Source organism: Pelmatolapia mariae, linkage group LG14 (assembly GCF_036321145.2).
Source record: "Pelmatolapia mariae isolate MD_Pm_ZW linkage group LG14, Pm_UMD_F_2, whole genome shotgun sequence".
Classification (NCBI taxonomy): domain Eukaryota; kingdom Metazoa; phylum Chordata; class Actinopteri; order Cichliformes; family Cichlidae; genus Pelmatolapia; species Pelmatolapia mariae.
The window spans coordinates 10,975,874-11,254,970 of record NC_086239.1 but is presented as its reverse complement, the minus strand read 5'-3'; the positions used below and the strand labels follow the sequence as shown (position 1 = coordinate 11,254,970).

The window sequence follows — 279,097 nt, the reverse complement described above, 5'->3', positions numbered from 1 at the left end:
AGCTTATTTCAGGCTGACATTTTACCTACTGTTTCATGTGGGTAATTAAATACTGAGATGTAGGCCACCGGAGCCCCTGCTGAGAGACCCACACACAGACACGAGGCACAGACTGACATTAAAGGACTGAATCTGCTTTTTAAAAAAAGAGATGCTGGCGATAACTAAGACATCAAAACTCACAGGCTCCATATATGAAGACCAAAAGACTCTTTGGTGGTTTAAGTGAATCAAGAGGAAAAGCTGAGATCCCCTGACGTTTTCACCAATTAAATCCACCTCAGCAGACACAGCAGAAGGATTTTCAAATAAAATACGAGTGTGTGTGTGTGTGTGTGTGTGTGTGTGTGTGTTTATCATGAGGAGAGGGAATAAAAATCAGTGGAGCAGAAGAGGAGAAAGGCTGAGATTGGCATCCTTCCTCTTTGCATACTGATGCTCTGAACGCGACTTATATCAGCAGCTCTTTGCAAATTCGTTTCACTCAGTACCTTCTACAGTCCTGGTATTTTTCATAATGCGCACTGCTGGTTCGTCCTCTTTCTCTGTCCTGAGTGCTGTTTCTTGGAGGTTTTACAGCCTCTAATCTGCTCCCCTTTTTTTCTCCCTTGTAAGCCTAAAATAACTTAAGCCAAACAAAAAAAAACAAAAAAACAACCCAGTTGGATCAGACTTCTTCAGCTCTGGGAATCCATGTCACAGGGACGATGATGAAGGTGGCAGCTGCTAAAAACAGATGAGCTCTCTCTGGTGCTGACAGACGCCGCAGCATTCCCCAATCTCGTGTGAAATAAATTGCTTTTGTCACCGTCCTCCACTGGAGAGGACCACGAAACGAACTTAACAGTGGAAGAACTGTAGCATGCGCGCGTGTGTGTGTGTGGTGTGGGGTGGTGGTGAAGGGATTTACAGAGCATTTGAAAGGCTTAAGAAAAAAAAAATCAAATAACACATTTGTACATTGCTCTCCAAAAAAAAAAGATTTTCCTTTATTTAAATCATGTCAATTCACTTCCCAGCATACGTCATGAAAACACCGTGCTTTTTTTAACGTTTTGCAACATTTTTTCAAAAAGTAAAAAACAAAAGGAGCATTTTTTTACTTCTTAACCCAACTGGGCAAGGTTAGAACCATGAACTACAGAAGGAAAAGAGAAGGTGGTATCCTCAGTTTGTGCTGATACTGGAGTGTGAAAGTTTTACATTTCTCACTTAATTTAAAAAAAAAAACAGAGCATAAGGTGTCCCTGCTCTCGTCATCCTCCACACAAAAACAAAACAAGTCCCTCAGCGCTCATCTACATTTGCACCCTGCCAATTTTTAAGAGAACATTTGAGGGGTGATTTTACACTGGGTTTTAGTTTTCAGCTTTTAAAAAAAATTTTGCTCAGTGAAACTTGCCGTAGGTCACAAAAGACCCCCACCCCTTCCATTGGGTACAGACCATGCTGAAACATTATAATGCACAGAAACACACTCACAAAAAAACAAAAACAAACAACCATCAGCTCATGTAAGGTGAGAAAAAGCAAATTTACAGAGAAAACTCTTCTCTAACCCACGATCCACATACAAACCTTTATTCCTGTTACTGTTTTTATTAATAAATGCTCTACTTCACATACAGTATAGTTAGTACACACCTAGTGTTCATCTGGGAGTCTCATCATTACTGTGCTCCTTTCAAAGCCCGGCGTCAGGGTTTAAAACTAGACCCCGGCCTGGGTTTCTTTTTTTGTTTTAAACTTTGTGCTCAAACTCAAACATCCATTAACAGTCATATATGTGCTTCACCCACAAGTACAGTACATCTGGATTTTGTGCAAATCAAAAAAAAAAAGAGAAGAAGAAGAAGAAACACATTAGTCCATCATTTTAAAAATTTTCATTAAAAACTGAGGAAGTCTGATTATTTGTCGGCCTTCAAATGAGGAAGGCGTTCTCCACGCCGCTGCGCTCTTCAATGCAGTCAGGACTGAAAACCACACGCGCTCAGTGATGGCGGGATCGTGGGGTGAGTGTGCATTAGGTGCTGGAGTGGCCTGACACACTACATTTAGGGGAACTGTTTAGTTGACCTTATTGACCTTCTGTGCGTTGAGCTGGTTTGTTTTAAACGCACACACACGCACAGACAAACACGCACACTTGCAAAACACCCCCCAAGAAATCATTAATTCGAGACGGAGTTCCTGTTAAACTGTACCGGATGTGTCGTTGGTTGTAAACTGGCACTTGTCGAGAAAGTGCCAATGTGGCAGAAGAGAGACCAGGCGTACGTCCGTCTCTGGCTTTGTGAAGCCGGGCAGACCTCATGGCTTCATGGGAAAAGGGTCTGGCTGAGGCGAGGGGAGGGACGGCCAGGTCAGATGTTACCTCTAAGATGGTTTTCTTTTTAAATTTCCAAGATTTTAAGTGGACACCTGCCCTTTTCCTCCCACCTCCCCTCAGTCCAGACCCCCCACCCTGGCAGGCCCGCCTGGTTCAGAGGGAGGGTGTGGGGTGAGGGGCTCATTTCTCCATGAGTGACAGCTGGATGATGCGCTGCAGCTCCTCTTCCTCCTGCTGCTGCCGAAGCTCCGCCTCCTGCTGCTCCCGGGCTGAGATCTCCATGGCGATACGCAGCTGCTCGTCATAGCTGCAGGTGGTCGGCTTCTTCTTGGAGGGGGTGGAGCAAAGGCTGGTGGGGGGGCGGGGCTTGTGCTGGGGGGTGCTGCGTACAGGGGCGAGGAAACACGGGTTTAAAAACCTCCTCAGTGGGCACACAGTAGGCATCATTCATAATAAGGATAAGTCAGCAATGCTTTCACTGTGAGTCACAATGCATTAATAATGAATGAGGTCTGGGTTGCCAGGTTATGAGAATCTCCTCTGATTGCTGTTTATCTTTTCATCATGACACTTTGCTTTGTCTTTTAATCTAACGCTTCACCGGAACTTAAACCTGGATCTGTCTCATCCTGATTCCATTTATTACCGTCTGTCATTCTGCAGATTTGATGAACGGTGGGAGAAAACTATTATCGACTCAAATTAGCTGCAGACTACATTGTGGAGTCTTAGTAAACGCTTTATTTAAAAACAAGTTGTGACAAAGGCTTCAGAAGAGACACAGCGGTCCCCATAACTGTGCTCAGTTCTATCACGAAATACTAAAAAAAAACCAAACTGTTTTTACCACAGACTGTATATAAAAGATGGACACAGAAAGCCTGGAGTCAAGCATTTTAGCTGTCACTGTCTTTTTTTTTTCCAGCTAAGTCATTCTGAGGACACTACACACAATAGTCAAGCATTTCTCTCTGCAACCCCAATGCCAAAAAAAAGCATCAAATAAAATACAATTTGGGACTCTGACGTGAAAATCTCATAGACACTAACTTTATTTATAGTGGAACACAGAAAACATGTCAAACGGTTAAACATTTTACTGCTTTAGAAAAGTATTAGCTCATGTGGAACTTGATGCCCCACAGCAACACATCTCAAAAACGTTAGGCAAAAAAGAAGTAAGTGATGCTAAAAAGAAACAGCTGGAGGGACATTTTGCAACTGATTAGTTTAACTGGGTAACAGGTTAGTATGATGGCTGGGTAGGAAAAGACAGGCAGCGTGTCTCATGAGTAAAGACGTTCACCAATTTGCCAAAATTCTGGATAAGGCAGAAAAGCAGTACTGGCCTGTGATTTTGGGCCCTCAGGCAGCACTGCATTAAAAACAGGCATGATTCTGTTGTGGAAAACACTGGATGGCCTCAGGAACACTTCCAGAAATCACTGTCTGTGAAAACGGCTCGCTGTGCCCTTTAGAAATCAAACTTATGCTTAAGTTCATCAAGGGCGATCCGCCTGCTTTCCTGGGTGTCTGACTGCTGGTCTGTTATTTACATCACTTCCTCTTTCCCACGCTGTCAAACTCAATGCCGACAGCTCTGCTCTAGTGACCAGTCCCGCTTCCACTGAGCCAATCTGCCTCCACTCTGCTGAGATGTTAGCTTATTTTTTCCATATCTGACATATTTTCTGTGTTCTACAGTAACATTTGGGTTTATGAGATTGCATTCTGTTCTTATTTTTACAGCTTTGCAACTTTCTCTTGGTGTCGGTCTATAGGTCCAACACTTTCCCCTCAGGTTATAACTTTGGCTCGAGTAAACACTGCTATGGCAAGACTTGGGGAGGAGGCAGTGACGAAGAGAATAGGACAGTCTGTGAATCCAACCAGTCATCTGCAAACAGGGAAGGCACCCAGAGAGAGAAACACTGTCTAAAGATAACAGAGGCTAAAGTCAACTACAGCACTGCCAGCACGCACGCACACACACACACACACACACACACACACACACACGCGCGCACACACACACACACACACACACACACACACACACACACACACACACACACACACACACTGGAGCTCAGATAGCAGATAGGAGAGGGGGAGAATAGCAGGATGGATAAGAGAATAGAGCAGGGAATGGGACAGGAATACAGGATGTGAGTCAAGTATGGGAGGAAAGAACCACAGGAAAAAAAATTCACAGAGGAGTGCGAGACACTGAAGATTAACAACACATAAGAGAGCTGAGAGGAAGTCAGAGACAATGCGGTGGAGGGATGGCAGGATATAATCGCCTTCATCCTGACACTCAAGGAGATTTATGCGGGGGCTTTTTTCCCCTCGCTGCTGACAATGAAAGTCCCGCTCTCTTTAATTCACTGACGCTTTTATCAGACTTTCTAAGAAAGTCCCCGATAACAAAGAGCTCTAACTCAAACACGTGGGTGTCATTAAAAATCCCCGAAAATAAAACAAAGGCTTTCATTCTGACCTCTCGACACGACTCGGGTCGCAGGACAGAGGGTGAGTCCCCGGCTTGCTGTTGGTCAGCGCCTCCCAGATGGTCACCTGGGCACACAAAAGAGAAGGCGGCACAGGAAGTCAGTGAAGGAGCACTGCAGGAAGCGGTGCATGGAAAACAAATGCATCCTCGTTCCCTGTAGGCAGCTTCCTGTTAACGTATGGTAGAGACGCTGCCTTGGTCGTAAACTAAATGATCGATCCTGGCTGAGGTCCTACTCAAGTCCACGCACAGTTTTAATGCTACCAGTGATTAATAAAGATGAGAATCACTTGTTAAATATTAGGCTTCACATAAAATACATGCACACATGCCATATATAAGCATATATTAATAGCCATCATAATCATCAGAGATTTGAAACTTGAGTTCTCAGCTGGTTTCTGCATTCTTACCTAATCATGAGGATCTCTCCTTAAAATCTAGTTTTAATACCTTTAACGCTGTATTTCCTGCTTCCTGTGACACTCCTCCCTCTCAGCCTAAGTTTAATAATTTTCCTGCTTTTGAGTGAAAAAAACAAAACATTGCTAATCATCAATTGTGGGGATAGGGTAAAACGAGAAAATCTCAGAGGCTTTAACTTTAAATAGACGTTCAAGTTTCAAATTCAGCTTCACACTGTCATAGAAATATATGGAAGCTGTGAACAAAAGCTGTTTTTTAGAAGATGACAGGATACAGTGTAAGCTAGATTTGTACAGCAGTTAATTCTGTAAAACACGGCGTGTCGGCGGTGAGATCCTTTAACACCTGTCCTGCTTCAGTATTAGAGCAGTAATTAAAAGTGTCACCTTTCTCGGCGGCGCAGCGGTGGAAGCGCTCGGTATGGCAGGCTGCTGGAGACGAGAGCACAAACTGCAGCACAAAGCCTAAGCTGCAACCGTGCCCTTGCCTCCTCTGCTCCTTCCCCTTGTGTATTTCAGCTAAGAAAACTCAGAGGATGTTCTCTGACCTGTCTCACAGAGCCTATTTATACCTCACTTTCTGTAACGTCTGGAAGAAGGCCAAGGGCTATCAGGACCGAGGATCTCTGGGATTTTAAACAGCGCCGATCCTCAGGCAGTGTGCGCCACACATCAGAGCCAATTTATTCTACTTACTGATTTTACTTCAGCACTGATTGTTTTTTTATTTTCAAAACAGCTCACTTTTTCCCTCCTTCGCTGCGTATATTTGTCTGGTCTTGCTTGACTTATGGTTAAATTTATTGCTGCCATTTGCGCTGTATATTTCAAAAGCAGGGAGAATACTTTCCACATTTGCTCCCTGTGCCTGCTCATAGAAATATACACACAGATATGTCATACTCTGCTGCCATTAATTACAGTAACGCGTCAGCACCATATTAGTATGGGAAAGCCGCATCTCCACTGTCTACTGTTTAAACAGACACAGAATTTGTGTGTGACATATCAGATTTAACATGTTTGGAACACATAACGAGACACACTGCAAAACATCAGTTTACGTTTTGGCGAACCTTTCATGAGAGCATGAGAGTTATTTTCTATTGTTTCATCTGGACAGAATCTCTCTGCAGCAGAGATGCACCTCAGAGGCTGCTAAAGATATACATGCACACAAGTGCTTCTTAATGCAAATGTCTCATCAGCCGATTACATGGCCGCGACTGAATTTGGCCAGAGACGGCCGAGATGATCCGCTGAAGTTTAAATTGAGCATTAGAATGAGGAAGAACGATGATTTAAGGAACTTTAAATGTGTCATTGTTGATGGTGCGAGACATGCTGGTCTGAGCGTTTCAGAAACTGCTCATCTGCTGGGATTTTCCCACACAAACATCTCTGCTGTTTAAAGAGAATGGTCTGAGATTTGGGTAAAAATGCCTTGTTTATGGCCTGACTGCTTTGAGCTAGCTGATTGAACGGCACCAAAGGACACAGAAGAGCATCTCTGAACACACAGTACTGGACAACAATGGTTCCAGCTACTCGTGGTGCAATGGGGTAGGGTACACTTTTTGAGCCCTTAGTACAATTTGGGCAACCCAATGACAGAGAAGAATAAGAATTTATGGTACATGAATTTGAGCGTCCCATATGAATCAAAAATTTAACTGTTTTGTATAAATTAATAAATTATGAACTTCATAACGTGCAACTGCACTGCCTAAGCATCATCCAAGTCATCCATTAGCTAGTCTGTGGGCTTGATTTAAACAGATATATGTTCATTCAGCTCATCCACAGTGTAGCATTTCCAGTATGCTGACACAGGTTCATTCACTATGTGTAGGCTACAATCAGCTGCTCTTTATAGGATGCAGGGAATACACCCAACCTCTACAGCACCATCAAAAATGATGAAGTGTAACATTCATTTTTTAGGAAGCTAACCTTAGCTTCCAACCTGATGATGACTGCCAATGTAACTGTCATAAAAGCCAGCTAGACTGAGAGTCTTCAGTTAGAAATAGGAACCCTGCTGTAGTCTAGTTTTGTCTCAGGGGCAATTTGCTTTTTAAACGACTATGCTATCTGGATCATTGCTAACTGTGCATGTGTAGCCTGAGCAAAACGTATGAAGCAGTTTGATTTCGCTAATAGCCAGTTAAGCACTGATTTAAGCTGCCTGCAGAAGAGAAAAGATAATCTCTCGGGAGTTTCACATTGAAGCCACCTGATCGTATTCGGAGCCAGCCTCCAGCAGGCTCTGCTGTATGGCAAACTGCAGCAGATCCTCCTCCTCCTCCCTCATGCTGTCTCTCTGTTTGCCTCCTAGCATGGTGTATCCAGGTGGGGCCTCAAACACACACGGGGGAATCTCGCTGGCTCGACAGGACACTGCAGCACACGGGGGGGGGGAAGGCAAAGGGCAAGAGATGGGAAGGAGTGTTATCTGGCAGTAAAGGAGGCTAAAGGAGAGGAGCGGAAAAACACAAGAGGTGTTTTTTCTGAGTAAAAGAAGGCACGAGGAGACTTAAACCCCTGAATTAACAGATATTGCACAAATTTATAAGTGTCAGCCTGTCACTCAGCAGAAGTTTGGGAGAAAGTAGACAAATCTGGCAGGAAACACTTCATATTTGCAGATTTACATGTGTCACCTATTGAGGCAAAACCTCAGTATATTGACCCAAAGCCTGTAATAAAGTGTACTTTTGCACCTGACTATTTTCAGAGACATTAGCCACTAAATACTCACCAATGAATCATTCAAACTCAAAAACTCAAAGTATGAATCCGTGTTGTGTCTACACATAACAGTCAATAAGAACTAATTTTATATTGTAACATTAGACACTTTGTTACTAGGAGACTGGTATCAGTGGTCGTAAGTTGGAAGAAAAGGCTGAGGTATGCTAAATTACACTTAGAATCAGTGGCAACAGGTCTTATGGAGTGATGAACCCAGATTTGAAATGTTTGCTTCAAATCATCATCAGTATGTCTGAAGAAGATCGGGAAAGAGGTACAGCCATCTGTAAAATATGATGTCATAATCTGGAGATTCATTTAAGTGGTGTTGGGATTCTTTCAAAAAGCATTTGACTGGCATAGCTTCATTTTTTTCCAGCATGAAGGTGATCCCAAACACACTTCCAATACAGTAAAATCATACCTGGATAGAAAAAACACACACAATGGAACACTGTTGATCATGCACTGGGCTCCCAAAGCCCAGACCTCAACATTACTGTGTGTGGGATCATCTTCACAGAAAAGAGCTTTAAAAGTCCAGCAAGAAACCTGGAGAAGTATTACTGAAGACTATGTAAAGAAACCTTCCTAAGATAGTTCAGGCTGTGTTGAAGAATAAAGGTGGTCACAGCAAATATTGACTTTGAAGCTCGTTGGAATTGTAAAAACTCTCTTGTCATTTTCCATGCAAATCGCTGCACCTACTTCCCATTTTCCTAGAAACATATGAAGACATGAGGATACCCTCAAGACCTTTGCACAGTAATGTGTATTAGCTGAAATTTCCAAAGTGTATAATTTAGGGATGGGTATCGAAAACCGGTTCTTGTTGAGAACCGGTTCCCACTGTTTCAATTCCTTGGAATTGTTTGCCGCTTTTGCAAACGATTCCCTTATCGATTCCAGTCGCCCCGAATGACGTCACCACGTTGCGGAGCGTCATTTACCTGGCAGGAAACATGGCGGCTCAAAAGTTTGGTTATACTTTACGAGAACGGATGACAACAGGGCAACTTGCAATACTTGCAAAGTAGATATTTCATTTAAGGGAGGAAACAGTACGAATATGCAAAAGCATTTGCTCACAAAACACGCGATGACCTTAAATGAATGTCGTGTTTTTAATTCCGCTCCGGACTCGTGAATCTCAACCCAGCAGCAGCAGTAACGTTTGCACGTCCTCTCCCGTTAATGCGGCAGGTAAATAATCAACTAACAGTGCATATTATGTTAGCGCGATCTGCCTTATTACAAAACCTGCCATAACTGTGCATTTAGGTGACCATGATGAGAGAGACAGACAGAGTCTGGCTGGCTCAGATGCTGGCAGTTCTCGCTGCAGTCTACCGGTAGCATCTCCTTTCAGGCCAGAATAGACAACTGTCACCGAGCAGTGACTAAGTTTGTGGTAAAAGGCTTGCACCATTTGCCACAGGAGATGCCCCCGATATTCGGTAAGTGAATGTGTTTAATTGTAGGCAGGGACATTACTGGATATTCTTGTGTAATTGCTACAGAATAATTTATGTTATACTTTGTTATTGCTAGAGAAGAATATTTATTTTATTATTTTACATTTACAATTTTTTTTCCTGGGGACCCTGTGACACCCCATTGAAGAGCCGTAGGCTGGATCTCTTAAGATCTCACTGTTGGGTTTGTAAGGCCATGTTACTCCTAAATTTCTATCTTGTTCAAAGAGAAGATATAAAACAAAGTTCTAAGCTAATCGACCTTAGTGTTCTCCTTTTTTAAAAAGAATCGATAAGAGAATCGATAAAGAATCGAATCGTTAAACAGAATCGAAAATGGAATCGGAATCGTGAAAATCTTATCAATACCCATCCCTAGTATAATTAGAGTATCTGTAATTAACACCCAGCAAACACTGGTTAGTCAGAGGTGTTGTATCCCATTGCCAGAAATAGCAAAGTACAGGCAGGCGGTTTCTATGTCAGATGCATTGGACTGGATGTTTTTTAGGTTCAAAGTCAGGAGTGTGGCTGTATTAGTCACCACTGCTGTTTGCCTTACGCAGCAGCAGTATAACTGATAGACGCAGCTTCTGGGTTGGAACAATGAAGCCAATGCATACACGCCTGAAAACCTGCACTCTATCTAAAGGCCACCAGATGGCGACAGCTGTGGTTGCAAAAAAAAAACGTCCACTACTATAGAAGTCTAGGCGAAAACAGCTTTGTGCCCTGACCACTGCAAACACTTTCCTGATGAGTTTATGGGCTCAGTCACTTGTTTTCGATCATATTGAATAAAAAACTAAAGGCTCATCTGGAAGACATCTAAAGGAGACTCGAGAGAATTACGTCATGGTAGTTACATCCATTTTATATACTGTCCAATAAAGCTACAGACATTAAAGTAAAATATGTCTCTATGCAGATAAACCAATGACTACAGTTTGTTATGATCTTTAAATCTGATAGCTTGCTGCAGGATTACATGTCCCACGGAGGGGGTGACATTCTACAGCTGAGGCGCTTACTGGTGGAACTAGAGCTGGAGACGCTGGACGAGTCGCTGCCCGGAGAAGGGGTGTCTGTCCTCGGGGTGTCCCTCTGTCTTTCGCCCTCCACCACCACTTCGTTGTCAGCACGGACACCGGCTCCCTCCTCACAGCCATTCAGGTTACTAAAGGTGATCCTGGCATTCAGGATGTGGTAGAGAGGGATCTCTGTAAGGAGAGGAGAGAAATTTCACCCCCATCCTCCAATAACACACATCTCCTTTATATCAATTATTCTGATTTTATGATTGATACATCTTATAAGTAATTTGGTCATTTTTTTTACACCCTTTCTCTACATGTCTTAACTTTCCATTAATCTTTGTGTCCATTTTCCAACCTTTCCATAACTGCGCCCTCCCCCTTTATTTAAACAGCACACATCTTAGCCCCCTCCCATCATCCGTCTCAATCTCACAGTGCTCACCAATCTTGACAGGGAAGCCAGGCGGCAAACGCAGAGTGATGAAGTCACGCAGCTTAGCGAACAGGGCGTTCGAGATCGCCATGAGATCGATGATAGGCACCACTTGTTCTGCCAGGGAAAGAGGGTGGGACTCACACAGCCACAACTTAGCTTTAAACCTGGGAACAAGCACACATATGGGAAAAGAAAGAAGGCAGGAAGAAAGAGTTAATTAATAAATATCAGCAAATACATTTCTGACTAAAGCATAATTGAAGCAATTTATGCTCTTGCTCAGACAGTTAAATGTTTGCCCGGAGCAAGCTGCACAAAGACATTGATCACATCAGCTAACAGTGGCTGTCCACAAGCTGCTGAGTCGTTCTCAAACCGAGGCCGATCGATTCTCATATTCTAATTTGTCCAATGAATGAACACAAGATTGAGAGGCAGCTCTACAACCTCAGACCCGTCGTCCTCCTGATGTCCAGCAACTTTTCATTACCCGCTTGAAGAACGATGGTACTGGAAATGTCCAAAAGACTCAAAACACAGAGCAACAACTTGGATTTGTGGGCAGCGGAATAACATCAGCTATGTTACAAAAAACACCTGAACACTCAGATCATTCTTTTATTTGCTTTTACTTTCCTCATTGAGTTCATATTTTCACTTCTTTTGATTTTTGCTCTTTCTCCCTGAGTGACACAGAAAGCGTTCTTTCATTTCTTTTTTGTTTTGTTCCATTTGTTAATACGCTGGAGCGAAGATGATGTGCCATGAGTCATCGAGCCAGAGCTGAGTGATCGACTGCAGAAACCCACTAATTGCTCGACTCTCCACCAGCTTTGTAAAAACCTGAGTGTTTGTCTGCCGCTGTCATCTGACTGCCTTTCACCTCAGAAGCTCGGCGGTCAGCTGCTGCGGACGGCCGATTTTCCTCTTGGCTCTTCTCTGTCCATCATTTTGTCAGCTCTGACAACGACTCTGCGACTCAGGGCGACTGTGCTCTACGCATGGCTGAATGTTTGGTTTGTTTTTTTGTTTCTTTTTTCGTGGGCATGTGTCACCTCTGTGTCTTGGTTGTGAGCTGGCACGGGTGGCCGATATCCCTCTGAGTGGTCGTCGAGCTGGGGTTGAAGTATTCCTCGGCGGTCAGCGCGGCGGGGTTCGTCACCACAGGGGACGACATCTGGGTCACCAGAGCCTGGGCAAAGTGAGGAGTGAATAACATGAATTTACAAAAAAAAGATCCAGCTATAACATGTCGCCGTATTAAAGATAGTGAAGCTTTTACAGCTGGAGAAAAACGACTCTGTTCTATTAATCAATACCAGAGGCTTTTCAAACTCACTTTCTCTGCTATTCTCTGCTCTGTAGAGATTTCAAGGCTTTCCTTTTACCTACTGGCATTTTTTAACAACTCTTTGAAGGAGTCGAGCTCAAGCCAGAAGTTGTGAAAAAATTCATAAAGCGGTTTCTTATTTCACTATTCATCATTACAGCGGCTGGCTCGCTGCATTAATAACTATATCGGTGTGACGCATGACTAAACCTGTCAAAAGTAGGAACCCCCATTCCTGCTACGGGCAAACAAAGAGTTGTGAAACAGAAGACAAAGTGCCTCTTTAAAGTTTACGGTTTGGCAAAATAGCCGATTTTGCTTTGCGGGTCTTTGCAGTGCTAAGCCACAAGCTCAGGATACATTCATTGTCTGTGCACCAATTTTATCTGTTGCCCAAAATAACTTAATGGCAAATTCAATTTTTTGGGGGTGTGTGTGTGTGTGGATGATGATGTGCAGAGGCGACAGCGAGAGGAAGCGAGTGAAGAGCCAGAATACAGAAATAGGAGAAGCAGGGAGGTATGAGTCATTGGTGCTCGGCAGCAGAAACAAATTAAAAAAACATAATCAATATCTGAGAGCGGTTTGGAGCCTCTGCTGTTGACACGGTCGACTCGACAGTCGGGATTCATACACTGCCTGACCATCCAAAGAGGAGGCGATCGAGTTGGGGGCGGGGTAACGCTAACACAAGAAGGTAGGAAATTTCCCTGAAAACAGCGATGACAGTCACAGTGCCGATTGCTGTTCATGTTTCACGTGACGATGTTCAAGTCGAGTGTGTGCTCACCCCGTTATTAGGCCCCATGTGCTGTTCTGCAATCCCGAGGAAGTTCTGCAGTGGAGTCTTCCCACCTGCTCAGACACACAGCAGCAGCAACAAGTAAAAGAAATGCACTTATATAATCACAGTACATCCATACAAAATACATGCTGCTCTGTTTGTTTTACACATTTACTTCAGATTACTGCACAGCCCTCTGTGTGGGCTCATTTATCGCCGCTGCAACTGTCCACAGTGTCATTTTGCTCTATAATGCTCTGCTCAGGATGCCTTATTGCATTACATGAAGCTTTTTGTAATGCACTCTTATCTACTAGGAGCCAGCATGAACCAAACCAAGGCAAGCCAGCTTAATTGAATAGAAGCAAAAAAGGCGGTCTAGTCTAAATATCAGCAGATCTCACAGCAGAACCTGATACGTAAGTAATTGCGGACTACAGCTGGACAACGAGAAGCCCTTAATCTCAACATTGTTCTTACTTTTCCTACTTCCACCTCTTGACTTGACCTTTTCCTGCTCTGAGGCTCTCTCACGCTGCTTTGCTATAGTTCATTAAATCATAGACATATTTCCCCTCCTCAGAAAAAAGTTCAATTCTTTATCTCATCCATGTAAGATGCCAGTTGAATAGCACTTCTTCAAGACGACGATTTTAGTGCTCCAATAAAAAAGAGAGCGAGGGCATCACTTTTGGAGATATGTCACCGTCATTATTCTGGGAAACAGGCACAGCAGTAATGGGAGAAAAAAAATCACATTTGTCACACAAATCAAAAGATAATACAAGAATCTTGAGAATATTTGAGGTCTTAACAGCTAATTCCTGCTACAGGACCACATGAGGCATTCGCTCATCACCCAAAATCCAGTCTAAGACATTCAACATGCTTGTCAAACTTTAAAGCGCATTTATTGTAGATGTCTGTGTTCCCTTTTCCCCACTCTATTGTCATCTCAGACCGGCCCCGTCAGCATGTGGGGTGAAGTGGAATCATCTTTTTTTGGCTTAGGAAGGTTCCTAACTGGGTGAAATGACCTGGTGTCCAAATGACACCCTCTTCTATATACTGGCACCTAATTTAGCCGTTTTCTGCAGAGACTCAACACTGGCATCTTACAATGGATTTAGAAAAGTTGTTGATTATCATCCCAAAATATAGACTGGGTCAAAATAATTTGTTTTCCTCTGAGAGTGTGTTTGCAGCCCACACACTGTCGGTGAGCTTGTTCACACTGCACTTTGGGTAGGAGTGGCACTTATTTCCACATCACCTGGACTTGCAAATGAGGTCACTTCATTTTCGGTGGTGGTGACTAAGAAAACCCTCCCCTGTCTTGAGCTGCATCGTTTCCATGACATCACTGTGTGCTCCTATACATCACACAGGTGGAAACTTGTCCCTCTCTTTACTAACTATTGAGGAAACAGTGCTTCAAAAATGATGAGTGACGCACCAAATAACCTTTTCAGTTATCCATACACAGGCAGCTTTTTATGATTACATGGGTTTAAAAAAATGTTCTATTATTTTACATTTTATTTACATAGTACTAAATCACAACATCAGTTACCTCAAGGGATTTCATATGTAAGGCAAAGAGCCCAGAATAATACAGAGGAAACCCCAACAATCAGATGACTCCCTATAAGCAAGTGCTTGATGACAGTGAGGAGGGAAAACTCACTTTTAACAGGACAAAACGGACGATCGTGGCTCAAAGAGTTGGCAGTTTGTCTTGTAACCGGAAGGTTGCCGGTTCGAGCCCCGGCTTGGACAGTCTTGGTCGTTGTGTCCTTGGGCAAGACACTTCACCTACTGGTGATGGCCAGAGGGGCCGATGGCACGATATGGCAGCCTCGCTTCTGTCAGTCTGCCCCAGGGCAGCTGTGGCTACAACTGTAGCTTGCCTCCACCAGTGAATGAATAGTGGAATTGTAAAGCGCTTTGAGGGCCCTGAAAAGCGCTATATAAATGCAATCCATTATTATTATTAAAACCTCTGAGGGCTCTACTTCCCATTCTACCCCAGAAACAACACAAGCCAGCAGTCTGAGAGTTAAGTGCTCTACTGGGGTGATATGGTACTTGGAGGTCTTTAAGATATGGTGGGTCCTTGTATGTAAATTGACTTCACATACAGACAAATGAGGATAAAGATTTGGCTTCAAATCAAACTTCTTTCTTGTACAATGAGAATAAACAACTAAATAAGGTGGAAAAATCTAAATTAATTCTGATTCTAATGGTTCAAGTCCCATCTACTTTAAAAAGCTGTATATTGCAAAATACCAAAAGTGAAATCTGCAATCATAAACTCCAGGATCCTTCTCCTCACAGTAATAAACTGAGTGCGAAAATTAGACATCTAGGGGTTTAAAAGATCCACAGTGGAGAAACTCAAAAGCTGCTTTTCATTTAGATCTGAGCACCAAAAAAAAAGTGAGCAGCTTGATAGTGTGTGGTTTGGACGTGGTGGTGCGGTTTGTCTTTATCAAACCAGAAACTGAATAAGTACTAAAAGCAGAGCAAAGGTCCATCACTATATTGTGGTTTTTAAAGCACTGATCTACATTTCAGCCTTTGGTCATCTAATCTGTCTACAGCTGCTGATGATACAGTGTGTGCCTCTCCTAGGATATATAGATAGCACTTAAAGGGTTTTTTTATTTTATTTTTAACAGCGTTAACAAAATGATGAAAAGTAGCTCAAGGAAATGGGCAAATGGACCGAGTCACTCATTCAGGAATCAGTGTAGCGTCTCTGAGAACACTTTCCTCATGCATATTAGCAGAGCGCAGATGGGGATTGTGACCTGGGAGAGAGGAGCTCTCTCAGAAGAGCGCGTGATGGTTGATCCTGAATGACAGCGACGGTCCAGGGAGAGAGGGAAACCTGCTAATCCTGTTTGATTTATGATGTGAACCAGAAAATGAGACGGAGCCACCGAGAGAACTTTACGGGCTGTTAGCCGCAGCCTCGGGGTGATCTCATCGAGCTCAGGTGAGAGGGATTAGTCATCGGTGACTCTTCTATCGGACATGTCTCGGCACTTGGACTGCGGGTTACAACGGCGCGGAGGACGTAATGGAGAGATTCAGCTGCAGGGGAACAAAAAAACCTCCCCACCTGAGTGGTCGGAGGCGTGACGACATCCTGATGAAGTGACTTACCTTTTATCTTGTTCTTGTTCTGGTCTGACAGATGGTCGGTTCTGGTCCTGGTAATCAGCTCAACATTGGATGCTGCATACACCTGAAAGAGGAAGACACATAACTCCTTTTTTCTGTCCACGCACACTTTACCGCCTCATAACTGTAGCAATAATTCCAAAAACAACTTGTCACCATACAAGCTATAAAGCAAAACCCTTAAAGCCGTGATTTTTGTGCACCCTAGTTGCTAGTCTGCAGTCCGACTAGTCCACAGCAAAATGCAGGAATTCCTCAACAGTGACCATAAAAATCAGGCACTGATTAAATATTGAGCAGGCTGCTGATACTGAGTTTACACTGACTACACACGACTGAAATAAAGAACTAAAAGCTTCCAGGGGTAGAGCAGTTCTGTATATGTTGTCTGTTTATGTTTGCGACTCTAAATCAATGAAGCAGAAAATAGATGCTTTCCAGACAGCAGTATTTTACTGTAGAGCCCATCTGAAGGGCTTTTAAACCCACCGGTGACAGATGGCCCGGTAGTCTGACACTTGCCTCCCATCGATCCCTCGAGGGGGACAAAGAAAACAAATGGGGTCAAGGTAACAAGGTAATGTAGTATTTTTTTTTTCAACTTGATTTGAGAGGCCATCTGGTCTTTTAGGTGCTGCTGAATCTTGATTGATGGTTTTTTTTTTTTAAAGCATGAAATAACTCTGGATTTTATTCATTCAGGAAATGAAATCCTTCAAGTTAAGTGAACTTTCAAGGAATATCAAAATGAATATCAAATATCAAACAGTGGCTGGGCTTTCTCTGGACAGTAAGATAAGCGAGCCGCTTACCTTTGCTTCATATCCATTCACCGTCTCGGTCTTCTCGCTCCTCCATCCCAGGATGCCCGTCTTGTTCCTGCAACACAGTTTCAGCACATCCCAGGTCATCTCTCCCACGTCTCAAAGCCATAATAAAGCAGCGTTCGGTTACATCTAAGCTTAAGGACACAGTACCCAGGAGAGGAAGCTCAAAAAACCAAGTTTCCTCACAAGAGGAATCCTGAAAACACTGGCCTTGTTTGTCACCAGTGAAGACGAGCAGTTCAGTGTGCAATTAGCAAACCTGCCAGAAGTCAGCGAGCCATATTGCATCTTCGTGACTTATTCGTGCCACTGAATTCCTCAAAGCACAAAAACTCACTTTTCAAGGATGGTTATTCCATTCATTTCAGCTCTTAAGTTTATTAGTGAAACAATATCAGATTTATTTATTTTTTTATTTTATCAATGACATTTGGGAGAATTCTCCTAAGGGTTGTTGCTCAAAAAGCTGTCACGCCTGTCTCCCATCCTACTTTGTTTAAATTTTCGTCAACAACAACTGTACGGGCTGTTTGGAAATTTGCTCCTCTGTGGATAAGCTGTTATAATTATCAAAAGATTTAGTTTAATGGAAAATACTGGCAATCTCACAAGCCTGAACTGTACTTTGCAAAATGTTAGCATGCTAAATAGTATAAACAAGGCTAGAACTACTAAAAAAACAAAAAAACAAACTAGCATTGTTTTGTTTAAGTGCAACATCACAGACTAACTTGCAGCCTGTTGCATTTTTGTAAATGATTGTTGGCCAAACAGACCCCAAGAGGACCAGCGCTAAACACGAATGCAAACGACTGCCAAGGCATATGATAATCTTCCATCCACTTCCCAAGGTAGTTTATCTTATATATACACCGAAGTAACGGAAAAATATGTCTTTCAAACTAATATACACGACAGTCCTTTTATGTCCCCTTGGAAAGTGGCACATGAATTTGTCTCAATCAGGGAAAGTCTGTAGCCTAAGCATACCGTTTCCTCTGCTAGCCAGCTGTCAAGGTCCTTGTCATGGGTTCCCAAAACTGTTCTACTTTGAATCCAACTTTTAAAACGGTAAAACTGCAACGCTGTATTTTTTGTGTGCAAAGTTGCGTAGAGACGTAATAACTCCAGAGCTTTGAGGTGTCCCTGTCTAGGATGCTTGACGAAGCGGTTTGCTGTAAAGCATCACAAATACATTACTGGACAGGAATGCTGACAGAGTAAAATGCACAGAGGTGACACCAAGGTGCAAGTCTGACAGTGAGATAATTACCCCACCCCACCCCACCCCACCCCCAACCTCTCCTCGCTCACTTCTTGGAGTCATTTGTCTCTCGGTCTTCTTTCTCACTTTTAATCTGTTAACATTCACTTCCTGCCGCCGCTGCCTTTCCATCACTCGCCTATCTATCACCGTCTTCCTCTTTTTCCCCTCCTGCCACAAAAAAAGATCAAATATCTCTTTCTTCTGGCTTCTGTATTGTGCTTTCCCACCCACAGCCTTCCTACCCATTCATCTTTCCCTCCATTTTTCTTATTGTGTGCCTTCCCCTCATACCTCCACGTCCCAGCGTTAGTTCTGTCCCTCGCGCTCATTCTTTTTTTGTTTCATCTCTTTACATTTTCTCTTCTCCATCCCTCTCTGTCCAAACAAAACTCCCTCTTCCGTTACCCCCGTCCTTTCCTCTCTGTCACATCAGTCTTATCTCTCCAACCAACCAGAATAGGATGAATTTTGTCCTCTATGACCCCCCCTGCCTCCCCCCAGCTCGGTCCACTCTTCTCTCCACCTTATGTCCGGCCTGTCTCTTGTCCAAGTCTTTTTGTCTTTTCCCACCACTGCATTTTACTTGTTTTATAGGCGCCCCCAGCTCGATTCAGGCAGCCAGAAGCTAATTTGTTCCTTCACATCAAGCGTAGTCCTGCAAATTTATTTGGGCGCTTTTTGCCTTTTGAGGTTACACAGAGACAGAAAGGATGAAGAAGCGAGTAGTTAAATTAAAATACAATGATTACTATTGACCCAGTGTGACTGCGACTGAATTACAAGACAGCTGCTGCTATTTGAACATTGTTTTTACTTCTTTCAAAAGCTCTGCAGTCTTACTTTAAACTACAGCGGGATTTTAGAATAACTATTTTAATGCACTTTTGCGATAGGAACATATTCCCAGATTTTTGGATACAATATTCCAAAAATATGTGCTCTTCAATGAAATTTAACAGTTTGTTCTATGAGACTTTTTCTTGTGTCCATTTCCTCCCACTGCTGCAGCTTTGGTTTGTATTTTCCTACACTTTGTGAAATGCATTTTGACAGCCACCAGAGAACGTGCCTGAACTTGTTCCACTCAGCTGTGGGTTGCAGTGTAGGAGGCAGCAACAGAGAAACTCTGACAGAAATTCAACTCTAACAACAAAAGAGTGATTTTTCTCCACTGGGGAAAAAACAAAACAAAGCAAAAAAAAAAAAAAGAACAGCAGATTAATGGAGCAAGTCCTGTGGCTGAGCTAAAGCTATTTATTAGCTTTGATTTTTCACATCCTGTATATCTTTGTTCAGTACATAGCAGTATTTCTTCTGACCTCTCGAACGCGATGTTGCGGGTGTCCAGCTGCGTGGTCACCACTGGGGCAGACAGCCGGGCCGCTACCTGCTCGTCAGTGGGCTGCATTACTCCCAGAAGGCCCAACCCAGCTGTGGTGCTGCTGCAGGCACCACCCTTCCCCCTGCCCGGCGAGAGCGCTGTGAGGGATGACACGCACAAGGTCTCACAGAACACCAGCTGCCTGTCGTGGTCGACCTCCATCACCTCTGCGCTGGAGTCTGAGAGAAAGACAGGGAGAGAAGGGAAGAGAAAAGTTGAGAGCTTTTCACTGAGGTGAGGAAGTCCACAAATCTGTGATGCTTAGACAGACAGACAGACAGACAGATACTTGCCTGATACCAAGTCAATACAGGGCCAGTATTGCCGATACGAATATCAGTACTGATACTTATAACTTATAAAGGGAGCTCATGAAGGGGAGACCAGTGTGTCATGATTTATGAGATAAATCATCATCAACAGTTCAGTGAGCTACGTACTGAACTTGGAGGATAGAAATAAGTATCAATCCTACTGTGCTACATACCATTACCAACGCTGGTAAACACACGATCGATTATTGGATCGATTCCCCATCTCTACTTCCCACTACGGGAGATTTAAAGGATACAAACAAAAACAAGTTAAGTACAAATGAGAGAAAATCTGACCTCATATTGGAGATAAATTTAGGGAACACAATTATCGTCTTGGTTTATGAGAATCATTTGAAATCAATACCAGCTTCATGCCTTTGTGATCAATGAAGCCACAGGAAGCAGCGAGTTAGTTTAGCTTAGCTTAGCACAAAAACAGGAGGGTTTGCTCTCTACTCATTTTGATATTAAACCGTGTTTGTTTCACTTATGCAAATAATTCTCAGCAAAAACGCAACGAAAGAAAAATTCAAATTGAATTGTGCTTTCGTTGTTCTCACGTCGCCCAGTTTCGTCTGTCTTTCACCTCTATTTTTAAATACCAACACTAGTCAGTGTCATTTTCTTTGAATGCATTTTGACACACTGCGTGCACCTCACACATAGCGAGCCAGTCGAGCTCAAACTCTCACCTTGTCCCTTGAAAATGAAGCTCCGGTTTCCTCTCTGCCAGGTCATCTGTTCAAATCCCATCAGGGTGGTGTCAACACGGAGACACTGACCACTCTTCCAAACTCTGTATGTGTCACTGGGGCAGATGCGAGACACCAGGGGCACTAAGGACGAATACAGACACTCTTTGACTCAAACCATGCCGAGCTAGGTCTCAGTTTTCTTTTTTGCATTTGAATTTTTTAAATTTAAGCCATTCTAACCTACACATACAATACAAATGCTTTTCTGACATGCAACTGAAAACAGGTGTCTTTAGCCTAAGAGGCAGATAAAATTATTAGATCTGACTGGTTGGTACTGGCTTTTACTGGATCACTGGACACAAGGACTGGACTCACCCCAGCTGGTAAACTCCCATTTCATCTCCACATAGAAGTCTTGGGCCTGCTTAGGGTGGAGGAGGAGGAGGAGAGCGGAGACAGAGAGAGAAAGGAATAAAAATGAGAAAACACTGAGCATCAATAAAGAGGAAGATATGGAGGGAGAGTTGTGGAGAGTGATGAAGTTAAAGATTAACAGACAGAGGGAGGAGAATACAGATGTGCAGGAGGAGAGACAAAAAAAGAAGTAAAGCAAATAAATGCAGCAGGGATGTCTGTGCCAAAGATGAAGGGACTGGAAACAGAGAAGTGTCTGCATATGTGTGTGTGTGTGTGTGTTAATAATAGAAGTGATGGATGGAGGGATGGAGAGGACAATGATGTGGGTGAGAGCAGCGGCAGATGAAGAAGGATGGGATGTGTGTAACGCTCGCGGGTTCGTGTGCGAGTGCGTTTGAGTGCCAGTGCTCTTTGCTGTTTTCACAGTGTGAGGGTGTTGTGTCTGCTATGAGAGTATGCCGAAGTGTGTGCATAACTGTGTGTATCAGGGAGCCAGCAGGAGCAGATACACAGGAAGTCAGACAGTTTGGAGGCAGATCCCTGCATCGCTGTCACTGTTTTGTGCAGCAGCTCCAACACAATCTGCTGCTGCAGGCTTCTAACCATTAACCTCCTGTACTGGCAGCCTCGGCATGTCCATCACTGCTTTTGTGCCTTCAAACAGGGCAATCCTGAGGTCCTTAGGGAACAGCTATGAGTCAGATTAGAGGGAGAGAGCGCTTTGCAACATGGAGACATATCCTTTGAGTGTATCGCCCTTGTTAAAGAAAGCTATTAATACCTTCAGAAAGAATCTTGTGGGAAAAGCAAATTTGCATGTAAAAATTTGCATGTAAATTTGAAAAAGACTTATTTACATTTCAAATGCATTTATAGCTTCCATATTTATCACCCACATAGCTTGCACACTTATTTCATGAACCTGTGCACTACAGCGCGTGTGTGTGCTTATGGGTGCTTGTGTGAAATCGCACTTGGCGCAGTCGCTCCAGCAGGACGGGGATGCCCGCCAGTCTCTTGGCAGTCCTCTGGTAGTCACGGTAACGAAGCACGAGACGCACCAGCTCCGGATCTCTGGTACTCACCGCCTCCTGAAGAACTGAGAGAGAGAGAGAGGGAGAGTAAAACAGAACCAGTCACTCAGGCTTCATCTAAAATTTATGTACATGAACAATTTAAAGGGGGCAGCGAGAACTGCCAAAACTGAAGTGGGCCAAAGGAGAAGCTGGAACCACCAATTACTGCGTCTCACCCGTCATTGATCAGCTGTCCTTACACTTGAACAGCACATCTTGTGAGTTGAACTAACACACACACACTATATTATCTGGTGTGTGTATTTGTGTGACATTTTAAAGATGCAACGATCACACAGGCATGATGCTTGTTTGGTTAGCGTGCTGATATAATGTCTTCCTTTGTTTCACACAGCCAGGCAAATAATGCAATGGAGAACTGCTCTTGGTAGCATTAGTTTCACATTCACAACTAGAAGAGCAGCTCTATTTTTCTGGCCTAATGGAAAAAACAGAAGCAGTTTTACTAGTGTGGTATGTGTGAAACTTACTCTTGACAGGGCTACCACTGTGATGGTAAGTGAGCAGGTAAAGGTAAACAAAATATATGGACTCAAGATTTTTCAACTATTGATTCATTGAAATAACTTAGATTCAGTGCACTGCACTTAAATCATCAACGTCAGGGGAAAAAAGCCACAAAAAAGAGAGGAGATGACAGCAAAAGCAAGAAACTTAAGGTGAGATCATATTTTGGGCACAAATGGAAAAAAAAAAGTTACAAAAAAAGAACTGATTTCAAACTCCATTATCTTCCCACTGCAAGAGCACAAAACCAAATTTTGACTGTGCCAGCAGAGATGAGATTTTGTTTTTCATTTTCCAAACAAAAAAGGAAAAAGAAAGAAGAAAAAGCCAGTGGAAAGTGATGTCGTAAAAAACAAAAGGACCCCCCCCCCCCCAAAAAATATATACGATAAAATGTATTATAAGGTCACTAAGTTTCCAAAATGTACCACCACCCTCCAGATACAGCTTATGCGTGCTGTGCACTGCTCACATTACCACAAATAAACTCTGTTTTCCTCCACACAGCATGTGCACACACTCACCTGTCCATCCGTTGCGGTTCTCCTTGCTAACGTCAGCGCCGTGCTGCAGCAGGACCCTGGCGCAGTCCAGGTGGCCCAGCGTGACAGCGAGGTGAAGAGGAGTACGACCGCGAGGGTCCAGAGACTCTAAATCGGTCTGGATGCAAAAATAGGAGGCGGAGGAAGATGTTAAAATCCTAAATGTTAAAATAAGCAGGATCTGTATGAGTGGGAATTGGGGTTAATTGTGTATCACTGTAATGCTCTTGTGGCTCAGATAGAGGAGTGGCAACAGGAAAACATATAATAGAGACACAACTGTGCCAGCAGCAGCAGAAAGATGCGGGGAGAGACAGGCGCTAATTGATCTGTCACCACTCCTACATGGCTGGGCACTACACTTCTGTACTCCACTTATTTTCTGGGCTGGATGTGTTGGGTTAAACAGGCCTCTGGACCCATAAACACACCCACAAACACACGTATCACACAGCATTTTATGTGTTATACTGTCTGCTGCTCCTGAACACTTGAAAAATAGCTAAAGTTTCAGAGAGTGTTCCAGTATGAGTCTTGGTGAAAAAAAACATGTGGGCAGGTAACAGAAATAAGCGTCTCTTTTCAACCTGCTGTGCAATTAAGCAAAAATATATAACCTACAGCCTCTTTGTCACCAAAAATACACTTTTTTTTTCTTAGTAAGCTTTTACAGCTTGAGGCTACACTTCAGCTCTCAGCTCTCTGCTCTGAATTTAGAAGCATGTCAACAAGGCCTCATTAGGCAGCCATACTACATTAGTGTTAATCTTTTCACATCAATCATACCAGCGCTTTGATACAGAAAATTAAAAGGCAGGAGGCTTTTAAAGCCCTCAAATGTGAAAAGTGTGGTAGAAAGCAACTGCCAGTTTTAGATGCTCATAAGGCTAGCTCGCTGCAGCCTCTGCTATTTGGTACAGCTTTCAAACAAACAAATAAAGTGTTCCTGGAGTAAGAAGTAAGAAGTGTTACCCGCTTTATCATGTCCTGCTTTATCAAGTCTCGAAACAAAGCTTGTGCCTAAATACACCCATCTGTGTTCCGGCTGATAGGTTATTTACATCACTTCTCCTTCCCCCTCTGGCTTAATCATTTTTCCCTGGCTTCTTTGACTCAATCTGCCTCTCTTCTATCATTTTGTCTTTCAGACTCTCATTTGTTCAGCCCACCTCCTCCCCATCTTCTCATGCTGGCCATCCTCGTACAAGTCTTGACCACCAGAATCTAGACTGGCTGCCGGTGGGGGTGGTCATATCTGACTTCCTGCCATGGTTAGATTGCTGGAAGATTCAAACACATTGTTCTTATAATATATATAACTCTATACTTTAATAAATCATGTTCAGTTCTTCCAAATGAGCTCTCCTTTTGAAATAATAATTAAAAAAATCCCCACACATTTATGGCTTTCTTGACAAGTGTTAGGAGTAGAAAAGGTTACCCCTCAGCCTCCTGGAAGATGGTATCCGTTTAAAAATCCTTAATCGCTTTGTTCTCAAGTTTTAGCATTCACAAGATTTTCAGAATACTTGACCTCTGACCTTGGGGTCAAGGTCAGAGGGCAACTAGATGTGAAAAAACATCTAAATGAACTAAAATAAAAATTAAAAAAAAAAAAAAACAGAGTTTTGAAACAAAAAAATGAAAAGAGTTTGTGAACTTGGAAAAGTAATATGCTTAGTTTTAATATTTGTTAGTTTGGTAAAACTAACTACTACTCTGTGAGTAGATTGGGGTTGCCATCACTTATCTTTTGATAATGTGTGTGTGTGTGCTGGAGGTACACTAACAGGCCTGTCTAGGGGTATAAATGACATTGAGTGTATCATAATCCTGGTTTGTTGCTTGCAGCTGTAAGTAGGAGTCTTTCCTCTGAGTTTACTAAAAGCTGCAGCCTCTCGGTGTTACCTACAGGGTTTAGTATTTCCCACTATTAAAGATTTGCACATAATTGCACACGTGGAACATCCCACAGTGGTAAATCCCAATGTTTTTATTTATACATTTATTTTTACACCCAGGAAGATAAGCTGTCACAAACACAGAGTTTTACATTTATATCTACTGCTCTGCAGGAAACTGTCCGTCCCTCTCATAGAACATCCCCCTTTTTTCTTACAGTGTTACTCCTTCAGCAATTTTTACCGCACTGATCTTAGATCTGCCACCCAATTAAACAGAGCTGCTGATGCCCCATTTATCCACGGCCTTGGCAGATCCAAGGTCAGTTCAGACAGTCTGCTGTGAGCTTGAATTTTAATTAAGGATTACTCTTGGACGTAAGAGCAGCATGTCTTGGAATCAGCACTTTCATAAAGACGTTAAAGAAGCTATGAAAAAAAAAATCTTTCCAGGAATAAAAAAAAAAATAGTGAGTGTTGTTGTTATGGTGTAGTTATATGTAATAGTAATACTGTGACGCTGTGCAGACCAAACCTAGGATAGTTCAAGACACTTACTAATCTAGAGTAGTGGAAAGAGTAAATGTGTTCAAGGAAATTTTTTGAGCAATGAATGAGGAAGTTGCCATTGATACTGCACTTGATGGATGATGTCCGAATAAAATATGACCCAAAGGAAGTCCAACACAGGCTAACTGCAGTTTCTGAGAAACGCACACTGTGAGCTTAGATGGGAAGTCAGCGGTTACATTAGCAATCAGTTACTGCGGCTCTCTGTTTGTCCTATTTGCAAGGGAAATGAAGAAAACCTGCAAACACAAATGTGGAGGGGCGGGGGGGATAGCAAGAGACACAAAGTCGCCAACAAGTAAAAAAAAAAAAGACAAGGGTAATCACATGCTTTTAAAATGTTTTTGTTATGTGCTGGATTGAGTTTAGTAAAGCATAACTCGATAATAAGAATATGATACCATGGCTTCAGCCTGTTAATGGGTGGTCTATCTGCGCGATCTCTACATCTTTGCTTAACAGCTCTATGCGCTCTCCACGGCTCTTCCAAAAGCAACTCAGTAGAGAAAGAGTGGGAGATAAAGAGAAGGACACAAATAACGTGGGCAGAGAAATTTCTGTAGCAAGAGAAAGCCTGTCGGCAAAACTTTAACTAAGACAGGAGAGGACAGGGAGCGAGCTGAAGAGAAAGAGAGAGTAATGACGGCTCTCGCGAGTTACGGTGACACCAAATGAAGATGCGGGAGGAGGTGAGGACTGGAGAACAGGAGGGGAACGAGCGTTAGGAGGGAGACAACAACATGAGGGAGTCCCTCAGGAGCTGTGTAGGCTGGAGAATAGAGGGAGCGTGCGAGGGGTGGATTATCACAGAAAAACATGGCGGAAAAAAGAGAGCAGTCAGCTTTGTTTTTGCGTGTGCTGAATAACGAACTGTGCATCATGCAAATGCAGCCATTTTCCGTGCCGTGCATGTGTGTGCATGTCAAGCACAAGCACAGTGTTATGGGACACTGTAGAGAGCTCATGCAGCATAAACGTGAAGAGCAGTCAAAGTCACAGAACGGTCTGAAGTCAGGCTTCTGTCATGTAAACACAAAGAAGAAAGAGAAACAAAATAAAAGATGATTTGTGTGAAAACCAACCTCCTAAAATCGAATTTTTTTTCTTTTTTTGAAAGAAACCACACATATTTTTGTGAGCACGTAAAATAGACAAAAAGTCAGAGACAAGAACCAGATGATGGTAGAGAAAATGAGATAAATGAAAGAAGGGAAGGGGGGGGGGGAGGGGGGTGGTGGAGGCTACTAACGTCTTCATTTTGTTTTCATAAGACCCTTTTACTGTCTCACACCTGCTCTCCCTTTAAGTGTCCCCGTGTAATTTTGGTGATTATCAGTTTAAGCTTATTTTATAGCTCTACTTGATTTAATTTACTCTGGATACAAGAGCTGAACAACAGCTGAAATGCAGCGCAGAGGCAGAAAGAGAGACCAAGGGAGAGAGGCGAGGGCGTGGTGTGGGGGAGAAAGAAGGGTGCTAATAAGGGAGAGGATAAACTGAAACATTTGGCAAGGTGGAAGGTGACAGAAACAGAGGTAAATAAAGTCAGGGAAGGATGCCAGTGGGGGTGATTACAGGCGAACAGGCGAATTTAGAAAGAGACAGGTCAGAGAGTACAGGATGCAGCCAAAAAGCAGTGCACAGAATACATAATAGGATTACAGAGAAACAGCAGGACAAAGCGCTGAACTTTCATGTAGATAATTCCTTTCTTTTAGGGAGAAGAAGAATATATGTCCCTTAAGACAATTTTGGCAGCCAAAGATAAGTTGGCCAAAGCCTCTGCTTTTGGCTGACACACACAGACGCACACTGGAGTGTCTCTGGCTCCTCCTCCAGGTGGCGGATACACATGAGGGTGGTCTACTCAAGGCTATTTGGGCTGAGCCATTCCAGGCCCCATGGGTAAAGGCTCAGGCACCAGGCTCATGCTGACCAACCACTCCTCCAAGTGTCTGTGCCGTGATGAGGCTCTTATGCCCTGTGCCTCGATTCTTTTCCCCTCATACAGGCCATCAGAATAGCAACTCACCTAGTTTTTCTTGGAGGTCCTGGGGTAGACCCAGGACAGGTTAAAGAGATTACACCACTTGGCTGGATTGGATGGATGGATGGGTATATGTCCCCCTGTATTTTGTCATTGGTCACCCATGCTGCTAAACTGATTTGTGGGACAAAGAATTGAACTGAACTGAATTGAATTAAATTGAACAGAATTGGATAGATGGATAGGTGGATATGAAACTACACTCGAGCGCCCTCCTTTCCATTTGTTTTCCTATAGCACTTCTCTGTGATGCATTATAGTAGGCACACAGTATTATGTGCAAAACCCATTATGTTGGTAATTGCAAGTCAGTCTGAGTGAGCGTGACAAATCCCTGCAATCAGTGCACATCAGCCTCTTAGTGTTTAATAGTTAGCCTTATTGTTATTTTTGTACCTTATAAGTTAAGACTGAGAGCATAATAAACTTGCTGCCACACACATATTCTCACCAAAGGGTTTCTCTGCATCTTAACTGCTTGTTTTTTATCGACTTTCTAAAAGCCAAACATATATTTAAAAGGGCCAAGCTCCCCCCATTACAGATCGACTGAAACAGCTTATCATCAGCTCTCCTTAATTTCTAACTAACGCGAGCAACGCGACACTTAACCCCTGTCAAATTTTCGACACAACACAACTCAATATGTGAGACATTTGTTGTGATGACACCTTCAAGCGGTACGGGAAAACAGCGTCAGTGTCATACTGTAGCAGCAGAGATTTGCTGCAGCTCATTTGGCCCAATTTGCATCAGAAGTAGCAGAGATAGGAACAAATTGTGACAGACAGTGCTCGGAGTTAGCAGAGCACACAGAGCTATAATTCAAACTGTGAGTTTAAAATAATGATCGTGACAGTAGAAAACATCAGTGATAGAAGACAGGAGCCATACGTAGACAAGTAGCAGTGACACAAAGATATCCACTGAGTGAGTCCATACACAGACACATACACAGACACACAAAACCAGGAGCAACACTTAAGTCCACTTAGAGCTAATGTCCTCCCACGACGACATGCTGACCTGCAGACTTACTGACATACTTACTCATTCACATGTGAACAATGTTCTGCTGAAAAACAAAAGACACACACACACACACACACACACACACACACACACACACACACACACACACACACACACACACACACACACACACACACACACACACACACACAGTCTGAGCTAAATCATGATGAATAACATTTCCTCTCCCCATTTACAAACTAGGAATTCTCAAGAGAAAATAGTTGTTTACTACTAATGGGCTTTTCTTTCTTGAGTGCAAACACACACACACACACACACACACACACACACACACACACACACACACACACACACAGGGCAGTCTAATTGCTCTTGTTTGACTTGTGTGGTTCCGTAGTTACAGTAGGGACATTATGTCATCCCTACTAATCTCTGAGCTTCCACTCATCATAACAAAATGACAACGGATGGTATATCGTGGTCATGTAAAGTTAGCGATGAAGGGTCCGCCATGAAGGTGCTTGGCGTTTCACAAGTTAATGCAAAAATTTCTCAGTTGACTACTACAGAGAGTAAGCTGTCACAGTATGTTGACATGAAACATGAGTAGCAGGAAGCCTTTACAGCGAGACAGCATGCATAATAAAGACACAGGAGCTAACTGACATGAAATGGAAATGCAGCCATATTTAAAGTGATTCGAACAACCTGTGGTTTCCCTGCCAAAAAGCTTTCTGTGAAAAGAGTCAGCAGCAGGACACTAAAGGCCAATCAGCTATCAATAATAAAGGCTTAAATGACTAAAAATAAAATGAAAACGTTTTCTCTTTTGAGGGCTAGCCAAACAAGCAAAGCAAATATCAGCTTATAGAAATTCGTTGAATCTGGAGGACAGAGGGGGTTTGTGAGGGGTGGAGAGTCTATAAATGGTGGAGGTAAGTGAGCAGTCAGCTTTATTTGTGTGTGCTGAAAAGTGAACGACGGAGTGTCCAAATGCAGCCATGTTCTGACGCAACTTTGCTTGGTTCATAAGTTCACTGGTTTTTCCTCTGTCGTGCTCTTCAAATATATCATTTCTGCACAACCAGGCCATGCTTTCTGTACTGTAGTAACACTAGTGATCCTACCATCCCCATCATCCCATCCTTCCTGCCTACTTGCTCACATTTTCCTTATTAGTTCTCTGGCATATATACCATTTTTACCTCACTTACATGTTACCATATTAATTGGCTATTGCTTGTTCATATTTGCCTTTGAGTCTTGTTTTTGCTTCAGCTGCTTTTGTAAGCTGTTACAAAAGATCTAGCTGGTTTATCTAGTCATGGTTTTCTGCATCTGTCATCATCAGTCGGAAATGTAATGCCAAAATAAATATATGACACTTCAAGGTAAAGGTAACATCTATTTTCTCAAATACTAAAACTTGACCTTAAACCTAAAACTTCCCCTATGACCTGTGACCTGTCGGTTATTACAAGGTTAAGATAAGTTGTCTACTGCCAGTTACATTCATGGTCACTTTTCCAGATACACCTAACCAACATGGTTGCTGGTGCCAGACAGATGAGTCTGAGAAAGTCATAAACTGTTGGTCTTTGGGGATTTTCCCACACAACCATCTCTAGGGTATACAGAGCTTCATGCCTCGTTGATGCCAGAGGTCAGAGGTCAATGACCAGACTGGTTTGAACTGATAGGAAGACAACAGTAATTCAAATAACAACTTGTTATAACCAAAGTATACAGAAGAGCATCTCTACAGCCGCAGAAGACCACACCGGGTGCCACTCTGTCAGCTAAAAACAGGAAATTGAGGCTACAGTTTGTACAGGCTCACCAAAATTGAACAAAAATGGGAAACACCTTGCCTGGTTTGATAACTTACGATTTCTGCTGCAACATTCGGATGGTAGGGTCTTAATTTGGTGTAAACATAATGTGGGGGATATTTTCTAATGAACACTTTGGGTCCATTAGTACCAAGTGAACATCATTTAAAAAAAAAAACAGCCTACCTGAGGATTGTTGCTGAACATGCCCATCCCTTTATGATGACAGTATGCACCAAGTCACAAAGCTCAAATAATTTCAAATTGGTTTATTGAACATTACACTGAGTTCACTGTACCCAAGTATCACAGTCACCAGATCCCAGTCCAATAAAGCACCATTAGGAGATTCATATCATGGATGTGCTGCTTGCCAATGTGCAGGAACTGTGTCATGCTAGACCAACGTTTCTGAGGAGGATTTCCATCACCTTGTTCAATCTATGTCACAAAGAATTAAGGTAGTTCTGAAGGGAAAAGGGGGCCACACCAGGTTTTTTAACGTACAGATGTGAAAGTTGTATCATAAAATAAAGTGCAACCAAATAAAGATTACTGATTATTTCAAGACAGTCCATATCAGGTGTATCTGGAAAAATCTACTACTGCTGCTACCGAAGAAACACGCGTGTGGTTATTTGCATAGAGAGATCCAGTCTCACTTCCTTTGGGAACTGCCGTGTAACCTGTCACTTTTGCAATATTCCTCATGTGCACTTTCTAAGATCCTGGTCTTTTAGAAAAGAAGGAAGTGTCATCATCAGCGCCATGTCAAACCGTTTGATTTCATTATGAGAAGACAATAATCTCATTACGATGGCACTGTTGACAAATGAAAACTTCATACATTTGTAATGAGATGTAGGGACTCTGGTTTTGGCAGCTCCGCATGTCTCTGCATACAATTTTGAGCCAGTGTAGATTTTTCTTCCGTGCCTTTATTTTCTTTACATCCGTGTATGCCTTCTTTTGTTACTCTTTGTTGCAGATCTGTTTTTCCATTTTTTCTATTCAATCTTTTGTATCATCCACTGATTATTTGCCTGTATTGATTTTTTTCCTTCTCTCTTTCTTTCTCCTTAACCCATATCTGGTCTTTATAACCAAACTATATTCTTTTATGCTTTCCCCTCTAACCCCTTCTGTTTCATTTGTTCCTGCCCTCCCATCAACAGAGAGCTCAGTGGAAGTTGCATTATTGATAGGCATCTCTGTCTGTGGCATCTGCTCCTTCTCTCACTACTCTCTTTTCTCCCCCTCTCTCCCTCATTCCATGTGTGCCTGGCCTGATGCAGCTTGGCAGGTACTTAGGCCAACATCAATCTTTCATGCAAACACCACACACACACACACACACACACACACACACACACACACACACACACACACACACACACACACATACAAAGTGTGCATATTCACAAACAGCAGCCCTCTCAAAATGTTTGTGCACAGGGCGCATAGGAACAGAGGGTGGCAAAGGGAAAGAGTAGTGTAAAAATAACTTTTCCTCCCCTTGCCCTCTTTCTCGCCTCTGCGATCCTCAATCCAGAGGAGGCTCAGAGAAACGCTACACTCCCACGAAACCCTGATTTAGTCTCATCATAGCAATGCTTCCAAAATAAATAAAAGAGACAGTACAAAACCTGCGTCACAGGTGACACGACGAGTAAAACGACCGGTGAAGAGGGCTCCCCGCAGAACAACAAAACCTCTACAGAAGTCTCACACTCTTCTAAAAAAACAGTTGCATTTCATTTCTACTTGTGCAGGTGCATGCCGTGAATTCTAACAGTGGAAGTAAGACCAAATCATCAAGTGAAGACGGTGACCTACTTTTCAGCATATCTAATGTTTCTCTGTTTCACTGAGCTTAGCCTGTTCATTGTCAGCTATAATCTCTCAACAGGTTAGATCTGCAGACAGACAGGAAGACATGGGGCAGAAATCAAGACAGCGCGAACAGCGTGGGATGCCAGTGGACCTGTCAGAGTGGCAACAGGAGCAAATAGAAAGCCTCTGTAATGGTTATCTAAAGGTGCTGACACCTGTTTGTTGCACTGAGCTAGCACACGTCACCAAAACACTAGGAAGTACACGTGTGTGGAGGGACAGCACTGCGTTTGCATAAGACACAGGCATAATCTTCTGTTTGAATGGCAGCGTCAGTGCATATGCTATAAATGAACATAATCACATAATGTCGCCTACTGGAGTGAAACAGCCACAGCTGTCACTTTCTTTCTTTGGTGCACGAGTGTGTGTGTGTCTGTGTCAGCTTTTGAATTATGCAGCAATGTCAGGTAAACCTGGTGGCGTGGCAAGAGACGGCTGCACTGAGCTTTTGCTCATGTTGAGAGCAAAGGGCTGTTTTTTTGTCATTGTTGTTTGTGTACATCATTCATTAGCATCTGTCAAATTCAAGTGCCTTGGATTTGCTAAAATGGATGGAAAACAGCATAATTAGCAATGCATCTTGAAACCAAGCTGCAAAGCAGCATAGCAAATCCATATATTTAGATTTGCCACTGTCATGGTTCTGATTTGGTTCAGTGTCCTGAATCATATTTGGAAATTACTGAGACGAGTCTGGACGTCTCACATCTGGATGACAACACATCCAGACCTTTGGAATGGAGTCCAAAGGTCTGGATGTGTTGTCATCTATCACTGCATTTATATTTATGGTTGTGCACTGAAATCTGAGACTCCTGTGTTCATGCCATTCTTGCCATTCTAACAGCACATGCACACACTAATACATTTATCCAAATATGTATCCAAGCAGAGAAGCCCAGACCTCCCTCTCCCCAGCCACCTCCTCCAGCTTATCCGGGGGAACACCAAGGAGTTCCCAGGCCAGCCGAGAGATATAATCTCTCCAGCGTGTGCTGGGTCTGCCCCGGGGCCTCCTCCCGGTGGGACATGCCCGGAAAACCTTGCCCAGGAGGCGCCCAGGGGGCATCCTTGTCAGACGCCCGAACCACCTCAACTGGCTCCTTTCGATGTGGAGGAGCAGCGGCTCTACTCTGAGCCCCTCCTGAATGGCCGAACTTCTCACCCTATCTCTAAGGGAGAGGCCAGCCACCCTTCGGAGGAAACCCATTTCCGCCGCTTGTATTCGCGATCTCGTTCTTTCGGTCACTACCCACAGCTCGTGACCATAGGTGAGGGTAGGGACGTAGATTGACCGGTAAATTGAGAGCTTCGCTTTTACGCTCAGTTCTCTCTTCACCACAACAGACCGGTACAGCGTCCGCATCACTGCAGTCGCTGCACCAATCCGTCTGTCGATCTCCCGCTCCCTTCTCCCATCACTCGTGAACAAGACCCCGAGATACTTAAACTCCTCCACTTGGGGCAGGGTCTCGTCCCTGACCCGGAGTGGGCACTCCACCCTTTTCCGGCTGAGGACCATGGCCTCAGATTTGGAGGTGCTGATTCTCATTCCCACTGCTTCACACTCGGCTGCGAACCGTTCCAAGGCGAGCTGGAGGCCATCACCTGATGAAGCCAACAGGACCACATCAGTGTACAAATATGTATGGACACTGGAATTCTTCAAATATGTAATGTGTGCTGTTAGCTTAATTTCGCCATTGCTAACAATATCTTGGAAGCCCAGTTATTTGAAAGGCAGCAGCTAAACTTAAAGAAGGGAGTTTAGCTGCTGCCCCAGTTTGTGATACTCTGTAGAAAACACCACATACTAACCATGATCAAACAATCCTTACTATACTATTATGAGAAACAGGTTACCGTGGTAACCTCTTCCATAATGAAAACAGCAAAGTTAAGGTGGTTGTTTGAAGAATTAAATTCTCGACCTAACCTAAAAATTATAATCAAAGAGTGCAAAACCCTAAATATGTCTAAACTCTAAAAATAAAGTTACATTTTTATCCAATTATCCTTTGAAGGTTGTGATTGCATCTTCAGGAATTCTCCTGGGGGCTTTTCTAGTAAGTATAGGTGCAGAGGGGAACATGGATTTGACTGACAAAGCAGCCTTAAGTCTTAATATTCTCTTTCCTACCGTGCTTCACTATATACTCGATGATCACTTAATTAGGTACACCTTGCTTTTACTGGGCTGGAGCCCCGTTGCCTTATTTTTTCATGGCATAGATACAACAACGTGCACACAGAGTTGCTGCAGATTTGTTCCACCACATCCTATTAGACTGATATCTGGTAACTGTACAATGAACTCGTTGTCATGTTCAAGAAACCAGTTTGAGATGATTTGAGTTTTGTGGCATGGTGCATTATCCTGCTGGAAGCAGCCATCAGAAGATGGGTAAAGTGTGGTCATAAAGGGATGGATATGGTCAGCAACAGTCCTCGGGTAGGCTGTGGTGTTGGTGCTCAGTTGGTGCTAACAGGCCCAAATTATGCCAGAAAAATGTCCTCCACACTATTACATCATTTTGGGTTGTTTACGCCAAATACTGACCATCTGAATGTTGCAACAGAAATCGAGAGTCATCAAACCAGGGAAGATTTTTCAAATTTTTGTCCAATTTTGTCAGGCCTGAGGAAACTGTACCCTCAGTTTCCTGTTCTTAGCTGACAGGAGTGGCACCCAGTGTGGCCTTCTGCTGCTGTAGCTCATCTGCTTCAAGGCTCCACATGTGCATCCAGAGATGCTCTTCTGCATATCTTGGATATAACGAGCCGTTATTTAAGTTACTCTTGCCGTCCTATGAGCTCAAAGCACTCTCACCATTCTCCTCTGACGTCTGGCAATAATAAAACATTTCCACCCAAAGAATTGGCACTCACTGGAGGATTCTCTGTAAACCATAGAGATGGTTGTGTGGGAAAAATCCCAGCAGATCAGCAGTTTCTAAAACACTCAGACCAACCTGTCTGGCATCAACAACCATACAACATTCAAACTGACTTAAATCACCTTTCTTTTCTGATCCTCACTTTGAACTTCATTGGGCTGTCTTGACTGTATCTCAATGCTTTGAGTTGTTGCCATGTGATTGGCTGCTACATTTGTCTTAAAGAGCAGCTTAATAGGTGTACTTAAAAAACTGGATGCCACTCAGTTGTAGCTGCTTAGACAGATGGATTACTGAACGGGGGAGGTTGCAGGCTGATGAGGCTCTCCAGCCAGTTTTATTTTCCTTAGAGGCTTGGCAGCATAATGATAATTCAATTCAAATCACCAATTTTCCAATTTGCTTTTGTCAAGAACATAAGTGGAACATAACCGCGCAAAAAGTATAGTATTTAAAATAATCTAAAGAAAACTAGCACCTTCCCGTGTGGGCTCATGAGCTACCTAAATGTTTTCCTAGCGAAAGCCAGAAAATGTCGACACTGAGTGATGATAAAATAAATAATCAAAAAAGCGGTTTAGCTATTCAGAAGAGGGAATGCTTTCCCATTTCTAGAGGTGATTCACAATAGTAATCAAGAGAAGCATCAAAACATCCTCCTGAGGTTCAAGTCTTTTTGAACTGTACTGCATTATTAAGTCCTGCTTTTACATGTCTGCCTAACAAAGACAACTAAAGTTTGTTTCATTGTATTTATTGTCTATCACTAATACACTCTCTTTGCACTCTCTATTTGTTAAAAGCTTTCAGCAGCCTAACTAAGTATGACCCAACCCAGCATACGTGGCCCCTGAAATCTGGAATTGGATTTTTATTACACAGAAGAAAGAAGGGTAGGGTGGGTTTGATGGATGGATACTTGGAGATAACGAGGGCTGGAAAGCGCTCGAGAAAGAGGATAAAGAAAACTTTAGGCAGTGGGGGAAATGCGACTTGGGAAGAAGGAAGAGAAGTAGGTGCTCGTAGACAGGTGCGATCAGATAGCTGCTGCTCGGCATAAAGATTCCGGCCTATAGTGAAGCCAATGAACCCGAGAGCCTTAATTTATGGCTCCATTCCCCTCAAGCTAGCACTCCGGCATAAGATTTTATAATACTGATGTAACATTACTACCTCGCCAAGGGCATCATAATCAAACCAGCTCTGATAGGAGGGGGGGAAGAAAAGAGGTGCAGAGAAGACAAGAAACAGCAACAGAGAAATCTTTCTGTCATTTCCTGGCTTTGTCCTAAGATAGACCATCACTCCTTAGATGGCCCTGTTCTTTTTCAATTACGCTGCGCTTCTACGTCTGTGCACAACCCAAACAGAGTCTGCTCATGGTCAAAGTCTGTCATTATTTCCTCCCCACCTCCTCTTCACTTCTCTGCTCTCTGTCTTCACTCCTGTCATTACCTTGTTTGTGCCTCCGCTCCTCGGTTCAGACTGTCAGTGTTTGCCTCCTTGATTTCCAATTCCGCCTCTCGTTACCCAGCTGGCTGTTAGTGCACTCCTTAACTCAAAGCTGTGGTAAAAAAGCGGCTAAGAATCTCACCCAGGATCTCTCATCCTCTTTTTTTTTTTCTTTTGTAACCCACCGCTGCTTGTTTTTCCATCTCCTTCTTTTTATTTGTGGTTTTATCCATGGTCAGCTGGCATTTATTGTACCATTCCCACTCTTACCTAACCTGTTATCTTCTCACAAACGATACCTGTACATGCATGCTACACTCTAATAGTGGAAGTCTTGCAAAAAAACCATTTAAGAAAAAAAAGAAAGAAAAAAAAGACAGCTTGAGTTTCATGTTACACCATCCAGTCACTGCATTACAGGAAGGAAATAAGACTGTGGACCGAATCGGTGCCGGATATTTGATGTATGCACATGGCGAAATGATAAGTCTGAGAGGTCAGTGATATTACACTGTTCTGCAAAATACTGTCTTTGTTATCTGGGCCGTATCATTTTAATTCCTCTCATATGACACTATGAGAACTGGGATTATGCATATGCCTCTAATATTCTTTATCATGCCTCTAAAGAATCATTGGGTTTATCATGCATGTTTGACCAAGGTATATTATTTTTTTGTTATCTGTCTGATGTCACACACACAAATCTTGAAATCAGCAATCATTCCAGCAATTTCTGGTGGCTTACTGCAGCTAGAGCCCGCTACTACAGTGTGAGAAAGTTACTGTATAAAATTGATTTTCAGCAGATCTGCTCTCCAAAGTGCAGTGCATACAAGATTTAACCTACTACCTATATCTTTACATCCACACTTTTTTTTTTTGGTCACCCACTTCTGTTTCCTCCTCTGTGTTTCCTCTCATTTGGTTGCCCTAACTGGAAACTATCACACTAGGCCAGTGAGCAAAAGTAGGTTAGTGGCCTTGATTTTCACTTTAGCAATATTCCATATCTGAGCATGGAAATCAAAGTTCACGCCAACGAATCTCAAACAGTGTCCTGCTTTTGAGCAGCAGGGCAGGCCAAGTAGGTCTCGGAAATACTAGGCAACCTTGGGCTCAAGTTTACTCAGGCAGGGATTTTAGAAGTTTTGGAAAAATGAATATAAAGTTAACTTGAAGTATTCAACCTCCATCGCTGTCTGCAGTTATTACAAAAAAGACAAAAATTTTAAAAGTCCTGCTTTGTCCCCTCCCGTGGAAGTGCCACAGCTATCTAGAATACTTCCCGACACCTGAGATCAACATCACTAATGTGCTCGCATGAGTGTTTCACAGGTTTGTGACTGCTAGAAGCTCAGAGTCCAAGCATGCTGCATGCAGGCTGTCCTAGTTTAAGCGGCAACACAAGTACTGCAACTGGGTTCTAGGAGTTGATTGTATAAAGCATACCAAATAATGCATCACAAATGAGTTCATGGATATAATACTAATTCTTAAAGCTGACATTGGTTTATAAAGCGAGGAAAACGTTTGCAGGATTGTATAACATAATCCACATGAGCATACAATCACATGAAGAGAAATTTTGCTGTAGTTTGCGACCTGTCACCACATACACGTTGAGCTTTAGACTCTGAGAAAACACACCTGGTGCTGGCAGGGAAAATGCAAGGAATATGTGGGAAAAAATCATTATGTTCTTGGAAATAGCTTTAAAGTCATATTCTAATATAAGCAAGGAGAGAAAACAGACTGTAATCTTACCACTGTTTTAAATTTCATATACACCTAGGGTGCATAATGACAGCTGGTAGACATGGCCCCATGTACTGTAACTGAAATAAAGTGCAATAAAAATAACTTGCAACTGGAAGATGATCAACTGTGCTTATTTACTAAAGTTCATTTGCACGTTTAGCACTTTGTTTGCTCTAATGCAGTAAAAACAAGTAGCAGACAGTCTGGTTGGCTTAGTTTAAAAAGAAAAAAAGAAAAAACAAAAGTGGGGGGTTCCAATGCACAGCAGAAGAGGAATAAAAATTTGCATTATAAAATATTTATGGATACAAGAGTTCCTGAAAAATGAATTACTATGGGGCTATGAGGGCAAATTTATTGAGCCTGTGTGAACCAAACATGGCCAGAAGTTTCTGTTTACTGAGCGTGATGTGAAATATTAGCTACAGTAAAGTAATGTGTTAATATTTAATACTTCATTAACAGACTTAGATGGTGGCAAAATAAATACAATAATAATAAATGGTATAAACTATACGAGCTGCCTACTATTGCCAAATTATAGGCACGAGGGGGGGACGCACAAAGTACAGAAGTAATGCAAAGACAGTTAATAATTACAAGCTAGAAGTATATCATTAACGAGCTACTTTTGTAAAAGGGTGCAAACAGGTCAGCATCTACCTGTGTTGCTTGACATTGACCATTAGAAATTCCATTATTAAACATTACAACAGTGAGATGTTTGAAAGGCAGATGTGTCTCTTTCAGGAAATGGATAAAATGCTTGTAGTCCTTCCCGCGACTGGGTTGTTGTAATGATTCTCACTGCATCACCTTAAATTTCCCAGCGTTTCCCAGTTAGCAGGAATACTTAATGCAATGGGATTCATCTTCAGGGGACCATGAACAACTGCTCTGCACTTAAGTGTAACGCAGTCTATCCAATACAATCCATCCAATATTTGTTAGGACATTTCTGAGTGTGAAACCGACCAATCAATGGCCCACTGACACTTTCATTGTTTAAGAGACCCCGCAAGTGTAGCTACTGGCCGAAGATCCACACCTTTGCTTTAAATGTATAAATCTTGACATTTGAAAATATGAGACACTCTCCCAGGTTAGCAACTAATCCAATTTTTGAGTGAACACCTACTCGACTGCACATGTTTGGCTAGGTATGTTTTCTCTGTAGAGTTTGAATAATCGTCATAATAAGAGGTGGAGCACTGACAGCCTGTTACATTTTTGGAGCAGATTCTTTAAAATTCCAAGATAGTGCATTGACTAAGAATGAAGAGCACTTTCTCGGAGTGAGTGCTCTTCCAGTTTTAATTAAGCCCTCAGCCAGCAGCCAGGGTTTGAAAAGTTTTTGTCTCCTCCGCCTCAAGAGCTCACATGATTCATTTTCATCTCCTCTATGCATGAAACGCGGTAACTATGTCACCTCTAGCCCTGACTTGACTATGAGAGGTCTGTTCTTAGAGCCTCTTAACTGTGAGGTGTGCCATGTGTTTTGCAATAGTTATTATTATGGTGAGGATTTAAATGTAACATGTCATTCCCACAATCTGTTACTGTAAATGCAGGGAACTTTGGTGAACTGACAGCTGAACATTTTTGGTCTAAAGAAATGGCTCCCCGGGTTATGATTTTATAACCACATGAAGGTGAGGGTGTGCATGCGTAGGCAAGTGTGCGTAAATGTGTGCACACACGTGTAGAAATGTGATGGCTTGAGCAAGATGCAAGCAGTTCTCCTCTGTATTTGTTTGAATTCACAAGCATCTGTTCACATGACACGCCGTGTTATTCTTATCGTGTTATCTGGTCCCTTCCTTTTTACCGCTGTGACAAATATCCATTACTGCATGTCTCATATTTGGAGACCATAGTGTATCTTAATGGTTCTATTACTGTATTTACTGTGGTCGCTGGCAACTGTTCGCCCACATGCTACAGTATCTGCATTGTCTCACCCACTCACAAAGGGTTTAGGTGCTGGTGGGAAGGTGGAGAGCCTACACTTTTGAGTAGATAACAATAAAGCTGCTTAAACACACACACACACACACACACACACACACACACACACACACACACACACACACACACACACACACACACACACACACACACAGTTCAACCCCATAAGGTTTCACTTTGATTTTCCTTTTTTCAGGAATAAACTCCTGACACAACTTCCTATACATATTTACATTACAGGGAGGCTGGGTATTTCCGGTACCTGTGCGCAGCACAGACCTGACATGTATAGCCTGTTGTGTCACACTGTGGTTTAGAAAATGAATGGCAATAAGAAAATAGCACAGACTCGAGGGCACGATACGGTCCACAAGTGTCACCCTCCACCCTATAGCAATTAACTGCGCTAATACCGGCAAGGTTCTTGAATGAGGTGGTCCGTGGATGGCAGCTTCTCCACCACTATCTACAGCTATGGATCCACATACCTAATAATCGCCTGTAAAATAGCTCTATATATGGAAAGAAAAAAATATGTTTGATCGCCTTTCCACCCCCCTCACCGTCTCACCTGCTCGTTCCTTGCAAGCTCCTTCTCCAGTTGTCGGTGTTTGTTGTGCCACACCAGATAGTGGATAGGATAACGACTCTTCTCCGGAGTTTTCTTAGCAGAAATCATCCTCGGATCATAGTTTGCCTCCTCCTCCTCTTTCTTCACTGTGGATCGCAAGAATACTTTGTCACAGATTTACGCTATACAATTAATCCTATCATCCTGCATCGGCGGTGATGCCCAAAGGCGTGTAGGGGCAACCTTACGCGTCAGAAACAGTGAATGGCTCCCTGCTCGCTCTGCTTAGAATAAACGCCAAAGCCCCATGAAATCATTTAGAAATAAAGATAAGGGGGAAAAAGCCCTCCCTTGATTGTGTCAGTAGATTGGGTTACACCTTTATTCCTTATCCACCCGTTCCTCCTCCTCTCGCTTTCTCTTCCTCGCTCTCTTTCTCCCCTGCCTACTCTAACGCGTCTATCCTCCTCCTCTCCTCCCATCCGGTGGTGACTGAGAAAGATGCATTGACAAGCTGCAATGAAATGGGCGCATACTCAGCCAATCCGCTGTCAGGACTCTGATAAAACACATGCCTTGTGAAAAAGAAAAAGAAATCGAAATGATGCGTTTTAAAGTGAACCAGGCCCACATAACATAGGAGTGGTATAAAGGAGGTGTGGGCGTACTGTGGAGAAGGCTGGGGAGCGCACGACATGACAGCAAAAGACAAAATTCATCAAAGTTGAAATGAAAGCCTACCTTCTTGATTTTTTTCAGTTCCTCTACTCTTATTCTGCGTTATTCACACCAGATTTTCCTGTCGACACGACAGAAAAATGAAACAGATAAATCCAATAAATCAATAGCACTTTAATGTTTCATTTGACTGCTAAAGCTGCTCAGCCATTGAAGGTTGGGTGATCGCGATATTTCTGCTTAAATGGAGCAATGTGTGTCTTATATCTGAATGCTGATTAACATCTAGTAACTTTTCTGTCAGCATGAATTTTAGATTGTGATTAAGTCCCATTATATCGAAACCACCTCACCTTTAAGAATATAAGGTTATCATCACGCCCTGTCCCTCCCTGTCCTAAGTTGTCGGGATGTTGTGTGTGCGTGTGTGTGTGTGTGTGTGTGTGTGTGTGTGTGTGTGTGTGTGTGTGTGTGAGAGAGAGAGAGAGAGAGAGAGAGAGAGAGAGAGAGTGTGTGAGTGCGTGTGAGTGAGCGCGAGCGCGGATACTGTCAGGTAAAGAGCTGCCGTCTCTCGGTGAGTTGCAGGCAATGCAGGGAACAGATTTACTGTAGCAATATTCCGAGATGAGATCCTTTATACAAACAGATTAACTATGTTCACATAACTTGGATCCAGCCTTGGAGTTCATCAGCGAACGTGGGCGAACAGACCACTGGAATTAACGGGAAGCTCAGTCGTCGTCAGCTGGCCGGGGGAAAAGCCGATCATACCACCCGGCTTCCGGGGATTCAGGGGCCGCATCGGTTGACGGCAGACGTCGGTCTGTAGCTCGGGGGGGAAGACGGGCGAATATTCACATCATCGCCGACATCCACCTCTCCGTTTCATCCACTTTCGATATGTCGAGAAAGCTACAAAGAACAGAAGTCTGCGCTGACTGCAGTGCGCCAGGTAAGGAACAGAAAAAAAGGAAAACAGACCATGGGACTGGAACAATGCGTCGATAGGGGCGACGTGGTGGGAGAACAAGGCCGAAGTTGCTGTCATTGTCAGAGGGTCTGCAGAGCAGGAAAACGGCCAGGGCTCCAAAGCGTCGTTTAGGCCCAAAATAAACACTGGAAAAAATAGGCGTGTTGCCACAACGGGAGAATATCTCTAGCTAACAGCTGCTCAACGTTATTGTAAGCCATTGAATAACTTGATAGGTATATTTATTTGACCACGGCCATTTGTAAGAACGAGTAGTTTATTTGGGACAGTTTAAGATCCCAGTGTCAGCTTTATGCTGCCTTCCCACTCGAAGAGACGTTTGTTTTGATTTTCGTGACCGGGACAGACTTCCGAACACGTTAGCTTAGCTTGGCTAGCGAGCTGGCGATTTTGAGTCACTATGCAGCTGTGTGATAGAAGAATTTATGGTAGAGTGAATGTCCTGAGATATAATAATACATTTATATCGATGGACAGCTATCATATTGTTAGCAATTGCCCGTGGCTTTTGGAGTTCGTGCTTTTTATACTGCTAGCTTAGCTATGACGTTAGCTACTTTAGCTAACTTTTGCTAAACGCCAAGTTATTGCCAAGCTGATTCAGCTAAAGCGTCAGCGACCAGTCAGTAGCTTTAACAACAATTTGGCTTAAAAAATACAGTAAAGTATCAAAAACGTAACTAGAGTTTCTGTTTGTTTAACTTGATAATTTTAGAACATCTCCAGTAAAGTTAAGAAGTAAAATAGTGAGAATTAATAGGAGTATATTCAGTTTACAGTCATCCTAAGTTGGAGCACAGTTCAACATAAACCTGAAATGAGCCATACCTGTAGTTGTACCTCAAAATCATTTAAAAGCCACCTCAGTTCCATTAATCTAGTACAACACAAAGTTTAAAAAAAAAAAAGGAAAAGGGCCATAATTTCTAGCTTCACCTGCCTTAGCTTTCATCCATACTGTTCAGGGCGTAGTGATTTCCACTACAGTGACCATCCATAATTCTAGGTTAGTTTCTAACCCACTTCTCCATTGGCCCCATCTGTGTTTGTTAAAATCTGAGTTAGAGGCAGTGTCAATAAGACCCTTCGTATGTAGTCCCAAATGCACGTGCTGTTTCAGTTCGATCCCCTTGATCATTGGTGATCTTGTGTGCCTTGCTTGCGTTCATTCATGTATACATGTGCAGCAGCTGCTCTTATGACAGCTGCTACCCCTGATAACTCTTAACTGTCTATATGCTGCAGTCCAGCCTTGCATTGTACACCTTGCTATTATTACTTACTAACATGCTTCAGCACCTATTTGCCTTTTCTGGTTCCCCTTGAGTTACGTTTTACATACTGATGAAACCCCAGTTGAACTCCTTTCGTTGATACTATATTAACTTGCAGAATAATTAAATGCACATTGTCTGTGACATATTAGTTATGTTTTAAAGCTTTAGTTTATTTACTAGAGAAAATAAGGCATTCACAATGGTAGATGGCTTGTTTGCGTACCTGTTACTAGCCGTGCATTTCTTCTACAACCATCATCTCTCTGCATGCAGCCCCTCCTTGCGACTTATACACACGCACGCAGTGCTTTCTGCAAAATGCTGACCTAGCCCCTGGTGACAGGCCACCTCCCTACTACCCAGCTTTGTGTCATACTGGGGGATAACTCAATGGCATGGCTACAAAGGACGACTGATACTCCTTTTCGTAGCCAAGCTTCAGGAGCCTTTAATGTCACACCATGGCAATCTGCACAGTTTATGGCAACAATGAATCACATCGTCACTATAGTAAACTCTTTATTGCGCACAGATGCATTTGTTTAGGAAACTGAAACTCTTGTGCAACTATTCACAGAAGAGAACAGCGGGGTTGAGTCGATATGTCGTGTCGGTGTCCATGTCAGGCTTTGCTGTTGTTGCTGTGTTTGGTTAAAATTAGAAGTAAGATGGAGTAAATCCGGCAAGCTGACACTTAGTACAATTAAACACTGTATTAAAATCCGTTGTGATATACACCAAACGAGCCTGAAGCTAACTTGTTAACGGCCAAAGTATGCAGATGTGTGCAACATGTTATCTCAGTGTTTAAGAGTGGAGTGTTACACAATTTTAAAAACTTGCACTCATTTGTTGCATGTTTTTGTGCAGGGTTAGCTGACACTTATAAAAACAAATGCTATACTGGATTGATGAATTAGGCCAACTTTAGGCAACATTATGCAGCAACATGCTGCAGATTTCACCAATACAGCACTGCTAATAGTCTATCCACTTCTAATAGCTTAATGGCATAGCCTCATATTGATTTAGCAGACCAGGCAGATAGCCTAGCCTGTGGGAGTTTTTTTTAATATTTATTACACAGATTAAGGAATTAAATTGCTGCGGCCTTTAAAGCCTACGGGGCTGCTGTTCTAAACTGAGCTACAGCTTTTTTCAAAGCCATTTTGCATTTCATATTTCTTTTTTTTTTCTCTTTTTTCTATGGGCAAAAAGACTTAAAGCATGCCGGTTCATCTGATGATGGACTATTTTAGCTCCATTAATACCCTAAGCCCAGACAGTTTTTATCCCAGGCTGAGTGTGACCAACACACATTGTAGATATGTGTGTGCGTTTGGGCGTGAACAGTGTGCATGTAAGTGTGCAGATGCTTGTTTTGATACTGCAGACTGTGTTAGTTGTGAGGCATTCATCGCATCAGGGTCCTGAGGGCAAAAACATAACCCAGACTCAGTCTTTCAGTGTCATTGGACTGGCGCTGGCCTTTGCTGCTGCCCTTCACTTCCTCACCTCATTTGCACCCATTTAGAGATATGTTTCTTCTCTTAGATATTAAAACAGGTTTCTTTGTCAAGCCACTGTCATAAACTAGTAATATTTAGTGGTGGCAGCAAAGCACAACTTGTCTCATTCCTAGCTGTTTATGACTGTAAGGTGCAAGCTAACTTATATATTTGTAAAAATGCTATATATAACTGTTTCTTATCAGACTTGCACAGTTCTTCACAGGAATAACTAAAATTGATTGCAATCAGAGCCTGACCAAGCAAACTGATATTATAAGCCAGTATTAACTATTTGCTCATCGGCTTTAGCATTTATTTTCATGATAAATGAAAATAAAAAAGTAAAAAATAAAAGGGAGAAACACCCTTCAACTATGTTTTGAGTGTTGCATAGTTTGTCAACCAGAGGGCAGTCTGCAACACCAGCTGGTCTGGGCAAAGTTGGGGAGAGCGTTAGTGACTAAATACATACATGCACATAATGAATGTTAGGGAAATCACTTTAATATGTAATATGCCTAAAAGAAAAAAAAAAGACTATCTGATATATGGAAATGTCGAATCATCTGTCCATCAAATTTAGGATCACGGAGGGGCTGGAGCCTATCCCACGGCCATAGGCCAAAAGGCGAGGTACAGCCAGCTTGGACAGGTCGCCAGCTGGTCGCAGGGCTAACACATAGAGACAGATAACCATTTGCACCTATAGGCAATGGGGAGAACATACAAACTAAACAGAAAGGCTCCGGCCAGATGGGCTAATTTGAGTCTCAGACCTTCTTGCTATGAGGCAACAGTGTTAACCATGTAGCTGTGTCCACATAGTTGTGCTTTCACATGATTCATTTCTGCATTATTTAAGTCAGTTTTCAGAGTTAATATTTAAAAATGTCTAGTTCTTGTCTTTTCAATAACCCAGTTTTTATTCAAAAATTCTCTCAGTTATAAAAGCCCTTTGATTCATTACTGACATATACATCCTGCTTTACTCTTAATGTGCGTAATACAAACCAGGTGCTCATTCAGCTGAGAAATGTATAATACTTAGAAACTTAATTGGAATATCTGTGACAGGATCACTGTCTGGTACTCATCTTTATTTTATCCATCATGTGGTTTTGCTCAGAAGCAGATAAAAAGACCTATAAAAAAAGACGCACATATGTTTGACTTGATATTGACTGAAGCCTAAAAGAGTAGCAGTGTAGGTAGACCGCATCTCTTCCTTGGGAAAAATGGCATTATAGTTGTGTAGTAAACTGTAATTTGGACCACCCACGTCATAAATCGTGGATATTCATGAGTATGTTCGTGTGGCCTGGATGGAAAGCACTTAATATTTTTAAAAATCTCCAAAGTCTAATTAGTCACAGTGTGCTTATGAAAATCCTAATGCTTTCTGTGTTTTTCTGTCTGTCAGACCCGGGCTGGACCAGTATCAACCGAGGGGTCCTGATTTGTGATGAATGCTGTTCGGTCCACCGCAGTTTAGGCCGCCATATCTCCATAGTCAAGCACCTGAGGCACAGCGGATGGCCTCCCTCCCTACTGCAGGTAAGTCTGAGAAATGAAGAGCGAAGGAATGAGAAACAGGGAAGGGCTTGTGAGGCAAACGCAGTACCCAGAATAGTGCCATAGAAAGAAGAGCTACTGCAGAAATCTTAGTCAGCTCAGAAGATGCAAATCCACAGTACTGCAGTTTGTGTTTATTTTTTATTTGATCATATAGTTTAACTTTGATCTGTGAGTCTGTCTGTACTCTTGTTGTATATCTGTGTTCGTCTCAGTATGGCCTAAATGCAGGTTGAGGTGCTTAGTGCTGCTTCATCTTCATCCTGTAATTAAGGAGGCATGAGGAGTGTGGGAGTTTTTGGCTATATTGGTTTTATAACCAGTTTTGATTCCAGTGTAGAGCACAAATGTGTATCAGGGTTGTTCTGCAGCTTTACTGAAGATAATTTAGATTTATTTCGTAACACATTATACGCGTTAGATAATAGTTACAGAAATCACTATGGCTGTGAGCTATATGATACTGAATTATGAAAATAAGCTGTTAAACTAATTTCTTCCAAGATTTTCTGGCCAGTCCAGAAATTATGTTTCAGTGATGCACTGGAGTCATAACACTGATGTAATTTTAAAACATATAGAACTGCATTAGCATCAGTAGACCCCAGGAAGTCTTCTACTTTCTGAATGTGACTTTTACATGTTGTAGAAAAGCATCATTTTCATGAAACATTTGCTAATGTTATTAAATGTGATGGTCTTGTGGTCACACATGAACACTGTAATCACACTCAGGTGCAGGCCAAAACGACTGCACCGAGAACCTTTGGAGGGGTTTATGGTGTGAATGTGATCCCACCTAGATCCAAACCAATTAGCAAGTTTGAGCTAAAAACATCCAGCAGCCACACAGGGTTAGGGTCTGATAGATCTGCAAATGCTAATGAAAGTAAATTCTGTTATAGTCCAGAACACAGCGCCTTCTTCCAGACACATCTGGCTAGTAAGCAGACTGAACATTGTCACGTGGTTTGTAGTGACACATTTTGGTTCACTTGGAGTTCACTTGGATTTTTCTCTGCGTGAAAACAAACCAAAGCACGGGGGAACGGCTACAAGTTTACTGACTCATTAACTGATTTGAACCAGAGTACGAATCAGATGTGAAAACGCCCTAACAGCAGGTTGTCTGTGGATCTCAGTTGTTTTAAAGCTTGTTAAAGATCAGAGAGTACAGTAGTCCTTGCAGAGTTGATGTTGTGATACTCATCGTTTGAAAAAAAGCTTTCTGTGTTCAAAATAAATCAGGCCATTCTTTCTATATCTAATCCTTCTTAGCAAATTTAAGTGAGGTGAGTGAGTTTTCCAGAGTAATAGTCACCAAATGACATACTTTGTGTAGGTCGGCACCTGTTTTGGCTCTGAATTGTGTTCAGGTGCTGGTGACTCAGAATACTGACACTCCACTGACAGGTGGCGTGGATAACACTGACTATCTCTTCATCATGTCACCTGTGAATGGATGGGTTAAATTGGGTAACAAGGGAACATTTTGTCCAGGAAAAATGGGTAAGCGGAAGGATTTGAAGGAGTTTGACAAGGGCCAAACTAGAGCAGTGCGATATGACCAAAAATATTTATCACGATATGCATTTGAAAATGTGCGATAACGATATAACTGACGATATAATTGACACTAGACAAAATACTTTACAACTCCACAACTTTATTAGTGCAAAAACCCCCAAAAACATCAATGTATTTTCACTTAAACAAGCAGCTGTTTTTTATGTGCATTAAAGTTATATAAAAATTTAACAGTGGAAATGCAAATTCCTTGCTGACAGTTTAACCAAAAGGCATTTCCAGTGGAAATCGGCCGACATATCCTCAGCATAACCATGTATAATATCCACAAAACTTAAAAAGAGGTTATACACACACAATACGGTAATATTATGTTGAAGCACAGTACGTATCACTCCGTGAGGCTCCTGCCTACGATAGCCGTAATGCTCCGACAATCCATCAAGCGGTGTGGGTTCGTAGCTTAGCAAAGTTGTACTGAAACATTTGACAGATTTTCGAGCGCCGTGTACCACATAAAATTGTTTCAAGGTCAGTAAACACAACCAGAATTCATACATAAGGCACTCGGGATTATAAGAGGCACTGTCGATTTTCAGAAAAATCAAAGGATTGATTTTAAGTGTGCCGTATTTTCCAAAGAACACGGTAATAACGACAGCCCACTAGCATGCTCTACCAAAAATAGTGCTTTGTTGTGTATCTGAGGGACGAAAGCCAAACCAGTTCCACACCACTGAAGTTGCAGCATTTTTACAAACCAATTCTGGTTCATCTGTTTCATTCAACGATCCGCTTTCGCCCTTCTTATTCTCCGTCGCCGCCATGCTTTTTCCGCCATGTGCGTATGAAAACAAAGACACTGCGCATGCGCGTTTTAACCATATTCTATTGCGATATTTCATTTTCTTATCGTTGCCCAACGTTATACCGGTATTACCGTGAACGGTATGATATGGCCCAGCCCTAGGCCAACTGCGATGGCTAGAGGACTGGGTCAGAACATCTCCAAAACTTGAGCTCTTGTGGGGGTGTTCCTAGTCTGCAGTGGTCGGTATCTATCAAAGGTGGCCAAAGGAAGGAACAGCGATGAACGGGTGACAGAGTCATGGGCAGCGGAGGCTCATTGGAGAGTGAAGGTTGGACTATGTGGTCTGATTCGACAAACATTCTACTATAGCTCACATTACTGAAAAGGTTACTGCTGTCAGAATACACAGACCATCGCAGTAGGGCCTCATAGCTGTAGACCAGACAGTGCGCCCATGCTGACCCCAATCAGCTGCTGAAAGCACTGACAGTAGGCACATGAGGATCAGAACTGGACCACAGAGCAATGAAAGAAGGTGGCCTGGTCTGATTTCTGCATTTCTGCACCACACAGCTTGCGGGACTTCAATATTTAAACTTAAAGGTTTCTTTACAATCTGTTGCTAACATCTTGGTACCAGATACCACAGCTTCAAGGGTCCAGTGGAGTCCGTGCCTCGATGGGTCAGAGCTGTTTTGGCAGCAAAAGGGGGGCCAACATAATATTAGGCAGGTGGTCATAATGATCTGATCGCCTGGTTGTTGTACATAGCTGTACTAATCCAGAAAAAGCTTCTAGATCGATAATCCATTTCTCAAATTGAAGAGGTACTTTATCTTCGAGAGAAACTGCCTTCCCAGGATTGGGCGCACAGTCGTAGCATCTTCAGTAGACAGGCTTCCAGCGTCTCCAAGCAGAGAATATTGCTTTTTTTTTTTTTGTTCAGGATATTGAAACCTAATTTTCTGTGATTAACAGTCAGTTTAGCCAGAGGATAACACATTTTTCTTCCGTGTGACAAACTCCGAACACACTGCTTTACGCTGGCTTTAATAAAACATGCTCATGACAGCAAACCAACACTGAGTCACTTCTGTGTGCGTGCGTGTGTCTGTACGCGTTTGTGTTTCAGATGGTTCAGACCTTGGCCAGTAACGGGGCCAACTCCATATGGGAACACAGCCTCCTGGACCCGGCTCAGGTGCAGAGTGGCCGCAGGAAACCGAACCCCCAGGACAAAGTCCAGTAAGTATGCTCTGCACAGGCTCAAAATCCACATTAGGACACAGAGAAATTATTGTCCCTTTGTAAGCATAATTTTTCTCTCTCTCTTTTTTTTTTTTGACTGGTGAAGAACAATTGCAACTAGTATTTATTTCTAAGTACATTAGTGCGTTGTGGGCTGAAATATGGCTTTGGGAGAGTCATGAGATCGGGACCCGCAGGAAAAATATTTGCTCATTTCTTTTTCACCGGAAAATGGAGGTTTAGTGTGAATTCCCTTTTAAAAACCTCTGCAGTGTTCATCAGATTTATTTCTTTATCCATTTATGTAATGCAAACTAGGAAACTAGGCATAACCCATCAGTTCGGTTCACTGTAGAGATTATTTATTACTGCTGGGGGGCCGTTTGTCTATTATTACAGCACTTTCTGTGTCTGTACCTCACACAGAAAGGCGCCTGATCTTTCTATTTGATGAGAGTGAGGGGGTGAGAGAGAAAAATGAAGTCAAAGCAAAATGACCTTACCTCTAGTGGGGCTTCAAATCCCTCGGTGGGGCGCCGTATGCACTTGCAGTCATGATGCTGAAACGCATTTTGCTGTATAATAGGGTTTATTGCATGAATTGCAGTTCCACATATTTTGTCCTCGCATGTTCTTGTTTACCTTTGAGGCCTGGGCTTTTGGTAACCATCTCAACTTCCCCTCCTGTGCAGTCCCACCAAGTCAGAGTTCATCAGAGCCAAATACCAGATGCTCGCATTCGTGCACAAGCTGCCCTGTCGTGATGACGATGGCGTCACCACTAAGGATCTCAGTAAGGTAAGAAAATGGTGTTGCGCAGCTGCTGACTTGAATGCGTGCGACACTTGTTTTTTCTTGATAAACAATTAGAGAATAATTTAACTCGACTTGTCATCTGTAGAACTATAAGCATGCTTTCTTTTATCCGCTAAGTGAAGGATTCTGCACTTGTGTGGATGATAACAGAAAACACAGTATTGTCTTTAATCTGGGCTCTAATGTTACTCTGTACTGAGCTGATGGGTAGGATGTTATGAGTTCAGGTTAATTAGCCTATACTGACACAGCCATACTGTGGAACAGCATGTCTAAGCACAAAGGTTGTTTCCTTTATGAATGTCAGTAGCGGACGTTGCACATAAACATGCACTCATGCACTCAGGCAAACACACACAGATGCTCTTTTACTTATAACCCCCCCAACCCAGCAGGGAGTGATCTGAATGACACAGCAGGATGCAACAATCATCTCTAGCGCTGTGGTGCCTCTCTGGGCTAATAAGGGAATTCAGTTTGTTTCTGTCTCTCCGTGATGTTTAATCTTTCCGCCCCCGACTCTCCCCGTTTCTCTCTCTCCTCTCTACCTGTCTGTTTCTCCCTCTCTATTAGCAACTTCATTCAAGCGTGCGGACGGGGAGTTTAGAGACGTGTCTTCGGCTCCTGTCCCTCGGCGCTCAGGCCAACTTCTTCCACCCGGTCAGGACAAAAAAATCTACCACTGACTCACATTTTCGTCTTGTGCTGTTAACTTACTCTTTATGCCAGGCGTCTCTTTTTGTGACTGTGTTTCTGTGTGTGTCCCACAGGAGAAAGGCACTACCCCACTTCATGTGGCAGCCAAGGCAGGCCAGATCTTGCAGGCTGAGCTGCTCGTGGTGTATGGTGCAGACCCTGGATCGCCTGACATTAACGGACGCACACCTATGGACTATGCTAGGTACAGGAATTTGAAAGCACAATTCAGTAAATACAAAACCTGCATTTAGACCCTGTTCAGCTCTGGAATTGAGTAATCTAATGGTAAACACAACACAAATAGAATCATTTTATGTGCGTGTGTGTTCCAGGCAGGCGGGCCATATAGAGCTAGCAGAGCGTCTGGTAGAGTGTCAGTATGAGCTGACGGACAGGTTAGCCTTCTACTTGTGCGGTCGGCGTCCAGGTAACCTAATGCACCAGTTTTCCCTGTTTTTGTACTCCTCCTCACATGCCTTTAAGCACAGCAGTTAACCTCAGTAACATACTGTGGTAGATTTTTGTTATTCGGTTGTTACATTTTTCTCTTCTCTCCCAGATCACAAGAATGGCCACTATATCATTCCTCAAATGGCAGACAGGTATGGACCAAATTATCATTTTATTGTCTTAAATTAATTATGAACAGCTGCAAGTCTGTTGTCGTTTAATTGCTTGAAAAAAAATATCTACATGATTAAACTTGCAGCTGCCAAACTTGCCTTACTTCTGTGACTGCTTAATTTCTCTGTCTGACATGTATGTATTGATATAATTTAGTGTTCTGACCACAGGGTGGCACCAAAGCCCCCACAAAGGAGTTAGGTAAAGGAAGTCTTTATTAAGCTGTCTGTTCACTGTGAATTTGGTGAGGTAGATACTTGAAGCGCGCTTGGTTAAGTAATGCTGAACTGCAGCGTGGATTTGAAAGACACACGAGTGCTCAGGCCGTGACACATCGAGTTCAGCATTTCTTAGCACGGCTTCTTTCACCTGTTTGATGGGCGCTGGGTTTTCTCAGCTACAGTTCAGAGATGTGTTGCACCTCCAGATCTGTTCGTTACTGAAATGGGTCTTACTTCTGTGCTGTCATCTTAACTCCACTTGCATCTGTTCTGTTTCTGGTGAATGGTTCCTCTTGATAACAACAATTAAAGCTGTTTTCATGTGGCTTTTCTTCCCCTTCTTTCTGTCTGTTTCTCTCGTTTTTCTCACTTCTGTTCTCCATTTCGCTGTGCTTGGTGGAGTCAGAGCTCGTCCTAAGTGCCCGACACAGAGGTATCTTTACTTTCCTTGTTCTTTTTCCCCCCAGAATCTCTTTCTCCCCATCGGTCCCCTCTCTGTATACTTCCATCTCTCTTGTATCCCACAGTGCATCCAGCTTTTCTTGCGTGGCATTGAACAGTTATTTATAGATTATAAAGCTGTAAAGTTTAAAACAGATGTAAATAATCCAGAAGTCTTGTGACTGAAAGACTGTTGTGTGTTTGAATCACACCAGGCTTTTTCGCATATTCAAATTTTACTTCAGCGTGTATCCTTAGTGACATCTTTGGCCACAGTGAGAGCATATTTAAAGAGTTTCAGATCAGTCTTTAAAACTTCGAATCTCTGTAATCTCACTGTGTCACAAACTTGACACACCTACAGCATAATATGTGAAAGCCAACTCACATTTATATTGCTGTTGTTACCTGACCAGCAGTCACCATTAGAACAAGTTGTCCCACCCCAAATGTACCCGCTTTCCCTCCTCATTCTAGAAAAAACTCCCTTTCCACCTCCTCCCCTCTCACTTTTTTCTTCCATCTCATATCTCCCTCCCCTGTCCCCTTCCTCTCTGCGTCTTTATTCCACTGTATATTTACGATGCCTCTTTGATTGTCATCTTCTGTGTTTTTGTTCTAGTCTGGACCTCTCAGAACTGGCCAAGGCTGCCAAGAAGAAGCTCCAAGCGGTGAGTTGAATTTACATAGCTTATGGTTATAATGTCAAAAGCAACAGACTGCTGTGTTTTGGCGGGCTTTGTTTGTTTTTTTAACAGGTTCTTGAAAGTAAAAAAATTAAAAAAATACAAGAAAAGAGTTTTTGTTGGGTGAAAAGAAAAGGTCAGAGTTGGTGTCACAGATTTTCTGCTCCTAGCTGTTTATTCTCTCCATGTCAATCTGATAGATTGTTATTAAGTTCATTTTATTTCATCTGCTCTCTCTGGTTTGTCACGCTGATGCTTATTGTTCAGCATGTGCTGTATCTATGTAGACATGTACAATAAGACCCGCTAATGTCAATTTGTGTGCGCATGTGTGGCAGCTCAACAATCGGCTGTTTGAGGAGCTAGCAATGGACGTCTATGACGAGGTGGATCGCAGAGAAAATGATGCAGGTGAGCCTTATCGCTTCCTTTATACCCTGTACGACTGTCTGCCTGGGTCCGTGCGTTTGGGCTTTTTCCCCTTTGTGGACCAAATTGATGTTGAAACAAACTAGAAAAACGTAAAAACTCTTGAGAAAAAGTTATGGGAGTGAAGCTGATATAAAGATAATGAGCGCCAAAGAAAAAGGAAGTGAATATGAAGGACAGGGCGAGGAGAGAAGGGAAAAACTGCTGAAGAGGAAGGCCAAAATGTTTTGAGTGAAAGAGGAGGAGGAGGAGAATTGGAGCGAGGAAGTGCCTCGCAAATTCTTGAGTCTCTCTCCTCCTCTTCGGCTCTTTCTCTTTTTTCCTTCTCTTCTCTCCCTTTCCTTCAGTATGGGCAAAAGTCAGAGCGCACTTTCTGACTGAAGCACACAGGTAAGTAGCAGGGATACACTCGTAGACACACCACCAACAGCACACAGAGCACAAAACTGCACTGTAAGAGATTCGCTGTACTTTGTTTATATCTCTGTGGATGTGTGGGTGGATGGGCTGCGTGTGGTTGGATGTGGGCGACCTTGTTGTTTGAACATGCACTCACAGATTTATTTTTTGCTTTACGTTTTTGTCTCCAGTGTGGCTTACGACCCAGAACCACAGCACTCTGGTAACAGAACGCAGCGCAGTCCCTTTCCTACCAGTCAATCCTGAATACTCTGCAACCCGCAACCAGGTAAACACGCATGTACTCATATACGTTTGTAATGACCGATTTAAAGGAACAGATAGGGAGACAAAAAAGACAAAATGGAGATTTCTTATTTCTTAGATAGGCAGTTTATGTGTTTGTTGGGGGGGGGGGGACACGACAAGCAGAGAAAGGAGTGTGAAATTAGCAGCGGATGTTCCTCAGCTGTGAGAGTGTAATCTTTCTGTCCTCTCTAGCTCTCTAGCTCTCCCTGTGAGGTAGAGAGCGAAATCTCAAGTCCACTTACAAAGTTTATAGTCATCTGCATGGCTCATTTTTGGTGTAAACACTCAAACCCAAGTGTACACACACACACACACACACACACACACACACACACACACACACACACACACACACACATATACAAACAACTCCCACATGGCCACGTTTGCTTTCACATGATTGGGCAGTTCACTGCGGTCAGAGGCTGCTATTTATGGTCGAAAACAGAAGAAATCACGTCTTTAGAGTTGAACTTGTGTGAATGGTTTTACACTTTGGTAGGAGCTGACCTTCTTGTGCTCTTATGAAGATGCCTGGACGCTAACCTAATTGTAGAGTTTATGTTCCTTTGCACATGTTGTGTTGCTGTGTGTGTTGAGAGTATGACTGTGTTTTTCCACAGCACATGGTAACTGACCACAGCAGTCACACAGGCACTGAACCACTGACTATGGGCCCCATTGTATTTGTCTCATACTCAGCTCATGATTTTAAAAAAGAAAAACGCGGAACTGAATTTCAGGCTTTGATGCCAGTGTTTGTGTGCGCATGTGTTTGTGTAACTCCCGGCTTATTCTTTTCTCAGGGCCGCCAGAAGCTCGCCCGTTTCAACGCCCGGGAGTTTGCTACCCTCATCATCGACATCTTGAGTGACGCCAAAAGGAGACAGCAGGGAAAAGGTCTTAGCCCTACTGGTGAGACTGGGAGGGAGGGCTAGACTTTAAACTTTGAAGGCAGTGCCATCTAACCTGATTAATATGCACGATGCATAGATATCCATTTATTGATTTATACCAGTTTGCAAAAGTCTGCAAAGCATAAAACCTTAAAACTTTTAGAATCACCTGTGTCGCAGCAGCAGCACAGTTATAAGAGAATCATTCCTGTGTGACAGTTTATTCTTACATGAAACGGTCAAGTACGACACACAGCTGGTTAAAATCAGTTAGCAGTGTTATTACTTTGAGCACTCCCAGGAGAAAGATCACATTTGAGAGAAGAGCGAGTGCTAATATTACGTGAAAGAAAACTGTAAATGGGCAGATTTTTCTTCCCCCTGTTATCAGACCCGCTGGACCTGGGCATTGATGATGACCAGCACGACTACGACAGTGTAGCTTCTGACGAGGATACAGACAGCGAGCTCACCACCCAGAACAACAACAACACACAACGTAGCAACCGTGCAAAGGTATACAACGTGACACACTTTTTTTTTCTTTTTTCTAGATAGCTACCCTTTACCCCACGTTTGTGTTGCTTTCATACTTGTTAATCACTATTTTGATGTGTTTCCTTTCCCTCTATCCCTGCATTTCATTCAGTCATATTAGTAAGCAAAGCTTTTCCACAGTTTAGTGGCTTGAATGACTGCTTCTCCCAACATGCTTTGCGGGAATTGGCCACACTCATGGCTGCCACATAACTCCTGAGTGACATCATCAGCTATTCTGGGTCCCTGTCAGAGCAGGCATTGTTCATGCACAGAGAGAGCGTGTGTAATGGGAGGGAAAAGAGAAGGAGACAGATTTAAGAAACAAAAGGAAGGAAAAATGATGTGGGAGGGGTAGAAGTGAAGCTACACCAGTAACAAGCTTCTTTTCATGCTCAGGGTAAGACCCCGCCAAGCTGGAGGATCTACTCGCCTTTATATCCAAGGAAATATATGCATTTGTTGTTTTACGGTGCTCACAGCATCGAAGAATTGTGTGTTCTAGTATGAAGCAGTGGGTAATAGAAATAGTGGTGAATAAATGACAAGCAGAAGGCTATAAAGTGTAGTTTATGAAAGGTGTATTTATTGGTTTAATTCCAGGGAGTGGTTGAGGGCTGAATCTGAGCAGGCTGTGGGGTGAAAGGAAGTGAGGGGGAATATTGAGAGCAAGAACTAAAGGTCTAATGTGTGCATATATATATATATATATATGTGTGTGTGTGTGTGATCCTACCTTCAAGTTAGGCCTCTTCTTGCCTCACAGCCACAGCTGTTTTTTTTTTTCACAGCTTAAAAAAATGTATAAATTACAAACACATTTAGAATCTTGTTAATGCATGAATTTCACTAAATACAGAATGTATTGAAGGAATTTAATCACAATCCCTCCCCAAATCTTTCGACCTGTTTGCCTGTTTGACCTCCTGCCTTATATGTTCCTATCAATCCAGAGTATGGACTCCTCAGACTTGTCAGATGGTCCCATCACCCTGCAGGAGTATCTGGAGGTGAAGAAGGCTTTGGCCTCCTCAGAAGCTAAGGTGCAGCAGCTGATGAAGGTTAACAACAACCTGAGCGAGGAGCTCCGGCGGCTCCAGAAGGAGGTAGGAGGAGTGCAGGTGGAACGAGAGGATTAGCGCAGGTGGAACGAGAGGATTAGCAGTGACCATTCAGACTAATAAAGGGTTTGCTGCGTGGCTTCTTAGAAAGAGAATAAAAAATGAATAGAAGTTGGAATAAAAGATGTGCTTGGTAATGATGACTAGAAGACACAAGACAGATTGGTAAAAGAGACGGGGCAGTTGATTCAGACAGAAAGAGGGTAGAATGATGGAGAGACAGTTGAATAAATTAATATCTTTGCAAGATGATTTTTCCCCCTGTCAGGGTGTTATTATTCCTTCACTGCTCTCTCGGGTTGATATATTTGGCGACCGCTTTCCAGTGCTGTATAGAAAGTAAAGCTTTTGTTGTTCTCATGTGAAATTTTTTACTTTTGGAGCTCATGTGTTGTTCATTGTTGCATCTTTTTTTTCCCGTGAGTCATTGTCATTTCCCTAATATGTTCATTAGCGACTGGCTTAAGTGATTCATTTATGTGTTCATCTTCTCACGTCACTGAGGATTTAATGAAGATTTGAAACAAACATAGAAAAAAAACACTGCAAATAACAAATGTGTCAGATTAGGCCCCTTGAACACAAACACTGTATTTTCAGATATGTACTGTAGCCCTCCACCCCTTCCCTAAGACCCAGTCCCAGCTTATTGGAGTGTAATGCCATGTGTTGCATCCCCCCCCCCCTCAATACTGACTTAATATGTGAAGCGTGATATGAGCCTCAATATGGATGCTTGTTTTTGACCGTTCAGTTCACCCCCCCCCCCCCCCCCCCCCCCCCAAATCCCTTCAACCTTCCCATGTTCCTCCCTCCATCCCTCCCTCCATTCTCTCATCCCTCCCTGCTGCCTTCCTCCTCTCCTTTAGATCACCCGGATGCAGACAGAGAACAGTGCGCTACGGAGGGGCCAGCAGGCTGGGGGAGCAGCTGGCCATGGGGTAGGGGGACCTGGTGGAGGTGGGGGAACAGGAGGCCACTGGGCAGTGGGTGGGATGCGAGGTGGAGTGGGTGGATTTGGGCCAGGAGGGGACCCACCGGTGCTTTCGGTGCCCTCCTCGGCCACACCCCACTCCCACCCTCACCGGAGGGAACGCCAGGCCTTCTCAATGTACGAGCCAGGGGCAGCCCCCGGCCCCACGGCCCATGGTCCCCCAGTCCTGGACTCCCTGGCGCCCCGCCTGCAGCCCCTCAACACAGCCAGCGTAAGTTAGAACGGCCCTGTCCCCTTTCCACTCACCACCTTCGCCTCGGTGGCTCTGATTGCCTGTCTTTGGCCTGATTAAATAGGTGATGGTCTGATCCTGATCTTTACATTTTTTCCCCCTCTTCTTTCCCCTTGCATCTCAGTTCTCAGTCCTTCTCTTTCAAGAGATCCAGTTGTGCACGAACCCATTTTTAAGGGAAGTTTTGTTATGGTTCAAAAAGATTTGTTATATTGAGCTTTATAACTGCATAAATGATGGAGTGCATACGTGTGACCTGAAGGAGAAAGATGGGAAAGAAAAACAACAAAAAATGACTGTTTCTTCTGTTCTGCTGCCTGGCAAAAGCCTCTGATACACCGCTGCATAGCCTGCTCTGCACACTTTGACCTTTTCAAACCCCTTTGACATCTTTGCTGCTGGACAGTTGCTTAATCTGGAAATGCTGGGATCACACACACAGATGCACAGAAGTTCATTTTTGTTTCACCGCCACTTTTAAGAAAAAATATAATAAAATTTAAAAAAAAAGTTTCTCATATTGCAGACAACCAGGTGAGCAGTTCAGCAGCATTTAGTTTACAGCACGTTAATAGAGCTACAGAATGCAGACACATCTCACCGCCGCACCAAGTTGGTGACTTTCTTCACACAAAGATTTACCTGTTTGTCTGTTTTCTGTCTGTCTGTTTCTTCACCTGTCCGTTCGTTGCTCACTGCAGTGCAGCCGTGCATCCTCTGGATGTAAGCATTCTGTCTGTCATTGCATTGTTTGCCATTTCGTCTTTGAGTTTGTAGTATTATCTCACAGTATGTAATTATGCATTCTGTTTTTCAGAGATCAACATTAGTATTAAGTATGGGTAGTCTCTTTTTAGATGCTGCGTGCCGTGTGTAAGTCAAGCAGAAGAAGCTAGATTAGTTGACAGTATGTTTGCTTACTGTTAGATAAGCAGCGAGGCATGTAGTGTAGATAAAGATGATGGGCGAGCTGTTGAGTTGTTCAGTGCTGCTCTCACTGACTCGTTTGCCTTGTTTTCCTGCTGTTTATTTAAAAAGAAAACTTCTTCTCTATGTCCCCACGCTTCTTTTTCCCCCTGCTCATTTCATCATCTGTCTCTTTCTGCTAATATTTCAATTTCTTTTTAATCTTCTTTCTGGCCTCACCCATGCTCCTCCATCTCTCTCTCATCCTCTCTCTATCCTTGTGTTCCCTTTGTCCTCCCAGGTAAGGAAGGGCGGCTCAGGGAGTCCGTATCTGTCTGGATCTGCAGAGATGGGTAGATACATGGTGAGCTGCTGCTGTTTTGGCTCTTCATTTCTTTTTATGATCCTCCACTTAATGCATTCAGAAAGTTGAGATTATTGGCTTACATTGTATTATCCAAACCAGTGTCTCATGGGTCTGTTGCTGTTGGCCCTAATCCTGAGATTCAATCACAGAATATCCCTCATCCCATTAGAATTACCCACATGCCAAATGTAGTGTAATATCTGTCCCATTTAATGGACATCAGCGGAAACCATCTCAATTAGATGGAAACAAATGAAAATTAGAATTTTGATTGAGGAGGTATACTTACAGGACATGATGTGTGATAATTAGAATGTGTGGTGATTATTAAGTTCCTGCTGTGTTTTTCATCCAGGTCTCTAAACCAGAGAAGCACGGCAGTGGCACCGACAGCGACTACGACAACACACAAATGTACGACGCCTCAGTAAGGTCAGTGTTTGAATGTAAATCTGCAGTTTAAAAAAAAAAAGATTTCCTAACTTTCTAACATCAACTTTTCTACTTTTCTAATTATCTTATTTTTTAAATGGATTCACGGAAACTATTTTTATTTACTTATAACAGAAATGTGGAGGTAGCAGTTTTTAGTAAGAAACGAGGGGCACAAGCTGTTGACATAAGGCCACATCAGGACTGTAAATGCTCATCCGTGACCGTCACCTACTGTCCTTGATCTGAGGTTTTAATTGTTGCACGGGTAATGCTTTTCCCTATCCAGTATGGGTCGCAGCAGTGAAGAGGAAGGCCGTGGGGAGCCTGAGGAGGGTGGGGGTGGGGAGGGGGGTGAGCCAGACCCCACCTTACCCTGCACAGAGGATGTCATACTGAAGACTGAGCAGGTGACTAAGAACATCCAGGAACTGCTCAGGGCCGCTCAGGAGTTCAAACACGACAGGTAGGTGAAAAAATGGTGGCACAGTCCTTTTCATCTTAAAATAAAATGCATAGAAATTACAAATCTTCCTTGGAAATTTTTTCTTGATTTCAATCAGAAAAACCCCCAATATCAAATCAGATCATAGCAATTCACAAACAGTTGATGTTGACATTATGAGAGGCTGAATCACAAAGATGTGAAAGCAAGACAGAGGACAGAAATAAGAGTATACTAGGGGTGGAAATATAAGACCAGGTATAAAAACTGTAAACGGTTAAAATAAATCTCCCCCTGGGTCAGAAATGGTGAAAATGCACCAAAACCACCAAAAAGCTACTTTAAGTAATCTTACTGTAAATTAGAAAAGAGCTGAACAGCTCATAGACACAGGAGATCATGTGACCGCATGAAGTTTATACTAGTGCTGTGTCCCCTAACCTAAGTTTACCCTTCATGACTTTTCCAGGAGAATGACTGGGGTGCACTCAAATGCTCAGGTGCCATCAGATTAATGCAAAGCAGCACATGTCTGATAGACATAGACAGTACCTTCATCTCCATTTTTAAATGGTAAACTCTGATGTGAATGATAGTCGACAGCTGCACAGTGAGAATGTAGTTGTTAACTCCAGTGGCAGTAGGCTGAACTGTTACGCTAGCAATATTTTCCAGCTTTTACTAGAGGAAGCCACATAAGAAATATAATCTCTTCAGAATGTTGTGGGTGCTTGTATTTGCAGTCTCATACTTACGGTCACCAAGGGCCAATGATGATAGGTGTAATAAGGAAATAATGCACTTATTGTAGTTAGAGGCTAATGCAGTGTTTCTCCTCAGTTTCAACTCTTTTGTTTTATTTAATTACAGCACACTAAACCTTCCTATTGATAAATACGGCTGGTGTTAAGAAATCTATTTAAATCTCTTTAAAAATTAAAGATTTGCTGTGTGACTTTTGTTTTTTTACCCACCTTTAACGTGAGTCACACAAACTCCCAGTTTGATAAACTTTGCTTCCTGGACACCAGCTCCCTCTTTAAAACAGGAGTCGTTGCAGGAACCTCGCCTGCTCACCTGCATTAGTGCTGTTGCACAGTCCTTGACTCATTTGACTCTTCAGTTAAAGAATCACTTCTCTTTTCAGTTTTGTGCCGTGTTCTGAGAAGATCCACTCTGCTGTCACAGAGATGGCTTCACTCTTCCCCAAAGTAAGTGCCCCGTCCTTATGTTTTATTTCTCACACTGTGTCTCTCATCTACATCTACGTCTTCATTTTTTTTGATTGCTTCCATCTGTCTGCAGCGCCCAGCACTGGATGCAGTCCACTGTTCTCTCCGCCTGTTGGCTTCCAGTGCCTCGCGACTGCAGGTGGAGTGCCGTAAGGCGGCGCCTTCGGAGCCTGGCGCTCCTGCAGTAGACTACCAGCTTCTCACTCAGCAGGTCATCCAGTGCGCCTATGACATCGCCAAGGCTGCCAAGCAACTGGTCACAATCACCACTCGTGAGAAGAAACAGTGACCCGACAAAAGAAAGAGAGAGGATCAGTGCATGTGTGGTTTAAAGTGGGATGGGAGGGGGTTTCCGGGAGAGGGAGAAAGAGGGAGGGGCAGGGGGTGGGAGGGGAGTACGATCACACTACAGGATGGAGGGTAAGGGATTGAAATGACGGGGGAGCAAGGCTGACATGAGGAAGAGAAAAGAGAAAGAAAGGGAATTGGATGGAAGCAAAGCAGAGGACGTTTGTATGATAGAAACACTACAGTGAATGGAAAAAAATTCCACAGGCGTGGAAGCGAAAGTAGGGAAGGACGAGAGGAAGGAGCCAACACGGGAACCACAGCCCGCAGGGACCTTAGCAGACTGTTGGAATGGGATGTGTACCATAAACTGCTCAAACTGTGACGAGCATACGTGTCATAGACTGCTTTATTTATTCTCACTTGTAACTCCTTCTCCCGCTTCGGGAGGGAGGCAGCGTATGCTCCGAGAGAGAAGTAGATAGACCAGCCTCCATGCCATCTCCATCCCTCCGTCCTTACGAGGAGTCGGGTTGTCCTTCCTCCTCTTCTTTCCTCTCTCTAAAGAAGAGGGACAGAGAGACCTCTCTGGTCTCTCTGTCCCCGCACCCCCACGCTGTCCCAGGCTGGATGAGCGTCCGGTGCAGAGAAGGACCTGCAGCCCACTCAGTCCGATTCCCACACTTCCTTCCACATGGGGGTAAGCATTTACAGGAGGGGCTCCAGCTTTTTTTTTTTTTTTTAAAAACCCATCACCTTCCCTTTCTTTTGGTGGTACACAGCATGATCTGGCATGTTTTCCTTTCTTTCCTCTCCTTTTTTTGCCTTTTGAATGTGCAGGTCTGTTTGGTCTGACAGAAATACTTTTTTTTTTTTTTTTACTGACTTACAGAAACAAAAACCCTTACACTGGAATAATTGTGATTTATTGTTATTGTTGTTGTTTTTTTCTTGCCTATTGTTTTTGTTTTGTATTGATAATTTTACTGACTGTCATTTTTTATTTTATGTATGTTTTTTTTCCTTGTCTCATTTAGTTGAATATGGAGACAGGTGGGAGTATGTGTTAACCTCTTACTGGGATTTAAGTCTACATGCACACAAACAAACAAACAAACACACGAATCAGCCTGTGAAAAAAAGGTCCTCAACATTTCTCAAGCGCTCCTTTTCAAAGACAGTTGAGTTTTTATTACATTTTCCTTCATCTTGTGATATATACATCTTATGGCCGTGGGGGGTTGAACAGTTGCCAAAGGCATGGTGCATTATGACAGGACCAGGATCAAAACTGCTCCTCCTTCATGTCCTCAGCTGTCTTTTTTTCCCCTCTCTTTCTTTGCGCTTGATTTCTCTTACTGTTCGCCTCATTACCAGAGCCAGTGGAATCATCTCAGAATCACCTTCGTAATCATTTTTTTGCAGTGCCAAGCAGAATAATAAGAACATCTGGTTTCCACATGGAGGATTAAGCCCCAGTCTTCCTCAAAAAGTGCTTATGTGGCACGGGTGCTTTACTTGGTAACTGTTGAGTGTCATTAAGTGGACACACTGGTGTGTTGGGAGTTGAGCTTTAAAAGTAGACCTGTGGAGAAAAAAACAAAAGCACCAGATCTGGCAACCAGGATCACAGATAGCCTTCTGAGGTGCACTTGATTTAGTTTGCTAAGTATTATTATGTTTTGTTTTTGGTTTTTTTTACCCTTGAGACTGTTTGACAAGCTTCTGTGGAAGCCTGCGAGCAGTTTTCTGTCACAGCCTGCTGATCTGGGCCACAGAAGTTGTCACTTTTTAGCCATCTGCCTTTCTGCAGACAGCGTTGGGAACAAAACTCAGTGCAGTTCAGCCGACTTATGTCAGTCGCGTACTGTGCCGAACAAAAATGGTCATATCTGTAAACGCGTTGGGAACTTCTGGGAGGACTGTCCTCTTTTTTTTTTTTTTTTCTCTCTCTCCCTTTTCTTTTTTTAAAGTTAAGATTCTACTCTAAAACCTTCACCAGTGCTCCCGCAGCTGGTTTCCTCAGTAACAGAGAGATTTCCTCACCTCGCTCTGTTGTGTAATCTCAACGTTCAGTTACTCACCTGAAACACTGAAGGATCAAACTACAGTCGCATCTCAGTTTGTGTCTTGTATTGCTGCCTCTTTTTTTTTTTTTTTCCACAAGATGACAAATCGGCTCCAAACACCTTGAGGTAATGCCTCATCATTTCTGTCCACTTTTTTCCCCCCCCAATATTTTATGGTTTATATATATATTTTTTAAATCTTTTACTCTGATCACTACGTGGGATTTCAGTCCATGTCCCCTCAGTCTTTGACATAGTTGCACACATGTCTCTGCATGGGAGGGAAACTTGGACTGTGCGTTGAAAAACTCTTGAAATGTATCATTGTTTAATATTGAATGCCTTTGCACATCGTCATCATCATCTCTTGTATGACTGGCTGAGTTGCGGTGATCTCGTACTGACTGCTGATACAACAGAAATACTACCACACTTATACACACACACACACACCAACACACACAGGGGGCCAGCAAGAAAAACGTGTCCCCTTTAATCATGATTGCCCATGTTTTAGTCTAGAGCCATATATATATATATATAAATATATATATGAACGTATATTTTTCATGCTATATTTTATATTAAGCTGTAGTTTTTGTTTGTGAGATATTTATATATTTGTTGGCCTAAATGGGCTTCAGGCCATGACCTCTGTTCACCAAGTCCTTGCTCACCTCTTAAGTCTTGGCACCTGATGTACTTGCAGTTGTTCAGATGTTGTGAGTTTACGGTGTGGTGTTACTATGTAGTCATATTGTACATATTAACGATCCTGCTCGTATCCATGGGAAGATGGGAATGACAACGTGTCTCCTTTGATCTTAGTTGCACTATTTTTCAAACGCCTGCTGGATGAAGTAGGATCTGCAGTATGTACTGCACTCTCCCAAAGGTCTTAGCTCAAGTACATTGGGTGCAGGATTGGATTTGGCATATGGAAATATGGGTGGGGGTATGGTCTGAAGCATACTTGGGCTTAACACTACAGTCATCTCAAAAGATCACGAGGAGGGGGGGGTCTTAAAAACGCACATGGCCCAGTCCTCCTCTGAGTTAGTGGACACTACATAGGGTGCCTCTAGTGTGAATGTTTAATGCTTGTGTCAGTTTTGTCACACTTTGCAGACTTTATATGCCTTCATTCTGTTCAGAATTTAGCACATAGACAACATCAGACACTCACCCTTATCGGTTGGACCAAGCCATGCACAGGTACAAACATTGACTCTTCAGCCAGACTTTAACACACACACACGCATGCACACACACATCAGATTCTCAGCCGTGACAGTGCACTGTAGCCTGTGCTGTCGCATTCCTGTGTTTCTTCACAGCTCAACAGTTTGGGAGATGGGAGAGTTATCTTTTAACAGAAGACAATTAAGAACTGTAAAGTAGGGAAAAAAACGACTTAAAAAGGTCAATCGTAATGGAAACTCATAAGCTGTACATTTGTAATAAAATAATAAAACAATTTAATTGTCCAGGGTTTGCCTGCATTTCTTTTTCTTACTAAATGGTTTTCCCCCTATATAGGAATTGTTGGTACATGTGCAAGGAGCGTTTCAGTTGCGATGATACTCGAGCCTTTCACTTTTGACAACAGATGATGCTGGTGGAAATGGAATAGAAAAAACGCTGCAGATGGTGCTAATCTGCACGTGTATGCAGGCAAAGTAAGCAGTAATTTAAAGCTAAATTTCTGCTTGGCTGGAAAGTAAAGCATGTCATTATTTCATGTTGTTGTCAGCTTTGTTTTTGCCCAAATTTAATATTTAATTTAATTGCCTTTACACATGTTTATACTTTTTTAAAAGGTAATTTTTAAAAGTATTGAGTAATAGTTCTACCTTCAAAAGTTGTTTACATATCAACATTCAGCCACAGCTGTAGCAAGTTTACATCAACAAGTGTTTGGGGGAACAAAAAAACAAAACCTGACCATCTTGCACTTAAAGTGGACCTGTTATGCTTTTTATTATTTTGAACTGGTAAATGTGCAATGCCAAATCAGCAAGCTAATGGACCATTTTAAGTACACAATCTGACTAAACCCCGTAATTTCTGAGGCATCTATGATGGGAACTGCAAAAGTACATTTGAGATCACAGCAAAAACTTTTCACTCTGCCTTCCATTGTGGTCTGGATCATCACAGTTCAACTCACGTTCTCTCCTCCTCCTTCAAAAAGACTGGATCATTTTGTTTTTTCCCCCACACATCTATTACTGATCTGGATGTTCTAACTTTACAGTTTTAATTTTAATCCAAGTACCTGTAGACTCACTCTTTACAAATCACACAATCACATCTCCAGAATGCAGCTATTCACATGTTTGTATGACAACACAAACATAGCGTTGCTTACAACAGCAACTTACATTTCGCATATCAAACCTTTACAGTTGAAAGAAACATTACTGTAAAACTAATTATGAAAACATTTTTAAGGCTTAAGAGGTTTTGGAACTATTTGGGGAATGGCTGGTTATAATTTAACTGTTCTTTTGGATAATAAAACATTTTTTTTTGTCCTTTCAATGAAAAAAAATATTGACATGTTAAAAATATGACATGTTAGGTCCTCTGTCAAATTACTTTGAGCCTGTTCATTGTGGTTGTAGGGCTGCTACAGTGTGTGTCATTTACAGCATTTAGGTTCTCTCAGATAAACTGCACACCGTAGGTGTAAGACAGCTACATGTAAGACGAGTCCAACATACATAACACACCCTTTTTCTTTTCCTTCAGGTCCCCTCTTCCCCCTCATCACTTGAGTTCACTCCAAACAGTATTGGGGGTGTTTCTTTCAGTTCTATGGACATTCATCTGAGCTGGAGGAGCTCGGCAGGAGAACGCATTCTTGCCTTCTGCCCCTTTTCCGCCTTCTCTTTGCAATTCGCAACCTTCTGCGGATCACATCTGGAAGAAAAAACATAACAGGAATAAGCTTGGCTTGTAACTCCACCTAAAAGAGAATGTGTATCTTTCACAAAAATTCTAATTTAATTAGGGCATAACAGCTCTATTCTTCATCCCTGATGACGTTACCTGCAACGCTGTCGTAGTCGTTGCTTGGGTTGTGCCAGTAAAGGCTCGGCGTGATCCTCCAGTGGCGGTACAGGCGAGTGTGAAGCACTGACAGAGTCAGGAGAACCAGCAGGAAGCCTAGCGCCGCTGCTGCCCACATCGCTTCGTCCGTCCTCGGGGTCCTTTGCAGCTCTTTACGTACAACAGCAGCAGCAGCTTGGGCCTCTGATCCCGAGGCCTTGGCACAGCCACAGTGTTCACCTGGTGTGCAGCTGTTGCAGTCACGGGTGATAGGCTGGCTGTGGCTGGCTGCCTGTGGATGCTGTTGTGCCTGAGCCTCTGACTGGGGTTTAGGCACGGAGTCGGAGCCGGTGCTTTCACTTTTTTGGTGAGATCCTGGGGCGCTGTGGATCTGTGTATGCTCCAGCTCTCTCTCCTTTACATCTATCACTTCATTATCCTCCATGTTGCCGTCAGATGAGTCGAGGATTTTCTCTTTAGAGTTGTCCACTTTGATATTGTGTTTAATAGAGTCTGTTTCCTTGAGAGCCAGGGCTTCAGGCCTGTCAGGAAAGGTGCGTTTACTGCTCACACCATGTGCAGAAACAGCAGAGTGGTTCAGTTTTCTGAGGCCTTTCTGAGCTTCTGTCTCAGACATATTTAAGGCCAAGGGAGCTGTGAGCCAGGGTTTAGAGGCTTGAGTTGGAACCTGAGGAGCTTCTCTGGAGCTAGAAAGATGAAAGCGTTTCCTCTGACCTGCTGATGATCCAAGCGTGCTGCTGTTATTCTGACCATCTCCTGACCGCTGAGGAACAGTTTCGGAGACATCTGCCATAGTGTTATTGCTCTCATTGCTGTCAACATTAAACTCTCTGTCTTTCAGGGCAGCTCTCATCTGCCTGGTTTTGCTTCCCACTTTTGTTTGTTTTGAGCGTTCGGTCTTCACGCTGTGCTCTAGTTCAGCCTCTGTGGCTCCGCTTAACAGAGAATAGATGGTCCGCTCACAACACTGCCTCAGGGAATCCTGCAATGTTAGTTATATCAGACAACTGAAATTACTCATTTATTTACTTGTCTGTACGTTAAAAAACATCACATAACTCAACAAAGCAAGCTCAATCTTGAGTCATGTTTCCTAACCTTCATTTTTGTTGTTTGTTCTAGCTGATGCAGCTCTGCTGACCAGGTCAGCAGCAGGGCATACTTCCTCATCTGTGTCACAGCATCAGACTCTTTTCTGGAAGTCTGACCTCTGTGATTGACCTCCAGCCAATCACAGACGTCTAAAGATGCGGCGGTGGACAGCTCCAAGGTGCGACCCCAGGACACAAAAGCTACAGGCTGAGCACAGAGCAGAGAAAACACATTCGGTAACTTCCCTTTTCCCAGAGGCTAAAAACTTATCTTGTACTTCATGATGCCATGAAGTACAAGACCATCACTACTGCCTGAGTGCTCTTAAAAAGGCCGTTTTTAACGAATAACTGACAATTCAATGACAGGACAACACCCTCAACAGTCTTCTTAAAGCAAACAATGCTTTTGCATCTTGTCTCTCCGAGATCCTGAGTTCCAATCTGAAATGGTATTAAATCTAACAAGCATCCGTGTTTAACATCCCAGAAGTCCAAAAAATTCTGATGAGAACAAAGGTTGATGAAAGTGTTTCTTACCATGTGTTTACTGAGCTGTGGGTGTGGGGTCATGATGTAGGACTGCAGACAGGAGCGAGCCAAGTCGGACAGGATCTGACGCTCGCGAGGCGGTGCACACGGATGGTAGAGCAAAACCGCCGCTCCATGCTACAAAACACAGAACACCGCACGTGTGACCAGAATCTCCCCATTATCCACCATTACTGCAGCATTCTATGTTTAATTTTCATTAACATCTGTGTACTCAAGTGCTTATAACAACATAAACATTGTATCAACATAACATTTTCTGATTAGTCCTTCTAATGTTGCTTTAAAAAAAAAAAAAAATCAATATTCTTATATTAATGTTCTCTCTGTGGAGAATGATAGCTGAGAACTAGCTGTGATCCACATTATATGCTGGCATATTACTGCAGGAGGTCAAATCTGTGATTTTCAAGGAAAATTCATGGTCAGTGTCAACCCTGCTACCAAGGGTCCAAACGCATAGAACATAACTGCTGGTACACTTGCCTGGTTTACTCTTAAGCTGCACTTAAAACTACACACCGTGTATCGACTGCAGTTTGATATGAACACGAGTTTCAGCTTGGATTTTTATAAAAGCTAATTTGTAACTCAAGAATTGGGTGTGTGTTCTACTGTCAACAACTGCCCGATTCCTCTGTGCTTTTCTCTACTGTATTCGGATTTTACAAGCGTTCCTTCCTAAAGCAGAAACCAAAAACAGGTAGGCGACTGACCTTCCCACTACACATTTTTACTTGTCACGATACAGAAGGCACAGGTGTATTAATGGTGGATGCCTTCCTTTTAGGAGAGGCCCTGGTTTGGTGCGGGCCGTACAAACTACACATTTTCCATACTGTTACAATTAAAAATGTTTGCTGTGATTAAAAAAGTTACATAAATAAATAAATGCTGAAACGTGCTTGTTTTGTTAATGAGTGATTTTAAATTGGCCATAGTTATGAATGTATAATACCCTAACCTATATTAAGAAATGGATGGATCGAGGAACGAAAAATAAAGAAATACTCCAGTCCTGCTATTGTTATTCATGGTATGGCTAGAAATGCTTCATGACAAAATGACAGTTTCTCTCTATTAAATGCAAAGAGTTTTGATCCTGAGCCAAAGATCACCATCCCCACAGTCAAGCACAGAGGTGGAAACTATGCTTTGGGACTGTTTTTCTGCTAAGGGTACAGGATGCCTTCACCACATTGACAGGTCAAAACACTTTATCTAAAAACTCTGCATTTTCTCTCATTTTACAGTTAGCTCCTCCCTTGTAGAAAATGCTGTTCTGCTACCAGTATGTCTATCCAGGTTTTTTTTTCTTTTTATTGCTGTCAGCAATCCCCCCTTTTTTAATGTTAATACACACAGGGCTAGAATTAAAAACACAAAACAAAAAGAAAGCTGGGTTGACTGATCTACGTGAAGGTGATAACTTCCTGTGACTGCTTAGCCTGAGCACTGATGTTAGAGTAAGTAACTCCAGATAACAAAAAGATATAGAGACCTTAGTTGCTAACGTTGTGTTTCACTGACTATGACATTAAATGAGCACACTGTATAACACTACGAGTGCACTGTCACCGTGATGATGATTAACCATAGGGAGGTGTGTTTAGGGTGGTTTTTATTTAGCAGTATAAAGTTACTCTGTTAGTTGTTAAACGCTAGTATTTGTGTAGCTGTGTGGAGTTATGGAGTGCTGTGTGCTTTAATGAACTTTAATGCACAAAACAGTGATACCCATAATTTTGCTGTACTTCAGTGAGGTGACAATAAAGGTTTCCTAACTGTTGGTTCTAAGTGATCCGCTGCTTGTTGTTAAAACAGTTTTGCAAACTAACTGAAGATGCTCCCCCGATATTAACAGGTTGTTACTATAAGCTTAAACGGCATACACTAGCGGAGGGGAAAAAAAGTAAGTCAATCAATAAAGTATGGCCTCAGGGTGGATGTGACCGAGTGCTGAAAAATACATGTCCTGAAAGTACTGCAAAAAGGCTCAGTTTACACAGAATACACAGGATGCACATATCTCTCCGATGAACAGACAAACTGATGTTTCAGAAGATACAAAGGCAGAGGCAGCAGCAAACCATCTGCAATACTGCAACTAACCTGCAAGTTATTGAGCCACCGCTGAGGAGGACAGTACAAGTACTCTCCGCTCTCTGCTCCTATTGGTCTGTATGCTCCACTGCAACACAAACACCAACACAGGTTAATGTCTTCAAGAGCCTTAACCCTTTCACGCATAGTGGTCACTACAGTGGACAGCTATTCAAAGGCTGTTTTCTTGCATTTGTGTCAGTGTTGATGGTATACTTGCACATAAACCACTACATTGGACACTGATGTGTCACTCCATACCCTGCCATCCACTGGTCGTTTAATGTTACTATAGATGCAAGACGTGTTTCATTGTAATTATTGTTATTTAACCCTGTCAGGCATGAATTATGAAAACCTCAATCAGGATTTTTTTCTTAAGTATTTTTATTCATCTTTTCATGCCTAAAGATGAAAAAAATACAGTGGTGGAACAAGAGAGCCAACACACCGATGTTCAGTTGAAAAATCTATAGCAACTGTGTGATGCTATCATGTCTATATGGACCAAATACTGAGGAATGTGTGCAGCACCTGGTTGAATCTACACCATTCTAGAGAATTAAGGTAGTTCTGAAGCCAAAAGGGGTCAAACTCGGTATTACCAATGTGTACCTCATAAAGTGGCCAGTGTGTTGCTTGCTTTAATGTAGTCAAACAATGCTTTTTGTGACAATACTAAGCTTGTGTATCTGTCAGCTCTTTGTACAAACAGAACTAATTGTGTGGCCGTCCAGTAAGGTGTTCTGCAGCTCTAGTGAACTTACTCACAAACCTTTACACTCACCTGTTGGGAATGCGGTGATAGTAGGAGATAGATTTATCCATGCATATTTGCCGAGCTGGCTGCAGTGAAAACATCAAGCACACAAGACAAACACTTAGTTAGCTTCTAGTAAATTTCACACAAATTACTTTTACTAAGCAAAAAAGCTGGTTTGGTTAACTCAATCTGAATCTTGTTGCAACTAACACACTTGCTTGGTAAAGCTTTTGAGCTATTACATGTACTGGTTTCAAATGTCAGCTGGGAGAGGCTCCAGCTCCCTCAGGACAGTACATGAGGAAAAAATGGTTAAGAAAATAAAAGAATGAATTGGTTTCAATTTTTGTGAACTATGAATGGGACGTGTTTGGAGTGTTATCCAGTTGCACTTTGATTTTAGGAGATAACCATGTCCTGCTTTATGTTTGGAGGGCCAAAGGTTGTGTAAAAAGTCCAGATATGAGATTCTTAAGTAAATTGCCTGGTGTTTACTCACCTCAGGATTGTACACAGTGTCAATACTCGGAAGTCTCTGAAACGAGGAATTAGAGGGAACACTTGTAATCTGGGAACAAAGCAACCCAAACAACTAACAGTGTGAAGCCGCAAGGTGATTTGAAGTGGGTCGAGCAGCTCTAACAGCTCATTTGCTGTGTGTGCAGGGTTTATCACAACAGTCTCATTCATATGATTGTTTGCATTTCCTGGCAACCGGTGTAAGTGCAGCACACCCCTCCCATATGAGCCACAGTGATTATGTTGGTGATGTGTTAGACTAAGGTGTATGATTTTTCCATGTTTACCTGAGTAAATTCTGGCCATGCAGACGCAGCACAGTCCCAATAAACAGCATCCGCAGGCAGGTCCCTGTCCAAAGAGAGCTATCTCACACACACACACACACACGTAAAATAAGTGCATTTTAATCACCAATACTAGGTTATAAACCACATGACTTAAAACATGGATGTCATTTACACCAGCAGACACACACAGGTAGTGAGATTTTTACCTTTCCATTATCACATCCTTGCCCCAGAGATCCGAAGACATCGCACCGACCCACACTGACCCACAGCGCTGCCAGCACAGTCACCGTCAGCGGAGGGGACGTCGCTTCTCTCGGCATGACGACGACCAGTCAGTCGAATTTAGCTAGAAGTCATAGCGCACCGTAGGTCCTCCACGTACAGAGTGGCCGAAGAAGTGACCCTTTAAAATGCCCCAAAACACAAAATGTGTTTGGTACAGAAACATGACCAAAGAGCGGTGAGACGTGCGGATGAGGGTCAACAAAGTAACCGTCCCTCTGTGCCGGCTGTCCGCTAGCAAGCGAGCGTTAGCTAGCTCCTCTACATTATGAAGTTAAACTAGACTGACAAACTCACGATTTAAAACACAAAAAACGTAAATAAAAGAAAGCGTATTTCCATCCTTCGCCAGAGTTTGGTATACAACCTAAGCTACAGCTACACGCTGTAACTTCTTCCGGATAAATTTCAAAATAAACCTGCTGTCTTCCGTTGACCTTACCTAAAGTTGCTTCTCTTTCCCCATATTAGTTGTATTTAAGAGGAAATTTAAAAATATATATATTTAAAATGTATTTTGATTATTATTTTTTAATCTTCAAGCGGTATTGTGAGACTTCATTTCGCCCTTATTTAAGCCCCCATTTCCGAAACTCAAGCCTGTAGCCTTTTTAGCTAACTTCACTGACCAGTTGTACTACGGAAGCGACGAAGGAACAGATTAAGAGGTATCAAACACGCGGCTCGGGGACCCGTGAAAAGGCCTGTGTTGTCCCGCTGACTAACTAACTGCAAAGTGTGAAAATTGCAGTAAAGTCCTTACAGTCCTCTGAGCCACGTCTCACTTTATTGGTTTATTGAAGATGTGCAAATATGCATGGAAAAAAGTATATAAGGCAAAAAGACTTTGTATGATAATAACATATATGAAAGTCAATATTTGAGATGACCACTTTTATTCTTTACAACAGCCTGAACTCTCTTAGCCAAGCTTTCTTGTCATTTCTTACATTGCCTATTCTTCTCCGGGCCTCTTGAAGGGCATTAAATGCTCTTATTTGAATGCTGGCTTCGTTTTTTTCTGTTCTTTGTCAAGCTGATCCCACACTGCTACAGTAATATTGACGCCCAGGCACTGGGGAGGCCAGTCTATGACTGAGGGTACCCCACTCTATGTTTTTGATATCAAGATATGTTTTCTTCTGCATTGGCAGTGCGTTTGGGATCATCGTCATGTTGAAAAAATGAAGCTGTAATGAATCAGATGCTTTCCAGTTTGAACTGTAATTTTCCATGTTCATAATTCCATTATTTTCATCAAGCTTCCCAACACCACTGGGTGAAATGCAGCCCCAAGCATGACACTCACTGTCATGCGTCGCTTGCTACTACCTGCTACTACTTCTTTTGTTCAGTTTACTCAGATTTGTTTTAACGATACACTGCACGCCATGCTTAGATATACCAACATCCTCACTAATAGCTCTTAGGGAATCAACAACAAATTGTTTTTGCAACAGGCTGCTACTAACAAAGTTTCTAAAGATACAATTTTAAAATATTGTCTGTTATGTGTAGACATAACATCGATTCATCCCTTGAGTCGGGTACATTTTTTATGCTTGAATAATTCCCAGCTCAGCGTTAAGTGGGTTTAAAAAGAAACTTCTAAAAAGGGTCTGTACAAGGACTGGACTGAAAATGGGTGGGAAAAAACCTTTGAAAGACTTTCGGAAAGCACTATTGCATTTTACTGCATTCTAGCATTTGGCAAAACTTTTAATGGGGCAAATTGCATTTGGACTCATGATTTTAGTTTTTTTTAAGCATTTAAACATCTTCAGAATGCACTTTGTTGCACTTTAATAACATTTTAACAACACAAGTACTTCCTTTTTAAATAATGTTTCTCAGTTTATTTTTATTTTTCTCACTCCAGATCAAAAAGATTGTATGTGGCCCAGGAACACCCCTGCTTAGCAGAATGTTGTGGTTTTAACCATGATCCTCCACTAGGAGGCGACATAGCAGCAACATGATTAAATCACCTCTCTCTCTCTCTTTCTATTTTTTCCTTTAATGCTCCACATTAAAGGCAAAGAGCTTTATTCCCCTAAACCTATTCCTACATTTTGGAATCATGGATAGTTAAAATTGGTTTTTGATAATTCCCTGCTTTGACCTGCTAGAACAATGGCAATCCTTCTCCTTCTGCAACACTATCCAATTTTTTTAATTCATGCAGATAATGCACACAGGCTACAGTCCAGTCATAAAACTAGCACCACCTGTTTGCACAGGTAAAACAGCCTTTCAAGCTGTGTAAGTCTCATAACACAAACAGATGGTGACAGTCAAATACAATGCATGTAAGCAGCTTTCTGAATAAGACTGAGGCAAATAAATACAATTTAGAGAATTAAATCAGATAATCAGCTATCCTCTTAAAAGACAACCGTGAACTTTTCGTGGTGAAAAATAAGTAGTGGGTACAATAAAAGATGACAGTCAGTGACCTTCTTTTAAAGTGACCTTTATTTTGAAACCGATGTGGGGAAGTTTCTGCTTTTGGCCCTCCCTGTTACTCCACCCCAGGGCTCCACACACCCACACCTTGTTATAAATGTGATCAGGTGGCTTTGTCAGATGAGACCTGGACTCCTGGACAGAGGAGAGAACTGGACCGAAATGGAGTCCACCCTCCTCAAAGGTTTGCTATTTGTTAACTGGCTTGTTTCTTTTTTCTTTTACAGTTTGAAAAGTGTGGATTAAATGTATTTATTTTTGGATAATGCCTTTTCTAATGTGCAGAATAACCACTGCAGAGAGATTGCAGCTGATGCACTCCTACTGCTTTATATTTGTAGACAGCAGGCTCTTTTTAAACCTTCCTTCTGCTGTCAGGGGTGTGGCACTTCCCCAAATTGTTAATTATTAGAGTATTCACTGATTTATAGCCAAAGGCTCTATAAAGTATATGCAGGCACAGTTTTAGTGTTGATGCCTGATTTTTAATTTCTGAGTTTTAACCTGGCTGTTCTTTTAAGGAAGTTGGATAACAAGGAAGTCCTGGCATATGATGCTGTCATATGTGTTTTTAATTTATTTTAATATTTTATTCAAAGTGCACGTTAAAAATTGGCTGATAAGACAGATGATCCTCAATAAAGTTTGTATATACAGATTACTCATTTAGTTGAGCGTTCAGAGAAATTGATGTCTTTCAGGCAGATATTTGTAACACTGCTCACCTGAATTGTTTAACTGCAGGTGGAGGAGACACTGCAGGTGTCCAGCCTGCAGCGGTGCCCTCTGGCGGTTCGCAGCCCCCGGCTGAGGTAGAAGAGCCTGCGGAGCTGGCCAAGACGCAGGGAGACAAGACTCAGACCGGGAAACCTGCAGGAACAGGAGATGAGGTGAGCAGGAGAAACAAAGCACACACGTTGTGACTTCTCCATTATCTAATGATAGTGAAGCAATTAAAGCAGCTCTGTTCACAGGCTCAATTTCGCCACTGAAGATAACACATCTACTTTCTCCTCTCTTGCGTTTACCAGGAGATGTATTCACTCGACAGCTCTCCAGACAGTGAAGATGAGGGTATCGGCAAGAAAGAAAAGAAGAAAAAGAAGGTGAAAAAGAAGAAGAAGAAAGTAAGTGTGGCAGAGTTCAGTAAAGTGAACTACCGATGAAAACGGTATTGATTGTATTTGGAATTTTTTTTCTGTAAATATTTTCTGGTATCTACTAAGATGACTCAGCAGTTTTTTAGGGCGTTGCACATGTGGTGTTGAAATCATGAGTTACAGCTTCTTACAGAGGAGTGGAGTACAGTGATGGCTGCACCCAGTCAAACAGGAGAGAATTGTTTGTTCCATGTGTGGCTCAACTGTCGCTTTTTGCACAAGTGGTTAATGACATAGCAGGGATAGGTGTGTGCATGTGTGCTTGTTTGTGGAGTTTTCCTTTATATGTGTTGCCAAGTGCCTGAAGGGGCTCTTTCATATGCAATCACATACACAACCTGCCCTCGTATGACAGAAACTCACTGGGGCGTGTTGGCCGTGACTCATTCCTTCTCATGTATCGTTTCATAAACAAAATGTTGCGTACATAAACTTCTGTACGTAAAATTAAGCACTAATATTCTCCTTCTTTCTCAACAGAGCTCCAGCTCCTCCTCATCATCATCATCTTCTTCATCTTCATCTTCCTCCAGTAGCTCCTCAGACAGTGATAGTGAGGTAAGTTGCAGATTGGCATGTGCTGATCAGGGTTTGAAGAGGAAAATTATTTGTTCAACAAAAATCTAAATAAATGAGATCTTCACATGTGGAGCCATGGAAGAAAAACTCTTCTCAAACAGCCACTTCAACTTTCAGACTGAATGCCTCGTGTTATTTCCAACCACTATTTGATATGCAGGTCACAGTTTGTCACACATCACTTGTAACACTGGGGCATTTTTAACTAGTCAGTGTGAGCAAAAGTGTGCACCAAAATGTTGCTGATGCATCCATGCAGAGCACTTTGTGTTTATTGGTAAATTGTAGTTTTGCTGATATAGTGACAAAACAGTTTTACCCGCACACCCACATGCATGACACACACATCTACACCTAACCACAGATCCTGTGATGGGTCTTTGAGAGCCTTTTTTTAAAAGCTCCTGCTAAGGTCAGGCATCCAAAACAGTTTTCTGAGGGCTGTCCAGAGCGCTTTTGTTCTCAGTATGTTGACACATGAGACACAAAGTCAAACACAACAGCAGACCCTTGACAGAAGTAGGTTGTGATGATTGATGGCTGATCTAGAGCCTTCAATTCTAATGTAATAAATCTGAAAAAGTGTGTAATTTCTGTGATCATGTGACTGATCTGTTTTCATTAGAATTTTCACCTTTATTAATAGATTCTGGTTTTAGGAGAAGCCAGGGTTTTCTTGCTCACATGTAGCTTCTATGGGCTCTATGTGCTTATTACCAAGTAGAAAAACATGACTCCCTTGCAGTTCCTTGCCTGCTCTAACCTGTCATTTACCAGGTGCTGCCATTACATGACTTAGTCATGACAACATTGCTTGCAGTCATTAATTCTAGCCATCTTGATGTTTGCTTAGGAATGTGAATACCCTTCCAAACACTTAGAGAGTTTTGCAGTTTTGTTTATGTAAATCCTTACGAAAAGCAGCTATACAAAGTCCTTGGCTAGAAGCACAATTTCAAATCGGCTCACATGGGATTGATGGTCCCGTTTAATTATGTATCTGCCTTAGGTAAGGATACTGTCTAAAAATGCCGTCTGTTCAGTGAATATTTAGGGTGGATTGAATCTAAAAACTGCATTTTTATCCTGTCTCTCAGCAAACTGATAGATAAGCACGCCAGTCTTCTCCCTGCTCTTGTCAATTTCAGCCCTTAAAATATCTCAAGGAGCACACAATGACTCACAATTCCAGTTTTGTCTAGTTTTCCAATTTTGCAACTTTTAGATGACTACAGTCATATGATGACATGATGTGGGTGTAAAGTCTGGAGACTCAGGAAAAGCCAGTTATTTTGCTATTGCATGATTTTAAGATAAAAAGACAAAGGTCAAAGACACAAAGGATAAACATTTCAAAGCAACAACCAGTTAACCACCTACTGGGTCACCTCTGATAGGACTTAACAACTGATGAGCTTTATTGTGACTTTATTTAACTTACTGAAGTAGAAGGTCTCAAAAATAAGTATACAGAGCAGCAGAAATGATTTCTCAACAGGCAATAGGCTTTAATGTCCTGATCTGAAATGACAAACTATGTGAGAGGAACACGCCCATTAACAATGATATCTTTTGGATCTCATCCAGCTACCGATAAGTTGTGTCTGAGAAAGTTATGTGTCTTATCATGAGAATACAATAACATATCAGTTGTATGCATGCTTCCATGCATCACTGCTCATGCATGGTTATGCATGGATGTGCATACTGTGAGTTGGTTTTGACGTCTGATTTTGAATCCTTCTCCTGAGTCTTTTTTATTAATACAAATGTAACACTGCATGAATACACGCGAAATAAAAATGCATTTACGAAACAACTGCTGTTCAATGTTTCCTGGCAGGATGAAAAGAAAAAGAAGAAGAAGAAAAAGGAAAAGGAAAAGAAGAAGAAAAAAGACAAGGAGAAAGAGTATATCCATGACAGTGTCGTCATATCTCAGGCTGGTAGGTGATCTACGCTATTTCACGATGACAGTTTGTTCTTGATTTCTGCTTTGCAGGATCTCCTCGATGATTCAATTAAATCAATCGGGTAGTTCGTTTAATTTGCCGTTCACAAACAGATACTGAACATTCATTGGGTTATCGTGGAGTAGTGCTGAGGTCAGCTCACAAAGCCAGAATGGTGGCTGTGTCTAGATCCCCTTTATAACAACATGTCCTAAACCATCCTGCAACCCTACATTCTGTGATCATAGTAGACCAGCTGTTTACATAACAATATGTGTTTTTGTTTCCAGAATGATTAAACTAATGCACTGCATTTTGTTGCATTCAATCTTACCAGGTTCCAATAGCCAAATAAAACATGCAGACGATCTTGGTCAGGTGAGAAACAACTCAAGTCTGTAATTTTATACATTGCATTGCTAAAGAGGTCGACGTTCCAGTAACACCTGTGGTATAAAGAACAGTTTTATTAATCGACCAACATGTTTTTTCATCAGGATTTCATCAGATTCATGAGAAATGTATTGCATACCATAATTTAAATGCCGTACATGTTTAGCAGAGAAAAAAATTCTTAATTTGAATCAATCATATAGGTCCTGTGTACCGATCCACCAATCCACTCAGTTGTGTGAAAAAACAGAGCACAATACATCAAAACATTCCAAACTTATCATTGTAATTTTTTTTTTATTTGTCTCAGGATTTTAGCTCATCAGATGACGAGGATGACAAGAAGAAGGAAAAGAAGAAGAAGAAGGAAAAGAAGAAGAACAAGGAAAAGAAGAAGAAAGTGGGTTTAATTTCCCCTCCAAAACTGGCAAATTTTACGACGACTAATTGTTTAATAAGACTATCAAATTTCAACATACCATAAATGACAAATGACAGAGACAAAGGATAAGTATATGGTAGACTATGTTAATGAATATGTATTATACGTCCTCTGTCCTAGGAATCTTCTTCCTCATCATCTGATAGTTCATTATCTGACAGTGAGGACGAAAAGAAGAAGAAGAAAAAGAAAAAGAAGAAGAAGGTGTGAAACTCACCATTGTCACCACATGTATGTAACTCTGAGGAAAAAGACAGAGAATGATTTATACTTAATACTTTTTATTCCTTTCTCACAGCAATCCAGCTCTTCTTCAGATAGCTCTTCTTCATCTTCTGACAGTGAAGATGACAAGAAGAAGAAGAAGAAGAAGGTATGAACATCACTATTGTCACCTGCCTGATGTGTCTGTGTTAATGTGCAGACAGAAATAGATTTTATGGTAAATGGTAAATGGCCTGTATTTATATAACGCTTTTACTAGTCCCTAAGGACCCCAAAGCGCTTTACATATCCAGTCATTCACCCATTCACACACCGGTGATGGCAAGCTACATCGTAGCCACAGCCACCCTGGGGCGCACTGACAGAGGCGAGGCTGCCGGACACTGGCGCCACCGGGCCCTCTGACCACCACCAGTAGGCAACGGGTGAAGTGTCTTGCCCAAGGACACAACGACCGAGACTGTCCAAGCTGGGGCTCGAACTGGCAACCTTCCGATTACAAGGCGAACTCCCAACTCTTGAGCCACGATCAGGCAGTTTATATGTGAATACTTTTTATTCCTTTCTCACAGGACTCCAGCTCCTCTTCTTCTGATAGTGAGGATGACAAGAAGAAAAAGAAGAAGAAAAAAGACAAGAAGCAGAAGAAGAAGAAGAAGAAGGTATTCCCCGTCTTTCTTAATTTTCAAGTGAATAAAGTATTTTACTTCTGTGTTAAAACTCATTAATTAAAGAGATTTTTGTGTGTTAACTATATTTTTTTCCTTTCACAGGACTCCAGCTCCTCGTCTTCTGATAGCTCTTCTTCTTCATCCTCTTCTGACAGTGAGGATGACAAGATGAAAAAGAAGAAGAAGAAAAAGGACAAGAAAAAGAAAAAGAAAAAGAAGAAGGTATTGTCCAAGGGTCTTAATTTTCAAGTGACTAATCTCTCTATTTCACTTGTGTTTAAAAGTTCATTAAGACTTTTTTGTTTTAAATACATTTGTTTTTCCACAGGACTGCAGCTCAGATAGCTCCTCTTCTTCATCCTCTTCTGACAGCGAGGATGACAAGAAGAAAAAGAAGAAGAAGAAAAAGGACAAGAAGAAAAAGAAGAAGGTAATGCCTGAGGTTCTTAATTTTCAACTGACTAATTTCTGTATCACAGTTCATTGATGATAATTTGTTTTAAATATATTCATTTTTCCACAGGACTGCAGCTCAAATAGCTCCTCCTCTTCTTCTTCTGACAGTGAGGATGAGAAGAAGAAAAAGAAGAAGAAGAAAAAGGACAAGAAAAAGAAAAAGAAAAAGAAGAAGGTATTGTCCAAGGGTCTTAATTTTCAAGTGACTAATCTTTATATTTCACTTGTGTTTAAAAGTTCATTAAGACTTTTTTGTTTTAAATACATTTTTTTTTCCACAGGACTGCAGCTCAAATAGCTCCTCTTCTTCATCTTCTTCTGACAGTGAGGATGAGAAGAAGAAAAAGAAGAAGAAGAAAAAGGACAAGAAGAAGAAGAAAAAGAAGGACAAGAAAAAGGTAAAACAGATGTGGATGTTTGTTGTCCTCTTACATTCATATGACGTTACAAAATATACAGTCAGTATCCAGGCATGAACAATTAAGAAGAAACCCTTACCATAGGGGTTTCATTTCTTTATTTAAACAACAAGATGAATTATATTTCTTTTCCTTAATACAGGATTCCAGCTCTTCATCTTCATCCTCATCTTCTGACAGTGACAAGGAGAAAAAGAAAAAGGACAAGAAGAAGGAGGACGATGAGAAAAAAGTAAAGTAACTTGTGTTTGTGTTTAATAAAAGCATCAGTCCTGTTGCTCTGTGACCCACCCACAGTGAGCACATTTACCCTTGCACTGGCTTTTCACCATCAGGAAATGATTCCTAACAATTCAGCTTTTATCATTTTGAAAGTTTATGAAGTTTATTTCTTTAGCTTAACTGTGTGCGTGTGCTTCTGTGTCTTCTTTCAGGATGAAGAGCAGAGTGATATTGTTCTGTCAGCAGCAGGTGAGTGTTTTCTACTTGCTCTTGTGCACAGTAATATAAATCACAGTAGCCAAACATTTATGTTGATCCTTTTGGTTGTCTTTTCTCCATTTTTGTAGGTGGTGTGATTCCAGGACCAGATGAAAAGGTTGCTGGCAAGGTGAAATATTTGCTCACGCATACGTTTTCACACTACACCTGCATGCACAAACTCAATACGTGTAAACAAAAGAGCGACAGCTCCTGGCTCTAAAAAAAATTAAGCCGATGCAAACTTATTCTCGATAATTTTTCTCGGTTGCCAGTTTCAGGTTTAAGTAAGCACTGCATGATGTTCCTTTTATATATTATGATTGCCCTGTTGGACTCAGAAAAGATGATAAAGCTGAATATGGTTCGGTGCAAATTTACTGTGTGGCTGTCAAGTTGCTAGCCTAGATAAGAAGTACCAGGATAGCTAAAGATGACTGTGCACAAGAGACAAAAGCTTGAGAGATTAATGGAGCCGACAGGTTTTTGGGATCAGCCTCAAGTGGCTAACAGAAGACCTACAGTTTTTTTTGTTTAATTTTTCTTGCTCTGGAGTTTGCTGCTTCATTGAAAAGATGATTCCAAAGGAGTTTTCAGTATCCTTGGTTTCTCCCCATGTTGAGAAAAATTAAATGTTTACAGCTGACTCAGTGCTTTAGGGAGCCTACAAACACGAGTGGTCACATCATGGTGACCACGTCCTTGTTTTTATATAGAAAGGCATGACAGGAAGAAAAAAATATAATAATTACATTCCTTTCCCATGACAGCTTCAAACTTCAGACGATTGCAAAGTCTCCTCTACATTGGCTGGTATGTATGCCTCTCTAGCTCTTACATAGATCAAATAGCATTGATGGCATTGGCAATGGTATTGATGGCAATGATGTTTCCTGTCTAGCGGGGGGAGTAGAGGCAGTACCTGAGGATGGCAACCTGAGTGATGATGAAGGAGAAGGAGGGGAGGAGAAGGACAAAAAGAAGAAAAAGAAAAAGGTAAAAGATTGCCAGCTACCCATACAGAACTCTAATAACAGTACTACTACTACTAATATATACTAATAATAACAAATTAAACTTGTAATTGTTCAACTCTTTTACAGGATTCCAGCTCCTCTTCTTCTTCTTCCTCTGATAGTGAAGATGAAAAGAAGAAAAAGAAGAAGAAAAAGAAAAAGAAGCAGACGAAGAAAAAGAAGAAGAAGAAGAAGAAGAAGAAGGTGGTTAGAAAAAGTCTAAATATATATTTTACAGAAAATCGTGTATTTCTGTTACTGACTGACTGATGCACTTTCTAGGATTCTAGCTCTTCTGATGATAGCTCCTCTTCTTCCTCTGATAGTGATGATGACAAGGTGAGAAGAACATCTACAAATATCGCCATTTTCGTCTTTACAAATACATTTGCCGCACTCAAAATTATGAAAGATAGAAGATTGCACAATTTAAATTGAGTCTTCTTTTTCATATTTAGAAAAAGAAGAAGAAGAAGAAGAAGGACAAGAAGAAGAAGAGGAAGAAAAAGAAGGTGAGGGGCCATCCACTTTAAGGTTTTAGATTGACTTAATGAGTTTTATTCAAAAAGTTTCCAAAGCTTATTGGACAAGTCACAACACTTGTGAAAGTCAAAAAAACCCTCAAAACAACAACAACAACAAAAAACAGATGTTGGCAAATGGAGGATAAGCTACTGTAATTCCTCTAAATGAAATATGTTCCTTGTTTTTTGTCCAGGATTCTTCTTCTTCATCAAGCTCCTCAAGCGATTCTTCTAGTGATGATGATAAGAAGAAGAAGAAGAAGAAGGATAAGAAGAAAAAGAAGAAGAAAGACAAGAAAAAGGTAAAGAAGAGTGGACTCACTGTCTCCTCCTCCTTTGTATATTTTCAAAACTCTGGTTCCTATCCGTCTTATGATTGTGTAACCTCACTATCATATTTACATCCCAGGATTCCAGTTCCTCTTCGGTTTCTTCTTCCAGCAGTGATGATGACAAGAAGAAGAAAAAGAAGAAGAAGAAAGACAAGAAGAAGAAAGACAAAAAGAAGGTAGTTCTTTCCTGTGTGATGAAAAAAAAATGTGTCTCTGCTCATTTTGGTAATCATGTTTGTGAGTTGATGAGTTTCTAACGCTTCCTTTCTGAGCAGGACTCAAGCTCCAGTTCAGGCTCCTCTGGTAGTGACAGTGACAAGGAAAATAAAAAGGAGGAGAGTGAGAAAAGGGAGGAACAGGTAAAATGACCTGTAACATAACATGCTAATATCATCAGATTATATGAAAGAAAAATGACAAATAATAATTTTAGTGTTATTCTTTTTTACCGAAGTTTTGGCTTCTCGGGAAGTGAAATCAATAGAAACAACAAAAAAAGCTTTTAATCTAAAAATGTTCAAAATGGATTGTTAATGTTCATTTCCAGGACCACCTTGATGGTGAGCAAAGCAGCCACCCTAAAACCAGCATTTCAGCCTCAGGTGGTGGTGGACCTTCTGCCAGCTCCAAGCCAAGTGATACTCCCAATGTGTCTCTTACATCTCCTGCCTTGAAGCTGGATCCTGTGAGTTCTTCAGCTGCCACCAAGCCATCCCTTGTAATCAAACGTCCCAGCTACATGGAGAGCCTGATGGGCACCCCGAAGAAGACTGGAGACAGCACGACACACTCCACTAGTCACCTCACCTCAAAGGATCTGCTGTCAGGGCCCAGACCTTACCAATATTAAGATGTCATAGATCTTAGTTATCAGCCAAAATCTGGCCTACATTACACTGGAAGCACTTAAATGTAATCATGAATGCTTTAATGATGTTACCTTGGGTCATGATTTCATTGGAGGATCAGTAAATTTTACAAAATAAATACACTGCTTGATTAGAGAGGATTCTGAGAAAAGATTTGTGTTTTTAAAATTGACAAGTTTACAATTGACAATTGTAAACTTGTCAATTGGTGGAGGAAATGTCAATTTATGATCACAACAGGTTAAAGGTTTGAGAAATAAAAGAGCATGAGTTCATGTTTGTGGTTTGTGTTTGCTGTTATTATTACCAGTTGGTGCATCAGCACTTTCTACTAGAGGCTGCTTTCATTATAAGCAGTAAATTCTATATCTACAGTTAATTACAATGTAAATATTTTATACATGTAACTACTCTAAACTACTGCCAGGAAATACAAATTATAAAAGATAAAAGGAGTTGCTTTATTCTTTAGCAACTCCATTCAATTTCTGAACCACAATTGATCACCTCTGTTACTCCTTGACATAGAAAGCGGTATGCACTGCACTGATTACTAGGTTGAGCATATGGTTTTAAATGTGTGTTGTACTGTGTCATTTTTGCACCCATGTGGACCATGTGCCCCAGTAATTATGGTTGCCCGAATTTATGTTACAGTGGGACACAGTTGTGACACGCGCAGGTGTTCCCCCAGACCCAATGGCTTTTGCTGCTGCACGAAGTTAAGAGCAGAGCAGCAAAAACCATATGTCTTTCAGAAAGCAGCAGTGCCATTGTCACACAGTATTTGAGATTCCAATATGTATGTGTATCTATACATGGAATTAACCTCAAATATATTAAATGAAAGCCTGCATATATTGAATTAAAACTCAAATATAGTGAATGAATAAATCGAATGAATCCTGAATATATAGAAAGAAAGTCTGAATATATTGCATAAAATTTATGTTACAGAGGCTCTGGTGCCATCTTCTGTTTTAGATGTGTAATATTATAGCATGTGACATAACTACAGGTCATGGAAATCACTGCACAGGCTCAGGACCACTTCCAGAAATCATTGTCTGTGAGCACAGTTCACTGTGCCATCCACAATTGCAGGTTAAAGCTCTATCATCCAAAGAAGAAGACATATATGAACATGATCTACCTCTTCTTTAAAAGATCATGGAAGAGTTGAAAACTATTCTGTAGTCAGAATAAGCAAAAGAAAAGTAAAAACAGGAAGTAACACAAAGTAAAACTCACAATAAAATAAAGAACAAGACAGAGAGCCATTCGAAGACAAAGACATAAAACAGAAGGAAGACATAGAGGGGGAACACAAAGATCTAAAAAGGAGGAATAAGAACCTCAAAAAAATACTGGAAACCACCTCTCAGCCTCCCAGTAGACACATTCACATTTCAATGAGAAAATCCTGTATCGCCTTGTTCTCAAGTTTTTGTATTAACAAGATTTTTTTTTATTCACAAGATACATAAACTTAGGTGTCCACACCAACCGCCCTCCTATCAAACTTTTACTGCTGCGAGGTAATAAAAACCAGAGCTAAATAAAGTCCAAGAATTCACAATTACTGCTTAAACGGTAAGTCACAAACAGGCATCCACAGCCCCATGAAAAGTAAACAAAAACTCTGAACACTAGGGTAAGGATAAATTTATGAGCCCCCCAAAACACACACACACACACACACACACACACACACACACACACACACACACACACACACACACACACACACACACACACACACACAAACAAACAAAGAAACAAACAAACTGTGAAGATGTCTGTGAACGTTCTCAGTCATCCAGGTCATCGTGGAGATGGAAAGAAAAGCGTCTAGACGAGTTTCCTTGAAGACGTTTCACCTCTCATCCCAGAAGCTTCTTCAGTTCTAAGAGCCCATAGGGCTTAAAATCTGGGACTGTCCTCCAATTGCTTTTAGAACTGAAGAAGCTTCTCGGATGAGAGGTGAAATATTTTCAAGGAAGCTTAAAGAAGTCCAGACACTTTTCTTTCCAAGCTCCTTAGAAAACTAAGGAGATCTAGTAAAGGCTGTAACAACCGGAAATTAAATCAAACCAGCAATCTTACACTTTCAACAGTAGAAAACATAATGTGTTCACAAGAACCCTAAACACTGGAACCATGTCAGAAAGCACCCATGTGGCTTGTTGTGCTTAAACACAGCTGGTGTTTTACCCCACATAAATTAAACGGAGCTTCTTCTAAGATCCTCTGTCGAAAAACAGAGAAACAAGGTATATTACATATCCATCTATCCAATTCATTTTCTTCCGCTTATCAAGTTCATGGTCAGGATGGTAGGAGGGCTGGAGCTTATCGGAGCTGATGTGGGAGAAGCAGGTGGACGGTGGACAGGCCAGCGAGCAGGGTTATGTATCAAATACGCATAAATAAGAAATATAACACTATCTCACAACGTCTCCCACTCACCTCACCGCAAGAACGAACTGCGTTTGCGGGGCGTGGTGTGGTGTTGATCACGTGACTTAGGTGCGGTCGGTCATTCCAGATTTCCTGAAAAGTAGTAGCAGCGAGAGCTTACTGACAGAGTCTGTTTCGGAATCGGAGAGAAGAGGCGCATAAGCAAAAGTCACAATGAGTTTCGATCTGTCAGAAGGTAAAAATCTATCGCGGCTTTATGTGATTTTTTTTTCTTTAGCTGCACTCTTCTGTTGGAGTGGTTTTGCGCTCCATATTGGGATATGTGGACACATGATTAAAACCCTGTCCCATCTTTGTCATTGGCAGCTGCGGGTAAGGACGAGGAGATGATAAAGAAGGAGGAAGCACAGAAAGATGAACTCAATTGGCCCTGGGGCAAGAACAAAGATAAGGGAAAGGTAAGACTTTTAATTCGCTTTCCAGAACAAAATGTGCGCTACGGATGGAAGTTGCATAAACATGGTGACGAGAATTGAAATCTCCTCTTGTAAACCTGTTTTTCTCGTCTTTCCTTACTTTTGATTAACTACAATAATCACGACTTAAAAGTTATTTATTAATTGTAAACTTTATATATTTTTAGGAAGGCAGCAAAGAGAAGTCTGGAAGTAAGGACAAGGACAAGTCTGGAAGTAAGGACAAGCACAAGTCTGAAAGTAAGGACAAGGACAAGCATAAGGATAAGGACAAGTCTCACAGCAAGGAACATGGTGAGAAGAAGAAGGAGAAAAAGAAAAAGGAGAAGAAGCATGGAGGCAAATCGGGCAATAGCTCATCTTCCAGCAGTGATGAGGTAGGTGTACCTGTACGGTTTAGTTTCAGGGATCACTTCCTCATCTCGTGATCAAGCAAAGTGGTTTTAGTTGATTTTTATTATTATTATTATTATTGTTGTTGTTGTTATTATTATTTGTATTTATTAGTAGTATTTTGTAGCCAAAGTTGTTATAGTTTTCGTATTTTTCTAATTAATTTTTATTTTGATTTATTTTTGTATTTAATTCGGTTTAGTTGAAGTTATTTTCCAGGGTGGATTCTCTTGTTTTAGTGTAGTTTGTTTTATTATTATTGTTATTGTTATTATTATTATTATTATTATTATTATTATTATTAATATTGTAATTATTATATTAAGGAGGGAATGTATTTAGGACAGTAGGTAAAACTTTTTTTTTGTTATTCACCTTTTCCAAGCTCACAAAATATTTTTTTCAAAGGTTTATTTTTAATTTTTATTTTAGTTCATAAAAGTCTTTTCTCCCCATCTAGTTTTTGTTTTTAGTTTTAGGTAACTAAAATGACCTGGGCTGGCACAGTAAACACACAGGCCACCTCCACATAGCTCTCAGTGCTCAGTGTGTGAACGTGTCTCTGTAGATTTCCACAAAAAAAGCAACCTGCAGCTGAACATGTAACATACCTGTCACACCTCTGTTCAAATGTTATCCGCCGAATCTTTGGTTCCTATGGAACAGCCATAACCAGCCTTACCAGTACTTGCAGTTTAACGAGATGAGACACACCCAGCTCTCTTTTGTGTGCTAAAGGCCAAAGGCTACGTTCACACTGCAGGTTTTAATGCTCAATTCCGATTTTTTTTGATCAAATCCGATTTTTCTCTGCTTGTTCACACTACAAATATGTGACAGCAAACGCGCTCTAGTGTGAACCCTCAAAGCGGCCCGCATGCGCAAAAGAAGACGTCACACACAACGCGCTCTGTTTAGACCCAGACCAAACAGTATTGTTTGACCTTAATATAAAGACTTTTCCCAGTTTTGCTTTGAGTTTTAAAGTTATTTTGTTATTTACATATGGCCTAATAATTGTTGATATTTTAGAGAGGAGCGGTGCTTCAAAGGATAGTTGCAGATTGCTGTCAGAATCTGCAGATTATACAGTACAAATAATATGTTCACGTTTCTCCAACGCTGTCTTCCCAACAGTTTCACTAACATGTACACTGGATGGCCAGGAAGCGTTCACGATGTCTTCTCCGGCGCTGATAATTGGCGTCTGTCTTGTGTCAGTGACGTAAAAGACGGATTTAATGCGACATGACCATTCAAACAGCAATCGCTTTCTAAAACATCAGATATGTATCAGATTCAGTACCACATACGAAAGTGACCCAGGTCGGATTTGAAAATATCGGATTTGTGCTGTTCACACTGTCATACCATGATCGGATATGGGTCGCAAAGGGTCAAAAAAGTCGGATTTGATGCGCTTTCGCCTGCAGTGTGAACGTAGTCTTAGAGCTCAGACTGTGATCAGATCTGACTGATTAACCCGCAGCAGGGGAACACCTACTCTTTCCTCTTTCAGAGGAATTCCTTTTCTCTGACTTGCACTTTTATTTTAAGAATCATGTTGCTCACATTTGTATGAAAAGACTTACACGCATATGACCCAGTGTGTGACAGAAGAGGAAACTGGTCAGATGATGTGAGAGCTGTGCCACACTTGGATCAGTCGTGACCTGATTACATTTCCCAATATTCCTGCCCTCCCCCCGGCTTTTAAAGTGTTCCTTTATAAATCATTGTTTCCTTTCAGCAGTAACGGGATTATTCCCTTTGTCATTTCAGGACTGATGCTTCTTGAGGGACCAAACTGCTCTGTTAGTCTCTTTATAATCTCATCTGTCGACTAAGTGAGTGTGCCAGTTTTTCTTTTTGTCCTTCTGTTGATGTCTCAAGTACACAAAACGGATGATTCCTGGAAATTAATGTTCTGACAACAAACAGTAGGTCTGCAGGATTTACCCCCATATTTTTTCCACTCCTGGCCTGTATGGTTTTTCACCACAAGATGGCAGTAATGTCCACATAAAGCAAAAAAAATGTGAAGATACTTTCTGTTATGAGAATGAATAAAAATACACAGATTGTTGTTGTCTGTCATTTATTTTTGTTTTGGCAAAATAAAAAAGACTTGGAGTAAAGTAAATAAACCACTCGAATATTTCTTCTTAAACCGGTGACTTTTATGAATAATAGTTGGGTTTTTATTTTTAAATTTGTTTTTTAAGTAAATGTTTTCTTATTTAGATGCATGTATGTATACTAAAAGAAGCAGTTTTCCTAGTGTGAAACTGTGAATTAAAGATCATTTAAACTGGAGACTGGAGTGGAAAAAGAGATATAAAATGTTAAGTCTTTTCTTTTCCAGTTTAACACATTGATGTCATTGACAAACCAATTACAGGTCATCAAATACAGCAATTACAACATTCTGTTCAGTGCTATTTATGTAGCATCAAATCACAACAACAGTCACCTCAAGGCACTTTATATAGTAAGGTAAAAACCCTATGATAATGTGGTCATACAAGAAACCCATTAACAAAGAAAAAAATCTACTTTTCTTAGCTGGTAAGACCGAACAAAAAAATCAGTAAATCAGCTTCAACCTGTTCTGTTTCTGCACTTGTGTTTGTATCTGTGTTTAATGTGTCATTAAGAAGTGAGCACATCTGAAAGATGCAGCTTGTTCCTGTGTGACTTAACTAATGAAGTTTAAACAGCTAGTAAAAGCAGGCTGTGTCCCTTTTTTGTGGTTGGGTGATGCGGACAAGCTGTGAAGCACACTTCACGTTGACAAATGATCAGAACCAGACAGGTTCATTTTTAAACTGTGCCCCACTGCTCATTTAATTTTCTTTCCCTTCACCTTGGAGATGTTTTATCATTATGACTACTTGTCGACATGCATCTGAAGACTTGACCAAGTTTACACTTAAACATCTTGTCCGGTGACTTTTCAAAATTTTCCAAAACCGCACTAACACTTTCACTTTTTATAATTTACCAGAGACAAAAAGATCAGAGGTAGAAGTGAAGTTTTTTTAAAAGTTAAAAAAATACTCCTCCATTCAGCTTGCAAAAGGACTCTGGGTCTCAGTGATTGATGGAGCCAGTGGCTGATTAGAGCTTCTAATTATAAAAGAGGGAGTCCTTTTTCAGCACGATTTTGTAATCAGTCACGACTGTGGATTCAGATTTACAATGGAGAAAGCAGCAGGAGTAGAAGAATAGTCACTGTTGAAAGATGAGAAATTTTCACAGGAAGTCAGACACACAGATTACTTATTTTAGACCAAGATTGGACTGAACCCCCCTTTCCTTCAGAATTGCCTAAATTATTTGTTTCACAGATTCAACAAGTTGCTGGAAATGTTTGGCAAGGGTTTTCGGTCCATGTCAGCATAACACGATTTGTCAGCTGCACATCAATAATGTGAATTTTCAGTTCCACCACATCCCAAAGAAGCTCTATTAGATTAATATCTGGTGACTGTGGAGGCGATTTAAGTACAGTGAACTCACTGTCATGTTAAACAAAAAACAGATGATTGAGATGATCTGAGCTTTGTGAGCAGGTTCCCTGCTGGAACCAGCCATCAAAATAGGGACATGATCAGCAACAACATTCAGGTTGGCTGTGGTATTTAAATAATACTCAGTTGGTCCTCCACACTATTATACCACCAGCCTGATCCCCACATAGCAAAATTGGTATGGCCCAGATCTGGCCCACACAATGTGCTCACACATAGCCCACATACCGCCAGTGTAGGGACTAACGCGTTATTAAGTAACATGTTATAATAACTACGTTATTATTGTGGTAACGAGCACGGTAACTGGTTATTATGCCAAAATCAGGAATGCGTTAATCGTTACTGGGATTTGGATAGGGTCAACGGTGTTACAAGTAACGGCGTTACTAACGGCGTTACTTTTTTCAGTAACGAGTAATCTAACTAATTACTATTCCTATCGTTACAACGCTGTTACAGTTACTAACAAGAAAACGCGGTCCGTTACTATTTTTCAACAAACAGACGGTTGAAGCTGTGTTCAGCTTACCGCACTTTATATCAGTTGCACGGAAGTAGCTGACTACGTAAGTAATCTGGACTCTACAGCTTTAAGGACAGCGCTAGCAAGCACTCTCTGCTTATGAGCAAAAAAACCAAAAAAAAACCAGGGAAAGTTTTAGGAGTGATGGCGGGAGAGAGAGAGAGAGTGAGAGAGAGAGAGAGAGAGAGAGAGAAAGACAGCAGAAAAAGAGAGAGAGAGCGAGTTTTGAGATGTGAGAGATTTGTGACGTTTAGCGTGTTTGGGGTGTGTAGTTAATGTGTTGTCTTGTGTAGTGTTGTGGATAGTTTTGTGTTGTGTGTCAGAACAATTTGGCGACTGCTGTCTCCAGGCACAGCTGGACTGGCCATCGGGCATACCGGGCATTTGCCCGGTGGGCCGCTCGTGATTTTTCGTTTTTATGGGCCGATGAGGTTTTATTTCTTTTCTGTTTTTTTAACGGTATAAATGAATGGTGGTGGATTGGCCAGTTGGTCATGATCGACTCTGGGCTGGACCAATTACAGCCGAGGAGGTCGAACTTTAAAGTTGAGGTGAAAAGGAACGCGATTTGTTCCGTACTACTTCAGCTAGAAAGTTGCTAATTCAATCATGAAACTGATCGGCTTTTCTCTCTGCGCCGGAAAGAGGAAACCAGCGGAGAACGCGCTAAACAACAGCAGCACGTTTAAGCTTGATAAGCTGTTGTTAGAATTTATTTAATATTACATGAAGATGAAACCAGAAGATGTCCTTACTCAATCATCAGAGCTGAACGGGTGATGAAGAAACAGGTTTACTTTTTAGGTGACATGAATGAATTGAAGGGAAGTTATGAACTGTTTCTGAGAGACAAATAACACCAGGATCCTTTTCTACAGCTGACAGCTGGTAACTGTGCAGGGGCGGGTCTAGCAAAGTTTTGCCAGGGGGCCAGGTAAGGCATTAACGGGGAAAGGGGGGCACAAAGAAATACTTTTCTTTCTTATTCTCATTTAAAATGTCTAGTTTTTAATAAAAATTATCTGAATCTTACAACCAAAGTTTTTATCTGATGTAAAACATATAGAAATCTATTGTTGTATTTAGTAAATATTAAGTCTAGTATATACCCTAGTAAGTTATAGTATGTTTTCCTTTGGGAAGGTACCATCTGTGCAGTCTGCAATTCTGTTGAAGAAAAATGTTGAATCTATTTAATTACTGGAGAAAAATAATAGATTTCTGTGCATTTGTTTTATACGTGCATTAAATAAAAATCGGTTATGTCAATTAAGCATCCTGAGGCAGAGGGTAGGGGAGTGCTTCCCTATTTTTTTTTTTTTTTTGCTGGGAGATGGCAACCCTACTAGTTAGGTATATGTAATTACAAATTAGGTTGTTTTCAGCCCGTTCTCACTCCCGAGGCGTAACATCCCGACGTTTTGTCACGTCCTGCGGCGTTCCTGAGGAACGCGAAAGGTGACCTTCCACGTTGTTATGGTACGCGGCGGTTTCCAGCCCTGTACTGCAGCCCTAAACTTAACCTTATCACTAAGCCTAACCATAACCTTATGCCTAACCTTAACCATAACCTTATGCCTAACCATAACCTTATTCCTAACCTTAACCATAACCGTATCCCTAAGCCTAAACCTAACCTTATCGCTAAACCTAACCATAACCTTATTCCTAACCTTAACCAGCACTTTAATGAGGTGAAATAGTGTTTTGTAAAGCGATTTTAAGGGAAAAAGCGAAGATGTGTAGATTGAGTCCAAACGGTTCTCATGTGTCCGCAGTTTTCCGATGTCGTGATGTAGGAACGCCTTGGGTGCCCGAAAACGTAATATGTTGACGATTTGTCACCTAGCGTAAAATGTTACGATTTGGGAGTGAGAACGGGTTGTTGTTTTATATTTTTGCTAAGTACTGTTTAGAATACCAGAATAGGGAGGATGGTGTAGGTTTAAGTATATTATAAAGGCTTTATGGCTTTTCCTATAATACCATGGTGGGCCGGTCACTAGTCAAAATGCCCGGGCTGATTTTTTGTCCCAGTCCAGCCCTGTCTCCAGGTAGAAACAGGAGTGATACACCTGCTGCTGTCAGACCTGCAGGTATCAGGCTGTGATGTTCTCCTTTATAGTGGACAGAAATTTTTTTTTTGGAGTGGCACAAATAATTTGTGTGACATCTTATTGAATGCAGAACAGCTGATTGTTCTGTAAATAGTTTGAAATGGTTATTTAAAAAATCAAGGTAAAAGGTAAATGGCTGCAAATAACTTTGTTGTTTGCAAAACTTGTGCATAGGATATTAAAATTGACAATTTATATTTGCATTTAAAGTTATGAAATATGATTCATTAAACATGTTTGTGGTTGTTACAGTAAAAAATATAACTTTTTCTACTCTGATTTTATGTTTTTAGTCTGATTTTAGATCAATTGTTTTAATACAGTATGTCAAAATGAAAACATAAATGTAAATTCAGACACGTGAGGTTGTGCTGAAAAGAATGATACCAAACAAGGCAAAGTAAACTGTTTTTAAAGGTAAAATGTGGAGGGAAAATCAAAAGTAGTTAAAAATGTCCAATTATACCCTGGACCCCAGAGGGTCAAACATTTTTTTTTAAAGTAACGCAATAGTTACTTTTCAAGTAATTAATTACTTTTAGAATCTTGTAACTCAGTTACTAACTCAGTTACTTTTTTGAAGAAGTAACTAGTAACTATAATTAAAAACCACTACTATAATATAATGCAGTAGTGGTTTTAGATATGGGCAACACGGGCGGTTGCCCGGGGCGGCATCGTGGTGGGGGGCGGCACCACGGCCATCGGCCAAAAAAAAAAAAAAAAAATGCTCATACTCATGCTCCCCCGACGTCAGCCAGCGCATATTTGGAATGGCATAGGCACCGATCGGTTTTCTATCGCCCATTTGCTGGGAGTAAGGGCGCCCTCCGTTTGCGAGGTGCACCTGCTGCTTGCGGCGCAGGGAGGAGAGTGCGGGGTGGCGGGGGATTCTCTGGCTGGCTGGAGCAGCATCTAATAACCAACTCGCAAAATAAAACAAAATAAAAACAAACCAACAAACACGAAAACACCAGACATCATGATACAGACTTATAATTTGCACCGATGTTTTTTTCGAAATTCTGTACACGAAAAGTGAGCGTGAGAGCCCTCGGTGCGCCTGCTCGCTGCTGAATTCAAAGTAAACTTTATTGTGATCTCCGCTACATACAGTCCAGTATATAGAGAGACGAGACGACGAGGCTCCAGTTACAGCAGTGCAAGTAAACAAACAATATATATAAGAAGAGTAAGAAAATAAATATACACTTTAGGACTCGGGGTAAAGGGATCAATAACAATTTAACATTTATAATTTACAGTTTGATGATTTAAAGTCTCACACACAACCCGTCGAAAGGGGAGGGGGGGCGGCTGCTTCCAAATAGAGCACATTTCATTCATAATGTTGTAAATCCAAGCCCATTATGTATTCATGATTTAAATCCTGGGTTGTGTGAAATCTCAGAAATACACCTTAGACAAAGTGAATCTGTGAACTAAGGTGTAGGTTTATTAGGTTATGTTGTGGTGATCCTCGGGTTGAGGGATGGGTGTTCATACTGGAGTGCAAAATTAAAACCAACGGAAGATGGACAAGAAAAGTTCAAAGTCATCAGGTGCTCAGTTTAGAGAAAAGAGAAAAGAAGAGGAGGAGAAACGAGCCAAAGATACAGGTAAGCAGATGTGTCATTGGATAATGGCAGGTCATCCTGAAACAATCAGAATCAGAATACTTTATTAATCCCTAAGGAAATTATGTGGGTTACAGTTACTCCAAGAAGAAATAGTAAAAATAGCAACAGTAACAGACTAAACTCCAAACAATACTTTATATTACAGATTTTAATATTAATTAGTCAGTGTCAATTGTTGATTTGTCCTGTTCTCATTGTTTGACGAATTATGATGGCTGTTTGGTAGCCGTTTGCATACCATGCATACTCTCTCTCTCTCCATATGTGTGTGTGTGTGTACAACAGTTTTTTCTTAATGTACAATCCTTAATATGTTTTGTGTGTGTGTGTGTGTGGGGGGGGGGCGCAGAGGGAGTGTTCGCCCAGGGCGCCAAACAGGCTAGGACCGCCACTGAGCAGGTGGATGAGGTAAAGGGGAGGCAGGAGGAGCAGAGACCCGAGGCGGCCGCCGGTGTCAGGTGAACTGAACTTCAGATAAGAAGTTATGACCTGCAGTCTATCTGGGTCAGATATAAACCAAGTTTAGGTGGAGTTTATTTTCGTTATGCTGACTTTTTAGTACTGGGTACTAGCTAGCATGACGGAGTTTCTATACAGCTGGGTGGGTGCTATGATGTTACTGATGTTGAACTTTATTTTGTTCATAAGGTTAATTATTAGAGTTACCAGCCATCCCCTAAAAAACGGAATCGTCTCGTATTCAGAGAAAATATTACGCGTTTCGTATTGAGGTGAAAAGGAGCACAATTTGTCCCGGACTTCAGCTACAATGAAAAAGGCACAAAGCTGGAGCTGCACAGCTGCCTCTTCTTCTGTCATTCTCTCCCCCTCCCTCTCCTGCTTCTACTTCAATCATGAACCTGATCAATGATCAGCTGATAGGCTTTTCTGTCGCAAGTCCCATCTATCTTGTTTGCTTATCGGTCACTTTGCGCCAGAAAGAAGAAACCAGCGGAGGTCGCGTTAAACCAGCACGATCAGCTGTTGTTAGAATTTATTTAATATTAATTTCTAGTATCAGCTGATGTTTGCTGGAGCCACAGCTGTAAAAGCTGCTGCTCATGATGTCGGTTTGGTTATCTGGTGAGAGGGAAACATGTAGATGAAACCAGGAGATGTCCTTACTGAATCATCAGAGCTGAACAGGTGATAGAGAAACAGGTTTATCTTTAGGTGACATGAATGAGTTAAAGTTATGAACTGTTTCTGAGAGACAAGTAACACCAGGGTCCTTTTTTTAAAATTTTTTTTTTACAGGTGACAGCTGGTAACTGTACAGGGGCGTGTCTAGCAAAGTTTTGCCAGGGGGCCCAGAACAGTTTCAGCTCTGGCCCCAGATGTCAGCCTAATGTGTACCTTAATCAAGCCATGTAATAAAAACATGTGCCGGAGCATAATAGTGCAAAAGTAACATGACGAAACTCTGTTCAGACAATGAATGAACTGATTCTTATATATATATCACTCACAAACCTGTCAAACCTGCATTTGAAACGTTGGCCATAGCAGTATAGTATCGCAACATGGCATTTGGGTCTTCTAGCTAAAATAGGAAAATAGGAACATAAATGGTGCCATCATTGACAGACCTGGCCAACATCTGGTTGACATACACCCTGCCATGACACCAGTCAGTCAAAAGTGCCAGCTTGATGCCGGATCCGGGCCAGACCTGTTTTCTATGAGCCTGGGCCACATAAACCAAACCACAATCGGCCCAGATGTGGCGTGCCATCACATAAACAGTGCCATCTACGCCAGGCCTGGCCCGTATCTGGATGACATACCACTTACCGTGCCAGAAGTCAGCCAGCAGTGCCGGCTTGACACCAGATCCGGGCCAGACCTGTCTGTTATGTGGGTCTGTTGAATGGATCCATTCTTTCTCGTTTTTCTGACCCTACCATCTGAACGTTGCAGCAGAAATCAAGACTCATCAGACCAGGCAACATTTTTCAATCTTCTGCTGTCCAACTTTGATGAGCTCTTTTGCTGATGTAGCCCTTTGATTACAATGAGTGGTTTTCGGGTTTACTTTTGCCCTCCTATCTGCTCAAAACAGTCAAACCATTGTCCTCTGGCATCAACAAGACATTTTCGTATAGAAAAAAGCTGCTCTCTGGATATTTTTCTCTTTTTCAGACTACTCTCTGTAAATCCTAGAGATGGTTGTGTGGGAAAATCCCAGAACATCAGCAGTTTCTGAAATATTTAGACGACCCTGTCTGGCGCCAACATCCACAGCATTTTCAGAGTCACTTTTTCATCATTCTTATGCTCAGTTTAAACGTTGTATTGACTATGTCTGCTTCCTAAATGACTGCTCTAAATTCAGTTTGAAATTCTTCCCTCCTGTTCAAAATGCTAAAATGTCAAGAACTCAGTGAAACGGAAGGAGTCTGCATTAAAACACAAAGAAATATGGTGTTCTCACAGCGTGGTCAAGTACGCTTTGGAGTTAATTGCTGAGACTGGTGCTTGCAGAAAACAAAAGTTGACTGAAGTAGATGTCAGACCCTCCACGATTTAAGTGTTAGAGACAAAAGAAAGACCACTGCTGAGATTCAGGTAGAGATAAAAGCTTCTAGATCAAAGTCTGAGAAAGTCTCGAAAATAATGACTGAATAAACAAGACCTAAATGGAATAATAGCCACTAAGAAGCCTGCAAACAACCAGAAAGACCTCAGAGTTTCCAGAGAGCAGAAACACTGAACTGTAGATGACTGGAAGAACGTACTCTGGAAGCACAAGTCCTCTTCGGTGAGCATCACTGTGTTTATGTCCACAGAAAAGCTGAGGAACGCTTTGATGCTAGCCACACTGCACCCACTGTGAAACACAATAGAGATTCCATGAGAGTATGGGGGTTCCAGTTCTGGAAACGCAGTGGGAAAATTAGTGAAAGTCAACAGCATCATGAATTAAAAGGTCTACCAGAACATCTTAGCGCATCATGGATTTCTCTCTGGACTGAAACTGATTGGTCATGGGTTCATATGCCAACAATGGCCCCGCACATACTATGAAACTATGAAACCTTGCAGTGACTATTTGACCAAGAAGGAGGACTCTGAAGAAGTGGAACTGATGGACTGATCAAGACAAAGTCCAGAACTGAATCCTGTTGAACAGATTTGGTGGATTCAAAGATAGATGCAACGAAAAGATTCATCCAGGGCAAGTCTCTGGAAACAGCTGGAAACTATTTGAAATTCAATAAGAAATCAGACTGTCAAAAAGTTTTCAGTTTTTTATTTGCCTAAAAATAATAGCATAGCACTTTTATTATTTGACTTATTTATTTTTTATACAAATTTCTAAAATATGTGTGCTTTATGACAGGGACTATATTGCATTTATTAAGCGCTCTATATTTTGATATTAGTGTTTTGTGTAGTATATAATCATGTGCTGTCTAATAACTGAGGCCTTGAACCTTAAACATATAAATACAAAGTTAGACTTGTAACCTTGATCATGTCTCCTATTTGATTTTTAGAGGTACTAACCCTTAGGCGACAGTAACAACACTGTTTTTACCTAACAATTCGTTTAAAAGGTCTGCCACTGCCATTTTAAAGTCTGTTGACCTCATCAAGGTATGCAACATGATGACTTCATCATGAACTGTCTGTAGTTCAGTAATATTAGTCTTATTTTTACTTTGAAATACTTTAACACACGCTGTTTTCCACCCTCTTCCTGTATGTTGGATTTCATTTTGCACCATGTTTGAATAGTTTGTTCTTTAAAAAAAAAGAAGAAGCATAATGTTTGGCAAAAATCTCAGAAAACTGTGTAGAAGCAAAAGTGACAGGAGATAGAAATACTCAGCTGATCATAAACCAGAACTACTCGGCCATAAAGAGGCCGGAAGAAAAAGGTGAACGCTCGCAGCCAACAAGGGCAAAACAACTCAAAGAAGACATGATGCAGCACTAAAGCAAAGGATCGCTCGTTTACTTGACATCAATATTAAAGTTATGGTGAACTGCAGCCAGGTCTGTCAGAGAGGAGTAGTACAGCGTTTAGCATCGAGGATCTCCTTCAGGTCTTTTGAATCTTTCATGGAGGTGCAGAAAAAAAAATAAAATGGAGCAGGTTTCAGAAGGAAATCAATAATACATCAAGCACACATCTGTTTGTGGCTGCTGGAGAAACTCGGTTTTACCCATCCATCATGTTTAGACCTTATTTTAACCTGTAAGAAGAGAATCAGGAGAATTAGAGGAATATTTCTTCTTCGGTCAGAAGAATGTATGAATCATTTGTGCTAAAAATGTCTTTCACTTTAGAAAAAACATGTTATTTCATTGTTTTGCTTTTTTTGTCCCCTTTTCGTTTCTGTTGAACTTCTCTTACCTAATTAGCGCATCACTTGCATCATTTGGATTTCTCTTCAGCTTCTGACAAATGACATAGATATGCAAACTGAAAGTCAGAGGAGAACGAGAGGTCAGAAACCATTAACATGCAGTAGGTCCATAATTTGTTAGACAAAGACACAACTTTAGTTTGCCTCAGTTTGTCTCCTGTACATACCACAGCGGATTTAAAGTCAAACAATCAGGATATGCCTTGACTTAAAATCATCTGTTCTGGCCTACAGAGGCAAAACTGCTGAAGCTCTGTCTTTCTCCAATAAATTGTGGATGTATGAAAAGGTGAAAAACTCAACTACAGCAGAAATGATTGACAGACGGCTAAAAAACAAGACCATTTAAATATGCAGCATATTGTCTGATCCTAGCTTTGCAAATTTGTCTTTGTCAGTTATGATGGTAAAGAGAAAGAGAGGAGAACGGATGGACGACAGTAAATGAATCAGGACCTGCAGAGGATTAGTAAAGAGGAAGGGAGGGCAGCTATGAAAAGGATGAAGAGTGGAAAGGCAGCAGGTCCAGATGACATACCTGTGGAGGTGTAGACCAGAGGGCGTTGGACTTTTTGATCAGACTGTTCACCATAATCTTGGAGAGTGAGCGCATGCCTGAGGGATGGACAAGAAGTGTGCTGATGTGGAGAGCTATGGGATAAAGAGGGAGGGATGAAGTGGACGAGTCAAACCATGAAGAAATGAGAAAGAAGCCAGTTTAAGGAGAAAGGCTTAGCTTCATGCCAAGAAAAAGCACTGCAGGTGTGATGTTTGCTTTTAGAGTGTTGATGGAGAAGTTTGGAGATGGTCAGAAGGAGTTGCACTGTCTAGATCTAGAGAAAGCAGGATGACAGATGAGGTCACGCGGGAATCTCCGTGGACTATAGCTCTTTATAGGGAGCAGGTGGAGGTATGGACAGAATAAGTGTGTGTGAATAGGAGGGAGGCAGGTGTAGCAGTAAAGACACACATAGCAGAGGTAGTGAAGATGGATAAGAGGTGAAGAAGAGAGCGCAGGCACGGTGGAGTGCATGGAGACGAGTATCGGTGAATAAACTGTACAAAGATGGTGAAGATGAAGCTACCAGGAAGGAGAAAAAGTGGATGACCTCAGAGAAGATTTGTGGATGTAGTGAAGGAGGACATGAGGAGGATTGATGTGAAAGACGAGGAAAGAGTAGGTGGATGATTTACTATGGTGCCCTCTGGGAGCAAGTGAAAGAAGAAGATTCTTTTGATTATATGTAAAAAAAAACAAAAAAACCCTAACCAATACACAGCAGGCTACTAAGTCAGTGTGTTGTATAATAAGAAACAATAGCAACATAAGCTAGATCTGCATCGTTCATATAGCCCTGCAATGATTCATGTCAAATAAGTTCTTTTTTAATTTTTAATTTTTCTTTCCAAGAGACCATTTAATTCATTCTGCCTTTGGGTGACACTGAGAGCTCTTTTTTAGGTATGATGCCAAACGCCGTATGCCTCTTCAAACTTTTAAGCCCTGGTCCGTTGCACTGGGTGTAACTTTGCCCCTCAAGCATCTTTCATGAATATCACAAAGGTTGCAAGCCCTTTTCAGAAAGGGAGCTGCGAGTGGATGAGAGGAAAGTTTAAAGTTCAAGCAGAGAGACAGAGCGAGAGGAAGCCCTCAGGCCTTTTTAAGATGCTCCAATGTTCAACTTATCTACTTGCTGTGGCAAATAGTGAATACCTGCCAACAGCTTTTTTATGTCCGGAAAAAATAAAAATAAAAGCATGGAGTGATGTATATGGTGCTGCCCCCCATCATGGCTTATGCTGCACTTTTTTTAAATTCTGAAAAATCTAATTAGTGAAGAAAATCTACAGATGCTTCACTCATAATGTTTCTCCTTTGATGTTCTGATGCTTTGAGACTGACAAGACTGAGAATCCTGTGAAGTAGAAAAGATATAAGCAGGCATTTAGTGCAGAGATGAGCTAAGTGAGATCAGTGGATCAGAGTAATTAGACGCCCGTACGTAGGTTGTTTGATGCAGTGTCCTTGGTAGCTTGCTGATGAGTTCCTTTAGCCTGTGAGTTCATGCTCATCCCCGTGCTACTCTTTAGTGAAAAAGAGATTTCCATTTTATTTACTTCTTTGCCACAGCCACAGTCTAGTCCAAGTTTTTTTTTTTTGTTTCTATTTGTTGCTTCTCCTTTAAAAAAAATAAAAATAAAAATTAAAAAATTGTTTATTTTATTTTATTTTCACTTGCTACACACGGGACAGACATGACTGGGGGAAAGAAAAGGGAGAAAGAAAGAGAGGCAGGGAAAGAAAAACAGCGGGGAAGAGGAACGGTGATAAAGGGCAAAAAACCAACAAAACAAACAGACAAAAAATACATATATCAATCACCTGGATCACCTGTTGAGAAAGAAAAAAGAGAAAACAAGCAAAAAAACAGATCAATATAATAAACAACATCATCGCGATGATCTATGTGAATATAACAGTAAATACTAAATATTGAATATTATTGTGCAGCACGTAGGATCGACAGCGCACAGTGTGCTTTGAGGTAGGAGCCAAAAAGGGTGTAGTTTGTGTCTGTGAGCACCCGTGTGTACACCTGAGAGCATGAGCGCGCTTGTGTTTAAAAGGTTCCTTCATGTAATGATCTGCTAGAGGGTGTGGGGAGCCATAGCCCCGTCCTCCAGGGCATGAAGCAGGTATGGAGGAGATCCAGGCTCCAGACATCCAGAGGCCCTCAGACCACAAGAGACCAAGGAAGACCAACAGAGGGGCAGCCGTGCCACTCTCCCGGAAAGACCTGAGGAGAGCCCCAGATGAGGGGTCACTCAGCAGCTGCAGAGCAGAAGCCAGGGGGGGTTGCAGTGACGTGCCTGTGAGCTCCGCCGACAGCCAGCTGTGCCAGAGTGACCGAGCCCCAGGCCGAGATGCCGAGGGCACCCCACCCAACGAAGGGGCCCGAGCGAGCCCCAGGCTCCAGGCCCCGACAAGCAGCCACCAGGAGTGAGCCGGTGCATACCCGGACGCCCATCCCCGGACACCAAGAACCACCAATGCACGGATAGTCCAAGTTTCTATCTTCTTTTGAATGCATGCAGACAGCTTTAAGAGACTTTCAGAGAATTAACTTTGCTTTCTTGTAAAGAGCTCTGCAGCCTTTGTCTCTCAGAGAAGAGCTCTCCTGACTGATTCTAATTATAGGCTCCTCTGGTGTGGCAGTGACAACGCTCTCTTGTTTACATTCCAAATTATGAAAATGAACACAGAGCTCAAATATAGCAGCAGCGATCAAACAAACTGATGAATGCTGTCACCGTGACAGGCAGAGAAAATGATTCACACAGAAGTGTGCAAAGCTTTCTGGTCTATTCTATTTTATTCTACTGGGCCTTTTGTGGACGCGCCGCAGGAGGGCGCGAACGTCTCTCTTTCGTCTGGCGTCAACGGTCTCCCAGCAACAGCCAGGCTCGAGCTCGTCTCAATCGACCGCCGCTGAGCGCAGTCAAGCCGCACGGACACAGCCAGGCCCTCGCGGACAGAGTGGGGTGTTGCCTACAAAATAAAAGCCAACTGAGGTTAGGCGTGTAGTCGCCCAGCCTGACGGTTCTGGATTCTGCTGTCCCTGTTTGCTAGTTTGGATAAATGGCAATGGAATAAAATGTGAATTTTCAAGGTGGGAGGCTATTTTTAATACTTAAGTAGCACCTCAAAAGCAAAAAGCAAAAAAGATAATTAGACAAGTAAAAATGAAATGTTAACCCACAAGTGTTCATATGTATCGACCTCATGACTGCAGTGAATTGTAAAGATGATCGGTGAGGCAATTCAGGCATGATCGAAGGTACTGACACGTCTGACCTTTATCCCCATCTGACAATCGTGACTAGATTTGATCTAGATTTGACTTTATAATTTTTTCTATCCAATACCTCCCACTTGATTTTTTTCTTTCGTTTACTTTGAAAAACAGCGACCGGAAGTGGGACATTTCCCCCACACTTTCCGACTTACGCTCGGGTCTGCTCAGCTGCAGCCGAACAGACGAAAAACCATGGAGCGCAACAAGACGCGTTGGAGAGACTCACCGAGCGGGCGCGGAAAGTGTCAGTTTCAGTCGTGTTTGTAAGTTACTTCCAGCGAGAGTGGACAGATTTTTGGAACATCAGCAGGTGGAGAGTGATTCTTCGTTTTCTTTTTTTTTCTCCAAGCGTGCGTAAACTGATTGGAGTGGTCGGGGAAAGAAAATAGCCTTGGAGTGTCCAGCGGCTACCAAAGAACGGGCGGGAGGCTAGTTAGTTTTAAAAAGAAGCTCTGAAGTGAAGAGGAGTGCCTGCTGGATAGAAAGGTGGATTGGTGGATAGTGTTTGGAGAATGCGCGCTGCGTAAAAGCCCCCACATCGCTTACATGTTGTTATAAGGAACAATTACTTCTCTTTGAGGGTACTGCGAGCGGAGACCTCCATAAAGAAATTAGGCAGTGGTCTTAAATTGAAAGTGAGTTACTACTGAACAGTTACCAGCCATGGTGAAGTTCCATAACTCAGATCTATGGATAGCCTGGATGGTCATTTTCTGCATGGAGGGTAAGTTATATGACACTTGGAAACTTAGTCTGTGCGCCAACTATAAGCTGAAAGCGCCTGGTAGGTTAATGATACTACTACTACTGCTACTAATAATAATACTACTAATAATAATGTGGCTTTTTTGTAACTTGGATAAGTCACTATGACCATATATGTCTATAACTGGTATAAAAACAGACTTGGAACCCTTGGAACCTGGAATTAAAATGTCTCTTGGGCTCTGCCTCTCCAAAAGCCATATGATCCCAGCCCTCCTTAATACTGTGTGTTTGGATCACGCTGACAAATCCCCGGCATTACAAAAAAAAAAAAAAAAAAAAAAAAAAAGACTTTTCCGCCTTTTGCTAGTCGCTATCCCCACCGAGCACTTTTGACTGTGCACGTCTTATCCATATGCGCTCTGCCTGGTTTTCCTTGTGGCCACCTTGCACAACCCGAGGTCTGATTTTCTTCTCCCCCCACACCCGCCCCTTCTTTTAACCACTGATACACTTTAAAACGTGGTACAGTAGTGTCTGTGTTTTAAAATAGAAACGGAGCAGACGGTGGAGGGTTGCGCTGGTAATCCGCCCGATTAACGAGGAGTATGATGATCAGGCTGCACAGGAGAGCGAGCAGCCCCAAAGGAAAATCACTGGATGTTCCTATAGCCCTCCGATGGGAATTTTATTGTGTGCGTGCACAAATAGCAGTTATGTATATGTGTGCGCTTTTGTTTACCTTCCCTTTCTTCTTAGCGCAGCGGTGCTGTTATCCCTGCAGTAATTTAACAGTGTTCTCGCTGAGAGTGCCTGCAAGTTTAGTGAGTTTGTCACACTTGCTGCTATAAAATAAACCAAAGTTTAAAATTTTGAAAACGACAAGTCCTTGTGCGTCCTATTAAAGCTTTAGGTGAGACGAAGGAATTCATGAAAAACAAGATTAAGTTAACATTAAAGAAAATATTAACAGCCTGCCGTTTATAGACTAAATATATTGCTGCAGATATGATGTTTCCCCACTGAATAAGGATGGATATGGTGCTCATATTAAAATTTCCTTTCACCTGAGGTCCACATCTTTATTGAAAAACACATCAGAGCAGAGCAGAGACATGCTTGAATATTGACTGATTCCCCTCAGAGCTTCATGCAACATTTGCACTGAACCTTGCAACGCACACACACACACGCACACACACACACACACACACACACACACACACACACACACACACACACACACACACACACACACACACACACACACACACCAGTCTGACATGTCAATTTGGACTGAACAATTGTGCAAGATTCAATTTAGCCCGATTCCCCAGGTGTTTCACTCCGCTGCTTGCTTATTTGGCTTGTGGGTACCTCTGCGGTGAGTGGATGCGTGGCCTCTCGTCAGCTTCACTCAGGGTTACACACATACGTACACGCCCATGATAGTACATCGTGGACTGTGGTCACTCCACGTGTCTGTCCGGCTCAAAAGATCTCAGCTTTGCATTGACTTTAGGTTAAGTAACTGTAAGACCGATGTGAGTTCAGCATCTCTGTAACAAGACAACTTGCTCAGAGAGAAGCAGGACAGCCTTTCTTCTCTCCTTTTGCTGTCTTGCTGGGGAGCTGCCAGTGTTGCTATAAATAAATTCTGATGCAGCAAAGTCTGTATTGTTCATGGTGGCTTCTGTGTTTGTTAACCTCAACTTTTTCATGCCAAACATAGTCTCTAGGATGATGAGATCAGTCTTAATAGACACCAGATTGTTTTTGAAGATATTACACATGAGACTTTATACATATATATTAGTTTGTTGTAGTTTTGCTTCACATGTGTGGCAAAAAAACCCTACTTTTTGTTCACAAGTGCCTTAGGATGTCCACAGAAAAGCATGAAAAATGGAAAAGCTTTAAAAAGCAGGAAAAAGCAACAGAAGGAAGTAAAATTCATGAGTTCCTCGGACAGGCATCAATCATGGCCTAGTTCGTGGCAGGGCCCTTCGTATTTCAGCATTAGTTAGAGGACATGTCGTGTCCTCTTCAGCCATCAGCGCTCCCCAGTTACACATAAATATTGTATCCCCTCTTCTCAGTTAGAAATGGATTCATCTCAACAGCAGCCTCGCAAGAAAAGTTGGGTTCGTCTGGATCTGCAGTGCTGGGATCATTTGAAGAAAGTTTCTAAAAGTTAGAAGAATGAACAGTGGAGGCTCTATGCTGATAAACAGATTAGTTCAGCTGTTGTCACAACGAACACCCGTGGTGATACCAACACAGGGCCACTCTGTTCACCGTGCCCTGATTTAAAGATACACCCAGAACAGCCCTCAAGGGCGTAGCAGGGACAGATCCCGAGGTTCAGTCAATTCAGCAAATTGAATTCGAGCGGAGCTGGTGGCTCTGAACTTTTCAACTGCTTTTGTTTGGTTTACTCGCCTGCGTAACGCTTCCTATAGAATCCTTCAAGTTTGAATACACAGAAGCGCTCAGATTAGCACGCTGTCTTCAGGTTTGGACCGAAGAGTTCAGTGAGAATAAGCGTTAAAAAGAGACAACATGGTCTGTTTCTCAGAGCTCATTGGCATTCAGGGCGTTTGTGCCTGCTTCAAAGCAGAACTTAGACCAATTCTCCTTCCCGCTTGCTCTGTGAGCTTGTTAACCTCTTGGGGCTCTGCTGAAAGTGGCGGCATCAAAGTTACACAGTGAGTCTGGTTTATCTGTCGTGTCGGTTGCTGCGTTTTGTCATGTTTGCAAGTCCACTTTCCAACTCAATCCGTCCCAGAAATTAGATTTCATCTACTTCCAGCAGGAGTACTCACCAGATCTGCAGACCATAAGACAACAACATATCTGGATGAAGAAAAGTGTGCTAAACAATGAGAACTTTTTTGATTTTGGGTTATTGTTATACTTATTGCTCAAGTCATTTCCAGTCTCATCTTGTAGGCCTTGTTCTTTTTCCTGCCAGTCTTCTGTATCACCTCTTTCTGGTCCACTCATTATTCCTCCAAGTATAAAAACCTCCTATGTAGTTCTCCCAAATCGCCAGATTGGAGTGTTGTGTTCCTTAAAAGTGATTTTTGTGTTTTTGCTTTGCCTGCACCCTTGTGTTTTCTTTTCATTGCTGACTGCCATCATGCCCATGCTCCGAAAGCCCAGTAGTAAAGTTTGGCATGTTCTTCTTGGTTCCTTCAGTTCTATATTTGGATCCTTTCCTCTTTTGGACTCAGTCGCAATATTATCATCTTTTATTTTCATCAGTAATTTCATCAGTAATTACAGTATATTTCAATGACCATCAGGTCCAGTGAGAAACAACTGCATATTTACCAGAATGTCTTTTTTTGCCGCTTCAAATTGTCACCGTTTTATTTTGTTAGGCTATTTGGCTGCTAGTTTAAGCCAATGAGAGAGAGGAGAGCGGCAAGTAGTCCCTGAGATGTTATAGGCCAGTAGCAGAGTAAAGAGCATGTAGGGGTGCCGAGAGTTTCCCGCTTAGTTGGTCAGATACTAACTTAGAGAACACCTCTCTTCCTGCTGATGCAGATTTTTTTTAAAAAAAAAGCAGTTTGTGTCAGTTTCATCCGTTAAGTAGAGATTTTTTTTCACCCCCCTCCCTCTTCTGCCTGCTGCTAAAAAGGAGCAGCTGGAACAAGAGTGTTGGACAGATGGAACTTTCCACCTCGATTATTTTTCCCGCTAAAAATAGCCTCTCAAAAAATTAAAAGACCTCCGGGACCGCTCGCAAAGTGCATGTGTGTGCGTGTACATGGCCGCTTGAGCGACAGAGGCGCGGGGAACTTCAGACGACATGGTCCTCAGATGATGGCAGCCGTGGCCATCCTGGGAGTGTGAATGAATAAATGATGGGCAGATATTTGGAGGAGAGAGAGAGCAGCATTTGCCCGGTCCCTTGGTCTCTTAAGCACACATTAAACTAGGCCCCAAAAGAGTCCACAGCTTGCTTGCACGGCAGTTGGCCAAGCATCTGGGGCAAACGTCTGATGTGGTCACTTCACAGAGATTTGGGGGTTTGGAGCTTTGAGGTTTTGGAGTTGGTTGTACCTCTAATCACAGTGGCAAATGAGGAAATCACGAGGATGTAGTAAAGCAGGGTGATGCTGTTAATGCAGCAGTGCGATCAGTGGGGCTTTTAGTTGCATTTGGGTTAGATGGCGAAACGGAGTGTCGGGGAAATTGCATGTCACTTAATAAACCAGAAGCTCAGCTTGTGGTCAGTGCCGTCGTCAAACTTGCTTTAGATTTGTGTTTGCCATTTATTACATGAAAAAAATAATAGGCTAATTTCATATGTAAGCAGAGAAAGTGTGTGACTAAAGCTTTTTGACTTTTACTTTATGACACGATGCAGCACTTCAAACAGTGGCCAGCTTCATCTCCAGCCACAAGATCGTTGCTCCGAGCAAAGAGATAATCGTGGATTAAGTGCGACAATCGCGCCATTGTGAGAGCTGATGTTAGTTTATGAGTCTTTAAAAAGGCAAGTCGGCTTCGTGACTCAAAGATGGAAATGAATCACTACAGTCTTGCAATGGGGCTTTTTTTGTTGGTTTACAGGTGCAGAGGAGGTGATATCATTTGAAAAAGCTGGAAAAAAAGACACAAAGTAATTCATGACTAAACAGCAGAACAAAATTGAATCTACATGCTTTATGTGTACGGCGCCTTCGTCTGTAACACACTGTGGCAGGTTGAGGCATTGAGATGAGAGTGTCTTTTAGCTTGATTTTCCTTTCGAGTGTGTGGGTGAACCCGAGGCTTATACATATTTAAGGCGGATGTCTTCCTCTTGTCGTGGCACCCTGACGATCCTCTCCTTCAGGGCGCTACGACATGAGCAGTTTTGCTTTGCTGGCTCTTGAGGTTTTGACAGGGCTCCTGACTCGCTCGTTAAATAAGTTGCTCGGGAGTTGTTTGGAACATGTAGATACTGCGCTGTAATGACCACTTTTACAACTTTTTTTTAAAGATATCAAGTAAACTCATGTTTACTCACGAGTCAGAACTGCTGTAAATTTACGTAACTGTTGTTTCAAAAGCTCTGCATGTACAACAAAAGTGGGGGAAAAAAATCGGTCTCTTAAATCCAGCAAATGTGAGCAAAGTCATGCATGCCAGTCAGCGAAACTGCAGGCACAAATTGGGGCTTTCCATAGACTTTGATCTAACAGAATAAGTATTGTGTCTTTGCAGGCTCTTGAAAAAAACCCTCCTTGACGCCACATCAGTATCACAAAACCCCCCAAAAAATAAAACGCTAACTCAATTCCAGATTCATCCTCTTTTCCATGGTAGGCTCTTTGTACCTCTTAAAAATTGTGCGGTCCAAGTTTTAAACTTTTCATGTCTCTAACAATTCATATTAATTGTCTTATAATTTACACAAGCTCTCCCACACCATTTACTTCCTTGTGTGTGTGTGTGTGTGTGTGTGTGTATGTGTATGTGTGTGTATGATATATTGCAGCTTTCAGTCAGTGGCTGCCTGATGGTCGTTTAGTTGATCTCTGGTATTACCAAGAATAGCTGCTGTGTTCATCATTGTAAGCCTTTATGAGCTCAGATCAATGGCGAAAGGAAATGCTCCCGTGCACACATTACTCCCACAGGTGTGCACTAACAGGCAGGCTGTTTGTGCTTGGGCCCTCTTATTCCCCTGACAAATAAATTACAGTTGATCCCAAAGGATCAAGGTTTCCCTTGGACGGTAATGACTCCATCAGTTTGTTCCACCAATCCCAAATCTCCCAGTCGCGGACCATCAGATTGTCTCTTAGATTCATTAGGTAGACTCTCACTCTGCTGTATAGGCTGAATTTGTGAATAGCCTTGTGACTTTCTAAGTTGCACATTCAGAAATACATTTAAAAAAGGTTTGTTAAAACTCTGTTAACCCCCACTTTTTATTGTGTAGAGTTCAATTTTTCAAAACACATAAAAGACCAATAACTAATATTTTTTTGCTTTTTTAAACCCACATTATCATATTTTCTTTAACAGTAAAACAATATAAACAGTGACCTTAGGAAAAAACAAAGAAATTAACAGAGCTGCAACATTATGGCTTATAGACAAATCCGACGTATGTTACTGTGCAAAGTCTTGAGCCACTTCCAATTTCTTTATATTTTGCTAAGAAAATAGAACATAGTGCAGCAATACATATAACACGTAAATGGAAACACAGTATATAAGGCAAAAACAGAGTTTGTACAGTTCTAACAAGCTTGAAAGTCAATTTGTGTTAGCACCACCTTTATTCTTCAACAGAGCCTGAACTCCCTTAGCCAAGCCTTCTTGTCATTCCTTTAAGTAGTCTTCAGGAATACTTCTCCAGGCTTCTTGAAGCACGCTCAAAGCTCCCTTTTGGATGTTGGGTGCCTTTTGTTCTGTTCCACCAAGAAAATCTTACACACTGCTTCAATAATGTTGAGGTGTAGGCTGTGGGGAGACCAATCCATGACTGATAGTTTACCTGAGTGTTTTTTTTAATCCAGGTATGCTCCACACAGCTCGTGTGTTTGGGATCATTGTCATGTGGAGAAATTCGAGTGCCGTCAATCACATTCTTTCCAGACGGTATTCCATAGTGGATCAAAATCTGTTGGTACTTTTCTATGTTCATTATTCCCCCAAGCTCCAAACCATGACAGTGCCTCCACCGTGTTTTACAGATGGCTTTAGACACTCATTGTCATACTCCTCTCCTGAGCTCTTCTGCACATGTTGATTTGATTTGATTTGATTCATAAGACCATAAGACCTGTTGCTACCGACTGTCAGTTCCATTTCTACCTGTTTCCCTACTTTAAAAATGGTTCATTTGCAGCCACTCTTACCCTGAGACAGTGCCAAGTTTTTGGCTAATATCTCTTTGAGAATATATTTTTGGTGTAAAAATTCAATTTATGTCTGTCAAACAGTGTTATTGTTATTTTTTATAGCTTCAAAGAAATGGGAACAAATAATGTGTTTTTCCGACAGGCTTTTAAGCGCGAAGTTGTCTATAATGTATAGAGACAACACTGGCTCATTCCTCAGTTTTGGTGCTTTTTTAAATTTTAAATGATTCACCTCATCCTTACGACCACTTTAAAAATGATAAAAAAAAGTCTCACTCAGAGAAAAGAAAAATCTAAAGAAATTAACGTGGCTAAAGACATTTGTACATCAACATGTTCCAGTCAAACTACAACTGTTTTAAAGTGAACTGGAATGATAGCGAGAGGATCCAAATATGAGCATTTCAGGGGAAAAATTGAATTGTTAAAGAATTATAAACATTGCTATTGTGAGGCCATGAAGCCCAATAAAATACAGGGTCTGCTTGAGTTTGCAAAGTTGTATCAGCTGTCATATTATGATTGGCTTTTTAATGCATAATCTGTTCAGCTACCAAGTGACCAATAACATCCAATCAATTCCATCCTGATGTTTTAGGTGGTCTTGTATTCTTTCAGTATTGTGGGCCTGTTTCACTCATATTGTATAAGGACAGGACATTTTTCCATTGCCCACTCAAGACTATGCAGTACAAGAAGGCAGCCATATTTTGGCTTTTGTTTTGTAAGACTGGAGGAAGTGTGGCCTATCGTGTTTCCACCTATTATATCACGAAATCTTTGGGGACGTTTATGTTCATGTCTTGTATATAGCCATCTTAGCTAAAAATAATTTCCTAAGAGTTTTAAATTCCTTGAAGTGGATTTCTGTCATGATTAAATTGAGGGTTGTGTACTGAAAGGGCACGTTATTATGATAATCAGCTCTCGGAAAGCAAGTTTTTCTTCCTTGAACCACCAGAATCCATTAAAACAAGCTTCCTTATCTGAGAGATTTCAGAGCATTAGTGATTAGCAGAGTGCAAGAACAAACGCCACACTGCTCCTTTATAGTAGTTGGAGTTGCATTTAAAGTGCAGGCTGACAGATTCAGCAGTGGGTAGTTTGAGGAAAGGCGAGGCAATATGGAGCAAAAATCATAGCTAGTTTCATTCATGGCAATACATGAGTTTGAGTAGATCTCAGTCATAGATAAATGTAAGTGAAAGCCACAAATGCAAGTGCCCAAGGACTTTAATTACAACAGACTGCAATCAAAATCAAAGTTTTCTCACCTTTTTGAAAATTGCTGCCTTCCTCCATGTTTCACAGGTGCTGCTAGGTGGGCTAAGCAGGCTATTCGCTAAACACTGGCTATCTTGTAAAAGCTTATTTCAGCCTGGTGTCAGCAGATGTTAGGCCTTAACATTTGTTTTCTATTGTCTTATTCTTTGTGCTTACATATGCTCTACTTTAATACTGCCAAAACCCCAATAAAGCTGTCAACCAGTCTCTTCAAAACCACCTACAAACTGCTGCTCTGCATCTGTCAGACTCACCACACACACAAGTTATAGGCTATGACTCTGCTCTGATTGCAGCTATAGTTACATGTATAATGATCATGCAATGAGAGCATATCTTTCTCACATGGCACAAAACCTGATCGCTTAAAAGCTGCTAGCAGTGACAAATGAGTGGGACCTGTGAGTGAGTGGGTCCTAGACTTTTTTACAAGAGTGTGTCCTGAAGCAAGGACTATACATCGGTATTTTCAACTGTACTCCCTGGAGTACAGTGGCCTTGCATCACTAATTTGAAATTGATTCTAAATTGATCTAAACAAACACTAAATGACCTTACAGCACTTGAATGAACCCAGAGGCTGAACCGGCTGGTGTCACACTGGGAGTTGATGCCGATCCTGTGACCTGCTTTGAGTGCACGGTGGTCCAGTCAGTTTGTCTACATCAGATAACTGTGCAGTCTCCAAAAATATATTATGCATAATTTCATACACTAGATTAATATAATTTTCTAAATTGTATAGTGTTGCACTCAGTGGGTTTTCTGCGCTCTTCCGTAATTGCTGCATTGATTGTTGGACACTTGGCTGACTGAACCTGCAGAAACGACTTCTTTCCTTTATGTTTTTAAGGTTCAGAGATCTCAGACATGACGTGGTTTAGAAAAGATGGAAAACTCACCACCATTTGAAGCTTTTTGCTGCTGTACATGCCACTCTTTCTTTTTGCAAGAATATTTCCTTAATAATGTTTTTATCCTCCTGAAAGCAGTGTGATAGTTGAGTGAAAACCCTTTGATCCCTTATCTTTCACAATGAATTCACATGCTTCTTTTTGGAGGAATGTGGTCAGGATGAGCTGATAAACTCATCTTGAAACCATGTGCTTGTTGTCCAGACAATCCTGGCTGTTACTCTCATAATGCGGGGAAAATGCAGATTTTTGGAAAGGGAAAGAAAACAGATTGGGGAAAAAAGTTTTTTTTTTTTTTTAAAAGAAAGAAAGAAAGATAAAAAAGGGACAGATTCTCCTGCATTAAATATGCCCAGGGCTTTTCACTGCCATAGGTAATTCATAAACTAGCTGTTGGGGTAAAACACTGCTGCAGTATTTCTGCTTTTTCTCTAGTTTAATGTCTGTACTCTCAGAATCATCAAAAAGTACCCTTCAAAAGGCAGCGGGATGGTAAAGACAGGTTTCGATTTAATGCATTCTGGGAATCAATTCTTGGAACATGCTGACATCGCTTGTTGTAGCCAGATCTAAAATATAGCTACATATCTCTGATCTCTGAAAATCTGATTAAAAGTGACCGCATGGACTGTGATTGATTAGGCAAGCTTTCAGTGGGGTGGTCTTACTGCAAAAGTAAAGAAAAAACCCCTCACAAAAACCATGGTGAGTAAAATATAACCATAAGTGAGCAGAAGGACTTAAACTAACAGCAGGTATCAAGTGGTAATAACCTCAACTATTCCTTTGATATTCAAATATCTTTAGAAGGTGTGCACAAGAACCATATGCATTATGTCCTCTTATATCATCAGCATCATGCTTACATGAACCACTGCATTCATTTAGCTGTTCAGTAAGGACAAAAAAAGAAGGAGACCTGCTGTAGTGCAAGGTTAGATTTAGGTGTGACACACTTTGGCTCTCAGTAAATGTATGTTAACTGGCTGCCTGTTCCCTGCAGGAAAGGCTGTAGGCAGCAGCCCTCTGTAGTTCCATTATTAGTCCCTCTTTTATACAGTGCCCTTAGAGCCTCATTTTCTCAGCAGTGTTATGCTTCCGCACGCTTTCTCTTGCTCATTTAAATTGTTCCAAAATGTCCAGCTTCTCTTCCTCTTTACATCGTGACCTATATCCTCTTTACGTTTCACTCTGCCCTCGCTGTGCTCACTGCGTTCGCGCCCGCTTTATTGCTCTGCATCACCTTTTCTTCCGCTGTCCCGATTTCTGTCTCTTTCCTATTTCCCAACTCTCTATTTTTCTCCGTGACTCTCGCTCACAGTCAAAATTTCTCTCTCCCTGCCTCGATTGCTCTGCCCTCCCACACACTCTGCCGAAACACAAATGACTTTTCAGGGATGAGGATGAGACTGAAAAGTGGTCCCCGGTTGTTCTGTCCTTGCAGACAACGAGTGAGCATGTCAAATCTGATACATGTGAACAGCCAGGAAGAATGGCGCATTAGGCACACTGTGCGAGAGGAAAAGAGTGGGACAGAGAGAGAGAGAGGGAGGGAGGGAGTGAGAGAGAGAGAGAGAGCGATCCCATCTGTGCATTGTTACAGCAGACTTCACCCTAACATTGTCTCTGTTGCATCCAGTTGAACAGGAGGGGGCACCAGGTGGGACTTTTACTAAGTGGGGGAATACACACTTGCTCACACACACATACACTTTATACTGCACATACACACATTCAGATACACTTGTAAACACAGACATACCTTTGCAGAACACGCACATGCCTACACGAACATATAGTGAAAAGCTGTTAGTTGACACGTTCAGGCACACACAGAGCCACCTGAGGCCTAAAAGGACTGTATATAGAATTAGAGCTACAGAGTGGTTATTTGGTTTGTTTGATCTGGGGATGATGTCTGCATTAATCAGGCTTTTGTAATTTCTGTTCTGTTTGCTGTTTCTGTTGGAGATTTTGTACTCAGCGGGTATTCGGGTAGGGACAGAAGGAGGTAGGACCTGCAACCTTTTTTGTTGCGGGACTTGTTTTAACTCTTGATAGAAAAAGCAATGCATCTGTGTTCATTTTGTTGCCCAACGAATGAAATCAGATTAAAAATATGAGCAGTTCAAAATCTAATCATATTGCTGAAATACAATTTGAAGCATCCCGCTGAAATTAAATAGCGTGTTTTATTGGCAGTGACAGCACACGTATGTACTGTGTTCTTCCTTGAGGAAGAACTCATACCAGTAGAAGAATGTTATATTCTCTGTTTTCATGATAGTAGATTGGTATTAATTCATCTGATTCCTTATAATTAGATGGGGCGTCTTATGTCACTGTTTGCATAAAACAATGCAGTCACTGAGCTGCAGACTTTGAAAAAGAACCCACATGATTTTTTTTCTTTATCTAATTTAAAACCATGAAGACACATCCTGTCCTGATCCTTAACATAGTAAACAAGTGACCAAGCTGAGAGTCGCTGGGGAAAAGTGCACAGCAGTTTGCAGGATAGTTAGCTAATTAGCTTTCTAGCTACAGCTCAATAAACAGCACATTTTATTCTTGCAGCAACAACAATTAGCAAAACATGTTAACATATTTTGACTAGAAAAGATGTTTTATATTGGTTTGAGAGACCCAGAGAATACCAAAGCTTTGGCTGCACGTTACTTTGCAAGATCTGACAGTGATTTATTCATTTTTAGAAATGTATTTCTGCTGAGGTTGTTAGTAGGAATTTTGGACAAATTAATAAATCGATGGAATATTTTTTATCCAAAAAGATGGCATGTACCAATAAATAGAAATAAGACTAAAGTTATAAAAACTGGCTCAAAATAATGGAAAATGAAAGTGATGGGATTATTTATTTTTAAAATGTTAAAATTGAAAGCAATGACTAAACTGAAACAAGGCTAAATTTAAACTTTACATTTTGATCGGGTCAAAATTAGGCTAGCTATGAATTGTTGTGCATGTGCATGAAAATCACTATTGGAGCTGAGTGAAAGTGGATTTTCAAGCTTAATAAAAACAGGCAGCATAGTCCTTTTGATCATTTTTAAATGACACCCATTCAAAGACAGGAACACATCTATGGAAGAGTTAAAAAGACCATTAAGGGCCTTTATAAAAAAAGAAAAGAATTTCATCTCACCTTCCTGAGATATACAGTATTGTGTAACAGTGTTGGCGCACTTTTGTTACATTCTCCACCAGAATGATCACACACTGCTTCAGTGATATGGAAGGGTGGGCTCTGGGGAGGCCAATCTGTGCTCCATTGTGTGTTTTTCTGTCCAGGTGTGTTTTCACTGCATTGACAGTGTGTTTGGGATCATTGTTATTACTGAAAAATTAAGCTGTTCATCAATCAGATGTTTTCCAGATGGTATTGCATAGTGGCTTCAAATCTGTTGATAATTTTCTTTGTTCATAATTCCATCAGTTTTGACATGATCTCCAACAACGCTGGCTGAATTGTAGCCTCAAACCACAACAGAGCCTCCACCATGTTTTACAGATTGCTGTAGATTAGGGGTGGGACATATAGCCTCAAAACTGAAATGATATTTCAAGAAAATTGCTAAATGTTAAATAACGGTATAACATAACTGCTCAGTACTTTAGTTAAACAATAATAAAAATAACCTTTTATTTTGTCAACAAAATAACACAGTCTGAGAAGTTTAGCTCAGCAAAACAAAGTTTTAGCTGCTAAACGTTATTCACAGTAATTTCACGGTAAACTTTAAAGGTTAAGTAAGAAATAGAAGCGGATTTCTTTTCATACATCCTTTGAGACCTGTTAGTTGTGTCAAACATGTAGGTAGTGTTTGTGTAACAGCAGTATAAGGGGCATGTTTATCGGGGGGCACCATATGCTGCTGTGCCACTCCAACCCTTAATCCTTGTCTTTACTGTCTTATCTGGTTGCCTTCTCTGATAGCCTTGGGACGGATGGTGGGGGCCAGGAAACACGTCCAGCGCTCTGATTACTGCTTTGTGTTTGCAAGTAGTAATTGACGAATGTGAGGAGCTAAATTCACTATTACTATCTCAAGGCCGCGCAGGAACAGATAGACATACCAACGCACTCACACACACACCCAAACACACACACACACACACACACACACACACACACACACACACACACACACACACACACACACACACACACACACACACACACACATAAAGATCCTTCCCCCCACCCTCCCTCGTGCATTAACATCACGAGGGTATTTCACAGACTTATCTGATAATGCCAGATAGTAGTATTGCCATATACCCCATTGACATAGTAATTTTATGTGTGTGTATGTGTGTGTGTGTGCCCTATTTGTCCACTATACTACAAAAAGCCTTTTAAGTAGATTTTAGCTATTGCAGGAGCTTTAAATAAGCATAACACAATAATGGAATGTTGGTCCACATTCACGCTTATCCCACATGACATCAACTGTGAGGGCGGTTAGCTCTTTAACTCTTGAAAGACTACTAGAAGTACCTACTGAAGCCTACTGATGTGAGGGCCCTAGGTTTTTAGGCCATGTATTTTGAGCTTTGGTGGTTTTCAATTTATTTCTGGACTTGTGAAACAATTTACGTTCTAGTTCTAACATTTAGTCTTCTGAGTTTTGTTATTTAAATTCCTAGTTGTTAATCCTGTAATGGTGCAAGTCGCCTCTCCTGTCACACGCTCCTTCTTTTGTCTCTGAGTAGTCAGCCTTTATCTCTGTATTTGTTTACCTTTGGTCTGTGTCCAGTTTCATGTTAAGGTCATAGTGTGCATCTGATTATCTTCTTAGTTTCTAATATTTAGTTATCCTCTCCTGTGGTCCCTGTCATCTTTTTCTTTCTCTCTCTCTGTTCTCTGTCTCGTTGGTTGTCTGGTGTCTCTGTAGTTGTCTCAGGTGAGTGTCGTCTCCTCCTCCAGTCATGTCTTTGTGTTGTGTTACTCTGTTCCTGTGTCTCAAGTCTGGGTCTCTTTGTCTGAGTTTGTTATCTTTCCTGTCTTATTTTGATAGTTCCTTGTTTCGTGTGCATTATGTTCAGTTCTGCTTCCTGTCTCGCGTCACTTACATTCCTTCAGCCATGTCCCCCAGGTGTGTCCTCTATACCCTGATTCCCTCCTGTCTACTTATTGTCTGAGTCTAGTCTTGGTGACGTTGTCATCATACCTTTCCCGTGTGTGTGTGCAGTTTTATAACTTCTAAGTGCTTAATTCCTGGTTAGTCTGACTTTTTGTATTGTTTTATTTTGCTCCCCAAGCTCGGGCAATAAAATGCTGGTCTGAATTCAGTCCTGTCTCCAAGTCTGCAATTGGATCCGCACTCTGCCAGCCAAACACTGACACGTGACAACTGAAGCTCTTTTCTGAACCAAGCAGTTTCTGTCTCACTTCAGGCCTGCTTATAGAACAGAATGACTGGGTTTGCATCTGAAGTCAGTGAGGGTGGTCTTTGCCTACCCTATAAACCAAGAATCTATTCTAATGGTCTTCAAAACATGTCTTTATTGTTATGTACTGAGGTATCAAAACTCATCATTAAGGCTACAGCGTTCGTCAATATAATCTTTTTGGGAGAAAGGGTTAAATGGTAGAAAGAAACTCAACAGACTTTGAGAAGGACACTGTTTTCATTACGACACCATTAAAAAAAGGATAATGGCGCTTTGATTAATGGCATCTCGTTCAAGACTGAATGAGCATACAAAACATACCGAGTGACAATGACTGATTGACTAGGCTGGTTTGCCTCCCAATACTACTGATGCAGTGATCCAGACTCACATGGGATCCCTGTGCAACACGGAGTTGTCCATCTTTTTCGGAAAAGAGGATTTTGTCACCTCGAGGCTAATGCTGTGTCTCATTAAAGGCTGTGCGTCTGAGAGGTAAAGCCTTCCCCATTTCTGTCTATACAGAGATTACAGCACTTGGCATTGCGAGCTTTCTAAAAACACCCTGCAAATAGCTCAAGAAGAAAAGAATAACAGTGGAGAGTGTTAATGGAAAATGAAGCCGGAGGCAGTGTTCTGGCTAAACAGAAAAGAAATGGATGTTTAATTGGAGGGTGGCGAAAGACAGTGTTAAAGGAGAGCAAAAACAACTAAAGGAAAATCTTTAACTTGTCTCCCTTGGGAAAACATTGCTAAATATTACTGTGGCAATATTAAAGGAATAAGGACTGTCTGTTTCAGTGAATGAAATGGTGTAACTGTAAAGTGACAGAAGTGCATATTGATTGCATGCATTCATACTTTCTCAGCTTATCTGAGGAAAGAACAGACAAACAGAACTACATTCATTTGTAAGGGTCCATAATTTGGGGCGTCACGTTTATTATTTCACAAATAAGCCTTTGATTTGTCGCCTTCTCGGGCAACTTCCTAAGATGTTTTCCTTCTTTGCACTTCGGCATCTTTTCTCCCAGTTTTAATTGCATTAGCACTGAATTAAACCCTCCATGCTGCTTTTACATGAGTGAGGATGATGCAACTTGCTTGCTTACTTGCCTCCTCTGATGAGCCGTGACTGATGATCTCTACCCGGTTTGGCTGCTAAGAGATGATTTGTGAATGTGGAACAATGTGTAAACTATGGAGCAAAGGCCCAAATCATCTGCTAAAACGGGCTTTGCTACAGATTATGTCTGTCATTTGGTCTACGACCCTGGCTTATAGATTATAGATAGCTTTGGCTTTTTTTGATCAGTTTGGTGGCACACAGGCAAGACCATGCATGTGTACACATGCTGTCGGGCAGTTACAAAATTAGAGCTATGGTTTATAGCAAATAATTTTCTATCTGACATTTTCTTTTTGCTCTGTTTTCTTTCTTTTTTTAACATATTTGTTACTTTTTTGGTCAGAAATATTTCTAAAAACTAAAAGTCTCATTTTCCCTAGGCTGGCATTTTTAATCACAAACCAGACAGGAAGTGTTTGTAATGATTACAAAAAAAAAGGAAAAAAAGAAGAAACTGTGGACTGGGCCCTGATATACACTCTTTATGTCTTTTTTCCCCCTGCTGTGACAAACTGTGGATGGGATTTGAAGATTTCCGAAGGTTTATCTTTCCACAGGGCCTCCAGATCTAGTGTGGTGATTTGTAGGAAATGCTCTGCTGCCTGCTAATTTCCTCCTGATTGTCGATGACAGCCTGCCAGCCAGGCCTGTGATTGGAAAATCGTGACAGGGTACATAATGGATGGTGAGCTCAGATAAATATGATTGTGTGAGTGAACTCTTGGCTATTTATATGCGAGCAGATGCTTTTTAAAATCAGATCTTGTGCAAATTGGAAACCATTGAAGGGGTCAGAATGTGTGCAGGGTGAACAAACCCTCTAATGCATCAGAGATTTCTGCAATCGCTGTACAATACTCTCAGTACAGAACTGCTGCCTGTTTTATGAACTCGTGACAGGTAACATTTGCTGGATTCCTAAACTAATTCTGGAGTTCTTAAGGAAGCTGAATTACGTGTGTGGGCTTGAGAAAATGACTTGAGTAGAAAAAATCAGCCAAAACAGTTTTGGTCTGGGTGATGTCTTATGGTGTCTGGTACATGAGTGTTGGCACCAGGAGCTTTGGGTCCTTGAGGTTATGGGGTAGTTAGTGCCTCTGTGGATCAGGCTTGGTGTGGCGTATCTTGTGAATGCTTGATTGGACCTGGATAAGGGGACTTTGGAGACAGTTTGGAGTCAGTATCTGGGGCTCTTTATGATGTCTGCTGAGCTGGTCTGAACAAATTATGCCAAAGCCAGTTTTCCTGAATTAGGGTACATCTTTCTATGAGGGGTTATTTAACATCAGTGTTCAGGTTCAGTACATGTTAAATAAACATCCACACGAATGCCAGGGCCTGAGCCTTCCTGGCAGAGCATAACACTAAGGAGATAATCAAGGTGGTTTTAATGTTAATTCACATATAGTGAAATCATATGCTGTCATGTATGAGCCTGAATGAATTGAGAGGATATTCACCAGTCAACGGTCTCCAGTTAAGTAAATGAGAACATGGATCCTTCCTTTGGTCGTTCAAGTTGTCAGGTTTAAAAGTAAGTTGTGTGAATTTTACACGTTATGAGAAGTCGGGCCTGCCTATTAAGGGATATCATTTTGCAACGTCAACCATGAACAAGTTTTCAGTCCATTATAGGGCTAACATAGAGAGACAGAAACCAAAAATTCTCACTTTCAAACCTACTGCCAATCATCTGTTAACCTACCAGGGCTAAGCCCTGCTGCCCACCTTCACCAACTCAGAACATGTAAATTAAATGCTACCAGATGCTACCAGAACCGATATTTATGTCACCTTTCAACAGCAAAATTCTGAAAAAATAACGGTGTGTCTTTTTTATGAGTTCACAGCACAGCGCTCCCTTCACTAGCAGCTGAATACATGAACAGAAGTTCAACAAACTTTCAAAGCATCTTGAAGACTAACACCTTGGTCTTTATGAACAATTTCATGAGGTGACTAAAGCACCTGTTTCAACAACATTGAAATTAAAAATTGCTATAAACATTGTCATTCCCCCAAACATGTTAACATTAGCTGTTTATTAGCAGTTATCCTCATTAGCTGTCTGTTAAATTATTATTGAGATAGCTAGCAGCTTGGGTGGAGCTAAGGTAGGAGCAACATAGCCTGTTATTGATATTGTTAATTTTACAGATTTAACATTTAATGAGTTGTTTGTGTCTAAAAAGTGTTAGCTTTCTCTTAAAATCCAAGATTGAAGTTGAGAAGAGTCTACAAGCCGCTAGAGAGAAACAGTGAAAGTCTACCTTAACTGATTAGCAACATAAATATGATACCAAGTCATCATAAGCACGGGAAATAAACAGGGATATATACTGAAAACATTCAATATATTATAAAAAAAAGCCTCTTGACTTTGTAATTTTTTTTGCAATGGTATCAAAAGTGGTATTTTTCTGGGTATTTCTGTCGATTATAATATTGTGACAGCTATTGTGATAGTTAATCTGTTTAACTATGTTTAAACCTTAGTGAGGTCAACAATATTAAGAAAAAAATATATAATTATATATTTTTAGGTATACTTTTAACACCATCAGATGATTTTAAAGGGTAAAGTAATTATCTGCTCTTGAAGAGTGATGTTTTTGTCCAAAAATTCATTGTGAAGATCAGAATAATTTGCAATAGGCAATGAATTTTTAAGAAATGACCAAAGTCATTAGAAACAATTTCAAATGGATTCCTAAAGTAAAATTTGTGAATCTGGATGCAATGCCATTAGTTGCAAAGGATAATTATGTGACTTTGTCTTAGTGTTTCCACAAATGGAGTCTTTTGTGGTTATTGTTATTTTTCTGTCAAGTGCTCACATACACACACACACACATACACTCACACATGCAAAGATGTAGACATTCACACAATGTCAAACAATCCAATTAGCTGCCATCTAGTCAATTGGGGTAATTACCCAGAGACTATTAAGTCATTTTCTCCCTGTGCACTATCACAACTGTAATTATGGCAAAGCAACAATGATGTGCAATTACAGTTCACTCTCATTGCTCTGCAGTGACGTGATGTCATAAAGATGGCCGAGGGAGTGAGATGATAGAGAGTTGCTGTATATAACACTAACGTGGAGAGAAACTCCATTGTGGAACAAAGACAATCTCAGTCAGCGATAGCAGGATAGAGGATCCTCAAAGGGACTTGTGAGTCCCGTTCTGTCTCTTCATAAACATCTCATAATCAATGGCAGAATATAAAGTAATCCATCTTCTCTGGCCTGTAAACGGTTGACATTTTCCCTTTATTAAAGCTATGAGATGAAACACAAGATTTTAACGATGACACGAGATGATCAATGACTCTATTGTACTCAGCTGGAGGGTACTTTATTAAGGCGGGGCATTGTCTCGTTCTTGAAAGATTTCTCTGTATTTAGGGAATGATTTCCCCGCTGGAATTCAACTCTGGTCATTTTCGATAGCTTGAGTTCGGCTCTTCCTCTTTTGTGCATTGCAAATAAGTGGAATAGAGCTGAGTAATGCTTCGGGACTGGCGCTGAGATGGAGCGAGGCAGATACAGAGAGAGAGAGAGAGATAGATGTAGCTTTTCTTTATTACTGTACCACTGGGTGATGAGAGAGACGTGAAATGTGTGTTGTGTATTAGAGCACAATGGGGAAAAAAATACTCTTTGTTAAAATGAGCCTAGTGTGGGATAGCAGGACCCATTGAAACTGTCATCAGTGTGCCTGCGCAACCACATGAGACTATTCACCATTGTTACAGTAAAACACTCTTTAGAAAAAGACTTGTGAATGCAGCTTGCAATGGTGGAGCCAGAGCAGATACAGTAACAGATTACGCCACTGCCATGCACCAAGGGGAGAAAAAAAGGCTCAGTTTTTAATTAATCCTTGTTTGAATTAAGATGAAAAATTAATACTGTAAGCTGGCCTTGCAGATGAGATGAGGCATATATGATACAGTGTTTCATAGCATGTTATCAAAGTATCCCAGGCTCCACGAGGGCAGGGGTGGTGGGCTAAGAGCTAAACCGTTAAGGAATTTTAAGTGAGAGTAACTGGGGACCAGTTGACTTGTGAAAGTAAACCTGAGAGAACAAATCATCAGCATTGGCAGATTTCACATTTGGTTTAACAGTCTGAGGCTGAAGCTGGCAGATAGATTGATGAAGCGAGTCGGGCGATGCTGGATGAGACACTTTTTTGCCATTTGTTTTGAGGGGTGTACTATGAAGCCAGATTAATAGGTTACTGAGCTATCTTCATCTTAAAGTCAGATTTTTCTGTGTTAAAAAGTGCCTTGATTTTTTTTACTTCGGTCAGGAGCAGGTTATGTTCCAAATTTTTCGGTTTAAATTTGGTTGAAGGCGCCTCGTTTTCACTGACTCTTTTATTTACAGCGTACTCACTGATACCACTAAATAAAGCGCAAACTGTACCGCTATCACCATTTTTATCATCATCATCTGACTGGAGTAGGCGGCACTAATGGAGTCATTTTTGTTAAAGAAGATGTACGTGACCCGGTAAACTCCCTTCTTTTGTTTGAGGGCACAACGGGCCATAACCACTGCTTTGACACCCATTATCACCAGCTGGGGTTTTAGGATTTGTCGAGCCAGCTAACTCAAAGAAAGCCCGACTGTGTTGAACTTTGTTTACGGTCAAGGCCTCTGTTGGAGGAAACCTAATTGCTTCCAATATTATTCATGATTTTTTTGTTTTCAGTGATCAAAGTGGTTTATTTCTTGTTGAACACAGGACTCATAAGCTGCCTGGATAGTGAGTGTCCAAAAAGCAAGCCCTTACGCCAATGCTGAGGTTTGTATCCCGAGTCTGACGTTTGATTTGAATGTGATGCCAAAAACGCATTATTATTATATTTTTAAACACTGCGGACATTTCAAGTGTTTAAACAGGACCAAAAATGTGTCACATTATATAAACACATATCATATTGTCAGAAGAGGAAAAAGTAATTTTTATGCTATTGGAAATAAGTTTTGCAATAATATTTATTATCAACATTTTTTAATGCAGATGGCTGCCCCTCCCTGAGCCTTGTTCTGCTGGAGGTTTCTTCCTGTTAAAAGGGAGTTTTTCCTTCCCACTGTCGCCAAAGTGCTTGCTCATAGGGGGTCACATGATTGTTGGGTTCTTCTCAGTATGTATTATTGTAGGGTCTACCTTACAATATAAAGCGCCTTGAGGCGACTGTTGTGATTTGGCACTGTATAAATAAAATTGATTTGAAGGTTTGCAACTCAGTTTCCTTGAAATGGACCTTATCATAATCTATAAAACACTGACAAATAATTTAGTGACTGCAAAATGATTTTCCAAGATTTTTTGCTAGAAAAATGTTATTGTTGAACTGATATGTTCAGGATCAGTGTATTTGCAATATTTGTCAAAAAATATTAACAAAGTTTTCTTATTATGTTACCTTAAAAAATTAATTAATCACAACTGTATTTCAATAAAACATACACTATATGGTTACTGGGCCACCTACAAATTATACCTATGGGAGTTGCTTGGCCACAGCACTCCTGGTGTACATCTATTGTGCTGATGTTAATGCCAACTGTTCGGCACGTCCAATTCTTTGACAAATGCAAAGATAAGTGCATGGCTAAGTGCTTTATTTTTCATAACTTTGGCAATGAGACTGAAAGATTAAGTGGTGAGGCCTGATATTTTTTTCCAGTTTAGTTGTGTAGAAATGTAATTTCTTTTTTTGGGGGGGGGGGCAGATCAGCTCGCTTTATTTTTTACTTTAAGACTGCAACAACAGCAATCAGTTGATTCAGTCAGTGCCTTGTAATAACTTGTGTTTCATCAAATTAACAGCCCATCACTGCCCCTCAAAAAGCTTCACAGCAGCAATTCTAAAGCACCAGCACTCATACAGGGAGAAGTTTGGAGAAAATCAATGGGCTAAACAAAACATCTGCAAACGCTAGAGTTTATACCACATTCATTGCCGACTATAAACTAACAGTTAATATCAATTTGAAAGCATGTTGTTTGTTCTAAAACCACAACATTGTACAGTCGGTCCCTGTGCATTTTAAATTTTATATGTAAGGTGTATTTAAGGGCATTGCAAGTTGAGACCAAACAGAAAGAAAGCTGACTGAGAATGATGTTGAAGAACAGTGTCACAATGGAAGTGAGGTTCCATTTACAATGGACAACAATCGTTGGATGAGAAAATCAAAACTTCAAAAAAGTAGAGGATCAAGTTTTGTCACCTCATGCCAGCCAAGTTGCAGTTCATGTCCTTGTCTGTCCAAACTTGAACTCTGGACGTCCTAGGAGTGATGAGTTACTATGTAATTAGGCCACAGTGAACTTTAACTTCTGACGACCAGAATCTAACCAGTTCATCCTAGAGTTCAAGCAGCAAATTTGAAGAAATTCCCTCAAGGCTATGCGAGAGATATGGTTTTGCTGGCGTGGAAGCATAAAAAATGATAATGGAGAAGGTCTGCGAGCTTAATTCAGTGGTGGAGCTGATACGATGACCTCGCACACCTTCTGTTATCTGTTTAATTCATGACAAAATTAATTTCTCCTCTCCTTTCCACTCCTCCCACTGTTCTCCTCAGCTTAAAAACATCTGGAGCTCACCACCACCACCCTCTGTTAAAGCCTTTAACCCTTATTTGCTGTGCAGCAGCCCTGCGACAGACTGGTGACCTGTCCAGGGTGTACCCTGCCTCTCGCCCTATGGCAGCTGGGATAGTCTCCAGCCCCCCCGCAATCCTGATAAGGATAAGCAGAAGAGGATGGATGGATGGATGGATGTGTACCACCATCACTTGATCTTCCACTTTCTGTTAATAGGGCAAAACACAACAACCCAAATGCTTGATTTCCCCTCTTCTCACTTCCTTTCTTTCATTCTCAGCCTGGGGACTTGTGAATGAAAATGAAAAAAAAAGCTATATTTTTATCGTTCATTTGCACTGCATTTCTCTCCCTAGCCTGGTGGAGACTCAGGTGGGCATGAGTATTAATAGCTTCCCTCGTTTGTGACGTCAGCTGAAATCACACATGCGGCTCTTAATGTTCAGATCCTTTATGTTAGACGCATGACTCTCAGCTGCTATTTAGTCACTGCTGTAAAGCACTTGTCAGTGTAAAGCTGACAAAAAAAATCTTTCTTTCTCACCTCCTGCCTGCCTTTAAGGATCTCGGTCTTCAACGACGTATTCACTTTCACGCCTTTTCTGCCTTTTGAGCCATGTTTGTCCCTGATCTAGCTGTTGCGAACCCGCTGCCCGCTTCACCTCTATCACTGTTTTATTTCCCCTCCAAATCATTCTCCTCTTTAATGTGATCATCAGACTGTTTTTCATTCTCTCTCCCCCCTGTTTTTATTTCTCTGTGTGTATCCATGTGACTAATCTCTCTCTCTCCCTCTCTCGTTTGAGAAAAGGGCCTGTATATTCTGCCTGAAAGCTTTGTGGGGTCCTAAATGCTAAATGCCAGTCAGTCTCTGCCAGGTGCCCGCTTAATACTGGTCTCCTTGGTGATGAGGCCAGCAATCAGGCCGTTCTGCACCAGACACTGAGGGGTTTGTGATGGAGCGCTCATGTTTGTGCGACTGCACCAGTGTGTGTTTGTGTTAGCGTACAGTAGAGTTGTGTGATTTATGTGTGTGTGTGTCTGTGTGTATATGTGTACTTGCTGACCCCCCCCCCCCACATTCCACCCCCCCCACCCCCCCGTGTAAAGACATGTACTGTATCTGAGGGAGAGAAAGCAGCGACATGTATTCGCTCTCTCATTATTATGTGAATGCTTTATGTTTCCCGTCAACATGCCTCTGCCAAACAAGGGGGCCCCTGTTCTCCCTGCCAGGGCTCGAGTGAACGCATGGGCCAGGCCCCAGAGCGGTGCCCTTCTTTGCTGGCACAATTCACCAAGAGTTTAGCTCCACAGACACTGCTCCTGGCCTCATCTCCATTCAGTCCATCTGTACTGGCATCTCAGCAGCCGGCGAGGAATCGGTCTGTTGGAATGAGGTGGGAAGACTCCATTCAGAAAGACTTAATGGCCGATGGAGGGCTTCATACTGATTGGCTTTAGATTATTCATGTATGATGAGGCTGATGATGTGCAGCATTCTGGTTTTTCTTTGTTTTAACTGTGACTGAAAAAGATGTCTAAATGTCCAGTTTTGTTTTTGCATCAGCTGTTTCTGCATCATTCAAAGTCATGTGTGACACTTTTATTAGTCAAATATAAAGTATGAGTTCACATGTGTAAATTGGGGATTCTTATTTCTGCCAAAAAACAAATACACTGAAGCAACTGCAGTTTTTTGCTCTTCCTTAGCAACAAAACAATTAAGGAAATGGTGATCAGTTCATGATTACAGTTTGTGTTGAAAAGAATGACCAGTGGATGACAGTGCAACTCCTTAGCATTACTGTCCCACACGTGGCTCTTGACTCTGCTTTGCTTCCTCTTTTAATGAGTTTAGTTCAGCTTTGGACCTGGTTGTGTCCTCAGCTGATTGACAGGTAGATACGTTCTTCATTTATTTATTTTTTTGTTAGGCAGACAGGCCAAGTATAACTTCCATCATGTCTGAGAGCCTGCTCAGCAGTCAGGTGTGAAGTCTTATCAGTGTACTCAGGTGACTTTGGAGGCAGTAGGAAGCCCAGCAGTAGTCATGTGTCATAAACAATGCCCAGACAAAAGGTGGCTGGAGCAGGACACTCATCAGTGTCTACAGGATTTCTAGGAATCTAGGCTATCACTTCTGAGCACAGCACAAGGCAGTCCATTACATGTCTTGTATTTCATTGAGTTTAGCTTGTGTATACCCCAAGCTTTTTTAGCTTTATTACAAGTAATTATGAGCAATAACTGTCAGAGCTTCAACTGTATCTTCACTAGTGTCATCTTTAGTGAGGTTTAAATAAAGTTATTTTAATAGAATCAGCAATTTAATTGTGTCCCAAAAGAGGCAATGAGGCAAGGCTCCTTAAAAAATAATAATATATAAAAAAAAATAAAAACAGTCGAGCCAATTCTGATTCCTTAATCAGCTCCCAGGATGATTTAACCGTCAAAGGCAGAAGATTTTCCCTAAAATCAAACGTGTGCTCGGAGGAGAACCACCAAGCAGATGGCCTTGTCCATTATCATCATCTGCCTGCTGATACATTACAACGAGGCTCCCTACATCGAAGCTGGGTGTCTGGCTGCTGTTGTGCCATTGATCGGACCGACCGATTCTGACTCTTTGCCACCATAGGTGGAGAGTTAGAGGTCAGCCCCGTGGTCTGAGCTCTCACATCTCACTGGGACCAATTTAACGGCCGAAATAGCCAAAGGTCCTAAGAGCACAACTGCCCGTGCTCACGCAAATCAAAGGTTTCAGTGTGTGCTGGGGCAGGGATATGTAAGTGTAAGTGTGTTTGTATGAGTGTGCGTGTGTAGGGAGGTTTTTTTTTTATGCATGATTCTTCATGCATGTGTGCATTCTGTTGGAAAGTGCTTGCATAAGCAACACTGAGACTTCGGTGAGCGATTGTGTGCAGCTCACGCATACTTATTATGTAGATATAAGTATGCGATGGTGAATAATACCTCGAGAAGGCTGTGAATGAGCATGTTGTAGACAGATGCAGAACCACGGAAAATGACTCTGCTGTGGTTAAAGTGTTATGTATTATAAAGACCATGAGTTAAAGTGGCCTGAGCAGGTATAGGTGACCTGAATATCTGAAGCTTTTTCAGGGTGTTATGGCCTGTCTAGGTCCAGACCACAACATAAGGGTGATCCATCCTCGTCAGACCCCAAGCAGCCACATTGCACAATTGATAAAGTTTGACAATGATTGATTTACAATATGTTAATTTGTTAGGCTCCGTTTTTAGTGTCAAATAACCTATCTCAAGGATTTACCAAACTAACCTAATCAAAAGAATTAAACCAAATGACAACAACTTGGCTCCCTAACTATGAAAACAGGAGAAAACTATAATCAAACAAAAAGGCAGTCCACCCCTACATAGGATGAGTGAATAACAGTCCATTGTGGTGTCATCATATAATTCATCTCCAACTAGTTAGCCAATCCGTATGATCTGTCCTCTGGATCAACCAATCACGGAGAGGCATCTCCACACTAAGATTTGCATATTAGACAACATTACGACAGCAGTCGTGACAAGGGTTTGAGCTGAAAACTGTAGGAATGGCTAACATAGATTACATGGTATAAAACACAGATTTATCATGAGCCTGCAGTTTTGCATAGAATTCATTATATCTCTTTGATCAGGACACAAACTTTAGCACATTTCAGAATGAATAGAGATGAATTAACATTTTCACTACTTCCTGATCAAGTTTTTTGAACCCTTAATCTAACCCTTAATTCGAGGACTCAAATACACCACTTGGACCATCATAAGCACACAAAAGTGACTGATTTTGGCTCTTTAAGGACACAGTCTATCGCCTGCTTTCTCATAATCAAGGCAATGTATAAATCAGTGCTATGTAATCAGTTGTTGGCATGGCCAAATAAATTGTTGTATTTGAGATATGTCAGCTATTAAAGTTTTACATTCGTGCTATCTATTACCTTTGGGTATATAATTTAGGTTTATTTGATAATTTAGTCTCTTCAGAGATTGAGTGTTTTTATCTACTGTTCAATTAAGCTAATAGTAAATCATGTAAAATTTTCGACGGAGGGCTGATTTTGATGGAGAATGTAAAAATAATAATCTGGCTACCTCCGCTTCCAGGCTGACTGTTAAAAGACCTTTTGATTAAAACATATGTGAATATATGAAGTTCGTTCCAGCACTCATGCTCTAAGGCTTCTCTGCCAGACTGAGCCAATCTAACTGCCTTTATTTCTTTCACACTTATTCCAATTAAAAGATGACGTGTGATTAAAGGACAGCAATCTGTTTGCTAATGTGTACAGTGTGTGTGAGAGAGTATGTTTAACAGAGACAGAGAGAATTAAACAGCATGTGTCAGTTTATCAAGTGCTTCTTTGTCATGTCATTATTATCTTGGCCTGTTCGTGTGTGTGTGTGTGTGTGTGTGTGTGTTGTCTTTGCTATATTGTCTTATTTGATGCCTGCACTGGAGGGTTCTCAGTTCACTCATCGGGTTAATTGACCTCTGGAGACGTTTTTCTCCTCAGTTATAATGACTGTCTGGATTAAATGATGATTCTGCATTGGCCTTAGATCTGGAATTTGTAAGAGCTTTGATTTCTGAGGTGGTTCATTTTTTTTTAAATGAGATATTTGAGCTTACCATTTCTCAGATTTTAAATGCCTTTGATGCATGTGTCTGAAGAAAAAATACTGCCAATGTGAAACGCTACGTGAAAACTAGACCAACTAGCTTTTGCAGTGTGGAGGTTGTGAGGTTTCCATTTTTAAACATGCATGATTTTGAGATCAGGGATCGATAGTTCCCCAAGACCCATGAAACATTCAAAGAGACATGATCACAGCAAATTAGCTGTACTATAACAAAATGTAGTTGACTTGAATAGACTTGGGCAAACAACGGTGGAAAAGTTAAGTATGTAAACATGATAAATAATGCAAATGATAAGTGAAGCAGAGCCGATAGGAGTGCGTTCACGCCATTGTGGTTCTTCATACATTGTTTGCTTCTTTGTTCGTTTTAATAAAAAAAAAAGTTAAAACCAGAGCTACCAAGCTCTTCTTATATCTGCTTTTTAATTATGGTGGTTCTTATAGGCACTTTTGCTATATTGGGATTCATACACTCATTGCAGCAGGCCTCAAAACTCTGTTGTCATGTGTGCATGTGAGATTTCAGGCAGTGCATGTTTTTTTTTGTTTTCAACCAGTGGTCATTTAAATTGAACTTCAGACATGTCTGTAACTTGTGAAGTGCTTGGCTATCTCAAAGTTGTCAAAATGAAACGGACACCGAGCGTCCCATCCATGAGACACAATTGGGCCCTGTCTCAAAAGTGACAAATATGGAGTACATTGCAGCAAAGACTAGAGATTGTTTGAAGATTGATGGCGCACAGCGAGCAGCGATGGTACAGTGGCTTCTTGTCAATGATAAAAAGAAATACATGAGAGAAATAGTCTCTGATAATCACAAATGCAAATGAGACAGCTGCTGTGTTTGGACTTGGTCTAAAAATATATTTTTGTGTTCATTGTATTTCTGAAAAGCACGTCACTGATACTCAGGTTTCCATAGAAGTCATTCATCAAGCTGATACATGCTGAAAGGCTGGCCAGTCATATTTATCAAACCACTGTCAAAAATAGTGTGTAGGTTTTGAGAAAGTATAGTGATATTATTGACGTTAAAAGGGAAATTAATAATCGCACTTAATAAAGTCTGAAAGAAGTGTGAGAAGTTGATGCTGCTGATACCAAAATGCTTGAGCAGTGGATTTTTGAGAACCTTGTTGAAGCTGGTGCTGCACCGGGGTTTGAAACATTAATGTGACTGAACAAAGTTTTAGTTTGACTGACTTGTTAGAGGGCAGTCTTAATCTTCACACCTAAAGACACTCTGAAAATATGATTTGCAGGCACAAACTGTGAAAATGAATTTGATATGCATATAAACTAACGAACTGTCAGCATTTCACGGCTTCACTACTGTGCAAAAGTGTCAAGCCACCTTTCATTTCATTTTTTTATTATTTAGCTTCCAAACTGCTAGACTGCTATAAATTTTTAAAGTGGACTTCAGCAGTAGTATCTATGAAAAATACCAAAAACACCACAGTTTGACAGGCATGAAATTGTATTTTTGAACCAACAAGTTGATTCCTAAAGAGCTATGAGAGAAAAACCTTTCATATAGATATGGCGTGCAGTGTGCCCTTAAAAAAATTTGAGGAAACTGGAACAGTGGAGGTCAAAAGAAGAAGTGGCAGACCTAAAAAGCTGATGAAAAGTGTCTGAATTCACACCCTTTAGAAATAGGGGGGAAAAATCCAGCAAAGGCCTGTCACTGAACCTGAGATTTGACCCTTGAACTGATCCATCTTCTGTTTCACCGATGCTTCATCAGAAATGTTCTCAATGGACGAGTGGCTGTCGAAAAAGCCATGTGTAAGAAAGGCAAACAGGGAGAAAAGGGTGAGGTATGCCAAACTACACAATGACTTCATATCAGTATCAACAGGTCTTATATAGTAAGTGTCCACAGCCATCTGTGAAACATGGCAGAGGCTCTTTCATGGAGCATTTCTAATTTTCCAAGCAGCACATAAAGAAATGAGGGGTGGCTCAAAACATTTGCACAGTGCTATAGATTACAGTTACATAACTGTAAATAACCTTAAAAGACATGATATGTGTCTGAGAGTAATGTAACTATATAAAGTAATTAACTTTCAAATTCATCAGCTAAGTAGGAAATGATATTATATTCTCAGAACAAACAGGCATGTCTTGCTTAGGTCCAGGCTTTGTGGAGACCACAGGCTTGGTAATCACCAGGTGATCATTTTCCACCAAAAAATGAATATGCAGTGTTTCAGAACACAAATCTTCATTTGTTTTGTTCACGTGTAGATAAATTTTATATGAGCGATATTAAAAGGTCTGCGCATCAATGATTAATAGTCGTTGTGCTGTAATGTAGGTTAGGGCCCGTGAGGCTTGCGAGCTGGAACGTAAAACAAACAAATCATTCTCCATAAAGGAAAACATCTCTTAACACCCTCTCCACTTTTGCCTGCCTTGCGCCGACCTGTATTCCCAGTAAGAAAATGATCTATGATGATGATGTCATGAGGGCTTTTCTTTTTTTTGTTTTACTTGTTTACATTTGTCAGAGGCACTCTCAAGGACAGTATGTGTGTTTCATGATGTTAAATCAGCGTGCGCTCGTCCGCGCGCACTCACTCAGAGGCATTCACAGCTACACAATCAAAGAAACAAACTAATGAAGTCTTTCTGAAACAAACAACCTGATTAAGACCCAGGAGGGGAGAGAATCAGGTGTGAACACCGTGGGTCATGAAATCATGTGTGAACCAATGCCAGAGATGTGTTTTTAAAGATGCGTCTTGTCTGCTTTTAAGAAGCGCGCCACATCCTGTGGGAGTTTGTTTGGGCATGTTGTCTCCAACATGGCTCCTCTCTACCTGGTTATCAACTCCTGGCTACGCACACTAGCAGGAGAGATGAGCGAAGCTTTGCCTTTGGGAGGCACATGTCTGTTTTGCTTGAAGCTGCATTTCTTCAGTGTCTACTGAGCAGTACTCTTCCTTTCCTTGTCTTCAGAAGAGAGAAGTAAACCATGCTTATAAGGGAAACAACACAAAAAGCAAAACAACACATATTTTTGACTATAAAAACATTCGTTTAGTAATAATTAGATGTGATGCTGTAGTTTACAAGAAGCTCATCTTTACTTTTATACCAGTTCTCTGGAATGTACTTTGATTCGCTTTAAAAATTTAAACAAATTGCATTTTAATTGTGCACATATGCTTAGCAGTAATATTCTCAGTCTTCTTAACTGTTATTTTCACTGCTCCAGTAGTCTGTCCCCAGGAATGCAATCAAAACTAAAGGCACTCCACAGTGATTTGTTTTACTCGTGTCAGTTTAGTCTTAGAGGAAAAATAACGAGCTGAGTCGATTTACTTTATTATGCTGTGAAGACGCACCAATCCTTCAGAAGACTGTAACAGTAAATTTGTAACTTACATGGTGATAATAATTCAGTCAAAGTTATAGAGCTTGTTTCAGCCCGCATGTGCATTTACAGTTGTTGGTCTTATTTCCCAAGTTGGAAAGTTGTTCTTCCATCTTCAGTGCTGCTCAGAGCATCTAAGCACATAATTTCAAGTAAAGCTTTGCTTTACCTGGTATTGTTTAACAAGGCCATTGCTTTTCTATTGGCTCGGTTACACCGAAGAAAAAATAGGATGGTACCTTTTTTGAAACAAGGGTAAAAAGGTTGTCTGGGGATTGCAGTGAATTTTTTTTTTGCATTCGACAGTAGATTGCAAATAGTTGGGTTAACCAACTTGTCACACGGAACTTGAATGGATACCACAGGTCGCTTGGTGGGAGGCAGCCTGTCCCCAAACTGTTGTAGTCTGACTGAGACTGACTGGAATCACTCTCAGACAGAGTGGCAAAGGTGTGTGAATAAATAAAATACTGGAATTAATCTGCATCATCATCTGGTTGCCAGCTGGTTGGATTCTGTTTAAATGATTTTATTAAAACAAAGTTACAGCACGCCTATATTTTAATGCAGTTAAATTGCCATTTCACAGCAACTACACCACTATTTATAGAGGAAAGTGTGTTTCAAATTTGAGGTTCTGACTGATTTCTGAATGTAAATAGCTAATGTGCATTTCTGCTTAATATAAAGAGTTTTACATGTTCTCCCCGTGTCCATGTGAGTCCTCTCTCTGTGGTCTGGCTTCCTTCCACAGTCCAGATACATGCAGTTACCGGGCTTAGGTTAGTTGGTGATTCTAAATTATCTGTGGGTGTGAATGTGAGTGTAAGTGGTTGTCTGTCTCTCTGTGCTGGCCCTTCAACAGTCCGGCTACCTGTCCAAAGAGTATTCTGGCTTTTGTACTATGATAACCTCCATCCCCACTGTGACCCTGAATTGGACAAATGGAAGAAAATGGATGGATAGATTTGCAACAGATCTGGGGACTGCAGATTTATCAGAGTTTGGTGTATTATCACAAACAGATTGCATGTAATGGCCAACTTGAGCCCATGTGATTGCAAACTGATAGGAGACTGGTTCCACCTTATTGCCATCGTGACTAACCCAAGATGTTTTGAGGACAGCAGTTGACAGACCTGTTCCCCGTCTCTCAAGCAACTGTTTCAAAGCAAGCAAACTTCATTTCACACGGTCACAATAAATGTGGTTGTGTCTCCAACCACTGTTTAAACTAGTGTGACTGTAGCACAATAGTGCTTTCATCTTCTTTCTTCAGGTAATAACATAAACAGTACTGTATTACAGGTTAAACACATTTTTGATGTGATCAAAGTTAAGAAACCACAATGAAATTTAACATGCACGGATGGGAACATATCATTTCCTGATTCTCAACTGACTTTAAAAAATGTGTACATCCTTCCATTTAGTGTCGCAAATCCCTCTCAGAGCCCGAGAGAAACTACTAAAGAAAGCTGCAAGTGAGCATCAGCTGACACACACAGTACAAAGAGTAAAAAGTCCATTAGAGATAGAGAGGCCAACACAGTACTCGGGAGAAACTTCCAGAAAGGTTTGTGATCCGTTGGCCGTTAAAGAATTTTTCACTCATGGGGTCTACAGCTGGTGGTGGCGTGGTTACCATGGAAACTGACATTCCCTTGAAGGTACTTGGCAGCCACTGGCAATCGTTGAGCTTGGGTAATGGTTTGAAATTCTCTGTAAAGTGGCTCAGAGGTTGAGATTAAATTCAAACTGTTGGCAGTGGACTCACGCAGTGACTTATCACATTGTTGTAGAGTGAATGATACCCTTTAGAGAGGGGGAGATATAGTATCTGTATCTGCAACCTGTTGCTCGCGTCACCACATTTTTTAATTTTGGCTCTTTAGTTTCTGGCTGCCTCGTTCAAAAAACACCCCAAAACACCACTCCTTGCATCATCAGTCGCTGAACTTTCATTCATCGATTAGTCAGATGCGATCACGCACTGCTGTTACATCCACTGTTGCACAAAATTTGCATTAGTTCTGTGCAGATACGCAAAATATTAACTGTTAAAATAGCAGCATGTGCAGCACATTTTTTCACTGCCAACCACCCTCCTCGTCCAATTTTGCCACCGGCCTTTGCTCCATCTGAATAAGTTCTCCTTAACAACTGCTGAAATGATTATGCCTCCAAGTGCAGAACACTCCAGCCGTATGTGGCAGGTAGTGTGAAGACATGCTGCTGACGGTCCTGTGAATGTCAGCAGCTGAAAAGGATCAGCCGTGCGAAGCATCAGCCTCACACCTCTGCTTGCATCACCTGCTCATGCAGAAAATATGAAATATTATTACTGTGTGCGCTCGTTTTTCTTGTTTTTGCTCGCTTGTTTGCTTGGGTTTTTTTTTTTTATCTCTTCACACATGAAGAGAGTGTAAAGTGTTTTTCTACTGACCAAGTACATGACTATATGTTCGCAAGATTATAAGAACTCAGCTCTTAGCAGAACGTTTGTATTGGTAAACTAAAACAGAAGTACCCAGGCATGATGTTTTTGCTATATGAGCCATAAAGCTTGTCAGCTTTGGGGTCCCTATAGGGGTAAAAGAACTTTAATCCTGTAACATGAAGGTCTTTTATATGTATTTTTACCAACGCATAAACCTGTACGGGAAAAGCATAGACATCTTATTGTGTTCATGTGTGCGTATCCGTAGAAAATTGTTAAGCTTATTTGTATGCTGCAGAAGCTCCTGTTGTTTCTAGGGCTCCTGTAGCCTGGGTGGTCAGTCTCTCTCTGTTCAGCTTGAAAGCATCAAAGGTTTTCAGCAGAGGACAGATTGAAACTGCCAGTGCTGCCTCTTTTCAAAATACTCTGAATGCAGCTACAGTGTGGGACAATGACGCAGTGTTTTGCATGAAAGGAAGAGATATCTTAGAAAGTGAATCTTTGAAACTGAAAAGTGTGAGAAGTCTCGTGAAAGTAGCAAAGGGACAAAAATGCCCAGTTAACCCCGCACACACGCAATCACTTTTCCCCCCCTTTCTCTCTCTGAGGATGTTGTGTCAGTTAAAAGCTTTTATCACTGATTATAGCGTTCAAAACGCTTTAAGCGAAGGTAAGGATCTCAGACACTCACTGCAGCTTAGCAGATCGTGTCAATCCAGCACCGGACCGTTTCACTGAGACGGCAGATGCAGCGGGCATCTGTTTGCACGTTGTACATACCGACTGGATGACAGGCTTCTTCCATCAGCTTCAGAACAGAAAGCAGTAATTGGGGGCACGGTGATTGCAGGGAATGTGTTGTTTCACTGGCGCAGTTGGTGGATACAAATTGGCATTTTGAGGTGTATAAAAACTGAATCCATAATAGGTTTAAGAATTAAGAAGTCTTTAACTTTAACAGTCCTTTAACGAAAATCAATGATCAACAAAATCAACAGCGGTTCAATGGGATGATGAACTTAGTAACAATGATATTAGCGGTCTGTCAAGTGCAATTGCGCTCACCTTCAATTTCCAGGTGGAATTGAAGAGCAGCTCATTATCTTCTGAGAAGATGATGCAAAAATAAACTTTTTGATTTGCGGTTTGATTGCCAGCATGTTCTCAGTTCTTTGGAAAGGAAGTTCTTTTAAATGTGTGTGTTGCAGCAGGGAACACGTGACATTGCGTTTATCACATGCAAATGTTTTTTTTTTTGTAGATATGCATCCATGCTCAATAATTACTTTATGCATACTGCCGGGGAAGGATTTAATTAACTGCCCCCCCATGTCAGGGTAGATAATTAGCCAATAACACACATGCACAAACACACACTTTCTCTCTTATGCACACAAAGATTAAGTCACAATATTTGAGACTTGAATGCATTGGCTTACTTGCTGCCACAGGAACCTAAAGTCTTGAGTAGCAGTTGCAGGGATATCAAGAAAAGATGCAAGAAGCAACTGAGCATGGCGCAGGTTCTGTCTGCCTGCAGAGAGATGCTAATGTTGATTTCTCTGTTTCATCAGTGTGGTGGTGCACTGTGTGATTAGCTCAGCTACACTAATGCTCACTCGCAAAACACAACAGTAATTATGCCTTCTTTATTGTCTTTTTTCTCTCTCCGCAGGTTCAAGGTTTGATCTACACACAGGAAAAGGTAAAAAAAAAAAGCTCAACTTATTTCCAGATCTCTGTCTTTGCTCTTTTATTCCCTTCCTGCACACAGGGGGAGACAGGATGATTAGCAAGCATTAGTCTGTATCTCTGTTTGTGTGTTTTCAGGTTTTGTATGTGTGTGGATGGATATAACCGAATTATTTGGGAGATTTGTGGACTAGTTTGCCTTTGTTTTCATTGCACACACACAGACACACACACACACACACACACACAGACACGCACATGCACGCACATAGCTCAGCAGGCTGTTGTCCTAATCACGGTGAACATAAAATGTGGATTAGTGGCGGTCTTATGGTATCAGTCATAATCACACACAAACAAATGCTCCAGCACATAGGCACCTGAAAGCAGCGCGTTTTAGGTCTTCACGTCATTGCCGATCACCCGTTTCAGTTTCTAAATATAATTCTGTTAAGTTTCTTGAAAGGCCCGATTCTGTGACACTCAACAGGACATTTCTCCCAAGTGATTTCTCTAAACGCGTGAGCATAACTGAACATCAGCATTTTATCTGTCCTCAGAGTCATTGTGTTGTTTATGAAGACAAATATAGCCATTTTTGGATTTTGCTATCCAGGCAGTATTTGATCATTATCGTGATGGTGCACCTACAGCTCTTTTTGGTCTATTTCTGGCAGATGGAGTCTGTAACGGTTTATGTCTGTGGCCTTCCCTCTGTAGATCACAGAGTATTTTAGTCCAGAATAATCCCCACCATCTGCTATCTCCTCTACTACATTTTAGTGCTCACTATCTCTCTGTCTATCCGTCACTCTTTCCTATTGCTTTTCTGCTTTCTGTTTTTTCTTTCAGTATTTCTCTGTGATCTCTCCCAGCTTTTTTTTTTAAAAAAATGTCATGACCCTCTTCCTCTCACATTCGGCCTTTCAATCTCAGCCATGTCCCAATCCGACTGCTCCTTCTTTCTCGTGGGTTTTTAATTTTCTAGCTTATTGGTTTTGAGTTTTCCAGTTAGTTATTTTTATATTATAGCTCTATATTTTGTATTTGTTGTCATTCAGGCTTTTGTTATTATGTGGTTAAGTCAGTGTTCATCATCACTAGCTGGTTCCTTCTCTCGTGTCTAGTTGCCTGTGTTAGTTATTGGTGTCTCTCTGTGAAGTCAGTCTTGTCTTCATGTTAATTTGTATGCCTGTCATGTCTCTGTGTTGTCTATCATGTCTGTTTATGAATGTCAAGTTTGCTGTCACTCTCTCGTGCACTCTCTTCCTCTGTCTCTCTCTCTCTCGTCCCTTGCTCTTTAGCTTTCTCTCCCTGTCTTTCAGCTCTGTCTGCCATGTGCGTGCTTTTGTCTTCCCACATCAAGTTGTGTGTCTTCATGAGTGTTTCTCTCCAGTCCCTGTGTCAAGCCCACATGTCTAAGTGTGCTACTTCCTGTTTTACTTTGATAGTCTTCTGCCTCGCCTGTATCATGTTCAGTTTTGCTTCCATAGTCTCGATTTAAAGTTAACCTCGATTTGTGTCAGTTTGTTCCTACCTGTGGCCTGTTCCCTTGGTCTCCTGTGCGTATATATTGTGTGAGTTTGTGTGCCAACCTTCTAGCTGTGTGCTCTGAGTGTCTGTGTTTCTTGAGCCGAGTAGTTCCCCGTTTCAGTTGAAGTTGAGTTTTTTGTATCTTGCGTTTTTGAGAGAGTTCAGCTCCAAAGCTGTTTTGTCCTTACCTTTGTGATTTTTGGAGTCCTGTGTTTGAGTCCTAACCTGGCTGCCACACAGCTGATTAAAACATTTTTTTTCTATGCATACTGTTTTTCCTCACTTGTTTCTTGTGCTTCCTGTTAGCATCGCTTTACATCTGTCTTGTTCTTTCTGGATGTGTCCACTCCTTTGCTTTCCCTTATTTATCCCTGTCTCTGGCCACACACACACGCCCAGTCCGTCCATGCTACACAGGCAGTTAAATCTTAATCTGGGCTTGCATGAAAAAATGCATCCTCTAGTTTGTAACTGAAAAGTCCTAAAAATCCACTCTATTAGAAATGTAAAGAACTACATTTATTTCCTCATTATGTTTGTTGGTCGCTGTAAGTCAAGAGGTTAAGTGGGTTGGGAAGGTTGGTGGTTCAATCCCTGGCTACTTTTGTCTACATGCCAAATATCCTTGGGCAAGATATTAACCCCAAGTTGCTCTCCGATGCATCTATCAGAGTGTGAATGTGTGTGAATGTTAGATAAAAAGCACTTAAACATAGAAAAAGCACTTCTATGACTGGGTGTGAATAGGTGAATGAAGTATGTTCTATTAAATTCTTTGAGTGCTCTGGGAGAGTAGATAAGTACCATAAAAGAATCAGTCTATTCCCCATTTATTCCAGCAAAACATCTCTGAAGGTTACAATCATCATTTGTATATCCATTGAAATTATTTACGAAGGCTTTTCCTAACTTCTTCATAACTACACGTCCATGCTCCCTTTAAGCCAACTTTTTCTTCTTCTGTTCTCTGTCCCTGGCCTGGTTCTGTAAAAAGAAAAGGAAAAAATAACAACATTTAAAATTACCACTGAATTAAAATTGAAATTCTCAAATCTGTTAGGGTGCCTGAATCTACTCCACAGTATGAGAGTGCAGGGCACTCAAAGCAAGCAAGCAACGTTCTGCAACAACAATGATTATAGCAGGGTATTTGTATTCAGTAAATATACCCTCATTTCCTGCTTTTTGTGGGACATACCAGTGAACTTAGTCATTCAATAATACAGTAGGCTATATAAAACAGTGTTATTTATATATGTCTTTGTTAAAAGGTGCATATGGGTGTTCAGGTAGCAAATTAAAATGTCATCCTCTTATTTCCTTTTTCTTATTTCCTACTGCAGAGTTGCTTGTGGCAAACTGGGACTTGAGTTTGTCTGTCTTCAAAGAGAAAGTAGTCCCTTTTGCAACTGAAGGGCAGAACGTTTTGGTAAATGTTCTCTGTTTACAGTTACAATCGCTTTCTTCAGTTTCACTCCTGCTTGGCGAGTAGTTTGTAGACAAGTTGGCATCTTGCATGAAAACCCCTGGAGACAGCAGTAACCTGCTAGTGATCAAAGCAATCGCACAGAGGTTTTCAGTCCAGCATCACACACAGCAGGGACTACTAACAACTGGCAGTAACCTCCAGCAACCACTTGCCAACCAGTGGCCTGAGGTTACCAGGGGGTCGCTGACCATTCTCTAGGCCTGTGTGAATTTCTTAATTACTGCCAACAACCTCCAGTAACCACTCCCCAATTGGTTGGAGAATACACATTTGGTTGTCAGATAATTCTTCAACAGTTTCTATACTTGTGTGACTGGGGCCTAAAATAGCATAAACAAACACGCTTGGATTGTACTGTTCACTTTTACTTTAACCTTAAGCAAAGAAAAGCAAGTTTAACCAAGCTGTTTTGGTCAACCTCCAAAAACTGCAGAGTACTGCAGAGCAAAGCGGTGGATACAATTTTGAATCAGATGGAGCAGGTTGGTGACACTGCTGTGTTTACAGCCAGAGCTGCGACTGTATTAAGGAAATCCCCTCATGTCGATGACAAACAGATGCAGTAACTGCTGGAAACTAAGCATTTAAAGCAGATTGACCAGATTATAACAATCAAGCAAAGACTGTGGCGATATCTTTGAACACTCCAACAATACAGACCCACTCTACCATACCTGAGAAACAGATCAGACAGTGTCAAGGTGATGAGATGAAATACTTCTTTTGTGATTTTAATATGTCTAAACATGTTCGTTGAATTAAACATGAGGGATATTAGATGTTTTAAGGTTAGAGAAAGAGACCTCACTGAAACCACAATGGTAAAAAAAAAGAATCTACTCACTTGAAAAATCTAATATGAAATGTGGAAGACTCTCGTCTTCCTCTACAAGCACCACTAACATGCCCAGGGAAAAGGCACTTGACTCTCAGCTACTCCACTTCCATTGTTCTGTGGCAAATGGTACATGACTACTGTAGAAATCCTCAAGTGTGTACAACCACATCCCTTTTCCCTCTCTGCTCCCTTCTCCCTGACTGAGGCTCTAAGTGAGACTGAGCTCTTTGTCAAATTATACAGCTGAGAACATGACAACAACATTTCACTTAGCGCACCGACACGAGCCTTTGTGACACTCAGGATCTCTACAGAGAGAAATTCAGTGTGCTGTAATGCAGAGAGCAGAGTACACGGTTTAGGCTCCTTGATATATTCGCATAATAGTGTGCTGCGTGTGTCTCGCAAACAGCAGCGATTACAACGGAGGCAACCGAAATACACACAGGTATGACATCAGCGTTGGTGGCTTGGTTGTCAGCCATGTACAGCACATCTCTGTACCAGCACACAGCTGGATTAACAATGCCTTGAATGGATTAGTGGGAGTTTGTGTGTGTGTGTTTGTGTGTGTGAAAGTGAGAGAGTCAGACTGAATGATAAAACATGATGGTGACTCCTGTGTCAAGTGGGTATTTGACAAAGCCGGATACCTTAAACAGATACTGATAATACCCCGAGATCATCGTATTTTGGCTCGACTGTTAATGACATCACAAAACCATGCCCTCCACTTGTACACGCAAGCTCACACACAAACACACACACGCACGAACACACACAGCGTGCAAAGCAAATCATATCTTCGTCATCTGACCTAAATCCATTAGTACTAGGAGTCACAACCTCTTCCTCCCATTCCTCTGCCTCAATTTCCTGCTTTTCTGCTTCATCCTCTCTCATTTTTTCCCCTTTTGTGGCCCTTTACCTGGCCGAACAGCCGAATTGGACATACAGGTGTTTTACCTGTATGTCCAATTTTACCTGTATGTCCAGTCTTCATGCTACTCAGACTGACACATTTATCAATTTTTACCATTCTGCAGTGATAAGATTCAGGCACAGAGCTTAATATGTGATGGTAAATATAACTCTCTTGAATATATTTGTCTTTTAAAGCATATGAAAAACCGTTTGTGTGTATGCGTGTGTGCTTGCATATGGGTGTACATAACAGGATTGCCAGCTGGGCCATTTATGCTAAACTGCAAGTGTCTCTGCTGCTGTAAATTGCTTTGGATTGCTGTTAATAGCTACTTTTGCCTTTTGCCTGTGAGACCAATATTAAAATCTGCCATGATGTCATTCTTCTGTTGCCCTTTCATCCTCACTGCTGCAATATGTTTCTTGGATTACTGGATTTGAACGTCGCATAGTGCTCTAAGAATGTCAGTAATGAATATAAGGCGTTCAAGCTGCTTGACTATTCAAAACGCTCCTAATTGAAATGCTGAAAAGACGGCTCTGGCTAATCAGCTTAGAGATGTAGTCCACAGCTGACAGATAATAAAGAGGATCTTGGTGCTGAAGAGTCTATTACCACCCCTGTAATGAGAGTTCATATAATATCAGTCGAGGACAATGGAGGAACGGGGAAGTTGGGAGCGAGTGGGAGGCTGGGAGAAGTATAGGATTGCGGGAAGAATGAAGAGGTGGCTCCCATTGTTCAAATTTAAAAGATGTAATTCAGGCAACAAGGAGATATGATCGGGGATCTCAAACTGAGTGCGGGCACATGTCAGCACTAATGACCAATGGACTGAAGGAAAAGAAAATAACTTGTGAACCTCTTTTTTTTTGCATGTGACAATGCGAAAAAAGGATAGTGTGGGTGAAGTTCTTAAATTTGACCCAGTGTCTGTCAAAAGACTAAAAGCCATGGCCTCCTGTTTACAGTTTGTTTAAAAAAAACAAAAAGGCAAAACACCAAATGGAACAACTTTTCTCCTTTTCTAGCCTTCAAACCTTTCTAACCTTCTTAACCTTCAAAATAAAACAGGAAGTAACTGAAAAAAGGACAAAGAACGAACAACTCAGATCAACCAAAAGACACAGAAGGAGCAGGCATGGAAAAGAAAATCTTTGAGCAGTGTCAGAGCAAAGCTGTAAGGATTACAACAGAAACCATAAATCCCACACAAAGACGATGCTAGTCGCTCAAGAAACAGGGCTTTATAAAAACATTTGGGCTCAACATTGTTAACAATTTGTTGGTGAGCATTCGGGAGCACTGAGCAGCTAAAAAAAGTCCCAGATGTTTCCCTCAGAAGTTTTGGACACTACTACAGCAGAGTTAAAAGCAGGTAATTATTGTTGTGTTTTAGCAGGTTGCCAAGAAAATGAATGCGACTGAAAAGAAATGTCAGCTTCCCAAGTGCTTCCAAAGAAGTGATGGGATTTTTTTTCCAATCACACAGTTTTATATCTGGGCATAGCTAAATATAGACACCTTGAAATGCATGCTCACAATGTGTTTTATTTCTGTTTGACTTACAGGACAAAATCACCTTACTGATACGAAAATTTTGACTAAATTCTGATCAAATGTAGAGTGGGGTCACATTAACAAGCCATTAAAATTTGTCTTGCATCCACCAAGGTCTTCAACGTCAACATATAAAAAGTACCACATAAAGATTTAAAATATTGTATCGCATTTGAACTCTGACCCCAACAGATCAATCTGAAGGTCAAAGTGATAATTATTCTATGTAAATCAATTTAAAGCTGTTTCTTACTGCCATTGTTTGTATTGACAAACTATCCTATATTATATAGGCATATACTATATAATATATGTGATGTATAACGGAATTCTAAATATAACATTACCGTGGGCCTCTGACTCTTATAGTTTGGATCCATAGCTTGTCACATTTGAGTTCCGACCTCAGTTTTATATTTTACTTCTGCCTTTCTTTCACGTTGGCTCCAAAACACGTTATTTGTATGTCTTGAACCTTCTTGAATTCCATTTAAAAAGCACAAAGAAAACAACACGAATGAATACAAAACAGGATACTACTCCGTTAAATATAAATACTACCCAGAGACTGTGCCGCCTTGGTGGAGGTTTGCTCTCTCGGTGTGCTTCATGTTTTCCATTTATTTTCTTTGTTGTTTTTTTTCTTAAGATGGTTGCTGTATGTATTCTCAACAAGATCACCGAGTGACCTCCTATTGACATTTCTAGTCCAGTGTGGCTAACATGAACTAATGTTATAGGTGGAACTCCATAGAAACTACTATAGGTTTCTTTAATCTCACAGCTATAACAACAAGAGGTTATCATGACAAAGAGTTTGATAGTACAAGCTCTAGTAAGTAACTGTTTATAACTGCTGACTCTTCTGCACTGCACCTTGTTTCTGATCTGCTCTCTTCTGGGGATTTAGGGATACAAGTTGTCAGTCATTCTCTCTCATACATACTCTTTCTGCCCCTCTGACCTCTTCTTTCCACACGTACATGTAATCAAATTTTGTAAAGCCAGTGTTTATGAGACCGACAGAGGTCAGGGCTGCGCAGTATGAGTGGAACGACATGGCTATCTGTCCAAGCAAATCACTACTGTACCGAAAAAGAGCTGCTACCACAATGTGACTTGAAACTATAACCGAGTCACAATCCCCCCCCTACTTCTTACCTTCCAGATGCCACTTCTGAAGAATGTGTTTTGTAATCCTGTTAAAGTTGAAAGTTGAAACACATACCAATTTGAATTAACACTTCATGCCTATTAATTACTGAGAGGCCTGCATGTGATCAGATGTCCACTTTAAACAAACCTGTCCTTGTACCGTCTCATAGTTGGCATCACACAGTAGCTTCAAGTAACATTGTTGCCACATACTTTTGCCATCTTTGCCCTCAGTGTTCTGCAGCACATTACCATTCAGAGGTACAATTTGCAGTTTTGAGACTGCATCTTGGGGAAAAAGGAAAAATAATGTTTTAAGTAGTGGATTTTATACTTTTGTAGGTGCAAAGGTGGACGCATTGCCCTCTCATCCTCAGAGGAAAGCACACGAGTCATCGTTGAACATCTTGTATAAAGAGGAACAAAATGTCAGACTCACCACAGAAATAAACTGTGGGTGGAGATATTTGGATGGATTAATGTATTAGTATTTCCAATAATCAACGTGAGCCGTCTTTGCTCTGCCCTCCAGGGGGCCAGCTGCATACTTTCCTCTCTCCTTGTGTGAAGCAGGCAGATGCCAGCCACAGGACTGGGAGAAAGAGGGCACTGCTCATTAACGCCAGCAGCACAGAGATTAATCATCACACCTTTAAGTATCCGCGAACGGCGGGATATAAACTGTGAGTTGGGTTCAGAGGGTAGCGGCAATTTGATAGGAACTTAACGTTAAATAGGCCATGACAAAGTCAGTAAAACCATGTCTGTAACTTTGACAAGGTTACTGAATGCTGTGAATATTTTACTGTGTGCTGAAACCTGAGTTGGTACTTGGATGGGAAACCTGGAATCTTAAAGCACACGCTCTTTCTATACATCTTTTTCTATGAGGGAATTTGCACTCTTTAGTGAGGTTTGTTCTGATCAGGTGTTGCACTCCTATGTTGGGGCATGTTGCGCATGCAAAGTGGGGGGGGACACCCGAGGTCAAGCCCTATGGTTCAGGCAGTGGCTAGTGTCAGGTGGCTAATTTAGAACGTGTTGTGTCAGAGTAATAGGAGCTGAGAGGAAACCCCTGATACATATCAAACACACACACACAGACTGCTCGCCTCTCTGACTCACTGGCTAACTGAATGTTTACTGGCATTGAAAACTTGACAATTTGCCTCAGTGGAGCAATTGTAAGCAAATCATCATGTAATTGTAAGTAAATGAAGAAACAATATTTGAGAAAATAGTGGAGAGCGAGGGGGCTCTGTTAGGACAGGCAGCAGATGGAGAGGAAATCTGGTGAGTTCGGAGATGTATGTGTGGGGGGAGCTGCAAGGGGGTATCGGGGGTTGGGGTGGGGTTAAAAGTTTTTTCTGGGATTGACAGAGGGAGATAGGCAAGGAGCATAAAAAGAGGGAGAGAGGAAAGAGGAAGAGCAGCTGTCCTTAGATATCAGTCTCAGAGGGCTCAATCACGGGACATCTTTTTAACTTTCTTAACCTTGGCATTTGGACGTCAAGAGCAGTGCAAAGATATGAAGACAGCTTCCTAAAATAAAATAGTGGTGGAGAATGTCCTCCATCATCTGCCTTATTCTAAGTGAATACCTCAGTGAAGTATATGGATATGAAATTCACACGCGAGATTAAGATTCTAAGTTTTAGAAATGCTGCTCGGTCTTGCGCTGCAGACACTTAGGGGGTTTCATATCCCAGGGGACCCATTAAAAACTGATTACTGTGTAATTTAAGAAATACAAAGCTGGCCAGAGGGAGATGAGCCCGTTTTTTATATCGATTGACCTTTTGGAAATGAGAAGGTTTTTGTGTGCCAGAAGCAGAGGCCTTGAGCCAGGAAAGCAATATGATCCATACTCCTACCACCTGGAGTGGTTGTCATAATCACGGGTGCCACGGTGAGGAATCGGCTGCAGTACGTATTGATTTCTGCTCTCGATTGTAGTTTTGGCACACAGGGTGAGGACTACATCACCACGCTGTAGCACTGTAGCCCCAGTGGGACACGTGGAAAAGACCTGTGGCCTATTCATCTTCTCCTGACTCAGTGTTAGTGCTTTGGTTTCTTGTCCTTGCCAACCTCCGTCTGGCTGTGTTTCAGCTTGTCCTAATATTGTGTTATATATGTGAGGAAGACTGATATCTAATGCGCACAAATAGCTCGCCGCCCCATCAATTACGAGGCTATTTGTTTTTGTGGTATGATTTAGGCCACGTTGTCGTGTTCATGCATTATGCAGAAAAATATTGCACTCTTCGCTGTGGGAGAAAAGCAATAAATGTCCTGCTATCATTCTGTTATTCTGGGAAAATTAAAGGACAGTTATGCAGTTGCTGGGCTCTTGCTGATGGAGAACATTGCTTTCTAGTTATTATTATTATTATTATTATTTTTTAAATCTGGAGAGATGGCATGTTACAGTGTCATTATCAAAGCCAGATATATAGATGAAATATTCTGTTTTAAACCAAGCAGCACAACCCCCTTTTTGAATATCAATGAGAATAACTGAATATTGAGGTAAAGTCTTTTTTATGTACTCATCTGCTTGGCTGTCATAGCTGAACTCATCTCCTACAGAAGAACTCATTACTCAGCATGGCAGCTTTCTTGTTTCAGTTTTTTTTAAGGTGAAGGCCACTGGAATAATATTTTATTTACACCTCTGTGAATTATTTAGTGGAAGTGTTTCTAGATGGAGCTAGCTAGCTAACTGTCTACTGTCTATGAATGCTTCAGTTAGTCTAATGATCCCGCTCTTTCCCTCATGTGCTGGTGTGTGCCTGCAGGCCACACCGTAGCTAGCTACTCATCAGTGTGAGGATTCTTTCTCAGCAAAAAGTTGCTGCTTTAGCTGGCACAGAGCAATGAGATTCGGCCTCCCAATCCTCTCGCCGATGTTCCAGATTCGTCTCCCCCAGGTGTGCGAATGCAGTGTATGTGCAACCGCACGCGTGTGCATGCACATGCACATCGGGCGCTTGTGTTTGCGCCTTTACCCTCGTGTGTCCTGCTGTCTTTCCATGAAATCTGCTTCCTTCTTTCTTTTTTTGCAGAGTAATCCCTCCCTGCATTTTCTTTAATCTTACCAACCCTTCCCCTGGTTCATTCTACCGCTGTTTGCTGCTGCCTTTTTATCCCACCTCATGTCTTTTTCTCACTCCCACCATCCCTTTGCTTCTATTTTATCCACTCCTACATGTGTGCTTTGAAGTGACCACATGGTGAACCTTATCAAAAGGAGCTCCATAAGGGCCCCTCAGCTTTTTCCCAGGGGTGTTTTCTTGAGTGTTTTTTTGCGTGTGCATGTGTATGTGTGTACGTGGTTGTGAACAATATTCAACTCTTCTTGTCTCTGTATGTCTCTGTCAGGGAGTCTAACCTGTCAGGACTGACAGGACGTTCAAACAATATCCGCTTCAGATATGTGACTCTAGGCTACAGCAGTGTTGCAGATTGAGAGGAAATGAAGTTTTTTTGCAGTGTAGGATGGGAATCAGCGGAACTCTTTTGAAGCTAAACTGTTAGATGTATAGTTTCCCTTTTTACTTTCTCTCTTGTAGTTGGGAGAGTTGAACTATCCGAATTGGACTTGGGCCAGCTACAACTGGGTCTCCAAAAACAGCAGTCATCAGTCGCTCGGTGCAAGCGCCTTCTTTCCTCCAACATGCACACTAACGCACACGCATACACACAGGCCCTCCTAATTCTCTTCTCTCCAAGCCTTCAAGATTCCCTTCTTACTTCCTCTGATCTTCTGAACATCAATCCCTCATTCCTCAAAGCAAAAACGAGGGGAAGGGAGACGACAAAAATGAGATGACAGATTACCTACTATATATAGAGCCAGTCCTATGCAGCTTCCCTTATTCATCTTCTCCCTGCACCCTCAAGACATCGGATACACCTTTTGGGTTGTGACTGCCAATGCAAATAGACTCTCTCTCCCCATTTACAGAGCTCAAATTCAATGGCCTGAGCAGCGTGATTTTTGTAAATGGTGCCGGACCTCATGGTGAGAGTGCGCTAGCAGGAGAATGAACACGCTGACAGATTCACATTCACTCTGACAGCTGGGATTGTTTCTGTAATGGCAAATCCCAGTTTTGAAATATATAAATGGAAAAAAAAACATGGATTAGTGTTTAGTCAAATTTCCCTGCTGGGACAATAGTTGTGCTTGAGGATGTTTGCTAATCTTAGTGTTCATAGACTCTGTATCACGATTATATATGAATATAGAAAGAGTGGCCCACAGTGCATTAGCTGCTGTTCAGTACTGTCCAATCATTCCTATAAACTGTCATGTGGCAGATTTACGATTATCTGTGGGCAATATTGTAAAGCATGGATTATAACTACAGTGAAAGGTCGCAGATAATCTCACAGTTCCTTTTTGTTTTGTCATTCTCAGCGTTTTGTGCTTTCTCTGCTATCTTCTATCTAGGATTTACACTGAATAGTATTGGAAAAACTGCATTTGATCTTTTTCTTATTGCATCCATTCCAGCATCTTTTTTTTATTCCTTGGTGTTCACATGCTTGAACTACAAGCTTGGCTGGTTTTTAACTGTCATAATCAGTTTTGACAGAGGTAGAGAAAAATCTGACAAACTTAATTAATGTAATGATTCAGGTTTCCATTTTGTTAAATGTTGCCTTACATGAATCTTTAAGGGTTACTGAGCATGTGTGGAGTTTTTTTTGTTTTTTGATTTTTTAATATATCATCCGCTAAAAAGAAAAAAAGTGTCTATGTGCTCAGCTCAAATAATTCACTGAAGCATGCTTATTTGATATCCTAATTCATTTGTAGTGATTGTCTTAACTCCATTCAGTACTGGAAATTGAAGATTTTTTTTAGTTAATGCAGACTGATATATTAAAACATCCTTATTGTATAATAGCATTTTTTAGTATTTGATACACTTAATGTAAAAAAGTTGGCTTTATATTAAAAATGCAAACAAACAAATGGAAACAAATAGGTTTACCCAGAGGCTTCTTTGGGTTTTCTAAATGCAATCTTTATTTCAGTGAATTACAGTGTGACAGTAACCACTCAGACATTTGCATACAAACCTCAATGTATATTCATTCATTTGAAAAACACACCCCATCTTTCCTGCACTCTGTCTTCGTCTTTCACACTTTCATCTTCTGTTGTCCTCATCACCATATCATCAGCATATTGCCGCGTTGTTCCTCTACTTCTGTCAGTGTAAAGTATCACTCTTCCTTCACAACACCTTTACTTTAATCTTCACAGGAGAGAGGCGAGGAGCGGGAATGAGAGAAGGAAAGGGGTAAAGATGCAAAATCTCTCTTGGGATATCATTTATTTTATTGCTTATGTTTACATTGTACCAATAAGGTCTTGCTCTACATCAGTCAAACCTGTCTACCTTGTTAGGCATGAATAAAGATTATATTTCCAGTTGGACTGGAGCCTTCTCTCTTCTACTTCTCGTGTCTTTGCCAGTATTTTTTTTTTGTTGTTGCTTTTTTCTAGTTTAAATGCAAAAATATGTGCCAGTAAAGGTGGGAAGAGACAAATTGGTGCCATGAAGCTATTCCTTTTCGTGCTGAGAGGAGAAGGAGAGCTCTGTTAGCCTAGCTGACATTCCACTTAATTTGATTCATTACTGCGTGGTGACGCTATTGTTGCCACATGCAGGGAACTGGGCCAGTTGTAGGGCTTTGAACTATCCTGATGGAGAATGGGTCAACTAACACCATATGATAAAATATGAGTCAAACCAAAGTGGTGCAGCTTTTTCCAAGCCACAGACGGAATTGCAAATTGCCTTTACTAGAATATTTGTGAACAAATCGTAAAAGGAAATTGGGAAATGTTATCAGCGATTCAGTTCAACAAGAATGAAACCAAACAGGTTCATAAAAGTTGAACTCGGCCCACAGTAGAGAGTCGTGTTGTGATGTGCAGTTCATTGGTTTGGCAGTCAGACTTTATGTGGCGCCCCTTTAAAACAGCTTGGGTTGTATCCTGAAGCGTTACATTTTAAAGGACAGGTCTTATTTTATTGTTGAAAATGTGAAATAAATGCATTTTTAAAGGTTTTTTAAGGGCTAGTCATTTTCCAAAGCAGCTTTTTATGCAGCTGTTGTTTAGATAGAAATCGATTTGTTGGGAAGCATTTTCAGCGATGGATTCATACACGTGATGCCCTAGTCAAGTATTTCAGCTAGCAGAGTATTGGAGTATGTATTTAACCCTTTTTTTGTCTAAAGTAGACATATGAGGAGTGAGATTTGGCCACACAGACAACGCTATTTTTGATAAATGGTTATGACGTGATACTAAAATTTCTTACATTCTCTGAAGTAATTTGAAAACAGTTATGGGGACTTTTCAGATTTCCAGTTTTACATGTCAGACAATATGTTCAATGGGAGATGTCAGAGCAGCGCTGTGATATTACTGACATATGAATGGACTCAGATGGAGAGCAAAGCACAATCTGTCTGTGTGACTTGCTGTTGTACAGTATGACTCATGCAGTATGCATACAGTATGGACAGCTGGCCGCTGAGTAGTTCTGGCTACTGTTTGCTCGTACGGTTTGTAGTTCATACATAGAGCTGGGCGATAGAACGATAACGATATGTATTGGGAAATAACTTTTTCTCGATAGAAAAATTAAACTATTGCGATAGGCCTCATCTCTCTTGTCCTCTTAAAAAAAACCAAAAAAAACCAGCCAATCCAAATTAAGTAGCGCAGAGCCGAACCAATCACAGCCGCAGCGTCACGTCACGTGACTTGTTACGTACAGCACAAGTGCCAAGGCGCACATGTGTATTTGTTTTTGCAGCCGGGCTGCCCAGGTAATGAAGGAAATGAGTTTGCCGACTAGAGAAAAATCAACTGAGAGCGTGAGCGAAGGTTACCGAAGAAAAAAACGATGATGGTTCCAATGCCGGAGAGCTTGTCGAACGGAAGGGCCATAGAAGTTCCGTAGTGTGAAGGTATTTCGGCTATTTCAAGTCTGACAAAAAACAGAGTAGCGCGCACTGTAAATTGTGCCGAAAGCAAGTCTGGAAATACAATAAACCGGTGCATGCTCAATCTCTGACTGAAAGCGCTAATTCGTCATTCGGCTTTTGTCAGACTAAAGTAACTGTTAAAACTGTTTGAAAAGCTAAGCTATACAACAAGGAGAGATTGATTCCCTTTTAGTTCTCAGTTTATTTGATACTGACAAAAGTTAGTCAATTTTGTCTGTTCTTCTGTAAAATGAACTAAGATTTATTTTTAGAATTAAAATTTTGTTTCTAAGTGGAATTGACAATTTAGTAGTCTGTTTTGTTTGTTCTATTTTGAAACTTAAACGCTTTAGCGGCTGCGTTTTGTGTAGTTTGCAATATTTGCCTTTGTTTATCTGAAACTGAAGTCTCATGTTCCTTAAGTACATCTACCCTGTTGAACTTATTATGGGAAATAAATATTTAAATCAAAACAAGCTGCAGATTATTTCACATTTTACTCGTGAGAAATGGCACATTTAAATCTTACAAATATAGTTATTTGGCTTATATCGTGATATATATCGTTATCGCCTGAAATGAAAAAAACATATCGTGATATGAAAAAATCTTATATCGCCCAGCTCTATTCATACATAAGGAGTGATTAATCATTCATGTAAATGTGAAATACTGTGTATGTTGAGAAACACTCTTAGATGTAGTATAGATATGATGTGGTCAGAATGGTGTTTCTTTTAATATGTAACAGGAAAAATGAAATCTATCCACATTCTTACTGTAAATGTCCTGGAGACGCATGCTATTTTGTATGCTTTGCAAGTCTCTAGTTATTCAGTGAGCTGTAGGGAGTGGCTGCTTACTGGGAGCAACACATCACAGGGGTTCCCGTAGCCACAGATATGTGTGATTTTATCCATGTAAAATAAACATAACGTGGATCGTATTAGCATACCGAATATGAAGCTGCTCTTGGCTCTTTCTGATATCTGGAAAAAACATGCATTTAAATGAGAAATTATTCCAATTGTTACCCTGAGCAGATGAAAATTATTACTGTCCTCATGGACTACTTACAGTACATGCAACAACAGTAATTGTTAATATCTATATATCTAGATTCTCTCTCTGCATTAATTCTTACTGACAAATGTTTTAAGGGGGTCTATAAAGATCGGGGCTTTGTTTTTTCAAAGCAATTCATTTTCTGCCATCAACATCTGAAAGACTTTGTTTTTCATTACTGATGCTTTTTTTCCTTAATGAATTCTACACAATGGGAAGCTCCTAGTCAAAAGACAGAGCATCAATTAAAACAAAGAGATATTTGCATTTGACCTCCAGCGGTTCTGCTCAAAAACTGAGTTGGGTAAAAATGTATCCAGTGTGATCTATTTATTTTCAACCCTTCAAAAGCACTACCACTCGATGTTGTGGTGTTTGTCGGTGCATGACTCTTCAGGGTATCTTCAAGGTTTTTCAGTTTGGCATCGTCTGCTGCGCATCTTCATCCTAATACACGGGAGTGTAGAATGAAAAGATCATTAGGCGGAAAAGCTGCCCAGGGCCTCTGGATGGATCTAAAACCTACTTTAACTTGGAGAAAGATCTTTTTGATTGGCGTGCAAAGACTATATTCATTCATCACGCCTCGCTTTCACACACCGCCACAAGTGATTTTAAACCAAGCTATCCACCAACTTCATCTCCCAAGCCCCAGCTTTCCTCTGCTATAAATCATCATCTAGCCACAGGCTGCTGGGCGCTGAGCAAGGTGACACTCCACCCTGCTACACCACCACCTGAAGTGGGAAGTAGAGGAGAGAGAGAGAAAGAGGAAAAAAAGGGGGGGAAGGAGAAAAAGGGGGAGGCCATAGGTTGAGAACAGGGGTGCAAGATAAGGAGCAAGACGGAGAAAGAGAGAGCGAGTATCTTGCTAGGCTGTCGCAGTGGGAGAGAAATCTTTGATGTCAACTCTATTAGTGTTTGGCGTGTACAGACACAGCTCAGGCTTGAGTGAAACCCACGGTGCTTCATAGTACCTCCAAAAAGTCAATCCTGGCTGGTAATTCAGACACCATACCGCTTAGAAATGTGCCGTTACTAGGCTGCTTAGAGTGCAGTGCAAAACATTAGACACATAGAGATTTAGATTCTTAGTCATCACGCAGTGCCATTCGAAAAGGCATCTCGCTGATCCTAAATTAACTCTTCAGCATGGCATTCATGAAGAACTGTCTTCAGTGACAAGATGAGTTCTGCAACAGATGGTACGTCTGCCACAGAGAACTCATCCCAACCTACTACCACTCATACCTGCCAAGTGTCTTGAAAAACTGTGTAGAAGTGAAACTAACAGAATATATATGAAAGGTGGTCCCACCAAAACCTACTGCATTATACAGCTTTATAGCTTTTATAGCATTAGTACTGAAAATGTCCTCAGGTCAGTTTTAGTGTTTTAGCCTTTTCAACATGGAGAGCAAATAGTTCATTTTAACTCAATTAATCGATGCTTGTGAGTTTTAGTTTCCAGGGTTTTTGACAGGCTGTGAAACACTGTGATGTTTTTTATAGTCAGTCTATATTTGCAAAGTTACTAGAAATAGTTTAAACACATAGTTTTGGTGAGTTTAGATGAGACAAATGATGATTCATGTCTGTATACCAGCGTTAGCTTGCAATTAGTTTAGCTTAGACTAAACTTCTTTTGTATAGCACATTAAAACACATTTAAAATAGCTTTCCAGTTAAGGAAAAGCTATTAGGGTTGGGGATTTAATTAAAAAATGATTCAAAATTTTGCCCTCATAGTGAATCAGGGGCACCAACAGGGCAAGATTTGTATTTGCGACTGAATTTTGGTCCAGTCACCACCACATACAGAATGAAGACTTTGGAAAAGTGCCACAAGCCTGGCAAAACTGAACAATGAGATTAATGTCGCACTGTTCTGTTATGTGTTTTCACATTCCTGAACACACCAATGATTTCTTTCTAAACTACTTCATGTTTTACATTTGAATGAGAATGAAAAGGTGAGAAAAAGCACTGTCGTAGGTGGCGTGTCTGTGTGTATAACCTACTGTATTGGCACTCAAGCAGTGTGATGAGCACATCAGTTACACAGGAGGCCTGTGGATTTAACTGTGAGCCACTGGAGCGTGATGACTGCACTGTATGTGCTTGTGTGCGTTGTGTCTGCACAGGTTTATCCTTTTACTGCAGCACGTCTTTGATTAGATTATGGGTTTGTAAATGAGGAGGTTTATTCTTCAAGACATTCACTTATGAGTAGCAGCTCTTTATTTGTCTCTACCACAACAATGCCACTGATTTATACTGCCTTCATTAATTAGCTCTTAAATGTAATGAGCTCATCCAAGTGGGAACAGGAGGTTATGGCAGCAGCTGAAAAGTGAGTTTGCTCACCTTACCTCAACCGCAGTGGATCTTATTTCATGCAAAATGGTAAAGACAGAAAATCAAATCTAATTATAGCAATCATCAACTGAGGTTCATTGATCCATGTGTGTTTGGAGTCGGGAAAGCACTGCTGCCACCATGTTCGGTAATCAGTCTGGCCTCGATTGCTTGCGTCACATTCAAACGCAGATGTAGCCATGTTTTATGTCGCCACTGAAATGAAGCAGGCAGACTGGATATAATGGTATGAGATTGACCCAGCATGCACACCGAAAGAGGGTCAATACCACCACAGTTTTATTTCCCAGTTTATGAAAGAGAAGCAGAGTTGAAGGGAAGTTAGCTATTTGTCAGCCCTCAATGGTAACGATGCCGCCCTTGCAGTGTAATGAGAGGCACAGCAGGGCGGAGAATGGAGAGGCAACGCGGGTTGCTCCTCCAGTTGCTTGTTTCATATACGGTGATAATGGCTGGTGGATGCCGCAGGACTGAGGGGTGTCAGCAATTTTGTAATATTTATAGTCTCCGTAGCTAGATCAACAAGATTGTCAATATGTTTTCTTCTTACAAATAACAAACGAGGCCACTTACTCAGTAGATATAGACATGTATGGATTACATGGAGTTCCCACAAACACAAAAGCACCATAGTAGGAACACCCTTTATTAGAGATTCTACTCCTCAATATCTTAAAGGGTTGTTGCTTACTTACTTTCTTAAATCAATTTACTTAAAGTTGGAGACTCAGTGAAATAGTATTATTATTATTTTTTTAATTTTAACTATACGATAACTCTTGCAACGTTAGCTGGGCAGTTTTTTAATTTTAGCCATATTAATGGCTGAAGCTGGTGCCGTGATTAGTTCCCTGAGGGGGGAGGAATTAAAGTAGCTCCTCTGAGGAAGTTCGACCACAAAGCTTCTGTAAATCAAATGCAAATGCCTCTGTGCTGATTGCTAAGGTTCTTTTTTTTCTTTTTCTTTTTTCGATCAAGGGAGGAAAGAAAGAGAGCCACGGCCCCCCTCCCTGCCGCAGCACCTCTCTGACACAGACTAACGCAGACACACAGACGGCATGTGAGCAGTGATTTCCTCATGTCAGCTACAGATGGCTTGAGCCATCCTAGATTAATGGAGACGCTGGGAGAGGAAAAAGCCCAAAAAAAAAAAAGTGTTTGACACGAAATAAAATGACGCAAAACTCCCGATTTTAGTTGATTGTTGTTCTTCTATAAACACATTATGAAAAGTGCTGGACGGGGTTAATTTACGTCAAAATGTGTGTGTATGAATGTGTCCACTGGTACGAATAGTACTGGAGATCGACGTGAATGCAGGGGTCTGTTGTGCTTGTTTGCCTGCCTGTTCTGCATCACCTCGTACACCAGTTTGTTCTCAAACATCACTTAACAAGGACTAGTGGAATTACAACCAAGTCCTTATTTGCCCTCAACTGTAACTGACTTGGTAATAAAAGACAAAATAGGTCCAGGGCTGCATTACAGGCTTTCCATAGCACGTTTTCTCACTCACAGAACCTCAGTTAGATGCAAAAAGAGAGCTTTGCTGCAGTGTGGCCATGCTACCTAACACACGCACACATACACACAAAGACATAAACACACGCAGTTGTCTCTCTGGCTTCAGGCAGTTCTTCTGCTTGGTTTGCTGTGCTTGTCCTCTTGTTGGCGAAATGGCTCTGGGTAACCTCTCTAGTTCACACTATCATAGCATCACTTAACTATCCCTCTGGTTAGACTGCCATCCTCTATTGTTCAGTTGTAAGACTGCTTGAATTTGGCTCATTGTAACCTTATTTGGACTAAATAACAATAACTTATTCGACACATATAGCTTTACAGATCTGTTTCCAGTACGTGAACACACTGGATGATTATTCTCACATTTACTTTGTTTTCTTCACCAAGTGGATCACACTTACTTTATAACTGTGAACCGCTCAGGCTAATAACGAGTATTTTTTAATATCTAATAAAAGGCCCGATGATGAAGCTTAATAATTTCCGCAGAGTCTGCATCTCGGCGTTGTGCTGAATATTCTCGGGTTTATATTGAATCCATATATCCTGAGCGCAGGCATAATACCCAGATGCTGGAGTCTATTTGTAGCCGGGCCCTTACTGGGCTCCCACAGCAGAGTTGGAAAGTGCATTACAGGAAGTAAAACAGTGGAAGCTGAAGCGTAGTGTAAATTATTATAAAGAACCAACTTCAAAGGGTAGGTCTCACATATTAGATTGCCAATGGAGTGAAATAGGTTGAGAGAAATCATTTCAGCTTGTTCATGGATGTTACTGTTGTTATTTTTGCTCTCTTTTTTGCCTGTAGCCTGGAGAGCTGTAGCAGGGACTTCAAACCCACTGTATGCAGTATACAGTATTTCATGGGTTGGTGGAAGCAGAGTCGGTTGTGGGCTTCTTGTCTTCAGTAATTTGTGAACTAATCAGGCATGTCCGTAATAGAGTTTTAAATTTAGAAGAGGTCTTCTCCTGAATATATAAGATCTGTTTTGCATAATTTTACTTTGGCAAAACATAGTACCACAACATAGTACCTGGAATGGTGTTGTGTGAAAACTTAGTCTTTCTGAGATTTTCTTACTTTACATTTTCACGTCTATTACAAAATGAAACCTCTGGAAAATATACAGTGTTGTGCCGCTGAAGTTAGAACAAGGGGACTAATCTCACTGACCAGCTTTCAATGCTTTTTTGGCTCTGATAAAACATTAACAAAGAGCTCTTGTTTAGTTGTTCTTTGTTGGAGACTTTCCTCTGAGTTTGCAGCGTCAGGGTGAGCAGCAGAATGTATGAGTTAATGCAAGGCACAAAACAGCACAACTGCCATTAATTGCAATGAAACATGATCGATGAGGATCTAAGGCAGAGAACACCGTGTACATTTCTTTCCTTCAGACAGGCGAGCTGTGACACAGAGTCAGAGTTTAACACTTACAGTTTCAATAGCAATTTGTTTCACAGCAGCTGTGAAAAGCTCAGGTCGAGTCCAGAGCTCGATCACAGCTATCAGGATATAATATAAAAGACTTTTTCCTGAAGTTAAATGATTATTTTTTACTGTAATGTCGAGTTTTTAACGTCAGAGATTTTTCCATTTCAGACTCTCACAGCAGGCTTTTTGCAGGAGTGACATTTTGGTACCAATTGTTGTGTTCCCATAACTACATGAAGGCAGGAATGTGATCTGTTTCCTCATTAAAGAAACTAGGAAAATTCATCTGGAGGTGAAACCAAAGCTAAATTTATTTCACCTTAACCTGTAATTCCACATGACTTTTCAGTCTTATCAGATACACAGTTAGTGTAGTGGTACAGTATGGTTAATGATTTGTTTGGGGTATTATTGTGTTATATTACTTAAATGATGGCCGTTTCTTTCTTCATCCAGATTATTATTAAGTTGAATTGATATTAGAAATGTATTAAAATTAGTGTTAAAACATATCAGCACACTTTATTTGTTTATCATCAACATTTTCTTTTCTCTTGCCTGTATTTGACATTTTGGTATTGAGGTTATTGAAATATACTAGAAAGAAATTAAATTGATTTACTCGAAAAAGCTAAAATTTTAATTGTATTACTGACTACATTTTGAATCAGGGTAGTAATAATGAAGTGCCCCTCAGGGACATCTACTCTGGCAGACTCCAGTGGAAAGCCAGTAGTATAGTCCACAAGCCCTCTCACACTGGACACTCTCACCCCTCCCATCTGGAAAAGACAACAGGTCACTCATGTCAAAAACAAACAGTCTCAATAACAGCTTCTACCCACAGTCTTCCCCTCACCTCCTCATTGAAGCACTGATGATCCAGCCCCACTTTTAGCTGTACAGAGTAGGTCTCTATACACTCCACTGACTGATTTTGCACTATATTTTATATATTTATATATATATATATATATATTTCTCTCCATATTTCTCCATTGTTTACATATATATTGTGTCGCTAAATTGAATAGCTTCTAAACTATTTTTCATTGTGCAACAGTGACAATACAAATGATATTGTCTTACTTTAATTGTATAGGACTATGTATTTACCACTTGTAACCACTTGAACCCAGACTCTTCCTAATGTTCATAGAACCACAAGTAAAAGCTGGGGTATAGATTTTAAAGCCTCAGTATTTAGCATTTTGGCTAGTGCAATGCTGTTTTTGAGGGTTTTGTTTGTTTGTTTGTTTTTTAACCAGAAATGACCATATCCTACCAACCACACTCAAGAGGTTTGATTGGTCTGCTACCAAGGCTAGTTTGGATTGCAAACTGAATTCACATATCTGCAAATTAATTCTAAGAAACAGACTAGAAAAACGTGACGCACAGAATTCTTAGATTAAAAAAGTTATTCGCACATCAAGCAATTCTCATCAAACATGCTTTAAATGCACCACAAACACTGTCAAGTGGTCCCGTGTGGTCTATGTAGCTGAGTTAGAGCCTAGCAGACAGCTAGCAAAGCCACTGTCAGCACACCTGTAACAAAGCAGCACATCTGTAAGATCAAACTGTAAACCTTAATGCACTGTAACCAGGTGAGTTATAAACAAATAAATATAAAAACATGAGCTCAGGATTCACCTACTTTTTCATTTATCCCCTGCCATAATGTACTTACATAATATTGTACAATCATAAAAAATGAAAGTCCCAATGAATGTCGTGGCTGTCAGCTGACGGTGACTCTTCCTGGTGACATGGTGGTTTTTCCCCTTTCCTGCTGGATGTCCTGTGGCCAGTGTGGCTTTACAGGTTGTAACCTAACCCAGCTGTTCACTGGCTCTGTGGTAGTCCACGTGGGTTTGTGTACAGTGTGTGTGTTTATGTGTGTGTGTGTGCAGACCTGGCTGGGCAGCCTTCTGCTCTGTCCTTCTCTCGTGCACAGTGTGATGTTGAGTCCATGGTGGGTTTTCCACCTCACTGACCCGTTCACATCACACCTGACCACTTCTTTGCAGCCACCTCATGTCTTACCTACTAGGGCAGGGCAATGTGGCCAAAAATATTTATTACGATATATATGAGGAAATTTGCGATAAAGATATAACTGACGATATACTTGATGCAAGAAAAAATACTTTACAACTCCACAACTTTATTAGTGCAAAAAACCCCAATCAATTTATTTTCAATTAAACAAGCAGCTGTTTTTTTTATGTGCATTAAAGCTATATAAAAATTTAACAGTGCAAATGCAAATTCCTTGCTGACAGTTTAACCAAAAGGCATTTCCAGTGTATAATATCCACAAAAGTTAAAAAGAGGTGCTTTGCAACATGAAACTGCAGTGTGCCAAATAAATAAGTCAAATACATATTTTTCATAAGATGCACCAGATTATAAGGCGCATTAAGTGAAACAAAACAGTCAGATAAGTCTAACTTTACTGAACTCATTCTTCTTGCTTCCTCCACTTCTGTACCATTGATTCATTAATGCTGAATTCTCTCGCAGCTGCTCTATTCCCATGGATTATAAGGTGGACTGTTGATTTGTGAGAAACTTAAAGGCTTTTAAGGGTGCCTTATAGTCCGAAAAAATACGGTAATAACGACGGCCCGCTTGCAGGTTCTACAAAAAAATGTGCTTTGGTGTGTATCTGATGGACAAAAACCAAACCAGTTCCACACCACTGAAGTTGCACCATTTTTACAAACTAATTCTGCTTTATCTGTTTTATTCAACGATCCACTTTTGCCCTTCTCATTCTCAGGCTGCCATGTGCGTATGAAAACAAAGGCACTGAGCATGTGCGTTTTATCCATATTCTATCGCGATATTTCATTTTCTTATCATTGCCTAACGTTGCACCGGTATTACTGTGAACGATATAATATGGCCCAGCCCTATTACCTATCCACTGACTCCTCAAAACAATCACAGAGTGTTTATCCATTCTGCTTTCAACCTGCTTCCTTTCATACTTGTCCTCTCTCTAGTGGAAGACGTTTGTAAAAAGTGTGTGTGTGAGTGTAATATAAAGCTGAGCGTGTGAGTTAAGAGATATTTTTAAGTGAAAGCTGTGTTAAGAGCTAGGGGCATGGAGTTTGAAAAATGTGGGATTTACCAGACAGAAAAAATAATGCTATTGAGTTGCAACTGAGTTGCATCATGGGAAGTGTTGAATACAGAGGTTTTGGGATCCTGACCTATGAAAAAATACATTTCAGGGCATCTTGACTTCTGTTACTTCAATTTTGAACCTTCCCTTTTAAATCTGTACCATGCAAGGGTCTACAATTTCTGGAAATTTACTGCAAAATTTTTCTGAAGTATTTTACAGAAGAAATAGTGTTACCTTGCTGAACGATACGTAACCTCAAATTTGGATTTTGCTCAGAACTGTTAATGTAGTCTTCAAGATTTTAGGGGATTCCCTTCAGTGTTTTTCTAACAAGCTTGCTAGACTTGGGCTATCCCAGCACTGTCCCACACCGTGTCTGGAACCATAAATCAGTTTGTTTATGTCTTATAAGGGACGTTTTACAGTTCCAGGTCAGAAATGTAGATAACCCAGTGCCAGGATTTTGATTGGTTAATGAATAAAAAAAGAGAAGATCAACAACAAATCAAAAAAGATGTGTTGCTGGGTGAAATTACACAATTACGCATCCTGAGAGGTATGAAAGATAGACATACTGTATGTCATAAATAAGCTCTACTTGACATTTAGCTGAAGGGTTTCACATCGCAGCTTAATCAGGATTTCATCCCTACTTTACATGTCTTCGCCGGTCACCGGGGTGTAATTGACCATACATTTTCTCATGGCATCCAGTCTTATCACCTATCAGCACCTCACATCTAACTTAATGATTTCTTCCAAGACACCTCAAGATGACAGTGCTATTTTTACACCGCAGCAGCTGTGGTGTGTTTGAATGGTGGAGGAGCGGGTGTCAGTGGTTATTTTGAGCATTTAAACACCAGGTCAGGATATGTAAAACAACTTTGCGGTGTACTGCACTTGTGTGCGTGTGTGTGTGTGTGTGTTTGCAAGAGAGAGATTTAGAAGAAAGAAAAAAGGAAGAAGGCGAGAGACGCTCCTTTGACCCCAAGGGAAAGTGAAAAGGAGATTAAGTTGCCGGTGCCACTAAGTGAGGTGGCTATTCCAAGAAGCGGTGTACAGTTTCATCTTTGTCACGTCTAAATGCCAACCTCGAGCTTGCTCTGTCTGTCTTTCAAAGACGCTGAGCTAATTCAGAACTGCCTTCCAGACGCCTCTGCATACCACTGGATTCATGTGTCGAGAAGTCTCGTTCTGCATCATAACAGAGGTGCGGAAGGACGAAGAATGTGAGTGCTTGTTGTAAGATGGAGCGATACACAGATATCGCCTACCAGGAAATTGCACTTGTGGCTACCATTAGATGTCAAGGTGATCTCTGCTCCTAATTTGGATGTGTATTATGATCGCTGCAGCTATATATTATATCTAGCTGCTCTGGTGGTCCAGCTGTAATTAGCTTCTAATAGCATAAACCATGCCTCTTACCTCATATTGCTGAGGATTGAATGTACCACAGGGCCAAACAGTACTTCTCTTATCTTTCTCAGCTAATCTCACCCTTTAATGGCCATTTTCAGTGGCATACCAGTACATTGTGACATCCTTCATGATTCAGTAATTGCATTCCTTAAGGCTTTCCTTGTGAAGGCAGTGTTCATAAAACATACTGTACATAATCAAATGAAACCAAACACAATTTAGGGACCTCCCATTTTTCAGTAATGATGTAAATGTGGTGCGTAAATGTCATTTAATATGCAAAACAAAAACACTAGAGGACACGTTCCTCGTGAGCGTGCCTAACGAGCTGGAGGAACTAACGGGCCAAAATAATTAGTCTTCACTAGCGATCGCCGTGCTCATTTATCAGCTTAGAGTAAAGCGTGAATGCATAAATAGCTTTCATGCTAAATCCACCAAACATTACAAGGATGTAATTAGCGGCTGGATTATGGGGGAATATGTAAGTCTTTAGTCATTGCTAAGCACGCTGTAATTCAAAATCTGTTTCCATTGCAATCATTCGGAGCTTGTGCCAAGGCGTGAGCACACTTGAATACAATCATTCGAAGGGAAATGCGCTAAATCAGAAGCAATCAAGTTTCAGACATTTTCAGGGGTTCCAGAGAAGTGATGAGGCCATTTATATATTATACTGTTTGAATGTCTTAAAATGCTATTCTGCATGTACAGTGTATATACAGTACTGCGCAGAAGCCTCGAGACAAAGCTCCTTTCTTTATGTTTTACTATGAAAGCAGCACACCGCTTTATTGAAACACATCCAAAGAAATAGAAGGAAATACAAAAAAGTTTGTCCAAGCTTGAAAGTCAATATTTAGTATGAACGCATTTATTTTTCAGCACACCCTGAACTCTCTTACACAGGCTTTCGTCTGATTTCTTTAAGCAGTCGTCAGGAATAGTTTTTCAGGCTTCTTGAAGGACATTCAAAGCTCTTCTTTATTCTGTTCTCAGTCAAGATGACCCTGCACTGCTTCTGTAACGTCAAGGTTTAAGCTGTGGAAAGACTGATAGTGTTCCACTGTGTATTTTGCTGTGTTTTACTGCGTTCGCAGTGTGTTTGGTATCATTGTCATGTTGAAATGAACCTGTTACCAATAAGACATTTTACAGATGGTATTACATGCCACACCACGACAGCTAATAGGTCTTTGGGAATCACCTTGTTGGTTTACACATATATTATATTATGCCTGTCAAACTGTGTTATCTTTGGCAGTTTTGATAGATTCAATTAAATAATCTGGGACAAATGACAGGCTGCTACTATTGCTTAAGAGCACTTAAAAAATTACAAGAAGCAAAATACAAAGAAATGAAGGGTTGGCTCAAGATTTTTACATGTCACTGGCATACACAGAGTAGTTAATTTTGCCCACAGTATTCAAAGTTTAGTTAATTCAGTGTTGAGAGAGCCAAAATTGTTTTGTGTTCAGTGTTATTAATGACAGAAACTGAGCTGCTCATTACTTCTCCGTTCCATCTGAGTTCACATGCAAGATTGCTGTCTCTCTCTCTCCCTCTCTCTCTCTCCGTCCCTCCCAGTGCTGAGCTAGGTGTGAGCTAACATATTTGCCCCTATGCCTCTTAACTGCTTTTCTCACTGCATTTAGACAAGCAGCTCAGATGTGGTCCTCACCCATTTGTGCATAATAGTGAAATGGTGTGGTTACCTGGTTGTGTGTGTGTCTGTGTGCGCGCACATGTGCATTTGTGGATTTCTAGAGTGTTTTGAATAGAGAGGTAGCTGATATTATGCACGTCACGTCACAGCCAATTAAGCCCCTGCTTACTGGAGCCCCTTCAAGTGTGATTTTTCACAGGAGTGAGTGTGAAATCTGAAGGTTTGGGTGGAAATTACACATACTCTATATTCAGAGACTGTACCAGCCACCTAACTGCTTTCATCAAAACCTGCTTCACTAGGTTACTTGCCTAATGAATGGTTACATTCAGGTGAAAGAAAACTGAAAATGTTAATTAGCTAATAACTGTCCAAGTAGTGAAAAAAATGAGAGAAAAAGAGGACAAACTATAAATAAACACAACCCATTTTGTAGTACTACACTCATCATTTTCATAATTAACAAAACATTTTTCCCCACAGTTCCTACTTTAACCTGTTTCCCCTGACCCTGTACATCTCAACAGCCTACAGTATGTAAGTGCTTGTCTCTGGGTAGACCTCCTGACTCCACAGTTGGCCTTGAATCTGACCCCCGTGTTAGGTGTTTATGATTCTTCCTGAGCGCTCGTGGGATGTGTTTGTGTCTGTGTGCAATTTTAACCTGCAGTGGGTTGAAAATGATCTTTGGACAGGCTTATGGCTGAATCGCAGCCACCCTGGGATTCATGTGTGAAACTGAGGATGTGGCAGAAAGATAACTGCAAAGAGGAACTGTCACTTTGTATTTTTAGATAGCAAATTTGTTAACAATCTCCATCCTGTGTCTCTCACTACCCTCGGTCTGGTGTCTGCTTTGCTGTTTTAGTGCCTCACCAGAGACGTTACATAGCAAATAGATGAATGGACTCATGTTTTTGTTCCCAGTGATTTGTCCTGCTTCCTTCTCTCCTTCCTCCTTTTTAGAAAACCTATTAGCTGTGGTCGTGTCTGTCTTTTCAACACTGTTAAAGCACGCCGTTTAAATAAGTCCGCTTGTGTGGAAGCTGTGCATTTTTGCTGGCCGCAGAGCTGTTGTCTAGACATCAAACATCACACAGCTGCGTCTTCGCCCCAGAATCGTGCGTTCGTCTTTACTTGTTTGTGTTCACATGGGTTCGCTTCTCCATCTGCGTATCTTAGTGCTGAGTACGAGTGTTGTTTGTGTGTGTGTCTCTGAATTTACAAGGCGTAACCTTGTCAAATAGGGCTGCATCATGTGCTGATCATCCCCCCGTCTGTCTGTCCCCGGGACAAATGTCTGTCTCTCTCTCCAGCGCTCTCTATGGCCTCATTGTTTTCACTGTTAATTGGGTTAGGTTAGCTTTGTTTGGATCGCTCTAACTTCGTAAAGAGCTCTGTAGGACTGTTGCAGTTCCCGCCAATGCTATGGCTGCTGTAATACGACGCGTCACAACAGGGGATTAAATACAGGTTAAAAGTGAAACATCAATCCTTTTTGTTAAATCGATTTGTGGGAACACGCACACACAATAGTCCTCAAATTTGGCTTTTCTTGCACATTTCTCTTACTTTGTTACACAACTATTTATTTGGCTGTTACGGTAAGAATTTAATTTCATGACATCTACATATTCTTTTAACTAGGGATGGGTATCGTTTAGGTTTTATCCGATACCGGTGCCAAACCGGTACTTTTGAAACGGTGCCGGTGCTTAAACGGTGCTCAAACCGGTGCTTAAACAATGGAGAACACAAAATTGGTCCAAAAACCTCTCATGTTTAGCTGTTTTTTTGTAAAAAAAAGATAACAATGTTAGCCTTTTCTGCAGCTATAGGGCATATATGGTATCACTCTTGGCTGGAAGCAGTGCTTAATCAATGAAAAAAACACAAACTTTGTCCAAAAACCTCTCATGTTTAGCTGTTTTTTTGTAAAAAGATAACAATGTTAGCCTTTTCTTCAGCTATAGGGCATATTTGGTATCACTCTTGGCTGGAAGGAGTGCTTAATCAATGGAAAAAACACAAACTTTGTCCAAAAACCTCTCATGTTTAACTGTTTTCCACTTTTTCTTTGGTCATTTTAGCCTTTTTGGCCAGGGTGAAGGGAGTATCTGCCATCAAACAAGAAGACAGCCGCATGTAACTACGACGGTGTTTGCTAGTTCACCTTACATGCATTAATTTAATAACGTGGTTAGCCTACTCAACGTAAATTACACACGAACAACATTAAGCTACTCACCCAGAGAAGAACGGCTGCTGCTGCCATCATCATCCTCATCATTTCTGCTACGCTGACAGGGCTAGGGGCCAGGACTCTACTCTTCGGGTTTTTGGGGGATGTTGCTAACTCCGGGTCCGATAACAGGCACCACACCCGCAGTAGATGTGCACGGTGTGAGGTCTCACAGCAAGCTATCAAACACGGTGCATTTCTCGGCTTTAAAAAAAACGCTATGCGTCGCCAGGTGTTTCATCAGATTTGAGGTGTTACCTCCTTTGACAGTATCACAGTATCAATTCAATTCAATTCAATTCAATTTTATTTATACAGCGCCAAATCACAACAAAAGTCGCCTCAAGGCGCTTTATATTGTACAGTAGATCGCACAATAATAAATACAGAGAAAAACCCAACAATCATATCATATGACCCCCTATGAGCAAGCACTTTGGCGACAGTGGGAAGGAAAAACTCCCTTTTAACAGGAAGAAACCTCCGGCAGAACCAGGCTCAGGGAGGGGCGGCCATCTGCTGCGACCGGTTGGGGTGAAAGAAGGAAAACAGGATGAAAGACATGCTGTGGACGAGAGACAGAGATTAATAACAGATATGATTCGATGCAGAGAGGTCTATTAACACATAGTGAGTGAGAAGGTGACTGGAAAGGAAAAACTCAATGCATCATGGGAATCCCCGGCAGCCTATGTCTATTGCAGCATAACTAAGGGAGGATTCAGGGTCACCTGGTCCAGCCCTAACTATATGCTTTAGCAAAAAGGAAAGTTTTAAGCCTAATCTTAAAAGTAGAGATAGTGTCTGTCTCCCGAATCCAAACTGGAAGCTGGTTCCACAGAAGAGGGGCCTGAAAACTGAAGGCTCTCCCTCCCATTCTACTTTTAAATACTCTAGGAACAGCAAGTAAGCCTGCAGAGCGAGAGCGAAGTGCTCTAATAGGGTGATATGGTACTACAAGGTCATTAAGATAAGATGGGGCCTGATTATTTAAGACCTTGTAAGTGAGGAGCAGGATTTTGAATTCAATTCTGGATTTAACAGGAAGCCAATGAAGGGAAGCCAAGACAGGAGAAATATGCTCTCTCTTTCTAGTCCCTGTCAGTACTCTTGCTGCAGCATTTTGGATTAACTGAAGACTTTTCAGCGAGTTTTTAGGACATCCTGATAATAACGAATTACAGTAGTCCAGCCTGGAAGTAATGAAGGCATGAACTAGTTTTTCAGCATCACTCTGAGACAGGATATTTCTAATTTTAGAGATGTTGCGCAAATGGAAGAAAGCGGTCTTACATATTTGTTTAATATGTGCCTTGAAGGACATGTCCTGGTCAAAAATGACTCCAAGGTTCCTCACAGCATTACTGGAGGCCAAGGTAATGCCATCCATAGTAAGGATCTGCTTAGATGCCATATTTCTAAGATTTTCAGGACCAAGTACAATAACCTCAGTTTTATCTGAATTAAGAAGCAGGAAGTTAGCGGCCATCCAGGTCTTTATGTCTTTAAGACATTCCTGCAGTTTAACTAATTGGTGTGTGTTACCTGGCTTCATGGATAGATAGAGCTGCGTATCATCTGCATAGCAGTGGAAATTTATGCTATGTCTTCTAATGATGCTGCCTAGGGGAAGCATGTATAATGTAAATAGAATTGGTCCTAGCACTGAACCCTGTGGAACACCATAATTGACCTTAGTGGGTGAAGAGGACTCTCCATTTACTTGAACAAATTGGAGTCTATTAGATAGATATGATACAAACCACTGCAGTGCAGTACCTGTAATACCTACAGCATGTTCTAATCGCTCTAATAAGATATTATGGTCAACAGTATCGAACGCAGCACTAAGGTCTAGCAGGACAAGCACAGAGATGAGTCCACTGTCAGAGGCCATAAGAAGATCATTTGTAACCTTCACTAAAGCTGTTTCTGTGCTGTGATGAGCTCTGAAACCTGACTGAAACTCTTCAAATAAGCCATTCCTCTGCAGATGATCTGTTAGCTGTTTGACAACTACTCTTTCAAGGATTTTTGATATGAAAGGAAGGTTGGATATTGGCCTATAATTAGCTAAGACAGCTGGGTCTAGAGATGGCTTTTATCAGCTTGAAGCACTTGTTGCAGGCTGCTGGGTTTGCATCTTTTGCTGTGAAGTACAGCCAGACTTTTGACCGCTTGGCCTTGGGCATTTTTAATCTGTAGCGCTGCTCTAAAAGAACGTACGTACCTGGCCCCGCCTACTATCCTCGGAAACGTAAAATGATTGGCTAGAATTGGCTCAGGAAAAAAAAAGCACCGAAATAAAGCACCGAAATGTGCGCTGCTTTTCGGTCTGGTTACTACCGTTTATGTCAGAACCGGTGCCATCATGGCACCGGACACCGGTACCCATCCCTACTTTTAACTGAATGAACTTTACAACTTAGATGTTTCACTTAACAAAATGATGATAAGGAAGAAGAAAGCACTCATCTTAATGCACACTGTAAAGGTCTAAAGGTCCTCACCCAGACAATGGTCTTTGATGTAAAAAAGATCTCAGTGTACTCTGTGTACCCTTAAGGTATAAGGCAAAATGAAGCAACACAGAGATACAGTACTGTACTCCTTGTGCAGTACTGCCACTACTGCCTTTTATCTTCAGAGGAGCGATTTCTTTGTGTGGGGAAAAAAAAGAAACTGTATCACCCAGAGCAGAATCTCCGAGAATTGGTTAATACTAATTGATATTCTAAACTTGCCTGTCCATCCCTGAGGCAAACCCCGTCTCCATTAAACGATGCAGGATAACCGGCATAACTTCCTTTCTTGTCGATCTAAGCAAAATGTTTGAGTGCATCGCTGTGAAGACGGCACAGTTCCTAGAGGATGAGCTCCAGAGAAGACGGCATTTATCTTCACACCTCTCCTATTTCTATTATTTGTCAGAGGCACATTAGATTGTGTTCGCAGAATCTGCCTTCTCAGATTCTTGGAATCGTTAGGTAACACCTCTCTGCTATTGTAATGTTGTGACTGTAATGTACAACGGACCACATCACATACTGCATGTGTGATATAGAAAAAAAGGCCAGCATCTTAAAGTGACTTTTCACTCTCATTACGCTCGACATCGCTTCCCGTGATCCTTGCTGCAAGAGCGAGGATAGACATCAGTCGCACGTTTGTGGCGTGGACAGCTCCCTGAGCTGCTTCTCTCATTTGATACGTCATTAAAGTGTTATATGTGCTTTCACTGACCGTACTCATTAAAACTATTAATTACCCCTGGAAAAGCACGCTTTGATTCAGTCTTTTAGTGCTGGAAGCCCCTCCCCAACCTCAGGCTAACATTGTCTTTTTAGGACTATCCCCAAGATGTGAGTACAAGTTTCAGCCAAGGTCACCCATTAATTTCCCGAGCTGTGACAGTTCTGTGGTAAAGATATGGGCCAAAGCTCTCAGAGTGTAGCCGTACTCCCCTCCTTTATTTTCTCCTGACCCTCCACTAAAGGGCTGCAGGAGGAGGAGAAAAGGGTGGTGAAGTTATTGTACTTATATATATATATATATATATAGTCACCATTTCTTCTGAGACGTCTCAGTGGAATTCCAGTATAAATTTAGACTCTCCTGCTCCTGCTAACATTAGGTACTGAGAAGAATCTGCAATGATCTTTCATTGATTCTGCAGTGCCATATGGAGGCCCATTAAATTGATCGCAGTGGCAGCAACGGGAGAACCAGCACGCTCCACGCTCGTAGATTTCCTGTGTGTCACAGTCATTTCTCACCAGTCTGTACTTTACCAGCAAAAGGTGCCACATTTTACCTAGACCGATTGGCTTTCTCATTATTTGTTAATCGTTTAGCAGAAGGACAGATAAGTAATCGTGACTTTGTTAGACTTAGTCACTGTGGGAGACAAATGGGAGAACAGTAAGGCAGAGGTGCACTTTGGTACCATGCACAGCATTTGCTCTACCACAAAAAAGCAGCATTTATTTCAGCTCTCTTCATATTATCCTGAATGCTCCCACTGCACAATCTAATACAGAGACTTTCTTTATTCTTCATCTGTTGAGAGCAGTGAATAGCTGGCTATCAAATCAAATACTGCCCTGGTTTTATTTCTATTGTCTTACATATAATGAATATACAGTAGCCAGCAAAGACTGTGCCTTTGCCAGCCTTCCCCCAACAATGAATCCCGTTCTTTGTTTAACGACAGTACATTATCACGACTATTGGAGCTCATGCAGCAGTCCCCCTCCGTCGTTCTTCGGTCCCTAATAATCTAATGTGCTCACACTTAGATGAGTCTTTGCAAATATTTCCATCAAGTGGTCCATATGACAGTTTCTTTATAGCATTCATTCGAAGGTTAGCTACTGAATTAAGTTTTAGGGATGCCACTGGCTGCTGCAATAAGTGTCAAGAGGGGGAAAAAAAGATGTCTGGAAAGACATATATTAAAACGCGGATGTGACAAGATAGATACACGTCTGTCTCTTAAGAAATATCAACCCAAGACGGTTTCACTCCTGCTGGCGGAGGGGGAGGCGGTGGGTGAAGCGATCCATTTGAGAAATCGAAAGTTCTTCAAATATCGTTAAAGATGAACGCATTAATCATTCATAATGTGATCCTCTCCTAGCATGATGGGTGCGTCATCCCCCCCTCACCCCCTCCCTGTTCTGTGTGTGTGTGTGTCACTAATTCACTCATTTAATGCCCTCACATTTTCTCTGCCTGCTTTTCGCAAGTATGCACAGGCAAATCAGTGGCAGGCCTTCTTATTTTTCTACTGTGTTCTTCTTTTTTCCCCCTTTCATTTGAAGTTTGGTGCTATGTATATTTATTTCTTGGAAAGTGTGGAAGTTACACAGCTATTCAGCAAATAAAATGACTGTCATCAGTGCTAGGACCACAGATGGATGAAGCATAGTAAATGCTAAATAAACTGTTCCGCTCTTTCTCTCCGTACCACTTTTCCAGCAAGCATTTTTTTTGTCCTTCTTTCTATCAGACATACTGCCACAGCTAAAATGCAGTATTTCAGTTTGGCTGAGTGTTTTTTCAAAAAGGGCAGAAAAGGAGAAAAAATGGTTAATATCAAAGCTCTGACCTTGACAGCACTCAGTCTGCCTGGGGCCCGTTCTTCGTACCTCGCTAAGTAAGTTAGCCGGATTTGAATGTTGACGATTTCGCGTGATCTTGGATCGTTCGGTTCTCCGAAGCTCATCTGGGACTTGCTGTCATAGCAACAGATCCGTAAGCGTAAACCTGCTCGGGAGCAGGTTTACTTTATGTAAACAGGATTAGATAGCGGCCACTCAGGTATGTCCGCTGCATTTATACGAAAGCAACAGCGATATTTCTCCACTGTTTTACCATAAATAAATATTATCAATGTAACTAAAGATAATGCAGCATTTGATTCTTTTATTGATTTCATACAGATACATACAGGTCATTTCCGAAAAAAAGGGAAATGTGCTATTAATCATTCTATTACATGTATTTGATCATTTCAGATGTAATTCATATTTTAGAGTAGTAATAGTAAATTACTTCGTGTAATCAAGATGAGAGACCACGGCTATAAAAGCGAAGGTGGATTTGGGAAGTCTGTCGCAGCCATGTCCTGTCCGTTTGTACGCGAGCAACCCATTGCGGAAGGTGCAAGATTGATAAGGAGAGTTTACAGAATTCAGCGTATATTGCGGGATAGACAGGATCCTTTAGCTCAGCGCGACAGTGTGCTCATAGAGAGATATCGATTTTCCCGTGAGGGTATTATTTACTTAACCAACTTGTTGGATCCCTATGTTAAGAGTTCCACTCACCGTAGTCGGGCATTAACAACTGCACAAACTGTGTGCATTGCCTTGCGTTTCTTTGCGAGTGGCACGTTTCAGGAACAGGTAAAAGTGATGGAGTGTTATGTGAAACTACACACAAAAAAACCCACAATGCCAATAAATTACACCGTACAAAAAGCATTTTAATTAAGGCAACAACCAAATATTTTACATTGTACAAATAGAATTATGAGCTCATTTACCAGTTATGAAGATGCTGCTGCTACTGCACCCCGGCTGCTGGTCTAAGGAAGAGCTGCCCCCAGGGATGCCCTCAACAATGGGTCTGGTGGCATTCAACCCTAGGGCCAGCTCCTCTGCCGGGGTGTGACGAGGGGGTGCAGGACCACCACCTGTCTTTATTTGCTCTGCCCTTTTCTTGGTTGCTGTTATAAACAAACAAACGGATTATTTCAGGGTCTCTTTTCAGGAGACTAAAAACAATATAAGTGATAGATATTACCATTCTGTAGAATATTCTTATATTTCACTTTTACTTGTTCCCATGTTCTAGTGGGTCCTGTTGTGGCTCTAATGTGAAAGAGGATATAATGTAATATAATATAATATGATATAATATAATATAATAAATTACGTATGAGTTTAATTTGTCAGCAACTTTCTGCCAGCCCTCTCTCCTTGCTTTTGCAGCCTTTGCAGTGTTCCCTTGCGTTTTAATTAAACTCTGAAACTCCTGATATCCCTCAATCAAGAGTTCTTGCTCTGCTGCCGTAAAATACTGAGCGCGCTCCTTCGACATCTTCGCCGACCAATCACAGGGTTGCCGATCAATGTTTCTACTATCGATGCGTAGCCCCTTTTAAGCCACCCAGTGATCTCACATTACTTCATCCAGCTATACTAATCGTCAACAACAGGTGTGTTCGGAGAACCGGATTAGCGAGCTCAAAGTTAGCGCGATGATTTGATCTTGGATGTGTCATTTGATCTTGGATGTAGTAAGCGAGGTACGAAGAACGGGCCCCTGCTCTTTCTTCGTGTTGTTCCATTTTCACCACATCCCAGTACTAATCGCATGTAAATTATAGCCACAAACAACAGTAAATATCATTGGCATTACCAATATGTCTGCATGAAGCCAATTCTTTTTACTAAATATGTTTAAAATAGTCAGTTAAATTAAAACAACAACAACAACAACAACAACAACAACACAATAACGTCTTGATGCATGCTCAATTATCCAGGTAAGTAAATCTCCAAAAGTTGATTCTGAATGGTACTCATGGCCATTGATCAGTGGTCTTTGATCTGTGAGCTTTGATCAGTGCTTGTTGATCAATGGTCATGAGAATTTGCATATTAATGATCAAGGAGCTGACTTCCCAGCCCATTGTTCCTTCAGTGGTGCTAGTTTCAGTCATTGTGCAAATTTACTGTTTATAAGATTGGGGAAACCTGCAACCAGCTGAACCTGAAAAAGTCACTTGGATGAGTGATGAAGTGTTTCTCCCACGGAAAACGCTACGTCCAAATGAACAGAATCAACTTTTGGGGAACAACACAATAAATATGTTGGTTTTCAATTCTTAAGCGTCCACTTAGAAGCTTTAAAAGCTTTTAACTGTAGCCCATGGTAAGTTGACCTTGTTGCACAAATTCCATCCAAACACTATATGCAGATTGAACACAAGTCAAGTAAACAGAGGAGGTAGTCTTTTTTTGTGTTCTCATTTGCATTCATTTAAATTCTACACGTGGTTCTTGTTCAGAAAATGAGAACAGCCAAAGAACAGTCATTCAAAGAAAACGTACAAAGCTATTGACACCTCTTTGATGGTTTATAGGTCTTATCAAAAGATGAAGTGTGTTCAAGTGAACAGCAGAAAAGCTGTTTAGCTATTTCTATTTAACTAAAATGTTCAAAAGTCTTGAGTAACCCCTCGTTTCTTTATATTTCACTAGAAAAATAGGAAACACACAATCATCGCTGAAGTGCAGTTAGGCAACTTTGAACAATTTGAATGACTTGAAACTCACTCAGGCAAGCTTCTTTTCATTTCTTGAAGTTGTCTTCAGGAGTTAATCTCTGGGCTTCTTGAAGGACATTCCAGGAGAGCCTCCACAGTGCTTTACACTCATGGTATAAAACCTGTTGCCACTGACCTTCAGTCCAGTTCTTGGGTAATCTGGCATGCCTCTGCCTTTTCTTGCTGTTTCTTACTTTTTTCTTAAGAATAGCTTCTTTACAGCTACCCTTCCACTGAGACCATTTCTGACAAGGCTTCAGCGAGTAGTAGATGAGTCAACTGAAGGGCCAGATGCATCTCTGAGGTCCTGTGTCATATTTCTTAAGGACATGACTTTCAGATCCTGTTCATGTAGTGTAGATAGTTTTTTAGGCCTCCCACTTCTGCTGCCAAGTTTTCAGCTAATGGCTCCTTGGAAATCATTGTATTGGTACAAAAATACAACTTTATCAAACTGTGTTATCTTTGGCATTTTTTTTATTCAACTAAACAAATATAAACAAATGATGTGTTTAGTGACAGGCTGATAGTAACATTTTTTTTAACCTCCTGAGACCCGAACTCTTTCATGGCATGCATTTGCTATTTGGGCTGATTGGGACCTAAAGAAAGTAAAAACAAATAATTACCTGTTTTTTTGTTTTTTTTTGCCCACATATGTGAACGCCAGGCCCTAGGAGGTTAAGTTGTCTTTTACGAGTTGACCCATCCTTTTGAGTTAGGCTCCATTGTTATTATAAATGACTCCTAGGTCAGTGTTTTAACAGTGATTTAACAGAATCCTCTCAGACTGGTCAGAATCAAGGAATGCACTGAAAATGAGTCAGACAATACAAAAGAAAAACTGTTGAGATGTTGAGAAATCCTGGAGAACTATTCCTCCAGTCCACTTTAAAGAATTACAAGAACATCTGGATCCTTGGAAGCAAAATATAAACAAATCTGGGTTAGCTCAGGACTTTCGTGAATTCTGTAGCTAGAGAGTGACAAAAATGAGGAAAATAAAATCCAATGAGCAACAACTTTTACCTTAATGGAATCTCCAAAACACTGGAAAATCCCTTAGAGATTTTTAGAGTAAAAGCGCAGAAAGCTTTAGCTCAAGATGGACAGCTATGTTCTAGTTTTTCTAGCAGCACTGTCCAAAGACAAGTATTGCTGCAAATGCACACAAATGTGTGACGTAGATCCACATGGGCTAATGGAAGCTTTTCTCCCCCCACATCAGAGCTTGTGACATAGAAAAAAAATCTTTCCTGGATCATCTATGTGAAGTGCAAAGAGAAAAAAATATTCAGAGGATTTGTCCATTACACTCTGTATCATCCCTGGATCCTCGGAGAGGCCGTGTGCACCGCACCAGATCGGTGTTGCATGATTAAGTGTATAGATAAACGTAATCCTTTTTTATCCATATGTTTTAGGGCTACAGCGCAGAACTCTATATTGTCCTCACAACGTCTTTCATGTCATAGCTTCTGTGTGGAATGCAGAGCACAATGCAAACCAGCAGTGACTTAAGCTGGAATGAATGAGATTACACATGCAATATTTATCGTGTCTCTCAAAGCCTATCCGAACCATAGCCATGTACGGCACAGTTCATTTTCTCTGACAGCTTTGCGTTGCGTGATAGCCCACCTTAATAACTTGCGCGTGAGTGGAGTTAACTTTTCCATATCAGTTTAATGTATGTCTTGTTTCAGCCGGCGCTTTCAAGTCAACTCTATTCACTGGAGTGAAGCATCAAGTAAAAAGGTTGCAGAAAGTGCTCTGGTTGCCATGTAAGATTGGACCCCCCCCAAACATTCATACATTATAAAGCATTTTTCTCAACAATGTACTTGTTAACATGGTAATATCAGTGGGTATATTTATTGTCATGGTTGATACATATGATTGTTGTGTTTGTTTGAGTGTGTGCGTGTGTGCATCTTCATTACGAGGCAGTGGTGGGGGGTAATTAGAGCAGCTGGAGTCTGAATGCTCTATATGATGAGCTGCTAAACTTTAAATTATAGACTTTCCTCCCTGCGGCACTCTCTGTACATCTGTGTGTTTTGGTAGGGGTGGGGAGGGGGGTGGAGGGGGGGGGGTGTAGTCTACACAATATGCTTGCAGATTAAGCGCTAACCTCCATATGTGTGCCATTGCATATCGTCTATGTTTGTGTGCTTTTGTGTGAGCCTGTGTATGTGTGTTTGTGTGTGTGTGTCCTCCCACATGGTCCAGGTGGCAAAAGGAGGCATCCCTTCCGGCTTCCACTGTGAGCACACAAACACACACACTCAGAAGCTCACTCCGGTGGATGACTGCACGTTTCTACGGATGATTAGATTACGTAAGAAAACACTGCAGAGCCCTAATAGTTGGTAAACCCAGATTACGCAGGATTATCATCCCTTTTGCTCCGCCTCTGTTCTCCCCCTGCATGTGTGTACAGGGAGAGTGGATGGCGGCGGGAGTGAGGATGAAGCAGGAGGATGGGGGTGGGAGGGAAGGGGCTATGTGTGTGGGATGGGGTGAATGATGCCGCAAACACCAGAGCCAGATGGGACAGAACCCCTAAGCAGCTTAGAGTCACAGTAATCACGCAGGCTAAGTTTCCATCAATGGTGTATGTGCATGTTTGGGTATGTATGTGTGTGTGTGTTTATGTGTGTTGCATGCATGTACGTCATACATTAAACTGCCAGGGCATAGACGGATGCTCTTGCTCACTCTGCTGAGTCTGGAGAAATGTGAAAAAGAGAAAGAGGGTGAATAAGAGATGAAGCAAATGTTCCCATGCAATCACGATATTAGTGAGGACAGGGAGCGAGTGGGAGAGAGAAGCTGATGGGGAGGGTGTGTTAGCAGTGTGGGAAGTGATAATGGAGACGAGCAGGTCAGAAAGGTGGTATTATTTCCTCTCTGCACCAGTGAGATGTTACAGAAGCAGCCGAGTTGGATACAACAGTGTGTGTGCATGCGTGTGTGTGTTCGACACCACATGGATATCAACCTCAGGGGGATGAGGAATCAATTACCCTCTGCCAATGCCAATCAGCTTTGAATTCCTGTAGAAAATTGATCACTCAATGTCCACATTCCCAAACATGCAGAAACTACATTTACTGTCAGTGGAGTCGGGAATGTTAAAGGACAGACAGGCACAGAGAGCTGGATGGGATGCAGCAGTTTTGGGAAGCATCAGCGGCGTCTCCCAGATTTGGAAGATCCTCTCGTGAGAGAGTGTAACAAGAATGTGGAAAAAGATGGGCAGGTGGGTGGGGGACCAAGGTGTGTGGAGAAGGTTTGAATGTCTGGATATAAGGCAGGAAGGCATGTTTCTTTGTGCTTTCAGAAGAGATCTGAGAACAAATATGATAACATACTAGGAGCTTTTAAATTATAAACATGTGCGATGCATAAGCAAATTAAGACTCCCCTTTTCAAAGCTTCTGTTCCTCCCAGCACAGTGAAAGAGACAGAGAGAAAAAGCTAACTGTAAAACCCTGGAGAGAAGCTTGCATAGATGTATTTACCTACATGAATATTCAATAATGGAGCTGCAGCACTTCACAAAGGGAAGTAATCACTGATTTATTTATTAGTGTTTTTGACATGCTATGCAATTATGCCACCGCAGGCGAGGTGCTAGGCTGCTCTCTGCCCCTGCCCCAAAGCTGCGTTGCACGCGCGCGACACTGATTGGATTTGAAGTTGAACTATTGATTTTAATGGATCAATGGTGATGATTGTTCTGGTGCAGACATAATCACAGTGATCAATAAATGATGGATAAATTACATGCTTCCTTCAGCTGTGTTCGAATTACTCACTGTGTTTCATTTTTAGTACCAAGCCTCTCCAGAGGAATCAGTCGTCACTAATTTTTGAGCTTCTTTGTTCCTTTTATTTCGTCTGAATGCAAAAATCAACCGCTGTTCTCCACCTCCAACCCTCACATAACCTTTACTTTGCTTTCAGCGTCTTCCCATCTCCCATCTCATCCTTTCGTTTTTTCCCTTCTCTCCAGAGAAGTGGGTGATGACAGCTAGCCCCACTCTCCTCTCATTGAACATTCAGCTTTGCTTTTGATGGAATTAATTTGAATGTAAATGATGCTCTGATGGGAATGCTTTTATTGGCCCCACTACAAAATTTCACACAGAGATAGCACCCACACTAACCCCACTGATGCATAAGTCAGTCCACTGGGAGGGAGAGAAAAACAACAAAATGCCCCACAATATGGAGCTATTACTATCCCTGGAGACATTAACAAGCGTGAAACATAATGAAATTACGTTTTCAGTCAGTAGATTTAGTCAATGACTTGATCAATAAATGTCTTCCTTGTTAATTTGTAATTTGTACTCTGTAGGAAATAGTTGTTTGTGTCGTAACTTATGACTCTCCAAGGATGGGTGCGTGACTTAAAAAAAAAAAGTTTTACAGCACTGTGTTAACAATTTACAGAGGTATGTAATGAATTACAGGAAAAAGAAAAATGAAATGAGAAGAAAAGAACACGATGAAGAACAAGATTGAAAAAGCACAGGCGAGATCAAAGTGTGTGAAAAGAGGCATAAAAAAATGTATTAAAGAGAGTATTCATGCCATTTTTCAGCGTGATTGAGTGTGTGTGTGTGTGTGTTTGTGTGGTTTGGATTGTTTTCCATCCCTGTTTTCCATCTCTTTATGTGCATGATCAAAGAAGCTGTAAAGAAGCTGTTTTCGCAGTTGTTGATAGTTGAGTGATCAGTGGTTTTGTAAGGGGGCTTTCGTGTGTGTGGCGTACTTGTTAAAGTGGGATTTGACAGGTGGGAGAACCCTAAGATATGGTGTAGTGGTACATCTGGGATAAATGACTCACCTCAAAATAACTCCCAAAATTCATTTGTATGTGAGCTCCGGTGCACTTGTTTTCTTTGTTGACAAGCTTTGTGATCAGCTGGCCTCTGCTGCTGTTGTGGTTCTGAGGTTTGCTCCTCTTTGTGTATTTAGCCAGCTGGATTCTGAGAATTATTAGCAGATTTTGCATAGGTTGTCATACTGCTGGCTGCTTGCCAACACCTAGTAATATCAAGATGGAGTCCGGCAAATTAAGTCAGTCATAGTCTGTGCTTCAACGGGCCAAAATTAGTCGAATTTAAACTGTACCATAGCACTATATTTGAACAAGCTGACTATAACAACAAGCTAACTTTATAAGCTAACTTTATCCTACCTAATGCTAACACCGAGTGTCCTAAACATCAAACTTTCCCCCTGACAAGTAGTTTGATTACACCTCATATGACAGTTTATTCACTTATTGGTAATGGTAGAGCCACTCTGAAGAATTTTTAAGTAACACCAGCTAACAGTTGCTAAAACTGTCAAAAACATTAGCGCTAATCGAGGTTAAAATTCAGGATATCCTCTTCAACTCACCTTTGTATCATTGTCATCGGTCAGAAGTGACCTTTATTTACTCAATGACACATATTAGACTCCTTTACAGCCTCCTTCAGAATAAATAGATGTGGGTGCCTTGCACCCTACCCCTCATAGCATACACTTTCTAAAGATTAATGCTGACCAGAGAGTTTGAGGTCATTCAGGAACAACAACATAAAATATCACAAATATTTAAATGATACATACCATTTTCTTTATTGCCGATTGACTGATATGGGCTGTTATGGGGTCAAAAATTTTAATTTTAAATTTCTTCCAGTGTATCATCTAGTCTGTACTAAGCAGTCCATAACCATGAATATAGTCATTTTTTCTTCATCGTTCTCCCCTTTTTGCATTTCTTTATCTTTGAAAGTGAAGTTAACATACTCTGATGTTATGTGCTCTCTAACTGGGAAATACTAGTGAATTAACCAGAAAGAAAGATAGAAAGATTAATAATAAAAATGTAATACTAAGGGACAGTCCATTCAGATTAGGTAAAATAATATTGACAGATTCATCAGAATTGAAATTGGTCATTTTTTGACCTTGTAGATGACAGAAGTGCTCTTCATCAAAAACACATGAGAAAACTGACAAAAGCAACAACAGGTAAAACTGTTATTTAAGTCATGGGATCATGTAACACATGGTGCTCTCTCTCTTTATGGCTCTCTGCTGATTTCCTTTGCCTATTTATCTTCTCTGACCTCCCTATGCAGAGCCTCAAAATAGGGTCTTTGAACATTAATGGTGGGAGAGACAGGCGTAAAAGGGCATCAATCTCTGAAATTGCTCCTCAAAAAAGGATTGATGTGCTGGTTTTTGCAGGAGACATGTACTAATTCAATAGAGTGTTCATATGCCCTTAGCCATGGTGCAAGCCTTTCACACAGGGATAGCTGTTTTGTTTAGACAAGCTGCAAATGCAAGTGTTTTGTTTGTTACTGAGGTGGTAAAAGGTCAGCTGCTGGTTGTCACAACAGAAGTTGAAAACCATGTGCTCTGCCTCGTTAATATGGCCCTAAACAAAGAACCAGAAAGAGTTTTTATTTTACCAAAACTGCAAAATGAGCTAAATAATTACAAATGGGATCACCTAATAATATGTGAAGAATTCAAGTACGCCCTAGACTAGATGGAGTGAGTGCTCCATCCACTGCCAGAGTCTGAACTGCAGCACTGTATCAAAAGCAATACACATATGAACATCAGGACCATTGATGGAGGGTTACATGTTGAGTTAAAGACTTTGCAGCCATCTGCTGCAGGAGAAGAGGTTGTTGTTGGGCTGTTTCCTTTAGAAGAAAGTGAAGGAAAGTCTTATCAGGCAATTCTCCCTCCAGGTGAAGTATTTGGATGCCCTGCACACCATGTTTTTCCAACCTGGACAGATGTGTGGTACCAAGCAGGCAAATTGCCACAAAATGACTAACCAGATTGAAATGAGGGACTAACTTTGGTCAAAAAAGAATTTGGAAGGAATTAAGGAGGTCTTTCCTTGAATGTGCAAAGACAAAAGAGTTGCTACTCCAATAATGAAAAGGGTTCTGACTGTGCCTTGACTCTGTGGCACAAACTTATTGCTACTACCAAGAAATTTAAATGGAGTTTCAAAGGTTCATCCAGGACCTTTCCTGATCTGGTTACTGGGTTCATGTATTTGCCCTCTACCTGCATGTGCTAAAAACGTGGGTCAGGCTTAATCTCAATATACATTACTTCTGCTGAGGAGAGCTGGACCTTTGGGTTATGCCAAAAATCTTTTCCTGTTTTTCTTCTGACATGGACCTTGTTGGACCATAGTCATTCTACAGTCCTTGCGAACACTGTAAGATGCCCATTATTTCTTAACAACTCCAGGTCTCCAACCTCATAAGAGATGCAACAAACTGCGCCACATGGTAAGATACCAGCAACACCCAGAGTGTCAATATAGCTCCTGTAAGGCTGATAAACAGAGTTATGGGAAAGCCCTTTGCTGCACTGCCATAATTTCTGAGAGCTTTTACAGGTGACTACATAGAGTCTGACCATTACACTGGAGAGAGTGAGTGTAATTATCACACTTTGTCCCCAGGTAAGAGGGCGTGGCAGGAAGTAGGCCAGTTGCTACTGTTTAAGCCTCTTGCATGCACAATTTGAAAAAACCCCACAAACAAACCAAAAAAAACTTTCAGTCAAATCTATGTGAATGTTTTGCACATGAACCCTTTGGTTCAGGTTTTAAACCTGTTTACTCTTATTGCTCTACTGTTCTCTTGCAATGAAAACACAGAATCTCCCACTCTCATATTCTTTTCTACTCTCTCAATATTTAAGCGTCGTGTCCATATTTCATTCTTCACCCATTCGTATGCCACTTGTCTTTCATTTAGTCCTTTCTTATCTCTTGTCTAAATATTTCTCTTATACACAAAAATCTCCCCATCTTTCACCCCCCTTACAGTACTAGCAGCTTATTACCAACTAACTCACATCTCACATTAAATACAATGTTGCTGTAGTTAAAGAGAAAATTGAAAAGTTTCATTATCCATTGGGCATAAGTTGAGAGAAAACTGTAAAGCTGCAGTAAAAGTACGCATTCATACGCCACACAGTCTATATTAGTACATCTCATAGTCATATAAAATAGATCCACAGTTCATACTTTGCCAACATCCACATTGAACCCCCTTCCCACTAATCACTGTGTTTTATGATCACGCTCATTCCTTCATGTTCAGAGGTCTGACATGACATTCACCATTCCACCACTTTTACATCACCATTGATTTCCAGTATCCTCCCAAAGTGAGCCCTAGGCCTATTCACCCTAGGCATCATACATCACCCAGTATTAAGGCTTCACCTTTTATATTGCTCACCCTATATCATGATATCTCTTACAGACACCTCTGCCTTTATGTCTCTCTCAGCTCCCGTGATTTGTAACCGATGCCTCTCTGGATCGCCAATTATCTCCCCCTGTGAAAAAGACAGGTGTATTTTTAAAAGAAATATGCCTTAGTGTGGCACAGGTTTTAAAAAATTTATCTGCCTTTTCAATCATTCAAGCACCCCACCTTCCCTGAGTCCTTACTTTTTCAACTATATGGGCTGGACAGGGATGTATGAATCAGTCAGGATGTCACTTTGAAGCTTTGTAAATCCCGCTCTTCTCCTTTGACTCTCCTTAGAACGAGGTATAAGAATCTCATAATATCTTTTAGAAATCTTTATGTGCTCACTGTTCTCTCCGGGCCTCTTTGAGACAGGAATAGACTGATGAAGTGTGTGACTGCCTCCACAGTAATTATGTGATGAATGCGTTCATTTTGTGTGTTGCCCCGAGCGGTGAATAGCTCAACTGATTATTGAGGGGTATGTTCTTTGTGTGTGTGTGTGTGTTTGTAATAATAGAAAGACTGAAACCAAAGATCTCAAAGAAAGAGAGCAATATTTGCCCTGTCGGCTGTTGACTTTACCGACTACAAAAAACAATAAGACGCGTAAATCAAAGAATCAGTAGGTTTCCACATAACAAAAGCAGCTACCCATTTTCAGTTAAAACACCTTTTTTTTGCCCCTCTTTTTGCTGCAGGAGAAACCTTAAGTCTAACACATCAAGCCTTTAACATTTTAAACCCCTTAGACGGATGTTAAGCTCCCATTAATAATATAGCCGACTTTGCTGTCCAGCTTTGTATGGATTTTCTTTCACATACGGGAAATAGTAAGAGGCGGAAAGTGACAGAGGTAAAGAAACTGAGCCGCAGAGATGGATCACAGCAGGATAATAGCTCCCATATCTAGCCCCCGAATAGACCCACGTCACTGTTGGCCACCAACGACTAAGGCTAAAGCAAACATACCTGTGAAGCATTTGGAGTGTGACAGGTAAGAGCTTTGATTCAAAATGCTTGATCTGTGACTCCTTGCCTGAGATCTACCTGCCGCTGGTGTGTAAATGAGCGAATGAGATGCTAATTTTGTATTTTAAAATTTGACACATGACCCTTCCTTCAGCGCATTTAGACCGCAAGGCAAAAAACTAAAAAGCATTAAAATTACGCAGTTGAATATTCATCTGATACTCGTTCCCCTTTTGGTGTTTTTTTTCCATTCCTCATTTTTCATTGGTAAAATGGCTCTAAAGGCTACGTGTGGAAATCCTGATGTGAGTGTTTATATGAATATTCCACCAGCTCTGGTGTTAAAATGCTGCATGCATTATTTTGTAAATTTATCAGTAGCAATATTTTTTTTCTTTAAACGTGATATTATATCTGATATGTCTGTGTGGGTCGTATAATGCATAACACAAACAGGGATTATCAGTACAAAACTCTGCACAGTTTGCCTGTGATCTGAATATATCTTCGATCACTTGCAGTGGTGGAAGGGCTCTTGTACAGTTTGCATTCAGGATGACCAGTCTGGACTTGAGGCTAAGAACCAGCTCATTGTGCTGCCAGTCAGTCAGGCCATGAAGAGTCTCAGCGGACCATCACAAGCAAATAGACGTGCAGGAAAGATCAATGGGCGTGTGTTTATTGAGCGGCAAACCCCCCCCCCCCCCCCCCACCCCATTCGTGCACGAGCACACACCTCCACGTAACCACCAAGTCTCTGACCTGCCCCTCTCGACAGCCTGGGTAGTGAAGGTATTGATTTCCTCATATTAATGCATCCTTCACGAGAAGCCCCAGGCAGCAGTGTAGAAGAGAGAGAACAGGAGAGAACAAAGAGGTACAGGATGGATGGAAAAGGAGGAAACTGGAGGAGATAAGAGAAGCGGGAGAAGAAGATGGAATAAAAGTTTAAAGCAGTGTCTGACGCCTCTGATACTGTACATCATGCTCAAACAGAATTTAGATACCAGGAGTAAGCTAGGCATAAGCTAAACTTCAGTGCCCGCTTTGGCCTTTGAAATGTTGAAAAAAAGTCAAATGAAAAGCTTACTGTACTTGTAATGTATTTAAATGTAATGCTGTGCTCTGTTTGATTGGTGAGGTCTTCTGAGACAATGACGGATGCTAATGATTTCAGTACACACTATTCAGTCACAACATTAAAAACACTTTTGTTATAGTTGGTGGATAGATTGGCAAGCTGGAGCTAGGATCAGGATATTAGCTGGAGATCCTGGGGTTTGAGGGTGGAGCTTATGTGGATCATGGATCTTGTGTATCCTATCAGTGCCTGATTGGACTGTGACCTAGTAGGTTTGTAGGCTGGATCAGTGTCACCAGAACAAATACTTAGGGGACCTTTCAACATTAACATTTTAAAAGTACAATATAGAGAAGAGGTATTGTTGGGGTGATTAGGGGTGATACTAATTCATACTAAAAATTACTATCTGATTAGATGCTCATTTGCAACACTATTGATGAGAACAGTACTGCAGCACTGATAAGGCTTCCTTTGGCTGCTCCCTTAGCCGCAAGATTTTTACAAAAAACACAAATTTTTTGTTTTAGGCAAATGTGTAAAAATGTGTCTATGCATGCATCTCATGTACAGGTTAAACAAGGATATGAGACACTAAGCTCACTGCACTTCCCAAAATAATGTCGTAAGGCCAACTCATTTACCCTCTCCTTTACAACCCCAGTCAGGTAAAGACTGTGGCTGAGAATTGCTGTTATGTAATGAGTATTTAACCTGGACTCGGTGTGGCTGGAAGAATTCAGTCATGTCAGGGTGTTTAAAACATTAGTGCGTTTGGAGGTGGAGTGGATCTGTTCACCCAGTCAAATGAGCAGCACATGCAGCTCCGCGCTCATCAGCTGTTACTTACTACTGCCTTCCTTCCCTGGCTCTGCCTCACCTTTTTTCTCTGTCATGCACTCGCGCTCATTTTTACTCATTTTTTCTTTTCATTGCAAACTCCCTCTTTGTGAGGAAGGAGTAGCAGGCATGTTTGCCAGCCATATGGCAGTGCCAGGGGCGTCCGGAGCAGATGTGCTCGGCATTGGGGCTCTGCTCAATCAAGCACATGCATACTTACACACACAGAGGGAAGCTTATGTGGTGCCTGTTACTGAGGAAGAGGTCACTGACTGACAACGGCATTATCTAACTCCCAAAGTGCTGCCATGGCGGATGCAGGGGCGACAAAGGCTGCACTGAGGTACTTGTGAGGTCTCAGAAGTTAAAAGTAAATGAATTTCTTTTAAAATATTTCTCAGCAATTGAAAGTTAGAATATAGTGCTGCTGTTTATTAGTTGAAACTGTCATTTATATTGGACTGTACATATGAATTTGGCAATATAATTTGAATTATATTGCATCTGTGATGTGTTGTCGTGCTAAACCAACGGGATACTGTAGAAGAAATGTCAGACACATCCTTTTCTCTTCAAACTCTTTACACGAGGCAAGTGAACATCCTGATGACTTGGTTCTAACTCATTAGATTGTAAAAAACTTCTCTTCAGCGTTCAGAGATTGTTGCTTTTGACTTTCTGGCTTCTTTTGCTGTCTATGAAAGAGTCTTCGTTGCCCAAAGAACGCACAGTCAGCACATTTGTGTTGATTTCTTTTTTTTTTTTAAGAGTTATTTTTTTTGCTGAATCGTAGAAGAACGATGTGGGGCCTGTGCATCTTCGTGTATATGTGTGTGTTACAGTACTGTAAAGTTTCCTCTGAATGAAATGGGATGTAAATTTGACCAGCGTGCAGAATGAAAATGCAGGCTCGTTCCCAGTGTTTGCTGAGCCAGCATTTGACCTATATCAAACATTCAAAAGCAGAATATCTATGAAAGTACTCCAATGCTGGTCAACACCTAGTCATAGGCACACATCGAAAATATTAGGGCAAAGAAAAAAAAAGAGCAAAAGTCCCCATACAGAGGCATGTTTGGAGTTTTTTTTTCTTTTTCTAAAATCAACATTTCAAATGCCCCACAGTTTATACTTCTGAGAGTTATGACAACGCAGAAAGCAGTATAGTGTATGCCATGTCCTACAATACTAATATATTTATGAGTAATAAAGGGTACAAACAGATTTATATGTAAACCCATGTTTTGATACTGAGCAGGAGAAAGCTAAGCTCTTCTATTATTAGAAATGCTTATGTATCGTCAATCACGCAATGACATAACACATCATCTGAATTTCAATATGACTTATGAGTGTATTCGCAACTAGAAAATGCCATCCATCCCTCAGCGCACTATTCATCATGAGTGCTTCTTTACATTTGGAAATGGGAAATGCTATTTTGAAATAAAATCCACCTCATTCATTCCCTCCTTTGGATTAATGGAAAAAAAAACACCAAAAGGTGACTGTGATGATCTATGAATGATGTCAATGAAAGGAGAACAAGAGATTAAAGCATTGTTTTTAATCAATGTTTTTTTTTCTCTAAGTAACTAAATGCATTACTTGGCTGTTCACATGTCATAGAGGAATCAGCTTGGGGCAGCTGCCCACGGGGAAAACGACCAACCTTTGAGACATTGGGGGCAAATGTTTGTGTGTCGGTTTGTGTGCCTATGTGCCGGTAACAGCTGATGAGAGGCAGTCAGTGAGTTTTTAGCTCTTTCAGATATAATACAATCAATAAAAGTGAAAGTAAATACGTAGGAAGTGTGCATGCATTATGAAAGATTTGCTGTTTTTAATTTTGGGGACAGAAGAGTGTTTCCAAGTGAAGGGAGAAAGAAAAAAACAACACCAAAGAAACAAATGTCAAGAGGAACTGCGAGTTTATCTTTATAAAGTGCATGCTTATCATTCCCATTGGATCTTAAGTACCTGAGTCATTGTTGAATTGGTGACACCTGTAGGTACTATTGGTAATGGCAAATCTTCAAACTGTGGATGCGCTGAGAGGCAAGTGAGGCAAAATCTTAAAAAAAAGAAACAGAAAAGAAAACTGGTGATCTGTTTTCAAAGTCCCATCAAAATTTAAAAGTTTCAATAGGAAAAAATAAATCTTGCTGTTCATGTTTCCCGTCTCAGTCCTGATGTGCATCAGTGCCCAGTCTTTTAAATAGTAAAAGCACTCATGATTTCTCCCAGGTGAGTAATGCTGTGCCTCTGAATGGAAGCGTGCACATAACTACTGGTGGTGCAACACAGCTTCCTTCCAACACAACTATGAACTACTTTAAACATTGTACAGTTTGTGTGAATAAGTGCTGGGAGATGTTGTTCATCACATCTACTGTCAGTCTGGGTGTCTGCATTAACTTTTATTTAAAAAAGATTAAAGAAGAAATATTTTAGGATATATTTAAATATATTTGTGACAGTCAAAAATATCTTAATCAGTGTTGTCAGTCAGCCTATCTGGAAGAAGACATCCTGTCCAGCTACAGGAGAGAAAACAACAGTTTTAATAATATTTACAAAATGCATCAGTAGATCTCACATCTTCCTTCTTTACTTCTCTAATGAGTTGGAGGTGCACAGCCAGTTCATCATCATTCAGTATTTCCTGCTCATTTTTAAACCGATCTGCGGTTGAATAACAAAAAAAATAAGTGTTTCCTTGTTTCGAAGCCCATCTGGAGGGTCACATAATAAGGTCAGTGTATTTCCTGTGACTTTAAAATAATAGTCAGCTTACCAGTGAAATGTTTTTAATGTTAAGCAGCAGCAGAGCAAATTGTGTGGTTTGTAATAGCACTAACTTAACCCCTTAAGCCCCAAGGGTATTTTCAGGTGTGATTCGCCTATGTACCAAAAATAAATAAAGAATAGCTTTGCAATTATCACATCAATGTGCATAATGTGGTCTCTATGGATAGGTAAGGCCTCAGAGAATATTATCCAAGTGTCTGGATCACTGTGTTACAGCACTTTTTTTCCAGGAATGTCACCGCTGACACCCAGTTGGTAAAACTGCAGATATATAAATATTATAAATCTTTGAGGAAAGGGGTCTGGTCTGGTCTCTGTCACATCCCCTGATTTTATTCTTACTAACTGACATTTTGCTGTCTTTTGGTAGCAGTTCCAGCATATTGCCTCCTGTTTTTTCTAATCAGATCCTGCAAAAGAGAAACAACATTCGCAAACTCATAGTAAAATAATTTTTGTACTAAATATACTAGATCTGTTTAATACAAGTGATTATTTGATAGCAGAAGTCAAATTTTAAAGCTCCACATTTTTTATTCCAGCCTTTAACCCTATTTAAATTAAATTTCCCATTCTGCTGAGTGTGTGCATGTGAAATTTTTACACACTCTGTTTTACATACCCCTTAACTACAATGACCCGCCTGTGATAAAGGATCTCATTTCACATTTTACACTGTCCTGTGTTATATAGTTGTGTGACAAGCAACACACTCTTAATTGATGGGCTGTATTTGAAATCCCAGTGATCCATTACATTTTATTAACACTTAAAAAAAAGTAAAGATGTTTCTGGTCAGTTATCTTACTTTCTCTCAAATTGCTGTCAATAAATGCATTCTACAAATTTGTAATAGGAACAGCAATCATTTTTAGATTAACCCAGCAGGCTATCAAGTATGCTATGCTGTGTATGCTAGCCTTTTTCTTTGCTTTCCTCTGCTAATCCACATGTGTCACTGAGTTGAGCTAGAGTTCATGTTTAAGGTGAGCCATGCAGGGACTCAAACGGATGATAAATCACTATAAACCCTTACCGCCGCAGAACCGTACTGACCAAATCTCCTTCAGAAGTGCTACCATTCCCAGGTGGCTCAGCCGGGGTTGGCGGGCTTGAAATCGCTGTCTTCATTCAGAGAACAGCTGTAGTGAGGTTACACAAGAAAGGGCGGTAGATACCGATAAGGAGAGATCAAACCAGGAAGAATCAGTGAGAAAGGCAGCAAAGAAAAGAACAAAGGAGGGTAAAGCAAGTTAGAGAAAGAGGAATATCTGCCTACAAGCCAATTACTAGCTGAGGAATCAGACAAGGTTACCTTAGGCTAAATGCTAGTGCTAGGAATAGTCCTCTAGTGTTATCTGATGGTTCTGGCTGGGAGACTGTTAGGCTTTGATTACTGGGTTAACCTGTAACGTCACTGTCACATGACAGCGCAGGAGTCTGACCTTATTTGATGACATAATAATACTGTTGTCGTTAATGAGATAATACTCATTAATGGCAACAAAGGGTATAGTGTTTGGCACTTTCTCACCAAAACCAGTATAGTATCTTTAATGACTAATCCTGTGGCCTGATGTCAACCCAAAAGAGCACACTTTACAGTCACTGAGCGTAAAACCGAATGACCTAAAAACAGGCAGCAACTGAAGACGGATGCAGTGAAGGCCAGGCAGAACAAAGACAGCATTTGGCGATGCCCGTGGCTTGTGGACTTACGGAAGTGTTGACTGAAAAGGATTTTCATTTTTATTAAAGTGCTAAAAACAATCCTTATAATAAAAGTCATGCTGGGCTCTCTGCTTACTTATGACCCTCTTAAATTCAGGAGGTAGGAGTAAAAATACCTGTAATCCCTAAAGAGTGATATACTTTTGTCAAACCTGTTGAATTAAAGCTCCAAGTCTCCACTTTAGTCACATATTGATTGTTTGATTTAAAACCCACTGTGATGGTGTACAGAGGCAAAATTACATAATTGTAAAAACACTTCATCTTTTGAGTGCTGCAATTTTAAGAGCAATGATCTTGCTAACTTACTGTACATGAATACCAGACACAAAGCACGATTGGCTTTTTATGTGGATGTCTTTAGCAGAACCAAGCCATTGTCAACAAGTTAAAAGAGACTTCAAGATGGAAGCTGCCAAACTGCAAAATGGAGTCACACGCCAATCATGTCATCTTACTGGTAGATCAGAACGCTCGCCAGGATGTCAGATTTATGTGCAGACACAGTGACAGGTTTGCCAAATGTGTAAGTCTGCCAGAGGTGGAGTTACCCCATACAGAGTTGGTATGAAGGCTGCGAGGTGGCTGATGGGTGACGGGGAAAAGAGTGCGTTTCTTTATAAAAATTCAGGTCTGACTCTTCGGCTGTCACGCGAAACCACGTGGAGCGGCACGCAATGCCGAGGGTTTTATTACCTGTTTGTGCTGTCAGGGAGTGTGTGAAGGCTATTTTAGATTAGAGGTGTATGTTTGTGACAATTGTACTACAGTGAAGTTGGTATGTTTTCGGACATTGTGTTTGTGTGTATGTGTGTGTGCATGTGTTTGTGAAGCTGTGTCCAGGGCTGCATGTGCAGAGCCATCTGTTTGCTGCTTTAGCAGCAGTCTTCCAGTGCTCAGGCTTATCTGTGCACGAGGGCAGTGGCCTACTTCAGCCTTCTGCTCACTCGGTGCACACAGCCGAGCCACACTAGTTTGGTTGATCACCCGTCAGCTCGATCCCAATAACTTCCCCTCAGTTTATCTACAAAAGTCTTGGGCCCATCACTTAAAACCACTTTTCTTTTTTACTTGTGACTACATTCCATATAATATATGAATTCTTCTACTTGTCCTAGCATTTGATCTTCTCTTCTTAAGAAACTCTGCAGGTGTGGATGGTGACATGCTAGGATGGTAGTATGATTACATGCCTCCGAGTAGTCCAACATGAAGAGCAAGTCAGAATAAGTGTTTATATATTTACTTATATATATAAGTCAGAAATGTATGTCTCATCCCAACACCGCCACCATTATTTACATTTTCTCAACTTTTCTTCAAGTGCTGCACATTTGAGTCACTGTAATGCTGAATAGCTTGAGAATTGTGAACTTTATAAGCATCGCTACAACTAACACGTTCAAACGACATGCTTCAGCCTGATGTTTATAGTAGTTTGGGAACACACTAAGCTGTGCTTGTCAGACTCGGTACAGTTTAGAAAAGAGTATTAAGCTATGTAGGCTAGTCAGCGGGCCCTGTTTGGGAGTCGGCTGCTGTGGCTAATGGGTCAACTGGGATGGGCGGGGCAGGGGATGAGAGAGGATGAGCGAGAGATTTTTAAGGCTCTTTCACTGGGTGAGCGTTTGTCAGACACACTGATGAAGGAATAATTGAGGAAAGGAAAGGAAAGGAAAGGAAAGGAAAGGAAAGGAAAGATTAAATGCGCTATGTTATGTGAACCTCTGCCAGACCCTAACCCCTTGTCTTGTTTTCCTTGTACCTTTGGCCCAGGCCCACTGTGTAAGGGCTCTTTATATGATCGTAGCTCCATTAACATTTCTGCTAAAGACAAAATTCAAATGGTTTTTGATAGAAGAGAGGACGAGCTTTACGGAAATATTTGGTAATGCTGTCTGAAAACAGACAGAAAACTAAGCTCTGCTAAGATTTTACAGTTTGCTAACTCCTCAACCATTCTGAGCAATTGGGAAAATTCAAACGATCCCCTAAAGATGGGAACTATTTTGTAAATTTACAGCCAAAATTAAAAGATTCAAGTCCAGGCAGCCTGCATGATACTCAGGTGATAAAGGGTTAAACTGACACCTGATCTGAGACCAAAAATGAGTTTCCCTGGTTCACCCTGCTGTACAGTCCCTTTTCTCTGTACTTATGTGTATGTCTGAATTTTTATTGTCATTCTCATCATGCAGTTAAAATGAAATATGCACAAGATTTGACCTGAGATGCAAGACAGGTGTGGAGCTGTTTCAGTCAATGGTGTTTAGTTGTTAACAGAGGCTTGTGTGCTCTGAACAAAGTACACAAGACCAACATTTCCTTGTAAAATATGAATGAGGACCTTTAGTAATGCAGTCCCTATGGGCAAGCCTGCCCTAAGCTTCAGTTTGTTTACTCTAAGGCAGAATGTCATCTTCCAGCTTTAGAGAAAATAGGTAACACTATAAGTTTGCTGTTTTGCTTCAAGCTTAACCTGCATCTGTCTAACGCAAACAAAACAGCTGATTGACAGAAATGATCAAATCGATCCAACTATAGATAGTATCGATACCAATATTGGTATTGGTATTGGTATCAGATCGATACTACTATGATGAGATCGATACTTTAGTATGTTTCTATCTTTTAAGTTCAGTACATGTACAGTACATCGCTCTTCTTAGGCAGTCACACTTTAACATTAAATACATGTTAAGCACGAACTATAAAGATAAAGTGTTAGTGGTCATCTGTAGCTGTTATTTTACCTAGAGACTATAATATATAATATATTAAGCCCACTGAATTGTGGCAAAAAAGTTATTTTATTGAAAATGAAAAATATATTCCTTAGACACAAACTATGAGTTGTGTGTTGACTGCCACGTCTATTTTATTTATAGCCTACAGCACATTTAAACAACAGAAGTTGTTTAGAGACAGGCACATTTCCATTCCACGTCTCCAAAAAACCCAGTTTCTAAATACATGAAAAGCTAAAAGGTATATTTGATTCTGTGAATAACTATTATGGAAAGTAAAAATCACAGTGATTTAGTGGTTATTAAAATAATTTGATGATGATTCATCTCATAGATCATAGCACACTGCTCTCCCCTACATAACCTGCCTTTGTATGTTTGACAATAATGGCCCTGTATTCACTTGGTATTGGATCAATACCAGAGTTTGCAGTATCGCCCAGCATTATATGATAATATTCTGTTTGTAAAAACAAACATTGGTGATTTATTTACCTCTACAAAGAAACAGAGCAGCTTAGCTTAGAAGCTCTAAGCTAAGCCAACCTGCTTCCAACCTTCTGACTTAGCAGAGATACGAGAGTGAAACAACTAAAAGCAGAATTTCCTAAAATGAAATGTTATAGTTTATTAAATTCGACAAACAAAGAATTGAGTAGACTTTCAGACATCATTAAATGCACCCAGAGTGTCTTTAGAGTGGCGTTCATTAATTTTTACCTCAGCAGTGCTGTGAGCACAGCGCTTGATGGGTTGCCATCGAGCAGCTGGGTACACGATTACGCCACCTGAGTTTTGCAAAATAACCCGTCTTTGCCCGCCTGTCGGTTCGCCCTGGTGCCTTGCAGGCAGTGGCAACAACGCGGGGTCCGCTACTCGCATGTACACAGCTCATCATGAAGCCCCTGGGTGTTCTGCAAAAGAACAGGACACGAAGCTCTGTTTGTGTGTGGGCACAGGTGTCAGAGTACATGAATCCATGTGCAGATGTATTTGTAACTGTGTGATTAATTTTATGGTTTTTGATGTTAATTTTTTTCCAAGCGGTTGCTGGAGACTCACCTCTATTGTGCATGTGCAGGACACAGAACTAAGTGTGATCATAGGTACCAACTGTCATCCCTGAAGTAGTAGATATGTGATGCTCTCGCCTTTTAATTGTCTTTGAACAGATTTAAAATAAAGTTGTATCTTCGCACACGTGTTAATGTGTGTGCTCTTCTCTCTCTTAAGTAATGCCTTTGCTATCATCAATCACTTCACTTAACCAGGTTTATGCATGTATAGGTGTGTGGCTGTCTCTGTGCATTGAGGCTTTGCCAGAGGCTCATCACTGCATCGCGGGCATCTGTTTGAAACTGGAATAAAAGTAGAGCCTATGAATAAAAGAGCCACATGAATAAAATCACAGAATGCAAATGACTTGCCAGGCAGGGATTCTGTGTGTGTGTGTTTGTGTGTGAGCGACTGCGAGTGCAAGAGTGAGAGAGAGGAAGTGTTGCATCCAGCCTGCATTTGTTCTCCCTCCAATCATGCCTCCACTTTAGCTTGACTGATAGAGTAAGCGCACACACACACACACACACACACACACACACACACACACACACACACACACACACACACACACACACACAAAGCTTTTTCTTCTCCGAGGTGCATGCTTTTCTCATGCATTAATCAACAGCGGTTTTGACACTTGGATCCCATCAGAGAAGAGAGGGAGCTGTTTTAACAGAGCCATACTGTTGGTTCTCTCCTTGACTGCTAGCACTGCCTCAGGTGACTTTATCAATTAGGCCTTTCTGGAAACACCGGCATCCTCTCTGCTCCCTCATGTCCTCCTCTGTTTCACTTTCTTTTTTATGATTTGTTGTTTTCTTTTTCTCCTACCTGCCCCTCCTCACATCGTTCTTGTGTTCTTCTCCTCCACCTACTCATCTGTTACTACTCATACTTCATGCACGCCAACATTTTTCTTTACTGTACACTCTTTTTGAAAAATTCCTTCCGCATTCCCAACCCAAATCTTATCTAGTCAGCAACTCGTAGTTCCTTTAATGGAAATAACGTAGCACAAACATATTCTGTTTTGATTAAATAAAAGCTATTTTTCTCTGAAAATGTAAAAGGTGTACGATCCCACAGCAACAGAACACTGCAACAGGTGAGTAATACTATAGGAGACAATGTGGCGCTGCTCTGCTACAGTTAAACATAACTGTGGGCAGCCAGGGGTCAGCCTCAGAGATTAGCATAGTTACTCTGTGCTGCTTCGTACCAGTCAGGCTGGCCTCGGCCTCGGGGCGCCTCTGGGCTGGAATTGACAGCAGAAGGGAACGGGATGTTTGTCAACAGGAAAATGATAAAGCTTACGCGGTAAAACCTAGAGAGAGCGATAGCCTGTTTACATCACAACTGTGCACATTAGCCTGCAGAAATGAACCCTTTCAAGCCAGAATTTTTTTTTTAATTTTTTGAAAATTAAGTATATATTGTAAAGAATCACACTGATGATGTAGAAGTCTCCAAAACTCATGTATCAAATGTGATAAATTTGGCTTTAAAGGGTTAAAAAAATAGAATTGATGACTCTTTGCTTCACTCAGTGCTGGTCATAAATGCAAAATATCTTAGACTACAGCAAAATAATGTTAGGACTACTGTATCAAGCCCTGACCTGTCTTTGATTATTTCCTGAAATCAGTTTGTACTTTATTGTTTTCTGCTAGCGATTAGAAAACATGGTTTACCTCAGCCATAGTGGCTCCTTTGGAGCTATAATACAATACTGTACTGATTTTTTATTTAGGTTTTTTTTTTAATGCGGGTGGTCATGTTTGACAGTGTCTGGCTTACTGTTCATCCCTTACATATTGAACCCATTACAGGATGGATTCTGGAAGAGCGACGGTCTACCAGACATGCTTGAGTGAAGCTGGCATAAAGCTTTGGCAGAAGTGTGCGCAATAATGAGGCAATGCCAAGCAATACCATACTTCTCATCCCTGTCCCTTAGATGTGTCCCCAAAGGGCTAACATACATGTCACCAAGGACATACACTGATTAAAGTCTGAGTGTGTGGATTGTAGTGGGCAGTATGTCACGCATGTGCCTGTGAGTTGAGAGGGCACGGTGCACGGCATATGTACTGCACTGGTTTCGCTGGCACTGCGTGTTGGTGCTTGTTTGTGATGTTGGGTGTGTGTGTGTGTGAGTTTGCTTTGGTCGTGGGAGCTTACAGGCTCTGTGCGCAGAGGTTCCCTAATCCAGTGTTTTGAAATGAGCCCTCCAGCTGTTGTGGGCTTGAGAGACTGCTGCCTTGGAGGGGGCTTACAGATGATAAGATGCTCCTTCTATCTTCATTCCTCTAGGATCTTTAATTCTTTCTTTCTTTCTTTCTTTCTTTCTGTACTTTAGTCTTTCTCTGCCTTTCTGCTTCCCTTAAATCAAGCACATTTAATACCTATGTGGCCACTGAGAAAACACACTTGCACTTGATCTCATGTTGCCAACGCAATCGCGCATTCTCGTTAAGACCGCAGCTCTTCGCATGAACTTCTTCCTCTGTGCTGTTAATCCCCCATTAAGAACAAAGATTGATTCCTTGCAGAAAGTGAACACTACATACACAGAGGACAGAGGAAGTTCAGATTAGAGCAGCAAGCTACATCTTTGCCGCTTACTGTTTTTATGACGGTGGCTGCAGATTGCACACGTCAGTCAAGTGAGCAATAATGAAGTATTGCATATAAATGAAATTGCTTGCATTTTTTGGAGGGGTGTGTGTGTGTGTGGGGGGGGGTGACTCTCTTTTTTTATCAGTATATGTCTTTGACAAAGCAGAACTGAGTGAAGCAGTTTGAGTGCTGCATATCTCCCCTGGCCCAGCACTGAGCCTGCAGGGCCTGTGGTGTCTGCCAGCAGAAAGAAAGCGTAGGAAGTCCAGCAGGTTTTGGACAGACAGGCAGAGAGCAACAGGCAGTCTGTCAGCTCGAAAATATTACACTGATATTCAAAACTAGGCAGAAGCGAGTCAGTAGATGGGAAAAAATTCTTATATTCGTTTCCTTATCATAATGTCAATAATTACTCATATATATTCTATTGCACAGTGTGGTCATTGCTTGCACTTGGGATCTAGCTTGACTCTTGACTACAAACCATAATTGACATCCTGGTGGTTCCTACTATTGATTAATGGTAAGATCCTCATTTTACATTACCACTGACAAGGGCGATTCACATGACATGATCAATTATCTGTAATCATATCAATGCATCATCCTCCTCACCGTGTTTAGATAAGATTACTTCCCAATGGGGTTTTTTGGACATGGATACATGCTTGCGGGGGAGATCTAACTTAATTTAGGCTCTAATGTCTTTAGCCGGTCTCGAAATAGGATGCAGCATGTACATATCTGTCTTTGTGGGTCTGTTGTGGATGGCAGCTGAGTCCAGATGAGGAAAGCGGCTCCTTAGTTGTTTACTTTGAGAGGAAGCAACAAATCTAACATTGCTGTCATCATTCAGTATGCACCGATTCAGATGTTGCTGTTTTAGGAGAGGAATAAAATTAACGTCTCGTGACATCTTATCATTTTTTTCCCCCATTTAATTGCACATTACATATTTCATGTGATCCCTCTCAGTGCAGCCTTGTTTGTTAGTTGTCAAAAACATCTCAGACGAGGAGTCTGGCTCTCAGGAAATCATGTTTGTTTTGCTGTAAAGATGAAAAAGCTGTAAAAAAATGTCACATATTAAAAATATTGTACGTGGCAGCGTTTTAGCTTTGGATTTCTTGTATCGTCTGTGTGTGTGTGTGTGTGTGTGTTTCTGTTACTCACACACTAAAGCAAGCGTTCTCATTTTTAGCGATTTAGGGGATCTAATAGCCTTCAGGAAACCTTTTGAAGATGCTGCTTTTCTTACAAAGTGCAAAGATACATCTGTTGGGAGTTTCGGGGGGAATTTCTGCATTTAGACATCTGCTCATCTCTCTCTCTCGCTCGCTCTCTCTTTCTCTTTGTTTCATTTGGTACTGTATGTGCTTTTCTTTTGAGAATCAAGACGCTGATCACTGACTCTTTTTTTCTCCTGCAGTCTGTGTGCAGGCACTAGATGTGACAATGTCCCAGCGCAGTGTCCAGGTGGCTCGTGGCCAAGCAGCCATCCTGCCCTGCTCCTTTACCACCAGCGCTGCCCTCACCAACCTCAACATCATCTGGATGGTGACGCCGCTGTCCAATGCTTACCAGCCAGAGCAGGTATGAACCACTTGCATCCACCCACTGACCTGAGTCATCTTTTACAGCTTTTACAGCTAAGATCAGAGTCACAGGTGTGTTAAAAAGCATAGTCTTCATATTTAGAAGACAGACTTGTGCAGTGCAATTAAGCATGTCAGATCCTTATTTACTATTCTGAGAGTTTTTCTGTGATTGTTGTAATTAACTGTAGATGTTTGGATGCTGAATTGGTACACAGTCAGTGTTGCCGTGCACCCTGCACATCAACTGAAATGTCTGCTTCTGAAATCTTATTTTCTAATGCAACACTACTGTATGCGCATCTTGTGGATGGGTTCCTTACAGTCAATGCAGGTACATGGGAGTTTGCTCTGTTTGAAGGTGTGCTCAGATACAGCGCAAAGAGAATATGAGTGGCTGCAAAAATGCATCGCATGTGTAGAGAATGAAACAAGCAAAAGGGAAGTGTCATGTAGCTCTTACATCTTATGGCACGACTCTTTTGTTTATATTTTGCCCCCACAGACCCAGACTTGTTTGTAATTGTTATTGTGCTCTTGAGGAATAATTCTTTATACTTTCTGAAGGTCTTTTGAGGTTGGATTTCAGCATCAAACTTGACGTCTGTCAAAGTTATAAATGCAGAAAAGCACAGTAAGATTTTGATCCACCTTTTAATACCATCTGGAAAGCAACAGCGTCATTTTTCAGCATGGCAATGATCACAAACACACCGCAAAGGCAGTAAAAGCATTCCTCAATAGAAAAACACACAAAGAAACACAGCCAGTCATGAATTGGCCTTCCCAGTACCCAGACCTCAACATTATGGAAGCAGTCTACAATCATCTTTATAGAAAGCGCAGCAAAAGGCAGCCAACATCCAAAGAACAGCTTTGAATGACCTTCAAGAAGCCTGAGAAATATTCCTGAAGACTACTTAAATTACAAGAAAGCTTGTCTAAGAGAGTTCAGGCTGTGCTGAAGAATAAATATGATTGGTGCACCTATTTCTCAATTTTCCTGGCAAGGTAAAAAGAAATTAGGGGTGGATCAAGGCTTTTGCAAAAAAAAAACTATCTATCTAGCCCATGGTAATTTGCATATGCCAAAAACATAGTTGCACTGCTTAAACAAAAGCAGACAGAAAAAATAATTCCCTTTTCAGTGCATCTGAACACACCTCTAGTACATCAGTTTTGTAATTAATAGAGATCACCATACTTTAAAATAGAAATAATGTAGTAGTAAGCTTAAGGGTGTATTAATAGTTTACAATCTGTGTGCTGCAGGACGCCTCTTAAACAACATATGCTTTCGCAGTGCTGATTTGATGTGGAAACACTGTCAGAAAGTTCCACGCAAAGACATGGCGAATTTAAGTTACTCGCCGACTGCTGATGCTCATTTTGTTTATCTGGCCTCGTTTATAGCAGTCTACTCTCTCACCTTCCCTCCGTCTCTCTCTCACTCACTCTTCATCCCCTCGTGCGGGACTTCTGTGATTCCATTTGAGTTGTTTAACATGCAGCTGCAGGCCGTACAAGCTCACCTGCCTCCCTTCACTTTGAACCCCAGTGCTGGTCGGCCGTCCAAATAACACAATCATCTTCTGCACTAATTAACTCACGCCCACGACAGGCTCTATATCGCAGCTGTTCTCCACACACACAGACACACAAATATGCACAAATGCACGCACACAAACTGGAATTGAACAGACTGCTGGTCCAAATGTAGTGCGGATCCACGTGCCTACATGCGGGGCTTATATACAGTATGCATTCATGTGCGAAGTCTGTAGACAAAGTGCACAGTCTAAGTGTGAATACTGACGTGAGTATATACATCCAGAAATTCACACATCATGGCATGGTTATGTCATGTGTACACCTGTCGCTTGTATGGCTGTCATCACCCCCCCACCCCCCACCCCACACACACATTATATTGCACAGCACTTTGGCTCTGATATTTCCATGACAAACATCCAAGCCTTTAGGAATGCATTACATTGTCACAAACATATGGATATATCTCACAATCTGTCCACTGCAAACTGCCATTCTGCCATGAAATTGGGGAGCTGTCTAAAAAGTGTGTGATGAAATAAAGTGCTGCGTGGTGCGACAGAACACGCACAAGGTCATTTTAGAGAGAGAAAGAGTGTGTTTGTCATAAATGATTACAGTTGATGCTGAAAGCCATTAAGAATTACTGAACAGAACTCCATACACTTGCGCAACCTGCATTAGCACTTTAGTGAGCACACACTATGACCACTCAGATCTCTCTCTCCTCAAATTCGAATGCCATGTTCATGTTGGTCCGTACCGAATCATGAACTGTTAGAAGGCGACGGCAAAACTTTGTCGGCCTCACTAAAATGTGCAAATGTAGCTATTTGTTTTCCCCGCTGCCTTTATTGCATTGTTGTCTAAGGCATCACCCTCTACTTCATAGCCAGTAGCTTACATGGTCGACCCCACATTATAGGCTGTGGGAACTTAACTATGAGCTCTATATATTTTGTTTATGAGAGCAGGCAGTGTGACAGGCTGGTGCATTTGATGTCTGCTGGGATCCTGATGTATGAAGGAATTACTCTGGAGACAAAGTAATTTGTATTTTGAGTTAAAAGTCACAATAAACCCCAAATGACTCCATTAGAATATATTTTGGTGTATGCTTTAAAAATGGATAAAATGTCTGCCTGTATTATTAAACAAGTAAAGAGTTGACAACCACCCAAAAAACTCTTATCTCAAGTTCATCCTCAGCTCTGTGCTTTTTAGGATCTTTTAGTTATTGTTATAATTTCCAGTCATTTTTGATTCACTTTCAGCATTTTCCTGTGATTTTTTAAATTCTTTTTTTTAAACAACAGGAAAAAAAGCTATATATATATATATATATATACTACCTGGAGAACAAACAGAGAAAGTAAGCAATTAGCTAGAGTCTAAAGAGCCACATATTTCCCCCAGGAGTTAAGGTAACAAAACAGAGCTGAAGGGGAAACTGACCTCAAATGAATGTTAATGTTGCTCCAGAACTGTTAACTCCTACACATTATCAAATTAAAAGGTCTTGACATTAGTGTTGCATTTGCACCTTGCTTCTTGCTGCTCAGCATAAGGTAATATAGTAGCTGTAGATTCAGCAGAAAAAATCCCTCCCTTCAGTCTTCTTCTGTTCTTTTCTTTGGCATATGAATGACCATTTTATATAACATGAAATAGTTCACACATAGAGACCTCCAAAAGATATTTTTTCTATTTTATGGTAAAAACTAATGCCCATTGACAGTATCAGGCTTTGTCATTTAAAAATGGGTTCAATTACCTTTCACGGCATGTATTTTTTGATGAAAGACACCTATCACAAACATAAACCAATATAAGAAAATGCATAAAAGTAATAAAGGTAACGTATTAAACCTACACCAAAATAAAACAACAATTGAGTGCATGTGGTTTGTATGTGCTTTGAAGTATTTAACGGTACTAGCATATGCATGAGCATTATCTAGTGGCCATATCAGCCAATTACACTCCTAGACTCTAAGGCTACCCTGAAGGTTATAGTATCACCTCCAAGATAGCAACAGGGGTTACCAAAGCATCTACTTTGTTTGGGTTCTCACCACTGTATAATTAAAGAAACAGCTAAGCTTAGCTAAGATAGCCAGCTGGTGGTTGTAGTTTCATATTTAACAGACACATGAGGTGCTATATATTGAAGTTCACAGAGATTTCAGATTCCCAAGCATGATAAATTAGACTTGAAAACTTGCTCAAATGCTTCACATATTGTGATAAAACTGTAGTAGAACCATTTCTGTAGCACTCAACTAACCAGGCCTGTATGGTAGGGTCCAGAATGACCAGACTGAAGCCACTCCTCAGTAAAAGGCACATGACAGCAGGCCCGTAGTTTCCCAAAAGTTAACTGAAGCACTCTTAGACCATGAGAAACAAAATTATCTGGTCTGATGAAAAAAGGTTAAACTCTTTGGCATGAATACCAAGTGTCAAGTTTGAAGGAAATCAAGCACCTCATCATCTCGTCAGGTGGTGGCAGCATAATGCTGCGGGGTGTTTTTTCAGCAGCAGGAACTGGGAGACTAGTTAGGGTCGAGGGAAATCTGAGTGTAGCAATGTACAGAGACATCCTTGTTGATAACCTGGTTCTCGTACTGGGGCAGGGCTCATCTTTGGAAATTTACTCCATTTTGGAATAAAGCTCTAACATGACAAAATGTTGAACAAGTAAATCGCTGTGAAGTTAAGTGTGCACTTTATTAGTGCTCAGAGAATTCAAGCTTGAATCTCTGTGTAAACTTTTACCTAATTCCAGTTGTAGTCATTTTTTTATTCTCATGACCAGACAAGCTAAACTCCAGATTCTAACAGATTCTGTTGGTGCATAGCTCAGAGAAGTGTACCTGCATGTTTGCATATTCATGTGCTGTTTTCTGTGGATGTAATCTGTCTGACAAATTGTTGTGGAGATCAGAAGTCTTGGCCTCTGTCCTCTGGTCCTCTTGATGTGAGATAATCCACGCACACACACACACACACACACACACACACACACACACACACACACACACACACACACACACACACACACACTTGACTAGACAGTTTTTTTTTCTTTTTCTTACCTGTTGTTTATCCTCTTAAAGGTGTTTGCTGGATATCGGTGGTCCTTATGCTTAAATATGCTCCAACTTTTGTAAAAATGCTTTTATTGTGGCGGGACATCTTTTAAAATTGCATATTGTTTTCTTTGTTGTTGCAGTTGATGATTGAAAGTTTTAGAGAAAGGTGTATTTTCTCAGCACTAATGAAAATGTTTCTCATTTTCAGTATTTGTGTACCTTGGTCATCTCCCTGATTAAGTCCCCATTAGCCCTCTTTTTCTTAGTTCCTGGAAAAAAAAGCTTAAAAAAAAATTTAATGGTGATATAGTAAAATATGTGCCGCATCACTGAAATGAATATTCTGTGAAATTGAGATCATAAAGAATATGTGATGCAGAAATGATGCTGATCTTTAAATGAGAATATAACCTGTGTGCCTGTAAAGTCAATTTAATTTGAGCAGATTCCATTAAACGTAACGTCTTAGCATACATTGTACTTATATAGCAAAACCACATTGAACATTTACATGTGCTTCCATAGTATATTTTTACTTTGTATTTATCAGCAGACAGGTATTTTACTTTATTTATTTATATATTTGATTACTTTTTCACGTGTCTACCTCAAGGGACATAAGTATGCAGAGTCAACTTAATTAGTTTTTTATTTTCTGGTTTTTATTATGTTATATTATATAATTTTTGTGTTTTACAAGTGTATTTCCAAAGGATAGTTTAATGGGAAAAATCCTTTTTAATAATACTGGGAATTTTTTTTTAGTTTACAGTAGAATGTGGTTATCGTGATTATGGTGAGTTTTTAATACCGTACCAGGCTTAGGCCAACGACGTGGGCACTTTATAAGCAACTCAATTTTATGGGAGTCGTACTTCGTGTGAGCGACTCCAGGCACAGTTTCTCCAGTGCTGTGTGAAGTTTGAAGTCTCAGTGAATCTAGTTTGACCTTCAGTATTTCATCTAGGCACTGTTACACACAAGACACAGCTCAGATTATCAGACAGGCCAGTGAGATAACAGGTTTAGTTCAAACATCACTGTCTGAGTTGTGCATTAGATCAGTTACAAGTGAGAGGGTTCCTATAGGACCCCTCGCACACCTCCCAACACTTCTTTCTCTTGGTCAGTTGTTGTGCCCCTGGGCACAACAACTGACCAAGCATTTTACACATTTGGCAATGTGTGAAAATGTGCTGACAAAAGAGTCAAATATATATATATGTACAAGAGTCAAAAGGGTAAATGAGGTAAATCCAGAAGTATATTAGTAAAATGGGGTTTGGTCCCATATTGTTCAGAACATGTCTCAAAGGATAGAAAGAGATAACAGTTGCAGCTTATAGTCATTAGATTGAAGGGAACTGTGAGGGTTTAGAGATTTATTCAGGCTTTATTGAAGCGATGGCAGTATCTGCCATGTCAGGGGCCAGGGGGTCCTTGCACGGTCAGTTAGAATTGGAATATGAGTACGAAACTGGTACAGCAGTATCTGAAAGTTCACTATGAGCATTCGTTTGCTACTCACACTTACAGGGTATATCGCACAGCAGGAGAACGACTGGGGATGTAGCACAATTTGTGCAGATGCTTGTACTGTATCTGTGTAGGATTTTAGGAGTCAAAGGATGAAACAGAGGTTTACCACTGGGCCAGTTGGGCGTCCAGCTAGTCCAGCTAGAGTTCTTAGGGCCGTCTGCCATCTGAGTGCCAGCCATGACCTCTTTTCTATCTGTTCATAGCCACAAAGCCAACCAGGTCACGCGAGGGAATGAGGTGATTTATACATACACATAGATACGGATGGATCGACATAGCGGACAGAGGCAAAATAAAAACAAGTCTACAAAAAGGAGGGCTTTTGGCATGCACCATAAATGCACCACTGTCCCCATGCTTGTGATTTTTAACATCCTTTTAAACATACATTGGCTTGATTTATTTCTCCATAATCCATTGGGCATTTGTTTCTGTTCCTAAAATTAATACCTGCAGAGTAGAAGGAGATAGAGTAGCCAAAATGGGCTTGATCTGCAGCACAGGTTAGGACCTGCTTTAATCCTCCACTTATTCATGCACACACTCAAAACGAGCACAGTCAAAACTGTGCGTGCGAGGCCGATTGATTGGATCGCTTTCACCAGGCATGCAGATTATATTGTTGGGTCATCAGGAATATAGAGCCAGGTCAGATCATGTGTTAGAGAAAGGAAACAGAGAGGTATGCACAAATGAACCTATTACAAAAAAAAACCACATAGAAGGAAAGAAAAGAATGGGCAGTTATTAAACGGAGGAACACTTATTGTGACATAACAGTCACAAACACTTCCATGCTCCACACACACACTTGCACACTCTGCTCACAACTGATACACTCCTTGTGACAAAATGTATCTACAGTGAAAGACACACACACGCAGAAGAGAGGCTCTCATCACAGCTGAGGAGCTGCCTATTCATCTGCACATAAGAGGACAAAGCGAGCGTGCTGCACTCAGGAAATTGCTGCCACGCAATTTACAATCGTTAAGCAGCGGTGGAGGACACGGCCACATACGCACTCCTGCACTTTCATCCAAACTATCATTCTCATGCATGCACGCGCACACGGAGCCGCGCACACTCACGCGAGAACACACTGGTGCTGGTTGCCTCTCCGCCTGGGTCTTTGAACAGTTCAATGAGGCCTCTTTTCAGCAAAGTGAATAGCCCCTCTGATTCCCCACCATGCTTTGTGTGTAGGCGTATGCGCCGTGCCACCGTGTGAGTTGGTGCGCGCGTGTCATGACTGCCAGACTTGTGTGCATGTACCGTGTGTTTGCGTGGGTCCTTCATCCTTTGTGTGGGCCCAGCTGAGGGGTGAGAGCTGTTTTGCATGTGGCTCGGCCTCACAAACGAGCTGTTCGGGCCAAATTTGAAGCCTCTGGGAAGCTTTTAAACAACTTGGTCTTTCATTGGCTTTTAATTTCGATCCTGAGACAAGATCAGCTCAACCTCAACCAAGTGTGGAGTCTGTGATTGTTCTCAAAGGTCACGGATGTAATGATAAAATGATAGCTTCTGCCTTAAGTTCCTGCTGGGTTTGACCTCTTTGTGCAGACGTCTGCCTGCATTGCTGCTGTCAGATTGGTCATATTGCAGTTTATATGTTTCTAATATAAAATGTTTTCAATTATGCATACCATTTAGTGCATGCTTTTATGTGAAGAGCCTTACAGTAGCATGAAAGCATACTTTTAGTGTGTACTTCTCCCCCTAAATCTACCCACTAAGCTAGAAAGGACCACTTACAAATGAAAAGGTTTTTTTTAGTTTGTCTGTTTGTTTGTTTGTTTGTTTCTTCCAGAGAAATAAGTCAGTTTGCTCCATTACTTATTCTGTCCACTGTCTATTTTTAGCCTCTGTGTAGAAATAGGTCTCCCTCTAGTGAGAGTGATGTGTAACACTAAAGGAAACGTCATCTACAGGTGAGGACAAAAATCATTCGTCCCCCTATGAAATCTAAAGTTATTGTTATTGTCAAAATTTTCCCAAGTGCTTGTTTAGGAGTGCAATGGATTTTGAATCCAGCATTTTTAACTTTACTAGCATAAATTATTTCTATTTGTGCACAATTCGGAAAAATAAAATTACCAGTCAATATTGAAATGCTCAAAGTTTGTAAAATGAAGTTAGAACTGAGTGTTATCTTTCAATTTAAACACAGTATAAAAACTTATGCAAGGGTTGGCGCTGTCAATTGAGAAAGCATCATACCAAAAACAAAATAAATCAGTTTAGACTGAATGCTCACAAAGCAGGAGATGGATATAAAAAGCTATCATAGCGTTTCAAGTGTCAAGAACTCAAGAAATTTAAGGAGAGCCATGCAGCACCGAACACAGAACAAGCCTGGCAGCGGTATGTGAATAACTTAGTCAAGTTGGGACAATGTAGTCTCAAAGAAGACAACAAGTACGCTAAGGACAACCTTTAGATTATGCATACTTGTTCAGATGAAATGAAACTAGAGCTCTTTGGCGAAAGAGATGCTGCTTGTGTTTGGAAAAAGAAGGGAGAGGCATCTGACTCAAAGAAGACCATCCCCACAGTGGAACACGGTGGTGGGAGTATCATGCTGTGGGGACGCTTTAGTGCAACTGGAATGGGCAATCCCCTCAGGGTGGAAAGAACCATGAGGAAAGAAGCATACATGAAGATTTTTGAAAGGAAACCTCAAGCATTCAGCAGCAAAACTAGGTTTAGGTTGTCATTTTGTTTTCAAACATGAGAACATCCTAAAACATGTGTCACTCCCAGTGAAGAGCTACCTCCTGAAAACCAAAGTGAACGTTACTGACTGGTCTGCACAAAGCCCAGACTTGAATCCCTATGAAAATCTTTGGGATGAACTGACAACCAAGGTCCATGCCAGAAGACCGTCAAATCTGGAGGAGCTTGAGAGAGTCATTAAAGAAGAATGGGCAGGGATTGCTCAGGCGATGTGGGTTAAACTTGTGGAAATTGCAAGAAACAACTGCAGGTTGTGATCCAGTCAATGCAAATGTTAGCATAAGGAGAGCCAAATAGTTTTTTTGGTTATTATTAAATAATTTTGGTTTCAGTGTGTAAAATACAAATAGGATGTTTGGAAAATCTGTGTTCCCTGTTCTGTTTAACAGCACTTGGGAAATACTTTTGAAAAAACATTTTCAATGGAGGAAAGGGGTAATAATTTAGTCCTCATCTGTATCTTTTAAATTACAGTAAAAGTGGCACTGTGTGCAACAGTATTTTCCCTCAGTACAAGGGAAATTGAAATTTTGATTTCTTTTGATGACTAAATATTGAGTTTAATTAAAATTTTTCTCTGGTCCCTTATCCAGGTGATAATTTACCAGGGCGGTCGGGTCTTCAGCCTCTCCAACCACCTCAACGGTCGTGTGGGCTTCGTTGCCACCATGCCAAGCACAAGTGCCTCCATCTTCATCAACAACACCCAGGTGTCCGACACTGGGACCTACCAGTGCCTGGTCAACAACCTCCCAGACAGAGGGGGGCGCAGCATTGGTGTCGTTGGACTCACAGTGTTGGGTAGTGTACACCAGCACATTTCTTTCATTATTCTTTCCACAACTCCAAAAATAAAAAGGAGAAAAGGAAAGCGTTGCCCACTTCACAACCTGAGAGCACGTGGTGCTCACTTTTTAAAAAAATGCATCTCAAGTGCCAGCTAATAACAGTAAAGGACCAAAAAAGAAGGTTTTGTCTTATTTTCTTCTCTACCATCTGCAGATCTTTATTAAAGAAAGATAAACAGCACAATCATCACTGTGGCAAAGTGGAAACCGTTCAGTTTGTCAGGAGTCCTTTTAATAAGAAAACATCATATTTGACTGTTTGATTAATGAGATTCTGCACATTTTTTAAATTATGTAATTCTCTCCCCTATTTGGAAAAAAATTAGTTGTCTTTTGTAAAGTGGTTAACGCACCACCACCCACTCTCTCCATCTGCCAGTGCCCCCCTCGGTGCCAGCGTGTCGAATCCAGGGAACGCTGGATGTAGGCAGTGACATCATGCTGATCTGCAAATCAGAGGAAGGTATTCCCACGCCGTCCTACTCCTGGGAGAAGCTGGACGCGCTGCCCAAGCTGCCGCACAACGCCATGCAAGGTATTACAAACAAGCTGGCCATCGGAGTTCCCTTTTGCCCCACCTTCGCTGGTAAATCTCACACGCATAGCGTAGCTCAGACTCCAAATCACTGCCACCTGTCATGTGCCAGGCCTGAACTACTGCCCCCTTCCGCTGACCCTGCTGAGGGTGATGATGGATGGATGTAGTGACTCGAACCTGTGAATTTGTGAATGAGCTTGTGTGTGTGTCAGCAATGTGTTTCTGTAAGTGAGCAAAGTGATATTGCTTTGTGGTGCTCCTTCCTCATGCTGAATACCAACTCCGCCTACACGTGCCATTGTGAGATCTGCAGTTGTGTCATTGCTGTGACCGCAATACATACAATAACCTTCTTCTGCCATCCAGTGTTTAATAATTACAGAAACCGGAGTTGCATTTGGTTTTCAGCATCAGAGAGGACTGGTGTGGTGCACTCTCCTTTCTTTTCCAGCTGTGCCCACTGCACAGTGAAATAATATTCATCACTGGTATCTTTCTTTGTCTGTACACTACTGGTCAGTAGAAAGCCCACTGTGCAAAAGTCACATCAATTGCAGACAGCAGATTATCATAAAAGTGAAACAGTCTTCTGTTAACAGGTATGAGTCCAATTATCTGAGCACTTGCAGAGGGAGAATAGGAAATATGTACTCAGTAAATCATAATTGCAAATTAGGCTGCAAAGGTGGTTGAATAAATGTCAATTATCTTCTTTTGTGATATGCTAATTTGCAATTTTGGCAATCAGGCCTTTGAAATGATAACATCGAAAAGAGCTTCAAAGAATCTGACTCACCACAAAATGGAGTGGCGTTAGCACAAATGAACAAACAAACAACAAAGACACAAAAACAACCTGTCACAAAAACATTTTTTTTTTAAATAATCTAGATTTTGGAAACCAATTCTTTGTTTGTTTGTTTTTTTTTCTTTCTTTTTTTTTCAATATTTCAGTTAGACTGTAAAGTTTCGTCTGTGTGCAAGAGTATTTTTAATGTGTATTGGTGCACACTGTTCATTTCAGTTCATTTCAGTTTTATTTATATAGCACCAAATCACAACAGTTGCCCCAAGGCGTTTTATATTGTAAAGTAAAGAAGCTAAAATAATACAGAGAAAACCCCAACAGTCAAGTGAGCACCTATGAGCAAGCACTTCGTGACAGTGGGAAGGAAAAACTGCCTTTTAACAGGAAGAAACCTCTGGCAGAACCAGGCTCAGGGAGGGGCGGGGCCATGTGCTGCAACCAGCTAGGGGAGGGGAAGCCAAAAGCCACACTGTGGAAGAGAGCCAACAATGAATAATAACACATGCTTAAATGCAGAATGCATGCATGGGATGTCCCCAGCAGCCTAGGCCTAGGTCACCTGATCGAGCCCTAACTATATAGTAGAGAGGGTGTCTCTCTCCTGAATCCAAACTGGGAGCTGGTTCCACAGAAGAGGGGCCTGAAAGCTGAAGGCTCCCATTCTACTTTTAAATACTCTAGGAACCACAAGTAAGCCAGCAGTTTAAGTGCTCTAATGGGGTGATACAGTACTATGAGCTCTTTAAGATAAGATGGTGCCTGATCATTCCAGACCTTCTATGTGAGGAAAAGGATTTTCCAATTTGATTCTGGGTTTAACAGGGAAACAATGAAATAATACTCTCTCTCTTTCTAGTCCCTGTGAATCTTGTCCTGCAGTTTTAGATCAGCTGAATACTTTAAGTTTTTAGGAAAACCTGATAATAATGAATTGCAGTAGTCAAGCCTAGAATTAATAAGTAGTTTTTAGTCCATGCATTTATGGAACAGACTAGCAGCCATAAAAAAAAAATCCACTTCATAAGTGAAAAAAACACATTTGTTAGCTTGTTTTGCAACATGTAGCCCAAAATATGACTCACTACTGAGGTTATACTTATAGCTGCAGGTATTATTTACAGTATAAATAATTTAACAGCCTCTAAAATAAATTTTGCATTAATGTATAATATATTAAGTATTTACCTTTTGATGACTACATTTGACATGTCTGCTTACATTAAAAAAATAACCTGCAACAACAAACAAACATAACAAATGTATCTTTAAATATTCACGTTTGTTTTCTTCTGCTTGCATTTCATTCAAACTGTAAAGGGATCCTGGAATCCAGTGCCACTCCTAATCCTCTGTGTGTTTAGTTTGACGCAGACAGCTATGACATCTGTCATGTCATTGCTAAGAGAACAGTTAAAGATCTGGCTGACTTCCTCTACAGCGGAAATATAAGATAAGAACAAATAAATAAATAAATAAAAGCTTATGCAATTTAAATGAATCCAGTAGTGTACAGCTCTATGGTTATAATCTCACAACTCAACCCTTTCATCATTTATGAAAAAGGAATCTTCAGTTTTATTGTTCTACTGAACAACATATTTGCACAACTGGGATTAAGAAGACAATAGCACCCTCTGTTGGTAGTTAGTATAACTTGTTCAGCTGAAGTTTTTAAAAGTATAAATCAATATAAGTGTGGTTGAATTATTTAAATGTGCGAGTTACAACACAGGGTCCATATGGTTGTGTTTTAGAAACTTTAATTACTATGTGGCTCTCTGTATGTGCGTGTGTTTGTGTCCTTTAGACCAGATGCAGGGCACTGTCACACTGAGAAACATCAGCACCACCACCTCAGGACTCTACCAGTGCACATCCAGCAACGCTATCGGAAAGAGCACTTGTCTGCTGAACCTGCAGGTTGTTGCACGTAAGTATACTCAAACATCACAGGCACGGGTAAGGTGACACGTGTCTGTTTGTTTAAGGCTGTGCATATAAAGATGGAAAGGCTGCTACTGGCAGAGCAGAAGTCTTCTCGGTGACTGACAGCCGTCAAACACAGACATAAGCAAACAAACAAATGTGACAAAATCCAGCCAAACAAAGGGCACAGTCAGAACTGCTTGCACATGGCAGCACTTGACATCTGACACCAGGAAAGAAAAACAGAGGTGATAAAAGTGACAGGGTCGGGCAGTTTTGATAGCTTGACAGAAAGGGCTGTAACATGTTGTTTTCTTTTGGTCATCTGACAGTGTGTGACAGGACGGGGCTCTGTACCAGAGTGCTGAGTCTGCCAGACATGCCAGACTTGTGATTTGCTGACACAATACAGACGTAAAGGCTCGTGAATGAGATTTTATTTTATTTTTTTATTAAAAACAATTTGAATCCATTAATTATGACAAAGAGATTGCTTTTTACAAAGCCATATATTAAATAAAAGGCATGATGTATATGTTTAACATGGATTGTCCCAAACTCTTTTTGACAAAGTTAGTCAGACGTTAGACTTGAAAGTATTTTATTTATTTATTTATTTTGGCAAGTACATCTGTTGTGTAAAGTTGTGTCAGCTGGGTGCTGAAAATTGTTATTTGGCACAGAAAAGGTCAGTTTAGTACATCTGGGGCTCTTTCATTAAAGCAAGATAAAGTTTTCAATATTGAAAAATGGGTTGTTTTTTATATTTAATTTTTTTTTTTTTGGACGATTTGGACGCTGCCAGCCTCGGTGGGCAATTGCCTGATGTCGGAGGAGAATCAGTTGTTCTAGTTTAAGTGACTTTCAGCATATAAAAGCTGCACTGTGTGCTCAGTCAGTTATTATCAAGTGTGGACCACACCTTATTTTGTGTCTTATTGTAGTGACACCTTATATTATTCTGAAAGACCTGATATACAGATCTAGTGATATATTTTAGGAGCTATATTAAACAAATACATTTTTTGATTCTCTGCTCTGTGTGTAATGAAATGAAATCTGTTTACTAGATAATTTTTTTAAGTATAGTTTTGGCCAACCCATCCAGCTCTCTTGTCATTTTCAAATGTCGTTCTCTTGTCTGTCTGTCCTGCAGCCCAGCCTCAGAGTGTAGGTCTGATAGCAGGAACCATTGCCACAGGAGTCCTGGCAGTCGTCATCTGTTCCCTGTTAGTGGTGGTCACGCTCTTCTATTGGAAGAACAAGAACAAATATGATGAGGAGGAGATCCCCAATGAGATCAGGTTTGGCTTTGGTTGCTGTTTTTCCATCGTTCTTTTTTTCTTTTTCATTACTATGTGGCTGGTGTGAAAGTGCATCTGCAAGCTTGTACGCTCACCACGTTTACTCAGTATGTCTGTAACCTGTAACGCAGCGGCACTGACACGCTGAACTTTTATGGAGAGCACATTTTCAGTTTTTGCTGACTGTGTCAAAAAGGTGATAATTCTGCTTTAGTATTGAGGCCACGCTGTGCTGGGTGCTTGTACTAGACAACATACATTTGAAGTGTTCCTAAAGATTTGCCCCCTAAATGCACTGTGTGCTTATGGAATGAACAAAATATTTGGAAGATTTTTCAATGAAATGCAGTTCAGTAGACCACCATCACAACACACAATGGAATCAGTCAACAAAAGCAAGGCTTTACGGCAGACTGTTGGATGGTAGTAGATTGCACTATGCTTGATCAAGTGGCTTATGGGTGTAGTTTATGTATTTATTCAGACTGAATACATTTATATTTAAAGATAAGTTTTTATTTGTCCAGTGACTGATGTGTAGGAGCCATAAAGAATGCGTTTACCTTATAAGGTGTTAAGGCTATTAGGATGCAGGAGCGTTTCCAGAATTTTTTTTAATGAAGGGGCACAGAGGGAACCAAGAGCCAAGGGGGCGGGAAATCAGAAAAATATTTCAACTTCCTATATAAAAATATATAATATAGAATTTTTCATAATCGTATATGTTATATTGTTTAAACATTATTTGTTGCTATATGTAATTTTACTGCCAAATAAGCAGCTAAAGATTTCAAATAAATTGTGTTGGGATGTCTGGTTCCAAAAATAAAGTGGAGTAGAAGTAGAAAGTAGCATAACATAGAAATACTTCTTATAAATAAAGTACCAGTAGTATCCAGTATCCATACTGTCTGTTACTATCAGGTGAAAAGCTGTTTAACAGTCCAGCTTTTCTCCATTTTGTGCAGTTTTTGTATTTTGTCATCAAAGTGTTTTGTTTGTTTCTCAAAATTAAGCAGCTCTTTAGTCAGTCTTTCCACGACATTGCTTACACTTAATATAGAGTTTCTGTTGAAGTAAAGCAGGGTTTGTTTACTGAGCTAATCACATACTTAGTGTTTCAGAAGGTTGCAGGGTGACATTTATGGCCTGTCTGATGTATTTTAAAAATCAACAACATGCAGCGTTCGCTTTGTGCTTCCTGTTGTAGAACATTAAGCGTGTTAGCACTGAAAGCTGTGAAAACTACACCAGTAATTGGCTTAAATTTTACGTTATTGTATTTTGCACAACTCTGTTGCTTGTGAAGCTCGCACACAAGAATTTCACTCACATGTACTGTACCAGTGTACCTGCGCATGTGATGTGACAATAAAAGTGATTTGATTTGATTTGATTTGATTTGATTTAAATGTTCTTCCTAATTACAGGCTAGTTTGTCTTTTAAAACCTCTGTCAGTTGTTTACCTTAGCTGCAAATTTGCCACTAAATTACTCCAGGACTCATTTGGAGGATAAATTAGTATACTTTCAGATATCTGTAGCTTTGAGTAACTGAGATAGCAATAAAACTGTCAGTCCACCCTTAAACTTCTGCTTTTCCTCAACAGAAAATCACAAAGGATACACTTGATCTCATATGCCTCAGGAGCTCAACTCCATTTCCTCATGAAAATAGAAAAACAGAAAGGCAGGAAGTTTTTGTCGGCTTCATTTGAAATACTTTTGAATACATTCAAAATTATTTTATCATAGTTTCACATTTTTTGTTGCTTTACTCGCACACGGCTTCGCAATGATTATCACATTATATTTAATAGGCTCCACGAAGATCAGAGTGCACACATGAATACATAAGCACCTTGTAGATTCTCAGTAGAACTTTTGCTGCACTGTGAAGCTGAATTAATCTTTTATGGAAATTTGTGCTAAATATATGAAGCTGAACTAATTGGCCTTCACTTCTTGTATTACTTACATCTTTACAAAGAGCAGTATTTGTGATCTTTTGCTTTGCTATAAATGCACAGGATTAACAAAATAAATATCATAAAATTTTGTTTAATGAAAAACAGTTTTCTAATGTTTTTTCTTGTGTAAACCATAAACGTTGGTACAGGCAGTTATTGTAATCTGCATGTAAAACTGTAGACATGTAAAACATGTCTAACTGTGCTCTCTTTCAAATGTCTCCTCAACAGAGAGGATGACCTTCCTCCTAAGAGGTCATCATCAGTAAAGGCTTTCCATGCCGACGCGTCCTCCTCAGAGAATGACACGCTCACGTCTACCAACACGTACAACAGTCGTTACTGGCACAACCCCAAACCCAACTATGACACCAACTCCTACACGCGCTACAATGGAGACGCTCGCCAGACCTACTCTGCCGCTGCTCACGGCACGCACGGACACGGCCCAGGCCAAGGCCAGAACGCAGCACAAAGCCACGGCGCAGCAGTGACAGCTCCAGGCTCAACCCCGCTCTCCCGCCACCCCCCGCCCACGACAGCAACGACGTCGTTTGCCAACGGCAGCCACACCCTCCCGCCACCAAAGACTCTGGTGGTCACCACAAACTCTGCCCCCTCCCCTCCCAACATGGTGCGCAGCAATGGCACTGTGAGCCTCAAACCGGTGGTGACGTCCGCACATGGGCAACACACACACTCCTACGCCGTGAGCCAGGCCACTCTGGAGCGGATGGGGGCGGTGCCAGTCATGGTACCTGCCCAGAGCAGAGCGGGCTCACTTGTTTGAAATTGAGTTAGAGGAACTGTTAGCTTTCAAAACGAGACTGAATGAGCGTTCGGTTACAATGTTTGAAATCCACCGATGAGAAGCAGACTAAATATGGGCTGAAACAGCCCGCTGCCCTTTACAGCTGTGTCTTTCTGTATGTCTCGACCTTTTTATCTCCAAACAAACTGGGATTTTACAGTGCAGAGTTCATTTGATGCCAATTCCTTGATGGACCGGTGTTTTTTTTCTTTTGTTTGTTTTTTCTAGAGAAGCGCTACGTGGTATCTGATCATCCCCTTAACTGGTTGGATTTCATTGGTGGGTTCAGTAGGAACTATTTTTAAAACCATCTGGATGATTTCCCAAAGCTGGCGTGAAACATCCTACAGAACCTGGATTCCCAGGTGTTTTTCAGGGCTGGATCATTGTGATGATTGATTTCTTTTGTTTGTTTGTTTGTTTGTTTTTTTAAAGCAACGCACATCACAGTGTGTCCATTCTGCATGGTCAGACAAAAGCAAGCTTGGATTCTTAAATAAATGCATGTGATCCCTGATTCAGAACATAACAAGTTCGCTCTTTTTTTCCATTTGTTTGTTTGTTTTTCATTTCTGTTGTAATTTTGGTTGAGGGTAATGATAGAGATGATGAGGATTATACATGAAAACGTGAATGTTTAAAGTCTGTTGGCAGTACCCCAAAGATGAAGGTGTGAATGAAATGATGGGGTTTCAAATGGCCTTAGAAGCTCGTAAAGGCCACTGGGTGTTACTGGGTGCAATAAAAGGCATAACATACATTAAGTCACTGAATGAAAACTTTTTAATTAAGTTTTTGCACTTTTCAGAACTATTTTATATAACCCTCACTGATTTTTGAATAATAGTCTTACTAACAATATGCTTTTCCCATAAAATCTAAAGTTTATCACACATACAGAACAGTGGTAATATTTGAAGAGGGCACCAGAGAAAAAATTGGTGCCACTTTCCCAACAGAAAGCTACTGTCCTCCAGATGGAGATGGATCTTAGTGTTTGCTGTCCTTATTCTTGCTGTTGTCCTAGCCTGGTTCATGACACATCACTGCTGCTTTCACATGAAATAAGCTGACCGCTTATTTCATAAATGATTTTTTAAAAACACAGAGATAAATATATATTTAAAGCTGATTTTTTTCTCTCTGTCAAAATATTTTTTTTAATGTACATATTGCAGATTGTAAATCAAAGAAAATACACATCTAACACATATTTTACAACTCACATGTCTTAATTTGAAAACAGGTTTTTTTCTGCTACATTGGTAACAAGCTAGGTTTCATAGACTGTGCTACTGGTTTCAGTGAAGGGTTTCATTAGGAGATGTGGGGTAAATACAGTGTTTTAACACGGATGGCTATGTGTTTCATTACAGCTTATGATATGTGTGTTGTATAAGGTACTGTATTTCTGACCCTCCATATTTGTATTCCAACCAAATTTCAACATGTCCCACCTTTCCAAATTTAGCCATATTCATTTCTTTTTGTGCCTGAAGGCACAGTTTCTTATAAATCCTTCTAGCAACGATGCAATATTGGACACAGCCGCTTTTCAAGGTAAATGCAGTATTGGAAAATGTGTGTGTGTGTGTGTGTTTGTTGGAAAAGTTAAAATGTGCTGTTTAGCATTTTAAAGTCTTACTAGACGAAAAACTTAGAGAGCAAGTGTTCTGTAACAAATGCAATTGTGTCACTTGTGTCACAAAAAAATTGTTTTATATAGATGACTTAGCTCATGTAATCAGGGGTTGATGTTTATTTACTTTAACTCTTCGTACAATTTGCCTACGTACTCTTTTTGGAAATAACAGGATTTCTGCACTGATTACTAAAAAATGTGACCTGATTTTTTTCTTATTCATTAGATACACACTATCTGACTAAACCGATGACAAGTAAACAGATGTGCTCTTCAAATCTTTAATAGAAGTAAGAAAAAAGTTGTCTGTAGCTGAAAAAACCTCCATCCAACCATGACACTTCCTCCAACGTGCTTTCCAGCTGGGATGAGGTTTTGGTGTTTTTGTGCAGTGCCTTTTTCCTTCCAAACATACTTTGTGCGTTTTTGATAAAAGGTCAAATTTTCTCATCAGTCCATGTACGGGCTCAGAACTTTTTCAAACTTTAAAATCAAGCATTCTCCTTCTTCTTCTTCTTCTTGTATTTTTAATTGGCTGTCATGTTCTTGTGAGAACTGAAGGTGTCTCACTGTTAACCTTTTTTTCTCCTACTCTTTCATTTCACCTCTTTCCAAAACCAAATTGTATTTATCCATAGCTATGACTTGGAAGTACGCTCATACCACATTTGATGAGTAATCAGTTTAGAAATACTTGCACTTTTCAAAAGGTAACTTAAAGTCAATATTTGAACATTTTTAAATGAAATACTGATTTTCAGTACTCACTGAAATCCCACCAAATATTTTGATAATGGGAGCAATAAATATTAAGTTATACAGGCCTAATATGTTATGATGTTAATGTCCTGACAGTTACGTGTGCTTCACCATAACCCAGAATTGCTTTTCTGACATTATAACGGCTGGTACTTTGGATCTCCATATTCTTCATTTATTCAGTATTCAGTTTACATTAATCAGTTACTCCAGTATCATAAACTGACTTGCTCATGTATGGTCTGACTACATGGACCCATTTCTTTCTTTGTTTTTCTTTGATGCTGTCTACAGTGCTGGAGAGCTACGGCACTTGAACACACTGATTTTAAATAGAGAAAGGCTAAACGAGGGCAGATGGTCAAAGATCAGTGATCGCATCCCCTCCTTTTTGTCTGTCAGTGTTTTCATAATAAAGTCTTTGTGATTATTTCACTCACAATCTCTTCCAGTGTCCCTGCCCTGAACACTTTCTGAAAGCATTACTGAACTCTTATTCTAAGGCCTTTAGCTTTATTCCTAAAGAGAATGGAAAGTTCCAAAAGTAAAACTAAATGGAGTTTATTTGACTTTTGCTCTGCCCTCTGTTTTCAAGAGATAAGGCGGAAAGAGAGCACAATCAGTAGAAATCTACTGAGGTTTTAACCCATATTTAACAAACATCTCATCTTCTGCTGTTGGCTGGCAAGAACGATAAATAGACTGCATTTATATGGCGCTTTTCTGGTCTTAGTGACCATTCAAAGTGCTTAGTGTCAACAAGGTGGTAAATGGGTTGTGTATATAGATAAATGTGATATATTGCCAATAGTGAAACCAATCTGTAAATATGTAAAGAAAAAGAAACACATCTCATTCTGACTGTTGGGTTGAAATGAAATAGGAAAAATAACACTGGAGCTTGTAGTGAATAAATATTGTTAATACATCCTAGTTGGCATCCTGCTCATTTTGTGTATGTGTGCTTGTGACATGATGCAAACTCCCTAACTGTATTTCAGTGAATACATGCACTGAAATACACTGATACACTTTCAATTTCTTAGTAAGCAGTAATGACGAAGAAACTAGTGTATTAGAAATGCCAATGTCCAGATGTAGCTTAAAGATGTACACAAGACATAGTTTGTTGCAAAACCAGTGTTTCTAGACTTCTAACGAGCTTGAAAATCAGTATTTGGTATGAGCGCCTTTATTCTTTAACACAGCCTGAATCATTGGCAAGCTTTCTTGTAATGTCTTTAAGTTGCCTTCAGGAATACTTCTCCAGCCTACTTGAAGGACAAAATTCTCTCAAAGCTCTTTTTTTGATGCTGGCTTCTTTTTGTCTCACACTTTGTAAAATGATACCACACTCCTTAATGTTTATCCATAATGTTTAAGTCTGTGGAGGCCAATCCACAGACTGATACTGCTCCACTGTGTGGTTTTCTTTTCAAGTATGCTTTTACTGCATAGGCCTTATCTTTAGGTTCAACAGCTGACTGAAGTGTAGCCCCAAACCATGACAGATTCCACGGTGTTTTACAGATGGCTGTAGACACTCAGTGTCTCTCCTGATCTCCTCCGTACATATCGATGATCATTTGAACCAAAAATCTCACATTGGGATTTATCACTCCTTAAGACTCCTTGCCACTGATTTTCAATCCATTTCTTGTATAATCTGGCACACCTCCGTCATGCTTCCACTTCTGAGAAGACTTCAGTGAACAGTAGCTGCAGCAGCTGGAGGATCAGATGTATCGCTGAGGTTCTGCATCAGGTCTTTGCTGGATTTTTGTTCCTATTTCTAGGACATGACTTTCAGATACACTGCTATAGATAGGTTTGTTTTTTGTTTTTTTTTTAGGTCCGTCGCTTCTTTTGTCCTCCACTTATGTAGTTTCCTCAAGTAACAAGATATGATAAATTTCAATTAAAGAAACTGTGGGTCTAGCAAAATGCTTTAAGAGGCTGTAAACCAGGTGACAGAACCAATAATTGAATGCACGAATGTTCATCTATCCATCTATTTTTTTCTGCTTACATGGGGCATGCTTGCAGGGGTAGCAGCCTAAGCAAGGACACCCAGACCTCTCTCTCTCCAGCCATCTAAGTCAGCTTATAAAGAAATATAGAACAATTCCATTATGTAAATAATTTATACATGGCATTGATGATTTGAATCTGTTCAATAGTTTGTATATGACAACAACAACAACAACAACAACAACAACAACAACAACAACAACAACAACAACAACAATAATAATAATAATCATAATAATTTGAACATCCTCCCCTGCAGTTTTGGGAGGTGAAGACCTTTATTGAACCACTAGGGGGCACTATTTATTCATTCATGCAGCCTCTTCACTTATGTTCGTTCAAAAGAGTTCAAGGCAGTAAATTCCAAACCATTCATTATGAAAGGCAAAAGTATCCATCGGTAATGGAGTGAGTGTTAATGGACTCATTTAAATTCAGTTGAATAGGAGACTCCACTTGCAGTGGGCTGAACACTTGTCTTAATGCAGTCTTAATCAGTGCATTTGATTTCCATTAATCTTCAAGGTTCCATTTCTAATCTGAATTTCCACAAGCCTTCCTTTATTCCTCCTCTAGCTCATGTAAGCTTTAAAAATAAACCCAAGTGACCACTGGGACGACAGCTACAAAAAAGGCAAATGGACCTGAGAGTCCAGTCATTTAAAAAAAAAAAAATGGATGAGATCATCAGCTGAGGCTGTGCTTGTGCGTGTGCATACATGAGTTTCTGCTCACAATGCTGACAGATGCTGGTCTGTGTAATGAGCACAATTACAACAATTTTAACGGAATTTTCTTTCCAGTATTTTTTCCCATCTCCTTTCATGCAAAAGTTCATTCTTTATTTAATATCACATCTGAGCACAAAGCTAAGCATATTTTGTGTGTGAACACTTTTTTGAGTTTTGCCTGGCAGTTATGTTACCAAATGCACACCTTTTAATAACAATAATAATTTGATTGTGAATAACAGAGTGTAGTACAACATACACACAATCTTTACTCTATTGATCCTTTCAAAATGTCCTGAAGAAGTCTAAATTCTTGAAATAGTGTGGCTCCTCTCTCCTACAACAGTACAGTGTGTTTTATTACCTGATTGATTTCTGGCTGAATCGCCGGTTATTCTAGATGACCATGGCTGATTAGAATCTGCACAAAGCATTTAACTGTATTGAACACTATCATACTTAATGGTGACCACAAAATATCCAGCACTGTGTTACTATTTTTAAACTGCACGCATAAAAGCAGGAAAATTCATATACACAGCTCAGGCTGACAGATGTTGTATATATGATATTTCAAATATTATGATTCAAAGTTTAGCATACATCGATCAAAGATTAAAGGGGAAAAAAAAGACTCAGCTACAGTCATAGGTTATGAAGGGATTTTGCATTTGTGATATGAACGAGATAACACGGAGACTAAAACCAGGATTTTCATTATTGTGATGGTCAGTTTGGTTATTATTCTGATGATTATTATTCAACAGAATATTATTTGGTTATTATTCTCCATATGCTGAAGATAAACTGAATACATTGAGCAGTGTGAAGAAACAGATGAGCGGAAAAGGCAGAAACTCATTTCTCAGAAGGGCTGACAGGTGACAAGCTAGGTAGCTGAACACAGCCAAACTGGCCTCTCTGGTTTCCAAGCTGAGTGCACAATGGCATTTCTGAGAAATCACTTCAGACATCCATTACTTGGCTCTATCCAAAACACTGTCTCCTCTTATGTTGTCTACAAATCAGCCTTTCTCTAATGATGGTGAGCTCTATCTACCCCTAATGGCTGCTTTTTGGAAAGCGAACACTGCTCGCTGCTCCCAATAACTTGCCTTTCTCCCATCTTTATCTGTCATTATTGCAGCACAGAAGGTTAGAAGGTTCAATGAGTTTAATTCCAGTCATGTTGAAGTTAAATATAAAAAATTGCCTAAATAAGGGCTACTTATATACAGAAAAACATTGTAATCCCTGATTGATACTGACCAAGCCTGCATTCACATGGACTCAAGATAAGATGAAAAAGTTGACATCTAACAGTGAATGTATGACGTGATCAACATAAACTACCAAAGGTTATAGCTCATGTTGAAGCTTTAATTTGTAATTTAAATGAGTATTTTTTCTTAGTCCACTGTTTAGTCATAGACATCATTTGTTTCTTACTTCTTACTAATCTAGAGGAAAGTGGCTCCATCCAGTTCCTCTCCCAGGAGGAGACTCAAATCCCTTTGGGGACTTCAGGAAGACATCTGATGTCAAAATAAATAAATAAATGAAAAAATAAAATCAAAATCAAACGTGAGTTATCTCCTTGCTGACTTTGCATTTGGCCTTGTCGCCATGAACAAACTGACAGCAGAGTTCTTCGTCTACTTAGAATCTGGAGCAGATACGATTGAGACGAGAATGCAGCGCTCTCCTTGGTGCTGATCCTGTACTCATTAGCTACTACTGAACTATCCTTGGTGTTCCTTTTGACTGATGTCATTGAACTAGTTACCCATAGCAGGCATTTTCAATTAACAGCAAACGTGGCTTTTCTTTGTCAGTGTATTCTGTGTTTTTGAGTCCTGATGGGAGTTAATCTAAAAACAAAACTCAGTATTTTAAAGCAATTACTATTTCGACAATTAATAATGTCCCCATGTTTTGCTTTGATTTATTTTTTTTGCTTTTATTTTCTGATCTTTTTGTTGTTAATGCCTTTAGTATTCAGAATTAAGAACCCAAATTAGGGATAAAAGCAAAAAAAGCAGCCTTTTTGTTTTGTTTTGTTTGTTTTACACTGAATGCCAAAGTCCAAAAACAAAGTCCACAAGAAGCACAAAGCAGAAATACAAAAGCTTGCAGGAAAGCAGGATGACAGAGAGCAGTCTGAGGAAGACACATATATGCTAAGACAAAGACTAAGGAGAACGATGGAACTGTGTATACACACACTGAGGGCTAATTGGGAATTGTGAACAGAAGGGAAAGTAATCATGGCAATCACAGGTTAGGAAATAAAACTCAAAGCAAGGCGTAAGAGACGAGAGATAAAGCAGGAAAAAGAATCCAACTAAATACAGAGAAGAGGAAACTCACACGGAACATGGAGGCAGTATAAAAAACCAAAAACCAAAACACAAATCCATTATCAGAATACTGACTCCAACCCTTGAACAAAAATAAAAAATTAAAACTACACAAACTCAAAAACATGACCAATCCCAGGGATCAGACAGAAGTTATACATACTCAGTGTTATTCCCCACAGTGCATTGAAAGATGGCAAGAAAGACAAACAAAAGCAAGAAGAAGAAAAACAACAACAACATGTTTTCTGTGAGTTTATTTTTTGGTCTTATAGTTACAGAAGCTGTAGGTAGACATTTCATTTGAGAGCTGAGGTGAACTCAGGTCACTGCTTTGATGTTAACTAATACTGGATGCCAAATGATGTATCAATCACGCCTGTGGGCTACATAACTAGAATAAACAATTATTATTCCCTGTTATAGACTCTTTACAAGGAGAAGTTAATGTTCTGACAAGGTGTAGGGATATAAAACTATTTAAGCACAAACCATTATAAAGTGTAACAAAGAAAAACAGCAAAAACAAAAAACAGGTTTTCCCCAAAGTGCACTCAAGGATGGCAACAAAGACAAAAAAAAAAAAAAAAAAGGAAAAGAACCCCAACATGTTTTCTGTGAGTTTTGTTATTTGGTCTTTGGAGTTACTGAAGCTATATGGATGCTGTTAACCCCCCTGAGTTTGGGGTCAAAGCAGTCCATCTGGGATAGAATGAATAGAAAGAGAAGAAAGAAAATGAGGAGATAGAAACAGGTTCAGCAGACTGATGGACAGGTTCAGAGTTTAGATGAGGAGAATGCCTTCCAAAAAAACAATTTAAACTTTGACCGAGCATGAGATGAACTAAGTAAAAGTTTGTTTAGTGAAAATGAATAAAATAAAAAAAGCTAACCCTTCACTGAAACTGGAAGTGTACGCAGTACAGCATGCATCCTGCAAAGAGAGAAAGATCTTTCTTGCTTCTGTAACTTATTCACTCAAGAATACAACATACGAGAGAAAACATTCATTGTATATATTGTGATGTAATGATTAGGATGTATTTCATGTATACATACACCATCAAATATCCTACAGTCAGAGGAAAGAGCCAAAGGAAAGACTTTAAAGTGATCAATTTATAAGTTCTGACATTTAATTTTCTGCTGGAGTAACTCAGGGTTGGCTAACTTCTCAAAAGCATTTTTTTCCTTTTTTGACAGGACAAGAGGGCTGGCTTGGAGGAACAAATATTAATCTGAATGTTTCACTGAAATAATCAATATGGTAATGACAGAAAGCTGCTACCAAGCAATAGATCACATGCAGTAAAACTCTAACAGCATTAGTCAGTGGATCTGCTTTTCTTGCCGGATTAAAAGTCAAGGTTTGTGATTCTGATGAATACTGAAGATGGAAAGCACAAACATTTTGGTGCCAAATATTTGTTAAGTGTCATCTAAATGAGAATTCCATCTTCTTTTCTGTTCCATCACCTCTTTAACTCCCCAGAGGTTCAAGTAAAGTCTTCACTTTCTCTCCTTCTCTCATTTTAGTCTCTCCCACGTGATATTCAAGTGGAGGAGACAAAGAAGAGGCAGGAGGAGAGAGGAGTCGAGGTAATGGCCGTTCAACAATTCTTGCTTAACAATTCTTACATTCTTGCTTCTGAGCTTTCAGTTTAAAAGAAATCTCAGTCATATGCAACATATACAGTTGCATCAGCTGTTCTTTGCTTTGCCATGACCTACTGCTTTATATTATCAGCATTACAGAAGCCATGACAATGTGTTCATTTTCAATAGATTTTACAACATGGCATCATGTGAACAAAAACATAGGGCCACACCTCTGAATGTTTACATTTGGGTGTTTTCAGTCCCACTACCACAGGGGTATAACATCAGACATCTAGCCATGCTCTCTGCCTTTACAAAGATTTGTGTTGGATTCCACCATTTGAACAAGTCAGTTCTCTTCTACCAGCTATTGCATGATCAACAGTAAGAGGTATTATTGCAAAATAGAACTGTTGTATCTGGTCCCTGTTCTGGTCCCACTCTGTGGCTATGGAGTGGTTACAGACTGGGGTAGCTGAGTGCTTTTTTAAATCTTTATATAGCATATAAGTCTCCAACACTCTGTTGACTCAACAACTGCAGCGTTCCAAACCTCCTCTGACATTAACATCAGCATGAGGACTGTATGCCGGGAGCTTCATGGCATGGGTTTTCATAGCTGAGCAGCTCCGGCAGGGATTATGTGTAGGTGGCTAGGTACTGTTGTCCAAAAAGTGTATCATGTATACTTTTTTTTCTGTAATTTGCACAGTGAAGGGCAAAATTGTTCACTTCATCCAAACTAAAACAAGTTATGATGACCACGATTTATATAATTCAGCTGTGTGTTGCACACTTTTATATGTCACAAGGGAAACAATGTCCAAAAAGGTTACATCAAAACACACATTATTAACCACAACCATCAGGAATGACTGGGTTGAATAGTTAGTTTTGCTTAGGATGGTTTCTAACTGAGCGTGGTAAGTTCTAAAGATGTCACATAGTCTAGTGTGAGTCTATTCTGAACCGTCCTTCACATTTTTCCTTGAACTCATAATGTTTTTCATCAAGGTCAAGAAGTGATTAGGAAAGACATTTTTTCCTGACTGTTCAACCACAGCCCTAATCGTTTGTCGTCTATTCCCACTTCCCAATCAACTCACCTACTTCCACTCACCTCATTACTCCATGCAGTTATACTCCCACCATACCTCATTTGCCAGATTGTCACGGGAGGCTTAATTCTTGAGGCTGCAGTTTCTGGCAATTACCTCATGCTTTTAGTCTCCTGCTTGTTCTTGGACTCTGCGTCTGCCGGCTCTTTGTGTTTGTCTGCCTGTCTGGTTCCACAGCGTTGCCACCTAGTATTTCCTGTCCATCTTTAGCGTCCTCTGAACAAGAAGTTAACAAATTGCAGTTTCGGGGTGCATCCATTTTGTTTCAGGCCAACTCTGAAACACTTGTATGCCATGTTTTTTTTATTACCAATAACAAAAAAAGTCGCTTCTTTAGCCTCATCCTACTAACACATTTTACATAAATAGATTCTTACAGCATAATTTACTGCAAGAAGAAAATATAATAGCAAATAATAATAATAATAACAGCTAAACTTATTTCTTCTAAAAGCATTATTAGTTATGTAATTAATGTCATTTAAAATATTATTGTTATTATTACTATTATTAAAAAGATACAGTTAATTTGCATATTTTATTAAATGAAATCTACAACTCACAGTATTAAGTTAATGTTTCTTTACTGACTTTTTTCCTGATATCACTCAGCTTTCGTTCATTTTAATTAAACATTAATTGTGTTGGATTTATATAGGTATTAAAATGACTGAAATTAAAATACAATAAACACCAGGCATCCTGGGTCCTGGGTCTGCCCTGGGTGTCCTCTTGGAAGGTCATCCCTGAAACATGACAAAGAGGCATCCTAGTCATATGCTCACACCACCTGTGCTGGCTTATTTTGATAAAGAGACATAGCAGCTCTACTTTGAGCCCCTCCCGAATGACCAAGCTCCAAACCCCTTTCTAAGATTGAGCCCAGATGCCTTTTTAGAGGAAACTCCTTGCAGCTGCAATCTTATTCTCTCAGTCACTACCTACAGTTTCTGACCATAGGTGAGGGTAGGAACATAGATCAACCAATGCGAGCTGGAGGTCATCTCCTGATGAGGCCAAGAGAGCCACATCAAATCAAATCAAATCAAATCAAATCTGCAAACATAAGATCCTGAGTCTACATTTGGGCTGTGCCTTCAAGTTCTTTCCATAAATTATGAACAGTAAATTGGTGACAAAGGGCAGTCGTGTTGGAGGCCACCAAGAATAAATATGACTTGTTTCTCACTATGTGACCCAGGCTGTCACTGCAGTTGTACAGGGACCAGAAACAATTAAAAACAACTAAAGCTAAATACACTACAGGCTATACTCAGGGCAGACTTTGACAGGAGGGATAAATAGTTGCTGCCTTCCTTTCTGTGTTTTGGGACCAAAGGTGACACCTCTATCATGTAGCTTTTCCAGCTGAGTGTTGAAAAGTCACATCAGCAGATGGAGTTTTCCTCACTCTCAGCAAGGTCATTGCTGCTTTGATCAGAGGTTGTAAAGCAGCTCTTCTTTTCATATGTGGTATGACCAGGGTGTCACGATCCTGGGTCTTATGACCCAGCGTTTTGAGTTTTAGTTCATTTTGATTTTTATAGTGTATGTTTAAACTCATTAGGTTTTCTATGTTCATTTGCTTATTATATTCCCCTTGTGTTTTCAACCCTTGTGTTAAGTCTCCCTTATCCTTCATGTGTTTCATGTCTGTTTCTTATGTTGTCAAGTTCATGTAGTCATGTCAGTGTTTCATTGTTTCCTATTTTATTTTGAAAGAGGTCCTGTGCTTCTGTGTTTTGTTTTACTCTTCCCCTGTGGCGTCATTATGTCTACTGTGCCTTTCTGTCCCATGTTTCAGGTCTCTAAGTTTACATGTTTTGAGTTCAGTCAGTGTGTTTCCTGTTTTACTTTCACAGTCTGTCCTATGTTAATGTTTCTAGTTTTGCTTCCCTTGTCTCGTCCTGCATAATTACTCCCAGCTGTGCTCTCCTCCTGTGGCTCATTCCCCCTCGTTATCCCTCTGTGTATTTAAGCCCCGTGTTTCTCTTTGTCAGTGTTGTGTCCTCCCTCATAGCTGTGTGATTTTCCCTGTGGCTCCTTGTGCTTTAGTTTTCCCAGTTTAGTTTTGTATTGTTTGTGTTGTCCCCCTACACCAGCAATAAAGCTGTGTTTTTTGAGTTTACCTTTGTCTCTGCGAGTTTGCGTTTGAGTCCTTCTCTTGCCTGCACACAGCCGTATTGTGACACAGGGCATACCCCAGCTTTCTTAGGTGAAAATATAGGGATGTCTCCAATGTTCTGATAACTGAATAAAGCAATGGAGTCTTTCCTCTTTAAAATGAAACTCAAGAGTTCCTTTTATTTGAACTCTAGATCTGGAATTCGGTGCTTTTGACTGGAGTCCTCTCAAAACATTTCCAGTTTTAAAAAGCACTGATAAATGCAAGAGTAGAAAACAATGATGTCAGATAATTAAGAACAAATTGTTGGACAAAGTCATAAAAAAATGAAATGACAGAATGCATAAAAAAAGGAAGTAAATGTGGACGCTGTGAGTGGGATTTAACACAACACGGTTAGGTACATGCTCACACAGACAGAAATTCAAATACGTAAATGTGCCGTGCTTTGCTTCCACTTGACTTAGCTCGAGATAGCATATCAAAGCATCTCAGTGGGTAAAGAAGACACCATTTGGTATGTTTTATCCAGCACAACATTGCCAGGTGTGGGTACAAGCAAACCGTAGTCTCACTGTAAACAACATACCCGTTCCACACTGGCAGAGACACACACCTTCTGTAATTTTGGATCTGTGTGATTTAAGAAATGACAAATACCACTTAGGAAAATGAAATCTTTATGAACTTATGAAGGCTAAAAACAGACAAAGAGAAGACATCTTAAATTAGTTATTAAAATAGAAGTTAGATTAAATTAGTGACGTAAATAGCTGCAAAAAATTAATAATGAATAAAATGATAACTAGATTTAAAAGACACAACACAGTCTCATCGTGGCTTATAGATGTGCTTAATTAATCATACTAACTAAGTAAGAAGTGGAATACTAGTATTTTATTTGTCTGTTGCTTAGCTTTATTAGCAGGTATGCATCCATACATGGAAGAATGCATTTTTGCTTACAAAGCTTCCTTAGAATTAACGTTGATTTTGCACTCTAACTATTTTTTTTACTAAAATATTGAAATATAGAGATGTGTTTTCACTTGTAAAAGAGTGTGGTGGGGGAGTAGATGTGATGTTACACTGTTTATCTTTGTTTTCAGTAGTTGTTTGTTCAGGTTTAAGTAAATAAATTAAATAAAAGAAAGAATTATATTAGGCAGCAAAACTTGTGAGGGGTTTGTATAAGATTGTAGCCTGTCTGTCTGTCTGTCTGTCTTAAACGGGCTGCCATATTCCAACCCATCTAAAGGTTTGACTTCAGCATACAGTTTGCTTATTTACATTTCAACCTTAGACTATTAATGCCTAAAAATAGCTACAGTTCATGTGCAATGGCAAATGCTTCCCTTTGGAGTTATTTTCTTGGGAGGACAGTCTCATATCTATGTTTTTAGGATATTTTTTCCTCTTTAAGATGAATTTTTGGTCTGTCTTGGTGGGTGACAGAGAGTGCACTTTAATACACTAACATTATTAATGTAATCCAATGTTTAGAAGACAACTGCAGTGAAATGGAAAACAATTGCTGCCCTCTTGTCCCCCTGTTATCTATGTATTTAAGCTTCCCATCAACCTTATCTTTCTTTTACCTGCCTACAAATTCCCCCAGTTACACGAAGGAGAAAGAGAAGAGAGTATTATCGTATCACAGGAAAAACAGGATATTGCAATGACATGACAGAATCAAGTTTAAGCCTAGTGTCAAGGTCTTGCCACCTGTCACATAACAGTTTTCAAGCTCATTCTTCTTCACCGTTTCCATTCTCAGTCTATTTCTATCTTTATTTTTTCCCCAGATATAAATTGTCTCCCCTTTTTTGACTTTCCTTTGTGACCTGGTATGAGCTGAAGCTGTATTATAAATGCACAGAGGGAAAGCCAGTTGAAAAAAGATCTTTAATACCTTATACCTTACTTTGTACTCCTGCATATAGTTGTTCTGTATTGTATGTGGAACGATGGATATTTTAAAACCACCACCTTATGTTCACAGCCTTGCAACTTCATCCATGCTTCCCCCTTATACACGTGCAGAGCTTCAGTTTTCTTTTCCGCTTTCATTTTCTTTCAGTGATTTACTGCCCCCATCATTCCTGGATCGACGTCTTCAACTGCATTTTTGTGCAAATCATCAATTCACTCTTAAAGTTGATGATCAGCAATTCCCAACCACCCTTTTCAGCCTTCTCACCTGCCTGCCCCAGACATTCTCCCTGCCTTTTTTTTTCACATCAGCAGCTATTTTATTCACTCTAAAAGCTCCTCTGGCCGCACCAGTCTGCCTTGATTTCCTTCCAGTTGTTCTCATCTGACCAAAGGAATCCATCATACATCTCCCTACAGGCAGCCTCAAAATCTCTACATTTTTTGGCCCCTTCAGAGAGCTCAAGTACTCTATCTTTTCTACCTCAAAATGGAAACCTTTCAGTATTGGCTTCTTTTAGTCTTTTTTCATCTTAATGTCCATTCCCCTAAATGAACTTAAGACTTGTTTCAGTGCAGAAAGTAGTAGCTGACATTCTCCCCAAATTTGCTCATATCAATCTGAAAGATTTTGTCAAAGTTTGTGTTTATGGTATATGTTGGAAATTTCACCCTAACACTCACCATCTATCCCCCCCTTAAACGTTCAGCACAATTCTGAGAAGTAAGCTGAAGATGCTTTACACATAGGGCCCAAGGCAGTTAATAGAAGTACACATCCATGAAATCAAGTTGGCAGGAAACAGAGCAGACAGCACGGTCAAGTCAGGCATATCAGACAATCAAGGTGTCACAAAGAAACCCTCCATGTACTGAGAGTATTAGAAAACAAATGCAGAACAGCTGGGCTGGCAGGTGGCAGGTGACACAGTTAGTCAGTTAATGAGCAGATGCGAGACGCTCTCTGGAACCAGCAATATTAGCGAGTAAACACTGAACACATGGAGAAACTGAAAACTGAGAGCTAGAGGAGGACGGAGAAAGCAGGCGTTGTGGTTGGAACCATGAATTTAATGCAGGTTATATATCTATATATATATATCTCCCAGAGGGATGCTCGAGGATGGTGTGGATGACTGAATAAGCAGGATCTGTTGCAACTCTATCTGGGCTTTATTTTCTTCTGAAAGTAGAGCTGACAGCCAATCACCTGCTCAACAGACTGGACAATACACTGGCTGAGGTCCCTGGAAGAAGAATGAGGCTGAACCCCAGACAGGAATAATTTGAAAAAAAAAATAAAAATAAAAATAAATGTGTGTGTGTGTGTGTGTGTGTGTGTGTGTGTGTGTGTGTGTGTGTGTATATATATATGTGTGTATATATATATATATATTATGTATGCTGCTGGAATGTAACCAGAAGAATGCAGTCATCTACATGCCACAGTGTACCATTTTAAAATGAATTTTCCATATGAATTTTTAAAAGATTATTTCCTGTATATTTTATCATTTATGGAAGCGTCTGCTAAAAAAAAACTGATAATACACTGGCACAAACCTACCAGGACATTTTTTGCATGAATTATTTATTTATTATTTTTTTAAAAGTGCATATAAGTAATTGTAAAACCTTTACATGCAAATTATTTGTAAGCAAACTCTAGAAGAAAGCGAAAAGATTTCCTTGTGTTTGAATTTGTAGAAATATTTCAGTTTTGCATGATTATCCAAAATGACATACAGTAACTTTGCAGGCTGTTGTTTTGCCCTGAGCTTCACTACGATTGGCATAATATTCTCTTTAAAAATGTGTTTTTCTTAGTTTGGCTGCGTCTCACCCGATCCTCACTCGTAATATCATCTGTGTTTTGCCTCGTCTCTCCATGCTCTTTTTTTCTTTCCTTTTTTTCATTCCACTCAACTGGTTGTGATAGATAGCTGGCCCTTCCTGACCCTGCTGGAGATCCCTTGAATGTTTATATTTTCTCTGTAATATGTAGGGTCTTCACCTTGCAGTATAAAGTTCCCTGAGGCAACTGTCGCTGTGAACTGGCACAATACACTCAGCATCCCCTATGAGTCCATTATGTGCACATCAACTGAAAAGATCTGAAAACAACGGTCAAGTATAAATCTAATACATTCTAATCAATTAAGTCCATAACTTCCTATAAGTTTCCACCACACTTTTTTCTATTTCCAAATGTCTTTAACAGCATCTTCAACACTCGTATTCATCTTCTAATTAGCATTTGAAGCTTGACCAGATTTTCCACTTCAAATTCGGTGGATGAGAAGCGATGTCTCTACACTCTGTCTGGTTCATCTTCAAACCCCCCATCCACCCTTTTGTCATACTCTCTCATGTTAGGCTATCTTCATTTTCCATCTGGGATACAGATGACTTTTAAAGAGTATGAAACTCTCTGGTATGACGAGAAAATGAAAGACAGAACAGAAAGGAAAAAATTTAAATAACTGTAATTTGTCTGGCTTGAGATCCTGCAGCTCTTGGAGGCTGCATTTCATTTCAAATGAAAAGACACAGCCCGAGGGCTTGATAAAGAAACTTTATAGATAAGAAGGCGTGAATAAACATGCGTAGAAAAATTGTTGAGAGTACAACAGACGTGTTATGAGCTTTGAGGTGAAATTTGGCTTGCTGCTGCTGTCTCTGCCCGTGGTGGCTCTTGAGAAAATGGACCAGGTGCATAGTACACACAGCAGCACATGCAGTACTTTCTCTCTATTCACTATCCAAGGACTGTCATAATAACTGAGTGGCCACATTCATGGACTGATATAGTTCAGTTTCTCCAGATTTCAATGTTTGCCTTGGAACTGGATTACACCCGTGTTTCATGACCCTGAAGAAAACAGCAAAACACGTTTCAGTTGAGCTGAGTTCACCAGACCCCCCCCCCCCCCCCCCAAAAAAAGATATTTTCCTTATATTTGGAATGACAGAAATTTCATTAACAGGATGAAATAAGGTAGATTTACTTACACTACCCGAATGACCCTGAATATTGTGATTTAAATGTAAATGTGAAATTACATGTAATGCTAATTTAATTTGTACCATTTGTGGTAACCACATTTCTTAATACATTTATAAATACATTTCTTATAGCAGAACTATTATTTCTTTTTTTTAAATATAGAAACTGCTTGTGGCGTCACATACTTGCTTATTGACAACAGACAGCATTTTTAAAGAGGTGATCCATTATGCACAGCTAAAAAAAGGAACACTTAGAAGACATCACAATTTCAATGGGTGGAAAAAAAACATGCTGTATGTTTCTACTGAAAGAGACTGGGTAATGAGTTAGGAATGAAATCTGAAAATTATCATCCTACAGAAGGCAACAACCACAAAACCAAAGTAAAAAAAAAATATTCAGCAGGCTAATCCATTTTGCTGAAATTTCACTGCAACAACTCAAAATGGTGCTCAGTAGTTTGTATCGCCTCATTTATTTGTATGCATGCCTGGCACACCTGGGAAATGCTCCCAGTAAAAGGGTGGATGGAGGCTCTCCTCTGAAGATCTGGATCAGGGAATCATGGAGCTCCTGGACAGTCTGAGGTACAACCTAGTGGTGTCAGATGGATGGAAATCTAATGTTTGGGGGTCAGCCTATCAAGCTCTCCTAGAGTAACTGCCTGTCTCCTGGAATCTCCTATATGTTATTGAGACTGTGCTGGGAGACACAACAGACCTTCTGGCAATGTCACTTACTGATGTACAGTCCCGGGGGATGGGCTACTTCTACAACCTTCTACCCAAGTATGGTAGCATTCAAGTATTGTCTCATGCTAGTGGCACGGACACTGGCCAAATGCAAAACTGCTGCAAAAACTGTCAGAAAAGATGAAGAGGGGAAAATGTCAGAGTAGCAGTTTAGTTTGTTACAGTCAACGGCAAAAGAAGTTACAGTGTAGTGATGCAGTCTCACTGCTGGCCTTTTAGCCTTGAGCATGTTTGCCTTATCCCCTCCAGAGTACTACAAGTTCACAGACAGTAAATTGGTATTTTGATGGGCTATCTTTGTCAGCCTGCAGTCTCATTAGCACATTTAACATTTTTGGTTTATGGTGAGGAGATATCAGCTGAAAGGATTTGTTGTTCTGCAGCAAAGTATTATCATAAAAACATGGAGATGGGTATAAACATTCACTATAAAGACAGCTCCTTGGGCTCTCCCACGCTCCGTGCTGTTATTAAAGCTGGTTACAGGTACTTTCTCTTATAGTCTTTATCTCTTTTAAATAATTCAACACTTGCCCTACGGTTCCCCCACCATCTAAAACTGATGGATGGCAAATGTTCAGCACTACTGTACACGGTGTTCTCTGAGAAGTGTTGAACCATTTTCTCATGCTGCATGAATTATTAAGAGTGTGTCACCAACATGTTCTTCCATCACTAAATTGAAATGTGTTTTCCTGAAGGAGTCCAAACAATCGCCCCCCCCCAACACACACAAAATTATGTAGGGGGAGATTTAAAAACAATGCAACAAGAGTGCAAAAAAAGCCTCACACATTTCCCTGTCAGTGGATGAGAGTCTGCTTTGTGGAGTCGATCCATCAGCTAAACCGTTTATTCTCAGGTCCTCGACATGTCATTGAAAGTGAAGACAGTTTCAGTATACAGGAGGGAAATCTCTCATTACATTCAAAACAGACTGAGAATGCAAGCCAAAGGAGTAAAGCCACAACAATAATTCAAGGGAACTTGAAAATGAGAACGATTGCAATGAATCCCCCCCAAAACCTGAAGAAAAAGTAAATTAAAAAAAGTTCTACTATGTGTGTGTGTTAGTGTAGGTGTGTGTGTGTGTGTGCAAATGGCGAACATACAGAGGACCAGCATCCTGTACCATACCGGCAAGCTCTGTCATCAAATTCTGCAGCGGCAACAGTGCTTCATACATGGCCTGGTTGTGCAGACAGTGCACATCTGTACAGGATAAAGTGTTCGATGCTTTATCCACAAGGACGACTCTGATCCGGATGCCTAAAGAAAAAAATCGTATCAAAGCCTCAGCTGAAACATTTCAATCCTCGGAAGAAAGGCACGGCAGAAAGGTCAAAGATTATAGTTAATGACACAAAAGCTCCCTTGTAGCTGGTGGAAAGTTAGTGTTACACTTGGGGGCTCCGCAGCAACATGGAAAAGAGCTTGGCAGGTGAAGCTCACTGAAAAGCTTCTGAGATTTCAATAGGTAAAGATTTGCAGATATTCAGAAGGCTTTATTTGAAGCAGCTCTGCATTGCCCACAGTGTGAGGATGACGCCTCACGACAAGGGCAGCATCAGGCGGATTTTAGCACAAGTATTGTGTGTAAACTGTTATAGAGGTCAGAGAGGTTTCGTCAAGCCAATTAGTGACGTCATACAGACGATGCTCATATAAAGGTTTCAAAGATAATCTTCTAGCAGCATTATGTTCTCAAGCAATTAAAACTATATTCAGGCACAAAGAGTGTTAGGAATATTTTAAATATGCCCGTCTTCACTTCAGTAATTACTTTTCAGCATTATTTCTGGCAGATCCTGATTTTCTTTCAGCAAACATTAATTGGAAAGTCTCTGAGAGCGTTCAGAATGTGAGGAATTAAACAGTGATCAATTTACGTCAAATAATGTCTGATAAAAAATACCATTTTCGAAAAAAGTAGCCCTAAACTGATGTGAACAATTACATAGAAAATTAGTCTCTAGAGCTTTTGTTGCAATGACCTTCAGGACAGGAAGTCATTCAGTCCAGATGAAGTGCCTGCTATTGTCCTGGACGCAGAGGATCAAGTGAACCGTGCAATCTGTCATCCTGAGGGTAATGAAATATTTGCTTCGTGGATGCTGCCGGCAATGGGTGAGGTGCTACTGGCAATTTCCAGGTTGCCGCTGACCTTAAGGACGATGCCATTTATTCTAAGCAGCAGTGGAGGTCAGAGATCACCATGAGAGGTAGAGGAAGCTATTTTGGTGCCCCGACAAACCCCACTGTGCTGTCTCGCACTAATAAACAGTGCCTCATATCAGAAGCCCACTTTAATTATGTATAGGTTACAAATCATTTGGCGGTTGTTAATTAATATTTAATTGTGAAGCCTTGTTTCATATTAACAAGACAGTCAGAATGAACAATGGCAAATATTCTGACTTTGCAGAACAAGAATAAATAAGAAATGACAGCCTGCTTATATAATGAATGCGATGAATGATGTCATCCGTATGTCGCTTTATGTCACCAACACATATTGTCCTAATTCTAAACAAAGGCGATGATGAATGAGCCTGGTTCCTGCGGTTGTTGCTTTAATATACTAATCAATATCAGTGAGGATTAGTGAGCTGAAAGATGTTTCCATGACAACCTCAGTTAAACTTGATTTATTCGAGACACGCTCCTCAGAGGCCCGCTGAGACAACGGGTTGCTATAATGTGCGCATGGCTCATTAAGCTCAGGTAATAATGAACCAATGGCAAGCTCAGCTTGTCTCTTCAAATCCTTATTTTCTGCAAGAAACACTAGATGGCAGCGCAGGCCAAGCATTGGCTGCCCACCGAGCATCCACTTGGCAGAGTGAGATAGAATCCACCAGTTGTTCCTCTAGCACTTGTGCGGTTTCTGTCGGCAGCTGCCGCTGAGTTCGTTCACTTTCAGGCGTTATTTGCTGAGGAAAGCCTACCCTACCCTCCAAGGTCAACAGATCACCTGCGGACCCCCGATCCACGCCAGGACACCCAGTTTCTTCTGGAGGAGCGCTGAGCAGTTGGAGCTGATTGAAGGACGCCATGCATTACTTCTGGATATACAGCGTTTGGATCCCCTTCCTCGCTTTCCTCTTCGGATTTCAAGGTAAGAGAGACAGTTTCATTCATTTGCCCTGTGAATGTAGCAGGAGTTAGACTATGCTGTGATGCAGTTTTGGGCTGTTTGGAAATTGTTTGGAGCTGTGTTAGCTGCCTGTTAGTGCCTCATTCTGTTACCTGGCCCTTTGAATTGTGGCTGTTGCGCACTTAGGAAACTGTATCACTAAGTGTATGACTTTAGACATTAAATGATCTGTGTCAGACAGACCTCGCTGCTCAGCGAGGTCAAGGTGCATAACGCGTTTGTAAACTTGATAGATGCCAGGGGTCGGACAAGTGGCACAGCAGCAGCACGCCTGCACGGAGACTGAAGGTGAAGTTCGCCTTTGCTGTTAGTGGGGAGGTTCAGGGCAGACAGGAGCAGACTGAGACGATTCCCAAGTGTTCAGATCAAAGCCTCCAAGTTTCATCTACATTTCCTTACTGGTGGCTCTCTGGGAAACTGGATGCTTGTCATTTGAGGGCCAGAGAGCATGTTTGCCAACATCCAATTGGTTAAAATGTGATTCTGTGTAGTTTAAATCAGTTTTATCTATTAGAACCCCCCCCTCTATAGATGAGACCTAACCAAGAGGCTCTCACGTGACACTTTCATCTGTTGATGGTTATTTGAAATTTTTGATACTCAGTAACAATGTGATCTCAATAGTATAAAAAAATTGCAGTTTTATATGACCAAGAGTGATTTTGCAATACTCTAGTAGACTCTAACCTATGGAAGAGTGAAAGCCACCCTCTGTTATAAAGCTAGACAGTGTTGATCACATTCTCACCTAATCTACCAGTCTTATTTAGTCTATACTGGATCTTTTCTCTGTTCATTGATGTGATCTGACCTCACAGATCTACTTTGCTTTCGACCGTGAGCGCTCTAATTGAGCTGATTTAGCCCCTCTCCGGGAGCTGAGAGTTAAATCAATTTGGTTCTTTTGTCTCCCATAGGAGCACGCTACCTAGAAAAGCATACGGCCTGACCAAGCATATTGGATTCAGTTTGACAGTGGTCTGATGCTGGCAAGTAGCCTGGAATAGTGTGATGTGCCAGATTGGGGCAACTAGAGAGCGAGAGAGGAAAGGAGGAGAGGAAGAGACATAAGTGGAGACAGGAAGAGAGAAAATTTGACATGTTGAACGGGAATCAGACGGATTTTTTAATTTTTTGTTACATTCAAAATTAGTTATTGGCAGTAAGTAATGCTCTCAAGCATCCTCAAGCACCTCACTGCACAGGATATCAGTAGGAGACTGAAGAACGTTAAAGTGTGTTTGAATACTCAAATGTTACCACTAGTTCTTTGATGGTGAGAAATGGTCTGTCTCCCTTCACTATTACTTTGTACCTCTCTTTATTTCATCCTCCTCTTTCCTCGCCCACGAGTCTTCTTTTTATGCAGCTCATGTAGAGCGCACTGCTTGTCCTGAATTTTAAAGCACAAATGGCAGATTACTTCTCAGAGCAGAGGCTTATGAGAAGTTTGCTTTTAAACTTGGTGTACTGTAGCACACACGGTAAGAATAACTGATTACTATCATCGGATTAATGTTGATTTTTTTGGTTATCTTAATATAATTTTTTTTAACAAGTTTTCTGCTATCCCGATAATGATAAATCCTAGAAACAGAGCCAGCCACATTCCATCAAATCTCCAAACAGTTGTCTTGGCAGATGCACAACTGTTGTCTACAGTCACAATCAGCACTGGCACTGAACTGTGCTTTCTGGGGATGTGGCTCATTTACTTACCAAGCCACTGCTGATAAAGAAAAGAATGATGGATGGAGATTTGGTCTGTCACTTCAGCTGCTGCTTCTGCTTCCTCCTCCTAGTTGCGTCTTTTCCATCTTTCACAGTGTTCATTTCAAACTGTTATACTGTATGTGGCCAATTCAGCTGGGACAAGGCCTCTGACTCTGTGTTACCATATTAGTTGTTGCATATTTTATAGGTTAGACCGTGGCAAGCTGCATACAGAAGTGTCAATCAGAGATCACATTATCTGAGCAAGGGGAAGCTGGAGAACTTTCAGGGTGTCTGTAAGGTAGTCTTATATTTTTTTGTAGACGTGTTGGGGATATTTATTATAGGTGGATTATAAAATGCCACCTGCAATGTTTTCCAAAAAATAATTGCCTTGTATAGAGACAGTCTACAAATGAATTATGATTTATCGATGTGGTGTTCTATTTCTTTGTAAAACAAACTCATCTTTCTTCACCAAGTACAGATTTTATTTTTAAACTTATTTTAAAAGAACTCTATTCTTCAAAGAGTTACCTTCCTGCTTTGATCTTCATATTTGCCTCCTCATCAGGGCACTAGAGTCCCTCTCCTGATGGTTTCATTTAATTAATTAGGACAAATGACAGTATGTAATGTTAATAGTGGCTGTTTTGCACATTACCTTCACAGTGGGAGAGAGAGACGCCATACAGGAACGTAGAAAGAAAAGAGGAAAGGACATATTTAGTCATTTATCTAGTTTTCTTTTAAGGAATTAGTAGATCCTAAGTTCCTACTAGGCATTTTTGACTTCTGTGTATGTAGAAAACTGAACACACAGCTTTTGTTAAGATAAAGCAGAACATAATAAAAATGAGACAATATTCATGAATGATATCAGTTTTCTTGGCCTTATTCAGATTACTGACGTTTTTGTAAGTGTGACCTGTCGATACCAATTTTTCTGATTTTTCATTTGCTTTCTAAGTGACAGCATATACAAGCAAAAATCCATTTTCTTCAGTGCAGAATATTGTTATCATAATGAACTTAATTATTAAATTATTACTATAGTAAGTTACAGAAGCTTAAACAACTGAAAATAAAGAGCTCAGCTACTGGGAAAAGCTACAAATAATTCAATGAAAAATTAAACCGGTGTACCTGCATCATTACCTTTGACCTTACCGAACAACAGCAAGTGCTGCAAATTTACATTTCACAAAACAATTATCAGGTTTTTCAGTATGTTTGTAACTTCATCAGATAAGAGGTGTGGGAGGGTGTGGTTTGTAGTTCAGCTGCAGGGGAGGGGTGGAGCAGTGGGTTCAGGGTGTGGTGTCAGGGGAGGCTGATCTACACAGCTGTTCTCCATCACCTAATCATGCCTCCCCTATATTTGTAGGATGCCGGCTGGGACCTGATGGCAGAGCTGTGTACTGCACTGGAGAGAGGCAGCTGGAAAGCTGCACAAAGCCGCACAGAAAAATGAAAGAACACTGTCAAAACCCCCCCAAAATGTTCAAGTGCCTGCAACGGTGTGTGCCTTTGGTCCTTTCTACCACAACAGGACATCGACTCTTTTCTCTTTTTCAATTTCCTCATAACTGCTTTGATCCTTTGCTCATACCGAGGCTGCTGGTTTGTGGCTGTCTCTGAGCTCTGGATTGCTTTAGCGTTAGCCACTCTAACTTTGTTAGCCTGATCGATCAGAGTGATTTAAGTGTCTGATTAGGATTTTCATTACAAATATTTACTGGCGGTCCACCAGTAGTTAACTTTGGCTAACAGACTGGCTAGGTGACTCTAATGGTGGTTGTCCCTGATTTAGTTGCCTTTCCAGCGAGTCACGCGTCTCCTGCTACATAATCTCTGCTCGTGGCAGAGATTCAAATCTTTTTTTCTTTTCTGGAGATCTACTGCAAGCTAGGGGACCACTAAAACCACAGTCAGCGGCAAGTGGAGCACTGGCTTATTTGTAGCTGTGCACTCACAGAGCAAAACTAGAAATATCTATAGTCAATTTTTGAGAATGAAAAGCCAGCTGAATGCTCTGTGTCCTGAATTTTTTGAGAAACAATTTAGAGGACTAATTTCAATCTGTGATTTTAGCTGAAATTTTCTAGTTACTGGTGGTATATATGGTGATGTGTGTGTGTGTGTGTGTGTGTGTGTGTGTGTGTGTGTGTGTGTGTGTGTGTATATATATATATATATATATATATATATATATATACCTACCACCACAGAAATACAGCAACTAGAAAATAAATAAAATAAACTCTGCATATATGCAGAGTTTGTTTTTGGTTGACTGATTCACTCAGTATGTCTAATGGCTGAAGACTTGTCTTGATTTGTCTTAAACGGTGTATGGCAAGCACAAAATGAAGCAAAGCTAAACAGTGGGGGACAGCTTATGTATAGGGAATGAGAATGAAAAAAAATGATTGGCAGAACAAAATGGAAAGTATGAATGTTGTTGAAATCTCTTGCTATCACTGCACATATTCTAGTAACAGTCTGTACTATGTGAACTGACTATATGTTTCTGTGTTGACAAATGGGACAGTGATGTGGACTAGAAGTAGAAGTGGGTCAGTGAAAATGTAAACCCAACACTCTCATGATAATCATAATTATCACTGCCAATTTCAAGGTTTCAGTTTTCACTATTTAAATGATCTGTTTCCATTAAACCTACAGTAACGTGATTCTTCAGTATTCTGTTGTTCATGGATAGGTAATAGTAAATTAATTTGACTGGACTGTTTGTAATTTGCCATGATTTTCTTTCATGTGTGATACAAAACACACATGCACAGAGACAGCTTTCTCCAGGTCCTGATCTGAGCAAATAGGTCTGCCACTTTCTGTCTTCTGCTCTTCAGTCTGCAGCCAAGCTCTTCACATTTCTATTACTGACACAGTGGCTGCTTTTCCGGCAGCGATCTCACACCACAGAGACCACAAAAGATGGAGGCCGGAGGTTTAGAAATTCTTTTTTCTCACTGTCACTTTAACTTTTCTTCTTTCCTTTACTTCAGAATGTTCCCTCTTGTAGTCATGCTCTTCTTTCAGGACTTGGCTATCCATTTTACATGACATAATTACCCCAAATGATTGTTTAGAGCAGGATTAAGGCTCCAGTAATTCCTCTCATGACATAAACTGATTGGAGCTTGAGGCCCTGCATTTCCAATTACCGCCATATTGGTGACTGTTAAATTCTATAAGACTTCTAGCACCTTGAGTGATCATAAAGAACTGGATACTGTATAAAGCAGTATCAAGTCCATGAATAGGTCAGGCTGGTATTGAAGTGCTATGCTTACCAATGATATTCAGCAAAGCTGGAGAGGGAGCAGAAGAGTCAAACCCCGAGACAGCTGAGTGTCAGACCTTTTTGATATGTGGCATAAAAGTTAATACAGGAAGCTTTGACCTGCTCCTTAGAACAATAGACAGACAGACAGTCTTTAGTGAGCACGCTAGTTTTGAGAGTTGTGATGGTGACCTATGAACTATGAACTGGACGGCCTTTTAGGATATATCTGAATCTTGTCCCAGTAAGTTAAATCTTGGATTTGACATGAAAGTGAGGGACCTCAGACTAATTCAAACAGATTTCACAGGATCACACAGCTCGGTCCTTTGTTCTCATGTCAGTTGTCAGCAAATCTGTAATGTTTCCATACTGAGTGTCATATGAGTAAACTAAAAGGGAAACTAGTAAAGTAAGAGCACCATCTGAAAATAGTATATAATACACCTGTTGCCAGTGCATTATATACTACTTTTTTTGCCAGTCTAAAGAAGGCCACCAGCTTTAAGAAATAATACGCTTCATATTGTATAAATTCAATTGTTACTTGAGTAAGCAGGAAACTTCAAACTGTTCTTCAGTTAAAATCAGATTTTGTTTTAGTGATCTGCAGATGTTATAACGTGGGCACAATATCCGCTTTAAGAACAAACCCTTTGTTTTTCTTTCCTTCTTTTCTGGACTCTTCATTTTGATGATTAATTTAAATAAAAAAATGTTAAATGTTAATAAGTGCTGTCTCTGCTCAGTCCATTAAGCATCCGTAGCTCAGTGAGCATGTGGCTTTTACTCAGTTATTGTTGATCTAATCTGTTGACTGCCAGTGAATGTCTGGTAAGGTTGATTAATTGTCCAACATTTAAAGGTTTAGTATTTATTGTATTTCTATATAAATATACAAAAAATGTACTGAAACCACCTTCATCATGTGATTTAAGACTGATTTTTAAAGGTACCTCAGTGTTTAAAGGGTCGTCCGCACAGGAAATGATTAACAAATGCATCTCTTTGGCACTGACAGTCAGCAGCTAGTGGACATTTCAGGCTCTGGTTGCTTTTGCAACTCTGTATTGTATTCAAAATATAAAAATGCAGGCAATTAGACAGTGAATAAATGTCAGATTGTAACTTGCCAGAGAAGCAAGCACTTATGCAAGGTAAGTAAAGCAATATGTGTAGAGGTTAATTAGAATAAGAAAGCCAAGTTACCTGCCTTAATTAATGTATTTAGCTGGCACAGAGTGTAGTATTTACCCGAGTGTTCTTTTGGCAAAAATCAGGAGATGGAGAGGTAGAAATGCAGTGTGTGGCAGTGAGAAATGAATGAGTTTGCTTAGAGAGACACAAACAGGATGACTGATCACTTTCTGGTGATAAAAGCAAATCTCTGAAGTTCCTTTCCATAGAAAACCCTTTTAAGGGTAAGTTTTGAAGTTAGGTTCGAAGCTGTATCTAAACAATCAAGATATAACCATTTGTGAAATAAATGTGCTGTTGTCGGACTTTGAAAATTACTGATGACTATTTTTTTACAGCAGACATTTGACATTACTGCCAAATCTCCACCCTTCCACCCACAGAGAAGGCTAGTCTCAGAACTGAGGCACATAACATATGTTTCCTGAGTTTCTGTGGACAAGAGGCATCAGATTTGAAAGATGTGAAATGACTCCTGCTGCAGGGGCTGAGGCTGATAAGAACCAATAAAATGTGCTGTCAGCTGTTCTGTAGCTGTAAAGCTGTAAAGAAAGAAGAATGAGGCTGATTGGAGAGTCTGCTCACATCTCCCAGAGCAGTGGAGGGAGACAGCAGCAGGACCACCATCTACTTAGGAGAAAGACCTGAAGCATTTGTCTGCTCCAGTATGATAGTGCTATACTGCCTGGAGGTCAGAGGAGAGCAACAACACAGCACTGACTACCAAATGATGTGTATGTTCATAGTGTAGATTATAAGTTTTAATAACTATAATTTTTTATTTTAGTCTAGTGTACCACTAGTAAGTTTACTTCTTTAATTCCTTAACCTTTGCTTGGATGAAAACACTTGTGCTGACAACAGAAATATTGCAAGAAACGAGAAGAAATACAGTCATTTTAGTTGCCAGTTGCATTTTATTTAAGGTATTAAAAGAGTCCAAAGAAACTCACCATGAATCCTTGTTTTAGTTATGAGGAAAGCGCAATGTCTCCAGGAAAGCCGAAAGAGGGAATTTCTTTGCCTCTGAAAAGATGTAAGTTTTTAAGTGATTGCATAGGTGGTGCAGCCTTTTATGTATGCATGTATGTGAAAATAAGAGCTGATTGCTTTACATAATAGTGATTATGTTTGTTAACACTTTGAAGTCAGTCCAAATGTCCATTTGGTTTACCCTTACTTCAGACTGTCTAGTAGAATGTGAAAACTGAGTTGGGCAAAAGAAAAGCCGAGAGTAGAGCGCAGTCAGAGAATTCACATCACATAAATAGTTTACTTAAGCAGCAGTATATGTTAGGCCAAACATACTCACATACTATAAAATAACATGAATAGACAATGAACAGCCAGGCAACTGCTGTAGAGAAGGAAGGAGTTCTGTGTGGTTCTGTAGGTTAAAAGAGGAGATTGATGGCTAAAATGGACAATGAAAATTATATTAGTCAGAAACTTTGTCTGCACTTTTATCAACTGTTTCTGATCTAATTATGCCTCAGATTTATCAACACTGTCTAGTTCTTTATTTCATACACTTACCACTTCAGTAACTATAGCTTGTGAATACCAGGTTGACCCTCTTTTGTCTTCAGAAATGCTTTAATCCTGGGTGCCAACAAGGTGCTGGAAACATTCCTCAGAGATTTTGCTCCATGTTGACATGATAGCTTCGTACAGTTGCTGCAGATTTGTCAGCTGATCATCCATTATACAGGTCTCCAATTATACCACATTGCCAATGGTGCACACTGAATTTGGTACTGCAACAGCTTCACAGCATTACACCATATCTATGATCCCGAAGTGTTGATTTTTGTGCAAACTTCTGATCCTGCCACCTGAATGTTGTGGCAGAAACTGAGACTCAGACCAGGCAATTATTTTCTTAGTATCTGTTGTACAATTTTGATGAGCCTGGAGAAATTGTACTATCTTACACAAATTGCACCCTGAATTCTCCTCTGCTGCTGTAGTCCAGTTGCATCAATGTTTGTATTGTGCATTTATAAATGTTCATCTACATACCTCAGTTGTAATGAGTGGGTATTAGATTGATTGTTGCCTTCCTATCAGCTTGAAGTAGTCTGGCCATTCTCCTCTGAGCTCTGGCATCAAGAAGACATTTACTCTGACAGAGCTGCCACTCAGTGGATACTTTTTGGACCATTCTCTGTAAACCCTAGAAATGATTGTGTGGGAAAATCCCAGAAAATTGGTAAAGCATCCATGCCAAGTTCAAAGGCACTGATATCACCTTTCTTCTCCATTCTAGTGCTTTAAACTTTAGAAGGTCATCCTGACAATGTCATAAGCCTAAATCCCATGATTATATGTAAATGATTAACTTTGATGACCCCCCCTCGTGCACTGTTGCTGAATTCAGAGTCCAGGGAAATGTGTGCACAAGCACAAAACCAGAAAGAGAAACTCAGACCCTCTAATGAGATGAGAGAGTAATAAATTTTGAGTGCCTCTCCGTAATGCGAGCCAGATAAACTCTCTGTCTTTCTCTGACACTATCCCTTTTCTCTCCTATTCTTAGGACAAGCTTTTAAAGTGAATCTTGATACACAGTCCAAGTTATTTATATGGTAATTGACCAAAGAAACAGGTAACACATTAGAGTTCCCGCAGTTTGTTCAAGTTGAAATGAGATGTTCTTGCAGTCTCTATGTATCTTACATGTCTGGAGATGTGTGTGTGTGCGTGTGTGTGTGTGTAGCGCTTTTCTACAATACCTGAGTACTCAAAGCGCTTTATACAACTTGCCTCATTCACCTGCTCATAATTTTTCATACAAGACTTTTTTCTATCCTTTTTCAACGTGAGCACTTTCTATCTAAAATTCAAACACATTCATACTCCAATGGATGCATTGGTGGGCAACTTGGGGCTAGTGTCTTGCCCAAGGATATTTGGCATACTGACTCGAACCACCAACCTTCTGATTAATAAATGACCTGCTCTAACTCCAAAAATTAACCTTGTGCTAATTATCTGGAGTCAAATGGAGAATTTTCTGATGATATGAGGTGGGATGTTAGATCTCACCATGGATAGCAGAATAGAAATGCCAGATCTGGGAGTGGCAACAAGCTAAAGTAGCATGATTGGTGGCTTTAAGAAAACTGTCTGTTCCTCTGTGTGACTTACAGTGGAAGCTGATCCATTCTTTTGGAGTATAGAGGAAACTGGTGGAAGATGAATAGATGAAACAAGGGAAAATCTCACACATTAGGTTGTACTGAACCAAAGATTATCTTCCCTTCACTGGCTCCCACTAATATTCTTACAATAGTAAGTCTAATGTAATACAAACAAACAAAAAAGTAGTACTTCAAAGCACCCTGGAGAATTTATAGTTGTTATGTTTCAGTGTTTTCTATCTCTTCATGTGACAGAAATGGTGATGAGTGGTGACGATGCAGAGATACCGTGTTTAGGTTCTACAGTCTGGTCCAGGACATCTTGTTTTTGCTAAGGATAATTCTAGTGTTCCTAATATTATGTCTCACAATAGATAAGATGCTGCTACTTGTAAATGTAATCCAGCCTTAGCACACAACCATCACTCACTATCCTTTCAAAAATAACCCTTATATATGACCTTTTTTTTAAAAAAAATTGTGTCAATAAAATGTAAAATTTAAATAAAAGTTGATTTCACGTCACAGCTGTTTTCTTGACCTGAACCAGCTTTTACATACTAAACAAAGAGACAGCGAGTCCATTTAGGGATTTTGTGCTGCTGCAGAATGTATTCAGGACCAAGTGCCAGCCAGATGGTATTGCGTTATTCCAAAAGTGCCTAAAACTGTTCTGCTGTACTGTATATTACTGATTTATTATTTATGGGAATTCACCAAGCATAAACATCACACATCACCTCCATTTCACTTTGATGGAAATAGCCTTTTTATCAGTTTGCATGTTAGTGGCCCAAAGTGTATTTTATATGGCTGAAAAAGAATCCTAACAGTATGAGATTTTGCAGCTGCCAAAAATGATCACTTTGTCTTTCTTATACCAGGAGCTATCCGTGGTGCTGAACCACAGTTGCACTCTGTTTGGATAGAGTACTTTTTGGGACAGCGACCAACTGCAGCTAGCTGATCTTCATTTGAAATTCCACCATTGCTTTATGTGGAGTATGCAGCTGAAAGAGTCTTGCATGCAATTGCGACACATTTAAGAGATGCCAGACAAAACAGCCACAATAAGAATTCTGGTGACATGAAACAGAACTGAAGATGAAAAAGCAATGTGAAACTGTTGAATCATGAATAACTTCAGTTGTAGTCCTTATCAGCTCTCCTGTACTCTCCCACTTGGGTGTACAGTAAGGCAATACTTTGTTCCACACTACTGTGAAAAGACTTGATATATTAGTACTAAGTGAGACTAAATGAGGCTGCACTGTAAAAAACAAACAAGCAAAAAAACCAAAAACTGACCGTTTGCCTGGCAGTGTTTCAGCCGTCATATATAAATGTATTAAGACTGGTTTGAAGTAAATCACTGACATTCTTGAATGAGCAAATTTGGTATCCTGCATCTTTTTAAGTCTTAATAGTCACTCCTGACACCTCAGAACAGTTAGAAACAGCTGAATACTATTATAACACTCTACACTGTCCCTAGCTACATTTCCTGGTCATTAGGTTGGAAATTGCTTATTGATTCTTTAACTGGGGCTATAGTTGTTTTGAAATCACTAAACTAGTACAGGCACATTTATTGTAAAGACTTAAAATACCCCATTGCAAATCATGCTTAGTATCTGCCCTAAAATAGATTGCTTAAGGAAACCATCTTTACTTAAAGGGTTTCATCTGGTGTGACCATATTCCTCTTATTTCAGTGGTCTTTCATGTGAAGCTCAAACACACATTTTTCACCAGGCAAGAAAATGATCTCTTTTTGAAGCTTTTCAGCTATCTGTGCCTAACACAGATAAATCTAAGGTGTGGTCACCTAACTTTACTGTTTAATGCTGAACTAAAACACTGAGGCCAACACATAAATGCCAGAAAAGCTATTACCCTTGTGCCATTTGAATAAATGTGCCCACTGATTACATCTGGAAATGAGTCAAGTACAGCACAGCCCAAGCTAGTGACATCTCGATAGATGGAGAAAGAAACTGTGGGGGGAATATTTAACATGTTAATGTTGTTTTGAGAAATGTGAAGATGGAGTGACCAGCGACCATTGTTCTTTGTCTTCCAGGGGCCAGAGCAGGTGACGCTGAAACTGCTGGCTAAGGATAAATGTAGATTTTGTAAAAAAATAATTAACGTTGGCATTAATGGCACCCGGTTACATCAGTCGAAGGTCACTGAAATTAATATTGAATCTGTGTGTAAGCAGAGCAGTTTGCTCTCAGACTGCTGGCTTACTTGTGGTTCCTAGGGTATATTAAAGTAGAATGGGAGGCAGAGCCTTCAGCTTCCAGGGCCCTCTTCTGTGGAACAAGCTCACATTTTTTGATCAAGCTTATAGTTAGGGCTGGATCAAGTGACCCTTAGTTATGCTAGGCCTATGCTGCTGGGGGGTTTTTATGTGAGTGTTTCTTCTTTACTCATCTCGTTTCACTCTGTGTTTTTATCAGAGGTGGGAAATAACAAAGTACAAATACTTAAGTAGAATTTTCAGACATATGTACTTTACTTGAATTTTTATTTTTCTGACAACTTTTTACTTTTACTTTAATTTTTAAACAAATATCAGTACTTTACACTTATCAGGTTTTCAAAACAGACTCGTTACTTTAGGTTCAGTGGTGTTATTAATAGCATTTATGCTCTGGAGTTAAAGTGGGCTGAAAGGAGTGCAGGGGTCGGTAAGCACTACAGAAGAGGAGGAAGCATGAAGGGAGTGATGTTTTTTTAGGTGGCAGGTAATTCCAAATTTAACATTTCTGTCACCTTAACAAAGACCAGCAAACATCAGTGTTGCTAGCTGAAGGCCCAGCTATTGTATTTCACAGAGAGAGAAAAGAGTGAGACAGAACTTCACTCAGAGATGGAGAAAGATGTATGTAGACAAAGTCACCCTCTGCCATGTAGGCAGCAGAAAATAATTCACTGCTTGTGTCCTACATAGCAGATTCAAGCTAAGTGCTTTCATTAGATTTAGAATTCAAATTTGAATAATTTTTGTATTCTGTATATGACTACCCCTCCATGAGTTTTTTTCCTGTTAAAAAGGAATTCTTCCTTCCCACTGTTGCCAAATTATTGCTCATATGGGGTCATTTGAATGTTGGGGTTTTCTCTATATTATTGTTCGGTCTTTACATTTGAATATAAAGTGCCTTTATGTGACTATTGATGTGATTTGGTGCTATATAAATAAAATGAAATTTGAACTGAAATGAAATTGAAATACAAACACTAGTTTACAGTGAACACTCTGTTGCTTTGTTTTCAGTTCTCTGTAGAATATTTACATATAAACATTATTATGTCAGTCATAAATAGTTTTCCTTTTCTTACATAGCCGTGAAAAGACTAGAAACATTGGTTGCGAGAGACAGTCCGACTAGCTCACTTTAGGAATGGAGCTGGTGCATTTATTCAGCATGTGCTGTAACCTTTTGGCTACTCAGATATATTTGGACAAATATTTGGAATTTTAATCTTTTGTCACTACTAAGAGGTCAAAATTCATGAACCTCTGCTCTTCTTGCCAAATTTATTTATACCATCTTTAATTTGTCCAAGTAAGGAGTCGACACTGCACTTACAAGACACTGAATATGTTCTTCTCAGTCTTTTGACAGCTGTGTTGATGCAATAAAGTGAATTTCAACATTGGGTACCATCAGTAGTGTGGAATATGTGCCCAATTTAAAATGCATATAATAGACTTGTCAGATAACATACCTGTGGAAGATGACATACCTTTGGAGGTATGGAGATGTCTAGCGGGCAATGGACTTTTTAACCAGATTGTTTGACACAATGCTGGAAAGTGAGTGGACGCCTGTGGAAAGAAGAAACGTACTGCTACATATTTATAAGAGCAACGGTGATCCACAGAGGTATAGAAACTACACATGTATAAAGCTGATGAGCCATATCATGAAAATATGGAAAAGAGTTGTTGGAGCCAGTTTAAGTAGAGAGGTGATGATCAGTGAGCAGCAGTGTGGGTTCATGGCAAGAGAAAGCACAACAGCTTAATTTCAGTACAATTTTATTCATATAGCTCCAATGCATGTCAGTCACCTTAAAGTTCAGATGCTATACTTTCTTTGACAGTGGTGATGGAGAAGTAGAGAAGGTCAGGAGGAGCTTCACTGTGCCTTGTGTCTTGAGAAAGCACATGATAGGGTGCCAAAAGGGTCACCATGGTACTAGGTAAAGATGAGGTCTCTGTGAACTATGATGTTTGAGAGTATGATCTGTAGTGAGAGTAGGGAACAAGTGGAAGAGAGCCTGAAGAGGTGGAGGTATATTCTGGAGAGAATGAAATGGAAGTTCAGCAAGTTTAAATACCTGGGGTCAAGGATAACAGCAAGAGTGGAAGAGATGATTTACAGTAGGGAAGTGAGACCTGCTGTGATGTGTGGTTTGGAGATATTGGCTCTGACAAAAAGAGAGAAGACTGAGCTGAAGATTGAAAATTTTTGCAAACATCAGACAAAGGATGTTGAAAATGGAACTGCCAGGAAAAGGAAGAACACAGAGAAGATTCATGGATGTAGTGAAGAAGGACATGCAAAGGGTTGGTGTGACAGAGGAGATGCTGAGATGGAGGCAGGTGAAAGAAGATGAAGAAAATGTTGGCGTATGTTGGAAGACCTTACACTTTGAATTCCTTTAGTTTTCAGTGAATGAATAACTTAATCAACACACGTGAACCAGTGCTGCTCCACTCATTATAATCACTAAATTTTGGTTACGTTGGATAACACTCAGTGACAGGAGCTGCAGAGTACAAAAAAGGGTTTGGGTGAAGTATCTGCTAAGAGTTTTGCTTTATTGAACTTTAATTCATTCTTTCTTAGTTTTATGCTCATGCAGATTCCTTGAAGGTTTCTAGCTGCCCGTTGTTCCAGTTCTGCAAGCCATGCACTTTTTTAAAGACAAAATTCAGTATGCATAATTTCTGCAATAAAGAGAGGCGTTTGGCAGATAGTGTTATCATGGGAAAAGCACAGATACTGAATGATTTAAATAATTCAAATTAGTAATGTGACTGAATATTACTCAGACACAGTCATCCATTAAATCCATTCAGTAAATTTCCCCCCGAGACTAAATGTGGTTTGCCCAGTGCACACTACAATTCTCCACGCAGGAAAGAAGCTGTTTAGTTCTTAAAACTAGATGATTTTGAGTGTGCGGTATAATCCCAGTGTACATCAGCAGTTCAATGGATGCACTTTTTTACTGAAAGCAATGTGGCTGTTGGTGTACAGGAGAAGCAGAGGTGAACAGGGATTTCTGGCCCCGTGCCTCTTGTGTGGTCACTGCAGTGTGAAATGCTGCTACGCTGTGCTCCATCTCTTCAGGTCTGATGGTGCTCCATAATCTGCAGTCCTCCCAGATATGAGCTGAGCTCTGAGTCACAAAAGAGGCCTGTTGTAGGAGACAGAGAAAAAGAGATGACACAAAGGATTATCATTTTTATGCATTCTCTTTTGACTGATGAGATAATATCTTTTGACAGGTACTTTCTGCTCTCCTGCTCTTATGAAAGAACTGGAGCACTTGTCGTTCTGGTCATGCGTGAGGGTGTCCTATTTTGTGATCACTTGGTGAACATTAAACAGCTGACAGGTGAGCCTCACCTGACAGAAACCATTGAATTTAAGCTCACTGTAGTCCTTGTATCTAATTTATATTCTCTGTAGTGCTGCTGAAAATCTGAATGTTTCTGTGTAAAGATTAGTATTTTTTCTTTATTGATAAACATTGTTTTCTGTAACTGTCACATCATTTTGTGATGTGTCTGTGATCATGGCGAAGTGTGCTGCATGATAACCTCCTGCTCATTGATCTGGATGGTTACACGTCATACTAACAACACTGCATCAGCAAGTATACAGGACAAATGGAGAGCTTTGTGATAAAACAGGAATATGCACTGAAAACTAATGAAGGAAGTCATTTGTTTTTTACTGGAGATCATTCTCAGTGAAAGCGTGGCTTTTCTCTCACTCTAGCACACAAATCATGAAGCTTTGCTGTATGTTTACAAGAGGCAGGGGTTGAAAATGATTTGTGTGCGTCTTGTGCAAACAGCCTCTCTTTAGTGGAAGAAGTAGTTTGGCAATGGTTTTTGCATCAGTCACACAAGGACACAACAAATGTTTGAGTTTTAAAAAGTCTAGACAGTCCGGATCTTCACTTTCTGTCATCAGTTACAGCTAGTGGTAAAACATAGAAGATTGGTGTTACAGAAGAAGCCAACCTGAAGTCTTTGGAGGTAATAAAAACAGAAATATAAGTAAATAAAGTTCATGTATAAAGCACCAATCACAAAGTCACATAGTGTCTAACACCAAAAAGAAAACAATAAAACATAAATGATCAACACAAGGTTAGACACATAATTACCCAAATGCCTGTCTTGAATAGGAATGTTTTTAGCTTTTTTTTCTTTCTTAAAGACATGAAGCCGTGTAGTAGAAAACATTCATCTAATTGTTTTAACTGACTCAATAAAACAAGCGGTGAGGGGAACTCACACCAGAGTTTTGGAGCCTTTCATGAATTGTAAAGTACGGACCCAAATGCAGACTCTCAGGCTGACAGATGTTACAAAAACTGCCCTTTATTTCAGTAATAGCAAAGTCCAAAGTTCACAAAGTCAATAACCAGATTCATTGCTGGCTGGTAACAAGGACAGGAAGTTAAAAGAATCAAAAAATCCAAAGCAACCTGCCAGGAGAACATGAGGTAAGGGAAAGGAGTACTTAAACACAGGAGGGCAGGGCTGGGTAGAGGCTGTTATGGTAACAGTATCACCTTATAATTATGAAGTTAAAACCACAAGTCAGTAACACCTACTTGTTTAGACCTTATTAATCACTCTTATTGCAATATTACTGAGGTTTAATAGAAAGTCCTAACATTTCCATGCTATATCAACAAATAACTAATATTGGTGATCTCTGAACAAGTACTGAGAAGCACTTGAATTGGTTTTGTCAACTTCTCTATATATTAAAACTGCATTGATGTTGCAGTGCATTTCAGACCATCTACTAGCTGCGTCTTCTGGACACTAACAGTGGTATATTGTTACCCAGTGAAGGCTTGAGTAGTCAGGGAGGGAAATACAGAGTTTGAACTGTACACTGGTTCACAGATAATCTCAGATAATCTCTCGATGATGGATGATGATGGACAGTAAGTAATGTATTAATTTGTTTCAGTCAAGTAGAGCAAAGTCAAGACAAAATTGTTATCTGCTAGCAACACTATCAGTGCCTTGTTACCATAAAGAGATTATTAGCACTCTGTGACACTGGCTGTGTGTTCGTAGACTATTTGCACTTTAAATGTGTTTCCACTTTGTGCTTCACCTCCTGTACACATAATCTAACAGATGTTTTATAGCAATCACACTGCCTTTACACTGCTGCCGTCACAACCTGTTCAGCTCTCAGACAGACATATTCTGGTTATAAATGGATATGATTATTCCTGTAACCCATCACCCAAACTCTTAGACACCGACATTTGGGATCTGACAAGATTTTCTTAGATAGCTCATCATGCAAATTTTATTTTAACAGCCGTCCTAATGACATGACTTGTTAAGATCTAAATATTTTGAGTATGAACATGAGGTAGAATGATTTGCATGTAAACCTTTTAGATTCAGTCAGCTGTTCTACAAGAATGTGGCTGACATAGTCAGAAGACGTGAATATTTGAAGGATTTTATAGGAAAATCCTGAAAAAAAGAAAGACAGCAGGAAACAGAAAAAGAGAAAGATCAGTTTACATTCACAAACATCAAGCAAGCAGCAAATCGATGCGTAGAAGAAAGGTTAAAGCCTGATTTCTTTGACATTGATGCATTAAACATTCAATTCTCAATCTACATTGGCAGAATACAGGATGATGTGTCAGTGACCTGGATCTCATTGACTTAGTCAGTAATTAACAGAAGTAATCTGTCAATTAGAGACTGTAAATGTTTTAGTTTAATCCATTGTCGCAAATTATTTTTACAACTTAGGTACCTGTGTATTTGTTGCATTCAGCCCCGAGATGTTGGTTTACAAGACTGCATTTATGCAATTCACACAAAAGCACATCTCCACCAAGTCTCTACAAAAGTACAGAAATGGAACTATATATTCACTCAATTTTATGCACAAACATCCAAAACAACAAATATTCTACACTTAGACTCAGTTAAAGAAAAACGAACATTTGACACAGAGCAGTCCTGAACAGGCTGCTTGTTTAAAAAATCTTGTTTTAAAGTTGTGGATGACTCGTTTACTCTCTGCATGTCTTTACTGAGATTAACTGATACCAACTGTTTATTATTATATTTGGCATACAGGTATTGCCAACAAGGATGTTGCAGAGTTCCTGCCCTTTATTACTTTTCAGTTACATGCAATGTCACTTTTTGTGGCCTGTTCTTAAACAAAACCATGAAATGGCAGTAAGCATTGGTATTTCCACAGCAAAGCTATGAAATGCAGCTTTAAATATTCTCCATCTGGACAGTTTTTTGTAAACTTTGTAGCACAAATTATTCCGATCTAGGTAAAAAGACCTGGAACAACTTGAGTAGGAGGTTATGTTTGCCTCATCTGGTTCTCTGTGATTTATTACAGAAGCACAAAGTCAAGCATAGAAGAAGCACGTGCAGAAATTGGTTATGGTCAGGTTAATTAAGCTATGTTGAATAGCTATAGACAGCTGTGTGTTGTCTCACATTAATTTTGCCATATAATTAGAACTGTGAGTTTGAAGGTTGTGCAGGTAATACAGGTTGTGTCCATCACTTCAGCTGTCTCCCGTGTCTCATAGCTCTATTTTACTATGTTGTTCAGAAAAAGTCTATCAGCAGGTCAAATCTCACTGTATGCTTAACTGGCCTCTGACAAATGCTGGCTTATTTCTTTAGCTTTAGTTAGTTTGCCTTGTTTGTGTCACATATCGGAGTTTTCAGCTCATATGGTAAGGTACTGCTAGCTGCTGTGGTATTTTATTTCAAAATATTGTTTTGTCATTACATGACCTCATGTCATTTTTAAAGTGGTCTTGAACTTTTTTTTGTTTGTTAAAAGTGGTGAAGTATTGTGTCTAATACACAACAGACAACTTAGGAAAAACAAAACTATTCTAAATTGTATCTTTAGGCACTTTGTTGCTAGCAGCCTTTGGCAAAAACATAGAATTTGTTCCCATTTCTTTGCATATCTTCATTCCTTCATTTAATCTAGAAAAATGCTAAATATAACAGTTAGGCATAAAATTCTATTTTTGCTATTAGCTAAAACCGTTCTCATCTTGTCAGCATGGAAGGAAGTGTGTTCTTATACTGTACTAGTTATAATGCTGAAAGGAAACACTTTTATTAGTTAATCCTATAATGTGTTTAGGCTTAATCCTGATGATCTCTCTAGAATATCTATGGATTTAAAATTTTATAGCACCAATCATCATGTTGGCATGGAAATGACAACATGTTCCCTTTCCTTGGACCCTGAATATTATCAAACTGCAACAGAGAGTCTTAAAAGCTATGGCTAAATCTCTCTTCTTTTATAATGCCCAATAAATTCAATTAGTGTAAGGTATTTGCTGCATTATCAGCAGATGGGTCAAAAAAATATCCTTACAGAGGAAGTCAGTTGTTGTGCTAAGTGTGTAGAGCTAGCTTTGAGGGCCAGATATTATACAAGGATGACACAGTGCAGACATCTTGGAAATTGCAGAGCTTGTCTGAAGCTCAAAATCAACACTGGTGAGTAACTACTGAAAATACTTTGACAAGGAAGAACAGAACACATAAACAGGTGCCGAGGAATGTGCCAAATCAAGTTTGATATACTGCTTCCTTATTGATGCTAAATACCAAAGGCTCCTTCAGATGTCTTGTTAAATTCAGAGCTGTTCTGACAGCATACAAGGGACTGATATTATATAAGGCAGGGGTGGTAATTTGATTATGATTTAGCTCATTAGTGTATGCTGCAGTGAAAACAGTAGCTCTGTCTAAGCAGCCTTGAGCTGAGCTGTGATGCAATGTCTTTTTCCATGGTGCCATCTGGAAACTGATCAATTCACTGTTTGTTACATCTTGAAGGACTTACTGTCAATGATTCTCCAAATGCACAGACATTCACAGCTACCGTCCAACACCTAATTAGGTCACTGCAATTCTGCTATTTCTGTTTTGCCTCTTTTTTGAACAAAGCGAGTAAATGTAATCTGCTTCACATACCTGTCAGAACTTAGATGTTTTTATATATAGTCATATGAAAAATAAATTTTTCCTAGAGGTCTGTTGTCTCTTGGATAGTATGCGTAGAGTTAATGTGATATATGTTTTTTTTTCTTCTAGATACAATCCTAAGCAAGAAACTGAGCCTGTACAAAATCCATGACAAAGTTTTTCATTCATCAGTGACCACCTTACATTTTCATTGTAACTGCAGTTTCCAGTTCATGACAGGCTTAAGCCTTGGTAGTTCCTGGATTATTCATATATATCATAATCCATTTCCTTTTATCTGAAGGTGACAGTTTGGGCCTTCTCATAGTAATTATGTATTGTAATTGGCCTCACTACAAGTCTGACTAGCTATCCAAACAGCTAAACATGAACCCAGGAACTCCAGACAGTAGATGAGATCTTATGAAGTTTACTGGTTCTTTCATTTTGTGAAACTGCAACAATAAAGCGTATATGGAAATGTACATTACGCATCTGTACTGTTAACAACAATATGTGCCTTAAAACAATGACCTAACAATGCATTTAAGAAGCTAGCATTACGATTAGCGCTGTAAATTAGTATGTGAATTGGCGATCTCATTTACATATGAATAGTGCTTTGAAAATGTGCTAACTGTGATCTACCAAACATAAAAACAAAACTTTGTGTGTCTCATTGCTTTCTACCATTAAATACTTACAGACAAGGCTTTAACAAACACCCAAAAGAAAGACATGAATGTGGAGCGGCCATCTTGAAACAACATAGCAAGAAAACATCAACTTCCTGTCTAGCTCTTCTACTGTCATAAAATATCGACTTAAAGCAACCACTAGGTGGCGCATTTTACTAACATTTAAAACATAAACCAAACAGTAACATAACATGTATAATTGTTTGAACCTATGATTTTGGAATCTGTAGTTGTATAAATAGTTCCAAGAGAGCTTCCCCTTAGAATCTCCATCCATCTGTACTGTCTACTGGGTAAGACTCACAGGATCAGAGATTAGGACTTTTTAATTAAAATGATCTACCTTTAGCATCAACATTCTTTCTTTCCTTCTTTCTCAGTTATTTTGCTTATAATCTTGACACTGCAATGAATTTGCACCTTTCTGATTGGTTTGGGGTGCACATCACTAGGCAGATCCATGCTACAATTGAATGTGCCCCCCAAAATTTAGGAAATTAAAGTGAAATGCGGGTGGTCAGACGAGTGCTTGCTGAAGAAAGCATTTTGTCTTTCCAGCAGGTACATCTTTCATAACTCACTGTGTAAGACTGAATCTTCTGTTTAGGATCCCTAACTTAATAAGCACATTTTAAAACCTCTAAATAATCTATCTGGGTTGTTGAAGTATCTATAGGTTTATTAATATCTAAATATATTAATAAACCTATAAAAGTGAGTCTTGGGAGAAGTTTACAGGCTACAGTTGGCTACTAATTGAAAATGAGGACATAAATGACTATTTAACCAGCAGAATATTATTATGAAGAGGAGAGATAATTATTATGATCTGACCTATATTGGCAATGCAAATTAATCCAAAAATAGATAATTAGGACTAAAAATGGTTTTCAGGAAATTTTCCCTGAAGCAAATATTCATGTTCATGCTCCACAAATTCCTCTGCTGCCTTTGCGGCTGCTGATTACTGGGAGAAATCACTTAACTGGTGGTTAAGGGGACAATAGTAGCGACAAATATCTTTCGGCTCGACAACAGCATTCCACAACCACATCCATTGTTAATGTTACTTCAAGACTATTACCTTGCCAAAAAGGTTCCCAAATGACCGAGCTTTTTATTGTTGAATCTGCACTGAAAAAAAGGCCATGTTGGATTTACTTGATTCAATAGTGGACATTGGTTGCACACAAATGTTTTGCTTTGGCAGAAACTTAAACAACTGAGTTAAATCAACACAACTTATTCATAGTCAATAAACCTGTGCATTTTGTGTTCATAAAACGTGATTGAAACATGTTTAGATGAAGTAAGTTGAGCTCTTGGAATATTTTAATCCTTCACAATTTTGTGAAGGAAATAATAATCACAAATAACCAGAAACAAAAAAAACTGCTTACCTCTTAGCTTACCCAGCTCCAGCCTTTGTAAATGGGATACAAATAGATCAACACTAAAGATCCCAGTGGCTTATAGTCAAGCAGAGTTAAGCTTACAAGCCAGAGACAACAGCCAACTGTGTCCACAAAATATGAGTTATTTAAAAGGATGAAATAGTCAACACAATTAATGACAAACTGCTGTTTGAGATCATTGACATTTTTTATAAAATGATGTTGATTCTTAGATTTGGCCAGATGGTGGATTTAAACTAAAAAACCTCCTTGCTGTGAGGCAGCAGTACAAATCACCATTCCACCATGATAACCTGATATTGCATCTTTGCAGACCTTGCACGTGGGATTGATCTTGCACTTTATTGGTCTGTGGAAGCAGCACCCCAATACAAGGAAGTCTAGATAGGCTCTCTGTTTAAGGTGAGTAGTGATGAGTGTACAGAGACAGGTCGGTATATCAACTTGCCGTGATATAATTTAATCTTTAAAAGCAAGTTTCATTTTATGAGATGCCAATTTTACTGTGAAACCATAGAGTGTTTATAAAGGCAAGGCTATAAAATGTAAACTACATAATCAAAGATCAGTTTCCACATTTAGGCCTATGAGAGTCTAAATGACTGAATGACTTGTAAAAATTCAACAAAATTAAAGATATATGAATTTTACTATCAGGGGATATTTCTTTTTGTGTTATCTTCCTCCACTCACCCCATGGCAGATGGCTGCCCCTCCCTACGTCTGGTTTTGCTTGCAGTTTCTTCCTATTGAAAGGGAGTTTTTCCCTTCCCACTGTTGCCAAGTGCTTGCTCATAGGGTTGCCTGATTGTTAGGATTTTCTCTGTATTATAAGAACGCAAGGTCTTTATCTTACCATATAAAGTGGTTCGAGGTGACTGTTTTTATGAATTATATTATTTTAATAAAATAAAATAAAATAAAATAGAATAGAATTAGTGAATTTGCCAGGCCACTAGTCACTGTCAAATTCAGGGCTAAGAAAGAGGTTGAAGTCATTTGGTTTCTATATAATGCATTATGTTGCTGGACTAATTGTGATAAAAGATTTTAAAGTTTGTGGACAGGTTGAGGGTGTCAGGGGGCTGGGTCTGATACTCAGTATTTTAAGTTTATTTTGTATTTTTGATTTCTTATGTTATATTGGAATAATGTTAAGTTCTTGTGTTGTTACTATTAGTTAGGGTTTAGTTGAGTTTTAGTCTAGTTTATGTTTCATCTTTGTCTCCTTGTTTAGAAGTCTTCTCTTGTCATCTGTGTAGTCTCTTTTTTTCTCTGTGTTTAACTTTTAGTTATGCCCATGCTTGTGTCTCCCTTACCTGTTTTCATGTGTCTCTCCTTGTGTTCCATGTCTCCCCAGTCTATCATGTGTTTCATGTCTGCGGGTTCCACGTTGTCAAGCTTGTGTTGTCTTGTCTACGTCCCATTATGTTCCTGTTTTATTTTGAAGAGTCTGGTGTTTCCATGTTTTGTGTGTTTAGTTTTACTTCCCTGTGGCGTCAGGTTCATTTGTGTCAGCTGTGTTTCCCCATGTGTTTCCACATCCCTCATTACCCTTCTGTGTACTTGACTCCCCTGTCTCCCTCTGTTCAGTGTCGGTTTGTCTGTCTGTCTTGCATCATGTCACGTCAGGTCTCAGGATTTTCAAGCTACTGTTCAGGTTCAGGGTTCATGTTTAGATTACCTCACGCTGTGGTGGACCACTAGTGGGGTCCACTCAGACCCAGGTATGGGAAGTGGTTGCTGAATTGTGAGGCACGAAGTAGTCAGTTGTTTTGTGATGAAGAATAAAGTTGGAGTGAGAATCAAGAGCTGGGTCTGCTTCTCAAACACACCGGCCGCCTAGCCGTAACAGAGGGCTTTAGGTGGGCAATACGTTTGATTTTTGTTGTATCAACTAATGGCAACTATAAGCTTATTTACAATCAAGGAAATATTCAAGGTAGAAATTTGTCTATAATCATCTCTGAAATGTCAGAATTTCCATATATTCTTTGCACAGCAAAGAAAACCTTCAAAGCTTTGACGGAAGCTGTTTACTCTGAGCATAAAAAGCTGTACATGTTTTCACTGTTTTGTTTTTTCTCTGTCCTGTCAGAGAGACTACAAGTGAGCACTGCTCACTGTTGATGCGCCTACATGGTGGGTTGTGATGTGGTCCTCTACACTGAAGGAGACACTGAACTCATACTGTACAAAGCACAAAACATGCTGTCCACAAATGTGGACAGGGTCTGCTGTTGTGATGATAAGTGTCAACCTGGCTGTGTTGTGGAGATGCTAGCTGTGTCAGGAGAGGCTTCAGGAGTGGATGTGATGTCAAAAACAGCTTAAGAGAGACAGATGAGGGAAGAGGTCAGGAGGTAGAAAAAAGAAAAAACATTGCCAGAGGATGTACATGCTGTCTTTGATTGTCCTGTGGATTAGAGAAAGAATTCACTGCTAGTGCTGTGGATCAATGTGGAGTCTTTTTTAGTATTCCAGTATAACTTGAGATCTATGAACAAAGAGTGATAGAAGAACAAAACAAAACATTGTAGTCTTTTCAATCATTACTACAAAATGCGTACATTACTTTGGACATATTTAAAATAATTAATGATAAACTGGCGCTTTTTCAGAATGTAAATACGCATGGCTGTAACTGACGGACAACAAGCCTTTTCCCACAAAAGACATTTGATTTGTTAAATGAAAGAGGTACAGTGGATTGAATCAATCTCCACACAACTGTGATTTACAGAGAATGGCCAGAAATAGAGAAGATATCCAGTGAGTAGCAGTTCTCTTGCTGGTGCCAAAGGTCAGGAGTAAATGGCAAGACTGTATTGAGCTGATAGGAGGGCAGCAGTAGTTCAAATAACCAGTTGTGTTACAAGCAAGATATGCAGCGTCTCTGAACACACAGTATTTTGAACCTTTTGAAACAAATCGGCCCCAGCAGCAGAAAACCAGACTTGGTGCCAGACTTGGAGTATTGTTGCTGTTGCATTTATGGCCACAATGTACCCGTTTTCTGATGGCTTCTTCCAGGGGGATAACATGCCACGGTGCTCAAATGTACTTAAATACCCTACATAGTCACCAAATCTCAATCAAGAAGAGCACCTTTTGGATGTGGTGGAATAGGAGCTTCATATCATTGATTTTCGCCAACAGATCTGCAGAACCTGTGTGATGCTATCATGTTAATATGAGCCAAATTCTCTGAGGAATGTTTTCATCAACTTGTTGAATCAGTGCCACGAAGAATTAAGACAGTTCTGAAGCCAAAAGTACTAAATACCCAGTAATAGTAAAGTTTAAGTAAAATGCCAGTGAGTATATCATTCATAGACTGCCTTGCTGCATAATGTATCTATACATCGTGGAACCTCTATCAATGTCTTTGGTGTGAATACCAGATTTAATGCCAAACTGCACTAGTGGTGCATTTCTATTATGACCTTACATTCTTAGAATCTAATCAGAGTTTTAGTGGGCTAACAGAAGTTTAAAGGCCTTTTACATTCTTGTTCCGCAAATAAACCAGATAATAATTTATTTCATTCAATATAAAATGGTGTTTTAAAATCAAATGAGGACAATTTTTTCTCTTTTTTTTCAGTGTTCAGTTTCTGGGAAAAGCTTCAACAACCCAGTTGAGTGACATTATAAAAAGCTTAATTTGCAGCACATGCAGCAATAAGTGTGTCAAATAGATAAGCCTGATGAAACATATTGCATATTGAGCTAATGCATGCCAGTTAAATAAGACTAAATAAGAAGAATATATCTTTCATATAGTCTTCCTAACTTTATCTTAGGTAGACCATGCAAAAACAATCCACTAGTTCAATTTACAAACTGACCAACTGACTGAGTGAAACCAAGTTCCAGTAGGCGCAATGATGCCTCATAGGAAACTCAGGCAGTAGTGTGGAGCATGTGTATTTTACTTTGAAGTGATCTGATTACGCTTAGTATTATTATATTTTGGGTGATCTAAAACCAAGCCTGCAGAATTCTCTGATTCCCTTCCCTCCTCCCCTCCCCTCTCCTCAGCCATAAAAAGACTGATGGGGTATTGCTGTCACCCTGCTGATTGGGTTGGGCGGGATGGGCATACCCAAGTTTGTGAGTGCAATAACCCGAGAGCATAATGACATGGGAGTCTGTAAAAATCTCGGATACTTTTGAATCTTTGTGACCTCGAGCCTTAAGGTCAAAGTCAGAGGTCAAGTTTTCTGAAAATCTTGTGACCTTGAGAACAGGGTGATGTAGGATTTTGAAATTGATTCCATTGCTTTATCTACTAGGATGCTGAGTGATCACACTGCCGGCCACCAGTAGTGATATACGAGGCAATGTATATATTAAAACAAGCTAAAATAAAAAACAACAACACAACAACAATGCTAAAAATGAACAGTTGGCAACAAGGCATGTCTGGGTCACCAGCTGAGCAGAACCTCCACAATCCCTTATGAAAGGTTAAGAGAGATACAGCAGTGTAGAGCAGAATAACACAATCCTCTTCTAAAGTTACGCACCTATACGGCTTCAATAACTGCTGGTTGCCTCAGGTTAGTAAATTGGCTGGCAGAAGGAGTTTTGCCATTTGAAACAACTGACTAGCATTTAAAGTCTCTAGTCAAGACAGAGGATAAGTAGCAGTCTGTCACAGTCTGAAAAGTCATGCTTGGAGCCACAGGGAACACTGAGCCAAAATCTGTCTCAAAGGTACAATAGAAGTCTGACATCAACAGTAATGGAGGTTTAAAATGATAACCTGGCACTTTGGATCTCATTCAGTCAGAAGACAGAGGCTGACAAGACGATGTGGAGACAGAGAAAGAGAGCAAGGTCTAAGCAGAAGCTGGGACAGGTGTGTTTTATTCAGCACTTTGCAGTAGTCTTATAGATAACTCTTGTCTGTGAGTTGAATGCTGTCATCCATTTTCTGTATTTCTTTGATACCCTTCTAGCTACCTGAGTTTAAGTGAAGTTATAGAAAGTGGGAGGAATCCTGATCTCCTGAGTTTTAAACACAGAACTGGAAGTTTGTTCCTTCTTTTGTTTCTCTCTATCTACGCCCTTGAGACACAGTCTTTTTTCTTTTGATTCAAAAATAGCTTTATTTTATATAGTATAGTAGTGTTGTGTCAGTTTGTGTTTTTTAGTTTTCCTCTTCAAGGCTCTCAGTTGGGCTCCTTGGCTCCACTCTGACAGTCATACTGCATTCCTATTTGGGACCAAAGATCAAGAGAAAATGAGAAAATAAATAACAATCAGCTGACAGTCTGTAAATATTTGATATGAAGTGGTGGTACAAAGTGGGTGTAGGAGAAAACCAGTGGTCCACTTAATCACACATTTAGTAGCCCCACTCGTTAAAAGGGTGCCAGTGTCAAATTTTAGCTTGGTCAGTCTTTGTTCTTTGTCCAAACAGTCTTTCGGCAAAGACCTTAAAACCCGAGGGACTCATTTATCTCAATACATCATTGTATAATTAATTGATTTGTCAAATAAAATGTTTTGTGTTCTAAATGTTCTAACTTTGTGACATTTGGATTGGTACTGGATCATAAAAATGAAAGCACTCACAGTAATAGAAGTTATCGCTGGAAATAAATGAAACAGCAGCTATGACATAGAGTGGCAGAGAAGCAAACTTATGTGAGTATATTAAGAGAGAAAATTAGATCAGCACTCTGCTAAAATGAGTGTTTTTCATCAAAGAGAGAAGATGAAATCAGACCTCGAGTGAAGTGAAGGCAGTTAGGAGAGGGAAGATGTGAGAGAGGTGTGTCTCTGCAGGAAATGCAATTTTGCTCTCTATTTGTGTGGGTGACAGGTCTTGGTGTCTCCCAAAGAGAGACACAGTTTAGGTTCCAGGAAGATGAAATACAAATTTTTTTTAGACAGTGGTTGTGACAGTGGTGACTTACTTTCATACACTTCTGACTCGCTCCAGTCATTTATCTTTCTCCAGTATCTCTGCCATCCTCAATATCTTGAACAATGTAGTGATTTGCTTTAACCCCTCAGTTCAGCTGAAATCAGTTCAGAAACACTATATGAAATGTTGAAACTCAAAAATGTTATTATGTCAAAAGAAATATGTTTGTGTTGTGTGTGTGTGTTTCTTGTAGTATAAAAATGTGACTGACTGTTAGGAGCAATTCTTGAGCATTCAGCACTAACTACAGACACTGACGACAGAAACAATGTCTAGACTAGATGGAACAAGAATCGCAGTGGAGATGAAATAATATCTGAATATGTAAAATGAATACTAGTCACACAGGCCTAGGGACTGATCAGTGACCCTTTGGCAACCACTGATCCCTACCACTAGATCGGCCTATAACAACCACTTGCTAACTCGTCGGGGAAGATACGTTTTTCCCTAACAGCTAGGTGGTTGCTGAGTGGTCTCCAGGCCTGTGTCCTAGCATGCTTCATCTTTACATTGAATATGTTATTTGGAAGTCTCAAATAACCCAGGACCCAGACCCAGGACACGCTGGAGAGATTATATCTCTCGGCTGACCTGGGAACGCCTTGGTGTTCCCCCGGACAAGCTGGAGGAGGTGGCTGGGGAGAGGGAGGTCTGGAGTTCACTGCTTGGGCTGCTGCCCCCGCGACCCGGCCCTGGATAAGCGGAAGAAAATGGATGGATGGATGGATGGATGGATGGATGAATGGATGGATGTTATTTGGAAGTATTTAAGTAGTGCTGTCAACAGATTTAAAAAAAAAATTAATGAATTAATCGCACAATTTTCTGTAAGCCAAAGTGCTAGCAGCATCCCCGACTAATGTATGCTTCGCGTCAATGTGATATTTTAAGCTGGAAGAGCTTCAGTGAAAAGAAAATTCCTTGCACAATGTGCATAACACTTTATGTCAGTTGACTGTTCCCTCTTGTTATTTTTTTAATACTCAAATTTCCCATCGAGAAGGCCAATGTGCGTTTATCACCTCCCATGTTGAGTTGATTGGTTCAGCTGCCCGGCACTACCAGCTCAACTGCCCATTTGCGCATGTGCGAAGGTAACTCTACTTAGACAAACTGCCCGAAATGCGTTGACAGAAACATTTTAGGGATTTTGAGTCATTCTGCACTCCAGATGGGTTAATTGCGTTAAAAATTTTAATTGCCGTGATGGCGGATTAATTTGCGTTAACACGTTAATTTTGACAGCACTATATTAAAGCAGAGTTGCAAATTCATGTTGGAGAATTGTACATCTTTTCTCTGTCAGGATACGTAAAAAACTGATCATTTGCTTAAGTCCAAAATATATTTCTTGTAAGTTTAGTATTTTCTTTCCCTACAAGTCAGTATTGCGCCATGATTATGGTTTGATTGCGCACATTTATGTGACTAGGTCACATAGATGGTATGCTCAGAATATACACCAGAGAAAGGTTATTGGTGGCTCCAATATTTTTTGATAAAAATGCCTCAGTCAGTATAATGGCTCTCTCTCTCTCTCACCTCAGAGAGGGAAAAGGGGAAATTTGGAGCCTGGACTGTGAAATGAATACACTTTCTGTCATTTTCTGTGTGCAGTGGGCTAAAAATGTCTGTAATGACAAAACCACCACACTGGTCGTCAGAGTAAGAAAATTGTTGAATGTCAGCAATCTGAACTCATTCTTATATACATTATTGAAGCCAAACGCCCTTAGATATAATAAAATCTTCCACAGCCTTCTCTCTCTTCTTTAAAGTTTTTTTTTAATAACTTCTTCTTTTAAATCACTGTAATTTTGCAGCCTTTATGTGTTTCAAGGAAGGTCAACTTTAGAATTACACCTACATCTAAAATACAAGGGGATTAGATATTATCTGGAGCAGTCTTCTCTTTTTTGTAAGATTTAAGCACTAATATCTTACTAATACTAACTAATAAGTATTTTACCTAGTCTGGCAAGAGCTATCATTAAGAAAATAATATCTGCCCTTAAAATGTCCTCCACTTTCTTTCAGCAAAAAAGTAAACTACATATTTTCACTCAGTACATGTAAGGCAAACGTGTTGTGTCTAGATTGTTTTTTCCTGGAAGTATTTCCAATGCTTTGCTATTCATGGAATTTTGCAGAGGCCATTCACAGGAAGAAGAGAAGAATTAGGCTGAAACTATACTCAACATAAAGTGCACCCATCCATTTTATCTGCTTCAGACCACACAAGTGTATCGTTTGGGGTCTAATGCTGGGAAGAGGACACAAAACAGAGACCACAGCTCTTCCAAATGTCCCCAAACTCATCTGCACTCAGTAGGGTCCCCAGCAGTACACCTACTAAGCTAATCAGATGAATAGCAGTCAAGATAGATTTATTAGTAAGATGCACCGCTCTGGTTCTGCACCTTCTAATGAGTTTACTCCATATGTTTTAGTAGCCTGTTTCATGGCTCAATGGTGGGTGCAGTATGTTGAAATGATCTGGCAATTGCCTGCTGGTTAATCTTAAAGTACAGTGGAACCCCGACTTACGAAATTAATTTGTTCCAGAGGGTCTTTCGTAAGTCAAAATATTCGTAAGTCGAAGCACCTTTTTCCATCGCCTTTTGAGTGAGGCGATGCTGGCTGAAGACGAAGTTCTTGGTGGAGGCTGAAGAAAGCGTATGTATGCATGCATACATACGTATGTGTACATGTACATAACATTATGGAATTTAATTCTAAACATTAAAACTAAAACTTACATTTACGTTAATTAATGTACGTATGTACACTGTGCAATGATATTTTTTTTAACATTTTTTTAAACTCGCTCATATTTATGCCTTATGCCGGCCCCATTATGAATGAACGATAGGCTAATTGCAAACGAAAAGGACACGAAATAGCGCACTGCAACAACAATACGTCTTTCACGTGGAACAGCGAAATGCATTTCGCAAACGGATTTCGTTACATGGGCATTTTGTCGTACCACGGGCAAAAATATTGCCGTTAAGTGCCTTCGTAACTTGAATTTTTTGTTAAATGGGGTCTTCGTAAGCTGGGGTTCCACTGTATATTATCTCTTCTCTCCTTCTCACTGGTTTCATCTTGTGATGAAAATCTCGAGAGTCTTGATTGATAGACCCCAGCAGATGAGATGAAAAAGGGAGAATAAAAATCTGCTGCATTGTATTGAAATCATTTTTAAATGTTTGTAAATGTGGTGAGGTGAGCATTTCTGACTATGGCATTAGGTTTTAAGCATACTTCAAAGGCCTGTGTTCAGTGGAGCCAAACATCTAATCATCTGCAAACTAAATTCAAGTACCTTGAAAATTTATTCAACAGGCATATCATAAACTCTTGTAAGTCATGATCATGGCTGATAATTTTGATCGTAACAGAGAGCAGTTGCTAAGTTAATGTTTTGACCAACTGGAGATAATTTATGTGAATTTTAGGAGCAGGACATCCGATTCCCCCTCTTCTGGTTTTAGGTCTATAAATGTCTTGACTCAGATATCAGTTGATACTAAACTTAATTTGGATCTCAGATACTCCTTTGCAACAATATCAGTACAAACCGTGCAATCTTTGCCTCCTTGGTCCAACACGCAACTTAACACCGCGCCGCTGCGAACAGACAAACATTTATCTATTAACTTTTTTTTTTTTTTTTTTTTTAAATTACATTTATCTATTAACAACTTACCCGATAGCCACATTAGCCAACATAGCGGCTGTTGGACTGTAGTTAGATAAAAGACGAATAATGCTTGCAGACTGAGTTAGGTATTTTGTTGTTTGTTATGTCCTTTATTTATTAGTAGGATTTAAAATATATTCTACCTTCATGATCTGTAATGAAGTGATCAAATTAATTTGTAACATGAATCAAATCTGAACTTAATTTTGAATACTTTTCTTTTCATGGTATTTAAAATGGTAATGAGTATCTAGTATTTTCTTGGGTATTGGTATAGAGTTTGAAATTCTAGAATGATGACACCTTAACTCCTACCCCTTTCTCCTTTCTTTACTCCTGAACTAACAACTAATTTCAATGGTGACAGGTGCTCAATATTTTTAACCACACCAATTGTGAAATAATCAGCACATAGGATTTAAAATATCACCCAAACATGTATTGTTGTAAGAATTGTCCCTTTGGTGAAAAAAATGAACACAATAAAAAAGAAGCATGCATTTCTGCGTTGTAAAATGTAAGAATGAGCTGTCTATCTAAATGAATTCTGACATCGTCTACTAAACTAAAACTGGCACATACACTTGTTCTCCAATGCAATTTACAGCTGGTTTGGTACCATGACATCTGTGACTCCATCTACACCAATATTCTCTCACACAACTGAATACACCAACACTTTCTGCTCCACTGAGACAGCAGATGGATACAGTCTGAAGAAGAGGAGACAGTTTGATAGTTTTCTCTCTGGACAAGTGTATCTGTGTGTGCGTTTGTGTGTGTGTGCATGCAAGACTCATACAGTATCAGTATCTTGAATAGTAGCTGAAAGAGTATTGTTTTCTTTGTTACACTACAGTAATACAGTAATTATTCACATTTTCTTCATCTGTCAATGCACATTAATCTAATGATTAATACCATCTTTCAAATTCCATGTGATATACTGTAGTGACAGAATTGGGGCTTTGTACATTTCTGACTGCAGTAAATTAAGACTGAGGGATTTGTAAAGTCTCACTGTCATGTTTTTTTTATTCTATGACTTAATTTAAAGTGACACTGAGTTTCTGTTTTCATTTTAAGATGGGATGATCTGACAAATAATGATGAGCAGCACCACCAGCAGTGAATCCTAAGGTTCCTCTCAGTCACATGGTATTTGACAGCAGCCTGTCAGCTGATATCCAAGCTAATAATGAATCATACTACATGCCATCTATATTGTTATCAATTTGCTAATAGTATTAATAATGATAGTAGTAGTAGTAGTAGTAAGAATAATAATAATAATAGTTAGTTCATGTTAATTATGTTCATCATGAAGTAAGTCTTAAGGTTGGTTCTATGAAGAGCTGTAGGACCTGCTGCTGTTCATTGTTGTTCAATTCATTGCTTGAGCAGCAGCTGTGGTCTCCTGTATTATGCATTGAGTGGTTGGTTAAAGATATAGAAAACTGTCATACCGTTATGTCATTATACAGATTTCACTACGTGTAAATGAATTGGGTGTAATAATATTTTGGATGGCAGTCCAAGTAAATATTGTTTTTTTTTTTTTTTTTTTCGTTGTCAGTATCTAACAAAACTTTGGATTTTCAATGAACTTACTCTGGTCACTGACATGGGAAAACTGCTTAATTCATTAAAAGGTTTCATACAAAATATTAATATAGTTCGAGAGCCTGATTTACTATGCTACTATAGATTTTGACCTAGACAGGTAAATGCCAACTACTTGAGCCTCACTCACAGTTTTACAGTATATGCCATAAGGATACACTGAGATGTTTGGTTAAACCTGTTACAATAAGACAGACAAATAGAAAATAGTGGGTGTTTAATCTTGCCATCATATATTTCAATTCTCTCTTATAGCTCTACTCAGTCTGTCTACTGACAGAGCCAGGAAGCTGGAGTTGCTATTGGGTTATTTTTCATTGTGGCACAACTGCAGATATTATTTGTCATTTCTTTTGTAAAAGAGGCCTTTCTTTTTACATAAAACAAGGTGCTAAATATGTGTGAAATTTACACTAAGTGGATTGCATGATGCTAAAGAAACCTACCCATTTCAAGAACGTCTACGACATAAACATCTACAGTGGTGTGAAAAAGTGTTTGCCCCCTTTCGGATTTCATATTTATTGTATGTTTGTTACACTTGTGACAAATCTTTCAGATCATTAAACAAATTTACATATAAGACAAAGATAACACAATTAAACATAAAATGCAGTTTCTAAATGAAGGGGTTTATTATTAAGGGAAAAAAAAATCCAAACCTACATGGCCCTGTGTGAAAAAGTGATCATATATAAGCTGAAGCACACTTGAGTTCTGCAGCAGAATAACGATCCACTTCTTAATGGCTTAAGAAAAGCTAAAAACGTGGCCTAGTCAAAGTCCTGACCTGAACTCGATTGAGATGAGATGCTGCGGCATGACCTTAAAAAGGCGGTTCGTACTCGACAACTTTACAATGTGGCTGAATTACGACAATTATGCAAAGATGAGTTGGCCAAAATTCCTCCACAGTGTTGTAAAAGACTCATTGCCAGTTATCGCAAACACTTGTAGGTTTGGATTTTTTTCTCCCTAAATAACCAACACCTTCATTTTTAAACTGCATTTTGTGTTTACTTGTGTTATCCTTGTCTATTTATTTATTTTTTTTACATTTATTTGATGATCTGAAACATTTAAGTGTGACAAACATACAAAAAAAAAAAGGAAATCAGGGAAGGGGCAAGCACTTATTCATACCACTGTAAATACACAGTGTGTATGTCTTATTATTCTTCTGGAACTATACTGCTTTCCCTTTTTTCCTACTCCTTGCTCTCCATGAGCAGAAATTACAGCTCTGTTGATGTTTTGCATGTGACCACAAACTATGTGGTGTTAACTTGTACACTATTTTGCATTTGTGACAATCATGGTGACAATATAGGATCAAGTGAATAAGGTCCCAGTTGCTCTGGCATAGAGACTGGTCTGTTAGCATCTCACAACCACTGTTGTGAGGGCTGCTGGAGGTTGATGGCAGTCACTTGGAAAATGATTGCTAAAGCCACAGTCACACAGAAACTACAGACCAGTCAGTGAGCCTGGACTTCCGTTCCCCAGCAACCACCTGTCATTAGGGAAAAATGTGTATTTCCCAGCGTGTTGGCAAAACCTCCTTGTGATTGGTTTAGTTACTAGTATGTTGCTGCAGTTGTCATTTTTAGTTTGCAGTGAGTACACTGGTCAGCTACTCTTCTTGCTTTAGTGAAATGGAAAAGTACAGTACAAACCACAAATGGAGACCATTTTCCTTCATAATAAAAACTGTGTTTTATGAAATATTTTGGCTGTAGCACCAAGACACAACTTTTTCTCAATTTTTGGATTGCAGTGCACTTTTCAAGTTGTCCTACTGCTGGGCTAGTAGTTATCAGTTATTTACATAAAAATCTACGGGCAACATTGGGAATCTGCTATCAACCAAAACACTCACTAGGAGGCTTTTGCTACAGCAACTTCTTTGCATCAAGTTTCACCCAATGAGAGCTAGCAACCTCCAGTAACCACTAGAAGAGGAATACATGTTTTTTCCATTAGCAACTGGTGGTTGTATCACATCCAGTATGACATTTCTGAACAGCATGCACATGATTTATTGTGAGAAACTTCTACTGCTCTCTTCACAACATGGGCATATCAAAAGAGATAGGATAGTACATAGGGAACAGCATGCTTGTAATATAACCTTATTTCATACAAATGCTAATAAGATATAATAAAATGTACCTTTTGACAATTCATTTGGAACATTGCCAATTGGAAAACGTCCTTGTTCATTGTAATGCAGAGGCAGATAGATGCCGAAACCATTTTTGTACCAGACTGAAAACAGGGTAATTTCTGCAGTAAATTTCAGCATTTTTATGGAATCTGTGGTTATTGACTCACCGTGGAGCCAGCCTCTTGTGTTTGTTCAACAATTGCACATCCACATTGACATTCAACATTTTTCCTGCTATAATTGTTTGGTTTTCACATTTTTGCTTTACTCTCTACCTTCTAGACTGAAGATTGTTGCATCTTTCAAAACATTGTAACAGACTGAAAAAAAAAGCCTTACATGTAGTTGCCACACAAAGCAAAAAATGCTAACAGGTCTTTGTGCATTGGAAGAAGGGGACAGACAGAGGTTTGCAGGGATCACTGTATTGTCGTCTAGGGCTTAGAGATTTGTGTGCTTAAAGGTTAGAGGGCTTGAGACACAAAGCCATTAGCTATTTGCAGAGTGTCCCTGGAGAGTAAAGTGCTGTCATCAAAAGGATGCCAAGAAAAGGGAAAACCAAACTGTCAAGGATGTGCCGAGGAGCACATGATTAAATGTCATATGAGTGGAAGAACAATGTACTGTAGATGTTAAACTATGGAGGCTGTCAAATGGCTAAACTGCTTCATTGATTTGCAGCAGACAAAAACAAACAAAAAGCAAACACTGCCCCACCCCAAAAAACAAACAATCAAAACAAACAAACAAGCAAGCAAAAAAAGGATATATAGATGTCAACTGCATATAAATGTCAAGCATACATGCACTTAACAAGGCATCTGGGCTTTATATGAAAACCAGAACCTCAAAACCTCATAAAAATAAAGAAAAAATAAATAAATAAGAAAACAAATTAAATAAATAAACTAAAAATAAAGAGAAATAAAGTGAACTTTTCTCTTGAGAGATTAATTTGCATGAATTAGTCTCCATTTTTGTTGTTTCAGAACTGTAACTCCATAGTCAAGCAAAATTATCAGCATTCAAAAATAAGGCTTAAAACAATAATGTCTTGGGCAAGAAGATTTCTAAATTTCTGCTTTGCAATTCTGCATGCCTGGTCATTGTCCTCTAGTCACTAACACTGTGTTTTGATACAGCAAAACAACATGCTATGATTATTCTCATTTCTATTTTTTTCACTTTCTTTTGTCACGCTACTGAAAGAAAAGAAATGCTCCAAACATCACCACTGAACACTAAATAGCAGTAATTCTGAAGCAGCTGCGCTTCTGTGATAAAATGCTTATTCTATAAATGAAACATTGTTTGACAAAAGTCTCCATGAATATAGTCATTGGCAAATTACCCATGGTCCTAAAATAAGACTGTTCTCCCTGGGATAATGACCCCCAATCAGTGTAGGAGTAGGGCTGAAATGACGGTCAGGCTAACCCCGCAGGCTGTTCTATACATCTCAGAAAACAAGGAAGGTAATTTGTTGTTTCTGGCTCTGGTGGTCATGCATCCTTGATGAGAAATGTCTGCCCTCTGGGTGGTTCGTCACAGCATGCGTCCTATCGTGCAATTAACATTTATTTGCCGATTGGTGCTGAAACCTTCCTCGATTTAATATTTTGAAATATATAAAGTCAGGAAAGGGATCACACTTTACACTTTGGATTACACTGGTTATAGGCCATAGCTGAAAGGTCTTCTTTTTTCCACAATAATGTAAACCAGGGAGTGCTAGAATCAGTTCAGTCACTTCAGTAATGATCAGACTAAAGAGTTAATCTGCACTGCATGTTGTGATATAGACTGATGTCTATATAGTAGTTTTTTGGGGTATCTGTGGCTCAGGAGACAGACCAGGTATCTGTGGTCAAGATACTGACACCCCAAGTTTCTCCAGATGTGATCACTGGGTGAATATTAGATACAAAGCACTCGGGCATAGAAAAAAAGTGCTTGCATTAATATGTGTGTGAATGAGAATTGTAGTATAAAGCACTTTAAGGATTAGTCAATTTACTATTTGTTGAAACAAGATTAACAAGAATATCTGAAAGCACCTAGATATGTTGTCAAAACAGAAAGCTGATTTTTTAGTATTCGACTTAATCTCAGCAATGTTTAGTCTGTCAAAATTTTCGATTTGTTTTAAACAGATCCCAGCTGGGTACGTTCTTTATCAGCACCCACTGTTTCATAGATCCCCACATTGATGATGATGATGATGTCAAGATCTTAGTTGATATTGTTAACAAAGTTGTGCCCCATCAATTCTGCAGTCTTTGCAGTCATTTTATGATGGTGCTGAACATCAGTTACTGAGTCAATTCAGTTCGTCTTAGCCAGAAACTTTTAATTCCAGTCATTTATACAAAATTAAAAACTTGTTTGCCATTCATATAGAACAAGAAAATACAACAAAGAACAAGAAAAAAACTAACCACTAAAACATTAATATGCTAAATGTTTTATTCAATAAGTAATAAACAAAATGAAGCGTCATCTTTGTCCTGCAGCTCATTTCAAAGTCCCTTTCATGGGTTGTTGCTGCCCTCTGTAGATTTCTGGGTAGGGAGAGGTACCCAAGGCTTTTTGAATTAGATTTTCTAATTCTAATAGTCTGGTGGGTATTTTCAGTTAGGCCCCTTTGTAGAGTTAAAGTGATGCTTTGCTGCCATAAATGACAACTGGGACTGTAGCCAATGTCATTAAGGCCAACTGGCAAGCACCATCAGTCAACCACCCCCTCTTTCCTAAAAGGCTTTTTATCTCCAAACACAGAAGTTTTATTCTGCTTCTCACCCACTCATGTGCCCAAGGTATACCCGATTATGCTCCCACTCTTCCAGTTTATGCCTTTGGAGACAATACATTGGATCCCGCCATACATCATACTGATAAGACATCAAAGCAACGTTGATTACATACAACCCGATTTCCAAAAAGTTGGGACGCTGCATAATGTGTAAATAAAACCAGAAAACAATCATTTACAAATCCCACAAACCCATATTTGTGTTCACAGCAGAACACAGAAAATACTGTGTCAGATGTTTAAACTGTAACATTTTATTATTTCATGAAAAATATAAGCTCATTTTGAATTTCATGGCAGCAACACGTCTCAGTAAAATACAGGCTTGTGTTTTATTTTACAGAAACAAATTTTTTTAATACCCCATCTTTAATATCATTCTTACATTATGAGAAAAAAAAATCTATAATTCATATGCAGAATGGTGGATGAAACTTTTTATCCATGATAAATGTCAGGCCATTCAGGCTCAAAGACAGATATTAATCTCAGCACCGAGCTTCATCACATCAAGTTTAAGTGAAAGAAGAGCAGCAGATCAGAGAGATGTGGTGAGCTCACTGCTGCAGGGGCTAGGGATGAACTTAAAATCATTGCTTTGCCAATGTGATAATGTAAAGAAAGCAAACTGAGCTGACTGGAGTTTCTCATGAGATTACAACAGATCAAAGATAGACATAGAACTACAAATTAGGGAAAAGAGAATGAGGCTGTCAGGGGCAATAATGCTTCATTTTTTTTAAGTAGCGTTATGGTTTGAAGTGTGCTCACCATGTGAATTAAGGGGTTTCTGTTAGAAATGTAAGGTAAAGTATCCTTTAATGTAAAACTGGTACAAGAATGGTGTATGTGTGTGTTTTGTCCATGTCTTTTAAAGTTTGTCTACTTATGCCATGTTGCTGCCCAGCACAGTGGCTTTCACATTTGCCTAGCAAGTCAAAGGTTCAATTCTAGAAGAGCTTTTGGCAAATACCTCTCCCAAATCAAAACATGTGGAACTACCTGCTGTGGGGACACATTGCGACATGCGAGTAGCCAAATGTAGTTTTATTCATGACTTGACATTTGAATCATGTGAGCTTTTCACCAAATTTCTATTTATGTATCACTACCACTGCTACTAAAATTACATTAAAAACATATGGAGATCAGATGGAAAAGTCAACAACAAATATTCTATTGATGGTAACACGTTTGTGGTGTTGACTCAAGGCTTTCTTCCAGCAGAATTGATTTACTATTGTGGACAAAGAGGAGAGTTGGAACAGTTCTCTGTTGCAGTTCACCAGCTTTACAACTCCTACCCCACTGTCACCTACCAGCAGGAATAGTTTCCATTTGTCTGATACAGAAAACACTGCAGTGGATTTGTCAGCATGGTGCAGCACAGTGGTAGCTTGACAGATCTTTGTAGTGAAGACGGAGTTCATTATAACAAGGCAGATACAGTACTGTGGTTAAAACGAAAAGAAAAAAAATACAGTGCTGAGCAAAAGAGTCACCTCTCAATTCTTACTAGTTTCCTTCCAAACTTATACTTTCTTGTAATCTTTTAAAAGTGATATTGAGCAATAGCTCTTGATGCTTTTATAATTCCAGCTCA

At 40.5% G+C, this 279,097-nt stretch overlaps 6 protein-coding genes across 15 annotated transcripts; 4 read left to right on the top strand and 2 right to left on the bottom strand.

Annotated features, from left to right (window-relative positions):
* Positions 1–970: 970 nt before the first annotated feature.
* On the bottom strand, positions 971–42,068 carry ankrd13b (ankyrin repeat domain 13B). Of its 4 annotated transcripts, none has more exons than XM_063492451.1 (16): positions 41,966–42,068; positions 41,225–41,370; positions 23,316–23,451; positions 22,162–22,286; positions 21,146–21,194; positions 20,765–20,908; positions 19,694–19,934; positions 17,093–17,159; positions 16,263–16,344; positions 13,095–13,159; positions 12,030–12,166; positions 10,981–11,138; positions 10,533–10,721; positions 7,509–7,672; positions 4,836–4,912; positions 971–2,714 (listed from the first exon to the last, which is right to left on the bottom strand). In XM_063492451.1, the coding sequence occupies exons 2-16, from the start codon at positions 41,330–41,332 to the stop codon at positions 2,513–2,515; spliced, it is 1,944 nt and encodes a 647-aa protein (XP_063348521.1). In that variant the 5' UTR covers positions 41,333–41,370; positions 41,966–42,068; the 3' UTR covers positions 971–2,512. The 4 variants fall into 4 exon arrangements, with proteins under 4 accessions (XP_063348521.1, XP_063348522.1, XP_063348523.1 ...); XM_063492452.1 differs by lacking the exon at positions 41,966–42,068 and adding an exon at positions 41,473–41,701; XM_063492453.1 differs by lacking the exon at positions 41,966–42,068 and having other exon boundaries at positions 21,146–21,191; positions 41,225–41,701.
* Positions 42,069–42,418: 350 nt separating this feature from the next.
* git1 (G protein-coupled receptor kinase interacting ArfGAP 1) lies at positions 42,419–62,966 on the top strand. 4 transcript variants are annotated; one of them, XM_063492448.1, is made up of 22 exons: positions 42,421–42,476; positions 42,579–42,854; positions 47,102–47,235; positions 50,724–50,836; positions 51,532–51,637; positions 52,229–52,315; positions 52,426–52,556; positions 52,687–52,781; positions 52,914–52,956; positions 53,606–53,632; positions 54,263–54,311; positions 54,665–54,737; positions 55,346–55,443; positions 56,270–56,378; positions 56,751–56,875; positions 57,850–58,002; positions 58,887–59,222; positions 60,451–60,513; positions 60,872–60,948; positions 61,238–61,414; positions 62,541–62,604; positions 62,699–62,966. In XM_063492448.1, the coding sequence occupies exons 2-22, from the start codon at positions 42,803–42,805 to the stop codon at positions 62,912–62,914; spliced, it is 2,328 nt and encodes a 775-aa protein (XP_063348518.1). In that variant the 5' UTR covers positions 42,421–42,476; positions 42,579–42,802; the 3' UTR covers positions 62,915–62,966. The 4 variants fall into 4 exon arrangements, 3 of the variants coding, with proteins under 3 accessions (XP_063348519.1, XP_063348518.1, XP_063348520.1); XM_063492449.1 differs by lacking the exon at positions 58,887–59,222 and having other exon boundaries at positions 42,419–42,854; XM_063492450.1 differs by lacking the exons at positions 42,421–42,476; positions 42,579–42,854; positions 47,102–47,235 and having other exon boundaries at positions 50,740–50,836; positions 51,489–51,637.
* A 3,813-nt stretch (positions 62,967–66,779) lies between these two features.
* tp53i13 (tumor protein p53 inducible protein 13) lies at positions 66,780–74,044 on the bottom strand. The gene is made up of 9 exons (XM_063494201.1): positions 73,582–74,044; positions 73,373–73,450; positions 73,066–73,101; positions 72,591–72,649; positions 71,813–71,891; positions 69,689–69,817; positions 69,156–69,356; positions 68,037–69,039; positions 66,780–67,907 (listed from the first exon to the last, which is right to left on the bottom strand). Exons 1-9 carry the CDS (start codon positions 73,696–73,698, stop codon positions 67,801–67,803), a joined length of 1,809 nt encoding a protein of 602 aa, XP_063350271.1. The 5' UTR covers positions 73,699–74,044; the 3' UTR covers positions 66,780–67,800.
* A 2,225-nt stretch (positions 74,045–76,269) lies between these two features.
* LOC134641625 (cylicin-2-like) lies at positions 76,270–85,726 on the top strand. The gene is made up of 26 exons (XM_065471957.1): positions 76,270–76,310; positions 76,871–77,016; positions 77,158–77,253; positions 77,767–77,844; positions 79,709–79,811; positions 80,155–80,195; positions 80,521–80,610; positions 80,773–80,856; positions 80,951–81,025; positions 81,450–81,539; positions 81,651–81,770; positions 81,877–81,978; positions 82,072–82,179; positions 82,286–82,402; positions 82,566–82,655; positions 82,858–82,894; positions 82,993–83,033; positions 83,674–83,716; positions 83,805–83,899; positions 84,007–84,123; positions 84,202–84,258; positions 84,378–84,431; positions 84,638–84,745; positions 84,853–84,951; positions 85,051–85,134; positions 85,323–85,726. Exons 1-26 carry the CDS (start codon positions 76,289–76,291, stop codon positions 85,623–85,625), a joined length of 2,400 nt encoding a protein of 799 aa, XP_065328029.1. The 5' UTR covers positions 76,270–76,288; the 3' UTR covers positions 85,626–85,726.
* A 2,474-nt stretch (positions 85,727–88,200) lies between these two features.
* Positions 88,201–90,996, top strand: LOC134641776 (uncharacterized). The gene is made up of 4 exons (XM_063494332.1): positions 88,201–88,300; positions 88,432–88,523; positions 88,709–88,918; positions 90,717–90,996. Exons 1-4 carry the CDS (start codon positions 88,279–88,281, stop codon positions 90,720–90,722), a joined length of 330 nt encoding a protein of 109 aa, XP_063350402.1. The 5' UTR covers positions 88,201–88,278; the 3' UTR covers positions 90,723–90,996.
* A 14,139-nt stretch (positions 90,997–105,135) lies between these two features.
* Positions 105,136–221,602, top strand: igsf11 (immunoglobulin superfamily member 11). 4 transcript variants are annotated; one of them, XM_063492949.1, is made up of 9 exons: positions 105,630–105,707; positions 140,130–140,159; positions 159,089–159,170; positions 200,986–201,149; positions 210,666–210,873; positions 211,300–211,506; positions 214,074–214,196; positions 215,349–215,496; positions 217,698–221,602. In XM_063492949.1, the coding sequence occupies exons 4-9, from the start codon at positions 201,012–201,014 to the stop codon at positions 218,254–218,256; spliced, it is 1,383 nt and encodes a 460-aa protein (XP_063349019.1). In that variant the 5' UTR covers positions 105,630–105,707; positions 140,130–140,159; positions 159,089–159,170; positions 200,986–201,011; the 3' UTR covers positions 218,257–221,602. The 4 variants fall into 4 exon arrangements, with proteins under 4 accessions (XP_063349017.1, XP_063349018.1, XP_063349019.1 ...); XM_063492947.1 differs by lacking the exon at positions 159,089–159,170 and having other exon boundaries at positions 105,136–105,707; XM_063492948.1 differs by lacking the exon at positions 159,089–159,170 and having other exon boundaries at positions 105,138–105,707; positions 211,300–211,455.
* Positions 221,603–279,097: the final 57,495 nt, after the last annotated feature.

What these genes read in the sequence shown, in the direction of transcription:
- ankrd13b (XM_063492451.1), bottom strand. Translation starts at nt 41,332, where the DNA reads ATGATTTCTGCTAAGAAAACTCCGGAGAAGAGTCGTTATCCTATCCAC. An exon ending in TGCTGGAGCGACTGCGCCAA is followed by an intron (nt 21,195 to 22,161) that starts GTGCGATTTCAC and finishes CTCCACCCTAAG; the next exon opens with CAGGCCCAAGACTTCTATGT. An exon ending in TGGCTTCCCTGTCAAGATTG is followed by an intron (nt 10,722 to 10,980) that starts GTGAGCACTGTG and finishes CTCTCCTTACAG; the next exon opens with AGATCCCTCTCTACCACATC.
- igsf11 (XM_063492947.1), top strand. Translation starts at nt 105,647, where the DNA reads ATGGTGAAGTTCCATAACTCAGATCTATGGATAGCCTGGATGGTCATT. An exon ending in TGATCTACACACAGGAAAAG is followed by an intron (nt 140,160 to 200,985) that starts GTAAAAAAAAAA and finishes TTTCTCCTGCAG; the next exon opens with TCTGTGTGCAGGCACTAGAT. An exon ending in CGTTGGACTCACAGTGTTGG is followed by an intron (nt 210,874 to 211,299) that starts GTAGTGTACACC and finishes TCCATCTGCCAG; the next exon opens with TGCCCCCCTCGGTGCCAGCG.
- git1 (XM_063492448.1), top strand. Translation starts at nt 42,803, where the DNA reads ATGTCGAGAAAGCTACAAAGAACAGAAGTCTGCGCTGACTGCAGTGCG. An exon ending in CTTGTGCGGTCGGCGTCCAG is followed by an intron (nt 52,782 to 52,913) that starts GTAACCTAATGC and finishes CTTCTCTCCCAG; the next exon opens with ATCACAAGAATGGCCACTAT. An exon ending in AGCCCCTCAACACAGCCAGC is followed by an intron (nt 59,223 to 60,450) that starts GTAAGTTAGAAC and finishes TTGTCCTCCCAG; the next exon opens with GTAAGGAAGGGCGGCTCAGG.
- LOC134641776 (XM_063494332.1), top strand. Translation starts at nt 88,279, where the DNA reads ATGAGTTTCGATCTGTCAGAAG. An exon ending in GAGTTTCGATCTGTCAGAAG is followed by an intron (nt 88,301 to 88,431) that starts GTAAAAATCTAT and finishes TGTCATTGGCAG; the next exon opens with CTGCGGGTAAGGACGAGGAG. An exon ending in AGAACAAAGATAAGGGAAAG is followed by an intron (nt 88,524 to 88,708) that starts GTAAGACTTTTA and finishes ATATATTTTTAG; the next exon opens with GAAGGCAGCAAAGAGAAGTC.
- LOC134641625 (XM_065471957.1), top strand. Translation starts at nt 76,289, where the DNA reads ATGGAGTCCACCCTCCTCAAAG. An exon ending in GGAGTCCACCCTCCTCAAAG is followed by an intron (nt 76,311 to 76,870) that starts GTTTGCTATTTG and finishes GTTTAACTGCAG; the next exon opens with GTGGAGGAGACACTGCAGGT. An exon ending in AAAAGAAAAAGAAGAAGAAG is followed by an intron (nt 80,857 to 80,950) that starts GTGTGAAACTCA and finishes CCTTTCTCACAG; the next exon opens with CAATCCAGCTCTTCTTCAGA.
- tp53i13 (XM_063494201.1), bottom strand. Translation starts at nt 73,698, where the DNA reads ATGCCGAGAGAAGCGACGTCCCCTCCGCTGACGGTGACTGTGCTGGCA. An exon ending in TATCACCGCATTCCCAACAG is followed by an intron (nt 71,892 to 72,590) that starts GTGAGTGTAAAG and finishes TTTGTGTTGCAG; the next exon opens with TGGAGCATACAGACCAATAG. An exon ending in CGACTACGACAGCGTTGCAG is followed by an intron (nt 67,908 to 68,036) that starts GTAACGTCATCA and finishes TTTTTCTTCCAG; the next exon opens with ATGTGATCCGCAGAAGGTTG.